Below are 273,703 nucleotides of genomic sequence, written 5' to 3'. Positions count from 1 at the left end.
GCACCTGGTCTGCACTTCGCAGTTTCCACTTAACAGTCTGTCTGTCCACATAACTTCATTCTTTCTTTTGGCTTAGCGCATTCTAGAGTATTCCTAATGTGAAATATTATACCACATATATAATATGTATAACATATACCCTCTATTCTGTATATAATATGTACCATATATAATATATAATAATACATACCACATATGTATTATTATATATTATATATGGTACATATTACATTCTCTCTCTCTCTCTCTCTCTCTCTCTATATATATATATATATATATATATATATATATATATACACACACACACACATATATATATATATAAAACTAATCCCTCACTGATGGACTTTTAAGGTTGTTTTCAACCTTCTGTATTACAAACAATGCTGCAAGGCATATCCTTTTACTCATTCATTTCATGTGGCAGGGATAGGTACAGAATAAATTCCTAGGAAAGAGATGGCTGGATCAAAGACTGTATGCTTTTGAAATTTAGATAGATACTGCCACATCACCCTACACAGAGTTTATACAAATTTATACACACATCAGTAATGTATGAGATTCCTGTGCAGTGTTCAAACATCTGGGTTACAAAGATGTGAAAAACCCTATTAAAGTATCTTTTCAGCAGTGTCTGTCACCTTCACAAAATATAAACGTCTTCTTGAAATTATGAAAATACACATTTCCCCCTTGTTTTCTGTCATTTCTTTCAACTTTATTCAGCAGGGTTAAGATTCCTCTGCTCCTGAATGGAATTCTGCTCATTCTTCGGAAACAGTCTTTTGTTACTGTAAGTCATAAATAACAGCTTCGGTTTAGAAATTAAAAGCTTCTAGTTTATCTTTCTGGGCATGAACAAACCAATTATAAAAAACGGACATCTTGGAGACAGTTAGGGAAACCATTTAAGTATCAGGCACCAAGGGACCCACCAAGGAATCACCATTAGTCACAGTAGATATGACAATGTTGCTGTGGCGTTGAAGGAAACATCCCATTTTCTGAAGAGTCAGTCTGAAATATCCAGAAAAGAGGAATGCCAGATGTCTGCAATTTACACCAAAACACCTTAGGAAAGAAAAGAAAGGAAACAAATATGTCAACATTAACAATCACTGAATCTAGGTGGTAAATACCTTCCTATGTGCTCAAAAGCCCTCAACAACAACAACAACAACAATGATAAACCTTAACCTGTTCCATGGAAAACTCTCAACCTTCCAACAATCCCTGGAAATGCAGGTCCTTGTCCTGTGGCCACAGGGAGCTTTCTCAGGCCTGAGTCAGGCAGGAGTCGAGGATCCTCCCTTCAGCTGCAAAGAACACATACCAAGTTTTTCTACGTGCCCTGGAAGCCCCTCTCAATATTTGTCATTCATATTGGAAAGTGTCTTCCTGTCCTCTCTCTGGAGATGGGGGAGTGAGAAAGTATCAGTGTTCTCCAAAGAAATCTCACAAATGTTCCCAATCTATCTCTTGGATAATACACTTTCCCTCACCATGATATTGAATATATTTTAGTATAATTAAACATTAACTTTCTATTTATTTAGAGTTTTGTCCATATTAATATAGCAGAATTTACTTCATTAAATTCCATTTGTTTATAACTGAGCTAGAAGAGTGGCTTAAAACAACAAACAATAATGATCTTATACAGTCTCTGAACAATAAACACTAATTATCTCACACAGTTTCTGAGGTTCAGAAATCCAGGACTGGCTTCATTGGGGGCTTCTGGCTCAGGGGGTCCTGTGAGGTTGCAGTCAAGATGTTGGCCAGGACTGCAGTCATTTGAAGGCTTGACTGGGGCTGGGGATCCACTCCCGAGAAGGCTTACTTACGTGGCTGAAACTCAGTTTCTCTCAGATTGTTATCAAGGCACCCCAGTTTCTCACCAACTAGGCTTCTCCATGGAGCTGTTCAAGATGTGGCACCTGCTTTTTCCCTGAGCCAGTGATCTGAGGGAGCATGGAAGAAGCCATGATGTCTTCCATGACTGAGTCTCAGAAGTGGCATGCCATGGCTCCTGCCACTTGCTATTGATCACATGGATTAACCATGGTACATGTGGGAGGAGACAAGGGTGTGAATAGCAAGAGACAAGGACCATTGGGACCCTCCTGGAGGCTGGCCACCATGTACTGACATCATCCTGCCTGTCCTCTTAGCTGTCAAGCCGTGTCTCATTGACTGTAAGCTGAGTCTCGTGGGCTTCTTCTCCAGAGAGTTGTATTCCATTGAGGAGAATCTCACCAAGGTTTTGAGTACAGCACCTGGTCACTGTGTACCAGTACTGAGTGTAGTTTGTGTCTCCCAGAGGTCATAGTGATCATAGCACCTTTACTCCCTTTGAGGCGAGTCTGGGCCAGAGAATAAATCTTCCAGACAGACCCTGTTTTGTGCTCCTAATTTCCTCCCTAGTGCTCTTTTGTGTCCTTACTGTCTAACCTCTTATAAAAGGGACTTGGGTGGCTCGGGGTCCGCAGACATGACCGAATCCTCGCAGGGATTAGGCTCAGGCAAGATATGCTTAACTGCTCCCTTTCAACCCTGAAGCACACACATAGGAGCCCTATCTGTAGTGGAGTTATTGGCTTTAGAAATGAGACAGGTCTAAGAAATGGAGGCGGAACTGTGCTCTGGATGGGGCAGAAGGGGTCTGTCTTCCTGTCACAGGGGAAGTAAGCCCTAATAAAAGAAGGTTTCCACAAAGGAGAAGAGATGACACTGTGAAATTTATTCTGTGGGTGAAGAAACAGGCCTGGAGAAGACAAATAACTTGTTAAGGTTATTCCTAAAACTCAGAGGGGAGTTTCATACCCAGAGGAGACAAAGCTCACATCCCAACTGCTGTGCTGAATTGTCTCCCATGGTGCTAGAGGTAGATTTTTATCAGTGCTTGTCATTTTCTTTTCAGACCATTATCAATCGTCCTTCCTCAGCAATGCCTTTCAATTTGTTGCACTCTTTAGTCAGAAAAAAAACATGACCTGTACTGACTTAATGATAGAGCCTGTATAAACAGACTGTTTATACAGGCTCTATTTCATATTTACCTGACTTCCATTAACGGTGGGCTTATTACTATTAACCTGTTGCTGCAGGTCCTGGGGCTGGTGTAATTTCCTAAAGAAAGTCCTTTCTTGGGAGGTCACTGTTGAAGCTGAAAGAAGAAATAAGCTTTCTGTTGCCAATCTTTCCGAGGCACTTCATTTAAGGCATGTCTCAACAAACAGCATTTAGTTGAATTTTTTAAAAAGCTGATCTGAGATACACCACGTTTAAATAGGTGAGTTCAGCTTCTTCATATTTTTTTGCAATTCCTGATGTACTTGGACTTATTTCTTTTTTAGCAAGGTTTTCTCCCTCGTTTCTTTTTTTCTTTTCTCCTTTCTTGCCTTTGTTGGATTAATGAAATTTTCTTGGTTCCTTCACTGGTTTGGAGTAATACATCCTATTTCTTGTCGGGAGCCATTTTGGGAAGCCATTATGAGGCACTGAAGAAGTCACATGGCTAAAAGACATGGTATGGCTGATGAGTTTAAATCAACGGTCACCTTGGTAAGCCTCATAAAGTCACCTTTTAAGGTAATGGAATGTTAGACTACCATGGAGACAAGGATGTGTATGATCATATGTAATTGTCAAGCATTATTTTAGCAAGTATGTTGTGCTTAGCTATGGTAATCATATAGATATATAAACATTATGCTAAATAAACTCGAGGCTGCAGCAGTGACTGTATACCCTCCTAAAAGTTCTTTCCTGTCTTCTTTTCTTTTCTTAGGCTTCACCCCCCTCTTTCAGGTACTGTTTGATCTCAGCCGGCTGGCTCCGGCAATTTCTACATCTGTTTTTGTGTCTAGGTGAAACATTTTTTATAAAAGTATAGCTGACATACAAGATTATATTAGTTTCAGATGTACAACTCAGTGATTCTATACTATAATCACTGCAACATGTCTATTAACCATTTGTCACCGTATGTTACTACGATATTATTGACTTTATTCACTGTGCTGTACATTATATCTGTGTGACTTATTTATTTTATAACTGGAAGTTTGTACCTCTTATTCTCCTGGTGAAATCTTTTTAACATGCATACCTAACTATATTTTTCTATAAAAATAAAAAGTTGATTAAAATGGTGATCCTTCTCCTCCACTAAAGACATAAAATGCCTTAATTTCCCTCTGTAATCTCTTCTCCTAAGATCTACATTATAGTTGTCTAGCATTTTCATTCTCTATGCTTTTAATCTCTCAATAGTTATGATTTATCATCAATCGAAGGTTAGGTCTGCCAACATGTTTTATCATTCTCTTAGCTGACTATTGCTTTCTGCATCCTCATTTTCTGTTCTGGTTCATTTTCTGTTTTGCTGAAGTAATACCTTTGAAATTCTTACAAGTCATTCTTTCTCTTTGATGTTCTGTATTTGCACTGTGATGTCTTCAGCCAAGTGAGGATTTGTCTTTAATTATGTTGCTTAATATCTGGGGTATTCCTTCAATTCTGGAAATTCTCAGTCATTATTTCTCAACAGGGCAATATCATAGAGGTGGAGACAACATTACATACAATGATGAAAGAAGGGTCTGTGAGGAGGTGATGAGGAGGTGATGATGAGAAAGAGCCAGCCCTGGTGAGAAGAGTGCTCTGGGCAGAAGGAAGAGCAAATTCAAAGGCTCGATTGGGATTCAGGAATTGAAGAAGGCCCATGAGACTAGATTAGATCAGGGAAGGAGGCAGGAGCCTGCTGTGTAAGGTTCTTGGGCTCTTCATAGGAGTTTGAGTTGAGAGCTTAAGGAGTCAGAAGATGAAGGAGTTTGTGGCAGAGACACTTAGCTGTTCACCAAAATCCACTGATTCTTTCTTTCCTAAACTCCAAACGATATTATCTGCTTTGCAGTTAGATGTGGCCATGTGACTGACTGAGTTCTAAACAGTGCAATGAGAGTATATGTGGCATATGCTACTTCTAGTCCTGGCCTGTAAGACACATCTACAAATTCTCCTCCATGCTCTTTTTTTCCCCTTTTGGTTGACTGGAATGGAAATAACTGTAACAGTCATGAAAGTCACATGTTGAAGACGGCAGAGTTGCCATCAGTCTGAGTACCCGAACGACTTTATGAAGCAGAAGTCCTACCCTCCTCAGCCCAACTGTCCTGACCCAGAACTGCCCTGGCATGTTAAATGTGAAACCAATATCATATTCTCCAAACCATGGGATGTTTGTTATTACAGCACAGCTTAACTAATGCTGTCAAAAGTACCTTGGCAAGGAAACCTAAAGTCCTGTGGGTCACATGAGGAGAGGATAGAATGTCTAGGGTTAAAGATTAAATTATACAGATGGAATGGCTTCTGAGAAGCTATTACGCTTTAACAGATGAAGCAATCATGGCACAGAGAAATTAGCTGCTTTTCCCAAAGACGCTCAAAGGCAAAAACCAGATTTTATAAAGCGGAACTCCCAATTTCCAGTCCAGTGTTCTTTCCTTGGGACTTCAGAAAAAGAGATGGGGAGACTTGGAAGAGAGGGGTGAATGAATCTCCACTTAGATTCGCTGGCTACCTGAGGGCTATGATATTCACTGATGTCTTTAGGACATCTCAACAAGAACTTTAATTAGTTGCCCCATAATTCTTTAGATAGGTGTGTTCTCCTTTCCTGTGGCTGCTGATATTTAAATCCTGGCTATGATACTTTGGGCCTGTAACGCAGGATCCCCATGCCTGGAACTTGCATCTGGGTTTGGATATTCCAGAAGAACCACCAGGAGGACCGGAGGGGTGAGAAATGCCATTCATTACTCACAAGGCAGGGAAGCATCAGCAGCAACTGGAATAAAGCTGCTGACCAAGAGCAAACAGAGATTTTTATGCACACAAGCAGAGGGAGGGGTTATCTCATTGCGGGAGCAGTCACTTTCTCAGATGGATGGGAGCAAGATGTGCTGCTTGGTTACAAGAGCAGAAAATGTCCTTGGAACTAGGCACTGCTTGAAAGCTCTTTGTTGTCTGTCCTCCTTGGCTGCTGGTTGGGCAACTGTTAGTCTTCTGAGTATGCGGAGGGGCTATGTTCTGAGTTAACCTACAAGGCTCTGTATCAATTTAGAGTCTCAGCAGGAAGTGGGTAACGACTCAAACTGGGTAATTGTAAATTATTTAACTCCTCTCAAATGTACTGAGGGGGAGGGCAGTGGTTAGAAGACCAACTAAGATGGTGCAGTGCACTTGGACCTACAATAGTGGGAACAATTGTCACTGCTAAATCTGAAAGTATAGTAGTTTCTTACTTGTGGTGTGACAAATGACCACAAATCTACTGGCTTAAAACAACACAGATGAGTTATTATCTTAACAGTTCTAGAAGGTTGTAAGTGTGAAATGGGTCTCACTTGGCCAAAATCAAAGTGTCAGCAGTGCCGTGTTCCTTCCTGGAGGCTCTGGAGAATTGTTTCTTTGCCTTTTGTAGCTTCTAGAAGTTGCCTGCATTCTTTGGCTCATGGTCCCTATGCATCTTCAAAGCCACTAATGTCTGGTCAGGTCTTTCTAATGATGCCATTCCTCCACTTCTGACTTTTTTCCTTCCACATTTAAAGGACCTTTGTGATTGCATTGAGCCAAGCTGGATAATCCAGGATACTCTTATTTTAAAGTCAGATGATTAGCAACCATAATCCCATCTACAACCTTGAGTCTCTCCTTGCCATCTAACCAAATTAACATATGTACAGGTTCTGGGAATTAGTACCTAAGAATCCTTGGGAACCATTATTTTGCCTACCATAAAAGGACAAGGACATGGAACAGTGACTGGAACCCAGAGGAGGTAGCTATATGAAGTTACTTAACAGGGGTGTGACCACTGGTAGAGAACTGGGTTCTCCAAAATCGGGAGTGGTAGGTATCATCGGGCCACTTTTCTACGTGGCCACAGTAGACTAGAAAGCAAAGGAAGGACTCATTACACTGGTTGACTACAAGCCTGACTAGCACGAGGAAGTAGGGTTGCTTCTACACAAGGGGTCAGCAAAGAGAATTTCCAGAACTCAGAGTATTTTGGTATGTCTCTTAACATTTCTATGTCCTGTAATAACCACGGGATTACAGCAATCACAACCTACCAAAGGCAGGTTAACAAGGGGCCTGAAGGCCTAGGGTGTTCTATCAGGCAATCAACTTGGACCAGACTAAATGTGCTCAAGAGATAAGGGAAATTTAGAAGGGGTAGTGGAAGGGAGAGATGATGAATATCAGTTCTGACCTGGGACCTGCTGCAACAGCAAGCACTCTCATTTCTGACCTTTGTACCTAAATTCTTCCAGATTACAATTTGCCACCACCTTAAGGGACTCTGTGGTTGATGGGACCCATATTTCCTTCCCTCTAGGGGAAGGAGTAAGGACATTTTGTACTCACCAAAAATAAAATCCCCACAATATAGTACAGGAATCAATATAATGGAAGAGAACGAAGAGGTCGAAGTGGGATGAGGAATGGGTTATATTCAATTCAAATCTGTGTTCATTCTCACATTTTAGCACTCACAGTCTCCTGGACTCTGCTGACACTACCAGGGGCTAACCATCACTTTCTCTGGGAACAATAGGTCCTTCACCTTGATTACCACCATGCAGCTGGGCTGAGTACCCATGAACTCAGAGTTTCTGGCTTCTCCCACTGCTTCTGGACTCAGACGAAATGCCACACTAATTCTTCTTGCAGAAAGGGCCACTTGACAACACGTGGAGGAGTTGGGGAGTTAACTTCCTGTTGACCGAATCTTCGCTAACGGAAAACAGGAGATGGGGGGAAAATTGTCAGATAAATTCCCCTTTTTCCTCCCTCCCTTGGCCTACTCCAAAGTATCTTTCCTCTTTGAAACCTGTTTGGAGAAGAATCACATGCCACGCAGATACACTTGCTGAGTAACGTGCTGTGATCGTTGAGGTTTATCACGAAGCGTCAGCCAGAATGATGGCGTACCACTTCACATTTCCTCATGCCTTCCTTTGCTTCACTTCTCTTTGCTGCCCTCTGTTTGTACTTCCCAAGTGTAATCGTTAATTTTATGTGTCAATTTAGCTGGGTTACAGTGCCTATATATGTGGTAAAACATTACTCTGGATGTTTCTGTGAGGGTATTCTTTAGACTGGGATTAACGTTTAAATCAGTGGACTTTAAATCAGTGGCTTTGATCAGTGGTCTATTCTCCCCAATGTGGGTGGGCCTCGTCCAATCAGTTGAAGGCCTGAATAGAACAAGAGAGTGACCTCGTCCAGCAATGGACAACCTTTGGTCTTGAAACAAAGCATCAGCTCTTCCCTGGGCCTCCAGCCTGCTGGCCCAACCTAAAGATCTTGGATTTGTCAGCCTCACAATTGCATGAGCCAATTCCTAAAAATAAATCACTTTCTTTACAAGCATGCATCCTATAAGCACGCATTGGTTCTGTATCTCTGGAGAACTTTGAGTAGTATATCAAATCAAGCTTCAGCTCATTCATTCTTGCTTTAACCTCTGTTAACCTGCCTTTCATGGACCTGAGGTCTTATCTCTAACCCCGAAAACCCTAGGCCATAGATCCTAAGAGCCTATCTCTAGGTCCACATTCCACGGACTGCCTTAGTTTCATCTCTCTTAACAGGCTGCCTTTGGGTTCCTTATTTCTTTCTGGGACTTGAGAATTTCTTATTATTTGTTATATTCCTATTATTTTATCATAAATTTTCCTTTTATTAATTTTCTTTATTTCCTTCCTCAACTACCTATTTTTAATATTCTTATACATTATTCAGTACTTCTATGTACTTATAGCTCATGGACCGGTATCCCTCATCTAATTTCCACGTTGTCCTTATACATATAATATTGTTTAACAACAACAAAGTCGTCATTTAGGAGTATGTGTGTGAGGGTCATAAATTCCATCGTATGGGAATTCCTTTTTTCTGACCATTATTTAGTGTTGAATATTTAGACCGATTTTCATTTTTACTGTTATCAATTATTTTATAATGAATGTATTTCTAGACAAATCTCTTTAGGTATTTAGTATCTTGCCCCTAGGCTAAATTCCCCAAAGTAGAAACACTGCATCAAAGAATTTAAACATTTTAAAAGCCCAATCGTTCTGATCAATTATGCTTCCTTGCGACTTCAGTGAAGACAGTTTGATTGAAATTTGGCATCGACTTGTCTCTTCTGACTTTCATCTGTCCCCTGAAGTGAATTCTTTAGATAGCTATTCTCATCCATTAAAGATTTCTTTTTACTGGTTTAAGTCTCAGAGGGCAGGTGTCAGGGAGAAAGGAATTTTCCTCTACCCTTATAGCCCCTTTTTGGCTGGTCTAAGAATTAAATTGCCATGTCACAGATTAACAGGAGAAAATCCACTTTCATTTTGTACATACAGTGTTCCACGAGAACATGTGAGGGACCAAGGACATATCAAGCAGTTGAGGCTTATATGCCATCTCAAGCTAAGGAGAAGGGGCTAGTGGTTTGGGACTTCAAAGGGGAGGAAGGCAGTTCTCATGGAGATGTTTTGAAAAGCACATGTTTGATAAACAAAGGTTTGCTGGGCCCTGCAGAGACAATGGGACACAGGGTGGATTCTGATTTCTAGGCCCTGCCAGGTCTACCCCACCACTAGCCCATACTCTGTATATCTCTGTTGATAACTCTCTTCCAGAACAGGCCCTTCATCTAATGTCTTGAGTTGTTAAGGGGCAGATAATAAGAAAAACTTACTGAGTCTTCTGTTTCTTAAAAAGAATCAGCCTAAATTAATCTCCATGTCAGAGAGACACATTTTAGGGTAGCAAATTTTGGTCCCCTACACGAGCATCGGCAAGTTTTATCTTTCTGAGTATAAGGACACTGTCATGTTAATGGACAAATAACCCACATGCTCTTCACATAGCTGTCACTTTGGATTACATCTAATGCCACAATAAGCGTGTGGGCATTTACCTTCAGTTTACTAGAAAACACATATTGCAACAGAGTGGTTAAGAGTCTGAGTTCTGGTTTGGATGTGCCTGGATACAAATCATAGCTCCCCTGATTCCTAGTTTGTCACTTTGGCAAATTATTTACCCTTCCTAAGCTTAAGATTTTTCATCTGTTGAGTGGGAATAATAATAGTACTTAACTCAAAAGGCTACCCTGAGAATTCAAATGAGATAACAAACCTCAAGTCCTGGATACACACGAAATAAGGCACACAAGGAGCTGCTATTAATAAGCAGGGTTCGGGTTCTGACACCCCTTCCCTGCGGCCCCCACATCCTGACAGCAGACAATGGCCTTGGAGGGCCTAGCCTGGCCCACCCCCAGGACACAGTTTGTCATCCTCTTTCCTGCTTTTAAAAGCACTTTATAGATAAGCTAAGTATATCTTAATTACCTGTTTTCTTCTAGTTTTAGTCTTTTAAAAACTTGTCTATTTTTTAAAAACTAAACCATTATAGAGATCTCTAATGTCTTTCTTCAATTTTTAAAAATTGTAACACATACACATAAAATTTCTCAACTTCTTTTTAAGCGTACAGTCCGACAGTATTAAATACACTCATAATGTTGTGCAATCATCACCACCAACCATCTCCATAGCTTTTTTGTCTTGTAAAACTAAAACGCTGTACCCATTTAACAAAAACTCTCCTCATTTCTCTCTCTTCTCAGCCCTTGGCAACTCAGTTCTACTTGCTGTCTCTATGAATCTGACTATTCTAGGTACCTCGTATCAGTGGAATCATGCAGTATTTGTCTTTTTGTGACTGGGATATTTCCCTTAGCACAATGTCCTCCAGATTCCTCCATGCTGTAGCATAGGTCAGATACTCCATTGTCTGTATATACTGCTTTTTGCTTATCCCTGTACACGAAAGCCCCTGTGACCACACTCCTGCTCTTCATCCCCTCTCCCTTGAACCCAAGTTAACCATGCTCATGAACTTAGTATTTTTTTCCCCAGACTTAAAATTTTTTTGTTCAGAACATTGTACCCACAGAAAATATATAGCATATGTGTGGTGTTTTACATACTTAAGATCAGACTGCATACAATATTTTGCATCTTTTACTGTTCACTTAACTGTCGGAGCCAGCCGGCTAAAGTCGAACAGCACCTGAAAGAGGTGGGTGAAGCCTAAGGAAAAAAAAGAAGACAGGAAAGCGCTTCCGGAGGGCATACAGTCTCACTGCTGCAGCCCCAAGTTTATTTAGCACAGCCTTTATATTAGTTTTTGGATACAATAACCAAGTACAACGTATATCAGTCAAAATGCTGACACTTACACAAGATCATAAAACATCCTTGTTATCTGGGTTGTAAAACATCCCATTACCTTAAAAGGGTCTTTTAATGAGGCAAGTTTCTCCACCGGGGTCAGTAAAACCAGGGTCAGTAAAGTTTAACTCAACATTTTGCTTCCTAGAACCATTGATAACACAGTCTCAGCAGCTGCTTTATGGCTCCAAGCTACGTGACACCTTCAGTGCCTTGTAATGGCTCCCGACATCTCCCCCTTTTTTATTTTTTAAAATGCCAAGGCTTTCCCAGCTATGGCGCAGATAGACTGTGCCTGTCTTAGGCGACCCTCCACAGGTCTGGGCCTTACCTGTCGTTGGCACATGAAAGTCTTGCAATCATGCCCTGTCTTACGTTGGTCCCAGCCCTGAAGGATTCTTACCCATTTTTGACTACCAGCCTCTGCAAATGGGAGATACAATATATAACTGGCTCAAGCCTGAGCCTGGAGCCTGAGACCATGCATCTCTGCCCGAATCATTAGCAGGGAATTGAAGAAGTATTTCATCAAAGGAGGAAGCAGACATAGGCCTATAGTTATGCAAAGGCCCAAGGCTAAAACCAAAATAAGCAAATGACCCAAAGGAGACCAAGATGGTAAAAAGCCTTTTAGATGTTATAAAAATTTTGAATCCTCTTCAGCTGAATCAAACTGAAGGGGTCCAGCCTTTCTCAGACCCTGTAATTCAGGAAGCTGTTTTTGAAAAGTGTCAGCAATATGTGTTTGCAAATCTGCAATTAAACGTGAAGCATTACCATACCCCAAAATATGCTGTCTTACTTTATCCCATTCAAACATATTTTCATAATACAATATAGGAGTTATACAAAAAGAAGTAGTATTCGAATTACATTTAAGTTGCACATCTATCTGCAAACTAACAATTTGATCTCTTAACAATATAACTGCTTGCCATAAATCTGCTACTTGACTGTTGCAATACAGAGTCAATTTGTCTTTGAGAAGTCCATAACTGTTCAGCATCCCGATGCCAGGTTCTAACATGATCAGCAGTCTGTACAGATTGATGCAGAGCCACTCCAGCCGCGGCAGCAGCAGCAGTAACAGCGATGATACCCACAGCAGCAGCAATCAGCATGCCAAGGAATCTTTTAGCTCGTCTTTTAACAGGGTCCATCAGCTGCTGCAATATCATAGTGGCAGGAGAGTCCTGCCAGGGTCGAGACAATCTAACCGGCATCCATACTCCAGTTCTAGCTCTAAGGATATATAAGCTTTCATATGACTTGTTAAAAGGAATAGAAATGTAAAAAGAACAGTATTTACATGAAATATAACCTAAAGTTTCATTCCACTTCACCTTGCCCTTCATAATGACATAGGGGAGCTGAACACAGGCTCGAACACAGTGAGTAACATTTTTAAATCCTTCTATACTTAATAAAAACAAGTGACCTACCCTAGCATTTTGTTCGGAAGTCTGCAAAATTGTCAACCACGCTTGAGCGCCTACCTGTAAACAGTGCTCTCCAGCTCCCACACAAATTGGCATCCCTTCCATTCCCACCGTATAGTTCTCAATCACTCTCCCTTCTTCTTCAGGCCTGAGAGGCCCTCGAGTATCATAAGATCTAAGCATCTAATTAGAATCATGAACATAAACTACCACTAAAGCATCTCCCCATTCCACTGCCTTATTTAAAGGAGGATTGGGTACATACACCCAATATAAATAATTTCTTGCCTCAGCTTGTACCCCACTTACCTGTGCTGTAATCAGGGCTGTCATTGCAAGGAATAGAGAAGTTGGAGTTATCTTCTGACCTGACTCACTGACAACCTGTCTCTTCTCTCCGCTCCCAGAGCCTGACATTCTTGGCTCAGACCCAAAGCTTCTCTGTTCCTGTAGAGATATAAGCAAACCGTAGGCCCCATTTCAGTACCTCAGCAGGCACACAATGCCCTTTTAGATCCTTGTAGTATACTGGCTGCTGAAAAGGCTCACTGGCCTGTTTCACCCAATGCTGATGAGCCGCAGTGCTACCTTGTTCATCTTGGTTTAAAAAATTTAAAGTATATAAAGTTCTATTAAGTCTTTGTCTTGGGGTACTCCATATTCTCCCTTTTTGTTTTGTTAGCTTATCCTTCTTAGAAATGTTTCAGGAGACACCCAAAGGGTGTCTTCTGAGAACTCTGGTTTCTCCTCTAACGCTTGCGCAGAAAACACAAAACAGAACACAAAACAGACACTCAGACAAAGACAATTTACAACCCAGACAAGACCAAAGACAATAAACAGACTTTGACAACAGGGCACAGGAGGCAGCGTCCCGCAGCCTGGCCATGGTCCAGGAGATATGACTGCATCCAGTCTCTCCATGGACCCCTGGTGACCGGTCAACAGAAAGAGAAACAAAGGTACCTTAAAAAGCACTGAATATTGTAATTTAGTCATTACTTTTCTTATCTCTAATACAAAATCATGTTATTTTCACTGTTGACTCCACGCTAAAATGTCCTAAGTATTAGACTAATTAACTAATAAAAGAAAAAGGAAATGATTAATAGTTTTTAAATTTCAAGTTAGAGAAAGAACCTTTACCACGCAATAATGAAACCTGAGCAATGCAAGTTTGTGACTACAAGAGTGTCTTTCAATAATACAGTATTTAAAATTCCTTTTCCGCCAAGGGTGATAGTTCCCAAGCACTATCTGATGCAGCGGGCCCTTCTAAAATAGAGAACAAGTTAGTTAAAGCACATGCAAGGATACCAAGGGAAGGACAGAGCCAATTAATATTGCCTACTAAATTTTGAAAACCATTAAAAGTATTGAGAGCATCCCGTCTAATTCCTATTTTCTGAGGAGTAATTTTCTGGTGCAAAATTTTATATCCTAAATATTGGTAAGGAACAGAATCTTGTATTTTCTCAGGAGCTATCTCGAGCCTATACTTTTCCAGAGCAGTTATTCCAAATGAAAACATATTTTCTAATATTTCTCTTTTTCGAGCCTAAAAAGTCCCTGAGGGAACTTTTCCTTTACTTCTTGCAAGGCATATTCACAAATGCTAGGCACATGGTAGGACTATTAAGCATGCCTTGGGATAATATTTTCCATAGATATTGCTAAGTAGGCTGAGCATTGTTTCGAGTAGGAATTGAAAATGCAAAATTTTCTCTATCCTGAGGCTGTAAAGGAATAGTATAAAAACAATCTTATAAATCTATAATCTTTAAAAACCAGTTTCAGGGAATTAAGGCTAGGTTAGAAAGTCCAGATTGCAAAGTCCCCATAGGCTGAATGACAGTATTAATTCTTTGTAAATCTGTTAACATTCTCCATTTTCCTGACTTCTTTTTTTGTTGTAGTTCGATCAAACCTAAGACCCACGGAGCCAATTGAGATGAATTATGAGCTTTTATTAGCCGGTGGGTGACTGACTCTCCCCACTAGAGAGTCAGCCTCCATTGTTATGGTACCCTGCGGCTTCTTCCTCCAACTGTTTTGCATCTCCAGGGCTTAAAGGCTCCTCTCTATCTTTAGTTAGCATTAGATCAAAAGGTTTCCCCGCACCTCACCTCGTCTCCTCGGGTGGGGCAGTAGGTCTAGTCTCATTCTCCTTTTCGTACGGCAGAACAACCCCTGTATTGTCCCCTTTCTCTTCCCCTTTCTGGCTTTCCCAAGCCTTATCCCTCTCATGCCTGGGATCTAAACTATTTCTAATTAAAGTCCACAAGCTAAAAGTATCTACAGGTACCTTGCCAGGTCCATGGACATCATAATAATCTTGTAGTTTTTCTCCTACCTTTTTCCATGCTTCTAAATTCACCGTTCCCTCCTCAGGGAACCAAGGACAAACTTTCTCTATAAACTCTAAAAAATTACACAATTGTTGATGCCCTACCTTAGCTCCTCTAGCCTGGAGCATATTCTTAAGCATATATACAAAAAGCATGCGGCTGTTTCCATTTCCCATTATTCTTTTATTTAAGTCGACTTTCCTCTCTTTCTTCGTATTTACAAACACCGCAACCCTTACTGTTGTGGGTGCTCAATTCACGCGGTGTCTTTCTTACTCCCGGACTGTTCCACCGCACTCACCTCTGCCGTTTACTCGGCTTTATACTCGGGGGCCCCCTTTCCCCTGCGGTGGCGGTCTTCACCTCAACATTCTCTTCAACGTTCGGTCCAGAGCTTTCAGGTCCCTGTTCGGGCGTCACTTGCCGGAGCCAACCGGCTAAAGTCGAACAGCACCTGAAAAAGAAGGCGAAGCCTAAGGAAAAAAAGAAGACAGGAAAGCGTTTTGGGAGAGCATACAGTCACTGCTGCAGCCTCGAGTTTATTTAGCGCAGCCTTTATATAAGTTTTTGGATACAATAACAAAGCACAACGTATATCAGTCAAAATGCTGACACTTACACAAGATCATAAAACATCCTTGTTATCTGGGTTGTAAAACATCCCATTACCTTAAAAGGGTTTTTTAATGAGGCAAGTCTCTCCACCGGGGTCAGTAAAACCAGGGTCAGTAAAGTTTAACTCAACATTTTGCTTCCTAGAATCATTGATAACACAGTCTCAGCAGCTGCTTTATGGCTCCAAGCTACATGACACCTTCAGTGCCTCGTAATGGCTCCCAACACTTAAAGTTTTTGAATTTATCCATATCGATAGATATGGATGTAGTTACTTCATTTTAATACTGTATATTTTTCCACTTTATGTATATATTCCCAGTTTTATTTACTCATTCTCTTATTGATTCCCGGGATTTGAGCCTAGTTAACTTTTGATAGCATTCTGATGCTTTCAAACACATGAAAAATATTTTGTCCAGTTGTCTAGTCCTTAGGGAGAGAGTTGGTCTGCAGCCCTTCATTCTACAAACCGAAACACAAGGACATACCCACAGAATTCTTTACAAGATCAAACCCTAGAAAAATGCCAATAAAATTTTGCACCAGTGAGGAGAGTGAACATGAATGCAAACTACATTCTTTAACTTTAATTCAGCAATATTAGAAATAAAAACAGCTAACTTTACTAAGCACTTAATATATGCCAGGCACAAATCTTGATGCTTTAAACATATTAAGTCATTAAATTTAATTTAATCAGCACAATCATTCCGTGAAGTGGGATTACTATTATTACCACTACAAATGAGGGAACTGAGCTGAAATAACTTGTCCAGTTTCTCGCAGGGTGTCATGGGTAGAACAAGGATTTAAAACAGAGTATCAGTCTGATTCCATGGTGCTTAATCACATCATTGCTCTAATGAAGGTATAATTAGACCAAAGAATGAATACTCTCAGAGTAAAAGTCAAAGAGAGAATAAGTTATGTGGAAGACAGTACAGAAGATATATAGCACAGAGAGAAGAAAAAAGAGGGAAAGCCTCCAAATATGTCTACTGGAAATCTAAGAGTAAATGACTGAACTGGGAGGGAAGATGTAGAAAGCCAGAAGCAATGGCAATAACTGTTTTGTAAAATATTTTGGTAAATGCAATTCTGAACTGGCAGTGAATTTCTCATTAATATACTTAATGTGTTATTTTGAAAGTGAAATATGCAGCTCAGAGGGTTAGCAAATTCTCCCTTGGTGTTCAGAAAGAAAATATTAGAATTTTTATCTGTATATTCTATTTATTTATTTGTATATTTTTGTATTTATTTAATGATTTATGTAATATATTGATAAGTGATGTATGTATGTAATTTATAAATAAATAAATAGACATGCATTGCAGATGAATATTTAAAGTTTATTAATTGGGTATTTGAAAATTTTGGAGACCATCATAGTACACAAAATAACACAGAAGATTGAGTTGGGGGTTACTCATTGTGAAATGAAAGTATGTTAACTTTTTTGTCTTTTTTGTAAAAGAATGAAAATACTGAAAAAAAAGATTTTATAAGAAAATTTTATGGCTATATATGGGTTAAAATTGAAGGGTACTTAATAAATTAATCCATAGCTTCTAAACAAGCAGAGATTAAAAGACAAAACTTTATCAGTCTAACATTAGTCAAGGAAAGAGAACAAAAAAAAGGAAAGGATAAGGAATAAGGATGGTCTGTGGTGGGTTGAGATAGCCACAAAAACGATAAGTCCACATACTAATTCTGGGAATTTGTGAATGTGACCTTATTTAGAGAAAAAGGTCTTTGCGCATGTAATTAAATTATAACTTTCTAGATGGGATCATCTTGGATTATCTGAGTGTGCCCTAAGTCCAACGATAAGTGTCAAGAGATGGAAGAGAGATACACAGGGAGAAGAGCTGTTGGTCATATGAAGACAGAGGCGGAGATTGGAGTGATGCAGCTACAAGCCTAGAAATGCCAGTTGCCATCAGAACGTACATGAAACAAGGAATGGAACCTGCCCTAGAGCTTCCAGAAGAAACTGACCCTACAAGCACTTTGATTTCAGATTTCTGGCCTCCAGAACTGTGAGAAAATGGTTTCTGGGTTTTTAAGTCACCAGTTTATAGTAATTTGTTACAGCAGCCTGGTAAACTAATACAGATGGCAAACAGAAAACACAATAAAATATGACAGAAATAAGTCAAAGTTATCAATAGTCACAATAAATGAGACATAGATAAACTCATTTATTGAAAGACAAGCAGATTAAATTAAACCAAGAAATACAAAATTTAGTTAGTTACTGATTACAAGAGGCTGAGGGAAAAAAGTGATAGTAAAGATTATAAACATAAAGATGGAAAAAGATACACCAAGCAGTTATTAACTAAAAGAAAACTGGAGAAGCAATATTTAATCAGACCATCTAAAATTTAAGACACAAAAAGAATTAATGAGGATAAATACGGAGAGTACTTAGTCATATAGAGTCTACCAAGAGGACTTTGTTTATTTGTAAGTAAAATTAAAATACAAATAACAAACCAGAGGAATGTATTTGCAACTCATGTTATAGACTAAGGCTTAATTTTCCAAATGTATACAGAACCTCTACAAATCAATAAGAAAAAGACAAGAACCCTTAGTAAACAATGGGCTAGGGATTTGAATAGGGAATAGGAAAAAAGGCTCCTAATACATGAAAAATACTCAACCTCACTAGTAAAGAAACAAACGCAGTTTTAAACTATACTGAAATACCATTTTACAATTATCACATAGGTAAAAATCTAATAAATCCATTAAACACTGGTGTTTAGGATGTGATGAATGAGGTCCTCTCATACATTGCTAGCAGTAGTGCTAACTGGTGCAACATCTATGGAGGACAAGTTGGCAATATCGGATAAAATAACCAACACGGATGCCTTTTGGTCTGACAATTTCACTTCTAATTTATTCTACAGATACAAGCAAAATGATATATGAATAATGCTATTAATTGCACTACTATTTATACAAATTAAAAGACTGATTACATTATAATAAACATCCCTAAATTACAAACACTATTTGTAACTGTTAAATGAGGACTCTCGATATGTAGTGATTCATAATAATCTGTAAGATATAATATTAAATGAAAAAAGCAATGGGCAGGACACTGTGCACAATATGCTGCTCTTTTATAAAAAGGAGTTAAAACTATAGTACAATTTATAAATGTATGTAGTTGCTCATACATGAACAAAATCTTTTAGGAAGGAAACATAAAACCTGGTAACACTTGTTGCCACCAGTGAGGGGAATTGAGAGGCTGATGCAAAGGAGTAGGGGTGGGGATCAAAAGCCAACAAACCAAGCAACAGCTACAACACCAAACCAAACCACCGCCATGAACTACATAGATGTCTAACCAATGTACTGTATACATGAAATAATTTAAATTAATTTAAATTAATAATTGTTTTTTTTAAAAAAGATAGGAGATAAACAAATTGTATGCTGATGGGAGTGATCCAGTAGAGGACAATATCTTTGAGGTGAGAAGGAATGCGACCTAAGGCAAAGGAGGAAGTGTTGGCTTTCCAGCCCAGCACTGACAGTTTATCTGCTGTAACAGAAGGGAATGCAGAGAGCTGGCAACATATGTAAGCATTGGCAATATTTTTCAGATTGCTTCTATGGTCTCAGGACAATCAGAAGCAAGGTCATTGGGGAAATGTGAGAAAGTGAGAGATGTTTGAAGTTGGAAGAAAGAAGTTATGAAATGATGGTTTATAAGAATATGAGCAAGTGAATCAGCTAGGGAAGTAAAGCAGGATTGAAGGGCATCACTAAACATCCTCCTAAGGTTAGTGGCCATGAATTTAAGAAAGACCCTTTACCATGGTTCGTCCACAAGAGAATATCACTCCCACTTTGACCATCATTGTGCCGTTATTCCTGACTTCAACTTTTTCCCTAGCAAGTATCATTTGCTAGTGTGCTGTTGGGGAGTGAATAGAGAGTCGTATTATTTAGTGCTGGGGTTTTTCCAGGAAAGTTCAACAGAGGAAGAGGGGAGCAAGGGAATAACTACACATACAGAGAAGAGACTATAAGATGGAATGTGGATTAAAAGCTTAGTTGAGGTAGGAAGTGAGAACAGGAGTGGTAGGGGATATATCAAATTGGTAGGTCAGTGGAAAACAAGTTCCATTAAGATTGAAGAAAGGTTGAAGTCAGACTATTGGAGGGAGCCTGCTGAAAGATAAGTAGTGAAAGAGTAGGATGCTGGTCATCAAGACAATGGAGAGAATGTTATCATTGGTAAGGCAAGGTCTCAGGCATGACTCTGGGAGTGGGTGGGTTGGAGGAGGGGGAAGAAGAATCGCTGAAAGTGAGGGGATCAGGAACTCTGAAGATCTTCCTTGTGGATATTGAAATCCCTAATAATTAAGACAAACCTAGTACTAACAAGAGAGGCAATGAACCAGGTCCTAAAATCTTCAAGGAGTGAGAAGCGATAACCTGGAGGTTAGATAACTGTAAAAAGTAGAGGTATAGCAAGTTGTTTACCAAAAAGGATTACCATTCAGAATATACAAATAATTCTTAGAGATCAATAAGAAACAGGCAAACAATTCAATAATCAATGGACAGAGAACGAACAGACAATTTACAGAAGAGGAACCCCGAATGGCCATCAAACAGGTAAAGAAAATCAACCTCACTGATAATCAGGGAAATGAAAAAACAACCTAAATGTCCCTCGACAGGAAATGGATAATATATTGTGTATATTCAACCAATGAGGGCGCCCTTGTCCATGCAGAGAAAGTAAATAGACTAGAGATGCATGAGACGTGGTTCAATTCTAAAAATGTAAAGTTGACAAAAAACAGTAAGTTGCAGAATGATGGGTACAGTGTGGTAATGCCATTTTTGGTAATCAAGGTTAAAAAAAAGCAAAACAATATATGTAATTTATAAATGCATGTCCAGTAAAAATGTAAAAACATGAACGAGAAGGATGCACGCAACTTTAAGACAGTGGCCACTGCTGAGGAGGGTAAAGAGAAGGGGAACAGGATGTTGGAAAGGCACAGAAAGGGACTTCTATTGATTTGTAATATTTCCAATGGAAAAAAAATGTTGGCAATAGAGAAATTGATAATATTCGCTAAAAGTGGGTATTGGCTTTATTACACTATTTTTTTCTATTCATTTGAAATGTTTCATAATTGAACGAGTCCATGGTTTAGAAAGGATGAAAGCACTTTCAGGGATCAGATAAATACATTTTTAAATTTCATGTAACCCCATTGTTTACTGTCAGTCTGTCACTTAGCAATAATTTCTGGAGCACCCAAACTTTGCATAACAGTGATCTGCGTACCGGGATACCTGCAGAAAATAAGCAGAATTTCCAAACAGATGTCAGAAAACAGAACCATAATTTATCATGACAAATATGCATCGAGAGGAGCCAGAGATGGTACTATTGGTGGCTTGGTCTATAATGGATAGAATTTGACAAAAACCTACTGAAATATTTTCCTATGGCCCATAGCTTTCAGTGCTTCAATTAGTGACTCTACTTTTTTCCAGGCTCCCTCCAGGGAGATACATGCCTCTCCCTTTTCCATGTGATATACAAACATTTATTTACCAAACAGATACAGATGGTTTTCTAAATGTCGGCCAATGCGCGCACACACACAGGCATGCTAATGGCCTATGTACTGCTGTCCATGCCCTCATCTAGGTCCCCTCCCTCTTCTGCAATCAGCACCCCAGGTTCTGTCCGTATTGTCCCTGGGAATGTCAACTCCTGTCTTCCTCCAGGACCCTTTGTAACCAGGACCTAGCTGGGGCAGCTTTGGAGGCAGGATATTGCCTTAGGAGGAATTATGCAGGGACATTACAGGTAAGGATGGTCACATTTACCATCGATGTTATAATGATTCAATCAAAAGGCCTCAGGAGTGTGGTGGGTGGAGAACAGGGTGGATAGGGGAGTGTCCTGAAGGATAAAAGCAAATAGGATGAAGCTCTTATAAAAAGCAAGAGTAGGAAGGTAATCCGCAGAGCTCCAGGCTTCTGTTCAAGGATCTGAGAAAAGCAGGAGTCCATCAGTCTCAGGTAGGTGTCCCCATGGGGACAGAGGGCTGAAGAGACAGGAAAGGCCAGAGTCTTCTAGGAGACACTGGTCACCAGCGGGAGGGCCAGAGCTGGAACAGAGAGAGTCTAAGGGCAGGAGTCAAGTCCTTATCAGAGGAAGTTCTAACCTTCTGGTTTTTCTTGTACCCAGAAATATCAGGTCAAATACCCATTCCGGGCAGTGGTGCCAAATTTCAGCCACTGGCAGAGGCACCGCCGGGCAGCAGGCGACCCTAGGAGACCCAGGCCAAGAGGACGCCTGCAGGGCCAAGCACTGGAGGGGTGAGAGAGCTCCATCTGAGCCCTCCCGTGAATCCGCTGTCCAGAATTGAGGTTGGAAGTTTTCACAATGAACCTGGAACATATTTCCGAAAATTTAAGAACAGCCCAATTTTCATACGACTTACCCAAAACCTCTAAGTGTGCAGCTAATTTAAAGTTGTAAAAGTTATAGTAATGGATTTTACTATTCACAAGTTTAATAATAATTGCCAAATTCTACATTTGAAATTTAAGAAAGAGTTTTCCCAAATTCGCTAAGGTGTGCATAGTTGGTCAATTGAAGAATTAACTTCTTATTTTGGAATGATTTTAGATTTACTGAAAAGTTGCAGTGATAGTTCGCCCAGTTTTCCCTGGTGTTAACATCCTGTATAAAACAATGGCACATTTATTAGTACTAAGAAAGTAACGCTGGATGATATTACAACTACACTACTTACTTTATATATATATCTCACTAATTTTGTCATTATAGTCCTTTCACTGTCCAGGATCCAATCCAGGATACCACGTTGCATTTAATCCTTACGTCTCTTTATTCTTTCTAACCATGAACTCTTCTCAGTCTTATTTTTCATGACCTTCGTTGCGGAGACGGTTAGGAAGAAGAGTCGGAGTCTGGAAATGCTTTTACTAGCATGGATAAGAGAGAGGAGGAGTGGTAAGGAATGGCAATACTAGCATCTCCCACCCCTGTCTCTGTGGCTTTTTATTAAGTTTCACAACAATGCTGGCTTCGTGATTAAATAATAGTTACTCTAAGGTCAGCAGATACAAGTGGATCCAAGCTGCAGCTAACTCCCAGAGTCAGCCTCAAAGCCACCTCTGTGTTCTCAGCTTTCTCCTCTTAAGTATCTCTTTCTAGTACCTACCACCGTGTTATCAGCTATTTCTTCTCTTTTCCCCATCCTCGTCCCTAGAGCAAGAAGTCCCAGAATAGGTCAGGCGTGTGCGCCCTCCCTGCAATATGTCTTTTGTGTGCAAGTCCACATCTGCTTCTGATGACCTGTTGCTCCAAGCACCAGGCATCCTGCCAGACTGTAGGCATTTCTCACAACATATCTCCCTTTTCTTTTTGCTGACTTTTATTCAGCATTACTGAGAACACAGCAGCCTGAGTCTCTCTTAGTCTTTGGCTTCTTGAGAATCTCTTCCAGACTAAACAAAGAAAAACAAGCCACAAATTACAATCCAAGAAGTGATAGAAGAGCCCATTAACCCATGAATTTATGGAATAGGATGTAGTCTTCAATACTATTGACCATGCTTTGTAGCACTGCGACCCCCTGTAATGCAGGAAGCTGTTTTTGAAAAGTGTCAGCAATATGTGTTTGTAAATCTGTATATAAACCTGAAGCATTACCATACCCCAAAATATGCTGTCTTACTTTATCCCAATCAAACAGACTTTCATCATACAATACAGGAGTTATACAAAAAGAAGTAGTATTCTAATCACATTTAAGTTGCACACGTTTCTGCAAACTAACAATTTGATCTCCTAACAGTATAACTGCTTGCTGTAAATCTGCTACTTGACTTTGCAATACAGAGTCAATATGTCTTTGAGAAGTCCCACTGCCTTATTCAAAGGGGGATTGGGCACATATGCCCAATATGAATAAGTTCCTGTCTCAGCTTGTACCCTACTTGCCTGTGCTGTAATCAGGGCTGTCATTGCAAGGAATAGAGAAGTTGGAGTTATCTCCTGGCCTGACTCATTGTTTACCTGCCCCCTGCCGCTTCTCTCCTCTCCTGGAGCCTCACATCCTTGGCTGGGACCCAAAGCTTCTCTGTTCCTGTAGAGATATAAGCAAACCATCGGCCCCATTTCAGTACCTCAGCAGGCACACAATCCCCTTTTAGATCCTTGTAGTATACTGGCTGCTGCCAAGTCTCTCTGGCCTGTTTCACCCAATGCCGATGAGCCGCTGTGCCACCTTGTTCATCTTGATTAAAAAAATTTAAAGTATATGATGCTCTATCAAGCCTTTGTCTCGGGGTTTTCCATATTCCCCCTTTTTGTTTTATAAGCATATCCTTCTTTGAAATGTTGCAGGAGACACCCTGAGGGTGTCTTCTGTGAACTCTGGTTTCCCCCATCGCTCGCGCAGAGAACACAAAACAGAGGACACAAAAGAGACACTCAGACAAGGACAATTACTGGGGTGTAGGCAGGCCCAGAGAACTTCGCCACCTACCACTTAGACAAGACTAAAGACAATAAACAGAACCTGACAACAGGGCACAGGAGGCTGCGTCCCACAGCCTGGCCGTGGTCCAGGAGATATGACTGCGTCCAGTCTATCCACGGACCTCTGATGACCAGTCAACAGAAACAGGAACAGAAAGGTACCTTAAAAGGCACTGAATTTTGTAATTTAATGATTACTTTTCTCATCTCCAATACAAAATCATGTTATCTTCACTGTCGACTCCATGCTACAATGTCCTAAGTTTTAGACGAATTATCTAATAAAAGAAAAAGGAAATCAAGTTAGAGAAAGAACCTTTACCACACAATAATGAAACCTGAGCAATGCAAGTTTGTGACTACAAGAGTGTCTTTCAACAATATTTAAAATTCCTTTTCCACCAGCGATGTTAGTTCCCGAGGACTATCCAATGCAGTGGACCCTTCTGAAATAGAGAACAAATCAGTTAAAGCACATGTGGGGATACCGAGGGAAGGACGAAGCAAAGTAATATCTCCCAATAATTTTTGAAAAACATTAAGAGTATTAAGAGCATCCCATCTAATTTCTATTTTCTGAGGAGTAATTTTTTGTTGCAAAATTTTATACCCTAAATATTGATAAGGAACACATTCTTGTATTTTCTCTGGAGCTATCTCGAGCCCATCCTTTTCCAGAGTAATCTTCCCAAATGAAAACATATTTTCTAATATTTCTTTCTTTTCATGCCCAAAATAATATCTTCTATGTAGTGATACACAAGTCCCTGAGGAAACTTTTACCTCACTTCTTGCAAAGGCATATTCACAAATGCTTGGCACGTGGTAGGACTATTAAGCATGTCTTGGGGTAACATTTTCCACTGGTATCACTGAGCAGGCTGAGCATTGTTTAAAGTAGGAATAGTAAATGCAAACTTTTCTCTATCCTGAGGTTGTAAAGGAATAGTATAAAAACAATCTTTTAAATCTATAATCTTTAAAAACTAATTTTGGGGAATTAATGCAGGACTAGGGAGCCCAGATAGCAAAATTCCCATAGGCTGAATGACAGCATTGATTCTTCTTAAATCTCTTAACATTCTCTATTTTCCTGACTTCTTTTTTATAACAAATATTGGTGAATTCTATGGAGAAGAGGAAGGTTCAATATGATTACTGGCCAATTGTTCGTCTATCAGTTGCTGTAAGACTTCTACCTTTTCTTCTCTCAGAGGCCTGTTCCCTACCAGGGTGTTTTGTATACACTACTTTTCCTTCTCCCTTATTCCCTCTCCTGCAGTTTTTTCAAAAATGCCCCAGTTTACCACATTGATAACATTGTATTCGAGAACTTTGAAACCCTTTCTGTAAAGCTCCTGCTAACAAATTAGCTTGATGTGTCAAAGAGCCAACATCATAACAAGCCTTAATATATTCTTCCGAAGGTGCTCCTAGAGCTTTCAGGGGCCTTAAAGCCCTTTGACACTCTGCATTTGCATTTTCATAAGCTAGAGATTCTAAGAGTAATTCTTGGACTTCTGGAAGAGCCACCGCCCTGACAATGGCCATATGTATATGTAACCCAGACAAAAAGTGAGTGTAACTCTTCCCAGGACTCTGTGTAATTTTAGTGAATGACTGAGGATGCTTCTTAGGTGGCTCAACTCAAGACCAAGCTCTTAACACTATTACTTTTACTTGTAACAAGGTTTCTTTAGTCGAATGACATTGCTGAGTAAAGTTTCCTGTACCTGTCTGCTCTTCAAGAGTAGCGCCTGGAAGGTTTTGTGCAGTGTTTCTACAGCCACCTGTTGGGATTCTTCTACCAGGTTTTCATTTGCAAATAAGGACCCGGTTCTAACATAGTTTTTATAATAACTTCCCAATCTGACACTAACAATTGTCGTTCTCTTGCTATACTGTTTACTGCATACCATATTGATTGATAGATTCTTTAAGTATTCTCAGGAATTTATGTTCCAATGTTGTATATTGCACATTGATAGCCCCCTGAGGAAATTGAGCATGGGGTCGGGGTGCAGGAGGGGGAATGCCTGTCACACTATAGGGAACCCCATCAGCTGAGGAGTAGCCGTCTGTCTAGGAAGATTTCCGGGAATACTCTCTTCATTTATTATTTCCTTAGTCAAATCAGGTGAAAGGGGAAAAGTAAATGAAACAGGACCAGCAACTGAAGGCTCGGCCCCAAATCAAGTATTTAAAGGTAGGGCAGAGGGCTTTTTGGTTCTTGAAAGTATCCTCCAGTTGGCCCCAATTGCAGTTGCTTCAACCTCTGATTTATTGCTTTTACTTGGGCCAAAAGAATCTGATAAGAGTCTTGACTAGGAGGAATGTGGCCCGCATATTCCTCTTCAGATGTGGACGCAGTATATTCCTCTCGCTCATTACCAGACTCTATTTCTATAGGATTTTCATAAATGGGTTCGGGTTCTTCTTGGTGTGCTGCCAAATCAGTTGCAGCACCTTCAGAGTCAGATTGTAGAAGTTGTAAAGCCTGAGACCAGAAATTCCCCATGCTAGAACTATGCCGAAAGTATCGCTTACTTGTGAGCGAACTTATCCCTTTCGGTTTCCAGTGTAATCTGGAAATGAGCTAAAAAAACTATGCCGAAGGTATTGCTTACCACGAGCGACTTACCCCTTTGGTTTCCAGAGTAGTCCTGCACCCTCTTCTTCGTGTCCCACCTTGGGTGCCAATTGTTGCGGAGATGGTTAGGAAGAGGAGTCGGAGTCTGGAAAAGCATTCACAAACATGGCGAAGGGAGAAGGGGTGAATGGCAGTGCTAGCTCTCCCAGCCCTGTCTCCATGGCTTTTTATTCCTTCTCTCACACAAAGCTGGCTTTTGTTATTATTATTATTATTACAATCAGATTAGTAATTACAGATTACAGTCAACTCCCAAATTCAGCCTCAAGGCCACCACCGTGTTATCAGCTACTCCCTCTTATCCTTGTGCCTAGAGCAAGAAGTCCCAGAATAGGTAAGGCGTGTGCGCCCTCCCTGTAGTGTGACCTTGATGCTCCAAGCACCAGGCATCCTGCCAGGACTGCAGGTTTCTCTCACAACCTCTTTGTATTCACTTTAAGAACATTTGCGAAACTGCCCAGGCCAATATGCATATCAGAAAAACCGCCAAGTATCTGAAGGCTGTCACTTCACAGAAGCAATGTGTGCTATTCCATCGTTACAACGCTGGAGTTGGTAGGTGTACCCAGAACAAACAGTGAGGTTGGATGTAGGGTCAGTGGCCCAAAAAGAGAAAGAGTGTTGAATTTTTGCTGCACATGCTTAAAAACGCGTAGCGTAACGCTGAACTTAAGTATTTAGATGTATATTCTCCCGTCATGGAGCACATTTAGGTGAATGAAGCTCCCAAGATGGGCATGGAATTTACAGAGCTCGTGGGCGGGTTAACCCCTCCCTGAGCTCTCCCTGCCACAATGAGATGATCCTTACTGAAAAGGAGCAGATTCCTAAACCAGAAAAGGAGATTGCACAGAATAAGAAAAGATCCCAGAAGAAACTGAAGAAACAAAAACTTATGGCCTGGGAGTAAATTCAGTATCAAATAAATGCTAATAAAAGTTATATTATATATATATAATATTGAGTATGCAAAGTTAATGTTAAGAGGGGTGTGAAAGTTTCATGCCTATGTAAGGTAATTGGAATGACAGAAAGGAGTCCTTTATGCTTTCCTACTGACTTAACTTTCCTGCAAAGTTGTGACCTCTGCTGGGCACTGCCAGAATCTCCACTGACTTTACCTCAATCAGCCTTTCTAGCTCTCAAAATAAGTGAAAGTTTCCCGTTGTAATGCCTCTGCACAGACTTTTTCTCTTGCATCACCATAGAAACAAGACCCTCACTGTGGGGGAATAAAAACACATTATAATGAGGAAGCCTGCTGTAAAATATGGATTAATGAGTTGAACAGCAAACAGAGCGAAACTCTGTAGACAGGAACTGAGTGATAGCAACAGCAGTTGGAGGAAGGAGGTAGGTAGGGTGTTTTGCTGGACTCAGATGGGAGAAACAAAACGTAGAGTCTAACTCTTGTTCTATAAGCCTGGGTTCTTACACCACACTACCTGGCTGGAGGCTCCCACTGTGGCGATGGAGCAGCAATAACAAGCAGAATACTCAGGACCCTGAGTTGCTTCTGCATATTATTTTGGGAACTCCAGGAAAAATGGCACATGAGATTTAATAAGGGTTATGGACCGAATGTTTGTATTCCTTCAAAATTCATATGTTGAAATCTAATCCCAACGTGATGGTATTTGGAGATGGGCCTTTGGAAGGTGATTAGGTCATGAGGGTGGAGCCCCTAAGACAGGATCGGCGCCCTTATAAGAGAGACCAGAAAGCTAGCTCTGCTTTCTTTCCACCCTGTGAAGATACAATGGGAAGTCAGCAGCCTGTAACCCCAAAACGGGTTTTCATTGAAACTTGACCATGTTGGCACCCTGGTATCAGACTTGGAGCCTCTGGAAATGTGAGAAATAAATTTCTATTGTTCATAAGCCACCCAGTCTATGGTACTTTGTTAAAGAAGGCCAAACAAAGAGATGGTATAAATTGATAAGAAAAATACTAATGCCTGAGTAGATAGATGGGCAAAATTTATGAAAAATAGTACATAACAAGGAAATCTACTTGGCCAATAAGCATATGAAAAAGTTCACCTTAATTAGTAACAAAGGAACTATAAATAAAAACATCTTACCATTTTTGCCCATCAAAATGACATAGATTTTAAAGGGGCAGTACTTATAGTGGTGATAAGGGATAAGTACATTCCTACATTTTTGCTAGAAGTAAAAACTCTACAACTTCAGGAAATCAATTTGGCATTATGAATCAAGAACTTGATCCAGGAGTTCCACTTATGAGAGTCTATGCTAAAATAACTTATGAAATACTGAGTGTAAAATTATTTATAAAATCAAAATGTAAAAGATAACCCGAATGCCCCCAAATAAAGAAATTGTTAGTTTCGTGTATCCTGCTGGTCTCCCCTTGCTCACTTTGCTTCAACCATATTATCCTCTGTCTTGTTTCGTGAGTGGGCCAGGTTTGCTCCTGCTTTAGGACAACTGGATTTACTCTTTTCTCTCCTTGTCATACTCCTCCCCTACATACCCAGATGGTCTGCAACCTTATCTCATCCAGGTCTTTATTCAAATGTCACCTTCTTGGTAACACCTTTTCAAAACTGCGGCCCTCTACCAGGTTCCTTTTCCTGACTTCATTTTTCTTTCTAGCCCTAATCACCATCTAACATTCTACTCAGGACCTCGATTATAGATCAATCTATCTACAAAGTTCGTCATTGTCCAGTTGACTTAAAAAAGGTTTTAAATTTTAAAGCCCAATTAAATCCTACGTTTCATTGCACTGCAAGTTATTGCATGTTTCTAAAAATAAGACAGAAGAACCTTTGAGTCAAATCAAGATTTAAAAGGGTAGAGACTCCAAAATATGAAATCCGCTCAGCGAGAAGCCCTCTTTCTTTATTATGTGATGGTGACGTAGCTGGTTAAATTCTTCATACTGCAGCTTAGTTGTCTTAAATCGAATGTCTGTTGAAGTTTTAGGGAATGCAGTAAAAACAAAACACAACGACAACAAAAAACAATACCAGAATGTTAGAAAATATTCAATATTCTTGAAGCTTTTAGTAAGGTCTTATAAAACAGAGACAAGCTTTGATCTGAATTGACCTGGCTGAACGCAGAAAGAGACAAGGGACAAAAGCGGAAAGCAGAAAGAGGACAACACAGCAATTATAGGGGTCTAAATCAGGGCCATTACCATTATGATTCTGTTCATCATGACGTCCAGGGATTTACATTCCTGGAGTCAGGTAATGCATGACAGTGGCAGTGCTGCAGGGGGAGGGGCTCAGTATGGCAGGCATCACACGCCATGTGGAAGTACCTGGAGTGGCTGGTGGCCACGGTGGTGGGGTAGGGGGTGGGGAAGGTGGGGGAGGCAGAGATGAGAACACAGAGACCTAGCCCAGGGGAGGGGGCTCTAAGTCAAAATGCTCCTTTCCTTAACGTATCTTTGTATATCTTCTATGTGCCAGACATATACTAACGCCCTAGCACATTACTACTTGAGATGCTCAATGTTGTTGTAACAGCTTTAATGGTGGGAAACAGACCCAGGGAGGTTAAGCGGCAGGGATGATTTTGAGCAGAGGTCTGCCTGCCTCTAAACTCACATTCTTAACCTTAATTTTGGGCCTAGCAGGATCCTACAGGGAACAGACTTCCTGAAGCTCGATGAACCTGGGATGATGCCACTGGCAGGGGCAGCCCTGGGGACTGGAGCAGGGGAGATGCCAGGTTGGGGAGCCCATCATGGTTGCTATGGGAGTAGGTGCTGTTCAGGGGGCTCTCTGGGAAAAAGTAATTTTTGAAGAGTCTTGAAGCAGAGTGGGAATCTGTCAGATATGTTTTCCAGAGAAGATATGTATACAGAACTCAAAGAATGAAGACTCTCAGAAATGAGGGAATGCTAAAAAAAAAAAAAGAGTTCTACCTGGAAGTATAAGGGAAGAAAGAAGGAGCAAGCCCCGTGGGGCTGGAAGTTCTGCGTTCAGGTGGGTGCAGGCCTGTGACTTAGGTACTGCCCAGTTTTTGTTGTTGTTGTTGTTGTTGTTGTTGTTCCCAGAGCGAGTCTTAGGGTGAGAAAACCAAGCACGAGGCCCCAGTGAAGCTGGCAGGAAATGTCTCTCAGTGTTCCAGGACCCACGTGGTAGGAATCTCTATCAGGCAAGCCCTCCCAGATGACTGTGCAGGAAGGGAGGAGGTTTTTGGTCCACAGCGCCATCTTTTTCTCTCTCTGTGCTCCCTGCATCTCCCTGCCAGGCCCTGGAGCACTGAGGGGGCATTGACTTTCTGGTGTGCAACACTGTGGTCAGCCCCCGCAGGAGCATCCTGGGGACCAGTGAGCAGCTGTGGGACAAGATGAGACCCTGGTAGCCCGGAGCTGTGAGATTCTCTCAGTCTCCCATCTCTATTCACACACCTGTGTGTGTTCCCAGCTGAGAGAAGGGACCCCCCCACCCCTGCCCCGACCTAGGCCCACCATCCTCCTCACCATGGGTGCTGTGATCAGGGTGAGCCATTCCTTCTTCATAGAGTTTCTCTCTGCTGACTCCTCTCCCCGACCTCGTTTCCTTGTAGACCCTGCCCCACTTTCTCTGCACAGTTCTCACATTTCTTGGCCTTTCTCAGCCCAGCTCTGTTCCTTTCCTCTTGGGCTCAACCTCTGGCTTTTACAACACTCTTGGATTTCAGCATCTGCCTCTGAACAGTGCCCCACAGAGAGCTGGTGTTTACAGTGCTGTGCAAATTCTCACCTCTAGTTAAAGCAGACACGAATACACCTGCTTTCCTAATGTCCTTTCCTGATCCTACTTTCGCTGACCTGATCTTCTGGAGAGTGATGTGCCCTGAGGAGAGTCTGTGCAGCGAAGGACAGTAAGGGGGTTCTTAAGCCAAGTATTCCTGGTAGGCAGGACACATCCCTCGGATCCCTTCTCCTCCACCACTCTGGGGCCGCACTCTGGGAGAAGAGCAGTGCAGACCCTGGCTCCACCCCACAGAACTTCTGGCAAACTGAGGACCTCACAGCTCCCCTGCTCCTCCCTGCTCTTATCTCATATCCTAGACGTCAAAGTGAAGGCCCCAGCCCTGCTGCTGAGCCAGCTGCTTCCCCACATGGAAAAGAGGGTGAGGGCTGGAAGGGCATGGAGTTGGGGTGACTCTATTTTGTTCTCCTCTATGCCACAGGGACACTTGCAGAAGGGGCCTTGAAGTGTAGTATCCTGAGGAGGACAGGGCGTGGGAAAGTATGCTCCGGATGCTAGGATCTCTCTCTTGTTGCCTCCCGAACCATGCCTTCAGGCTACCTGGTCCCCAGGGGATGTGACCAACACGATGAAAGGCAACAGTTGGAGGGAATGTGGTCAGCAGATTCCAAAGGCGCAGAGGAGCCTCTATCATCTCTGGTGTGCTCTGTCCTCAAGAATGGCAAGAAAGCTGCAAGGGATGGGGCCTGGTGTTGTAACCCAGAGCCTAACCCCTCCAAAGAGGCCGAAGGAAGCCCCCTCAGCCCCTGCCCTGCAGCCTCTGGAATCTATCATGGCCGAGCTTCTCCCCAGTTTTGCTCTTCTTTTCATCTGAGTCAGCAATCAGTTCCCGCTCTGGCTCCAAAGATAGATTTGGAACTCAGGTGACTAAGTGCATTTCCTTCCCAAGGGAGTGCCTGTCCCCAGGACCGGTGACTGCCGCTCCAGCCTCACACTGATGGCTCTATGCTCCCAGCTTGTTCTCCAGAGATCCAGCTGCTGATCTGCCCTGCCCGCGGGATCAGTTCCAAGGGGTCCTTCCCAACAGGGGAGGCTGCGTCGGTGCCCTCCCAGGTCCAACCACCCCGAAGAACTCACTTCTCCCCAGAGACCCTGGCACCATCCTCCTTCCCCTTTGCTCCTTATGGTTCAGTTCCGTCTCCTTATCACGTGGAGAAGCCCATTTTCTGGAAGCACCTGGCTTCTCAGCTGTGCTCACCTTCCGCTGCATTACACCCGTTGTCTCCTCACAGGGGAGGCTCTGTAGTGCCGATTGTCACTGCCATCTATGCCCCTCCGACAGCAAGGGGGGCTGCGCTTTGGGGCAGTGGAGTGGGTGCCAGAGTGCGAAAAGCGAATAGTGATCCTGTGTGATAATAAAATCCAAGTACACAACATTGTACACCTGTTTCGTCCACATTTAAATCACACTCATTGCTGTTACCTCATTCACTCCCCACAAACCCAGGGCTGCCGTGTATGGTTGCACAGGTCGTTCAGAGAACAAGGGCACCCAGCCCAGGGACAAGTGGGAGCTGAAATTCAATCTGTGCTCCACTCGTCAAGCCATGCACCCTGGTGTGAAGCTATATTCTCCTGAGGAAGGGTGTGGCTTTAACATTTGCATTCACTAAGCCAGGCACCAGTGGGGCTGTTTCAGCTCAGAGGGGAGTTCTTTTTAAAATTCACACCAGGGGGCAGCACAGGCTATCAGCATCTCTGTATTGACATTGCTGTGACTGTCACCAGGCAGAGCTTATAAACTCCGTGTGGCAGATAAAGCAGTTGAAACCTAGAGATCTTAACTAACTTGCCCAAGGTCGACCAGTTCATGGTACATCAGGGATCTGGCCTTGAGTCTCTTCAGTCCAGTCCCCTGACCTTGCACCTGAGCTTGCTCTCATTAGAGCATAGGCAAACGTAGTCTCTGCCTTCCTGGCTTTTCTTTAAACCCTGGCTCCATTCTGCTCCTGCTCATATTTTGTTCCTTGGGGCGGAGTGAGAGAAATGTCTGAAACACTTAAGAACGAGCATGTTCATCCTCTGCAGCCCCGGAGGTCGGGCGAGAGCCCCTCCATTCACCTGCAGTGTATTTTTTCTGTTTCATTTACCTTCTTCAATGCTGAGGGCCTACAATAACCAGTAAAACTGTCTGCTGGGACTTATCAAGTCCTTGGCTGTGAAGCTGGCGCCAAAGGGCATCTGGGTGAACTGCCTGTGCCAGGACTCATCCAAACTCACTTCAGCCACATGGTAAGGATTCGGCATCTCCTAGCTGCTCCCACACAGACCACGCTGAGGTTTCCCCAGCCAGGCCCCTCACTCTGAGGCCCAGGCTGGCAGCCTCTGAGACCAGCAGGGTTCTCACTTCTCTGTCACAGAATCAGGGCCCCATCTTCTGTGGGGATAGTCCCCCAGCCTCAGCACTGAGCAGAGTCAGCTTCCCACAAAGGCACTCTCTTGCCCCTTCACAATTTAATCTAGCACAGACCCACTGAATTTTTTCGGGTTGAAGATAATCTGGCCTTGCAAAATTCTTTGAAATTTCTCTGTGAATGGCAGTGGTAGGTGGTCTCCTCAGAGTAGGCAGGACTGTGATGGCATCTTTGCTTATCAATACTTCCTCTTATAAAGTCTGGGTTGCACAGCCCGGGAGCTGGGATCTGGAGGGCAGGAAGAACCCCATCATACCCCCGGAGGGGCCTGGAAGGTGGGATCCAGGAGTGGAGGTGTGCTGGCCCCAAGGGCTAGGCTAGCAGGGTCAAAGGTCAGAGTTCCTTAATGAATGGACCAACACCTCAGTTCTGTCCTCCTTCCATGCAGGGTAGGGAGGCCAGAAGACTGTGCAGGATTCGTGTCTTACCTGTGCTCTCCAGACCCAGCTACCTCACTGGGAGACCATCGTGGTGGCTGCTTCTCCTCGAGGCTCTGATGCGCCCCGCCATGATTGGGGGCTGCCACTCTGGAGGTGGAGACTGCATTTGTACCCTGGGAACCAGATGGTAATGGGAGAAGAGAACGAAGGCCAGGACCCTAGGAGTTGTCATAGGTACCGGGTGCTGGTTGACAGAATGCTAAGGCAGATCTAGTGTAGGACGTGACATGTGATGGGACAGAGTTGCTGCTCGGCAAGTATGGAGCTGGAATCTGAGTTTGGCCTTTTGTTTTTTGGCAATAAACTTGTTTTGAAACTCCTCGGCTTTCTTGTGAAGAAGGCAAATACGAACAGCCTATAAGCACCATCCCCCTCCCCCACATCAGTGGTCCATTTCCGCACCACCGTCCCCATCCTCAAGAGAGCCTTCCTTCCCACTTGTCATCAGCACTTGAGCATCCTGAGATGCAGGAAAAGAAAAAGTCTTTGCCTGGGGAGTTAGGGCAGTGGTGATTAAATGTAACGTTCAATTTCCCAGGAGCACAGCCAAGAGCTGGTCCCTCAGAAGGCTAGTGGCTCTAAGAGGAGATCCATCCACTTGTCTCCCTCATCACCTGGGAGTCATGAAAATTATCCAGGATTAAGAATGAACTATCTGCTGAGTCCCTCCTCTGCCACTGTCCTCACCTTTCTGGGCCTCAGCTGTTAAATAAGGGATGGGTCTCAGAATCCCCACACCCTCCTCCTCTGGCTTTTTGTGAGATTCACTCAGTGTTTCCAGGTCACAATGATCTCGGTGGTTCCAGCTCCCCTCAGTACATGCCACTGAGTCCTGTCACCATTGCAAGGTGATGGCCTCTCTCCTAACCAGTTTTCTATCATGGAGCAAAGAAAGCGGGGAAACTGGAGCCCTCAAGACCCCCATCTTCACCCCACAGTGTGTGTGCCTTTCAGTCTTATGTCTGTTACTTGCTCCTCTGAGCTTACACCGCCAGCTCCAGAGCTTCATCAGTGCCGTGCTGTGACCCCTTCCTTACACCGCTCCCTTGGCTGACTCAGTCTCCCAGCTCCCTCACTGATTTTCCCCAATAGCTTTTAAAACTGCCACCCTCTTTCCCCAACAGCTGCACTTCTGTTGGCTCTAAGCAATGACCTTGCCACATACTTCACAGAGAGAACAATGGCAATGAGATGGTATTTGTCAACTTGTCCCACTCTGGCCGTAAACTTACTTGCATTTACTTCTATTTCTACCTGAAAGATCACACATCAATGAAAGATGTGTATCTCCCTTCTCCAGGGAATCCTTTCACAACCTCTTGGGATTTCCTCTTCTTCCAGCCTTCTGGGCGCCTCATTCCGTGAACCACCTTTTATCTGCAGCTTCAATCTCTTCAGAGCTCTTTAAAAACCAAACAGAACCATTCAACAGAACAACACACAAACTCTCATATCTCTAATTATTCTAGAGCCATCATATTATTTCTTCTTTCCCATGATAGTCCCTTCTTCCTATGTCTTCCACAGGTTTTTTCATTATCAATGCCCTTGCTAATGTTTTATTTTCCTGCCTTTTTGGGTATTTAGGAATTTAACACGCAGATCTCTGGTGCTCTCCACATATTCTAATACTCAGTAGAGTTTTCAAGGATTCTTCTCCAGTTACAGAAGTAAGCCTCCAAGCCTACTGGCATTTCTGCACTGTTCTACAATGTACCTGCCATTGTGGGCCTCACTGCCTGCCCAGTCGCCTATTCCATCACTGCAGTCCTGCTCCAAGAAAATTTTTTCTAGGCCTCTGGGGAGTGAGGGAGGGAGCATTTGTCATAGAATTTCCTTCAGGTTCTGGAAACAAGTTAGTGTTCATAAGCGTCACCTTCCGGACAAGCTTCCAGGACACATCCATGATCTGCTCAAGAGAGTTTCAAGTGTGCTGTCTCCTTGAACAGCTCACAAAGAAACTGGGCAGTGTCTCATTGCCTGATATTTTGGGGCCCCAGAAGGCCATCCTAAGGCTCTAACTAGACAAAGACGTTTCCCCTCTGCCCTGGTTGTTATCTCAAGGCTCACAAAGGGACAATCTGTGAGAGCAAAGGGCAGAGGTGCAAAACTGATGAAGCGGAAGGAAACAGACTGCATTGCACCACATGAGGAAGGATGGGAACTATTGGAGGAATAAAATCAAATACCTGGGAATTGGGAAAAGTTTGTGGGAGAGGGGAGGGCGTGAGACAAAGAGAAAGAGAGAGTAGCCATAGGTTGTATATATGTGACATAATATGGATAGGCGGAACTTGAAGATTGCTGGGCCCCAGAGAGTGTGCTAATTTGTATAAAGAGGCCAGCATTCCGAGAGGAGAAGTAAGACCTACATCCCTTCATAATGGACTTAAAAAATTAGGTTCCTGGGGACAACTTGATCAAGGTCCAATAAAGCTTCTAGCATATAATACTGGAGAATATGTTCATTATCTCATGGTAGGGAAAGATTTCTTTAAGAGGATGCAAGAACACCAGCCATACAGGAAAAGTCAATACATTTGACTACATTAAAATTAAGAACTTTTTATCAAAAGACACTAGTAAGAGTATAAAAATGTAAGCTATGAAATAGAAGAAAATACAACCACTGAACAGAAGAAAATGGGGAGAAGATTTAGATACTTAATGAAATAGGATTTTTGAATACCCTTAAACATATGAAAAGGTGCTCAGCCATATTAGTAATCAGGGAAATTCAAATAAAAAAGGCAATGAAATGCACCATAAAATTAGGAAAAAAAAACAACTGACCAAATCAAATGCTGGTGAAGATATGGAGCAACAGCAGTGCGAATACACTTTGGGGAAGTTTAAATGGATGCCACCACTGTGCAAAACAGTACGGCATCATCTACTAAAGCGGAACATTTTTCATGGAACAGCAATTCCACTTCTAGATCCATAAACAACAGAGGTGTGCACTTGTATCACTTCATTTGTAATAGACGTAAACTGAAATATCCATCAAAAGTAGAATATATAAATAAATTGTGGTCTAGTCATATGATAGCATACTTTGCAGATGTGAAAAGGAAAAAAAATGAACATGGACTGTTTCTGAACAAGGAATGAACGTACAGTAACATGGACTATATATACGTAAATGTAATATCGAGTGAAATTAGCCAGTCACAAAGTTAAAAGAGAAGTTAAAAGAAAAGATGCAAAACTAAATCATAATGTCTAGGGATACACTGAGTGCTTGGTGGTAGAAACATAAAGAGAAGCAAGGCAGTGATTGCCAAATGGCAATATTGAGGGAGGAGTAGCGGAGAGAAGGGGTGCATGGTGTTTGAGGGGAGATGGAAAAGGTTGTTGGGGTGCTGGAAATATCTGTTTACTGGCCTGGGTGGTGGTTGTAGGGGTATTTATCTTTAGATAATCATTGTGCTTGTTGCACATTTTTGTTTTGGGTTTTCCTTTGCATATGTGCTCTACTTCGCAAATTAAAAGTTAAAAAAAAAAACCACTTTATCTTCATAGCAAAAAAGAAACGGATATTTGGAGCGGATCTGCTTGCAAAACTCTGGAAGCTGAGTGTGTGTGTGTGTGTGTGTGTGTGGGACAAAGTAGTGGCACTTTGTTCTCTGATAATGCAATTGGAACCACTTCTCCCTTCTTCATTTTTTTCTATTGGGGCTTTTTAGCATCCATTTGGCAGCCGATGCTGGAAAATCTGGCTCTGAAAGAGAATTCAAGGACCTGGTTATCCATCTAAGGAAAATCATCAAGTCTGATCAAGTTCAAAGTATACATCAAAGATTCAAGTTCTCTAGATGTGGCATTAAAATAGGCTCCAAAGGGTCTGTAAAGAAACCAGAGCTGTCCTCCTAGGGCCTCTGCAGTGTGTAGATATGGAAGATTGTTGTGCTATAGCAAGGCTGCGGATGTTGATTCAGTTGATAGAGATTAAATCTCAGACCCAGTGCTCTGGGACAATTGACTTTGGAATAATACTGTAATTGATCAGTACATACCTAATTCACCACCTCTATCACTGTTTGTTTTTGTATCCACCTAACTGTACATGCTTATAGTTTTTATTTATCAATCATATCTATATTTATATTTATTTATCTAGATAACTGGCAACTTCTTATGGTCCAACTAAATAGCTATCCCTTCATCCACCTGCTATCTGTTCAGGTAAGGACCTGTTCTCCTTAACACCCACCTGCTCCAAACAGTCATCTCATCATATCCTGAAAGGAGTTGAGGAGGGTGGATGGGGAAGGCCCATCTGAGTTTAAGCTCCAGGGCTGCTCCACCTGCCTGGCTTACACCTCACCATGCCAAACATGTTTCTGACACGGAGGGTGACAAGTGCTCCACCACAAGTGCCCAGAACAAGCAGGAAGGAGTTCACAGGCTGTATGACTTTGGGAAGGGAAAAGAAGGTGTGTGTAAAAGAAAGGATGGATAGGAGTGTCTCCAAACTTCCATTCTGTTTCTAAATAACAGCCTGTGGGCTCCAGATCCTTATCAGAGGCTCTCTCTGCTTTGTGAGTAGGGATACCTCAGTTTTAAGGCCTCCTCCTAGCTTTATGGCTAGAAGTGAGGTCAAGGTTTCCATGATAATTTCAGGTCAGAGGCAAAAAATTAGCCCAATTTGTGCCAAATTGGCCAAAATGCACAGCTGATTCAAAAGCCACAAATTTAAGGAAGGCATTTTATTCATCTTCACTAGTACAATTTTAACAATTGTGGCTGAATCTTACATGTAATTAAATGGAGATATAGACTTTAACATTTTTTAGGTGCTGTCACATTTCTAAATTTTTTCATGAGGGATAAATTTAAAAAATGTTTTTAGGTCAGATGTGTGGTTAAATGTGTCTGCTTATCATGAACTTAACACACCATTCAGGGCTAGAATTGGATATTTAACAACAATCACATTTTCTTAAACAGAATAGAAACATGGTTTGAAATGTATATGCTTATTTGTGGGGAAAATGGAATAAACACTTGAAAGTGGAACTTTTCTGGAAAACCTGTGTCACATACATAGTTATGTATTTCTTAGAGGATCCATGTGCCGTCAGCAGAGCCCAAATTGTTTAAGAATTGAGCTTTTCCACTTTGCTCTGTGCTGGGCAACCCCGAGTGCCTGCGCTGCTCTGGGCTAAGGTACAATCGAGGATGCTTTGGCTATTGGAAATATAAATCTAAGTTATTATGTTATATATTATATATCATTTTTAGTTGGTAATTTTTTTGAATTGAATATCTGTAAGTGCCAAGAGTAATATAACTCTTCAACATACATAGTTGCTGCTGCACTCATTAATCTTGGATTCTTATTAATTCATTGATTCATCTACCAGTTTTTATTGAAAAACAAATAAGTGCCAAATACTGTCACAGGGTTTGGGGATATGGAATATAGACTGGTTCCTGACCTCAGAGTGTATCCAATCTAGTAGGTAAATAGACATATCGACATGTCAGAGTGTGATAAGTTCTGTAATTGTGGTCATATGGAGGATAAGCATATGGCCTTGCCTCCTCATCTAAGTGACCCCTTGACTGCATATGGTATAAGTTTATTTCTTTTTTATATAAAGTCCAATTGGAGACTAAAAGTAGTTCTGCTCCACTGAATCATTCAGAGACTCAGGCTCATGGAGGCTCTGACATCTTCAACAGGTCACTTCCAAGCTAACCCTGACACCAATATCTGGGAAGCCAAGAGGGGAGAGAGGTCATGGAGAATCACTTGAGAAGGTTTTAAGTGTCAGTCAACAATTCTACTTACTTCTATTGGCCAGAACTCAGTCACATTGTTCTATATAGACACAAAGGAGTCTAGAGAATGTTGGTCCTGGCTAGGCAGCACTCTCTAGTGATAACTTTACATTATGAAAGGGGAATCTGAGACTTTGGTAGAAAGCCACAACATGCTCTCTGCTTAGGAAGCTTCTGCTTTCCCTAAGATGACTATGCATGCACAAACAATCAGAGAGTGATTTTTTAAGGGGCTTAAATCATGATGACTTCATCGGTAGCCCAGTAATGACTGAGCTTAACAGGATACATCATAATCAAATGCGTGACTACAGTACAAAGATGAGACATAGTCTCTGTTCTCATTACTGTCTAATAGATGGAAAATATCAAAGAGACAGCTAATGAAAATAAATACAAATGTCTACTGAATATCTATCATATGCTATACTGGACATTTTGAATATAAGATTCCTTTAAATATGTGCCGTGGCCAGAGGAAGCCAACATCAGATTCATCCATGCTGGCTATACGAGTGTTTTCCCTCCTCTGCCTCTACACCCTCTGGAGGAGCAGAGGCAGCCTGGGGAGAAGCCTGAGGGAGTGGAAGAGAGAGAAGAGGACCACTCCGTCTCCTCTAATAAGTGCTTCTGAGTGAAGCCAATTTTAGCTGGAAAGGGAAGAAGCTTTCATTGAGAATAGAGTCTATCATTACGTCGGACTGGACCAATTAATTACTAAAGTGAGACTATTCTTGTGACTGAAGGAGACTGGAAGACTTTTATTGTCTAGGAGGAATTTCATCCCGCATCAGTGCCATGCCTCTCTCAGGAATCCAACCTTAAGGCCACCACAGCCTCTGAAAGTCAGTTGTCTCTGCAGCCACAGTAGCAGCAAAATAAGAAATATGTGCAGTGACTATTTCATTCACTTCTGAATAAAAGTCTTGCGTAGGTTCCTCTGGTTGGCGGAGCCAATGCCTGTGTCCTGTGTAGAGATGGAAGGGGAACTTGTTTTCTGGCTGGAGAGACTGGGGTCGGGGATGGGGGACTCATTAGTCAGAAATTCTCCAAACATTAAAAGAGTCTTCAAAGGTGCCGGGCAGTCATAAGACAGTCAGTTGTTCAAGTTTTAACAAACATTTAAAAAATAAGTGTATACATGTCTGGGATATGTTGGGGAAATTGGTATAGTACAAAGATTGGTGGTTCTAAACTCAACCAATAATGATCTTGGGCTAGTTAGTGAATTTCTTTGTGCCTCACTCCTTTAGTCTTTCAAATGAGAAAGTGGACTAAGTAATTTCTAAAGGAGTACAGCTGTACTTGCACTAGTTAAAACTTTCAAGTCAATCAGAAATTGAGGAAAGCCTGTGCCCTTCCACAAGTTTTGAGCATGAGAAGGTGACTTTGGGACAAATGTGAAAATGGGGACAACTTCATCAAAGGACAGTCTAATCTCAGACAATACCATAGGACACTGAATTATAAGGACTCGCTGAATTCCGATTTGCACTTTGGGATGACATTTGGTTTGCACGTGGGCATACCTTTGCTGCACTCTCTTCCATTCACTGCTGTTGAAGATGGTGGTGGCTGATACATTTAAAACAGAACAAATTGAGGCTTGTTGAGCTTGGTCTGCTCCTGTCTCATCCCCTGTCCCACCTCCTAGTTTCCTTCACCCTCTCCCACTCCCCCGAAGACCTTTGTCCCGTCAGGTAATTTTAGCTGTTGATTGCTAGAAACTCACTTCTATGGCATAGTCACCTTCAAAGATTATCCTAAAGCAGTCCAGCAGAGTTCCTCAGGAATGGGGGGCAAGTGCTCCCATAAATGCCAGTGATATCCCAGGAAATGCTGAAGTATTGCTTTTGTTTTTGTTCTTAAAATTATCCTGTGTCTTTCTGGTTCTAAAATGGTTTCCTTGGGTCAACATAGATGATACCTAATGATCTCTGAGTCTCTAGGCAAGAGGGAGCAAACCTCAGACTGATGTGGTAAATGAGTTTCTAATACGCAATCCACATCTCTTGTGTCCCTTTAATTTCAAACTTTCACTATGGATCTAGAGGAGAAAGTATAATAAAGGCAACACACAAATGACTAAGCCCCAGTTTTTATGATTAGGGGGAAATTTAATGTTCTGATTAAGGATAAGATGTCAAAATAATTTTCCCATCGAATCAGTTATCTAGCTGTTTGGAAAGCAGCAGAAAAATAATGGCATGATATATAAAAGCCTCTCAGGACATTGGAAGTCCATTTAAAGATGAGTGAATTTGAAAAACTTGGTGGCCAATGGGAATCTCAGAATTATAAGTACATGGAGAAAAACTTAGCAAAATGTTTTTCTTGATGAAAATAGCAATATTTACTTACTTTCAAAGTATTTTGAAGGGATAGAAATATAAGAATGCCACCTAAGATCACATCCATAGGAAAGTTGCAAGAACTGGAAATTTTAGGTTCTGTAATTAATTGAGCTCAAATTATTTCCCCCTTTTCTGTGTCTCCAAGGAGAAGATCTTAAATGAGAAAGAGGAGCTCAGTAGACTTCGAGTTTACAAAGAACGGACAGATTTATGTGTTGGGAGCATCAATACATGCAAGATAAATAGGACCATAAGGGGCTGGTCCTTCCTCTGAAGTCATACTTTTCTTTGAAAGAATTTCTTAAATGATTCTAACAAATGAAAAGACACATGTCATTGACAATGTCCTCAAGAAGATCTCTACAACAAATGTATCTGTTTCATAACTACTATTCTGCTGATTGATCACAGAAGGAAGGCCAGATCTGAAGCCTAGACATAGAAAAGACATAAAATAACTAAAGGCATTTGTCAAACAGCTTTGATGAAAAATAAATTAAAGAAAAAATGAGATAGGTCCTTCCACACTCATAAAAATGGCCACTGTGCTCCCAAAGGCTTCTATTCCCAGCTCCTGATGGCAGGGATCACTAATTTCCTATCTACAGTCTTAGTCCCATTTTGTTTCTGTGTCAGTTCCTACTGAGGCAAGTGCTGCACTAACATCTCAGTCCTAATTCATCTTTCTAAGCCCAGCCACTTCCATTTTATTTCCCACATCTCCATCCCGCTAGTCCACAGGGGCACGTGGCTAGCTCTCCTGTCACCCTTCCTCCCCTTCGGGTTGGTGCAGCCCTTTAGCCAGGTCCTCTGTTGGTTCCCATGCCTAGAATCTGAACAGACTGCTGGTCTAGGATCTAGATCTAGGGTTTACCTTAAATCCCAAATAGATAGATGAAATCCTGCTACCCACGGATGGGCATCCTAGGTCACAACCATCTGCTCCAGGGAATCTCTAGTCCTGAAAATAACAGCCAGGATGATCTTCAGTGATGAAACTCTCCCTCTCCGCAGAAATGCTGTTGTAACTCACACCTTCATTTGCCATGTTTTTCACACACTTCACTTGAATTGAACTTCCAGAGTCCTCTCTGGATCGTCTCCTCATGTCAAGAACTTGTTCACTGTTGTCTTTTAACTATGTCTGACATATTTTGCAGGTTACATGAAGGATTCTTTAAAGACTCTAGAGAAGGGAGATCTCAAATAGGTTCCACCTGTTCTATGATTAGCTACAGTTGCTCACCACCTTCACCAAAGGAGGACCTGTACCTCCTGAAAATGGATGAAATGGTCCAGCTGCCCATGTCATTCCTGATTCAGCCACATAGGTCTCAACTGGTATTCTTTAAAGAAGACCTTCCTGTTTGACAATTGTCATTCTGTGCAGTTTCTATATATTTAAAAAATCTGTCTGTCCCCCTCTCCTCTTACTCATAATTACAATAGTCAGAATTGAAAAGGAATGAAAAAAATAATAAAATAATTCAAGAGAAATTATTAAATTTAGAGATCTAATTTCCAAATAAAAGGGATTTTTTAAAGGTGAAAAAATTGGCAAAAGATCAAAATCAATACTCAAAGAAAACAAGAGAAAATATACTATATTTGGAAAAAAAAATTACAGAGAGTACTTCCAAAGTCCCAGGCAAAATCAATAACAAAAGCAACACCATGGCATAGTTTCATAAAAATGTAAAACTATAAGGAGAAAAACAGAATTCTGCAAATTTCCAAGCAGAAAAAGTAGGTCATTTTCAAAGAGCAAAATAGCAGACTAGCTTTGGCTTTTTCCATTGCAATGAGCAATGCCAGATGACAATGCAATGAGATCTTCTATGGAAGAGATAAACTGCAATTCAAGAATAATGGACCACATCAAGCCATTTGTACAGGGAGGCAACAGGACATTCTCAGACATACCCAATTTCAAAAAAATATGGCAGCCAACGGCCTTTTCTGAAAAGATTGCTCAAAGCTACAATATGTAATATGCAAGGCTAAAATTAGAGGAAGAGATTTGAATGTATAATGACTAAAAAATGAACCCCATGAAAATTATTGATACCAACTACTGTTAAAGAAGTAAGGAAGTAATTGTAGAAGGGTTATTTTTGATACCAGTGTAATTATTTGAAGAAAAGTAAGATACAGAAAGCATAAAAGAAACATGAAAGAAAAAAAGTGAGAATTATCAAATTTAATAATGAATGGGAAATTAACAGATAGAAAGAGTAGTATTCTTTGTCTTCCATAAAGAGATGTAGAGCATACTTTGATTAGGGAAAGAGGGGGCTAGAATGATTAGTGTTTTAAGATATTCACATGTGGCTTTAAAATGTTCTTTTTTTGTCTTCCAAAAACATTTAAAAAGATAAAGCAGAAAATGTAGCCCATATAACCAAAGAGACAAAGATGTCTACTGTTCAGTGAAAGAATTAAGACCAAATGTACCAAATACTAGATTTAATATAAATAATCTAAACCATTAAAAGGCCATTTCTGCCTAAATCGATAAGCAAAATTAATATTCCAAAGCTTAAAGTTAGAAAGGTTGATCTGAGATAGGTCATTTAAAAACAGTAAAAATAAATAAGTAAAAACAGAAAAAAGATTAAAATATTTGAAAATTAATACCAGGTAATAGAGTTGGAAACAAAATTAACATTAACATCCTGTATCCCCTGCTGAGATGCCCCAGAAAGGGCACAACATCACTTCTGTGGTATTCTTGCTAAAACGTGTAATCTCAAACGAATCATGAGAAAGCATCAGACAAACCTGAATTGATAGGCATTCTACAAAATCACTGAGCTGTACTTTTCAAAAGTATCAAAGTCATGAAAGACCAAGAAAGACAACTGACTGGAGGACACTAAGGAGAGAGATCAACAAAACGTGATATGGGATCCTGGATAGGATCTTGGGTCAGATAAATTTGGCGAGATTTGAACAAGCTATGTAGTTCAGTTAACACTGTTGCATTGATGTCAATGCCTTGGTCTTGAGCATCATACCATGGCTCTGTGAGATGTTAGGAAAAGCTAGGCATAGGGCACATGTAAACCTTCTGTATTATTTTTGAGATTTTTCTGAAATTTTGAAATAATTTCAAAATTAAAAGTTTTTAAAAATCTAAAAGAATAAACTTTTTTTCTAATTGACTTTTAAAAACATTAATATAAGAAGCACTTATAAATGGGAAGAACAAGAAATTCAGTAATTTCTGAAACTTTCTGCTTCTTGTACTTTAAATATGTAGTTCTTCAAAAAATGTTTCTTGGCAAAGCTATAATAAAAAATGGAATTTAACCATGAGTTTAATTAATGGTCTTGGTTACTATGTTATAAGAAGTAAGTATCTTATAAATAACTTTAAAGTTTTGATATCGGTTATATAATTACACAAGAAAATATTTATAATTAAGATGTGTCTTTGGACAAATTAAACTAACTTAACAATTTTGATTTAAAAGCAGTTCTATTATCTTCTCCCTGACTTCTACTATATAAAAATGTTTATATAACATTCCAGGTTATGAAAGTCTTGAATTTATTTTCTTATGAAAAGCTTAATTAATTTGAATTTCCTGAATTTCCTCTATCAGTTTTTTTGGTCAAATAAATTAATAGCGCTTCATAAAATTGCAAAATTCTGTGTTCAACTACTTTACTTGATAATATGTAATGTGTTTATAAAAGATTAATTTTTATGATTCTATAAATGACTTCACGTGTCAACTTAAATTATAGTTTCTAGATCTTTAGTTAATTTTAAGACCTTAGGCCAATATAAATTAGAGTTAATTAATAAATAATCTTTGGACAAAATAATTTTAATATACCTATGCACTTATTTAGTTCTTTACATGATAGCATCAATTACCACATTTTAAACAAATGTACAAATGCCCTTAAGTTAAAAATAGGTATTTATTTTTGCAATGAATCTTCTTTAACACCTCAAGTTAGTACTTGAGAATAGACTTTTCCTATAAAACAGTCTCTATAACTTGAGACTTTGATGCTAGAAGCTGGGTTTTGGTATAGCACATGGATATTTAAAATAGTACACGATGTCAGGAAGCCTGTAGTAATCAGTTGGAAGTATTCAAGAATGAAATTAATTTTGTATTTTACTGTATTTACTTTATTAGAGTATCAAAGGAGAGATAAGTCTCCCAGTGTGTAAATATCAATAACCTCTCTTCTGAAAGTAGGTACTGTACACCTTGGTGATGAGGGAGGAACTTGATATAGCATTTGTGGGAAGCCATTTAGAGATATTTATTCTAATTGTTTATTGAATATGCTGGTCTTAGTGGGGTGCAAACTGCAGGAGAAAAGCACGATATTTATTCATAACCCTACCTTTCTTCCATGTTAAGTTGAACTTCCAGTTTCTACACTAATGAAATCTTGGGTAGATCCAATAGCTTTTCTGGTCACTTTCAGTCATTAGTGAATTTTCCAGGTATTAACAAGTTTGGTCCAATTTCACATCAAATCTTTAATCACGCTCATTTTAAACCTTCTCCCCAACTCCTGGCTCAGTCCTGACTCAGGCTCAGAAACCCGAAACCCATAAAGGGTGTTCTGGTTTGCTTTTCCCTCTTTCCCCCTCATTCTTTTTCTTTGTCTCTCCCTCACTCATTCTGTGACCTCTGGCTCCCTGAGGGCTGGCTCAGGCGGGAGAAGGACAGACACAGGGTGGAAAAAGTCTTTGGGGAGGGGGTAGTTGTAATCCGGCTATGGTGCCCTCTGGGTATGGCTGAGCTGGGAATTCACAACACACAATGATGGAGATACTTGAGAACACTTAGGGCCGCAATTCACCACCAGTCACACTCAGGCTGCCATGATGTATTTGAATGTGTCTATTTCATAGTGTCCACAGCCTTTCTCTTCTGTAGTCCACACACTCTGGGAGGTGATCAGCTTCCCATAAATGTTAGTGTCACCTGCTACCCTCCTCCCAGACCCAGCCCTCTCCCCTCTGATCCGAGGCACCAATACTGATGATCCTGGTTCTCTTTGCCTAACTTTATCTCATACAGTGAATTCTTATCTGGGTTTCTTGTCTGTCCCTGCAATCTGCCTCCTTTGAGGCTCCCCCAGCCATCAGACATTTCTCTATGTATGAATCCCAGGGCCCTTTAACTCTTATGGAAAGAAATTGCTGTGAATAGATAGAAGTGTCATTCTGTCTCCCTCACCTGCAACATCTGAGCTCCAGTTGTTGACGGAACAGGATCCTGTATGTATTCAATATGACAATGCATTTATTTAAGCTGAAGCACTGCTTAAAACTTAGAAACCTTTAGAAATATCATTCAAGACCCTGCACATTCTAGCAACGGTCTGTCTTTACCATCTTTCCCTCACTTCGCACATACCTGTTGTCCAACACCAAATCGCATCCCCATCCCTGATGTGTCTAATGCTCTATTGGTGTGTCCTGAACAGCCTCGTCTTCTCATGCTTGTTCCTCAAGTCTGAATCACTGCAGTAGACAGCCAGACATAGGATGAAAATCCTCTCATTCCAGAGGCCTATAGCAGATTGAACTTTGGTATAACCCTTGTTTATTCTTGCCACAAATATTTACTGAATGAAATTATTAAAAGTCAGTATAGCATAGTGGCAAAGAATTCACTAGAGTAACATTGCCTGGGTCTACAGCCTGGATTTGCCACTTGCTAGTTGTGTAAGCTCTGGCATGTTACTTCATCTCTCTGTGCCTCAGTTTCCTGATATGTAAAAACTGAGATAATCAAATACTGCCCTTTGAGGGATATTATGAGAATTAAATTCATTCATTCATGCAAAGCATTTAGAATAGTGCCTGCACAAGTAAGGACTCAGTAAGTTTTAGTTATTGTTATATATTTTATGTTTAAAATATAGCACAGCACTCATTCCATTAAGTTGCCTCCCGGTCACTTTCTCTGGGTCAGCATATAGGACAAATACAAAAGCTTAACATCTGACTCTGATCACACTGAGCCTGACAGGCTTTCTTGAAGAATGCTTTGACACCTTCATTTTTAACAATTTTTATCCAGCAGAGAATTGTCCCAGAATACATAAGCTGGACGCTTTTTTTGTCCTGACTGCATCAAGTTTTCTTGGCTTCAATTCTCATTGAATGGTGACTAATTGGGACTTACTACACACCAGGGCTCTGCTTGGACTGGATATGCCATTATGAGCAAAACATATGTAATCCTGTCCTCAATACAACTTAAGGAAGACAAGTATTAAATACATATAAAAAATGCACAACTAAATATATAACAAAACTATGGTAAGTGCTTGCAGAAATCAGGTGGAAAGGAAACAAAACAAGAAGCACCTAATTTACATTGGGAGGTTAGTGAAGATCCATTTAAAGAAGTGATGTGTAATCATAGACCTGAAATATCAGCAGATTTAGCCAGGTGAGGAGTGAAAGGAAGAATCTAGGTGTGTGCAAAGGCCAGAAGGAAAGGAAAAGCTTGTTGACATCAAGGAAATGGGCTTCAGCCTAGGGAGTGAGATGAGACCTGAGAGGGAGGTGGGGCCAGATCACGTGGGGGCTGATAGGCCACATGAGGGATCTGTGATTCTATTCCAAGTATTGGAAAGCCACTGAAGGGTTTTATGCAGTGGAGTGATGTTGGTTGTATGTCTTTAGAAGATTGCTCTTGCTGCGGTGTGAAGTATGGGATTGAAAAGCAGTGAAAATAAGTGAATTTCAGCTCCTTGCAACATCAGAGGTGACTCCCAAAACTTACTGCTAAACAAACAAACAAACAAAAAAGCAAATCACAAGAGAATGCATTCAGATTGATTCCATTTATATAAAGGTCAAAAACCAGGCAAAATGGAGCAAAACATTAAAGATCTGTACATATCTGTTACAAATATAAAGAAACGCAAGAAAACAGTTATCTCAAAATTCAGGATAGTGGTTATTTCTGGGAGATATGGCAGAGTTTCTGTTGTAGAAGGGGCATGTAGGAGCCTTTAAGTGCATTTGGAAATATTCTACTTCTCAAGCTGAATGGTGGGTACATGAATATTTGTTCTTTAAACTGTTCATTTACATTATATATACTCTTCTCTATGCGTGATATATTTCATGGTAAATGTTTAGGTTACCTAACTCCAAAAAATTGTGTGAAATGTTAGAATATGAAAAAGTTGAGTGATGAATGCATAAGTGCACATTATATCACTCTTTATTTTTTCTATTTACCTGAAATACTCCAATAATAATAATAAATAACAAGGAGAAATGATGTAATAACAAATAACAAAAGAAAATAATAATAAATAACAAAGAGAAAATAGATCCCAAGAGGGAGAAAGGAGGGAGAGCAAAGGTTGGGCAGCATTGCACAACTCCAAGGATCCCTTCCCATTGTAACCTGTTGCACAGGTAGAATGTGCTCCAGGGATGTGCTCACATAGGCTACAACATAAATGTTGCCTCCTGGAGCTCCACAATGCAGTGGCCTTGCCACTAGAGGAAGCTACTGCAGAAGTCTACACTGTAGATAACAATGACTTGGGCCAAGATAGTGGCAGTGGGGATTGAGAAAAATAAGACACATTCAAGTTACATTTAGGAGGTAGAAGAGGGGACTTGATGACAAATTGGATGTTTCAGCGTATCCAAGGAAGGAGAGACACAGCTGCTCCGCCTCATTTGGCTTTTCACAAAATGCAGTTAGTTTCAAGAGCTGGGAGTCTGCTGGGTCACAAATGCTTCACAGATGCTAATAATGCCTCACTTGAAGATTTTGAAACTTTGATACAACTCTCTCAGCATGTGGTTTTTCTATAATCACCGCAAAGACCTTTGAATTCTGTTTTCATGCTAGATTCCCCAACAGCAACTGCCGAACAGCTGTGGAAGACGCGTGAAACAGAGAAGAGACTCCTGCAGCACCCCAGAGGCTGACCAACTTAAAATGCTTATAGAACTTCACTTGCATATTCATTCCTGCTAAACACCATGATTTATACTCACAGATATAAGTTCCTAAGTTGTAGGTTTCTCTCAGGAAAATAGCTGCTGGTACGTACCACAATGCCTGCCCCCTGGTGGTTCTCCCTAGTTCCTGCTTCTCAGCCTGTCAGCCTTCCCGACTCCCCTGAATTGGCAGCCACTCCAGGACAAGGCATGGCAGTGGTGCTGGCCTGCCCTGGTTAGAGGAGACAGCCTAGGCGCCCCTTCTCACCAGCATATTCTTCCGTGGAGGCACAGACATTTGTGCAGTGATGGGAAAAAGATTGGATTTGGCACCATACTCTAAGCTCAGCCCATCAGCTGGGACCATGGAGTTGTCCAGTGCACTGTGGTGTGGCTGTGGACACTCAGGATACCTGTGTGGGAGCAGGCAGACCAAAAGAACAATCTTCTCTCTTTAATTCATTCAAAAAATTTACTGAGGGCTTCTCTGGTGGGAGGTACTTGCTATAAAAAATGAACAAGACAGTCAAAATATCGCTTGTATTTCATGAGTGTGTATTGAATGTTCTGAGAGATATTTTGAATGGTCACAATCTTTCTTACCCAAGCACTAAATTTTTCTGCCTTTCATTAAAGTTGTGCTTATGTAATGGTCTTTTATCCATTGAACTGAGAGAATTTATATTCAATTTGTCTTTATTTTTAGCCAGGAAATATCACTAAGTTGATTTTCGAAAGCAATTGGATATTTTCTGTCCAGCAGCTATTTCTACCAAGAGTATGTTAAAGCTTATGGTCTTAAGATGATACCCATAATCCAATGGTGTTTCTCCTGGCTTATTTTACCAAGAGCCAAAGGAATAGTAATGATCTGTGTTCTTGGGGTTCTCTATGCACGTGATGAATGGGGAACTGAGTGAAACACCACAGCAGCTAGATTCAATTCAATTCACCAATGTCTGTTGAGCAGGCCACAGTGGGACTATCATGATTCATATTAAGACTTTAATACCAAAACTTGAAAGCAAATGAAAAGAATATCATAGACCAATTTTGCTTGTGAATATAGATAGAAAACATGAAGTGTTAGAGTAGATTCAACAGTATGTTAAAAGAATGATACATATGGTCAAGGAGTTTTATTGAAAATACAGTTTACTATAAAGAAATTGATTATATTGATAAATTACAAGAGTAAAAACAATGAAATAACTTCCAAAGATGCCAAAAAGGGACTTAATATAATTTAACAGGCATTTCTAATTAAATAAAAGCTATAAGTGTATTACAATTAAAAAGAATATGGGAGAAACCAAAAGAAACATTGAATTAACAGTGAAACACTAATGGCCATTGCATTAGAGTCAGGAAGAAGACAATGATATTTGCTATTACTGCTATTTAATATCTTGCAGGAAACCAATTTAACAGGCCAAGTTTAAAAAAACTCTAAAAATATTAAAAAAGAAGAGACAAACTTTTCATTATTTTCAGATGTTATCATTGTCTTCTTAAAAAATTCAAGAAAATAGCCCCCGAAATTATTAGAGAAGTAAGACTAACATAATGAATTACGAGATAAATATTCTAAAATAAATAGCTTTTTATATCCTGGCAACAGCCAGTTAGAAATATCTGAGAAGAATCCATTCACAATTGCCACCATAAAACCCTAAAACACCTAGGAATAAGTGTAAATCAAAATAAATGTACAAAATCTATATGAAGAAAACTGTTCAATGTTGCTAAAGGACAGAGAGGAAAACCTGAATGTATAGAGGTTCATAGATGAGGAAATTTGATAATATCACAATGGCAATTTTTTTTACCAAATAATTTTTTTTAATTCAAGGCAATTCCACTAAAAATATTCTACATTTGAAGTTGTAAAAGTTTAAATCTACAATAAACATTTGTACATGGCTCCACTCAATTTACCAATAGTTAACATCCTGCCAGATTTTTTTCATTTCATACACTCATATTTTCTGAACTATTTGAATGTAAATTGCAGGCACCAATGGCATTTTGCCTCTACTTCAACATGCAACTTCTAAGAATTAAAGCATTTGACACATCTGTAGTATTGGTTTCACACTTGAGATATTTAACCATAATTCTCTAATACCATCAAAAACAGTGCTTATCAAACTTTACTGTGCATGTGAGCACCTGGGGATCTTGTCAAAATGCAGATTCTGATTCAGCAGTCTGGGATGGGAGCCAAGTTCTACATTTCTAAGAAGTACTCAGATAATGTTGCTGCTGCTGCTGGTCTGCTGACCACACTTTAAGTTGCAAGGATCAACAAAAGAGTTCAGATCCAATGTTCTCTAATGAGTCCCCAAAAGTCTTTTACAGCTGTTTTTTTTTTTTTTTTTCTTTCAATTCAGAATCCAGTCAAGTTTCACGTACTGGCATTGATTGCTACATATCACCCGTCTTCTAATTTCTAGAACAGTGCCCCAGTTTTTCATTGTTTGAAAAGTACGGGACAATTGTTTGGTAGACTGTCCCGTATTTTAGATTTCTTTGATAGTTTACTCATGATTATATTCAGGTAAAACTGTTTGGCAAGAACACAGCGTGGCTGATGGCATGTACTTTCTATCGCATGACAGCAGAAAACATATGTGTCAAGTGCTGCTCTGTTGTTTTGTATTTCTACTTTAAAAAACTTTTATTTTAGAAGAGATTTTGATTTACAGAAAAGTTATACATGTAGTGCAGAGAGTTTTAATGTTCTCTACATTCAGTTTCCCCTATTATTAACATCTTACATTCATGAGTTTCCTTTGTTACAATTAATCAACCAATAATAATTTGTTATTAACTAAAGGCCATACTTTGCTTACTCAGATTTTCTTAGTTTTTATTCAATATCAGGATTCCATTCAGGATACCATATTACATTTAGTCATCATGTCGCCTTAGACTTTTCCTGACTGTGATAGTTTTTCAGACTTTACTTGTCTTTGGTTACCTTGGTATTTTACGGGAGTACTTGTCAGGTATTTTGCAGAATGTCCTCAGTTGGGATTTTTTCTGATGTTTCTCATGGTTAGAGTGAGGTTATGGGCTTTGGGGAGAAAGACCACAAAGAGGTAAAGTGCCATTCTCATTACATCATATCAAGGGTATATACCATCGACTTTCTCCATTATGAAGTCATTAATTTTACCCATTTTGCAAGCTGTGCCCTTTGGAGGAAGACACTATGTACAGTCCACACAGAAGAAGTGAAGAGTTATGTTTCACTTTCTTGTGAGTGGAACATTTACATAACTTACCTGAAATTCTGCAGCGAAGATTTGTCTATTTGCTTTTCTATGTATTTATTCAATTATTTATTTATATCATTACGGATACATGTATATTATTTCATACTTTAGATTATAATCTAATACTCCTTTATTTATTTTGTTGCTCATATTGTTCTAGCTTGACCAGTGGGCTTGTTTTTTGTTGACATACACATTCTAAATTTTGCATAGAATTGCAAGTGTCAATAACAGCAAAGAAAAGTGAAGTTCAATAATTTACAGAAATCAAGACATTTTGCAAAGCTAAAATAATTAAGTCAGTGTGGTATTGGTGCAACTATAAAAATATATACTAATGAAATAGTAGAGTCCCAAAAGAGATCCATGCATATATTGTCACCTGATTTATGACAAAGTATCCACAGGAATATAGTGGAAAAAGAATGGTCCTTTCGATAAGTGGTGCTGGATTAATTGCATGTTCAAATAGGTATAAATGAACATTTGTACCTATTTCAAACCATATACAAAGTTCAATTCCAAATTAACCATATGTTAAATGTAAAAGGTGAAACAAATAAAGTTTATTGAAGATGACATAGGTTCATAGAAAGCACCTCCTCTCTGTGTCCTCACATGGTGGAAGGGGTGAGAAATCTCACTGAGGTCTCTTTTATAAAGGCATTAATCTCATTTGTGAGGGCTCTGCCCAATGACTTATGCATCTCCAAAAAAGGCCTGCCTCCTGGTACCATCACATCAGCTTTAGGGTTTCAACACATGAATTTGGGGGTACACAAGCATTCAGACTACAGTATATATTAATACCTATAAAGTCTTGGGGAACTGAGTATTTCCAAGTGTTATGATTGGGTTTAATGTTCATTCTTTTATTCACAGTATTTATTGAAGACCCACTGTCAGCCATATACTGTATAAGGTACTAGAGGTACGATGATGAGCAAAACAGACCAAATCCCTAACCTCATGGAGCTTACAGGCTGGTTGTTAAGTAGGGGTCAGATGTTAATCAAATGATCACATTCATTTATTAATTACAAACCATGATGATAATAGTTTATCTAAGTTGAGGAGATGAAACTAAGAGTTTGGGAAGACCAAGGCAGCCAGAGTTTGTAGGACAGAGGATTGGAGATGAGAGAGCTGCAGAGAGAGGACTTCACAGGTCTACAGAAAGCGCCTCTTGAGTATTTAGAGTACTGGTTGCACATGCACGTGAGGAAACTAAGCAAGGCCAGGGAAAGAACCACCAGAAAGGTGCCAAGGTGCTCTTACAGGGCCAAGAATAGTGCTTGTTTTCATCAGCCAGATTGCAAATCTTATTATTCACGAAGCATTGGGCAGAGTGCTAGCAGGGATCTTGCGTCAAGAGTGGAGAATAATTTTTCCTAAACTGGGCACTGCTCTGATCTCATTTAACAAACTTTAAAAACAAGCTCCAAGAGGATCAAACTGTTTCCAAGTAACTTAACTACATCCCAGAATAAAATCCAAGAGTTATTAAAGCGAATACAAAAATATCCAGCACCTAACAAGATAAAATTCATAATGTATGGCTTCCAATCAAAAATCACAAAGCATGCAAAGAAGCAGGAAAATTTAATCATAATAAGAAACCAATTAATCCCAATCGACACAGAAGTGGCACAGATGTTAGGATTAACAGATGAGGCCATTAAAACAGGTATTATATAGCTATATTCCATATGTTCACAAAGTTATGTAGAGACATGGAAGATTTTCTTTTTAAAGATCTAAATTGAACTTCTAGAAATGAGCACTATAATGCATGAGATGAAAAGTATACTGGATGGGATTAACAGCAGACTAAATGCTGCAGAAGAAAAAAATAGTGAATTTAAAAACAATAGAAGCTATCTATTTGAAATACACACACAAAAAATTTTTTTAAAATGAACAAATCATCAGTGAGTTGGGACAACTTCAAATGACATATCTACACTTTACTGGAGTCCCCAAGAAGAGGGAGGATGGGTAGGGAGTGAAACAGGAAAAAAATATTCAAAGAAATAATGGCTGAAAGAGTTCTAAATTTGAACGTGGTTCCATAGTGTAGTAGTTAGCACATCTGGTTTACACACAGAAGGTCCTGGTTTTCCACCCCAGTGGAACCATGGTTCATGGTCTACAGTCATGCCATCCTGAACAAGCCTGATGTCTGATCTCAGAAGCTAGGCAGGGTTGGGCCTGGTTAGTACTTGGATGGGAGACCACCTAGGAAGACCAGGTGCTGTAGGCATAAACAATAATAATAAATAATAATTTAAAAAGAGTTCTAAATTTGTTTAAAACTATAAACCCATATATTCAAGAAGCTTACTGAACCCCAAACACACAAAAAATATAGAGAAAACTATAGCAAGGCACATTATAGTCAAAATTTTCAAAACTGGTGAGAAAGAGAACATCCTGAACCTTTGTGAATACAAGAAGCATTTCATTAGTTTTGATACTTTGGCTACAGGCTCTAGAGTAACTCAATGATTCCCAGAATAAATGTGGGGGGGGGGGACCTTCTGCCTCCAACATTCATAACCTCCTCTCCGCAAGCTTCTCAGCCTGATGGCAGAGCCCTGAGGAAACATTATTTAAGAGAAGGAAGGAAACTCAGCTCCCTGTATTCTCCTGTTACTCAAAGTTTCATTGCAGGTAGTAGCCCTTCTATCCTCCCCCAGTGATTAAGTCATCATGAATTCCAAATCTACCTGCATGAGAGACCTTGTTTATCAAAGGGATGAGAAAGACAAACACTCCACAATTTTTTTGAGCATGGACAAGATCATAAGCAGTCCAACTTCTAGCCTTCCTGGTATAGCACAGTGAATTAGTACTCTAATGATTTGAGCAGAAGCCCATTTTTACCTAATTTAAATCAATGACATACTTTCCAGCATCTTCACCATCATGCTTTTACAAGGAGAACCTGATATCTCTATGCACTTCACTGTTTTGATGCAGTGGTGAAGAATTTGTGATTCAGACTAAGAGAGACAGTCATATAACCTCAGAACTGTGAACCTTCACCCTATTCCTGATCCCACAGTGAGGCTCTGGGAGCTGAGCTGTGGTTTGGTGACATCTACTCCATATGTTACTTGGAAATTTAAAAGAAAGCCCTTCGAAGAGGGGATTGGATGGGAGATTTGGAAAGCTAGGGTTTTCAAGGAAAGTAGCATTTGTTAAATTAAAGAAGATTGAGATGAAGCACCTCCTGCCTCTCCCCCAAGTTCAGGGTGAGGTGGGTGGGCATTGGCAATAAGTGGCTAGGTCTTCCCAGAGAGATATCTTCACCAACCTGTTTCGAAATGGAGTAATGTCCCTCCCCATACTCTGATTCTTTTTTTACGTCCTTAAACTGAGAGGGTTTTAAAAGTCATGGAACAGGTTTTTAAACATTTTCTTTGAATATTTGTACATAGTGACTTGGTATTGAAATTTCTCATCTATAGTATCTGGTTGTTGTTAAAATTAAATACGAACAGAGACCAGCCTTAAAAATTCCCTGGGCAGACAAACCTCATTTAGTCATAATAAATAAAGGATAATTTAGCTCATTTTGCAAGACTAACTTGACCTTGGTCATTTCTTCCTTATGCCTATGAAAATTATAAGCAAAACTTGTACTGGTTTGGGAGGCTGAGATGAGGTAACCACTGATCAATTCCCTATCATTTAAGAAAATTCTAGTATTATAACTGATCACTATGATGTAGAACAGTTACTGCTTTCTCACTATGTAAATTGCTTTATAACAACATACTCCTGAGCCTCCTTTCATGTCTTAGTTTGAATGCTCCCAATTTGCAAACTGCCTTTTTGGTGTATGCATAATAAGTTTTTACTAATTACTATTTCAATGATTCATTGGTTTTACTTCTGCTATTTATGAACCTTTGACAATTCTTTGATCCTAATTCCAATTTTAACATCCTGTTATATATAAATATAAATTGAAAATTGACAGAATTACAAGGAAATAAAGACAAATTCATAACATAAGAGATCTTAATACATTATTTTTTTTGGAAACTGACATCAAGTGGACAACATCAATAAATAAATATAAAATATTTAGAAATAAATCTAACAAAATATGCACAAGACTTTCCAGGAAAAAAAATTTCATCGAATGTAAATAGATGTTTGTGTTTCTGGATGAGAAAACTTAACATTGTAAAGATGTCAATTATCCTCAAAATTAGTCTATAAATTCAAAGCAATCCCAATTGAAACCCCAGCAGGATTTTTAGGGAACATGTTCTAAAATGGCAGTGGAAAAATAAAGGTGCACTAATAATTTAGACAATTTCAAAAGAGAAGAACATAGGTCTGTTCGTGTGCCCTTTAGTCTGCATGACTCCACAGCCTGCTGGTTCTGTTCTATTGGATTGCATCTTTTTCTGATCTTGTCTGGTCTAAGACCTGGACCATAACTCTTGAACTTAGAAGCTCAAAATATGATGCTCTATTCATTGAACTTTCCCATCCATCTAATTCTTCACTAAGTGTGATAGTTTTAAGATATATTCACAATTGGATTGACACACTTCCCTTCAAGGGGTGGAGCCAAATTCCTATGCCTTTGTGTGTTCGTTTGGCTTAATAACTGGATCCTAATGGTTAGAATGAAGTAGAAGTGACAGTGTGCAACTTGGGAGAGTAGGTTAAAAGTGGTACTTCAACTTCCTGCTTATTCTTCATTGGATCATTCACTGTGGAACAAGCCAGTTGCCATACTGTGAGGTCCTTCAAGCAGCCCATGGCGAAGCCCATGTGGTGAAGAACTGAGGCCTCCTGCCAGTAACCATGTGAGCGGGCCATCTTAAAAGCAGATACTTCAGCCCTTTTCTGCCCCGGCTAACATCTCAATTGCAACAGCTCAAGAGACTGTGAGCCAGACCCACCCAAATAAATTGGCCCACAAAAACTATGAACTAATAAATATTTGTTCTTTTAAGCCACTAAGTTTTGGGATAATTTATTACACAGCAAAGGCAACTAATACATTGAGGGATTGGCAATATTTTTTCTCATGGCCAAAATGGAGGTAATCAGAGAAAAAAGAACACCCAGATTAATATTTTTAAGGGCTGAATTATGCCCACCCTCCTCCTCCCCTCACCACATTGATATGTTGAAGTCCTAACTCCTAGTACCTCAGAATATGTTAAATACTAGCATTAGGATTTTTAAAGAGGTAATTAAGATTAAACAAGGTTATTGGGGTGGGTCCTAATCCAGTATGATATGTGTCCTTATAAGAAAAGGCGATTAGGACACAGACATACATGGAGGAAAGACTACGTGAAGACAAAGGGAGAAATTGTCCATCTCTAAGTCAAGGAGAGAGACCTGAGAATGAAACCAAACCTGCTAACACCTTGATCTTGAACTTCTAGCTTCCAGAACTGTGAGGAAATAAAATTCTTTAAGCCACGCAGTCTGTGGTATTTTGTTGTGGTAGCCCTAGAAAACTAACACAGTATTTCAAATAATTATTTCATCACATTCTTCAATTGGTAAAGATTTACCATCCAAAGTAAAGAACACTTACTTTCAACAGAAGTTTCAAACTCTCTTCCAAACACATAGAAATTAAGTCTCTGTCTAAAATTGCACTATTCAATGCATTAACCACTAACCATATGCAACTACTGAGAATTGGAAATGTGACCATTGTGACTGAGAAGCTAAATTTTTAGTTTTAATTAATTTTAATTTTAACTTAAAACTTCTGCTTGATTCAGTTATTAGAAAAGTTTTAGGTGTTTTTGGAACAACTTGGGAATGTAAATCTACTTTTTCAATCATAAAGTTTATTAAATTTAAATACATACCAAGTACTTTAAGTTTTGTATTCAAATTGACATGTGTTGTAAGTATAAGATATACACTGGATTTCAAAAAATAAGATGAAAAAATGAATGTAAAAGATCTCACTAAGAACTTTAATATTGATTACATGTCAAAAGAATATTTTGGATAAATTAGTTGAAATAAAATGTGTCATTTAAATTAACTTATCTATTCTTTTTTAAACTTTTTAATATGAATACTAGAAAATTTAAAATTACACATGTGGCTCACATTATATTTCTCATTATAAAACATTCACTGAATGGACTCAATAGAAGAATGATGATGACAGAGGAAAGAATCAGAGTACTTAAAGATGGTCCCAGGAGATGAGAAACAATGAGTAAATATAATAGACTATTCTTTTAAATTCTTCAAAATATGTTTGATGGTCAAAAGCATTAATTATGACATTGTCTGATGGGATTTTCAATGTGTATATGTAATATATAAGACAAATACAGCACAAAGTAGGGAGGTTAAAGGATCCTATAAGGTGGTGAGTTTTCTACATTCCAATTAACATGGTAAAATGATTCTAAATAGACAGTTAAGAGTTATGTATTTTGTTATCCTAGACCAACAAATAAAAAAGAAAAACTATGCTAAGAGATTTGATCAAAATCACAACATAGAAACCCAACTAGAGGATTCTGAGAAACATGGCGGAGTGAGAGAAGTCCTCCCCTTAAAACAACAATAAGCTAAACATCTAAAACTGAACAAAAACATCCCAGCTGCACACCCGCACGTCTGAGCATGAGATCTGCACATAAGAGGTACCACAGGTAAGAACCCCGGGTGTCGGGTGGTGGACTGGGAGAAAGAAAGAAGCTGCCTATCGCAGCTGCCTGCGGAGCTCCCTGCAGAAGGAGGGGAGAAGGTACGGCGACTTCTCTGAATATTCCTGCCTGAGAGTGCTGTGAGTTCCAAGCAGCCAGCAGCAGGGTCTAGTCATCAGGGCAGAAAGCAGAGAAGCTGGACGGGACCACAAATAAGCAAGTTAATTTTTACTGACCACAGTTGCAAAACTAAGGCTAAGCTACAGCCCCCAACTCCCAACCCAGAAGGCCGCTCCCCACATGCCCTCCATGACCGATCACCGTGGAGCCCCAGGGGAATCTGAGCAAACACTACTGAGACTGTCACTGACACTGACAGGGACTGAAAGTGAGGGTAGCGAGCGTGATTAAATATAAGAAAATTAAAAAGGCATTATTAAAACTTTATATAAAGCAGGGATCCAAGAGTCTTAAACGCCACCTACTGGAAACCAGAAGAAATATAACTATGGGTGGTGAACATGCAATGCAATATATTGCATTGCATGTTCACCACCCATAGTTATATATTGCAATATATATATATATATATGCCTTGCCGTTGAATTGTACTCCTGAAACTTACTGGATTTCATTAACCAATGTCACCATAATAAAAATACAAATATATATATAAAAATAAAAAATAAAATGATTAAATGATTTTAAAAATCACAATAGATAAATTAAAATGGGACATTTAAAAGATAGCTAAATGACTTAAAAGAAAGCAGATGAAAGAAAACTAGTTTCCTCTATGCAGAGAACATTCTAACATCAAATTTGTGGGTTTTCTACACCAAGAAATTCTCTAGTTCTCTGCAGACATTGAACTAGGTGTCTGACAATTTAATTCAATTCTGACACTAACTACCTGGAGTTAGTGCAGACTCAACAGGTTAAAGTCTCAGTCTCACAAACTGCACCCCACTTCAGATGCCAATCTGGGCCTCCCATGCATCTGACTCGCTGGCTGTAAAACAGGTGTTCCCACAAATCCCTCTTCAATTTCAATAATTTGTTATAATGGCTCATGTCAGTCAGGGAAATACTTCACTTACTATTATCAGTTTATTATAAGGGATACAACTCAGGAACAGCCAAATGGAAGAGATGCGCAGGGCAGAGTATGTGGGAAGGGGTGTGATGCTTCCATGCCCCTCAGGGTGCTCTACCCTTCCAGCACCTCCAGGTGCTCACCAACCCAGGAGCAACTTGAACCTCTTCCTTTAGGGTTTTTATGGAAGTTTCCTTAAGTATGCATGGTTGATTAAATCATTGGCCTTTGATAAGTCAATCTCCAGTCCCATCACCTCTCCTGGGGGGAGTTGAGGTAGGTCAGTTGAGGTGTGGGGATGAAAAGCCAAAACCTTTAATCACATGGTTATACCTATGGCAACCAGCCCCCAGCCTCCAAGCATCACCTAATTAGCACACAAAAAGCATTTATCACTGTAAAGATTCTAAGAGTTTTAGCAGCTCTGTGCCAAGAACTGGGAAAGATGGCCAGCTATTATATTTCTTATATCACCACATCACAACAAGAAAGGGGAAACAGAAACAAAACAGAGAGAACAAGGAAAAACAGATTTATAAAATGGTATACCTTAATCCAAACATATCCATTGCATTGGAAAAGGTCTGGAAATATATTCAAATTGAAAGTAGTTCTCAAAAAATCATTGGGACTGAAGAAGAGAAATAGTACCAAGAAAAACTTTTTTTCTGCATAATTTTAATTTTGACAAAAATGTATTTATGTATCACTTTGTCATTAAAAATAAATGAAATTGAATTAATTTTAAAAGAACATATTGTTTCACAGTGTGTTGATGATACCATCTGGGAATTAAACATTTTTAGGTCTCCTGACTCAGGAGTGTACTCAACTGTTTTCAGCAGAATTTGTCAAATGAAGTTATTAGTATTTCAATCTATTTCCTATTAGTGCCACTTATCTTCTACTCCCATTTTTCTTCTTCTTCCCAAATTTCAACCCTCAGGTCTGGAGCCCTATAACACTAAAGATTGTATATCTATCTGATCTCTCTGTCCTTCAGCCATCCGACATCATACCACTTTTCTAGAATTTTATATTTTCAGAATTTAAAATATTCCCAGGTATTAAATATGTTAAGCAGTTTTTTCGTTGGCATTTTTAATGTAGCTTTGGAGCAGTGTTTTTCAAATTGTGGGTTTCAAGCAGTAGCGGATTGTAAAAGGAACGCAATGGGTCTCAGTTTAATGCAGGACGGCAAATTCTGCTGAGTGGTAGGGAACTCGAGCCCTGCACCGAGAGAGAGAGTTCTTGGTTGAGAAGCAAGAAAGAATTCAAACGCACCCCAGAGTTAGAGTCAAAAGGAAAGTTTATTAGGAAGGGGTAATGCTCCATGGATGGAGTGTAGTCTCCTCTCAGAGACAAATAGTGAGAGAGCCTGAGAGAGACTCAGAGGGACAGAAGAGAGAGGGACAGAAACAGTGAGAGAGACAGAATAAAGACACTGAGAGAACTGAGAAGACACTGGGAGGGACCTCCAGTGTTCAGGGAATTCAGTTTATTTATCAACTTTAGTTTCTGTGAATTACAGTTTAAAGACTTTGTCTACCCATTTTCCTTTGACGGTATGGACATACAGTGCGAAAGGATAAAAGTAAGTAGTGAGGAAAGGTAAGAAAATGTCTTGTGCGAGGACTGCTGGCAATTCCCAGCCTCTGATTCAGAGGTTCCCCATGGTTTTAGCTGTAGGGAATGAATGATTTTATTTTGTGTAGGGTACCATTTAAAGACTCTGTTTTCCTTTCATGGTAGGGGTACATGGTTGGTTGACAATTCCAGGGGAAAGTTTCCTTTGTTCTGCAGGTTTTCTCATGGTCTGCTGTAGGGCTGATTAGCATATTGCAGTCTCTGAATATACCTTGATTTACATTTTAGTTCTCTTGTCTCCTCCCTACTTTAAATTCACATTTATTTTTAAAGAAATGAATAGAAAACACCAGAGTACCATGAAACTGTAGTGAGGGTGAAAACTGTTTTGTGAAATTTTTGTTTCATTCATGTGTGTATAGCGAGTTGCAATAAAAATGTACTTCTGTGGGTTAAAGAGGCAGTGGAGGGGAAAGGTTAAAACGCACTGCTTTAAAGAAAAATTTGAAAGAAATTTGATACAATTTACCTTCTTTTCTTCAAATACTCAACACAATGCTTATTTAATGACTAGCCAACAGATTCTTAGTTATGTAGGCCTAAAACTGTTAAGTAACTGGAATTTTTACAAACAGTGACTGACATTCAGTCATTCATTCAATCAATACTTATTTAGCATCTATAATGTGCTAGATCTCAATGAAAGACTCTGGAAATTTCAGGAGACTGCCTCCCACCCTCACCCCAGTCTCTTGAATGGAATAATGAACAAAAATTAAAAAGATGTTTGTACAGGGATTTAAACTGGTTTTGTAATACACTGAGCAGAGGGAGGTCCCCATGAGAGAACAGAGAACAACCAAGCATGTATACCAAGACTCAGTGTCTCTGCTTGGGTGTGAGCTGCAAAGGACTACAGGAGCAGAATTGGTCACCATGGTGACACCACAATTCAACTCAGCATAGCATCGCCTGGGTGGGGATGCAAACCTTTTGGGGTCAGAAACCATTCTCTTCACTTAAATTAGCTTGGTGCGATCCGCTTTTGCAATAGACTTGAACAAAAGTTTTCTTTGCATGTTTACCTTTGTCCAGGGAAATTTTTGCTTTGATACAGCCATGCTCTAGCCAGGAAAAAAAAAAAAAGAAATACTTGGACTGGGAGTCAGAGAGCTGGATTAAGCGATTCCTCTGCTTCTAAGTTACAGGGACTTTGGGCAAAGGACTTCATTTCGCTGAGCTCCAGAATCTTCAAAATTTAGAGGATGAAAAAAAATAATCTTCAAGATCTCTTCTGGCACCAAGGTTTTTTTTTTGATGACCAGATGTGCTTGATTTACACTAGGGTGGAACATATAAACACCCAGAGAAACATAGAGCAATTTGAATCCGTGGATGGGTTGTCATGAGAGTTCAACAATTTAAAACATTGAGGACTAACTGGACCATACATTGTAACTCTGTCCTTTTTTTTTTTTTTTTTTCTTTTTTTTGGTCCTTAGAAGACTGAGAAGTTCTTTGGGAAGCATGAATGTGGCCCAAGGTGAGAAACTCTTGAGGTCACAAGACCCCAAGTTACTACCCTCCTCAGACTCCCCAGAGACACTTATTTCCAAGAGGCACATTTGAGGCCATTTTAAAATATTTTTTTCTCTACAGATTCTTTTTAGTTGTCATAGACACTACTCTGTTTCTATCATGGGTCAGACACCAAGACAGCTGGTAGGGATTTGGAACAAGAAGAATCAGAGCAGAGATAGGAACCCAAATAAGCAGTTGAGGGAATGTAATGACCATTTCATGCTATTTAACTCACTGTACACTCTTACTGTGTGAACCCAGCATTTACTCATTCTCCCCAAACAGAAATGTCATTCACTCATCCAGAAGAGACATTGAGTACTTATGATATGCCAGGCACTGAGCTGGTTACTAGGACAAACCTACTGTAATAAAGATACCATGGTCTCTGCCCACACAAATTTTACAGTTCAGTGGAGAGCCATACGTTAAATAATTACACAAATAAATATTTAAATTTCATTATGGTAAGTTCGGTGATGACATGGGGGTTGGGGGACTAATTTAGTCAAAAGGGTCAGAAGAGGCTTCCTTAAGGAAATAAAGAATTAGCTGTGGTGGTGAAGATGAGGAGAAATTAAAACCCCTGTGCACCTCTGATTAGAATGAAAAATTGTGCAGCCGCTGTGGAAAACGGTATAGATATTCCTCAAATATTAAACACAAAATTATGATGTGGTCTAGCAACTCGACTTCTGAGTGTATTCCCCAAAGAATTAAAAGCAGAATCTCAAGGAGACATTTGTAAACTCATAGTAATAGCAGCATTATTCGCAGTAGCCACAGTGTGAAAGTAACCCAAGTGTACACTGACAGATGAATGAACAAAACATGGTATATGCATACAATGGAATATTATTCAGCCTTTAAAAGAAAGGAAATTCTGAGAGAGAACCAGGCAAATGGAGTAGATGGTAGAAGCTTCGCTCGTCCCCTCTTGCAGCCACATCAGAATTGAGAGGGAAATATGGTACGAACAGTAAGCCTGGTCACCTGGGGGTCTAGATGAACAGAATCCCTACAACTAGAGAGAGAAATAAGAATTCACCCTGCAATATTTGGAGGTAAAAGGGGACGAGTGGGACAGAGGCCATGGCAGCGGCAGCCAGCAGCTGCAGACGCCTTTTAAAACGGCTGTGTCGCAACTGGACTTTCGCAATGACAGACCTGCTCACTCTGAGCACCAGCTCCCGGTTGGCTGTTTGGGGGTCACCAGGGACTTACAGGGGACAGTGAATTGTCAGAGCAAGGGCCAGAGGCGAGGTTTTCTCCTGGGCAAAAGTGCTGGCAGTATCCATTGCTCCTCTGTTGAACCCTCCCCCACTCCCAGCGGGTGCAGCGCTGCCATAGCTGAGACATCAACAAGCTTGATAACAGGGGTTGCTCCTCCCAGAGATCTGTGAAACTCTGCCTCCCTCAACTGGCGGCCCCGCCCAAGCCACATCCAGGTGTATCCTTGGTGAGTCCGGTGCTCTTTGCTGAGGAGTGCCAAGATTCACACTGTGGCAGCTGATCTTGGTTTCTGGTGTGACTTCTTGAAACAATTATAAGCACAGCATCTGTGGATTGCTTGCTGAATCTTAACAGGTGGCCCCGGAGGGACACAGACTGAGGCTAAACTTGGCCTGCAGCTGAACCCCTCTCAAGGCTGTGCTGCTGGACACCTGCTACACAAAACCATGCTAGTAAGACTGGGAGACTTAGGAGCTTTGCTTAGTACATAGAAACAAACACAGGAAGGCAACCCAAATGGGAAACAAAGAAGCTGAAACCATATGAAAGAAGAGAATAGGGATCAAGAAGAAATGGAATTAAGCAATCTCACAGACGCAGAGTTCAAAACACTGGTTATAAAGATGTTCCAAAATGGAAATGGAAATTATAAAAGGGAATCAGTCAGAAATGAAGAATACTTTATCTGAGATGAAGAGTATATTGGAGAGAATCAGCAAAGAGGAGGAAGAAGAGGATCAAAACACTGATATAGAGGACAGGGAAGCCAAGAACACCCAATCAGAACATCAAGAAATAAGTAATCAAGAATATAATAATAATTTAAGAAGTCTACAGGACACAATTAAGGATAACAACATCTGTGTCGTAGGGGTACCCAAAAATGGAGAACAAGAAGTTAAATATATATTTGAAGAAATAAAGATGGAAAACTTACCTAATCTGGTGAAAGAAATAGATATATACCCCAGGAAGCTCAGAGAATCCCAAAAAAGAAGAACTCAAAGAGGCCTACGCCAAGACACATTATAATTAAAATGCCAAAGTTTAGATACAAAGAGAGAATCTTAAACGCAACAAGAGAAAAAGCAGTGGATTACTTACAAGAGAGCACCCGTGAGACTGGCAGCCGATTTTTCAAAAGAAACTACGCAAGACAGAAGGGCTTGGCACAAAATCTTCAATGTGATGAAAACCCAGGATCTACAACCACAAATACTTTATCCAGCAAAGCTCTCATTTAGAGTCGAAGGACAGGTAAAGAGCTTCCCAAACAAAAATAAGCTAACGGAATTTATCAACATCAAGCCAGTATTACAGGAAATGTTGGAGGGACTCCTTTAAGAGAAAAAACATGTATCAAAAACATGAATAAAGAATGGTAATAACTACATATTTATCAACAAGTACCTCAAATGGAAAAGAATTAAGTGCTCCAACCAAAAGATAGAGTGGTTGAATGGATAAGAAAACAAGACCCCTACATATGCTACCCACAAGAGACTCATTTCAGATTAAAAGACACACACACACTAAAGGGAAGGGATGGAAAAAGATATTGCCTTGATGGACCTAGAGGGTATTGCGCTGAATGAAATGTCAGATAGAAAAAGACAAATATCACATGGTTTCATGTACACGAAAAAAATGGAAACAAACTCACAGATACAGAGAATATTTTGAGGGCTACTACATGGGGTGTGGCATGGGGGATGGCGAAAAAGGGCAAAGGGATGAAGAAGTACAAATGGATAGATACAAAATGGTTATGGAGATATAAAGTGTAGCATAAGGAAAATAGTCAACAGTGTTGTAAAAAATATGTAAGGGAAAGAGGGATACCTGATTTAGTGGAGTGGCCACTTCATGAGTTATACAGATCTCTAATCACTATGCTGCACAACCGAAATTAATATATTGTTGTATGTCAACTGTAATTGGAAAAAAAAAACTCATTGAATTGTAAGATGTAAATATGAGCAACTAATTGTTTATTATATTTCAATAAAGCTGGGGCGGGGAAGAAAGGAAATTCTGACACATGCTACGACATAAACCAACCTTGAAGACATTATGCTAAATGAAATAATCTGGTCGCAATAGGACAAATTCATAGGGACAGAAAGTAAAATGAAGGTTTCCAGAGGCAGGGAAGAAGAAAGAAAAGGAAGTTATTGTTTGACGGGTGCGAAATTTCAGTTTGGGAAGATGATAAAAGTTCTGGAGATGGATGACAGTAATGGTTGCACAGCAAGGTGAATGTACTTAATGCTACGGACTTATTCACTTAAAAATGGTTATAATGGTAAATTTAAAGCTCAAGCTTAAAAGATGATTATGAGACAGACAAGGAAGAGGGACATGAAGAGACTTCTAGGCAAGAGACAACATATACCATCTTGGATATAGATATATTTCAATTATGAGTCTAGAAAGAAGGCCAGCACTGCTGGAGGGTGGGGTGTTGGCAGAAGGCAAGGGATATGGTGAAAAATGAGGCTGGGGAGGTAGTTAATCTCACAGCCAATCGGTCACCAAACCCCACAGACCAAACCAGAGAAACCACCCCTGGATATATATGCTGCCCCTGTTTTAGTCGAGACCATAGACTTCTCTTGATAGAAGTAAAACCACCTCTTAACTGGGTTCCCTCTTGACTTCCAGTCTTTCCATACTTGCCTACCAATGTACCATATGGATGAGACCCCAGGTTCTGGAGGTGGATGGCCTACATATGAATCCTGGTTTTGCCACCTGCTAATTATAACCTTGGCAAGATCACGTGGCATCCTTAAATGTCCAAGGTTAATTGTGGCAAATAATAGTTTCTGCACCATAGGATCTTTGTGAAGATTCAAAGAGCAGCATGTACAAAGCTCAGGCAACAAATTCAAGTCTATAAGAAATGTAATTTTATTCTACTGTAATTAAACAATTTTTATTTTGTGCCACCATTCTGATAGCTGCCAGAAAGTTAATCTCCACCATCACAAGGTATCCTTGAGGCTTTCATTTCAAAGACTTTCCAGAGCCACAGTGTGGGTTGGGGAGGAGCCATCCAATCAGAACCTTGAGAGCAGGATTGAGGGCCAGCAGTTTATTTCAGAGGTGATCCCGGGAAGCACCAGCAGGTAAGAGTGGCACAGGTCACAGAGAAAAGGAAGCCTGAGTGAGCAAGTAACTGCTCTGGGCTACTGGTAGGTCTGCCAGATAAAAGACAGAACTCCTGGTTAAATTTGAATTTCAGCTAAACAATAAATAATTTCTTATTATGTATATGCCCCACTATTGCAAGGGACATAATTAAACAACAACAAAAAATACTTATAATTTATCTGATATTCAAATTTAACTGAGTGTTCTGTATTTTTTTTTTGCCTGCTAAATCTAGCAACCCTAGCCATGGGGCTCAGTCCCCACTGAGAACTTCTCACAGAATGTGCCTCAAAGATGGAACATGCCCCAGAGTTGTCTCCAGTGATGGATGTAGAAAATGGGGTTATTTATCTACTCACTCCCATTCAGCATCGGTTGAGGCATTTCTGGCTTCCCCTACTCCCAAGCTGAATGTCCTCTGGTTGGCCGAAGCCCTTGGGCATAGTCCCAGGTGCTTGCCGTGAGAATGGTGGGTGCTGAGGGAAAAGGGACAGGGCACCAGCAGTGTCTGCTACAATGGTTCTCATCACACAATAAGATTGGTATGTACTGAGACATCGCACCCTCTTGTTGTCCTGTTTTTTTTTTTGACGCTGATGGCCCACTTCCCCAAGGTCATACAAGCTCAGATGTGCGAAAGAAAGAAAGAAAGAAAGAAAGAAAGAAAGAAAGAAAGAAAGAAAGAAAGAAAGAAAGAAAGAAAGAAAGAAAGAAAAAAAACAAAGGAAATGAGGATCCACAATACTGAACAAGAGTTCCTGTGTGACCCACACACTAATATCTGTTTTCTTGAGGAAGCAGTCCCCATATGGCCTGAGACTAGGAGTAGATGTCTATCCCTATCGTTCAATATCATTCACTCTAGTAATCTTAGACTATAGCCGGACTGTGCATTAGCCAACCAGCTCATCTTAAGTGAAGTTCCTGGGTCACACTGCACTCCAGCAAACAGAAGAAGGCTGCAAGAGGAGAGGCAATAAAAACTGACCTTATTTGTCCTGCTCCATCAAGAGTGACTATTATGATACTGCAAGGACCTCTGGTCACAGGCGTGGAGGAACTATCCAGAAGCTGCCTTGCCTATTATTCTGATAAACCTATGAGGAGTGAGAGTTGTCCCCAGCCACCATCATGTGACGACCACCACGAGAGGAGAGGGGCTGCCGCAGCAGTGTTCTGCCAGTGAGGGCTCTCCTGGTAAAGGAGAAACACTCCCATATTCCAAGGAGAGAGGACTTAGAAGCTTACACAATGATTGGAAGGGTTGGGGAAGCAATGTGGAAACTGCTTCTGGTTCACGAAATCGGACCTTTATTGGCACACTCTAACCCAGGGTCATACAGGAAAATGACACTGGGAAGCGGAGCGCCAGTCTTCCCTGCAATGCGGAGAGTGGAGAAAAGGGTAGACGATGCCAAATTGACAAAGACAATCTGGTACGAGCAAATTAAGCCAAATAGCCACATCCAGAGTGAAAAGCACAAAGATGTCATTACAGCTCATGACTCCTCATGTATTAGAAAAGAACCTCATGGACGCTGTGAGCAGAATCCAGAGGACAAATCAAGTCCGTGCAGATGTGGAGGCTTAATAATTCAGCCAGCTTCTATTTCTCTCTCAAATGTCAAACCACCTGGAGTCTCGGCTATGCATCTGACACACACATAATTCCCATGTGGCACAGACTATATATCCCTCAGCCTGGTCATACTCTAAAACATAATTTGGCTCTTCAAAGCCCAGGCCCAAGAGAGCAAGGTCTAGAAGGAGAAAGGACTGTTCTTTTCCCTTGCCTAAGTCCCTGGGGCACCGCTTTGCAAGACCCAGAGCGTGCCTGATAATTGACACAAATATCCATGGCCATCTGCTTTCAGTGACACCAGAGGAGTATGGCCTGAACCTATGCCCCCATAGGACAGTCATGTCACTGTGCAAAAAAATAACAATTCACCATATAAGACAGAAGTATACGCAGAAGCAGGGGGTTCATTCTGTTACACTCTCAGACATCTAAGGAGGCAGATGGTAGTATAATAAGTGCAGAAGAGAAAGGAGATTTAGAGGAGGAAAATGAATTCAGTTTGACGCGGTGGGTTTAAGCTGTCTTTGGGAGAGTCAGGTAGAGGCAGCCAACAGCACCCTGGAGCCAGGATTCTGTGTGTTCTTGTTGAGAATACACAACAAAATCACCATACTGCAAGCTCCCTAGCCCTTACCAGATTTACTCTTGTTCCTCCAGGCATTTCACACCCTAAGATCCTACTGGTACAATTGTCTCCCCAGGAGCCCCAAGATCTGTCTCCCTCTCCACCCCTCTCTTCTCTCATTCTCCTGCCACATCAACCGTCACTGTTTACCAGTGGACCATGCATGTTTGAGGCCAAGGTACTGGTGTGATGACTTGGTGATAGCAGAGCAGTCATTTGAAAAATATGTGTTAAATTGGATGGAACCGAGCTGATGGGAAAGGCTAAAGTTGTTTAAATTTTTACACCGTAAGCTTTTCCAAATCAGATTTGAGGAAAAGCTAGTCAGGGCCAGGCTGAGCCAAAAGCAAGAAGAGACCATTTAAGACCCTTATGACCCTTGGTGCTGACACATCCAAATCCACCAGCGAATTAATCCTAATTCACCTGCTAACTGCTGTGCTGCAGAAAAAAGAATCCGGGTGACAGGAGGACACCGTGATCAACTCTGGAGACATGGAGTTCCGCCTTAGAAGGAAGCAATTCACTCTTTCCCCTCCTCAGCCTTACACACTAGCCTGATCATGCTTTCCCTGTGTCTGAGACAAAATGTGGTTAGTTATCGTTGCCCCCTGGCTTCCCTTTTAATTTGGTTAGAAGGCTAGATCCATACTGCTGGCCTGGGTGCAGAAGCCTTGACCTCTAGTACCTGCCTCTTCTGGGGGTCTGAAAATCACAGGACAACACTCAATTGAGGGCTATAACTGTACTATGTCATTATGTCAAGAATCCAAGCCCAATCCCACACCAGTCGTAATGCTGTGTCTTAGTGGTCTTAGTGGTCTCCTTAGAAATCAGAACTCTAGGCAAAGTTTACATGCTAACACTTTATCGAGGGGCAAGGAGGCAAAAGTGAAGAATGGAGGGCGGAGAGTGGGGGAGGGAGGCAAGCAAACTCAAAGGGGCATGTTTCAGAGCTGTCCACAGCCTCACAAGAAACACTGCCAGTTGCTCACTCATGTATGATTTCTGGGAGAGGCTGAGAGAATCGCAATGCCTCAGGACACTCTGTCTGAGACAGAAAGTACAAGGACTTTATCTGTTAGCTCCTTCCCATCTCCTGTCTCTCACTGGTCCAGGTTCGCTCCATGGGGTCTGAACTCTCCTACACTTCCTGGTTTGTTGCCAGCTGCTGGCTGGGGCAGGCCAGAGCCTCCATAGGTCCGATAAAGTCAGGTATCTTTTCTAAAATCCTTGTGGACGTAAAAAATGTGGGAGAAAGAGCACCATGTTCTTACCTCCCTTTGCCCTCCTCTTATGTTTTTTTAACTGAGCACCGTCCGAATGAGACGGTTTGTCCTCACTTGGGCTGTAGTTGTGATGACTTAGGGTCTCCACCAGTGCTTCCCATGTTTAAAGTCTCTGATGAATTTCTCAAGTATTCGAAGCCACTTTTAAGAAACAGGAGGAAAATCGTAAAGAGTCTAGTGCTCTTTAATATCTTTAGGTGTTTTTAAATAATATGCGTTCAAATTTTTAATGTAAAAAAAGTATAAAGAAGATAATCAAAAAGTCCAGTGAATTGGACACAAGCTCTCTGCAACCCTTTTATTCTTCCCATTGCTGCAGCAATAAGCTTCACGCAGGTGTAAAACAACATCACCTTCCTCAGCCTCACCACGTCTCTCTCGCTCTTTCCAGGGTGTCTCTAATGCTGTGATATAGGACTCATGGGCAGTCTGAAATAGCAAGGGAGTTAATGAGCCCTGGGACTTGCCTGGATCAATGGCAGAGGGAGCTTGTGGATAAATGTGCATGCCTCCCAACCTTTCAGGGCAATTCCGAAGTACGTTCTCTATGGTTTCTCAGAGGATCCAGAGGGCTCGAGCCCCACCCCCCGCAGTGGTGACCACCTGGAGAATGTACCTTTGCATCGGCTTTCCTTTCCTTCGGACATTTTAATCAACACCTCAAGATATGCCTTTAAGCCACAAAAGATTGGTTAATTCTACTGTGAACTATTTTTAAACTTCTGGTTGGTAAATAACAAAGAATCGAGAAAGGACATTCACAACACATCTAATAAAAGGACTTATTCCTTCAGTGCGTGAAAGTGAGGCACAGGAAAAGTGTTAACAACCTCGTAGAAAAATGTATAGGCCAAATGACCTGAAAAGCCTTACTGTTAAGGGGCCATTTTATGGGCCACAAAAAAGTGGCAAATTTAAGTGCAACCCAATTTTTTATACACACACTTGAAAATTTGTAAGAAGTTTTGAGGTTTTTGTTGACAGACATGGTTAATGGTGAAAAATGCAAAAGATTCTCAAGCAACTTGCAAGGAGAAAGACAATGAAAACTCTGGTTTCTTGGAAAATCTCTTCACTGAAATGGACAGACTATCAATTTGAGCAAATGTCTCCTAAAATAATCCAGTTCCGTTTACTGAGTCCATATTTTTCATGCAAGTCTCTGGTAAGAATTAGGGTCTCAGTCAGATTAATCTCCTGAAGGAAAAAGCTCTGATTGTGTGGCATGACTTCGCCCACTGTCTACTTGGTAAATTTATGGAAGTAAAATATCCTGCCACAAGTCCATCTTAGTAAATTCGCAGCCTGAGGTATTTTCCAATGGTCTGGTCACTCATGAATAAGATGACAGTGAAGACTTGGGCCCACAGAGCTGAGAGAAGACTTCAAACTGGTGATTACCCTATGAGGGTGAGATGCTCCAGGAATCCCAGCTCTGAGAAGCCGGTGCCAGGTGTTTATGACTTCTCCCTTGGGAGCACCTCAGTTCATTCTGTTGCTGGTATGAAAATAGAAATGGCCTGGCACACCTGCCAGTGAAACCCAGAGCCCTGCTGTCCACACCATCTTTGCTAAGGCTGCTGAAGCTTCAGATCGCATCCTCAGTGATTTAGACTCCTGTCCCAAGGTTAGGCTTACGAAGGGAGGCAGAATTCACAAGGAGGTAGGTTTTCAGCCAGGAGCCTGAACCACCAATTTGGGTACTGGGAGGAAGAAAGAGGAAACACAGAGGTCTTTACCTCAGTAAAAGCTAGGACAGGATACACCTCCTGAAAGGGCTGGCAGATGAGCGAGTGGAATCTTACCTGAACATAACTCCAACCCACAGTCAGCACTGCCACCCATCCCCACAGCCAAGGTGCCCTCCACTCCTAGAAGGTGACTGCTGCCTATTGGTACCTGGCAGGGGGAGGAGTGGAAGAAGGAGAGTGTAGGTTGTGAGGGTGGGCGAAGGCAGCAGATAGCAAGGCACTTTGATGCCAACGTCCTTGCCCTGAGACTAACTTCAGGACATTTGGCAATAATAGAGAATTATTATCTAAAGTCAGATGTTTCAAATATTTGAAAGTACAAGATGTTAAGAACATGGTTCATGCCATCAACTCCAAACACCCTCCCCGTAGGAGAATGAGCAGTGGAACACTGACAAAGACTCCTTAGTTCTATCTGTTTATAAGCTGTGACAAGGGAACAGAGACTCTCTAATTTCCTCTAAAACTAAGTCTCTGCGTCCTCCTCCAACATGCTCTGCTAGTGCACCGGCACCTTCCCCCTTCTCCCCTTCTCTTTTCCTTCCTCGCACAGACTTCTAAACTAGCAGTATGTCAGCCAGGTGTGCTTTGTTTTAACCTTTGAATTAGTTGTCAACGTTTTATAAATCACGTAAGTCCGTGTAAACATCTAAATTTCCAGCTCATTTTATTATTTGGATCAACTATCTGAACTCTCTAAAAAATTAGAATGTGGAATCTCTGTCCTGGAATCCCTCTGGGGACACGCTTGCCTCGCCGAGACACAAAAACTGTCTTATCTGTGTCTATGTACAGTCAGCATCATAGACTGTTGGGATGGGACAAGACTTAAAAAGATACTTATCATCACTCTTCACTTCATTCTACAGATGAGCAAACCAACGGATAGGAGGTCATAGAATGTAGTCAAGGTTATAGATTAGTTAGCAAAACCAGAAGAGAGGTAAGTAAACCTTTCTCATTTCTCCCTTAGTTATATTGTCTTGACATCTGCTGTGCCCGCTCCTATTAAATTCGGGTATCTATAGTCTACTGGTGTATGTTCCACTGTTGGGTAATCAAGCAATTATTTTTCATTATAACCCAGATATTCCTACCTTCTCCAGCTACCAGGGATCACTCTTCCCGTAGTATGAGTCTCCCTGAATCCTCACCCTGCTGACTTGTAGAAAATCCCATCTTTTACCAAGATTCCTTTCCTCGATATTGCCGATTATCCCTGAGGAATGTCGAAAAGTCTCACAAATCCATCCATCCAGATTTTCCCTTCCCCTTGCCTGGTGCCCTTGCCTGCTTCTCATCTCTACCACAGGTGAGTCATTTCATTTCATCACTGGCTTGTCCACTCAGATAATTCTCCCCTCAAACAGCTTTATTTCAAGTCTCGACATAGAGATACACTTCCAGGTTTCTGCTGTGGCACATTTCACAAAACGTTGCTTTGGCCTTATAAAATAACAGGATCAAGTTTCACTGCAGGAAAGAAATTGTGTAATGGTAACTAATTGCATCTGCTCTGCACCTAGGTTCCACAGGTTATGACCATCCACAGGAAATTGCCCATTAACTAGTGCCCTGTTTGCCACCCTTCCGCCCCAGCACTTGAAGCAAAGCTGCAGGGCCCAAACATGGGCCTTTGACTATTTCTTTATTTAGGAAGTCGGGCTCTTCTGAGCCAAAAGAGGAAAATCTAAGACTAAGACCAGCTTGCCATCAAACATGATCATTTACAGAGATGATGAATCTCCCCACAATAAAGAAAAGCTGTTTCTTTTTTTTCTTTTCTTTTTTTTTTTGCATAGCAGTCTTTTTTTTCTGTCTTGTATCTCTCTACTCCAGAATAATAGTATTCTGGCTTGGTTTTGCATAACCACAAGGCCCAGTGAAATATTTTCACAATGTCAAGAAGTCAAGACCTCTGCTCCCTAAGGATAAATTCTAACCTTCACCTATAACAAAACAGAAAAATTGCTGGCGTTTTAAAATGTTTTTCTTCCTACTTTTAGCCACCCAGGTTTTTAAAAATTATATGTATATAATATATACTTAACCTCAATTAGAAGAACCAAGAAAAACATTTTATAGAGTTTCCTGAGACGTAAAAGCTTATGTTTTTAATATGTCCAGGTTGACATGGTTCATGGGGAGTGAGTGAAGAGTGAGGTTAAGTGTGGTGATAGAATAAAGAAAAGTCTCTGAGATTGAAAGGAAAGAGGCCCACACAGGGAAGAGCAGACCACCAAATTTTAAAGCTCATCAAATACATTGCCCTACTCTTTACTAAATAATTTAGGAAACTACAGCCCTGAGAAGTAAGTGATTTAGCCAAAAGGAGACATCTAATTAGTGGCGGGGACAAGTGAATAAATCAGACCTCTTGACTCACTTTTCATTTTTCTTTCCACCACATCAGGCTGCCTTCGGCAGACGACAGGTAGATAAAGGAATGACAGAGAGGCTTCTGAAACAGAAGTTCAAGCGCCTCCCTAAAAAGACAGTGAAGTCTGTTTCACCTTATAACTATGAACCTTCTGGGGGAACACCTTAGGGTGTTAATGGTCAGGGTGAGGGATATCTGGAGCTGGGAGACAGGACACCTGCATGTCTGCACATTGACCGAATGTCAGCAAGTTGTGGGTCATCGACTCCCTAATGAGAAATTTATTTCTATTCAACACGTGGGCAATGTTTCATTGTATGATAAGATTCTGACACTCTACAAAAATGCTTTTTTAAAAGATATGAGATGTGAGAGGAAGAGAGGAGAGTGGGGTTTGCTATTTAATGGGCACAGAGTTTCAGTGGGGAGACGAAAAAGTGCCAGGGATGGATGGTGGTGACAGTTGCACAACAATGTGAGTGTACTTAATGAGACAGAACGCTGCACTTAAAAGTGTTGACAATTGTAAACTTCATGTTCTGTGTATTTTACCACAATTATATATATATATAATATATATACACACACACACACACACACACACACATATATATACATATATATGTGTATATATATATATATATATATATATATTTTTTTTTTAGGAAAGAAGTTACCAGCATTTGGGAGGATGTGATCCCCAGACGCCACGGTGGAAGTGACTTGCCAAGGCAGTTCCTACTTCAGCCACAATCAGGCAGCCGAGGGGTCAGGAGTGCCATCACAGCCACTGGCTCCAAAAGAAGACGCCAGGGCCACAGTCCATGCCTAGCTGCTACCCTTGTGACGCTGGGGACTGGATATTCACGTCTTTTTAAGAACCGATACTGATAAGTATCACATTACCATGGTATGTAGGTTCCATTGGATACATTTAAAAGAGCGATATAGTCTTATTTCAAAATATGAATATTTTAAGTATGCCAGAAATTACTTCCTTTATAATGATTTAAATTTAAACATTAATATAAGAATTGTGAGGGCTGAACTAGCTTTTCAGAATCTTTCCAGAGGTTCATGAGCAAAATGTGTGAGACCAGAGTTGGTTCCACAGAGTACTGGTTAGCATGTCTGCTTTACACACAGGAGGTCCTGGCACACACCCCGGGTGTGCCAGGCCCTGGATGTGCTAGGCCCCCTGGTGGTGCCAGGCCCCAGGTGTGCAATGCGAGCACGTGGGAGGAGACGCCCCACTTTCCGAGATCCAGTTCTTAAGGGGAGATGGCAACATCCGTAGGTTAGGGGTGGAAGTGGGGGGAGGGGTGGGAATTTTTTAAAAAGGTGTGAGACCACTGCTTACTCTGGCACTGTGATTATTTTTGCACTTGTGACAGTTGCGTAGGCAAGAGAACACTATACTTCATACCAACCGGCTGTGAGCCGCATCACTCACAAGGCTGGCTCTCCCACCCACATCATTCAGGTCTCCACTCCGAAGTCACGTCCTCCAAAGCCTTCTCTGATCCTCTTATAAAGCAGCATGCCATTGTCCTTCCACCCTAAATTTGCCTGACTTTTCAGCCCAGCACCTATCTGACTACAAAATGACGTGTATTTCTTTGTTCACTGTTTGCCTCCCCTCTTAGAAGTGAGCTCCCTAAGAGCAGAACCTGGGTCTCCCTTGTTCACTGTGGCACCTCCTGAGTCTAGGACTGTGTCTGGCACAGTGAGGTAGATTAGTGCATCTGCAACATTCTGGCCCCAGGTGTTGCCTAAGCCTTATAGCTTGGTTCTGCAGGAGATGACACGGCAGCCGAGCAGACACCAGGAGAGATGTGGGGAGAAGCAAGGAGCGTCAGGGCTGCAAATAACATGCAAACGTTCATCCAGGCTTCAAGTGCAGAAACAGAAGTGGCGAGGCTGCAGCCCCCAGCAACTTCTGCTTTCCTAGCTCTTAAAAAGTCTTTGTAGACCAAACGCAGTTTGGAAAGTATGAGATCGAGAATGTTTTAAGAACTTTAAGCATGAACAGTATGGCTAGGCATTTTAAAGAAAGCAAGCAATTTTTAGTCTTTTAGAAACCATTGCTGCAAGCCGATCATGTTACAATCTCAGAGCCAGGAGATGGGTGTCAGGGTGAAACCTTGAAGGGCAAGGTAGAGTGTTCTGACAGACGTCAGGTGTGAGGAAACAGCAGCAGGTGCAGAAAGAGGTCCCTGAGCTCATGTAGCAGAGAGGACTCATCGGAGGGTAAGCGGGGAGCTCCATGTTGGATCTGTTATAATCTCTGAAAGAGGCCTCCTCTAGCTAAGTCCATCAAGAGGGAGACCAGACAGAGGTCGGCATATTTAAGCCAGTGGCCCAGGTGTGGAGGGGCCTCCTGCCCCTTGAAGTCTCACTCTCTCAGAGGGGCACCAGCAGCAGAGCCACCACGGGGTGGGGACACTCATCAATCAGATCACTGTGATCACGGGGTCCACAAATGGGTAAGCGCTCCAAGTTAGGGGTCCACAGGGTGACAAGTGATCTCAGGGCTGTTTGCCCCATGGCCTGACTCACCCCATTACTCTTTATCCTCTGACCATAAAAGAAAGACGGAGGGCTTATCGGATTTAGACTGTGGAGACAATCCAAACACAGGGGGTGGGAACAGGGACTCCGAGACAGGGAAACAGTCCGAAGAAAGGGGCTTAGGCCAAAGCCCAATTGTCAAATCCTCTCTCCATCTCAGATCCAAGGATTAGCCTTATGATGTCCAGGTATCTGGCCCAGGACGGGGTCCATGTGGCAGTCATCAGCGGAAGCAGCAGACTGTGGACCAGGCTGTGGCAATGCTGTAGGGGGAGGGGCTGAGCGTGATGGGTACCATGTGCCTCATGGGGAAGGCCGAGGACCTGGAGCAGCTGGTGGCCAAGATAAGGGACGGAGGAGGGGATTGTGTATGGAGAAGAAGGAACAGGAGTTATTTTAAAGACATAACCTGGTCAAATGCACAAGTGCAGTAATTAAAAGCTGCATCTTAACTTCATCTGCAATGATCCCATTTCTAATTAAGGTCACATTCTGAGGTACTAAGGGTGAGGGCTTTAACATAGAAATTTTGGGCATAGACAATTCAGCTAATAACACCAGCCATCTCCAGACTCAGCTAGCCAATGCCTCTTCAGACCCAGGTGAATCATTCTTTTCCAACTGGTGCCCGTGGAGACACAGGGAGACTTCTTGCAGACTCTGGAGTCTTCCGCCTGCACAGTCAGACTGATCCCTGTATTCCTGCAGCTTCAGGATGACTCCCCACCATACGTATGTCAAAGAAAGCCAGAACTCTCCCCACTTCCCATTGTCAGAAGCCATCACACCCATGTTCTAATGTGGTTTATTTGTAATACAGTGAGAACATGCATTGGACTGAATGTCTCCCTTCCCTCACCCTCATTTGCTCTGATATCAGATCCTGAATGTCAATATGAAGTCTCCAGCCCTGCCGCTGAGCCAGCTGCTGCCCCACATGGAGAACAGGAGGTGAGGACAGGGGAAGGGGATAAGGAAGAACACATCCGGTGTCAAATATGGAGCAGAAGAGCTAGAGTGAGAGGGGCCAGATGTTGAGTTAGGCCTTCCCACCGGGCAGCAGGCTCAGCTGAGCCAGTAATACAGGAGAAGGAAGAGTCTGACTTTCAGACTCTGGGTCAGCTAAATGAACAAAAGAATTCTACCCACTAGCGTCATTCTCTCATATCTAGAGGGCCCAGGGAACTTGGGAAGAACTCTACTGGAAGCAGAACAGGAATCTACAGACAGAAAGCCCCAGCATCCCCAAAGCTGTCCTGGAATCAGAGAGATGCAAGTGGTCTCCCTAGAATAGTAAAAGTTTGACTTCATATTTCTAGGTCACTGAAGAGAAAAAAATTCTGTCTTCTCACATTATTCTTCAATTTCTAGAGTACCCGGGAATCAGGCAGGGGCTCTAACGGAAGAGAGAATTAGGATCCTCATGACACAAAGGCCCGGAGTTTCCACAACTGTCCTGGAGTTGGGGGAACTAGAATTGGCCCCCTTGGACTACAGCAAATCAGGGCACAAAATTTTAGGCCAATGACCCTGAAGCACTCCGAGGCCTGCAGTGGAGTTTCCCAGTCAGTCCCACTCAACTCTTATCTCTTAAACTTCTTAACTCTTGGACCAGCCATGTCCTCCATCATCTCCCCCATAGTTCCTGCTTTGTGTGTGCTGCACAGAGCAAGCCGTAGAACCATGGGCGAGCGAAGGGAGGAGGTCAGAGAGAAGGCCAGATGTTGCTAAATTATGGACAGCCTTGAATATTGTGATAAGGAATGTTGTTCTTATTCAAGAAGCAAGGGTGAAAATTTGAAAATCGTGTGATGGTTTTGTTATAACTATTTTAGGTATATTTACCTTCTTTCTAAATTAAAAGAGAGCATGAAGAGCAGACACCTGCGGGACAAAAGACGTATCTCGATTCATAGGCCTAGGCAGAAGAGACATCAAGGGAAAGGTAATGACTACATAAAGCAAGAAAAGAGAGTGTGGCTTTCTCAAGAGGACCAAACAGGTTTCAGATAGGAAATTTTAGTTTACAGTATTGGATGTGACGGGAAACTGGAGGGTAGTCAAGGTAAAGGTCCAAATAAGAGTCATTAGACTTGATAAATGATGAAGCAATGAAGATCCTTGAGGAAAATTTTTCCAGAGGATTTTAGGGCAGGGTTGTGGGAGAACATGGAACTTCTGGGATCCAGACTCCAGTGGATCCTCTGGGAAATAATTTTAATATTACTCCTAAGTATGCCTCATGTTGAACACCCTCAAAGCCAGAAAAGAGAACAATAGTCTAGATTTTAAAAAAAAAATTGGCTGTATCTCATAAAAGTTGTCCAGACTAGTACTCCCTAGTGGATATTGAGCATCCAAGTGTGGCATGAAAACATAAAGTTGGTCCTGGCCCTCAGGATGCTCCAGGACCAAGGAGACGGACTGGAGGGAGGTAGAAGAGGACTCTAATCTGGACCTAAACTCCTTTCGTTCACTTTCGTGGTCTGCAGTCTCCACTTCTGTCCATGTTCCACCTCTGTGTATTTGCCCCTTTCATATGTGGTTCTATCTGTACTTACTCCAGAAATAAACTGCTTAGTCCACCATACTTTCAAATATGCCAGAAAGAATCCCCTGTCCTAGACTACAGCCATCAGCAGCAGAGGGGAGGGCATGGGCAAAACAGCACATAGAACCAAACCCCACACCAAGGAGAGGTAAACGGGACACTGTCAAGTCCCAAGACTTTACATTTATTGGTAAAGCTCTTTATTGCTAGTAATAGTAATATCCAGCACAGACGAGGAGCAGGCAGATCAGATTTGTTGATGATTCAGACAGCCACTGAAAGGTTTATGACTCAGCACATGTTAGAGCTCAGCCTGGCCAGGTTCAGGCTAGCTCGGGCCTCAGAGACCTGCCCTCCCTCCACAGTGACAAGGACCAGTAAGGACCTTCTGTATAGGTTAGTCCAGGGGAGCAAGCCCAGGCCAACGCAGACAGGGACAAACTAAATGAAAATGGATACTGAGGACTGTGATATAATTGATTGACTCTAGGTTTGCTCAAACACAGGGAGTCATAACCAGACCTGTGCACGAGGCTGGGGAAGGGGAAGTCACTATCTTTAAGCCAGAACTCCATATTTCTGTGGTTGACCACACTTATGTTCTCTGAACTACTTGTGCCACAGCAGAATTCCAGAATTTCAGGAAATATTTCTGGATGCAGGCAGAACTGCTGGTCTCTACCTTGCCTTTTGCTTAGCCTGACTCCTAAATCTGGCTTTTCTTCAATCTGATTTGGAGACAGCTAAGCCAAACATCCTTAGCTTTCTATATTAATTCAAATATTATAAAACGAGTATGGGGTGGCCATGTTATCACACAGTGACTTAGGTCTCAAATATTTATGTGCCATTGGTAAACAGGTGCCATTATGGTTTAAAAAGTCAAGAAAGCTGGTACACTGTGATGGGGAGAAAGATAGATCTTCAAGGACACCCGAAAACACTAAAAGGTTGCAATAACCATGAGGATTGAAGACTGTGTGAATATAACAGACTGATTCGGTGCTCACCAATTCCATTTCCTTGCCTGCAGACATAGGAAGCCTCCCTGACAATTAAGTTGAAGCTATGTAATAATTTCTGCCTGTGCCTGGCCCCTAAAATTTCCTACAAGAACTTTGACTCACTCTCTCTCCCCCGTTTGCATGAAGGATTCTGAAATGACAGAGTTGCAATATACAAACAGCCAGAGTCTCTGACTTAAATATATGAAGAAGAAAAGCTCCCCACAAGTGCCACAGAACCTGCATGGAATTTGTGACACCAGCAATAAATTCTTATTGGTTTAAGTCACTGATATTTGGGGATTGTGTATTAGCCAGTATAGCTTAGCCTGCCCTATTACCATGAGCAAGTGTGGAGCTGGGAGGGTCAGGCAGCCACTTTCCCCACCACTGGTAGTGACCTCAAGCATAAGTAGACTCCTTGAAACCCAGGAAAAAAGGAAGGAATTGGACTCCTTAGGCAGGTGTTAGTCAGGGGACAGGAGTCTCTTCATAGCCCATAGCCTCCCTGGAAATTGTCACTAGGATGGCTATGGCTTCTTTTTCGGGCAGAATCCCTCCTACTCACAGGGCTATGGCCTTCCCAGCTGACCTCACAGGTGGATAGTGGTACCACCTGCCACCAGCGTCAGAGGAATAACAGCTTTAGGGGGGAAGCAAATCCAGAGACTCGGATGTCAGAATATTACAATGCACAGCTACCCACAAGGGCATGCTAGCTAGGAGCCTATTTCTAGAAGTCGTCCAGGATATGAATTAGGTAGATTTCTTTATTCCTCCTATTTAGAACTTTTCCTTCCCCACCCCTGGATACCTGCCAGGTTGTTTCACTGTGGTGGTATTGTTTACCAATTGCGTGTATACTTTCTGAGACTAAGGCAGTGTGGCCACTTGATTAACTTCTGTTGAATTAATAGAGATGACAAGGATGGCTTGGATTAGAGTCACACCCTTAGCATCTCCAAATCAGATTTGAAGAGAAGCCAGTGGCCATACTGATCCTAAGGCAGAAAGAGAACAGCCCAGTTGCACAGTAGGACTAGGGGTACCACAGTCAGCTGCAGAGTCATGAAGTTCTGACTTAGAAGGAAGAACTCTTCCCTTCCCCCAGCCCCTTACACTGTCCAGCTCTGTTTCCTGTGTGTGAGCCAAAATGCTGGTGATGTGGAATCATTACATTTCCCCCAGTGACTCTGAGGAATTGGCACTTCTGGGAAGACAGGACATTCCCAGAGAAACAAAGAGATACAAAATCTGAGGGCACTGACCAAATCTCGAAATTTTGTAGAGAACCCAACCTTGGTTACCAGAAATGTTACAGGATTTAACAATAGAGCAACTCATTTCTTTGTGAATTACTCGTATAAGAGTAAACAGATATTAAACTGAATGAGGGTCTCAGTTTAGATTCTGCAGGTAGATGGAGTCATATCAGTCCTCCCCTGACACACCCACTGGAATATGATATATGGTTCTTGGATGCTACCAGGATTCCAAACCAACCCAAACATAGCTCTCCTTGCTCTCTTACATTTACACAGAAGCAGAACTCCAGTGAGGAATGAACCTGAGTCCTTTTGACAGCAAGAGTTACTACAGCATGCCTGAGAACCACTGATGCAGCCTGAGAGGGAGAGAATCAGGAAGTGATGGTGGAATTCGATTTCAGCCGAACCAGAACCCGCCCCTGACCCCAGCCCAAAATCGGGTTTATGTCTCCGGAGAAGGGATCGAGGAGCCTCTGAGTGGTAATATTGACAGACTGCGTCAATTATGTGCTCTCCCTTTGGCCAGGTGTAACCCGAGAAAAAGGGCATTATCCCTACAGACTCACACACACTCACACACGCCTTTTATAAGAATAACCCAGTGAGAATGGTTCCCCTAACTGTGAAGCAGAGATGCTGGGGTGGGGGACTGAGGAGTTGCCAAATGATAATATACAAAAGGATTCTTAACCAGGCTGCTTCGTCTTAAGTCCTAGAATTTGATTCACAAATTATTTGAAGCCCAAAATAGGAGTGCAAGATATTAACCTGCTCCCCACTTATTTTCTGGATTTCTGGATATTCTTACATAGCACACGATCATTTTTAAAACAAAAATTGTAAGAATAAAATTTAAATGGCTTATAATACCACTCCCCAGACATTTGCTATCAACTATTTATAAGTGAAAGCAATATGATACATGGATATAGTTAGATAAGTCACAAATATTATAGAAAGGTATAAAAAGTTTTTTTCTTGATATACCAATTTCACTCCCTAAAGGCAACCACTACTTATATATCACTCAGAAAAATATTGTGTGTGCATATTTATATCTCTTTATTTATATCACATGATTTATGTAGGCTAGTCTGCACATTACTTTTTGTACCTACTAATACATTTTGGAAATAAACATATATAGATCTACTTCATCCTGTTAATAGATGCATAGTGTTCTGTAATGGGGATAGATATACCATAATCTACTTAATCAACTCCCTATTAATAAATATTAGATAGTTTCCAAGTAAGTTATTTTGTTGTGTTATGAGTTTTTCAATATAAATAATTCCAATATAAACATTCTCGTACACATATGTTGGCACATTTTTGAAAGTACATCCATAAAATAAATTTCTATATCAAATAGGAAGAGATTTGTATTTGAAGAGATTTCCCACATTGCCTTTTCAGTGTGATCCTCCCACCCCCAGTGTGTGACAGCAGTTTATCTTGCTTGATTATCAGGGTCAGTTCGTTCTGTCGAGATGGTGAATCCTCTGTTTCCTTGTTGTCCCTTGTCACAAGGAGCCAAAGCATCCAGATGGCAGCCAAGCTTATTGTTCAATAGAATTCTTGCTTTTTTCCCAAGTGAAAGGGTTTCCTCTTTGAGAATGCTTTAAATTCACAGAGCCCAGAGATGTAGGGGAAAGGAAAACTCTTTCCCCAAGTTGGTGACTGAGAGCGACGTAAACAAAACCACTTCTGCTCCACCCCTTGGTTCTCAGAGGAAAGTGAGGGTTCAAGATTCTGGGGTATCAACTCTGATGGCCCATCTCATGGGTAGGGTCTCATTCTCTCTGACCCAGTGTCCTGTCCTTGGCATAACAAACCTGCCTTATTAGTTGGCAGTTGAATCTCAAGGAGCTCTTCTGCTTTTATAGTTAAGTCCTAAACCTGATTCTTAGCTTTCTCTGCTCCCTGGCTGTAGGAAATAAGAGCCTCTTTGCATACCTCCAAGGAAGTCCTACAGCTTTGAATTTAGCTTTTAATAATTGATTAATTACTCTCGGTATTTCATTATATTTTCCAGACTATGAATATGGTTACTATTTCTCAAATACCTTGTAAGTAACAGTGAATGCATCACCTTCTTCCAGTACACCATCATGGTTCATAATTAATGAATAATTGCACCTCCTCCTTCTATCGATGCTCTGACTACCACCAGTGATGCCAGCTGAGTGGCCAGTAATCCAGCTCTAAAACCCTATCTCATCACCCGCTTTCTTAGAATATTCTTGGAACCCACTGTCTTTGCTTGGGCTTCCCAGGAAGCAGACTTCAAGATGGAGACCAATATACAGGGGTTTTATTGAAAAATGCTTTTGGTATCAACACCGGGGAAAGGGAAGAGAGGGAAACAGGGTTGGGCAGAGGATATAGTCTAGTGGCAATGTGGTCTCCAAGGAACACCTCAATCATCTGTGCAGAGAGGTCTGAAGATGGGGTGACCCTTTGGGGTTCTCCTGAGTTGGGGTGAGTGGCCTGGGCTCCGATCCACTCATTAATCAGTTATTGGATGTGGGCTGCTGGGAAGGGGGCATGACCTTGGGTGTGGCAGCTCTCTTCAGCCAAAGAACCCTGAGAGATCAGATTGTTGTGTACTTTCTGCCAGAAGCACTCCCAGAGATGGGGTAATAAATCCTCTGTACCAACAATGACCACATAACTCATGCTCTGGGACTAGCCACACCTGTTATGTAAATTTGTGGGCACTCTTTGTCAATAGAAAAATGTACCTGTTTTTTGTTCATTCCCAGGAACAGGACCTCTAAGGAACAGAGTGCCCCTGACATCAGACAGCCTGTGCTCACACAGGTTTACCAAATGCATTACAATAATTTCTTTAAGGCTCAATTGCATGGTTGTTGGCAGGAGGCCTCAGCTCCCCCACCACCTGGGACTCTACGTAGGTCTGCTTGAGTGTCCTCACAACACAGCAGCTGGCTTCTCCTAGAGAGTAAGAAAGAACGACTCAACACCATTCAAGTCCTAATCTCAGACATCATAAACCATCCCTTCTGTCACATTCTACACTTTAAAAGTTAGTCACTAAGTGCATCCTATACTTAAGGTGAGAAGAAGTAGGCTCTGACTTTTGAAGGAAGTGGTATCAAATAATCATAGATATATTTTCAAATCATGACATATAGAGAAAAGGATATTTCCCAAATCAACAATGATAGATACTTCTGAAGGCGTAGGCTGGTGGAATCAAGTAAAAAGAGGTTTCTGGTTTTTCTTTGCTTTTTAGTAAGAGGATAAACTTGTCATCCTTTTGTAATTAAAAAAATAGAAATATTGTAATAACTATGCATGGTGCTAGGTGGGTACAAGACTTACTGGGGTGATCGCTTCCTAAGTTACATAAATGTCTGACTACTATGCTGTACACCTGAAACTAATATAATATTAAACCTCAACTGTAATTTAAATTTTTAAATATTTTTTTAATTTAAAAAAATTTTTAAATAGAAGCATTACTGGCTATTAAAAATGTGGCAACCGGTGAAACTGGGTAGGAAAAAAGATGCACATCTACGGGGAAGATAGGGATGGACTGGCTATCTCTGTTGTAGTTTCTCCTGCATGTCCCCACCCAACTAGACACAAGAGAATGAGGAACAAAATGATCATTGCTAAGAGCTTCCAGGAGGAGTCATCATTTTCCCAGCACATAAACAAGGAATCAGATGACTGCACTTTATTGAGAAGTGAAAACCTGGGGGAAAGCATTAGAACCATTAGTCTGGTTCCCACATTCCCATTCTTCATCCAAAATGTCATTAATACAGAAATCATCTTATTAGCTCTGGCTGGGGCATAGACATCCCAGGAAAAGTGTCAAAAAGGGCAGAACTCGGAGATTCTACACACTCCTGGCCCCCCTCAATCTAGGTTCTTGGGTTCATTCCCTTTCCTGTATCCCATAGACGCCCATTCTCCAACATTCAGGGCCTGCCCCAGAATCTCCAGGAAGGTAGGGAACCCTGTGGAAGGATCTGTCAATGTCCAAGCAGAGAAATTTCACAGCACCTAGGTCGGGGCTATCCTCTGGGGCCTGATAGCCTATTAAGAACTTTTTCTCTCCTCGGAGGCACAATGTCTCCCGCCTTCCTGGGCCTTTGCTGACCCCTTCCAATGAGGGGAGGAACTTCAGCTGTGTCCACACCTGCATAACGCTCCCATCTCCTCAGGCCCTACCATCTCCCTTACTTGGCCCTTTGTGAGGAAAAACTGCCAGAGTCCCTAGGCTCCATGCTACACAGGAAGAAACCTACCTGTCAGGGTAGAAAGCAGAAACAAACAGGATCTCTTCCCTGCCAATAGAAGAGACTTTGTAACTGTGGCCTATCCCCTCCTAGTACAGACTAAGAACCATCCTGTGGGCCCTAAAGGTGTTGCTAGAGGCGCCCAAGTGTCAACTACTATCTCTTGTCACTTGTTTGTGACTTTCTCCCTTTTGAAGGAATTCGTACACTGGAGAAGTCTCAGTTTGGAGAAAATTTGGAGTTGGGCAGGGCTGCTTCCCCAAATTGGGCTCCTGCTGGTGTGGGCCAAAGTTTGGTCAAGAGGCAGCCAGCCACCCCAGAGGCTGTGGGCAGCAAGAGCAATGTTCTGAACTGATCTGCTGCTCCTGGAGGCTACTTAAGAGGCAAAGTCTCTCTCTGACCCTATTAAGGGTAGAAAATTTTCAAAGCGAGCCAACTAGCTAAATCAGCGACAGGGAAGAAATATCTTTAGATACCAGAAGTTATCCTACTTGCTTGGGTGTGGTTTTAGGAAATGTATTGTATATGATATGAAGATGACTAGTGTCTGCTTCTGTAATCTGCTCACTTATTAACCAGAGTGTGGTACGAGGTGATGTATTTGTATTGTGTTAATGGTCGACTTCTGCTTCTGTAATCTGCTTACTTGTTTGATGTAGTTTTAGGCTTTATGAGCTGCCTCTTTTGAGAATGTAAGGGTAAAGACTTCCCAGTAAATCAGAAACAAGGTGATTCCTCTAGGCACCAAAGCCCCAGGAAGAGGCGCAACATTCCAGGATATAGATAATAAGACTGTCTACCAGGCTATGTTTGATCTAACAATTCCCCAGATACATTTATCTTTGTAAAAGACATTAATGGTTAACTTCTGCTTTCTGTAATTTCCTTACTCTCTTTGTTCTAGGATGTAGTCAGAGGCTTCATAAACTGCCTCAAACAAAGACCCTGGGCTGACTTCCTCTAACCCTGCGTGGTAGAGAGTCAGTTCCCAGCTGGCTAATAATGGCTCACAATTAACCTCAATTGGCTCCGTGGGTCTTAGATTTGAACGCACCACAACAACTCCATTTCCAGCCACAACACACCCTATCCTCAGCCCCCCTGCTCCTCTCAGAAGGCTCACCAAGGCCAGGGTTGATGGTCAACAAAGCTCAAGAGTCATCTTTTCTAGGAATGAGATTCCATCTCATCAGCTTCCCTAGAAGTATCTCTAAATATGGTCCCTGGTGTTTGCTTCCCAGCGTAATCAGGTGTTGAGGAATTTCCTAGCACCTCACTGGTCATACTGTCAAAGCCAGTGTTTTAACAGAGGAAGTAATTAGATGTAAGTTAACAAAGAGCAGATTGAAGCCTATAAAATATGGATTAGCTTTCAGCAAAATGGCAACACTTGTCTAAAGGGTTATCCTTTCCCTAGCCACCCAAGCCCAGGTGAGAAGGAGTGTGCAATGTTTAAGCTGTTACACTGGGGATACCTTATAAATCTGCACAGGGAAGTAACATAGTCAATGATTTCTGCACAGTGAGCTTTTCCAGGTAGTATTCAACCTGGAAGTTGTTCTCTCTTCAAGTGCCAGGATTAGTTATGAACAGCTCAGTGCAAAGCAGAAAGAGGTAAGCCATTCCCAGACACCAAGCAATAACCATTTTTACAGAGTGAACAATATACCATTTGAGGCAGGCTCAGTAACTGCCCCTTGAAGATATCTACATCTTAATCCCCAGAACTTGTGAATGTTTCTTTCTATGGCAAGAAACAAAAACAAAAACAAAAGAACCATTGCAGATGTAATTACCTTAAGCATCTTGAGATGCATAGATTATCCTGGGTTATCTGGGCGGGCCCTAAATGTTATCAGAAATGTCCTTATAAGAAGGAGGCAGAAGTAGATCTTACTACAGAGAAGTGATGTGATGTTGGAAGTGGAGGTGGGAGTGATGTCCTTTGAAGGTGGAGAAAGTGGCCACAAGCCAAGGAATACAGGTGGCCATTAGAAGCTGAAAAATATAAGGAAATAGATTCTCCTCAGAGAGCCTCCAAAAAAAAACCATCCCTACCAATACCTTGACTTTAGCCCAGTGAGACTGATTTGGACTTCTGATCTCCAGAACTGTAAGATAATAAATTTATATTGTTTTAACCCACTAAATTTATGGCATTTTGTTATAGCAGCAGGAAACTAATATACTATCTTTGAGCCTATTGTTGTGTGTTATTTTGAACAGCTGTATAGAGCTAACTGACACACAATAACTATATATATTTAAAGTGATCAATTTGATAAGTTTTGACATATATATATACACCCATGAAATCATCATTGCTATCAAGATAGTGAACATATTCATTACCTTCAAAAGTGAACTCATGCACCTCTGTAATTCCTCACTCTGAGCTTCCCTTCCTCTATTTTAGTAACCATGGTCTGTTCTCTGTCACTAGAGATGAGTTGTTTGTATATGAATGGGATCATACAGTATGCACTCTTTTTCTGTCTAGCTTCTTTCACTCAACTTACTTTGGGATTCATCTCTGTTGTATTCATATCAATACAGGAATCCTCCCCCACACCCACCATCCACAGTTTCACTTTCTGTGATTTCAGTTACTCTCGGTCTACCACAGTCCACAAATATTAAGTGAGAAATTTATTTAATAAACAATTCATAAATGTTCAACTTTGTGCCATTCTGAGTTGCATGAGGCAATCTCACTCCTTCCCACCTGGAATGTGAATCATCCTTTTGTCCAGCATCTCCACGCCATACAGACTCTGCGCCCAGTAGTCACTTAGTGGCTGTCTGGGTTATTAGAAAATAGTGGCAGTCTCACAGTGCTTGTGTTCAAGTAACCATTGTTTTACCTAATAATGGCCCCAATGTGCAGGAGTGGTGATGCTGGCAGTTTTAATACACCAAAGAGAAGCCATCAAGTACTTCCTTTAAGTGAAAAGGTGAAAGTTCTCAACTTAATAAGAAAAGGGAAAAAATTGTATTCTGAGGTTACTAAGATCTATGGTAAGAACGAATCTTCTCTACGTGAAATAGTGAAGAAAGAAAAAGAAATTTATGCTAGTTTTGCTGTTGCGCCCCAAACTGCAAACGCATCTCATCATGTAGACATTTCTCACCTCACATCATCACAAGAAGGGTATGTACAATAAGATATTTTAGAAGAGAGAGAGACCACATTCACATAACTTTTATTACAATGTATTATTATAATTATTCTATTGTATTATTAGTTATTGGTGTTAATCTCTTACTCTGCCTAATTTATTTATAAGTTAAACTTTAAAACAGATATTTATGTATAGATAAAAACAGTATATGTAGGGTTTAGTACTATCCACAGTTTCAAGCATCACTAGGGGTCTTGGAATGTATCCCCTGTGGATAAGGAGGGACTATTGTAGTTAATTCTCTTTCACTACTAGGTAGTATTCCATTGCGTAGATAGACTACAATTTGTGTATACACTCACCTGTTAGTAAATATTCGCATTGTTTCCATTTTAGCTATTATAAATAAAGCTGCTGTGAACATTCATGTAAAAGTCTTCATACGCTTTCAGTTTTCTGGGGTAAATACCTACGAGTGGAATAGCTAGATCACATAATAGGTGTGTGTGTTTTACTTTTCGAAAAACTGCCAAACTGCTTTCCAAATGTGTTTGTATTATTTTACACTCCCAGCAGCCATACTAGCTTCTTTTTACATTTTTCAATCTACTTAAGTGTTTCATTAAGTGAAGCTCACCTCCACCCCCTAAATAAGGTAAATAATTGTCATGTCACTGTAATAATAAGCGTGAATATAAACTACAGAGAGAAAAAGAGAAAATGAAAATCAGACAGAAGAGACAGAGATAGAAAAAATGGTAGGCAGGGGAGGAAACTGGAGAAGAGGAAAGGGACAGAGGAAAATAAGAAAGAATAAAAAGAGAGGGAGAAACACAATACGGTGGCATCAGACCCAGCTAGAAACAGGTGGCTCATACAAAACCAGGCAAGTTGAGATTTTAATAATGGGACTATTTCCAAAGGACTTGTAAAAACAATAATGGATACTATGTTGCTTTGGTTACCACCTCTAGGCCTGAAGGGTCTCAGGAAAGGGAGATTCTGGGCACCCACAGAGAGTAGCAACAAGGGGAGGGCCACCACTGGAGATGGGATGCAGACATCCCTCTGGAACTGGAAGGGAGTGAGCTGCTGTAATAAACACCTCCACCTCCCTTTGCACACTGCCCTCTCCACCCCTCCATCTCCTGTGGTTTCCATTAGCTGAACTCAACCCGAAGGCATAGAGTACAGTGATGACGTCCATATGGGCCGGCCTTCCTGGTTGGGAGTGGATGGGTGGAAAGTGGGTCTAAAGGGTGTGTGTGGTGAGGGGGGGGGACAAAAAAAGACACTCTGTACAGGGACCAAAAGAGAAACTGGACAAAGAACTAAGCTGCTTTTCCATCTGCCTCTATTAATGACATAAAAAGATAGATGTTGCGGAGATGGTTAGGAAGAAGTCGGGTCTGGAAATGCATTCACTAACATGGAGAAGGGAGAGGGGGTGAATGGCAGTGCTAGCTTCCCCAGCCCAGTCTTCATGGCCTTTTATTCTCTATCACAAAGCTGGCTTTTGTTATTATTATTATTACAATCAGATTAGTAATTACAGATTACAGTCAACTCCCAAATTCAGCCTCAAGGCCACCACCGTGTTATCAGCTACTCCCTCTTCTTATCCTTGTGCCTAGAGCAAGAAGTCCCAGAATATAGGTAAGGCATGTGCGCCCTCCTTGTAGTGTGACCTTGATGCTCCAAACACCAGGCATCCTGCCAGGACTGCAGGCGTCTCTCACAACAGATAGAGAAAACAATGTCCAATGATTTAGGAACAGGCCAACGGAAGGCAGTGCCTTGATATATGCAGGACTATGCACCAGACTTTGGATTACAATTAGTCCACTCAGTTTTGAGATCTATTTTGAAGGAGTTATTAAAAACAAACAAAATGATTAATTCTGAAACCGCTGCTATTGCATATCTTATCCTAATTATACCCTGATTTAAAAAGGAAAAACTCTTCTAAACCATGAGACACGGCGCCTACAGATTTGTGTGAACGTGAGCTAACATAAGAGACACCCACATCAGGAAAACTGAGTCAGGACCAGAGATGCTTCTTGGAAAGACAAAAAATGTCTTTAAACCTTAGAGGAGATGCAGAAATTTTACTAGGACAGTTCCTGTTGGTAGATGATTATTCTTTCTTCTATCAGATGACCTGCATGATTTGTAGTTAATTATCTCCATTTTATTTATTTCAACATGAGGACTCCTGGTGAAAGAACAAGATGATCAAGGGAAGAACTCAAGCATTCATCAGATCTACTGAAGAGCTAGAACTTTTCTCTGCATTCTTTTTCATTTTTTATTCTCATAAAACACTAAACTTCATCTTCCTTAAATTATGTCTATATTTCATCTGTTATGAAATCGTCAGGGTGTCCATAAAAAGCCATTCACAATAAAATATATTTAGAACACTTTCTTATCTCAGGTGGGAAAACTGAGGTCTTATTTCTCATTGATTTAATAAAAACTGAAGGTATGAACATAATGCCTGAAATGAATGAATTCACCAGCTACTTTTTACAAAGTGGACACCGAAGGGAAATCGTTGGATGATTTCATAGCAGTTTTAACATCTGGATAAGCAGTCAAGTTCTCTTTATTGATGCTTTCTGGTGATCTCAGGTTTTGTTCTCTTGGCTCAGAACCTCTGAAGGGGAAAGTTAAGAAAAGTCGGGGTTGTTGCTATTAATTGCTTCTTTCAGTGCCGCAGACCAGGAATCCAATGAAGTGATACTAACAGGACAAGTAGACTGCTATGGTTGCACATGTTTTGATAGGAGGAAAGATAGTCAACAAAATTTCTATTCATCTGCTCATAGATGTGAGCCCATTCAGGGGTAGAATGGAAAGAATAGTGAAGTATGAGGTCAGGAGCTCAGTATTCTAATTTCACTCATTTTACTAACTAGCTGTATGTGTTCTGGCAAGTTCGCTCAATTCGTCTGTGTATGTTTCCTGTAGCTTTCCAACAGAATGATTACATATAACAAGATTAACCCACCTAACAGTGGGCATAAGTTCATGCAACAGCCCTGGGGTGGTACAGTCCAGGATAGATTTAATGGTGTAAACAGGAAGTATCACAAAATGCAGGTAAGGACAGCACAGCAGTGAACAGAAGAGACAGGATGTAGCACCCAGAACCAGAGCATAGAAGGCTCGCTGCAGAACAGTGGCACAGGCCAAATCGCCACACCATACAGAGCCAGAAGCCATCCCCACATTAGAAAATTAGCAGCAGGCATTTTGTAGGACATCATAGAGTCTCTTCAGGAATACAGTTGATGGAGACTCTAGAATGGCAGACTTGGAACAAGTGCATAAGCAAAGGCCCTGTATTAGTCAGCGAGGCTGCCAGAACAACATGCCACAGACTGGAGGGCTTAAACAACAAAACACGTTTCCCACAGTTCTAGACCCTAGAAGTCTGAGATGAGGGTGTTGGCAGGTCTGGATTCTCCTGAGACCTCTCTCTTTGGCTTGTAGAGGGCTGTCTTCTCGCTGTGTATATACAACACTGGTGTCTCCTCCTCTTATAAAAACATCAGCCATATTGGATTAGGGTTCCACCCTTATGACCTTGTTTAACCTTAATTACTTCTTTAAAGGCCCTATCTCCAAATATGGTAGCATTGGGGGTTAGGAATTTGGCAGGGACACAATTCAATCCATAACAGGCTGTGATATCAGAAAGAGCTCTGTGCAGACTGAATATAGCACCCAGACAAGAATGATAAGAGACACAAAGAACATGGAAAACACAACAGAGAAATTCAGGCAGAGCAAAACACTATTCTCTCAGCCATCCTTGGGTAAGAGTTTTTGCCAATTCCCTGAAGATGAATTAAGAAACAATCTATAATTCATTCAATGAAGATACACTGGGTATCCTTCGTGTACCGGGGACTGTGATAGGTGTTTGGGGCAGTAACTTAACTAAGCAAAGAGGCCCTTAGACTAAGGAGGCTCTAATGCTGTGCCAGCCTAAATAAGCAAACCCAAATCTAAGCCTGTAAATGTCTTGAGATTACAAAATTGAAACTGTGCTGGCTGGAAAATTACTGCTTGGCTATCGCCATGGGAACATAGGCTATCATCCATGGGAACATAACATTCTAACAAGCTTTCTGCTTCTGTATCCCCCCATTTGCACAACCGACCTATGGGATGACAGTTAATAAAAAAAAAAAAGAAGGAAGGAAAGAAAGAAAGAAAGAAAGAAAGAAAGAAAGAAAGAAAGAAAGAAAGAAAGAAAGAAAGAAAAATAGACTTGTGTGTTCAAATAGAATGAAGAATGGGGTTTAGGACTTAAAAACCCCGTACCTCTGCATTTCGGGGCTGCTTAATTTGGGGTCTGTGTACCCCTGGCAGACCCAGATGGCTGAATAAAGTGTTTCCTATAACTCACTGGTTTCTGGTGGTCCGTGCGTCTATCCGGGGCTGGCGGCTACAACAAAACCTAAGGATAGCTCATCACAAACAACCAATTAGGCTTTAAGCTATGGCCAGTCTTTGCCTTTTTTCACCTTTTCTCTATAAAAACCTCTCCAGGAGCTCCTATAGGTGAAGCATTCCTAACCACTTCCAATTTGGAGCTGCCCGATTCAAATTGACTTTTGCTCAGATAAACTCTTAAAATTTTTAATGTTCCTCAGTTTATCTTTTAATAGGGGACAGGGATGTAACGTTGAGCACAAACAGCTCACCTTAGAGCTTACACCTGATGGGGGAGACAGAGCGGGGTGAATGATAGGAGCCTCAGTGCTGCAGGAGCACATACACAGGGAGGTTGAAGAAGGGACCGATTCAAGTAGAGACCCGCAGGGCAGAGGCCAAAACATCCAGAGCGTTGGAAAACCGAAAGGCTGGCTCCTGAGAGCAAGGGAGGGGTGTGGCAGATGAGTCTGGCCACGACCTAGGAGATCTGGCAGGCTTGGTTAAAAGTTTTACTCTTTTTTCTGAGATGAGTAGAAGGTCCCCTGAAAGGTTTCAAGCAGGACCTGACAGGACTAGATATCAATTTTGAAAAGATCATTCTGGTTCCAGTTTGGAACCAGAAACACCCCACCCCCCATAATATTTAAAGGTCATTATATAAAAACATGCCCACATTACCTATATTTGTCTGATATTTGTCCTGGGTTCCAGAATAGAGCTTCTAAAACTCTTCGAATTTCCCAAGGAATAGGAGTATATTTGTTATTCATGAGCTCTTGAATCACACCTGAGTTTATGTTAATAAGATGACTCAGTGGGACTCCTAGATAGCTTTGGTATGGAGGCAGGTCACCAGAAAGACCAACAAGCTGATTAGAAGGTTGAGACCTTCAGTAACACACTATCAGCCCTGCCCCATCTCCGGAGTAGGGAGGAGGGCTGGAAATTGCAGTAAATCACTTGGCTTGTGATTTAACCAATCGTAGCCACGTAATAAAAATTGGACACTGAAGCTCAGGGGAGCTTCCTCGTTAGTGAAAACATTTGATGTGCTGTGAGGGTGACAGGTCCTGATTTCCCAGGAGAAGGCAGGGGAGCTCTCTGCCTTCGGGACTCTCCCAGACCTTCTACCACGTGTCTCTTCATTGGACTGGTCTTGTTCTGTATCCGTATAATAAAATTATAATTATAAAAACAGTGCTTTCCTGAGTTCTGTGAGTCATTCTAGCAAATTACCAAACCTGAGGGGGCTGTGGGGACCTTTCAAATTTGTAGCCAGTTGGTTGAAAGTGTGGATGACCTGGAGATTCCTGAAGTGTGCCTGGCATCTGAAGTGGGGGATGTCCTGTGGAGGACTGAGTGCCCATATTGTGAAGTCTGCACTAATTGGGGGTGGGAGGTAGGGGTTAATGACAGGATTAAACTGCAGAGCACCAAGTGATATCAGACCAGTGGGATTTGAAACAGAATCCAAGCCAAATTTTGTGTTGGTCATTCTTAATCCATTTCAAATCAAAGAACCTTTGTCAAGATAGTAAAAAAAAGACTTATTCCAAAACTAAAAAACAGGCAGATTTATCTGCATTGGAGAAAATCCACCAGCTTTAAGCAACTCAGAACTCAGATCTTGTTACCTGGTGGAGAAGCCCAGGATCGATGCCATTCATGTGCTTTCTTATTACTGTCCCTAACATGACTTGGGGGTTAAATCTTATTCCCACTCCTGGTCACACTGCAGCTGCTTGTCATTTGCTTCTGAGAAGTACTGCTTTCGCTGGGCCTGAGAGTCTGTCTGCAAGCTGTCGTCTCAGACCATGCTGCCACAGACTTCCTTCCCAAGAACCTATGTACACTTTATGTCTTGGCGACTTAGGAAATGAAACTATGACCTTTTGTGCTTTTTAAAAACTAGCTGATACATAAGCATCATTTGCAGACTCTTTAGTCTCCCTGCTAACAAATGAACAAACATTGAATTGTGCTTGAGATCAAATCTATTATTTTTTAATCTCTTCTAGGAATAACTATAGTAAACCTCAGATCAGTACTGGGCAGTGGGAAAGAACAACATCTCTTCAGAATGCTGTCTTAATGAGACCCATTTCAGTCCAGATAGATCATGAATTACATATTTGATATGCCCAAGTAAGGCACATGAATTAGAAAGATACTAGTACTTATGATTAATACGTTGTTTAACAAATTCTGTCATTAAAGGTCTTTAGGCCTTTTTAATCATTTATATTATAAATTTGCTTATCAAATTTTTCATAACTAGAAGTAAAAGCCCGTTACAAATGATTCTCGGTAATAGTTCTCTTCCAAGTTGTCCACAGCGGCAAAGCTTCTGATCCTGATAGTAGTCTGTGTAATAATAACTGCCCAGGAGGAAAATCCCCAATTGTCGATTCTCTTCGTCATGGATAGAGCTGGAAGAACTCAACCAGCCATGAAGCAATTCTATTTTTTTCCTGATCTCTTTGCAGCAAATGCCTTTCTACGACTTTTCTCTCTCCGTCACCACCTCAGAAAGTCTAATCATTCCTCCCAGAAAAACACATAAAAAATAAAATTTTTAATATTTAGAAGTTGGAGTAAGAAAAGACATGGGTTGTCTAGCATTTTCTCCTTGTTCTACTGGGCGCAGAGCTCTTGATGACTTCGCTTCAGAGTTCTAGGCTTTGTTCTAATGCATCTCTAGGTTCTACAGCCCTCGTCACTGCTGTCATCTTCCCAAAGCTGGTTTTGCAAAAGTCACACAGAACCACAGGGTAGAGAAAGAGAGGGGACTGTGCCCCAGCTTCCTGAGCTGCCTCCTCTATTTTGTGCCACCAGGACGACGGTTAACTACAAGTTCCTATTCTTGGTCAACCTTATCAAGATTTCTAGGAGATCGCCAGCAATATATCACTGTTAAATTAAGTTCTTGGGTATACCAGAAAATAATATTCTCTATTGCAGAGCAGAAGAAAGTATATGGAACATGTAATTTATTTATTTATACATTCACACACACACACACACACACACACACACACACACACACACAGACAGCCACACACATTCTGTTTCTATATTCTGGCTCTGTTTTATTTCTCTGTGATCTGGGATTATACACTTTCTCACATAACTTGCTTCTTTTTTCAAAATATTTTCCCTTACACACTATATTCAGAGATATTTTTAGCTAACGGTTACCAGGAAAAAAAAGTCAAAATGCTTTGGTAAGCATTTATAGTTTTCATAAAAATAAATGTATTTTTAATACAACTGGTCTTTATTAATTATATAAATGTAGTCACATTAAACCTGTTAATGTCATTGATGAGATTTTTTTCAATCCCCAATAATCAGACGAACTTCAAAGGCAACTAAGACTTTTACATGTTATTTTCATTCCCAAAGAAAAGAAAGAGGAATACAAAAAAAAAAAAAAAAAAAAAAGATAAAATCTTCTTGGTCACAGCAAGAACCCAGAGGACTACCCCACCTTCCTTTTTGCGTGAACTTTACCTCAAACACACACATACAAAAATCTACTTCAAACAAACCACTACCATTAACTCAAACCTGATCAATAACGTCAGCAGGAGAGGACCTCTCTCCATGCCATTAGAGAGAAAATACACCACCATTATTTGGGACACCTGGGGACAAAGAGCTCTAAAATTTCCTCCCTTTGAATATAGTAGGAAAAGTAAATAGCAGTCTTTCAGATTCTGTGAATGGGGGCAATACGGCTGAAATTGATTATAGAGGGTATTCAAAAAATCCTTGTGCTACTTTAAATTTAACATTAGAGCTTTGTTAAATATGATGGTAGAAATAATTGAAACATATGCATTACGAGATAAAACAGTGCATTATCCTCTGTTGGCTGAAATGGACTTCAGGGCTGCTGGACGTAGGAGAGAGTGCTCCTTCTCAGCTGCAGAAATCATTCGTAATTTCTTCAGGATCTGGAATAAGCAGCACAGCTGCCCTGCGAAGGGTTCAAGGTGGGCACTAACCAGTGTTACTTGGTGCAGTTGGAACTCATGGGAGCAGGGACAGCACGTGGGAAGCCAAGCAGTGCCACAAGAGGGTTTCTTAGTGAGCAATATTACCATGACTCAAATGTTTGATGGGGTCAGAGTAGCCAAATGCATCCTTTTCTACAAAAGCACTCCACCTGTCCCCGGCACCCTCACCGGAAAAGCACGTAGACTGGCATGGACACCTGCCACCCTTCCTTTGGGGGTCTGTAATTCCTCAGCTCTTCTGATGAACAAGTTAATATCTTCATTCAGTCTTCAGTCAGTCTGAAGCAGCCTCAGAGTCATTCTGCCTCCTTAAAGTGACATGGCACTTCTCAGCTTTGATCTGTTTTACGTTGAGTTTATAATTTACAGCTCAGAGAGCACTTTGGCCGCCATTTCTAAGTTCTTGCAGGTGATCTCACTGTTGCCTCCTCATTCTGCTTCCAGGCAATATTACCCATATTTGCAGAGAACAGAACAGAGAATAAGGTCACAGAGCTGGTCCCTAAAGCAGGACACACACACACACACACACACACACACACACACACACACACACACACTCCTGCTTGATTTTTCCCATTTGTAAATTTTTCAAGTCAACTGTTATTAAACGTAAAATGAACCAGTGAAATAAAAAATGAGGGAACCAAATAGGCAATTCCTCCCTTGAATCAGGGCAGCCTCTGTTCTCCAAGATCTGTTTCAACACATGAGGTACCTAAGAGGAGGCCCTATAAGCAGCCAAGGCATAGGTGAGGCACCAAGTCTCAACCCAGTCTGAACTCTCCGGGACTGGGGGATGGTGGGGAGTGAGGGGCTGATACGGCCCTCTGGTTGACACATTGTAGAATTGCAGCCTTCTCTGCATCAGAAGAGGCCTGAGCCCATCTGGAATGGATCCACAAACGGCTCCATCAGTGACCTGAAATCCTAATCAAAGAGCTGCTTGTGAGGGACAGGCTAAGTCTTTGCCTCAGAAATGGCACCTTGTGTCATTTTGAGCCACGCAATCTCAGCAGCTCTTAGATTTGAACCTCAAGAAAACGAGGCTGGATGTCAAACTGGGCAATGTTAAACAGCCTAGCCTATATCTTTACCAATATTTTGGGTACTCCCAGCAGAAGAAAAAAAAATTTTAATTCAAATACTTTAGAACAAAGTTAATCAGAATGAAGCTCCCAGCCCCAGGGATCTCATCTCTCCTTTGAACTTCAATTATAGTTAGTTACACTGTCCAAACTCATGTCTCATTAAGACCTCTGTAGCACCTAGCAGCAGAGAGGGGATGGAATTGTTTGACAGGCTGTGAATGGGAAGATTGTAGCTACTTCAAATTATTGATCAGCTAATATTTAATGCACGTCTATGCACCTATTCACTCACGTAAGCAACAAATATTTATTAGTTCATATTGTACCAGTCATTGCCTATTTGCTCTCAGATCTCTATCTCACCCTTCTTGTTCCATGTTTATCCTGGCCTTGGTTATCTTCTTTGTTTATCTTCCAGCTAGAACGGCCAAGGAGAGGCACTAGCAAGAGATTAGAGGTTAAGAAGTAAGAAGCCAGATTATGTTTTCTATGCCTCTTTCTCCATTGTGAGCATCATTTTTCTGCAGTGGTTCCAGCTCCGCATCAGATAACCAATCCATCCAGGGTCCTTGGCAGTCCCAGCCATAGTATACCCTCAGCATCTAATTCTGATGACACCATCCCTTTCCCGTATCCTTTATACCCTTATGACGGTAGCAGCTTCCTGTTCTCACTAATATCTAGTTGTTTCATCAGACCATTCAGCTTCTCATCTCTATTTCCTGTCTAATCAATTCCCTGTTGTAAATTCCCTCTTTGAAATGCCCAGGATGATTTCATTGTGCATAGGGATATGGCAGTGGGCAAGACAGGATCAGTCCCTGATCCCACAGAGCTCAAAATCTACCTGAGATTCAAATATTAAATAATCAATCTTTAGTATGATAAATATTTCAAAAGGGAGGTACATAGGAACATAAGGCAGAGAGAGCTAATCTAGAATAAGAATGAATTTCGTAGTTCCACAGCTGACACTAGACTTTAAGAAAATGGGTCTTTACACAGAGACACAGCAGTGTGAACTAGGGATAAAGGATGGCAAGTTTTCATGCTACCTCTCATCTTCTCTGGGTGCAACAGAAAAGGAAGGAAGGGCCCCTAGAGAAAGGGCTAAGTTAAGGGTTTTGAGAAGGATTCAGTGCAAGGTGGTGGCAGAGAAAGAGGGATAGAGTTATTCCAGCAGCCTGCCGGGACCCAAGAAAACTAGGCTCTGCTGGTTCAGCCAGGGGAGAAACCAGAGGAATATATTATCCCCCTGACAACCTCTGAAACGTGGGAATCAGGCAATATCCAGGCCAAGCTTGACTCAGAGAAAGTGCTGTGCTAAACATTTAAGCTCCAACTCACAGTGTTTCCCAGGCCTCCACCCAATTGGGCACTGTGTGGGAAATGAGGACAGGAGAGTCTTTAGGCTACTGTGCACCTTTGTCTCAATAGGTTTCTGTTCTTGTCTTCAGAAGCTCAAGACATCCTTATCTTCTCTATCTACCCCGATACTAACAAGTTACAAATTTACTCAACACCTTGACTCCTCTTGCCAAATCATAAGATCTCTAAATTTATATATCGGATGGGGCAGGCATACCTCAGCACCTTTGCCATTTAAATCACTGTGTACAAGACCTAACGTGTGTTTTTGGAACAGAGATTTTCCAATTCCATACTACAGAGGAAGGTCATTACTCAAACACATGGTCATTCCAAGCTACCCTTTTGCAGAGTTCCCCAATATGGGAAAAAAATTAACCTGGTCTCTATCTCACTTTCCATAAAAAACAAGTATCAGATAGCTTAAAGATTTAAATACATAGACACATGGGTGCACGCACGCACACACACACATACACACGCACACATTGAATAACTACAAGAAAACATAAATTTTTTATACTTTTGGAGTAAAAAAGGCCTTTCTATGCATGACTTAAAAGTCAGAGGCTATAAAAGATAAGTAAATTTGATTCCATAAAAATTTAAAACATCCACATGACATTTAAAAAGACAAATTCAAAAGTCACACTGAGAAAAATATTCGCCACATGTCAAATGGTTCATTTCCTCTCATAAAAAATGTATAAGAATAAGTAAGAAGAATGTAAACAATCCAACGGGAGTGAACAAAGAACATGAACAAGCAGTTTATGAAACAAGAAATACAAATACCTGTAAACATTTTTTAAAATAATCATCTTAATAAAGAAATGTACATAAAAATTTTTATCACCTATATTGGCAAAAAGTAAAACGGTGAAACCGAGTGCTATGAGGGTGTGGTGAAATGGACACCATCACATGACTTGTCCTTCAGGAAGGTTCCCTGAGACTGGAAAAGAGCACAGCTTTTCTGGAGGGCAACTGGCAACTCTTACCAAAATGTCAAAGACACAGACCCCTTTACTCCATTATTTCAACTATTTCCTCAGGCTTGTTACAACTTCTCCTAATTATGTGCCATTGCAACATCATATGTAGTAGAGAAAACCCATAAACAATAAAGTAGACTTCAATAGGGAACTTGTAATTGATAGTCCATCAAGATAATTAAAAAAGGAATAAGAAAGAAGTAGATTTGTATGGACTGCTAGTCAAAGATCTTTAACACATACCAACAAGCTAAGTAACCCTTATGTGTGCACATGTACACGCACACACACACAAGTACATGTACAAAATTATGAACACTGAGTAGTTCTTTAGTTTAATAGTACTGCACCAATGTCAATATCCTGGCTTGATATCGTACTACAGATGTCACACCGTAAGGTGTCATCATTGAGGGAAGTGAGGGCAAGGGGTCTTGGGATCACTATGTACTCCTTTTGAGTCTATAATTACTTCAAAAAAGTTTTTTTAAATACAAGGTGCAGAAAGGGTGTAACGTATGATTCCTTGGTTATTAGCAAAGTATCAAAAGGTAAGAACAAGCCCCATGTTATTAAATTCAAAATGGGTGAGCAGAGCTGTTTATAACCAGGACCAACCCACCCATCCCCTTTATTCCTAAGGGTTTGCTTGAGCAGAGAATAACAAATTCTTAAACTACTCCCACTTCCTTCGCAGAGATTAAAAGAGGGCCATTCTGCTCAAGAATTGTATCTAGCCCAAAAAAGAGAGAACCCTCAGAAGTAGACTCCTCTGTCCTTTGACATGGTTTTTGATGGGCCTGATTCATTTCAGGCCAACGAGACCTGGCCTCTTACACGGTAGGACCAGAGAACAGAAACTGCATTGCATAACAATGTTAAATGTTATCTCCAGAGTGGGCAAGTCAGCACCTGCAGGACAACCAGTCTCTTTCTTAATGTGGATTTAGACTACATTTTCCCTAAGCATTGCTGTTGGTTCTTGGAAAAAGGTACGTGTGTGCATGCGTGTGGACTCAGTTGCCCTGAAAATTCAGGAAATGGAATACCTCAGGAATGGGGAGAGGACATTTCGTCACCTCACACTAGCAGAGAAATCTCAACAGAAAACTTGTAGAACTCCAAAACTGGACTTGCACTGTTGTGCTTGTCTGAAACTGCCAAAGGCCACCCTATAGTTTTCTACAAAAGCCCCCCAACTAATAACCAGAACTGGCAGGACCTGCAGTGACTGGACTCTTGCTTCAGAGTGCCTGATGCTCTGATTTAGGGGAAAGGACCAGTCCTTGGGGTGAATATGCCCTGTGTGCTGGAACAGGGCTAGGAATTTGACTGTGCACATAGAGAAATGTGCACAATGGGAAATCTTATTAGGCATCCTATTTGGGGGATTTGTCCCCCTATATTGTAATTCCCTCTACCCACAAATCGTCAGTGAATTTCTTGGTACAATGGCACTGTGAGGAACGAAGAATAGACACAGCTGGGGACATGTGGCCTTCCCTACCTTGTCCCTGCATCTCAGCATCCACCTGGAACCCACACCAGGGTTGCAATCCTAAAGTTCCCAGAAATAAACAGCAGCAGAGAGTGCCGAGACCCACGATTGGGCCAACTGCTGCTTGAAAATAGAGTGGGGTCACCCCACCATTGCCATCACCACCCTTTCCCAAACACAGCAGAAGCAGGCAATCCCAGGCCTGAGGGAAAGGAGAAGCCTATTGTCTTTAAGAACATTTCGCCTGTTGCTGTACAGAGTTCCTGAAAAAGGCCCGTACAGACATTGGATGGATGATATCTAAAAGGTGTTCACAAACAACTGCCTAAATAAAGGGTAGTTGGGAAAATAATTGAAAAACCAGAAATCGAATAAGCTATGCAATAGAATTATGAGATTCCAGATAAAGCAATATCTCACAGAATTAATAATCTATTACATTTAAATAGGCAGAGACTATGTCACTCTGGCACCTACAGATCCATTCATTGTTCTGATTTTTTTAAAAAGTAAATTAGTTGTCAACAGTTAAGAATCAAATATTTCATATTAAAATCTTGATTTCTAACTTCCGTTTAAAAACCCTAAGATCTGGCAATGCTGGGCTCGCATTCTCAATAACAAACATGCGTGGAACTGGGTATGCCTCACTTCTGTAAGCTGCAGGTCAGCGGGACCTACCATTCTTTCATCGGCCACTGAGGCCAGGGGATGCCAACACTTATCACTGAACTTACACCATCAACCAAAGTTTAAACCATTCTACATCCTATGTATAAGAGGGTAGAGCAGCAGGTAAATTCACTGTAGAAAAACAAATCCATCAAAACTGCTGAAATCTTTTTTGAGGTCATTTGACCATAGCCACCAATTTAAAACATTTGACCCAGGGTACAATCAGATATGCACCAAACACAAAATATATATACATCCAAAGTTGTTCGTTGTAACATTGTTGAAATAGCAAAACACTGGAGGCTACTTAAATGTTCATCAGTAAGAGACTGGCTCAATAAATTATGGAGTCCCACACAATGGAATACTGCACCACTATTTTTAAAGGGAGAGAAAGAATATAGTAGGTCTATTGTGTACCACTCAGAACTGTCTCCAAGAATGTATTTTAAGAAACGAAAGAAAGAAAGGGGGGGGGGAGGAAGAAAGAAAAGCCAGTAATTTGAAGGACAGTATGTATAATGTCATTCCATTCATGGGAAACACTTTTCAGTGAAAAATGCACATAACTGAATAGAAATTTTCTGGAAGGATACGCAAGACCAAGAGCTATATGGAAAGTATGTAAAAGAGGCATAGGGAAGAGCTTCTTTTTAACCTTTCACTCTATAACCTTCTATCTCTTTTTAAAATCATGAACATGTGTTATTTTTAAAATTTTCAAAAGATAGTTTAAAAATTAGAACAAAAACACATCGGTACTGAAAGTAAAATTCCAATTAGGAGTAAATAAATTTCTAAGAAAACTGTCATTCTCCAACAATGTCAGAACAATTAAGTGTAGCTATTTGACATTGACAGGGGGTCAGGTTGTCATGACTCATTGTGATTTCACATATAGAAATAAAATTGCCTCCTTCATCGAATTGGAAATATTCAATAACGTTTATAGAAAGGACCCAACACTTGCCCACACTTAGCAAGTGTTTAATAAAAGGTACTATCCCCAGCCCTCCCATGCTGTCCAATCCTGGCTTGTGTCAAATGCTGATGCAAGAACCAATGACCAATCTGGAATGGCCATTGCAAAACCCAAGATTTAAATTCCATCCTAGGTGAACTGCCTTCTGGCCCACAGTTGGTCCTTGAAGATCACAGAAGCATTTCTTCAAGCTCTGCGGATAGTACCACCTCCATACAAAAGCAATCCCATTACATATTAAAGTTCCCGTTTCAAAGAGACTCCTACACATCCATTTATTTTCCCCCAAAGATTTCCTACCCCTATCTCCAACAAACCAGCCTGATGAAGATTAGGAGCTAGAGACTCCCACACTTCTTGCCTTCCCCAAACCCTTTTCTGTTCAAGATATCCTCCCTAATGTCCCCTGTGCTCTCCCAGAAGAAATGGTGCTAGAGGCCAAACACTGACCCTGCCCAGATGAGGAGGGGCCAATGTACACAGCGCTCCCAAGCCAGAATTCTTTTTTAGCATAACCCTTTGCTCTTTGGAGTGTGGCTTCCCTCACCCTTCCCAGAACCTCAGTTTCTGGATCTTTTTTTAGCCTATCTCTGAGCAAGAAGTGAAGAGAGATCAAATTCACTCTGCAGACCTGTCCCTTTGAACCAAAAGCCCCAAGAAGCCTCCAGTCCTCCTGCCAGCCCCACACACCGTGGAGAGTGCTGGGAAGAGTTCCCACAGTGCTTTAGCTCTGAACAGGGGAGGAGGAAGAGCAGTGTCATGCCATCCAGAGCAGTGTCATGCCTCTGTTGTCAATAATTCATGAGGTTCAGACTGAGGGGCACCAGTCAGAGAGTCAGTTTTCCCCAGACTTGAGCTCTCTTATCTCTTTGGGATGTGCTGAGTACGCAGCTATAACTTCTCTATTGAGAAACAAACTATAAATCCAGTGTATACTGTTATATCACTCATTATCCATACATCCCCTTTTGAATGCTGAAATCCTTTTTTTTAGCTGATCAGCTGACCTACGTGCATACTAAATGAATTTTTAGCAAGTATAAATTCTGTTGAACAGCGATCCCCCAAACTGAATTTCACAGACCAGCATTCTCTCTCCTCTAATTGTAGAGACTGACATAAGGTTGCCAAACTGGTGAACTGGCGAAAAACTTCGCCATGGGTCGGCACTACTTCTTGGTCTGGCATTTGGAGGCCACTGGGTTAAACCAATTCAGACACTGGCACTTGGGCCTGTTGGGGGCCTTTCTGCAATACACCATAAGCAATCTAGATTTATTAATTTTCCCAGAAACCCAGGAGGAAGATCATTTCAGCTCACTTGGCAGAAGTAGAGGTTGTGTAACAATGTAAAAGTGCATTTCAATAACATCTTCCTTGTTCACACCTCCCCTCTTTATTCCGGCCATGACTACTTTGGAAAATATGTTGTTATGGTTATTGGTATCAATTCCTCATTAAGTCAGCCCCAAGGACTGGGCAGAGAGTGATATCTCCAGGCACCAGCTGCCTAGGAGAAAATAGCTCCCAGGGCTCCCAAGAAGAACAATAAAACAATATTGACGGAGTGTAGATAACAAAACTAACCGCCAACATCTGCTTCTGTATACCTGCTTGCTTGCTAGAGGGAGTTTGGGGGTTTAAGCTATTGCCTCTGGAAGCTCAGGGCTGATTCTCTAGTGGGGAGAGTCAGTCAAAGGCCGGCTAATAAAGGCTCATAATTAATCTCAGTTGGCTCCATGGGTCTCAGATTTAAACGCACCACAACATTTGCAGCCTTGGACATGGAATTTATAGCTAGAGAGGACTTTATTCATCATCTACTCCAGCATCCTCAGTTTATAGATAAAAAGTGTGGCTGGTGGCAACAATAATAATTACTTCATGGTGGCAATAATTATGATATGCTTAGTAGTTTACAGTTTATAAAGTACTTTTACAGTCAACAAGTATTTATTGAACTAGGATGGAGGCTAAGACCCGGCTATGTGATGACTGTGGAGAAATGAGTGCTCCTGAGTTCTCTGTACTTCCACCACTGGTTGAGGAATCGTCTAGCATCCTTGCTACCACTTAGGCCCTGTACAGTGGGAAAGTCCTAGATGGGGGCGGGGAGGGAGGGGGAGTGCGTATAAGAGGTCCTGTCCAGCCAGGATCTTTATAGACTGGTTAAAACAGTGATCTGTCTGTCCTCCAGGCCTGTCAGAATGGAGGAGACTTTGAGCCAGCACCTAGCCTAGCCCAGCTGCTCCCCATCCCGTCTCTCTTCCAGGCTCCTCCGCCCTCATCTGGGACCCTCATACTGTGACTCCATGGGGATCACAGTCCTCACCTCCATGGGCAATCTCAAAACATTTGCCCTCCTTTGTTGGGTTGTCATATATGTAAACCCAGACTCTCTCGGCTAAGGGGGTCCATCTTGAGGCTCTGAGAAGCAAAAGCAACCAACTCAAAGCTCCCCTCTCCCCTCAGAAAAATGACACGGACAAACAGATATGGAAGGAGGAGGGGAAGTCCCCTCCAGCAAGGGAGTGGACCCAACAGGAAACTTGACCAGACAGCCCTGTCCCACACAGGCCTGGGCGGGGCGAAGGACTGTGGGACGCGCGCAGCCACAGCCCTGTTCCGCGGGCGGAGGGCGGAAGCCGAGCGGGAGGAGCCGAGCGGGAGGAGCCGAGCGGGAGGAGCCAATCCCGGCCAAGGACACATCTGGAGCGGCGCGCGGAGCTTGAGGCGCCCGGCTGTCGCGCTACTGTCTTCTCCCTTGGGCGACACGGAACCCTACATAACCAGCCCGCTCCATGCAGAAGGCGAGCCTGCTGCTGGGTGGCTGTGTCCGGTCAAGGAAAACGGTGAAGATGGCCAGCTCCAGGGTGGCGCGCCAGGTCCCGCTTGCGAATAAAGTAGCCCTAGTAACAGCCTCTACCGACGGGTGAGTGCCTGGGTCTGAGTCCTTGAGGTCCCCCACTGGCTGGAAACTGGTCCTAACTCCTAGTTCTTTACTTCCTGGGCAGGGCCGTGTGTCTTCAGGCACACGCGCAGCCAAAATCTGGTCCCAGAAGAAAGGAACCACGTTGGTGGGCCTGCAAACCCCTCCCAGTCCCCTGGCCAGTTTCCTATCACTGCGGACTCTGGCCCAACTGCGGCCACCTCAGTGCTGCCCCCATCAGTCCAGTCTCCCAGCGCTCTGGACTGTCCCAAACAACCTGCCCCACTTAGAGTCTAGGAAGACCGTACAGACACCAGAAATCCAAGGCAGTCGGATTTCAAAAATCCTAGCCCCGTGCCTCAATGGACTATGGGAATGATCCAGACACCCCATTGAGGCACCTGGACAATTCTCCAGAACCACAACCCACACCCCTTACCTAGACAGAACACAAGGCCCATGTATCCTGATTTTTGTTCAGTTCCGTACATTTTCACCTCCCTTGCCCACCACTCTTGTCTACACTGCTTCTCATTCCCACAGGACTTTGCGCCATACCAGCTGTAAACAAATCTAAAATACAAATGTACTCAAATTATTAATGGCTAACGATTGCAAAATGTGTAACTCTTACTCCCAGAGCAGTGATACAAAAATTTACATTTTTAACTAGAGACCCACCCTTTCATATGCACCCCCAAAACATAACTGAAAATAGAATTTAAAAAAAAAGGTTTTTTGAGGTGAGGCAACAACCCTTGATCTCACAGATTGCAAGGACCTCGTCAGTTTACAATCCCTTATTTTTTTATTTTTTTATTTTTACTCCTACAGCACCTGGTCTTCCTGGGTAGTCTTCCATCCAAGTACTAACCAGGCCCAACCCTGCTTAGCTTCCAAGATCGGACTGGATCGGGCTTGTTCAGGGTGGCAAGGCTGTAATTAAAAATAGAATTTTAAGATGATGTAAACTAGTAAGGAAGATATTTGGAAGCAGGGGCTCTTTTGAGTGAAAACTTCCAATCATGGAAGTGGTTGCTGCTACACTCCATCTCATTTCTCTCCCCTCAGTCCCCATAGGGTATGGGGCCTCTCACCCGTGGTGGGACCTGTGGAAGGTGATGTCACTTCCTGGGAACCTAGTCTGAGGACCAAAACCATAAGAAAAATAAGTAAATGGGTGCCTAGAAAGTGCTAAGCATGTCCATCTGTATGATAACAGCTGTGCCATTGTAAAAGTGGAAAATTCTCCAGTAAGCTAGTCACAAAGACAAGACAGAGAGTGATATCTTCAAGCACCAGCTCTCAAAGAAAAAAATAATATCACCTCCAGGATGCAGATAACAGAACTGTCTACCAGGCCCTGTTTGCTATAAGATTTAAGAGTCCCCCAGAAACAACATTTTTGCACCAAACGATAACAGCCAACTTCTGCTTCTATAATCTGCTTAATGTATAACTAGGGCCTAGTTCTAGGAGATGACTCGTGCAAAGATGTACTAATGGCTAACTTCTGCTTCTGTAAACCTGTATGCTTGTTTGATGTGGTTTTAGGCTTTATAAGCTGCCTCCTCTGAAAGCTCAGGGCTGATTCTCTAGTGGGGAGAGTCAGTCGCCGGCCGGCTAATAAAGGCTCATCATTAATCTCAGTTGGCTCCGTAGGTCTTGGATTCGAACGCGCCACAATACCATTAGCCCTATTTTACACATAATACAGACACTTGGAGGTGATATGGAAGAAGAGCTAGAATTCAAACCCAGGCAGTCTGACTCTGGAGACAGACTGACTCCGCCACTTTCTTGTACTGGCCTTGACAGTCCTTTACTCTCTCTGCTCACAGGATCGGCTTTGCCATCGCCAGGCGTCTGGCCCAGGATGGGGCTCACGTGGTGGTCAGCAGCCGGAAGCAGCAGAACGTGGACCGGGCTGTGGCAACACTGCAGGGGGAGGGGCTGAGTGTGACGGGCACTGTGTGCCATGTGGGGAAGGCCCAGGACCGGGAGCGACTGGTGGCCACGGTGAGTGGCAAGCATATGGGCAAAAAGCCAGGAGATGGCAGAAGGGAGTCAGCCTGAGCATCCTTCTCTGCTTTCCTGGACAACATTGGTGTGATCCGAGCCGGCACTATAAACTAAAACATAATGGTGCGTTCTGCATACCCACACCAGTCTGCCAGCACATTTTCATTGTGTACCCTTCTGTTATGTCTCCAAGAATCATCCCATACCAATCGGAGTATCAAAAACCACTCTTGCTTCAACCCTGTATCAGCCCTTGGGGGCACCAAGAATAACAGCTGGTCCCAGTTCTCTAGTAGTTTCTAACCTAATTGGGCAGATGAGAAGGCTAAGTACAATCACAAAATAACGTTCTCACCCATGAGCTAGTAAGCGATCACGTCCCTGCTCTTTAGCATATAGAGTCAAGTCCCTGGAAACCTGCAGGAGGCAGCCCACCATGTTTCAGCCACCTACTGGGTGCCATTTACTTTGTTCAGAGCCTTACACAGGTTATCTCTAAACCTGACAACAACCCAAGCAAGGCAAGAACTATTCTCCCTGTCCACACTCTGCTCAGAAAGCTGAAGCAACATCCCAAGGTCCCACAGCCAGTAAGAAAAGAACTGCCAAGCTGCCTACTAGGTATTCTCCCATTAGTATCTGGTCAGGTTTGGGGTACTCACTTGGACTTTAGTCTCAAAGACAGTGTCTAACTAAGCAGTCTCAGAGTTGGTGCTTGGCACCAGCCTTCCAGCTGCACAAGAAAATCTGAACATCTGGCAAAAGAGGCTCCCCTTCCCTCAGGCTCAGGGCGCACACTTTTTTCCCTGGAGTGGAAGGGGGAAGCTACCCAAGAATGGAAAGTACGGGGTTGTGCTAACCAATTGGAAGGTTGGTAGAAATAATTTGGGTAATCTTAGAAGAGGGGCGAAGTTAAGCGATGATAGGTGGTGGTATGGTAGATGGTATAAGGTAATTCTATTTTTAAGGAACTGTTTGAGAATGTACAAATGTGCATTGGAAAGAGCCAAATCTAGGTCTAAGGAAGTCACCTGGCCTGGCACAGGCTGCTGGGCAGAGCCTGAGATTGGTTGCTGGTTCCTGAGGCTCCCTGGGCCAGTTAGTGACTAGCTGTATGAAATGTATATAGCAACTTAATATCAAAATCCTGCCAGGAAAACCACCTCTGGCCCCCACCAGGTCCACTTAACCTGTCCTGCAGTGCTGGCCTGGCAGTGGAGCTTGAGCTAGACCTTGAAAAGTAGGCGGGATGGACAGATGGAGTAGAATGGGGTTTCAGATGACTGCAAAATGAGCAAACAGCCAAGGAGGGACTGAAGGGGAGAGGAAGCACTGTCGGCCCACAGAGGAGAGCACAGGCTCAGGAGTGCTAGTGTAACGGGACGCTGGAAAGGAGAGAGCAAAGGCCTCTCCCACCCCACCGTGGTCTCCCAAAGGAGTTTAGAGGTCCCTGGAGGAAATAAGAGGCCATGTGAGGTTTTGAGGAAGATGAAAGTGATTATTAAAGAAAGAGAATCTGGAGCTGGGAGGAAAACTCTATTGGAGTAGAGAAGACTGAGCCAAGACCTCAGTGAGGAAGCTCTTGCTGTTACTCAGGTCTAGAGCAGTGGTGGTGGGACCAAAATGGACACGCCCAGTGGATAGTGAGAACCAACCAAAATATTTTTCTAACCCAGTGTCAAGAAATGAGAAATAGGAGGGATGAGTCAAAAATGACTCTCAAAGCAATGTGAGGGTGGAGAACGATAGGATACTCATTAGCAATTCGAAATGTGTTCTGCCTGCCTCAGGGGTCACCGTGCAATGAGGAAAGCTGCTGCCCTGAAGACGATCACTACCCAGTGGCCTCTTAATCTGCATCTCGAAGCTTTTCAAAGGGATAGTGAGTGGAAACTAAATTGGCCGCTTATCTACTTGAATATACTTTTTCTAAAAAATACACCAATCAGACCAGAACAACTCTTAACCACTTTCACATAGTGATCATACAATTTAGAGCAAGACTTAGACTCCAGCTGAGTAGTTAGAATACCTTTCTCATTAATCTACAGTTCTCTGTCTCTGTTCAGTCAAAACGCAGGCTTCTCCCTTCTCTGTGCCGGTAGGCCTGGAAGGAGAGGTGGACAGGATGTACAGCAGAAATAAAAAAGCACTCCAGGTGATTCTGGTGCAATCCACCATCTTCTCCCAAGCCCCCAAAACACGCACAGAGCACAGCACACATCACTTTCTAACATATTCTGACACTTTCCTAGTGACAAGTCCATAGGCCAGATTTACACAGAGCCAAGGCAGGGGCCTGGGGCTTTGTGCCAGGACGTCGAAATTTACAGAGCTCAAGAAAGTATTGATACTGGTTTTAAAAGATCATGTGATTTTAAATTTTGTTAAATTTACAAGTTGACAGCTCAGTCATTCCTTCAGCAGTGTAGAAACAATTGAGCTTAGCACCTAGTTAGCAAGAATAATTAGTTAAAACAGGAGCTAGCAGATGGCACACATTGTTAGTAACACCCCTCCGTGCGCCAAATCCTGAAGCACAAAGTTGACTGAGGGCCCATTTACTGCCGCTTGCCCCAGGCATCAAATCACCAGTTCTGGGCTAATGCAGATTCTGATGTCAGGGTGGCATATTGTTGGCAGATTCTGTTTGGCCATTTATTATCCCAGCACATGCTGGTCACCACCTACTTACAACAAGGTGAGATGTTACTTTTCTTGGTTTTCCCAGTTTCAATCTATTTTTGCCTTGAATATTCCATGCCTCTGGGCCAAAAAAAGAAAAAGGTGGCGCAGGTCAAAAATGACATTATAAACAAATGCATAACTGCATTAAGCCCAGGGTGAAGTCTTCTCCACCAGACTGATTTCAGTTTTGCTACCACCAACTAGCTTTGTGTCCTGAGCAAATCACTTCACCTCTCCCCAAAACCAAAATGAACAGTTTTCCCATTCTTAGCTGGCCCTAATATGTCATTACTGAGAAATGAACTTCCATGGACCTCAGTGACATCACCTTTACCATGAGGTCATGGGGTTAGAGATCTAAAGGCCCCTCCCATGGTAACTTTCTATGAGTCTTTTTAAAGTCGTTTTTCCATTCAGGTAGGTGTGGACAGGTTGAATTTGAGATAATGTTAACTCATTCAAGGAGAACTGGACAGTAAGCACTTAGGGAAATGGGGCTGGGACTCAGTATGTAAAGAGGAAGGGTCTAGAAATAGATCTTGATATAAGAGCAGAAGTCAAGAGAATAGAGGAGCTCCACAAAGAGAAAGTATAAAAAGCGAAGGGTCAGTGACAGCCTTAGAAGAAGTTGGAGCAAGAAGAAAAGATGCCAAAGAAATTAGACAACCTTAAATATTTAGCAGCAGAGCTTAAGGTAGCTTTGGAGAAAAATGTTTCAAGAAATAGAAATGTCATTTTGACATCATTTTGTTCCTAAGAATGATTCTTTATCACCACTGATAAGTGCACCTCCCCGACTGACCTGCAGCCCAGACTCAGACTTTACTCCTCTTTCTAGGCTGTGAAGCTTCATAGAGGCATTGACATACTGGTCTCCAATGCTGGCATCAACCCTTTATTTGGAAACACAATGGATGCCACCGAGGAGATATGGGACAAGGTAAGAGGGGATTAAAGCAGCAGAACTATGGGCCTCAGAAAACAGTACAAACTCAGTCTGCTTTTAGAATACACTTTGTCAAGTGCCTTGTCAATGTGAGGAATCCTTGCCATTTGCCACGGTGCCTGGAATGCACCTGGTAAAGGGTGAGTAGGGGGTGGTTTCCCCCCTCCCTATCCATCTCTCATTGCTTCTGCTCCCTAGTTTTGTCTTTCTCCATTTGCTCCTTGCTAGCCTCCTTCTTTCCTAGTCCCCAACCCCCTCCCCGCTTAACCAGGTTTTCTTCCTGGTTTATTTCCAGCAGACATGGCAGCTAATCTGCCAATAACTAATATACTTACATTCACACACCATTCATCCCCTTTTCGGCTGCCAAAAAAAGAGTATTTCTCAGTAGTTGGAAAATTTTAATAGCTGCTAGTTAAGTGAAATACCAATTCTGGTGAAATGGCCTAAGTTGCCACTTTATAAAATACAGTCTTTGAAAAAAAAAAAAAAACTGTGCTCTTTTCTTCTTAAATGCAATGTCAAGAAAATCAGAGATCCAGATGTCTAAATTCAAGTGCAGAATATTGGGTTTTATGTGAGTGTGTATAATTATCTTATATGCATAATATATTTCACACACCTACATTTTTTAATTATAAAGCCTTAATTAAAATATTTGTCTTTGTTTACTAAGGCTAATATTCTCATATGATTTAGAAATGCTAAATTTTTTATGAAAACCATGGTTTTGCTTTTCTGATGTCATCAATAATGTCTCAACACTTAGGTTTAAGAATATTAAAATATTATGCTTTGTTTATCAGTGTTTCACAGTCATAGAGACCAAAGTGCCAAATGCTCTTGAGTGAGTCAGTTCCTGATTGATATTCTTTAAAGTAGAGAAACATTTTCATAAGAAGTCTGAATAGAAACCATAGGAAAGTAATTTCAAACCAAATAATTTTCCTTTTTAGTTTACGTTTCTAAAAAATATCACATCTAAATGCCAAGGTTGATCCTTAATTGAACTGTGAATTTTTAAAATAAGGACATTTGGGAGACAGTTGGGAAAGTTTTATTATGGACAACATGTTAGATAAAATCATTAGTATTAATGTTGAATTTCTGGATGTGATCATGGATTGTGGTGTATCAGAGAATGTCCATAAGTATTTAAGGTTAGCCCATTATGACATCTGCAGCTTACCTTCAGTGGTTCAGGAAAAACCTGTATAAATACACAGATAGCAAAAATGGACCGAAATGTTAACAGTTGGTGAATCTAGGTAAGGAATATCATTGTATTTCTATGTCAAGTTTTCTGTAAGATTGAAATTTTTCAAAATAATAAGTTTGGAGGCAGTTTGGGGGGCAGGGGAGAAGGCTACCCTAGCAGTGTCCTAGAACAATGTAAACGAAGGGCATGAATTTGTTTTAAATTATGGACGTGGGGTTTCGATTGCAGCCTATGCCCCCACTCCCCCCAGAAAGTGCCTCCTCATGATGCCACTTTCTAACAAATGTCCAGGCTGACAATCCATCTTGGAGGGCAAGGGCATCTCGCTCCCCAAGCTCAGGAGCCAGAGGAGTGCTGGAGGTCAGGCCACATTTTCCTGAGAAGCACAGCCCACTCTGGGGCAGGTCCAGGAGGCCGACCCTATTCCAGGTTCTCCCTAGTTGGAAGAAACACAGAAAATCCAGCTCGAGTCCAAAATAGTCCTGAGAGTGTAGGTCCATTCTGGGCCAAATCATACTTAGCTGGTTAGAAAATGAGATAAATCAGGCTTCATTCTTTCTCACCCAAATCTAATATTTGTTCTCTAACTGAAGAAGCCAGTAAAAAACACTTCTCCTTGGGGCTTGGTTTCTTCACTTATAAGGTTCCAAGAAATCATCTCTAAAATCTCTGCCAGCCCCAACTAGCAGAACCTAGGAACCCTATTATGACTCTGCATTACCCTGCCTTCTCTAGCTATCTCCCCTTATGCTGTTTCTTTTCTTTTGGTTTCAGCTTCTGAGCATTAACGTGAAGTCCACAGCCCTGATGACAAAAGCAGTGGTGCCAGAGATGGAGAAACGAGGGTACAGAGAATGAGAGGGAGCCTGGGTGCAATGGGCCCCATGCGGGTTGAGAGCAGAGGTCTTTTCTGGGAAGAGGGTCATTCTCTTCTTTTTCCAGAGGTGGCTCAGTGGTGATCGTGGCCTCCATAGGAGCCTACTTTCCATACCGTGTAAGAACCCCTTTCTCTGCTGCTTCTATCCCTTCTACCATCCTGAAGCTTTCCACTCCTCCAGTCACCCTCAGAAGTTTGTGTACCCTTTTGGAGTCTCACCACCAAGTTCATTCCCACAAAATAGTTGCCTTGCCTTCACAAATCCTAACCTAGGGGGTGTTTAGTCACCAGACAATTTTCTAACTGGGACCCTCCCTTACAGGAGATGCCGTATTATCTGCTGCCCTTTATGTGTTCTAATAAGAACCAAGAATAGAAATGAAGAGACTAACCTATTCTCTCCTTTCCTCAGGGCCTGGGCCCTTACAACGTTACTAAAACAGCCTTGCTAGGCCTTACCAAGACCCTGGCCTTTGACCTAGCCGAAAGGAACATTAGGGTGAACTGCCTGGCGCCAGGAATCATCAAGACTACCTTTAGCAGAATGGTGAGGAGGGGGAGTCCTGCATCCCACTAGCACCCCTAAAGGGCATCTTTCTGGATGGAGAAGCCCAGGGTCTGGGTCCTGAGCTCCCAATCACTTCTGTCCCCACTCCCTGGGCGTTTCTACAGTCCCTCTCCATATCAGCCACCTGTCCAGACTAGACCCACTACTTTCTTGAGGTTTTTGGCCGAGACATAGGAATTTAGACTCTACTCACTCCATTTACTATCTCCTTAAATGGGTGGTAATTGGAGAGATGGAGCAAAATACCTCACTAGAACCTGAAAGAAGGAAACAGAAAAAGATGGTGGAGAGAGACCGGGGGCTAAGAAGTGGAAGAGGCGTCTCTCCACCCTTCCTCTCAAGTGATGTTAGGGCAGACAGCTTCTCCCCTCTCTGCCCTTCCCTTTCCTCTTCTTTCACATAAAGAGATTCCCTTTTCTCTGCAGCTTTGGGAAGACAAGGCAAAAGAGGAGAGAATAATAAAAAACTTGCTGATAAAAAGGTAAGGCTGTCACAGGGAGAGTTAGGAAGGATAAAGACAGAAAGGACTGGCCCCTGACATGGCCCACAGCTCGTGTCTCTCGGTCCAACAGACAACACAGCCATGCTCTCCTCTGCCTCAAACACGCACACTTGACAAGTTCATGAAGGTGAACTTGATATTCTTTAAAGCAGAGAAACATTTTTCATAAGCAGTCTGAATAGAAACCACAGGAAAATAATTCGCTGTGGTTTGCACTGCATCCCTACAGTGTTGTGCAAGGAGTCTGCTTCCATTGCAGAAACCAAACAGAGGTGCACAGCTCTGGGAAAGGCCCTGACTCCTCTCTCCAGCTAGCTATTTGCCTCCACCTCTGGACATCCGTAGCAACCAGGGACCAAAACCAAAACATGTTTTTTCAGTTTCCCTTGAATAAAGGGTCATTTCCAAAGCTCAAGGTGATGATCCCACAGTTCAAATAAAAGGAATGAAAAGCTTTACTAAGTCTCAGAACTACTCTTGCCTAAGAAAACTAGCCCCTTCCCCAAGGAGTTGGCCAAACTGTTCAGGCACTTTCGTCTGGCTTCCTTTCCTCTAAGTTCCCTGCCTCTCTCTAGCTTCAGCCTTCTAAGAACTTCTTGTCATTAGCATCCCCATCTTGTCCCCCCAAAACATGTGCAAGCAAGGCCTACTTAAGGAGGGACACCCCCTCAAGTGTTTCCAAAGCCATTCTGATGTCAGGCATGAACTGCATGCCTAGTTCAGCTCACTAATAAGTCAGAGTATTGTCATCCTAGAGCCCCCATGATTGATTTAGCCCTTGCTTTTTCAATCTTAGATGCCCATTAGAATCTGCTGAGGTACTTGTTAAACTACAGATGCTCAGACCCCACTCCCAGAGATTCTTTTTTAATTTGTCCCAGGTAGGATCTGGCCATCTTTTAGGGTGTGCGTGTGTGAGGTAAGCCTTCTCAATGATTACAATGTGCAGCTAGGGTGGAAAACTACTAATCCAGCCCTTCTAGGTCTGAGATACCTACTCTGCCCCACTTCTAAAGCATTCTATGGTAGTTATTTAACATGTTCCCTAACTATGCAATCACTGATACACTGAGAATTGGCACATTCTCACAAAATGAACTTGACTCTAAGAGACAAAAATAGATTCCTGAAAAAGTTGTCTATGAATCGAAGCTGTGCAAATGGAGCCATTTTAAACAAACCATTTACATTAATAGAATCCCTGATGCTTGACTAGTATACACAAATGTTAAACAAATTCTTTGAAGTATGAAATAGCTGCTCAGCAGTTTATCTACATAACTTTGGATTTTGGTGTCCTGAGTTCTCTAAAAAACAGTGTCTCTATACTGTTTGAATGTAATGTGAGTGGTTTTTGCTGAGTACAGTATTTATGCTTATACCAAATTATAACAGCTTATCATCATGATAACCCTCTCTGATAGAGAGGAAACTTATACACTGATCCTGAAAAATCACCTGATACTTTTTGATTAAGTGAATTTCATTCCCTGTGGGCCAGGTCAGGAGGCCCGGCCTGTTTGATTTTTACTCCCTTGTTTTTCTTATTCCCCAGGTTAGGCGAACCAGAGGATTGTGCGGGCATCGTATCTTTCCTGTGCTCTGAAGATGCCAGCTACATCACTGCAGAGACAGTGACAGTGGCTGGAGGGCTTCCATCTCGCCTCTAAGTACCTGGAAAGGGCCTGCCGAGACAGAGATTGGGCTCCAACTCTTGGTCTGTTTCAAGCATTCATTAACTGTCCTTTCCCACCTCTACCTAGCATACTGCTCACCTTATACACCACCCCCAAAATCAATTCTGCCCTGTAAAAAAGATCCAGCCTTCCCTAACAAGGTGTTTTCTTATGAGGATTCCCATTGTTCCTGTAGTCTCGGGTAAAGAATTTCCCTGAGGACATGGGACAGGTCCACTGAGAACGCCGAGTCTACCCTGGCAAGGCCAAACAAAAAAAAAAAAAAAAAATTTTTTTCCTGGGTATCTGGGGAATTTGAGAGAGATGGGAGAGAAGACACCTGGAGCTAAAAGAGAGGGAGGGGTGGGGGGGGGGTGTTGGAAATTAACAATTTGCAAATGAGGTGCAAATAAAATGCAAATGATCGTATTGCTTTGAAACGACGTGTTCATTTTCCAGTGTGGGGTGCATAGGTGTGGTAGCCAAGCAGAGCGCATAACTCTGTGCGGACTGGATCTCTGGATCCTCCTAACCCTCCTCCCTGTCTTCAGGACCTAAGCGTGATGCTCTGGGTTGGAGGTGTCTGCAGAGCTGCCAGCTGGGAAGAGATGTCAGGGAACTCCCAGGTGCTACATCCGCAGGGATGATGCCAAGGACGCCCCAGGGAGCAAGTCTAGGAGAGCAAGAAAGTTAGGACAGACTCTCCCAGATTTGGCTAAGTCCTCTCCTGGCATCGCTTTAGGCCCCAAGTGCCCTCGCGGATCAGCGAGGACAAGCTGGACCGGCCTGAACAGATGGGGAAAAAGGGAGGGGCCTTGCAAGGATGGCCCAAGGTACCCAAGCCCACAAACAAAAGAAATGCGTTCTGCTCATGGTGCCCGAGGAGTGTGTGGCACGCAAAGTGGGGACGCTGCCCCCTGCCCAGAGACGACCCGGGCTCCAAGCAACACGCACACGGCGTCGGAAGGAGGGGTGGAAGCGAGCGCGCGCGGGGTCTCACGCGGCCCGGAGGCGCGGCGCGCATGCTCAGTCCGGCACCTCTCCGGGTGGGGAGGGAGACCCGGCACTCGGGGGCGGGGGGAGGAGCGCTCGCGCAGCCGCCCCTGACGAGAGCGGGCTACGCGGCTGCTGCAGCGCTCAGCACCGGGGCCCAGCCGAAGCCAGGTCTAGCATGTGCCGCGGCTCCCCGGCGGCGGCGGCGGCTCCTCTGCAGCAGCGGCGGCAGCAGCAGCCGCCATGGCCAAGCCCAGCGCGGAGCTCACCCGCGAGCTGCAAGGTACGAAGCTGCGGTGGTCTCCGGGACGCCCCGTCTTGGAGCATCCCAGACCCAGTGCATTCCTCCCCGCGGCATACCCCAGCCCTAGTACCTCCCGCCCCCGCCCCCACGCATCCAGGCTGCAAGGCAGCCCCCTGCCCTTGCATCCCAGCTAGGAGCATCTCTGTCCCCGGAGCATCCTCCGCTGCCCACCTTGCCTCACCCTGTCAGGTCCTTCTTGCCCCGGAGCCGCCCGTCCCTATCTTCGGTGAAGGTGCAGTCCCCTCGCGCTCCCTGGCTGACTCTCAGCGACCCTGGCCCACCCCTCAGCTAGGCGTCCAGTTTCCCCTACGGAGAATCCCGGTTTCCCCGCCGGGCGGAGCCAGGCCCGCCCCGCCGCACGATGGGAGCTGCCCCTGGTCCTGACCGCCTCTTGGCTCCACACCCTCCCTCCTTTCGGCCCCGCCCCGGAACTAGCCCTGGAGAGGCCCCTAGCAGCCCAGCAGCGCCCAGACCAAAAGGAGCAAAGAAGAGAATCAGGGAAGAAGGCCTGGATTGGAGCTAAAAGCAAGAGCAGGGTCTCTGCAGCTACCTTCCCACAGCTCCTGACCCTGCCTACCCCCTTTTTGCTACCCCACACCCATATCTCAAGGCCTCTTCTATTTGCACGGCCCTCAGACTGGGCCCTACCAAGCCTAAGCCCCAGTACTGCCACAACCCTGACCCCCGGAATCCGGAGCACAGGCTAGCTCACAGAGAGACCAGGACACTCAAGGATACTCAGAGGCATGCTGCACGTTGGCGATTTTCCACACCTACACCTACACACACACACACACACACACACACACACACACACACACACAAGCGTAATCATGAGATGTGTGTACACACATCCTTACAGCAATCGCACCCCCACACCTCTCTCTCTTTCCCTCTTTCTCTGGGATATCTGGATGGTTCTTCCAGCAGATGGGTATGGGCTCATTTAAACACTAACTCTTTCCCACCCCATACCCACACCAGCACTTTCTGGCTCTGTGCCCCTTTCACAACTGCAAGCACAGCATACTCATTCACACTTACCCATCCCCACCACTGCCACACATGGGCTCCCTGGCATCTTCAGAAGGCACACACAGATGTAGTAAAAGGCAGACACACACACCCAGACCACTAGAATGTAGTCAAAGGGACACCCCCATGTCCCCACACTCTGACTCACTGTGTATGGGTTGATGGCTGCTGGAGTAAACGGGTTGGAAAAATCCTTCACACCCTCAGAAATGTAAGACACACCCTCCCACAGACAGTGTCACTCAGCAACTGTTCCTTCATTCAGGAACATCAAGAGCCAAAGTTTTCTCTACACCCCTTTCCTCTCTACTAGGAAGAGGACAGGTCTGTGTCCCTGTCCTTTGTCTCTGTTTCTCTCTCCTCCCATCTGCCCCTGCCCCTGGAGAGTCCTGGAGAGGTGGGGGTAGCCAGGATAAGGGGAACTCTAAGCAGGCCCGTACCCACCTGTAGACAGCATCCGGAGGTGCCTGAGCCAAGGGGCTGTGCTCCAGCAACATCGCGTGAAGCTGGAGACGAAACCCAAGAAGTTTGAAGACCGAGTGCTGGTGAGGGCACTGGGCTTGGGGGCAGGGGCAGGTATCAAAGGCAGCTGGGCTGCTGAAGGCAGAGAGACTAGAGGGCAGGGTAGACAGAAGTGGGGGAGAGCTGAGAAGACATAGCCTGGGAGAGAGGCATACTGGACTGCATAGATATCCAGGAAACTCGGGGGGGGGCGGCGCATGGGAGAGCGAGACGACCCCAGGGTAGAGGGCCCCTGCTGGCAGGGGTTGCACACAGGCTGAGGAGACTAAAGGAAGGCAGGGGGATGAAGGTCTGGGAAGCCACCATTTGCTGCTAACTTTCTTTTCCTCTCTCTGAAGGCCCTGACTTCCTGGCGCCTCCACCTCTTTCCTTTTAAAGTCCCAGCCAAGGTGAGTTGGGCTGAGGAGGGGGAGAGCACCTGGCATGCTCCCTCCCAAACCTGGCAGCCAGACCCTTACCATGAGCTGAGCATCCCCATGCCTCTAGGTGGAGAGCTCCTTCAATGTCCTGGAGATCCGGGCCTTCAACACCCTCAGTCAGAACCAGGTGAGTACCAGGGCCTGGGGCCCCACTATTGGGCCAGCAGGAGGAAAAAGTAGATATCTAAGGCCCTGCTGCTCCTTCTCCCACAGATCCTAGTGGAGACAGAGCGTGGCATGGTGAGCATGCGGCTGCCATCGGCTGAGAGTGTGGACCAGGTGACGCGACACGTGAGCTCTGCCCTCTCCAAGGTCTGCCCTGGCCCTGGGTGAGTGGCAAAGGAGAAATCTCTCAAGGGGGCTGGATAACAAAGGAGACTACTCCTTCCCTCCCTCCTTCCCTTGGACCTGAGTTCTTGAGACACTGAGGAGAAGAACGTTCATGTCCCCACTCCTGTTTTTTCCTGGGAATCCAGAAGCTGTCACATGGGAATTGAGAGCCTCTTTTCACCCTCTTTGGGATGGATTTGTTCATCTTTCAGGTGTCTGATCCGGCGTGGAAATGCGGACACCCCAGAAGGACCCCGAGACACGTCCCCCAACTCTGAGACTTCTACATCTACCACTCACAGTGTCTGCGGTGAGCAGGGGCAGACTTGAGGAAAGTGGGACCTAAACCACCCTGCTCTTTGTTCAGAGTCTTCTACGTATGGGGCCTCACTTGCCTTGAGGACTCTACAGCTCCCAGACTTCAGAGGTCCATGGTGCAGCAGCAACCCAGGACACTGGCATATAAATGACCTTGACCTTTCCTTGTCTCCAAATCCAGCCCCAAGTCCATTCCTCTCCCTCTTGCTCCTCTTGGAGTCAGCCCAACTCCTACCCCACAGGTGGCTTCTCCGAGACCTACGCTGCCCTGTGTGACTACAATGGGCTGCACTGCCGTGAGGAGGTGCAATGGGTGCGTTGGGCAGGGAACCAGTAGGTGGGCAGGTGGGATCCAGAGGGAGGGGGCAGAGGAGGAGGCAGAGAGTAGTTGTGAGCCAGATCCACCTCCCCAAGGATGTGGACACCATCTATCATGCTGAGGATAACCGGGAGTTCAATCTTTTGGATTTCAGCCACTTGGAGAGCCGGTAAGCTGATGTGGTAGAGACTCAACACCACCATTCCTGAAATCCAGCCTCACCCCAATCCTGGCCCCTCCAGGCTCTCCTTTCTAGTCCCACCCACAGCCCCAGCTCTATCTCCTCAACCCACATCACCCCACCAATGCCTTCTACCTATCCAGGCTTTCCTCTGCCCAACTACTCCATCCCTAGTCCCTTCTTTTCTGCCCCAGCAACCTGCTCACCCCTTCAATCTCCCCACAGAGACTTGGCCCTAATGGTGGCAGCCCTGGCCTACAACCAGTGGTTCACCAAACTCTACTGCAAGGACCTGCGGCTGGTAGGGACTTGGGGTGGGGGGGGGAGGCGATGGGAGGGGGAAAGAGCAGTGCTCTCTCTGGCTCCTGATCGTAGTTACCCCCTCTGTCCTCAGGGCTCTGAAGTGCTAGAACAGGTGCTACACACCCTGAGCAAGTCAGGGAGTCTTGAAGAGCTGGTGCTGGACAATGCTGGACTTAAGACGTGAGTCCAGCCTCCTCCTTAGGCAGTGGTGCCCCCTCGATATAGTCTCAGGGCCCCAGAACCTCAGAGCATGATACAGGCCTCTGAATTATCTCATCTAGCTCCTCATTTACAGAAGAGGAGACAGAGGCTCAAAGAGGACAGAAAGCAAGTCAGTGGTCAAGCTGGGACTCAGTGCTAAGCTCCTGACCCCCAGCTCCATGACCTTCCCCAGCATGCCCCACCCTTCTTCTATCAACTACTGAGAAGGGCAGGCTGCTCTAGTCTCAAGCACCTGAAGCTAGACTTTGTCTTAATGTGACTTCTCAGGTACTCCAGAGTGGTGACAAGTTCCATGGTAGACCCTAAGCCACTCCCCACCAGTGGGGGCCTCTTACCTTTGCAGCCACAGCCAGGCAGGCAGGTAGAGGAGGCGGGGAAGCCCAGGGGCTGGGACAAACAAATCCTTCCTCTCCTTACCTGAAGGGATTTTGTCCAGAAGCTGGCTGGGGTATTTGGGGAGAATGGGAGCTGTGTGCTGCATGCCCTCACACTGTCTCACAACTCCATCGAGGACAAGGGTGAGCCACAGCCCAGAATCCCACCCCTATCACATTGCAGACTGCTGTCCTAGCCCAGAGCCCAACCTGGGTTTGAACCAGAGCTCTCACACGCGATACCAGCCCCTGCCCCAATACCACCATCCTTGACCGCAGGCCCGGACCCCACTGGAGCCCCTACTCTGACTTTGCAATACCTGTTGCCACTGCCCATCCTCTCACTGGGCCCATTTCTCTCCCCACTCCCCAGGTTTTCTCAGTCTGAGCCAGCAACTCCTCTGCTTCCCCACTGGCCTCACCAAACTGTGCCTGGCCAAGACTGCCATTTCCCCTCGAGGTATTTGCACTGATACCCCTGACCTTTGACCTCTGAGCCTCCCAGCACTGCCTGGGGTGTTGAGCCCCAGAGGTGTACCCACCCACTTGCACAGCATCCCCGGGATCAAGGAAAGGAAAGGAGCCACATTTCGGGAGCGGAGAAGTGTTGTATGCCGGGGGAGGAGGTGGGGATGGAGGCCAACCTAGCCCAGTACCCACTGTGCTCAGGGCTCCAGGCGCTGGGCCAGACCTTCGGGGCCAACCCCGCCTTTGCCAGCTCCCTTCGATACCTGGACCTGAGCAAGAACCCTGGGCTGCTTGCCACAGACGAGTCCAACGTGAGTCCATAAAATGTAGCCTCAAGCCCCTGCAGAAGTATGCTCAGGCTTCAGAGCCTGGGATCTCTGCTCTGTAGCCCAGGGTTGGTGGGGCTCTATCACCCCTTCCCCTACAGCTCCTCCGTTCTTCCTTCCCAGGCCCTCTACAGTTTCCTGGCCCAGCCCAATGCTCTCGTGCACCTGGACCTGGCGGGGACTGACTGTGCCATTGACTCGGTGAGGGGTTGGTGATGAGGCGCCAGCAGTGTGGGTCTTTGCCTCACTCCCCTCCTTGAGTATGCGGGTGGGCAGGCTTGTCAGGATGACTTCAGCCAGGTTCAGCTGAATTATAAAGCAGCACCCACAGCCGACACCTGTGTGGCACTTTTTCTCGGTCGTAGCCCAAGGTCATACTGTCTGTGCCTAAGAGCCACCCCTCGCTCCATTCTCCAGCTGGGCGTCCTCGTTCAGAGCTAAGTCCACCAGGAGGAAAAGGTGCTTTCCTTAAGTTGAACAAGGCACCTCATGAGTGTGGTGACTGACCGTGGTCTGACACCTCCACTGTCTTTGAACCTCTCCACCATCCCTGGGAACAGTAGACTCACTTTCCACAGAGGGGAAACTGAGGCATTAAGAGGCAAAGTGGGCATCCGCAGCGGGGCTCACACTGCCTGACTGCAGAGAGTAAAGATCCAGGACCTTGATGGGGAGAGAAGAGGAGTCCTCACCCACCCCTCCCAGCACCCTTTCCAGACATCATGAGACCCACATGTCTCTCCCCACAGCTCCTGGGTGCCCTGCTCCATGGCTGCTGCTCCCACCTAACCTACCTCAACCTGGCACGCAACAGCTGCTCCCACAGGTGGGAGCACAAGGGGTACGGGAAGGGATGGGGAGGGTGGTGGCTGTCCCGCTCCCTTGCTGACCCAGGGATCTCCGCAGGAAGGGCCGGGAGGCCCCACCGGCCTTCAAGCAGTTCTTCAGCAGCACCTACACACTGAACCACATCAGCCTGTCGGCCACAAAGCTGCCCCTGGAGGCCCTCAGGTCGGGTGGGTGCAGGGTTGGGGGAGCGTCTAAGGGGAAACCATAAGAGAGGGGGCTGAGGGGTAAAAGTGGGCCTGCTGACCTTCCTCCCACAGGGCACTGCTCCAGGGCCTCTCCCTCAATAGTCACCTCAGTGATCTGCACCTTGACCTCAGCAGCTGTGAGGTAAGCCCCCAGTCCTCCTCCCCTTCTACCTGTCCCCCACTGTTCATTCCTCTGACCTAAGTCCAACCCTAGCAACCTCTTGCCTCTGCACTACTCCTCTGTGACCCCTGCAACCTGACCACACCTCCAATTTCTCCTCTGAGTCTGTGATCTGCATTCCTTTTTCCAGAGGTCATTTTCAGTCTCCAGTATCTCTTCCATAAAGCTCCGGGGTGGGAAATACCAGGCTTTCCCACCAGAGGGCAGGAGAAAGCTATCTCCAGAGCAACAGTCTAGAGACTTTTCTGACTCAAAGAGGGAAGAGAGCCCTAGGGGGGGATCTGGTGTGGAGAAGGCCTCCTGCTTTACACCCCAGACCTGATATGACCTTGAGTCCTGGCATGACTACTGTGGTCTCTAAGCATCAAAGGTGCCCTACCTCCCACCCCTACCCTGCTTCCCTGCCCTATCCCCACCTTGTACCTATAGCTCCGCTCAGCAGGAGCCCAGGTTTTGCAGGAGCAGCTGGGGGCTGTCACCTGTGTAGGCAGCCTGGATCTGTCAGATAATGGTGAGTAGGGGTGCTTTTCTTCCTGGGAGCAGGTGGGAACGGGGCCTGGAGCGTGGGGGATAAACTATAAGGAGACTCCTGTAAGCCTCAGGACTCAAGCCAGGCCTCTCCTATCTACTGGCCAGGGTTCGACTCAGACCTCCTGACACTGGTTCCAGCACTTGGCAAGAACAAGTCCCTCAAGCACCTGTTCCTGGGCAAGAACTTCAATGTCAAGGCCAAGTGAGGCCCCTCCCCATACCACAGACCCTCACTCTGTCATCCACCTATCCTTCGCCTTACTGTATTACCTCTGGCCCCCTCCCTGCTCCCTCAATAGTGTGACCTCAACCCCCTCCCCTCCTACACTGAACCCTGACTCCCCGCAGGACCCTGGAGGAGATCCTGCACAAGCTGGTGCAGCTGATCCAGGAAGAGGACTGTGTAAGTGACTGGGCCCGGGAGGGGACCTGCAATGGTGGGGGTCACGGGGACTGGGCCCAACCGCCACTTGCCCACAGTCCTTGCAGTCACTGTCAGTGGCAGACTCCCGGCTGAAGCTGCGTACCAGCATCCTCATCAATGCCCTGGGCAGCAACACCTGCCTGGCTAAGGTGGATCTGAGCGGTAACGGCATGGAGGACATCGGGGCCAAGATGCTGTCTAAAGCCCTGCAAATCAACTCCTCCCTCAGGTGAGCTCCCACTTGTACCCTCCGAACTGGAGCCCTAGCCCTGCCCCTGCCACACACATACACACATGTCCTTCCTCCCTGCTTGCCTCACTCTGTACCCCAGCTTCCAGAAGACCCTCAGTCCCAGAACCATCTCTGAGTCACCCAGGAAAGGAGGGAGGGCTCCAGAATGGGGGCTGTATCCTACCCGCTAACAGGGAATCAGGAGAGTTAACAAGCTATGCTCACCCTCTGCACAGAACTATCCTATGGGATCGAAACAATACATCTGCCCTGGGCTTTCTGGACATTGCAAGGGCCCTGGAGAGGTGAGTGGACCAGGGCCTGCCCTGACCCAAGCCCCAAGCTTCCCTGTGCCTGGACCAGGCCTGAACTACTCCAGCCCACTTGACCTATTTGCACAGAAATGTTGGAAGAGCCATGGACTAGGAAGCAGTCAGCAAGGGGTGGATTTTGGGGAGCAGAGGCCTCTCTTCCTTACCTCTTTCCCCACCCAGCTGTGCTACTATGTCCCACAGCAACCACACGCTGCGCTTCATGTCTTTCCCCGTGAGTGACATCTCCCAAGCCTACCGCAGCGCCCCCGAGCGTACTGAAGACGTCTGGCAGAAGGTGGCAGTCTAAGGGGTGGAATAGCAAAGGGCAGGGGCCAGCTCACATCCCCAGATCCTGACCCCACCCACCCCATTATCTCTAGATCCAGTGGTGCTTGGTGAGGAACAACCACTCCCAGACGTGCCCCCAGGAGCAGGCCTTCAGGCTGCAGCAGGGCCTGGTGACCAGCAGCGCCGAGCAAGTAAACATTTCCCTTTGGGACATACGGGGCATGCATGGGGCATGCAAGGCACAGGTGTGATGTGACAGCGTGCACGCACAGGGGCAGGGCATGAAAGAGGCAAGATATGGTGCCCGTAACTGGTCTCTCCGTGTGGAAGAGCAGGAAGACAGGACATTCAGAATAGGATCCCCAAACATGATGGAACCCGTGGGCAAACAGCAGGGACCCCTGGACAAGGGGTGCACAGCACTGGGAGAGCTCCACTGGGCATTCAAGAAGGACTTTCCCAGAAGAAGTGAGAATAGGCCATCCAGAAACATCACTGCCGCCCCTGTCAGTGCCGGCACCAATCACGCTGCCCAAGGAGACCCAGAAATGGGGCACCTGGGGTCCCACCTGGGAAGATGGGGTATAGGGCCCCCCTGACACTCCTGCTGTCTGTGCTCTAGATGCTGCAGCGGCTGTGCGGACGAGTGCAGGAAGAGGTTCGGGCCCTGAGGCTGTGCCCCCTAGAGCCCGTGCAGGATGAGCTGCTCTATGCTCGGGACCTCATCAAGGATGCCAAGAACTCCAGGGCGGTGAGCCCTCCATAGCCCTACCCTTCCCTGACAGTCCATCACCAGGAGGGCCAGCCATGCTAACCCAGGAGTGTCCTTACCCTGTCCCGTTCATCTGCCCTCCTAGGGCAGGGCACCCAGAAACCTAATAAGGCCTGATTCTAGCCTTCTGATCATAACTACTTCATTCCACAGCTGTTTCCCAGCCTCTATGAGCTGGGCCACGTACTCGCCAATGATGGGCCTGTGCGGCAGAGGCTGGAGTCAGTAGCCAGCGAGGTGTCCAAGGCTGTGGATAAGGAGCTGCAGGCAAGTCCTGGGGAGGGAGCCCAGTGTTGACCCAGGCCTGAAGCTGAGGGCTGAGCTCAACACGAGAGATTACTGGGGGCAAGAAGGAACTGCAGAGTTGAGACCACCCACATTCCCACTATGCCAAGACATTGCCAGAACACCTCACTTGGATTTTCTCTACAAGTTTCAACCTTGGCGCCTGAACACTGACCTCCCCCCACTGGGCTCTGACCCTCGGTCTGACTCTCCCTGTCTATATGGTAGAATGGAAGTCTGAGTGTCTGAGGCTCTGCTGCTAACCTGCTCTGTGACCTTGGCAGCTCCCTCAGTCTCACCATGGTGGGGTGGAGGGGATAGACAGGCTAGACTCTCTTGGCTGGTGCCAGCCCTGACCCTGCCCTCCTTGGGACTCTGGCCTCCCTTTTTTCATACTAGGTGATCCTGGAGTCCATGGTCAGCCTAACGCAGGAGTTATGCCCCGTGGCCATGCGGGTGGCCGAGGGGCACAACAAGATGCTGAGCAATGTGGCTGAGCGTGTCACTGTGCCCCGGAACTTCATCCGCGGGGCGCTGCTGGAACAGGCGGGGCAGGACATTCAGAACAAGCTGGAGTGAGAGGCTGGATGGGGCTTGGGCAGGGCTGGATTTGGCCCAGAACACTTAGGGACTTGGGGCCCAGCTCTCGCAATGAATAATGAATGGCACAATCTCCATTATAAGAGATAAATCTTTAACCAACTGTAATCAGGTTTGGACTGGTCTTTGCCCTAGATATCTAAGTGCTGAGCTAGGGTTTAGGAGCCAGGCAGTGCACGCACAGTGTGCACACACACATAGCCACACAGATGCGCCTAGAAACAAAGCACGGCCCCTCGGAGGCATAGTCAAAGAATATTGATGCTATTAGAGTGCATGGACTATCCTTGCTCTCCCCCCAGTTTTCACCCCTAGAGCTCTTTCATTCTGGGTCCGAGTGCCACCACTCACCAAAGCGAAGAAAAATTATTCAAAAGAGCTGGTTTCTGATCTTACAGCAGAAACCGGCGGAGCTCACTCAGCACCCCAATTGATCTAGCTCTGTTCCAACAGAGCTCCAGGGGCCTGACACCAAGCCCCCTTGCTCTTCTTCATTCAATCATCTTCGCCCACCCTCTCAATCCACACACACCTAGGCTCAGAGTCTGTGGGTGGGACTGGATATGCCTTTATGGAGACACAGCACCTTAGGGCCTCCTTGTACAGCCAGGCTAGCTGGCCCTCTCCCTCAGGCACCCAGGGAAGGGCAAGGCTGAGGCTCAGGGCCGGGGACGGATGGCTAAGGAGCCCCACCTGTGCCCACAGTGAAGTGAAGCTCTCAGTTGTCACCTACTTGACCAACTCCATAGTGGACGAGATCCTGCAGGAGCTATACCACTCCCACAAGAGCCTGGTAAGTCTTTTGGACGCTGGCCAGGCTCAGGCATGCCCTGTACTTTACCCCATCTCCTCCGGCCCTCTCCCCTCCCTCAAGGCCTTGGGAGGTGGGCAGCTTCCTTGGGATCCTGTTCACAGCCGTCCTTCCCCAGGCGCGGCACCTGGCCCAGCTAAGAACACTATCAGATCCACCAGGGGGGCTGGGCCAAGGGCAGGATCTGACCTCCCGGGGCCGAGGCCGTAACCATGACCATGAGGAGACCACAGATGATGAACTTGGGACCAACATCGTGAGCATCCCCACTACCAATCCCCTCCCTAACCTAAGTCCTGCCCCTGAACTTGGAAAACACTGTCCCTTTCATTTCTCTGGACTCTACTCTCCCCTTGCTGGGCCTGGCCTCATTCCCCAGCCCCAGCCAGCCCAACCTCTTCCCTTTGCCCAATGCCCCAACCATCTGAGGAGAAGGAGACTCTAAAGAGAAGGCTTTATGAGGAACAGAGGCTCCAGGTGAGGCTCCTGGGACTTGCAGCCTGGCCCCACCATTCATCTGTTTCTGCAGGACACCATGGCCATCAAAAAGCAGAAACGCTGCCGGAAGATCCGGCCAGTGTCTGCCTTCATTAGTGAGTCCCCAGCTCCCATTCTAACGGCTCTGTTTCCCTTTCTTTTTTTTTTCTCATCTCACCAGCCTGCTTTTTCCCTGCCCCTCCTGCTAATCCCTCTAACACTGCTGTTCCCACAGGTGGGAGCCCTCAGGACATGGAAAGCCAGCTGGGGAGCTTGGGGGTCCCCCCTGGCTGGTTCTCAGGACTCGGGAACAGTCAGCCCACAGCTAGTGGCTCCTGGGAAGGTCTAGCTGAGCTTCCCACTCATGGCTATAAACTAAGGCATCAAACACAAGGCAGGCCCCGGCCCCCCCGGACCACCCCTCCAGGCCCTGGTCGGCCCAGTGTGAGTCTCCAAAGCCTTGTGGAAGTACCAACTTCACTTAGCAATGCCAGAGCCAGGGGTTGTAACTTTAGGACCCAAATGTCAGAGGCACCGGCCTTGGGAGATGTGGCAGAGGCCCATGCCAGCCACCGAAAGTGGAGGGACTATCCACTTGGGGCGGGAGCTAGACCTTGCCAAGGAAAGATCTGTCTGCCAGACAGTGGCAGTCCTTGTTGTGGTAAAGGATAGAGCCAAGAACCAAGCTTAGGAAATGCCCAGGTGGACTGAAGTCTAAATTCCCGTGGGGCCGAGGAAGGCCAGTCCAAGGCCAAAGGGGAAAGTCCTGAGAGGATGGGAGGGTGGCTTCCTGGCCCAGATGAAATACCCTATAGGACTTTCCTCCCAACAGGTGCCAGTACCTGGCACACGTCAGGAGAATGGGATGGCCACCCGCCTGGATGAGGGACTGGAGGACTTTTTCAGCCGAAGGGTCATGGACGAAAGTTCCAGGTGTGGCACCTGGACACACTCCCATTTTCAGCCGGTCCAGAGGGCTCCTGTGTTCGCCTAGCTTCCGTGGAGGCTGCTCCAGTGACAGCGCCCAGAGCCAATCTCCCTGGGACATTTACTCCACGTTCTTGTCCTTCCCCACCCAGTCCTTATCTCCCATGCTTTCTTAATTTCCTCAGGACAGCTAGCTGAAAAGGATGAGGCTATCACAGTGGGGTGTTGGGGACGGGCAGTGGGGGTGAGGGGGCAGGGAGTGGCGGCAGTCCCTGGGTCGGGCTGATAGTTAAGGTAAGAGCCCTGGAGGGCATGTTCTTGGCCACAGTCCTGTACTCAAGGAACTGGGTCACTTGGAGAAGCTGAGAGAAGCAGAGGGTGGAAGGGGTGCCTGGGCGGAGGAAAGAGCTGATCTGCTGGAGGTTTATGACGTGGAAGGTGAGGACACCATCTTCTCTGAGAACTAAGTGGAAACAGTTACAGAGCAGCGGGAGAGACTGGATGAGAGACAAAAGTGGGAGGTTTATGAGACCCAAGGCTAGACTAACACCAGCACCATCCTGGGCCCTGAGAGACCTCTGCATCTGGCATTTGCATCTCCCCACGGCTTGTCACTAACTCACCCTGCCCCTGCCCAGCTACCCACGGACTCTTCGGACCCTGCGGCCAGGCCTCTCAGAGCCGCCGCTGCCTCCACTCCAGAAGAAGAGGCGCCGAGGCCTATTTCACTTTCGCCGGCCCCGGAGCTTCAAGGGGGACAGGGGGCCAGGGTCCCCCACCACGGGGCTCCTCCTCCCTCCACCCCCGCCCCCACCCCCAACTCAGGAGAGTCCCCCCAGCCCAGACCCCCCCAGCCACGGCAACAACTCTTCCCCCTGCTGGAGCCCAGAGGAGGAGAGTGGCCTCCTCCCTGGATTTGGGGGGGCCCGAGGGCCTTCCTTCCGCAGGAAGATGGTAAGTGAGTCAGAGGTGCTGTGTCCTTCCTGTTTGCTGTCCCACGCATAGCCCACCTGCCCATCTTACCCCGGGCAGTTAATGGAAGAATGCTAGGACGCAGGACTCGAGTCAACCCAACTCCCTGCTCCTTGATACTGAACTGGGTCTGACCCCCCAGAGCATGCTGGGAGTGCTGCATGCATAGGAGGCAGTAGAAGGACTGCTCAGAGTGTCAGGGCAGGGCTTCCCTCTGCCTGGGGACTCAGAGGGGCAGGCGCCCTCCCCCACTCCTTGTTGCCTCTGGAGCCCCTTCTCCCTCAGGAACCTCTTGTAAACCTGAGACCTTGTTTCAGGGCCCTGAGGAGTCAGAGCCAGGGGATGGGGGCCAGACCCCTGGAATGGCACAACAGCCAAGGGTCCATGGCGTTGCCCTTCCTGGGTTGGGAAGAGCCAAGGGTTGGAGCTTCGATGGGAAACAAGAGGTGAGGGGACCCCAAGGCTGTGAACTGAGAGTCCTGCGGGTCCCTGTCTACCACCCTCCCCCTCCCCCACCCTGTCTGCGGTGAGTCAGTGGAGAGAGTGATGCTTTGACTTTAGAAGCATTAGCTGCAGCTCTGCCTGTACTAGACAGTTACCGTGGAATCCTAGAAGGGTCAGTTAATATCCTGGAGCCTCTACTTGTAAAATGAGCGGTCATAAAAATATTTACCTCCAGCACTCTGTTTACCAAATTTTGGTGACTTAATTACCACCCTTAAGATTAATTCTTACCTTTTCCACATACTACCTATGTTATTATTTACATAAAGTTTTAATTTAAATTGGCTCACTTTGTTAACTTAGTCTGGACATGTGCATTATCATCTTTAAAACCACAGTCATGTTTTCTTCTATTACACATAAAACAAATATGTAAATATTAAAAATAACAGCATTTTCATTCAAGTAAGCCATTTCGTATGCCCCTAGGGTGGTATGGGTGCCACTCTGGGAAAAACAGTTCAAGTTTCTAGGGACTAATGCCATGAAATGCTAGAACCAAAGTTTCTTGCTCACTGCAGCCCCCACTTGGAGGGGACCTTTCTGATGACCTGACTCAGCTGTCCTTTCAGGGCACAGGCCCAGACCTGGAGGGCAGCGTCCAGGCTTGGCAGAAACGGCGCTCTTCAGATGATGCAGGTGAGAATAGCTGCCCTCTTTTCCTTCCTTTGACCCCTCTCTCAGGCCCCTCTTAATTTGCTTTTCCCCTGTCCCCCTTTCCTACCTGCCCCCTCCACACCAGGGCCTGGAGCCTGGAAGCCCCCACCGCTGCCCCAAAGCACCAAGCCAAGCTTCAGCGCCATGCGCCGTGCAGAGGCCAAATGGCACTTAGGTACGGAATGCCTCTTCAGGGGCAGCAGCACTGAAGGTGCAGGGTGTGTCCACAGAAACAGAAGCCATAGCCCCATATCGGGGGAATTTATGACCAAGATGGGGCAGTGAGGAGTCAATAGAGTGAAAATGTTTAAGGATATTTACAAAGCTCCATTCGAAAGAGGCAAACAACCCAGTCCAAAGAAAGGCCCTACAAAACAGAAGTGGCTTTACCAGGACTGACAGACAAGAACAACACTTTGTGGGTGATTCTGGGGAATTCTCTAGGGCAGGGGCCGCTTCTGGTCACTGTCAGAGGAGTGACATCCTCTATAGAGAAGGCTTATCTCTGCACCTCAGCTGGGAAGAGAGTGTCAAGTACCAACGATGCCAGGTCCCCCTCAAACCTTCCAGTCCCCTTCAAAAATAGTTCACCAAGGCAACCACAGTTCACGCAGAAAGGTGTCACAAGGAAGGGGCAAGATTCCTTGGAGGTCAGAAACCGTGGGTGTTATTCTTGGCTCAGCCACCACCAACAGTGTTGACGTTATACAAGTCATTTACTTTTTGGCTTTGTAACTCTGAAGGAATAAAGGGGAGGGGGTCATAGTATGACCCTTATCTTCTGCTGGGTTCAGAGCACCTTTCATTTAGGGAGCTTCTAAAGGAAAACTGGTCAGCTCCACATCAGCTAAGTTCCCACAGGCCTGGAATATGACCCTCTAACAAAAACAACATGGCCAAATCTCTGCGTAGATGTAGATACTCCATCCCCTTCCTCCTCTAACACACCAAGGCTAAGGCACAAGGGTGTGGTGCAGAGCCAGGCTGGCCCTTGGCTTGGCAAGGCCTGTGCTCCTACCCATCCTCCAATGCCAAGCCAGCAGTGGGGGCATCTTTGCTGCTTATCCCATCCCCACATAAACTAGTTAAACACCCAAAGCAGGGCTCCAGCTTTCATTTAGGAGACCACAAGAGTCGATGCTCCACTAAGCACACACCCATTACCAGCATGCTTCAGGTCTCTCTCACTCACCGCTCATACCCCACAGATACACAGACAATACCTTCCAGGTGATATAACCTCAGGCTCAGGTTGCATAAAGCCACAGGGGGTGGGGTGAAGATGCTTCTCCTTGAGACTCACACGTGAATCAGACTGGCAGACAAAGTTCTGGGAATGCCAGGCTGCAGCCTTGGCAGGGCCCCGGAGCACTGCAGCCCAAAATTGGCAGCCCTGCCTGTGGACCCAGACAGCCCAAAGGCTCTGGCTCCACCCCAGCAAGAAAGGGCTCTGCTCTTCTAGTGGGACAGTCAGACCAGAGCTCCCTCCAGCGGTGACAAGCTCAGGATGATCCTGGGGACCAAGGGCTAAGGAAATACGAGAGCAGATGGGGACATCTGAAGCAGAGGCATAGGCGGTGCAAATGGACTTGGAGGGGAAAGTCCTGGCATCCGGGACTTCTTAGAGATAGGGGACAGGGAGGGCTATGCAAGAATGCCTTTTCCTGCAGTTTCTCCTCTCTTCCCATCCCCCAGCTGAGGAGAGTGCCCCCAACCACAGCTGCCAGAGCCCCAGCCCAGCCTCCCAAGATGGAGAAGAGGAGAAAGAGGGGGACCTATTCCCAGAGAGGACGGTTCCCACTAGGAATGCCAAGGTGAGGGCTGGCAAAGCAGATGGGGAAGGCACTTTGATGAGGTAAAAGGATTAATTGACCCAGTAACCTCCTTCTGCCAGCTGCAGGATCCTCCTTTAGCTCCACGGCCCCCCAAGCCGGTGGCTGTGCCCAGGGGCCGCCGCCCCACCCAAGAGCCAGGGGGCAGGGAGGATACCGAAGCTGGGGGTGCAGCCCCAGGAATGAACAAACCCCGGCTGAGACTGGGCTCACAGCAGGACCAAGAAGAGCCTGAGATCCAAGGTCTGCCACCTGGCTGGGGAGGGGGCGGGGTTGGGATGCCTCTGGTAGCCTGCTGCCTACCCTATGTCCCCATCCTAGGCATGAAATGAGTCACAGCCCCGATGAGCACCTAGCCTGTGAGCCCCGCTCATGTGCCAGGCCTGCTTTGACTGTCATTTCAGGGCCCCCGGATTCAGGCCGTCGAACTGCCCCCCTGAAGCCCAAGAGGACACGGCGGGCGCAGTCTTGTGACAAGCTGGAACCTGATAGAAGATGGCCGCCTGATCCCACAGGTGCTAGTGGGGTGGGTGAGAGAGCAGTCCCCCTTCCCATCCAACTGTCCGTCATGGTACACCCCACACTGGGCGGCTGGCTCTCCCTGCTCTGGAAACAGTGCTCCCTGGATTTGTACCCAGCAGGAACCAGTGAGCCAGGAACAGACTGACGGCAGCTGCAGCGCCCTTCCCAGCACTCCTCTCGACATGTGCCTCAGAAGGACCGGCCCCTACCCAACCCCACACCTCCAGGCCCCTCTGCCAGCCCATCCCACAGGGGCAGGATGGCAGGATGAGGCATAGGGATGGGAAGGGAGGGAGCAACCTGGAGAGCGGGAGGTGCTCAATGCCTCCCTCCCTCAGCAGGGAGCTTCGGGGTGGAGGTTGTTTCCCTCCCAGGAGGGCGGATCTATTCCTCAATCCCCAGGGGGCTCTCTCCCCACTTGTATAGAATAAAAAAACAAAATCACTGCCTGCCTGGAGCCTTTGCTGTCTTCCCCATTCACTAACCCCACCCTCCACCATCTGTTCCCCTTCAGTGCTTGTCCCCAGTAGGGAAAACTGAGGAACACCTCGCAGGGTTGAGGCTGGGGCTCTGAGCAGAGAGGGAAGGACCAAAGAACTGGTGGTCGGCAAGGAAGGACTGAGAAGTCCTCAAGCTAGGGTGGGTGTCATGTGCAGGATCTAGGCTGAGCTGATGGGCAAAGGAACCAAATGGCAGAAACCAACACCAGTGTGTGTCCAGCTTTGGTGTGGTGTACCAGGAGGAGACTGGGGAGCAGCATGCGCTGTGTGTGTGTGTGTGTGTGTGTGTGTGTGTGTGTGTGTGTGTGTGTGTGTGAGAGAGAGAGAGAGTGTGTGTGTGTATCTACAGGCAGACTCACTAATGGTGGAATTAAATGGTGTGGCATCCTGGGGGCACCATCAATAGTTAGAAATCTCAACATTAGAGTGGCCTGAAGGTAAATAGAAGTGTCTATGGTATGAGAAGATAAACAATTAAATTAATTATTTCCCATTGGTGTACTACCAGATACTAGCTTGGCATTCAAGACTCCCTCTCAAGAGCGTCTTCCTCTGGAAGCCCTTCCTGATGCTCTCCCCCAACTCATCCAAATCGAACACTCACTCTTTGTGGCCTACTGCACCCTGAACAGGTGTATACCTTTGTACCTGTCCCACTTAATTGCACTTATATATTGACTTAACATCTTTCTGTCTGTGGGCCTGTCTGCTCTATGTACATGACACTCCCCTGAGGGCAGGAGCTGTGTCTTAACCACAGCTTCTATGTAGTCCCAGCCCCTGGCATAGTGCCTGGCACCCAGAAGATGCTCGATAAATGGCTGCTACCTTACATACGAGCAGCTTAGAGGATGGAGAGTGAATATATTCTGGTGAACCCTGTTTTGTACTCATCTCGGATAACCATTTGCCCAAATGTCTTCACGTGTGAAGTACAGCTCCCAGGCAATTGCTCACTTCCTCTGGTCTCACTAGGGAATGACTAAATCTTGTTTTCTCAAGATCTGTGTATAACATGGCCCCTCCCACAAAGATGTGGCTATATGGATTTAATAGGGGGGCGGGGAGGTAAATGCGGGCACTAGGAAGATGCCTGGGGAATCAGTCCTTCAGCACATTTCCCCACTGGGCGGCCTTGTCCTCAGGGGGCTGTGTGACCAGGATGTGAGACTGTGACTTTAAGCAATTGTGTTCATTTCCTTGAGCGTCTCTGTTACAAGGTGGCTAAGACACTGGACCTCATTCCAGAGCTTTGAGGTTCAGCATGGTATGTGATGGTTTTTAAGGAGCACGTGAAGATCCCTATTCTGTCGTATTTGGGTTGGTATGTATGTGTGTGTGCGTGTGTGCGTGCGTGTGTGTGTGTGTGTGACAAGTAGAGCCCAGTGTTCTTCTATACATGACTAAATATTCTTACAAGTGTGATGTGGAGAGTGTTGTGAGATTGGGTGTGTTTCCCTATGTGTATCTGTAGGGCTATAACTGTCGTGGTGTCACAGTGAGTTTATGTGCTGGCGCCTGTGTGTGTCAAGATACGTGTGAGCCTGTGAGTCGTGGGTGCGCGTCTCCATCATTTTCCGGTGTGAATGTGTGTGTGGCACATACTGCCGCAATGTGTGCATCTCTGTGATGGTGGGTGTGGGTGTGGCATGAAGGGGAAGATGTGTGTCACTGTGTCTGTGGGGGTCCTGCCTCTGAGCCACCCCCAGCCCACCCTCCTCCCCTGGTTCTGTGGCTCCCTCCCAAGCAGTAGCCCTGCCCCTCCCCTCTTCTCCCTACCAACCGGTCTGTGCCGGGGGAGCTGGAGCTGCCGCCCCCCCTCCCCATCCAGGCCCCATAAATAGCAGCAGAGCCAGAGCCGGAGCTGGCACCAGCGGCTGGAGCAGCAAGGGAGTCAGGGCCAAGGCCAGAGCTGGAGAGAGGAGCCCCCCGACTAGAATCCAGGTGAGCTTCCCCTTCCTCCCTAGCCCAGCCCCACCCTGCCCAGCCTGGCCCAGTCTCCATAACAACATCTCCCCCCATCCCCAGATGGGTCTCCGCTCTTTCATTTTTGCCTGATCCCCTCACCACCATATGCTTCTGCCCATCTCAGGGGACCTACAAGAACTGGGAGACTTGTGGCTAGAAGGCAGAGACCCCCTAACCCAGACCCTCCCTCACCGATCCAGAAAGGCACACACTGTGGGGAGGGGGTACCGAGCCAGAGAAGGGTCTCAGTTCTGACAGAGGTACATATAAGAACTGTCACACCCTCCTGGAGACAGACACACAACTAGGAGACAGACACACAGAGTGGGGGCATCAGACACACCAATGCACACTCGTGGGGAGGACAACATGAGATCAGACAGCCTCACCCTGAGACATGGACAGATACAGATAGATGGACTGACCGGCCATGAACTTGGGCCAGCGTACCCCTGCCTGCTGCTCCCCGAAGCTTGGTGCCACTGCTGGGGGAGGGTGGTATGCGTGCATCCCACAGGCAGCATGGAGGGGGCCGCAGTTCCCCAAAAATCTCGTCGCTAAGAGACAGTGCCAGTGCTGCCAAGAAGTGAGAACAGGAGAGGTGGGGAGGGAAGCGGGAGTTGTCATAGTGGGAGCCCCTGCCAGGAACCTGGAAGCGCTTTCAGCAGGGACAGGGCTCTGCCTCTAACTCTCCAAACCCACCACCCCTCCCTTCCCATCTGCCAACCACAAGGTGAGTCAGGGCAGGTAGATAGGAACGGCCCTGCAGCGCACCTTCCACCCTGCCTCCTCCTGCCCACTGCAGACTCCATTCCTGAGGCCTCTCCTCTTCAGACTTCCAGAAGCCCTTCCACCCCTTTCCCACTCCCTTGTCCCAGTTCAGCTCCCTTGGGCCAAGACTGAGTGCAGCGCTGGCTCACACATCAGTTGGGAAATAGCAGAAGGTGCTGAGGCAGCAGAAAGCGTGGATCAATCGATGGCCTAGGAGCCAAGACTGCCAGGAACCCCCCAACCCTCCAGCCACGTCTGGCCCCATCCAGGCATACCAGGCCACAGTGGCAACAGAAGCACAGGTCTGTGCTGGAGTGGGAGGCTCAGGTTGTCTGCCCTCCCCTGCTCAGATCTCAGGGGAAAGCCAAGCCACGGGAGGGCAGGGGAAACAGGAGATCCATGAGGTCCCAGGGCTTCAGGAAGCAGGGCAAGGACGGGGCAGGACCCAGGCTTCTGGAAGACAGACCCCCTTCCCTGGCAGGTATTCCCTTTCTAGAGTCCAGACCATCTGCTCTGTCCCCACAGTGACATGTCAGACCCTGAGATGGGTTGGGTGCCCGAGCCCCCAGCCATGACTCTGGGGGCTTCACGGGTGGAGCTGCGGGTGTCTTGCCATGGCCTCTTGGACCGAGACACACTCACCAAGCCCCACCCCTGCGTGCTGCTCAAGCTCTACTCTGATGAGCAGTGGATGGAGGTGAGAGCGGGTTCGGGGTCTGTCCTTCACTTACCTCCTGGCCTGAAAAGGAGGGGTGGCTAAGTGGAGGCAACGAAAACCCCACAGGAGAATGTGAAGACCCTGAGGGGCTCTTCTAGGCTGTGTAGGTAACCTTGCTGACAGGAGCGCCGTATCACTACAAACAAACCATTTTACACCTGCTAAAGCCCAGAGTTCCAGAGGGTCCTGAGATGGCCCCAGAGGCAGTAGCACTGCCCCCGAAGGCCCTATGAGAACCCCAGAGGGCTGATGGTCTAGTGGGCTTGCAACACCCTGAGCTTGGGGTTCAACCTAGGGAAGGAAGAGGTAGTCTCTGGGGCTGCGTAAGCCCAAGAAAAGTCGGCATGAGGGGTGGTCCAGGGAAAAGAACCTGGTTTCCCAGAGGACTCCCACCCCTCCTGCCATACAGGTGGAGCGCACGGAGGTGCTACGCTCCTGCTCCAGCCCTGTTTTTTCCCGGGTGCTGGCCCTTGAGTACTTTTTTGAGGAGAAGCAGCCTCTGCAGTTCCATGTGTTTGATGCCGAGGACGGAGCCACCACCCCGAGCAACGACACCTTCCTCGGCTCTACAGAGTGCACCTTGGGCCAGGTCTGTGTTCCCACCCCACTCCACCCCCATTAACTTCTGCCTCTGAAATTCAAAATAACAGAAAACATGATCTCTGGAGCTAGTTCAATCCAGGCTTGGACCCCATCTCTGCCATTCATTGGCTGTGCAGCTTTGGGCAAGATGCTTAACCTCTCTGGTCTTAGTTTCCTTATCTAAACAAAGGATGTCACAGTGCCTGCCTTAAGGTTACTGTGGAAATTAAGTCCAACCCTAGCCTAAGTGGTACTTATTACCTGTCCCCTTGTACTCTGGCCAAGGCAGGTAGGAGCATCACAGCTAGGTCTCCCTCCACCTCTATCCCCAGATTGTGTCACAAACCAAGGTCACTAAGCCATTGCTGCTGAAGAATGGGAAAACCGCGGGCAAGTCCACCATCACGGTAGGCAAGGTCACCTGTACTTACCTTTGGGCAGGGCATTCAATGCCCCTATATGGACATCCATGACGACATCACACCCAGGATGGGCCTCCACCTAAGGGAAGGGTCATATGGTGGACCTTGTGGAGGTGGCGGGGGGAGGTAGGGGGGAGTCCTGCCACTTGTGCTCCCCTTGCAGATCGTGGCTGAGGAGGTGTCTGGCACCAATGACTATGTGCAACTCACCTTCAGAGCCCATAAGCTGGACAACAAGGTTAGAACCCCAGAGCCCAGGTCCCCCACAGCAGACAAATCCCAAAGTCTCAGCTCTGCATTTTGTTCACTGTTAGCCGCCTCCCCCTGTAGACCTCGCCAGGCTCATGGGCCCTTTTTTATATGCCCCTCAAGGATCTGTTCAGCAAGTCTGACCCTTTCATGGAGATCTATAAGACTAACGGGGACCAGAGTGACCAGCTGGTCTGGAGGACCGAGGTTGGTGCCTGGGGCTATGGCGAAGAAGGGAGGAAGAGCAGAGTAGGGAAATCTAGATAGGAGGTGACTGTCTCCGTGGTGCCTCTCCAAGGTGGTGAAGAACAACCTGAACCCCAACTGGGAGCCGTTCCGCCTGTCCTTGCATTCCCTATGTAGCTGTGACATCCACCGGCCTCTCAAGGTGAAGTTCCTGCCAAGCAAGGTCCCTCCTGCTGAGTGTGCCAAGTCCCTCCTCTCTCCCCCTTGAGATAAGATCGTCCTACTGTGGGATAAAAAACTGGTCACAGCTCAGTATTTCCAACATATGTACCTTTTATCAGAAGCCAAAGTCCCTGCCAGACTGAGCCAAAGAATGAAATTCAGCAGGTGGCCTCTCTGGGCAGGTTGAGGTTATCTGTTTGGGACTAGAGATTGTTAGGCCACTACCTCCCTGAGACCCTCCCCTTGTCCCCAGAAACCACTACAAAGCATTCCTGACCTTGATTCTCCCTGCCTTTTCAGTTCTTGGTATATGACTATGACTCGAGTGGGAAGCACGACTTCATCGGCGAGTTTACTAGCACCTTCCAGGAGATGCAAGAAGGAACAGCAAACCCTGGACAGGAGGTGCCACCGAGCTCCCCCACCCCCACCCCTGCTACAGAATCCAGCCTGCCAGATCCCTGGGAGAATCCCGAGGGTGATGCTGAAGAGGCTACCATAAATGATAGGAGGTGGAGAGAGTGGAAATTCCCCAAGCTCAGCCTCAGGACTGAGCCATAGGGGTCTTGCTCTGGGAGGCTCTGCTGGAAGGAGGATGAAGGGTCACCTGATGGAATTGTGACCCTGGATTTTTGGGGTATGTGGGGTCTAGGTGCAATGGGACTGTATCAACCCCAAGTACCGGGACAAGAAGAAGAGCTACAAGAGCTCAGGGACCGTAGTACTGGCCCAGTGCACGGTAAATCCCAGTGCAGCCTCAAGCCCTGTCCCAGCCCCGAGCCCTTCTGCAACCTCTTCCCTTGTTTCGAAAACCAGTTTCTCTGCTTCTGGGAACTGAGGACGCTTGCCCTATCCCACTACCAACTTCAACCTCAAAAGCTCTGTTCACTCCACATTCCCCACAGAAGATCCACCTAGCTCCCTCCTCAAAGGACCATCCCTCTACCTTTCCCCCTCCGCTCCCACCAGGTGGAAAAGGTGCACACATTCTTGGATTACATCATGGGCGGCTGCCAGATCAGCTTCACGGTAAAGGCCCCGGGGAAGGCCTCGGGGGATGGGGACATAGGCAAGAGAGAGGGGCTGAGTTCATAGTGAACAGAAAGAACCCAGAATCCTCTCTGCCCTACTTAGGCCTCTTACGAGCCCAGTGTTGTCACCTTGTACCCCTCACCCCAACCAATGAAGAGGCTACCTTTGGGGTCACTCAAGTTCACCTTAGTCCTCCCTACAGTCTCTAGCTCGGGCCTAGAGTCTCTGTTGGCTCTCATGGATGCAGTATGAACCTTTCCCCACCTCAATCAGGTAGCCATCGACTTCACAGCCTCCAATGGGGACCCGAGGAGCAGTCAGTCCCTACACTGCCTCAGCCCCCGCCAGCCCAATCACTACCTGCAGGCCCTGCGTGCGGTGGGAGGCATCTGCCAAGACTATGACAGGTAGAAAGAGGTGGTGGGCAGGGTGGGGAGACAGACAGGAGGCCTTGCCCAATGGGCCCCACAGCCTTTTCCTCTCCCCAGTGATAAGCGGTTCCCAGCGTTTGGCTTTGGGGCTCGCATCCCTCCCAACTTTGAGGTAGGCTGGGTGTGAGGGGAAGGGAGGAGATGGTCTGTGAGTCAGCCAGGAAGGAAACATCTCTTTGCTGCTCTTGCCTTACGTTCACAGGTATCCCATGACTTTGCTATCAACTTTGACCCAGAAAATCCTGAATGCGAAGGTAAGAGAGGAGCTTCCCACCCCCATACAGCTTGCTGCACACTCCTATAATCCCCATGCCAGAGCACAGACTCCATCCCATGGGCCCAACTCCCTGTCCCTTTACCCATTCAGTGCCTGTCTTCGTTTGGTAAGATTTCCAGCCCCTGGCCCAGCATCTGCCCATCCAACTAACCCTAACCCAGTGACCATCCAGTTCTCCTACTTACTGATGAACTTGGGGGTAGAGAAGCGGCTGGTAACCTTGCTTTAAGGGGTGTCAGGAAGAACTCTTTGCTAATCTCTGCCAGCCTCACCTCTGCCCACAGAGATCTCAGGGGTCATCGCCTCCTATCGCCGTTGCCTGCCCCAGATCCAGCTCTATGGCCCCACCAATGTGGCCCCCATCATCAACCGCGTTGCGGAGCCAGCCCAGCGTGAGCAGAGCACTGGCCAAGCCACGGTGAGAAGCAGGCAACCAGGCTCTGCCTGCGATCTCGAGTGGGGCCCGGGCCCGGGCTTGGAGTGGGTGCCAATGTCCTTGCACACAGAGCCTACCCTTATTCCCCTCCGCCTGCCCTCAGAAGTACTCGGTGCTGCTGGTGCTCACAGACGGCGTGGTGAGCGACATGGCGGAGACCCGCACTGCAATTGTGCGTGCCTCCCGCCTGCCCATGTCCATCATCATAGTGGGCGTGGGCAACGCTGACTTCTCTGACATGCGGCTGCTGGACGGCGATGACGGTCCCTTGCGCTGCCCCCGCGGGGTGCCCGCAGCCCGCGACATCGTTCAGTTCGTGCCCTTCCGGGACTTCAAAGATGTGAGTGCCTAAAGCCCCCTCCCAGCAGAAGGACTCCTCAGTTCCTCATAGCCCCAAATCCGACCTGGCTCACCTATTCAGTCAACGCTGTAGCCCAGCTGGCCACCCCGAAGCCCCGCCCCTCACCTGACCCCTCCCCTCAGCTGACCCCTCCCTCAAGCTGCTGCTTCTAACCACGACCCCATCTACATCCTCAGGCCGCACCCTCTGCGCTCGCTAAGTGCGTCCTGGCAGAGGTGCCACGGCAGGTGGTGGAGTACTACGCCAGCCAGGGCATCAGCCCTGGGTCGCCCAGGCCCTGCACGCCGGCCACGACCCCCAGCTCTAGCCCATGACTGTCTCCCACCGAACCGGACCGACACTCCCTTAGCCTCTCAGTGAGTCCTGACAGCCCAAAGGGAAGAACACTAGAGGGTGCAAGGTGTGGCTTCGTGGAGCCCGCCTTGGTTAGGTGTGGTGTAAAGGAGGGTGCTTATCAGTGTCCCACCCTCTCTCAGGTGCCTGTTTTGACCCTTGTGACTTGAGTGACCAATGCCTCTCCCTCTTGGACCACCTGTGCCCCCTGGGTCCTGGAAGTGAGTGGCGGGCCCTGCCCCATCTCTCCAGGCCTTGTACCCCTCAGCCTTGTGGCCCCAGTGACTGTGATCCTGACTTTCTGACCATAAATAAAGGGAATCACTCCTAGCACCTCAGCCTCTATCCATCATGCCTCAGACGCCCATTGGGCAATCCGTAGCACCCGCCCCCCCACACACACACCATTAAGAAATGAGGACCAACACCTATTGAAATCTGGGCCAGAGCTCACCAGGCAGCCAAATGCCTCTGAAGTTTCATCCCAACTATGTGCCAATAAGATCTGAGGGATCCCAGCCCTCACCTTCCAACCTCAGGGGGCCCAGACACCATGGGAGTTAACTATAGGAAATGGAGGAGGTAATAAGGGGCTGTCAAGGGGGTAGTCTGATATCTTTTTACAACTGTCTCCAGAGAAGCCCAGCTGAGTTGCCAGGGGCTGAACCCCAGCCCCCATACAGCTGTGGGGTGGAGCCCAGAAGGGGTGTGTGAGGGCTGAAGGAGCAGCAGGTCTGCTAGTGAATTATGAATACAGAGAGGGCTTCTAAGGTCTCATTTTCCTGCAGCCTGGTTTTCCTGAGAGTGTGTGTGTGTGTGTGTGTGTGTGTGTGTGTGTGTGTATTCATGCACTGCACATCCCTGATTCTCCATGAGTGTGGCCTTAATGGTTCAGGAAGCCTAGCTGTGTACGCTTAACAACATTAACAATAGTGGCATACATTATTGCTTAGCCAAAGAAAAACCAATAGGCCTGGAACTTGAGCTTGGCCCATCTGACTAAAGTGCCCACACTTTAATCACTAGTGTACAACTTCTGTGGGGGATGTATGATGTATCTGTGTGACCCTTATCTTGTGATCCAGAGGTATATATACGTGGTCTGATTGTATATATGGGTGTAGGTGCCTGTGGGTGGGCATCTCTGCCCATGTGTATGTGCCATGTAGGGCCTCAGCCAGTTAAGGAAGGTATACAAGAGCAGTAGTGGGTCTGGATTGCAGTTCCAGAGAGCGGGTAAGGGCACAGGTAATATCCGGAATGAGGGAAGAAGAGCTGGACTCCTGGAAGGACCCTCCCTACCCCAGCCTCTCCCTTCAAAAATGCATGTGGAAGTGGATGAAGGAGGAGAGGTTAAAGGTGCTATGAGCCAGCATGAGCCAGAGATGGTGGCCAATAGCTAATAGCCAATGGTGAGAAAGGGAGAGGAGAAAAGAAGAAATCTTGGGAGAGATGGAAAAGAGGCCTCCCATTGCAGGCTCCTGAGTGGAGGAGGGACATGTTGGAGGGAACAAGAACTGGGATGGGAAGAGACAGCTGGGAAGGGGGCAGGTAGAGGGGGCAGAAAGGAAAAGAGACATATGGGAATCTTTTCTCCCATGCCTGACTGCTTTTCCTCATTTATTATGTCCATTAGAGAACCTATAACAATGTCTAGTGAGGCTGCTGCTCCCAGTTCAATGCCTCTTCTCTGCCCAGATCCCCCACTGACTCTCACCATAGACTGCTGAACCATAAGGCTGGGTTACCATGGCAACTGTGAGACCTCAGGATAGCTATAGACAGGCCTGACCTGGTCACCGCTGCTCCTGGGCTTCTGTGTAGTGGTGGTGGGAGGGGGGGGGCCTCCATCTAGCCCAATTCACACCCCTCCACTCCACTTTCATTGGGCCTCCAGAACTGAGATGCAACACTCAGCCTAGTTCCACATACACACACACACACACACACACACACACACACACACACACACACACGCCTAGAACAAGAATAAAGAATGAACACTTTTTAAATTACAAGAACATTTAGCCAATAGCATAAAGTTCTGCCTGGACTTGAAGTTTAATTCACAAAAGCTGCATTCTGTCAGCTATTTGTCATTCTGGGGAAAGTCTCACCTCAGCCCTCAGAGAGGCTAGAGGTAGCAGGGGCACCCTATAAAGGTCTGGAGGTCAAGGCAGTCTGGAGGGAGCAGCAGAGGACCAGTGCATAGACTCATCCACTACTTAGGCTGCATGCAGCCAGGAAGCTGGAGTAGGACAGGAAATCCCTTTGGTGAGACTGTCTTGGGGAGATGACTGGACTCTCACATTAAGGAAATGCCATAACTGGAAAGGTGTCAGAAGTCATCCAGTCCAAATGAGGATTAAATGAGTTAACCAAGACCTAAGGAGCAAGTGATTTGCTCAAGGTGACAGAGGTATCCTGTGGCAGAGTGGGACTAGCACCCAGGTCTCAAGACTCCAGCCCAGGGCTTTCCACATCAACCACCCCAAGAGCTCCACTGGCCTTTGCTGCTCTGGGCTCTGGAGGCCACTGGGTTGGGTAGGAAGAAAGCCTCTTGGATAGAGTTCCTAGTCTGTCTTTCTAGCGAGAATTGAAATCTCGAAAATGCAGAAGTCCTAAATGGGGAGGTTAGAATCCTTAGAATGAAAATTCAGCCTTATTGCTAATTACCACCTAATGCACTACAGGTTGAAAACCTTGAATTAAAATCTAAACTGAAGGGGGAGGTGCACCAGTCCCTCACCTCCCATTCACTGTGTCATGGATAGCCATCATCCAAGCCCTGCCATCCCCCTCTCGACACACCCCGACACACCCCGACACACACACACACACGCGCACACACACACACACTGCCTGGCAATGGCTCCTGCAGATCTCAGTATCCTGATTTTGTGGGGTGGGGCAGAAAGTGGAGAGTTTCTGTTCACAGCCTGCGTGAGGGGAGGAGAACCCTCTACCAGAAAATGACCAGCATCTAAGCTCGAAGCCTGCCTTGAGGGTCCAGGAAGTTTGGGGATATTGGTGTGGTTATGCAAAGGAGTTTCTGGTACCAGAAGGCGCTAGAAACTACCTAATGAATGGTACAGCCTCCTCCTGGGTTGCGGCCCCCACCCACATACTCGACCACTCTGCGGCCACAAATGGCTCAAAGGAAGAAGTGGGCGTGGTCCCCAGACCCCGGGCCGCTGGAGGCCAGCCGGTCACAACGAGCTTTGTAGAGGTCACGCTCCCTGGCCAGGCGGGCCACCTCGGCCCGCAGCGCGTCCAGCTGGGCTGCCAGGCGGGTGCGCTCGGCCTCCAGCCCGCGCCGCTGCTGCAGCCGCTTGGAGCGACAGGCCTGCGCGTATCCGCGGTTCTTCAGCGTGCGGCGCCTCTGCTTCAGCCGCAGTGCCTCGTCGCGCCCGCAGCCCCGCAGCTGCCGGTTTAGCTCCCGGACAGACATCGACACCAGCGCCGCGTCGGAAAATCGCTCCGCCAGCTGCAGAAGAAGCGGGCAGAGATCCATCAGTGCCTGGATCCTGCCTGTCCCGCTCCGCACTCGCGTCGGGACGCGAGGCTGGCCCCGCCCCCAGTAAGGCTCCGCCCCCTGCTCGCGCCCTTCCGCGGAATCTATCTAGCAGCTCAGACCCCGTGGGATACGAATGCTCCTGGGCCCCCACGGGTCTTTGCGGAGAAACTCGTGCGCTCTTGAGCCCTCCTGGCTCTGCAGGCCCAGCCTCCCACTGTCAGGAGAGCCAGTCGCGCACCTGAACCCCGCACCGCCTCTGCGTCGTCCTTAGAATCTGGCTTCAGGCTCACGCGTGTCCAGTGGACCGGTGCCCAGATGGACCCCGCCCCTCCAACGCACCTAGCTCTCCTGTGCTGAAGGCTGCAACCCTGTGACCCTCAAAGGATTTGGATTACATCCTAATGCCCTCAACACCCCCACCTGTGTTTATAATTAATAGGATGAGTCTCAATCCTTTCTGAGAAGGTTGGAGGGTGGGGAAGAACAAAGTCTTGAAAAGGCCAACCTCTTTCCTGTTGCCACAGTCTTAACTCTGGTCCATTCCACGCACAACCCTTTCCCTGATTTCTATGCACAGTGAATCTATTTACCTCCCTGTAATCGCTTGCTCTCCGACGCCCTTTAATTCTCAACTCTCCCCTTTCTATCCTCTTCTAACCTTATATTCTCCCCTCTTCCTCCTGGTTCAGCCTATTCATTTCTCTGTATTTGGAAAAAAGGGAGCAGGCAGAACTAGTTTTCTTCATCTGATTTCTTTCAAGGGCTCTTCTTTACTCCTGCCCTCTGTCTCTTTCTCAGTCCAGAATTCTCCCTCCTCTTACTGCCTCCCCTTAGACCAACTCACTGATCACTCACCTGGGCATGTTGGGCTCCTGCCTCCTCTGGGCTCCCTGGGTAGTAGCCATGGGGCACATCAACAGGGACTGGGCTCTGACCTTGCAGCAGCTCCGCGGCCTCCTCAGGACTCAGCCCCAGTGCCTCCCCAGACCCCAGCTGCTGCTGTAGGGTGGCCAGCCAGTACAGCTCCTCCAGGCCAGGCCGGGGACTCTCGGTGGACCCCATCATGCCTGACTCACTGAAGGTAGGTGAAGGAGGCACTGAGCTGTAGGGCGTGGAACCCAGTGAGGCTGTGGGGGGGCCAGATCGCCCCTCAGAAGGTTCCCGCTTTACCTCAAACTTCATCAAGTCAAAGTCATTGACATATTCCATGGCCAGAGGGCTGGGAGGCAGTGCCATTATGGGGCTGGATTGGGAAGAGCACACCTACAAAAAAAGAAGAGAGGTTTGGAGCACCTGGATGCTGCCCACCAGTCTCCTTCACCAAAACCTGCTCTCCCAAAGCCCAAGTGCCCTGGAGCCTGAATTCTGGAAAGCCAAGGTGATGGTACAACCCCATTCCCTGCATAGTCACCTCGATTAGGGGCCAACTTTTCAGGTGGCAGGGTCTCCTGACCAGGGGATATGGAAGCTTAAAGGCCTGAACAAGGAAGAGGATAACACAGCCTTTTGGCCCCACTGGTGCCTCTGAGATCTATGAAAAACAAGAGGAATATGGCAGTGCTCCAGCTCTAGTGCTGGGACATGCTGAGACGCTCTGTCATCTCAAGAGGCATTATTCCATTTCCAAGCAATTAAAAAATTTTGCTTAATTAACTGTGACAGAGTATGTGTATGTTTTAGGACAATAGGAAGGCATGTATGCTGTGAATTTTAATGTATAGGATAATGTGCTGTTATACCTCTCTATCTCTCAGAGCCAATGCCTTACACATAGAAGAACTTCAGTGTGCATCTGTTCTATGGATTAATGAGTCAATGATTCTCTTTTATAGGAATGAAAGACTTTCCAAGGGGGGAAAAAAATGTCCTAGAATCAATTCTAGAAAGGTCAGGACTGAGTGGCGACCACCTTTCCCAAAGTCAATCTCTCAAAGGGGAACCGACAGATTGGTTTTCCTCCTTTTATTCAGAACCCCCTATGTTTTGTGAATTTGAGCAGATCACCTTCCCCTCCTGACCTCAGTTTCCCCTTCTGTTAAATGAAGGCAGTTAGACTTCAACATTTCCCAAAGACTGTTCTGTGAAATGCTAAGTCTGAGAAATACCCAAAAAGAGGTCTGTGCTCAGATAACTTTGAAAAATGCTGCCTCCTGCGCCCACCTCCTGCACATTCACAAAGTACAGCAGCATATTAATCTGAGTCCTTCAATAAACCATCTTCAATACAGTGTCCCAAACTTACGTCACTAAGGGACTCTCCTTCCTTTTATCAGCCATGGAACATGTACTTACCTGGGGAACCTCTGGCTAGATGACCTCAGAGCATCTTCCCAACCTAGAAGTCCCAAGCCCTAGCTCAGCTCCAAGTTCCAGCAACCATACTCCCAGCCCCAGAATGGGCAAAGCAGGGAGTGCTCATCCCCAGGACTGAGAGTTTAGCGACATCGTGATGCCCCAAGCCTAAGTAGCCCTCTTTGCAACCACATCTCATGCCCCTAGACTCTGTCCAGATGGCAGGAGGAAGGACAAGTCCTCTCTCTCTTCCTGTTCCAGGGAAGGGTTGTTTCCCTAACTATTGAGCACCTCGCCTTTGAGAGGATGGTGGGGATGGGAACAAAGACTCAAATTGAAGGAACTGGTCCTTGGCAGGAAAGAGATCAGGTGAGACACTGAGAGAGGTGTCCAGAGGATATTGGATGAAGAGGTAAGTGACAAGCCTTGTTTATCTTTCTGATGTGATAGCAGTGAGGGACATAAAGCCAGTCAGGGTGGGAGTGAGGCAGGGGACAGAAGTGTGAGGGTTACTGAAAATAGACAATAGAAAGCAGACAGAAGGTTTTAGAGGAGGGAGCTCTAGGTTAGAGGCCCAGCACCCAGGTAGGCCCAGGACATACTCACTTAAGGGGCGGCAGAGATGACGTGGTCAGTATCAGAGCCAGGCAGGCACAGCTTCCCCAGAGACTAGAGGCCCCATTGAGCAGGACTTGGTACCTCCGTGTTCAGAACAAGGGGCTGTGGGCAGAGCCCACAGGGCACTCTTAAAGGGCTAGCTCTCTGAGGTCATCTGTGGTCCTTAGGCCTCCAGCCAATGAGATAAGGGGATCATTTGCCTCTCATTGGCTGAGGGGGTTGGGAGAAACGAGAGGAGAGGACAAGTTTGCCTTTTCTCAAGTAAGGAAAAGGGGACATCTTCCCTTTCAGTGAATCACTGATGGTCTGACTCACCTGTGCTCAGCTTCCTGGCACAGACCACCCTCATGTGAACACAACCCTCAGCCCTCAGCAACTGAACGTATAGGACTGGAAAAGAGAGCTGGACAAGCTCCCAACATTCTCACCCTCCAAGATTCTGTAGTCCCAGTGTTTTGGAGGAGTACAAGCTCTCCTGAACCCTCTATCACCTGGGTTATTGAGTGTCTCTTATTTTCAGGAATCTTCACATTTCTGGCCCCTGCCTCACTTCCACTGTATCTAGCCACATGACCCTCATAGCTATCATATCAGAAAGAGAAGCCACCCTCCCTAGAGTGGATCTCCAAGACTTGACCATCCAATCCTTAGTCTCTCCAACACTTGCTGACCCAGCCTCAGGATAGGCAGCTCCACTTAGGAGAAGGAGCAGGAGAAGGGAGAATGGGAAGTTCTGCTCCTTCATCCTGGGCCACTGTGGGACACTGTAATCTCATTACCATAAATCTGGGACTATTGCAACTGCCCGCATATTTCCTCTGCTTCCTCCCTTCTTTTCTCTGTATGTGCCTCTGTACCTCTCTCTTCCTCTGTCACTCATTGTGGTTCCCAGATGGCTGGTGGGTGACCTACATTTTCAGCCTAATCCCCTAACACCTCTTAGAGCTATCATCCCCAAGTAGAAGTAGGAACAGGGATACTAGGAATTAGCCGAGGAGATGTTTAAACCTGTCTGAAGCTGTTTAAATAGGGTCTGTACTAGAATAGAAGTCCAAGAGTTAAAGGCTATCCCTACTTTCTGAGGACACTCAAATCCTCCCATGGGGTTCACAGGTCCTCTTTCCCAGTCCAGAGAGAGACCTGGGTGAACATTTGTCCCAAGGGTGGTCAGTTATAAAAATTAACCTGGCGAAAAGGTTGGAGATTCATTTGATTTAAGACAATTGTTTTCAAAGTGTAGTCCCCAGACTGGTAGCATCACCTGGGAACTTGTTAGAAATGCAAATTCTCAGGCCTCACTTCAAATCTACTAATCAGAAACTCTGGGAATAGGGCCCAAAACATCTGTGTTTTAATAAGCCCTCCAGGCAGTTTTGGTGAATACTACAGTTTGAGAACCACTGGTCTACGGAATGCTTACAGTCAACTCAGCTTCCCTTGATATGTGAGTCTTTGTGTATGGTATCTCCTGCCATGTTCTCTACACACATATAGGAAGACCTAGACCAGATTGCATCTCTCTCTTCCTATACCTGGACTCCACTTTGTGTAGCAGAGACCATTATCATCATTCAAGGAGAATGGCTTTTCAGTGTGATTGCCTGGGTCTAGTGCTGTTTTTGTTGAAGAACCATAATGCCCAGGACCTGGAAACAAGCCACAAAGTGGGATTGGGGGTCATGGAAAGAGGGAACCTCACATACATGCTCATGGAATGTAGCTTTAAGACAGATAGCCAGGAAAGAGACACCAGAATTTCCCTGGTTGAAGAAGAAATTGGAAGTATTGAATGCAGCCCCTCGTTCATGCCTGGTCTGGCCTAGCCAGACATTTGCCCCCATACCACCCCCAGCAGCTGTGAGGTCTGTGATGATCCTCTTGTTTACTGGAGGACTCAGGAGAGGTGGGAGGGCTAAGCTGCTAACAGGCTAAAGGAGTCAGACTAAACAAGCTCAGGCAAGTTGAGCCACTAGAGGCTCAGACCAGGGGACACTGACTAGGGAAAGGAGTCTGGGGAGTGAGATCTGAGCCAGGAGAAAGGACCAAGGGCACAGAGAGGAGAGGCCGTGGTTGCCACTAGGGACCCAAGAGTTGGTTAATGGGTCCTCTGTGGGGAGAGGGAGAGAGTGCTTGCTGAGACTGACTGGCTCAAGGACATCTGGAGACAGAGAAAAAGGGATAAAAATTAGGAAGCCAGGTGGACTCTAGGAATGACAGAACAGAGGAAGGGAAGCAGGAAGACTTAACTAAGGAGGCAGTGGATGCAGACCTGGAATAGAGGGCAGAACAAGTCAGCACATCCCCAGGGATTGGGGCTGAAGGAGACACAGGGATGTAGGCACATGAAGAAGTTGCAAAAAGAGCTATGAGGAACTAAAAGAGAGAGGAATGCTTCTGGGAGGGGACCGAGAAGGGAGTAAGAATAACAAGAGAGCTGATGGGAGCAAAGGATTGGAAGAGCAAATGTGGTAGAAAGAAAAAAAAAAAAGTAAGACTGGGACCAAGAACTAAAAACAAGTACAGAGAAACAGACAGATAATGGTCAGGTCACAGAGAAAGAGCAGTGGCCAAAAAAAAAAAAAAAAAAAGAAGTAGAAATATATGGACAGAGGGATGCTGGACTATGGGGAAAGAGGGCCAAGTAGGCAAAGGGCCTAGAGCAGTGGAGTAGAAAACAATGAGGAAAGAGAGTAGAGGAGACAGTCAGTAGCCCAGGATGCTGTCTCCTTTGTGCTGCATCCGTTTTTAGAGCCCTAGAAGATTCATTCTCATTCCTAGTTCTGGCTTTTGTTATCTAGATCATCAATAATAGATCTTCAAACCTCTTCCTGTTCTACTTTGTACATTTTTTCAATGAATATTTATGAAACATCTACTCTGTCTCAGGCATTGGGCTAGGCATCAGGGACACCTCAGTAAATCTGACTGAAACCATCCCTGCCTTCGTGGAGCTTATAGGCTGATGAAACAGAAATATCAATGTATTGGTGACCCATACTCTGGGCCCTATGCTTTGGAAGGCCCTCTTCTGGCTGTGTCCCATGGAGTGAGGGGTCAAGACCTCCTCTGCCACAACCCCGATTCCTTTCTGGACAACACTCCAGATATCTACGAATTCCCTGCCCAAAGGACCTCAAGTCCTTTTCAAGGGCCCACATGGACCTCCTCCCTGGGTTTGCCCTCGTAAGGGTAGACTGCCCTACCCATACACACATCCCCCATCCCAACAGGTGGCCAAAAAGTGGCTGTTTTCAGGAGGCTGTGGACAGAATTTGGATGCATAGACAGAGAGATCCACATGCATTCACAAGGCACCTTGCAGTACTAGATGGTGTCAGAGGTGGGAAAAGAAGTGGGCCCAAAGGCCAATGGCTGAAAGCTGCCTTTTCCCACATCACCACATTATGCTGTAGAATCCTGAAGATTCCAAACAAAATCCAAATTTGAACCCAAATTTGAACCAAATTCTGTACCATTATGTGTATATTAGTCAAGGTACAAGAATAGAACACACTTAACAGTTTGTTAGCTTGACTTATACATTTTAAATATTTAAACACAAGGTTTGTGAGCCTATATCTGTGCTCTTGCCCCGGGCCCTACATATATTAGAGATGGGCCTACCTGAAAACAAACCACTATAACTGAGATGAGTGCTATGAAGAAGGGCAGGATGCCATGAGATTTTGTTTCGTAAAGAACTAATCTAATATGGGGGTATGGGAGATGGTGGCATGGCAGGGACAGCTTGCCTAAGGATATCACACTAAACTGAGACTGATCGGGTAAATAAGAAGTGACCATGCCTGGAGATGTGGAGAAGGCAAGGACTGCAAACTGCAGGAACAATATATGCAAAGGCTCTGGGCAGGGAAGAGGTAGACCTGTTCATAAAACAAAAAAGACCAATAGAGACAGAGAGTAGAAACCAGGAGAAGTGGGTAGAACGGTGGTAGGTGAGGGTGGAGAAGTCCGCGGGGGTCAGATCATGCAGAGCCAAGTTTAGGATGCGGGCTTTATTCTAAGAGTAGTGAGAAGCTACTGAAGGATTTCAGCAGAGAAATGACGTGATCGGATTGTGTTTGAAAAGATCACTTTGGATGTAGAGTGGAGGATAGTAAAAATGGAATCGGAGTCAGATAAGGAGTATCCAAGTAGAGCGTCGGAGTTGAGTTTCGGGGATACCTTAAACTGGAAACAAACTCTGAAGTGGGAGCTTGTGTACAGGTGGTGTGTTGGAGAAGAATTTCAAAGGGAGTGAGAGAAGCAGGATTGGGCAGAGGGAAAAGTTGAAATGCATTGCAGTTGAAACCAAAGAGGCTTCAGCTGATCCCATAGAAGCTCAGAGTTGTTTCGAATTGAGGCAAGGGGGCCAGGCCTCAATTGTACCCCTGTGCACCCCTACATCAACCAGTCATTAGATATACACTATCCCAGGAAAGGGGCATTGCGTTTGGCAAAACAATTCTCTTCAGCCATTGGTAGTTCTCAGGGAAGCATTCAGCTGCGAGTCATCAGCAGCCAGCACTCAGAGGCTGGGACAATGAGCGCCACATCCTGAAGGGGGAGCAGCACATCACAGCATCCACTACAAGACTGGGTATCTGTGAACCATCTAACACCCCTACCCCCACCCTACCCCTTACCCACCCCCAATTCCTGTCCCCAGGGCCCTGGTTAGGAGGAAACACAGACCAGAACAAGGCTGGTCACACTCTGCCCCCTACAGGTGCGCCTGGGGACACTGGGCCAACTAGCAGGCCAAGCTGAGGGAGGGCCAGGGAACTGAACAAAAGTATGCAGCAGATAAAGCGGATCAGCAGTGCAAGGAAATCCGCACAGGATCCCCTTGCTCAATCTGCCTAAAGTAAAGGAAAGAAGGGGAGTTGAATTCAGAAATATGGCATTTGTTCATTCTTTAATTCAACCAACATTTATTAAGTGTCTATTATAGGCCAGATTCCGCTAGAAGCTAGGATAAAAACAAGACTAAAATTTGGATCTTTCTCTCAAGGAACTAATAGTCTAAGAACATTATAGAGATACAAAAACAACTAAATAAAGTGTGCTAAGTACAAAACTATAGGTATGTACACTGTATAGAACCAAAAAAGATAAGATAGATGTTACTTCTAAGGGGTAAACTGACTTCATGTAGGAGGTAATATGTAATTTAAGTCTGAAGGACAGAAAGTATTCACAGAAGTGCTCTGGATACTGCAGAGCTCTGTATGTAGGCAGAAAGTGACAAGAAAGGAGATGGGGTGATAACATTGGATAAATAGGAAACAGATTATAAAGGACATCAGTTGTCATGTGACATGATAGGAAGCTTCGAAGGGATTTTAAGCCTGAGAATGATACATTTTCACTTTTTAAAATAATAAATCAAGGGGAAAATATAGGACAGCGGGGGGCGGGGGGCGGGGAAACACCTTGGTAATTGAAGTCAAATTCAGATTCCATTTCTCAAGCTGACCAGTTGTGTGGCTTTGAACAAATGACTTAACCTTTCTAAGCCTCAGTGTCCGCATTTGTAAAATAGTGTTGTTGTGAAACTTAATGAGATTATGCATGTCAAGCTGCTGGTAGAGAGCCTGGCAACTAGTTCTAAACAGTAAACATTATCCCTCTCTCCTAACTCTCCAACGTGAACTTAGTGCAGAGTTTGGAGGGTAGCATGTGAGATGCAGAGGGGGTGACATTTGGAGAGGCAGGAGGCTGAGAGGTGGCTTGGAAGCTACCGCCTGAAGTCAGGTGAAAGATAATCCTTGAACTAAGGTAGTGGCCATGGGGATAGACACAGATTGGAGAGCTAAATGTGAAGTACAAATCCAAAGGTCCCAGTGTCTGATTGGCTATGGAGGTTAAAAAACGGAGTGGTCTAGACTGATTCAGGTTCCTCTGGGGCAACTGTCTAGATGGTGGGGCCGGCCATTCACTGAAATAGGGAACCATGAGAGCAGGTGCAAGATTATGGAAGAGATAATGACCTTCAGCTGGTTGACCAGGCTGCCACTAGTGTGCACATTTTTAGGACCAAAGGGTGGTCATTTGGTAGCTGTTTGCAGTGAGGTAGGTGTGAACTGAGTTTGGATGTGGGGACTGGAGGGTAGAATCCCAAATACATACACGCACATGAGGTTGAGTGCAGGCTAGAACCTAGGTAGAAGAGAGGAGGGCCAGCAGCAAGCCCAAGGCTGGAGGCCAGCTCTCCTCGTCTCACTGTTCCAGCACAGACCCTGAGAAATCTGAGAATCAAGATTGTTTCCATTGCAAATGGCAGAAATCATTTAAAATTAGCTTGAGCAAGAGAAGAAATTTATTGACTCCTATAACTGCAAACATGGATCTGTTGCTCTCCATTCCTCGCTTCCTCTAGATTGGCTTCCATTTTAGGCAAATTCCTGCTTTGCAATGCCAAACTGACACCCAGCAGCTCTAGGCTGATATTCTACCAGCTCAGCAAATCCGGCAGATAAGAGCTCATTTTAAGTTTACAGAAAAAGTCCCAGAGAGGGACCTCATATCCATCCCTGAACATTCTCAACTGCTGTGGCCAAAGCCAGAAAAACACAAATTGGTCAAGCTGAGAACCTAACTCCCAGGAGACGCACATGACCACACAGACTAAGGAGGTGGTTCCTCAAAAGAACATCAGGGTGCTATATTATCAGAGGGGGGAGTGGATGCTGGGCAGATGCCTCCCAGAGACATGTTGAGTCTGCGGTGCTATGGTATTGGGGTGAAAACCTCGTGGTGTCAAGTTAAAGAAAGCTGTCTGGATGGAGACATAACTTGGGATATTACCTGTGGACTTCATGGCGATGGTTGGGGTAAGGTAGGTGAGGTCTCCAGGGAAATGTGAAGAGAATGACCAGGGCAGAGGCCCAAAGAAGAGACTGTGGGGTGGAGAGATACTACTGTTTCTTGGTAAGGCAGAAGGGAGAAGAAACAAAAATTTGAGAGCTGGCGATGGAGCGTACCTTAGCTTGGGGTCCTGGAAAACAGAAGAGCCTGGGGCTCAGAGAGCCCAGACCCCAGGGGGAAAGGTAATGCCCAACCCGCGCTTCTAGACTACCAGCCCCCGCGGGCTCCAGCCCCTGGCCTCGCCCTTCGTTGCTAGCTTGTTTGACACCCAATGTCTCCAGTCACTATCTCCCAGGAGCAAGAGTCCTCAAAGTTACATCATGTGCAGCGGGAGAGGCGGGTCGGGGGCGGGGCCACGAGGAGAGGACCCAGTCCCCCAATGGAAGAGATGGTTTTGGGGGCTAGTATGCAGGAGGCGGGGCGGTAGCTGGAAGGGCCTGGGACCTGCTGTCCCAGGACCCTGAGAGCTGGCGGGTTGGCGGGGAGGAGGGGGTGTCGCACCAGCCCCGCTAGGTCCCGCCCCTGCGCCCGCTCGCCCTCCTCCTTTTTAAGCGCCTCCCGCCTACTCTTTCCCTCTCGTTTCGCCGCGTTCCCACCTTCCCTTCCTTCCATATCTCCCCGGCTCGGCTCCGTTGTCAGGGCCATCCTGCAGCTCCCGCCCAGGTGCCATGGCCGCTGTGTACCGCCCCGGCCTGCGGTGAGTGACCCCCCAGCCCGGGGCCCACCCGCACCTTCCACCGCGCTCGCCCCCTCGGGGCTGCCAGTTGCGCTCTCCTGCTCGCCTGCCTCCGCCTGCCTTCGCATCCGAGGAGGCAGCGGGCAGGGGGCGAGTGTTTCTCCATCCGGAGCCTCCTGGGCCATGGGTCTCGCCAGAGATCAGAGTGGCCCCAGGCGCTCGGAGTCTCCCCGTTTCCGTCCGCTCCTCCCCCTCCTTGCTCTGCTTGTTTCTGACCGCGCCATCTCTATCTGCCATTCTCAGAACTTCCTTCCCCCTCCTTGCTCGCCCTCCCCCGAGCCTCGTCTCCGAGTTTCCCCCCTTTTTTTTCCAGATACAACTCTTGTGCTCCAGGGTGCTATAATGAACAAGCAGTAGGGCCCTGGGGTCAAGGGTGCATGAGCCCCAGGGATTGAACTCGAAGCTCCCTAAAAAAGGTAGAATGTAAAAATCCATTCCCTACCCTCCCTCGAACCGGAACCTGGTGGGAAGCCTGGCACAGCCAGAGGGACCTCGGGCCAAAAAAAACATGAAGCAAATGAGGGGTGGGTGGGGGGAGGGGCAAATTGCTTTCAATTCTTACAGGGCTGGCTTGTCCCTTGTCTAGGACTGGAACACTTAGGCACTGCTTATCTGCCCTCTTCCCCTTTTCACAGGTTCCTGTCTTACCTCTGTAGCCTCCCTTCTCCCCAGCTATTGTTCCAGAGTCAGAGCTGACCCTATATCTCTCCCACAGCTGGTTCCACTTAGCCAGCCCTTGTAGGTCGTCTCTGGAGCAGAGGAAAAGGAGAAGGTCCCACTTAGGTGACTGGAGCTGAGTGGTGGAGCTTCATCAGAGACAACCTGACCCAGGCTCCCCATGGAGAGAGGCTCTCCCCAGAACTGTGTACCTTTAAAATTACTGCTCAGGGAAAAGTTCCCTGAGGTAGGAACAGACCCAGGTCCCAGTAGCCTTCCTACTCTGCCCTGAAGCTACCCTGGGTTCCCATCCTCTGCCCAGTGAAAGCTACCTGCCTTACCCTTCTAAGCTTTCTCCCTTCCCCGGGCTTATACCCTCTGAGCTTGAGCTTCCTATGATCTGATGTTGCACCACACCACCAGCACCCAAAGCTCTCTAGGCTTGTGTCTTCGAGGAAAGAGAGCCAGGGAGGGACAGAGTTATGCGGTCTTAGGTGTGTGGAGCAGTTTCCTATTCTGCCTTGGCATAGGAGGAGGGCAACTTCCCTCTCCTGGCTTTTGCTTTTCTCTAGCTGACTCTACCCTGGGTCCAGGCCAATCAGAACAGACCCTTCTCCTTCTCCCAGGAGTGTAAAGGGACAGACAACAGGGACCCTGGGAATTTGGACAAGACCCCCAACCAGTGACATTCCCCAATAGCCAGCCTTCCACACAGTTTAAAAGTACCTACCAGATGGCAATATTTTTGCAATCCTTTTGGCCCATGTGGGCAGCAGCAGATCTGATGCCTAGAACCCTGACATCTAATCACCTACTTACTCTTCTTGGAAGACCTCTAATCTAGAAATCTAATCTAGAACTATATCATCTCAAAGATCAGGTTCTTTACTTGAGGTTTTCACAGCCTTACAGCATACACATCAGAAGAAAAAAAAAAAAAAACAGCTGCCTTTTTAACTTACAAAACTAAACTTGAGAATGAAAAGGACAGTGATGAGAGCTTCAAACACCAGACACATGAAGCTGTCACCCAGGCAGTTTATTGACATTTGGGCCATAGGGCACGTATTCATTTTTAAACATTGACCAGACCTGGTTAAATATGGACATGGACTAAGCCTACAAAAACATCAGCATACACTTCCACACAGCCATTAGGCTCATTTGGTGATACCTGTCCCTTCCTGACCAGGAGACATCCTCACTAAAGGCCATAAAATATATATGGCCTGAACCCATCCCACATACCTACTCCCCTTCAAGGGGCCTGCACCTGGAACTGCTTTAGCACATCCCCCAGCATCCCAAGTGTCCTGTCCCCTTGACTTGCCTATCTTCCATGAGAACACCTGGCTCATTACCTTCTGTTTCTTCTTTTGCAGGCTTAGCTGTCATGGGCTGAGCATGTGTGGCTGGTCTTCACGGCATAGCATCCAGACCCTGCACGTACTCAGTGGAGATCTGGGCCAGCTGCCTGCCGGGGTTCGAGACTTTGTGGAGCGCAGTGCCCGCCTATGCCAACCAGAGAGCATCCACATCTGTGATGGGACCGAGGCCGAGAACACCGCCACACTGACCCTGCTGGAGCAGCAGGGACTCATCCGAAAGCTCCCCAAGTACAATAACTGGTAAGCCCTGAGCCCAGTGGCGCACAAGATGGGGACAGCTGCTTAAATAAGGCCACTTTGTCTTTACCAAGACAAAATCATATTTAACTAGACCATGCCAATACAATAGAATGAGCAAAAATGGGAGCTTTGGAGGAAACAGATTCAGGAATTACTGGGAGTAGTCTATTTTATGTTAAGTGAAGAAGCTGATACAAATAAAAACCTTTGCTTATTCTTTTTCTCGCAAGTTCAGGGAGTTTTTGCCAGGGCAAGAGGAGGCCTTTAGAGGACTAAAGGCCAAGGGAACTACATAGTTAAACATGGGTCTGGGCTAAGTCTACAATAACATCAGCATACTTACACCTACATGTGTCCCCTTAGATGGGACAAAACCTGGAGGAAGCCACTGAGATGTGAATAGATGGGAAAAAATAACAGGAGAACTAGAGTCAAAGTTGGACTTGAAAGAGTGAGTCTGGGGATGAGAGGGACCTGCTGGCCCTCATCTGCCTGATAATCCCATTTCCCCCAGCTGGCTGGCCCGCACAGACCCCAAGGATGTGGCACGAGTAGAGAGCAAGACGGTGATTGTAACTCCTTCTCAACGAGACACAGTGCCCCTCCCGGCTGGTGGGGCCCGTGGACAGCTAGGCAACTGGATGTCCCCAGCTGAGTTCCAGCAAGCTGTGGATGAGAGGTTTCCAGGCTGCATGCAGGGTAACCAGGGCAGGGACACAGAGGCAGGGGCACTAAAGGTACAGACGGATTGGAACCCTTCATCCAGGTGACATTTTCTTTCACAGGCCGAACCATGTATGTGCTTCCATTCAGCATGGGTCCTGTGGGCTCCCCACTGTCTCGCATTGGAGTGCAGCTCACTGACTCGCCCTATGTGGTGGCAAGCATGCGTATTATGACTCGGCTGGGGACAGCAGTACTTCAGGCCCTGGGAGATGGTGACTTTGTCAAGTGTCTGCACTCTGTGGGCCAGCCCATGACTGGACATGGTGAGTACCTGCTCTGCCCAGGGGAAGACACAGAGGCCTGCTTACACTCAGAGAGAATCCCAAATCCTACCCATCCTCATTAGTGAGACACCTAATTCCCCAGATCCAGGGCAGCAGTCTGGGCTGGGGATAAGGCTGTGTATGCAGAGCAGTTTGCACAAGATTGAAAAAGTCAATTATCCATGTCTAAGAATGGGGAGCTGATGAATATTATGAAGTGAGGGGCTTTAATCACCCATTGACACTGCCTCCGCGCCCAACCCCTGGTTCCTCCAGCCCCTGACACCCCAGTTTCTGATACCCTGCCAGCAGTCCCATGACCCCATTATCCCCAGGGGAGCCGGTGAGCCAGTGGCCATGCAACCCAGAGAAAACCCTGATTGCCCATGTGCCCGACCAGCGGGAGATCGTCTCCTTCGGCAGCGGCTATGGTGGTAACTCCCTGCTGGGCAAGAAGTGCTTTGCCCTACGCATCGCCTCTCGGCTGGCCCGGGATGAGGGCTGGCTGGCGGAGCACATGCTGGTGAGGGCCTGGTGAGGATTGGGCAGCTGTGGGGGGCAGGGCAAGGCCTGGCCAGTCTGCCTCAGCCTCGCTTCCCCACTGCCAAGTGCCAGGCTGATGGGCAGGAACTCCTCCCAAAGACCAAAGATTTGACCCCAGGCTACTGAATGTATGGAATCATCCCCTCGCTGCCACCTCAGGCCCAGCGGCAAGGCTGTGCACCTGTTAATATACCTCAGTCTTCCCGGTTAACCCGTAGCTATTCCTCCCGTGCAGACCAAGCCTTGACCTTTGGTGACCTCCTTGTTCTCTCGCTCTCCAACGTGCAGATCCTGGGTATCACCAACCCTGCGGGGAAGAAGCATTATGTGGCAGCCGCCTTTCCCAGTGCCTGTGGCAAGACAAACCTGGCCATGATGCGTCCAGCACTGCCAGGCTGGAGAGTGGAGTGTGTGGGAGATGACATCGCCTGGATGAGGTTTGACAGTGATGGTGAGTGGCCCTTGGATCATACTCCTGGATCTGACTCTTAACAGAGCACCGAGATCTCCCTTCCACTGCTTACACTGAGCATTGTCAGTAAGGACCTTTTCCTGAACAGTTGACCTGGCCCCAGAGACACAAAGCCTTTCCCCATCACGGCACAGACTAGCAGAGCAGGACTTTCTCCAGCTACACACCTCAACTTTTCCTCATTGCTCCTTCCTTTCTTTCACTTCTAACAGGTCGGCTCCGGGCCATCAACCCTGAGAATGGTTTCTTTGGGGTGGCTCCTGGCACCTCTGCCACCACCAATCCCAATGCCATGGCTACAATCCAGAGTAACACTCTTTTCACGAATGTGGCTGAGACCAGCGATGGTGGCGTGTACTGGGAGGGCATTGACCAGCCTCTTCCACCTGGTATCACTGTCACCTCCTGGCTGGGCAAGGCCTGGAAACCTGGTATGTTGAGTGGGGTAGTCATGACATAGCCCCTAGGGCTCACTCAGCGCTTTGATGATGTAAAAGCCTTCTCCATAAAAACTTGCTCCGTAACCCGCAGCCATCTCCCAGGACCTCCAGGAGGCACACGAAGTTATGTTCAGTCTCCAACCCCAGGCAGGGTCTCAGTTCACATCCCAACTGTACTGGCTTGTGAATTGGCTAAATTGCTTAACCTCCTGAGCTTCAGTTTCCCCATTAGTTGAATGGGGGTGGTTATTACAGTACCTCTCTCATAAGGTTGTTGGAGGATCAAATGCATGTAAAGGGTTTAGCACAGTACTGAATATATAATAAATCCTAAATAAATATAAGCTAGGCATTTGGAAAAAAAAAAAAGGAAAGGAAAGAACTGTTTTGGAAATGATTACAGAAGGAATAGGGCTCAAAGAATAATCCATAAAGTTTGACTTATCAGGAAAGAATGAAGCTGCCCCTCCCCCTGCCACTTGGTTCCCGCCATCTCCCTATATAACGACTACTGTCTGAAGGTCAGTATTGTTACCCTCACCCTTCCCCTGTCCCTGCAACACATATACTCCAGTCCTTCCTCCAAACGGAGTCACACCATCTCTTTAGCCTCTCCTAGAAGCTAGTTTCTCACCCCTGTCATTATTCCCCATGTCTCGCGGTCAGTCCTGTCCCCTCCCCCAACCCCGCACTCTGGATCTTCAGCTTTCAGTGGCTTTTGGCAGCTAGAAAACCCAGAGATCTAGGGATGGGGAGCAAAGGAGCATGGTGGGGGAGGGTGGCCCTGTGGTCACTGAAGCCTACATTTAAGTTTTCCAGGCTGATCTAGCAGTCACCCTCCTCACCCTGTATTTTCTCTAACACCATCATTAAGTCCTCTTCAGCCTTCCTCCCCAACTGAGAAATCCAAAAAACTTTCATATGTCCCCATAGGCTAATTCTCCAACCTTTCATCATCTGTGGATTCAGGGATATAACTAGGGCATGTTGTGTCCAGCTTCAGTTTCCAGAATAATACTCTGTGCTAGGGGTGTTAAATTGGGAGCTGATAAAAGTGCAAGGGGAAAGTGTAAAGGGATGGCTCTTATCTGAGAGTGGAGGCAGGAGCTGGGAGGTGGGAAGGGGGTAGGGGGTGCTGGCTCTGACTCCTTTGCACCCCAGATCTGACCAGTAACTTCCAGCAGAGAAGGCACCATGTGCATTGGGGTAACCGTGATGGTGCCTACACATCTGCCCTGACTTGGTTCCCAACCTCTCTCCAGAGCACTTGAAGGAGGAGCCAAGTGACCTGGGTTCCTCAGGTTACGCCTAGCCAGATTATGTCCTTGTCTGAGTTCTTCAAGCTCTATCACTGCATCAGGGACTGGGCAGACCCAGGGATATCACCAAAACTCTTTCAGCTTTAAAATCAATTTCTATTTGCATTTTGATAGCTCAGGAGATTCTCTCTTCCCTCATTTGGAAAGTCAATTGTCTGAAACAATGACCAGGCGGACTCACTTTTTGCTTTAGGTTTGAGTTTTTATTTAAATAATAATCCCATAAATAAAGAAATCATTTCTGGGGGTGGGCATCATGTCAACATCTAACCTTATGCCTTTGAGCACTGGTCAAGGCCACATGGCTACAGTTTGACATAACAGTAGTGTCCTGCCGAACCCCAACTCCTCTCCCACTCTTCTCACATAGCTTATCTGGCAGTACCATTATCGATAAATAACTTGATCTTTTAAAGGAGATGTCCCAGCTCCCTTCTCCCTGTTCTCTACCACACAAGGTTGCAGGGAGCTGATGAGGTAAAAAAAAATTGTGTAAGAATATGTGCACATGTGTGTTGGGGGTGGATGTGCCCTTAGAAATGATAGTATTTGTTTTTCCTCTGCCAGGTGACAAGGAGCCCTGTGCACATCCCAACTCTCGCTTTTGTACACCAGCTCGCCAGTGCCCCATTATGGACCCAGCCTGGGAGGCCCCTGAGGGTGTCCCCATTGATGCCATCATCTTTGGAGGCCGCAGACCCAAAGGTAAACATCATGTGGACTCCTTGCCTCCTCATGGCCCACCTCCCTCTTGTGCTTAAAGCTCAGGGAGGCTCAGCTTGGATCACCAACTGTAGCTATTAGCTTCAAAAGACACAGAGAGACCAAGTAATTGCCCAAGGTCACCCAGTAAACAGTAGAGCCAAGGGTAAACGATAACTGCAGACATGTCTCTCATAACAGCACAGACCTGTAGAACTGTAAGGACCTTAGAAGTTACCTACTCCGTGCTTCTCAAACTTAAGTTCAGGGAGCCTCAGCCTGGATCGCCAACTGTAGCTGTCTGTCTCCAGAGCTCTCCCCTGGAGAATGCGAAATTGGAGAGTGGCACGGGATTTGAAAATGGGACAGCCGAGGTCCTAGGAGAAAGAGATTGGAATTAGGGTCACCAGAAAGGATGGAGTGAGTCCGATGAAAAGGGCTGCCTCTGACCCTGTTCACTGGTGTTCTAGGAGTACCCCTGGTATATGAGGCCTTCAACTGGCGCCATGGAGTGTTTGTGGGCAGTGCCATGCGCTCTGAGTCCACTGCTGCGGCTGAACACAAAGGTAAGCAGCCTCCCGTAGTCCATCTCTCATGGGCCCATGGTGCCTCTTCTCTCCATTCCTGAGCCAGACCTTCCTCCTGCCCAGCCCTCCTCCAATAACTTTTCACCTTGCCCTGAGGATATTCTAGAACTATGAACATTTCACAGCTTCCTCCAGCTAGATGCCAGGTGCCCTTTTCTCCAGTAAAGGAGGAAGATTCCTTACCTATTCTCTCCCCTCCCCAGGGAAGGTCATCATGCATGACCCATTTGCCATGCGGCCCTTCTTTGGCTACAACTTTGGGCACTACCTAGAACACTGGCTGAGCATGGAGGGGCACAAGGGTGCTCTGCTGCCCCGCATCTTCCATGTCAACTGGTTCCGGCGTGATGAGGCGGGGCATTTCCTATGGCCAGGCTTTGGAGAGAATGCTCGGGTGCTAGACTGGATCTGCCGGCGGCTAGAAGGGGAAGATAGTGCCCAAGAGACACCCATTGGGCTAGTGCCAAAGGAAGGCGCCCTGGATCTCAGAGGCCTGGGAACCATAGACATTCCCCAGCTGTTCTCACTCCCTAAGGACTTCTGGGAACAGGAGGTTCGTGACATTCGGAGCTATCTGACAGAGCAGGTCAACGAGGATCTGCCCAAGGAGGTGTTGGCTGAGCTGGAGGCCCTGGAAGGACGTGTTCGCAGAATGTGACCCTGAGGCTCCAGGCTAGCTAGAGAGTATAGCACCACCCTACCCACCATCCCCATCTAAGAATAGGAGACTCATTAGGCTTGCAGAAAATATGAGCAATTTGATGTAACGAACACCTTCTGAGTGCCGACCTTTCCCCACATGCTGTCCAATAATAAGACATGCTCATTTATTTTACATAACATTTGTGTTTTCATTTCCCACTTATCTTCATAGGCTTCCCTCTAACACCCATTTCACAATCTTCCAGTTCCTCCAAGCAGCTGATGTCCCACAGGCAGCTCTGCCATTGGGCCATCTAAGTAGGCATTACTGGGAGGAGGCACTATAAACTCAGTCCTGAAGTCTTTAAAAGGTGTGTGTGTGGTGGGGGGGAGAGCGGGGAGGGGGCGCTGCAAGCCGCTCAGTGCAGCCTCTAGGCCTAAAATTCCTGATCACCCACTCAGATGAGCAGAAGGCTCTATAACCCCATTTTCCAGTGAAGTGGTTCCATTTGTTGATTTCTCAGACCTGTTCTCCCTCTTGTCTGACCTGAAATTGGGGCTCACAAAAATACTCATGAAAGCTTATTCAGTATTAAGACAGCTAACACTTCTATAGATAGCACCTTCTATGTGTCAGGCACTGCTCTAAGCACATTACAAAACACTTTATGGCAGGTACCATTTTACAGATGAAGAAACAAAGGCACAGAGAGGTCAAGTAATTGCCCATGGACACCCAGTAAACAGTTGAGCTAAGGGTAAATAACTGCAGAGACATGTCTCTCATAGCAGCATAGACCTGTAGAACTGTAAGGACCTTAGAAATCACCTAATCCTTGCTTCTCAAACTTAAAAGTACATATAAATCACCTGGGGACCTTACTAAAACCAAGATCCTTATTAGCAAGTCTGAAGTGCCCGGAGATTGTTATTCTTATAAGCTCCTGGGTGATGCTGATGCTGCTGGCCCAGGGGCCATAGTTTGAGAAGCAAGTCCTTGGCCTAAACTACAGAAAACCATGCAAAACTCTGAAATCAACTTTAGAGGGAAATCATAAAAAGAGCAATGGTCCTACGTAAATCAGGGGCATCTGCTGAGGATAATTTCACCTGTGACCTGAATCAGGCTAAGTGAATGTATAAACTGAGCTTGGGAAGATGGAAGTCTGTACCCCAAATATGAGAGCAAATTTCAACAAATAACATGGAATTACTATTACTAGGAATTCCCTCAAAAGGAAGAAACACCAAGTGTTCTAGAAAATAGCCAACAACCTATAATGTGTAAGTGCAGAAAAGACTAAAGGTCAGTGTGGATCACATGCTAAAATACAGTGGGCAATGGAGTCCACTGTAGTTAAAGATATATAACCAAATCCTCAGCTTCATAAATAGCTGCAATGGCTGAAACAGTATGATCAGAGGTAGCATAACAGATGTTAGGTATATAGTAGACTCAGGCCCGGGGTGCCTCTCAATTTCTTTATCTGTAAAATGCAGATGTACCTATATATTTCAGTGTTCTTAGAATTAAAACAGAGGAGCTAAGCACTCAGAACTATGCCTGGCATGGAGTAACCATTTGAATATATGTTAGCTGTCCTCACCTTTCCACTCCATGTTGATTACAGTAGGCCCCGTAAGCCTACATTATATATTGCTCACTCTACAGTTTAAAAGGAAAATTAGCAACAAAAATAACATTTAAGGGAGAAATAAAACGTGTTTGGAAGTCCCTCCAGGAAAGAAGCAGGGAACTGGGGTTCCAGGCACCCTTAGGGTATCTAAATGTATAGTGATCTTAAAGTGTTGGCCTTACAAATAATTTTGTTGATTATAGTAAAATTGGGCCGCATGCCCTATAGCTCCAGATGATACAATATAGATAACACATTTTAATCAAGCTTTTAACAACACATACAGAAAACCATGCAAAACAAAGGTATAGCTTAATAAATACTCTTGAAACTATCCCCTAAAGAAACAGAACTTTGCCAGACACCAAAAGTCCCCCACACCCTCTCACCACATTCTTCATCTCCATCACAGCCCCTCTTTCCTGACCTAAATGGATACTATGGTGCGTGATAATCGCTTTCTTGGTTTTTTTTTTTTTTTTTTTTTTGGTAGTTTCATCACCCACACGTGAATCTCCGGACATTACAGTTTAGCCTTACTAATATGCTTTTTAAGTTTCTTTCAATCTACAGGTTCCCCCTCCATTCCTTTCTTTTCCTTCAGTTTAAACATTGAAGAATCCAGCCCTAGATGCTCAATGCCTAGATTCATTAATTTATTAGGGATTTCAAAGCAGCCATTACTAAAATCTTTCATAGTAGCTGGAATATGTTTACAAAGGGATACTCTCTTTATCTTCTATTTCATTACCCGGAGGTACAGTTTATATAAGAACAGCAAGATGACTGCTTCTTTTCCTTTATTTACCATCTTTGAAATGATTTGTTTTCAGAGGAGGAGGAGGAGGCGGCAGAGGAGGAAACCAGGGGAAGGGGAGGTGGGGTGGGAAAAAGAACAAAAGATTTGTTTTCTTATCCTTCAAAAAAGTGAGCACTTAGTTATATATAAACACATAAACACACTATTATGAACTCATGGGTTTAAACACAATGTTTATTAAATTATCCTTATTAACGCCCAAATCGTCCCATCTTTGACCATGAGAGCTTGGCTCCTGACTTATTTTGATGTTACCCTGATAGTGTTTGCTGGCTCCTTTGCTACTTGATGTGATAAGCTTCCACGCTCATCCTGTACATTTCCTGCCCCAGACCTGGAATCAGCCATTTACGCAAGCTCTGATTTCTTTCTGTGGAAAATGGTATTTTAAGATCTGAGTGGCAGTGTCCATTGCTGCTAGAAAGCTTTCTAGACCTTTTAAGTGGATAGGGATCAGTAGATAAAACCCCTGAAGAGTTCATACTGACAGTTCCTATTCAAACTCAGGGCTAAAGGGTTTTTAACTTCTATATCACATCTGTACCTCCTGTCTGCCAACACAAAATTCTGATTCTCAAGGACACAGGACATAAGAGTATTAGAAATCCCATAAAGACACAATTACTTTATAGTCAACACATTTTAAATCCTGGGTAAATTAGCATACTTCCCCCTTTCCTCTACACAGAGAATGCTTTATGAAGATAATGTATAAACACGTCATCAGTCACTTCAGAAGACAGAATTCTCCCTTGTGTTGCCAGAGCTGTACACGTGTCCCAGGAGCTCTGTGCAGTCACCAGGCTGAGAGCTGGAGTGGGGGAGAGGGAGGATAGTGTTAGCCAGAGAAAAAAATGTGCTTTCCTCTCTCCTCTCTAGCCCAGCCCGCCCTCTGGTGGAGATGCTAATGAGCAGGAAGCAACCCAAGGCAGGTCAAACAGGAAGTCAATGAGCTGACATTTACTTAGCAATTACAAGAACTGGTCCTAAAATGGGTGCTAAAGGTCGAAAACTTCTCTGTGGCTTTAAGTAGCTGGGGAGAATAGAGACTGCCCAAATGAAAATCACTTTATAAATTGTCACCAAGCAACATTCCAAATTTCAAAAATCTTGAGAGGGAAAGCCAAAAAAGTTTATTAAAATGACTTAACTACAATTATTTTTAAAGAAATGCCATTTTCTTTCAATGCAACTCATAGTATACCATAAGATATAACTGCCCATATACATTTTTAAAATAAGTCACAAGTGACATAAGCAAATTCATAGGCTTAAAAATCTTTTACATACAATAATCAGCAGATTCAGAAATGAAATCCTATATTCTTTAGTATATGATTTGATGCGAAAACTCATTTTCGCATCAAATCATATGCTAAAAAAGTCATAAAACCTGACTTTTTTCCACATTTACCATGACTTTTATGTTTTACTCAATAACGTACAATTTCCACAATTCGAAGGTTTTAATTTATATTTTATTCAGTTTTAAACTGGATTTGTAAGTGTTAAGAAGCCCAGGAGAGGACAGAGAGAGGTGATCAAAAAACGCATTATTAAGATTAGTTTAAGTCTACGGCTATTCCACCCTGAACAAGGCCGATCCCATCTGATTTCAGAAGCTAAGCAGGGTCAGGCCTGGTAAGTGCTTGGATTGGATGGGAGACCACCTAGGAAGACCAGGTGCTGTGGGCATAACAAATAAAAAATAAGGGATTGTAGGCTGACAAGGTCCTTGCAATCTGTGGGGTCAACCAAGGATTACCACATGAAAAAGAAAAAAAAATTAGTTTAACAGGAGTTTTTGTTTTTTGTGGACTTCGGGTGCTCCAATTGTTCATGCTATACCTTTGTCATTAATTCATGCAAGGCCTTCTCCATTGTTATTTAATGGTATAATGAGCCTGTGTGTTTTCATATTTTTTAATGCAAAACTGAAACTCTCAACGGAGAGTGGGGATCCTCTCCCAGCACGTTGTTCAGATTCTTGATGTCTCATACAAAGAATTAAGCAAGACAATGAAATACAGTAGAAAAGTTTTATTAGAAGGGAAAGTACACTTAGAAGGAAAAGTATACTTCCAGAAGTGGAAGCAGGCCTGAGCAAGAGGAGCATGGCTCAAAAGGCCTTGTATCAAAGCCTTGGGGATTTTATCCCTATTTGCTGTGGGTGGTTTTCTTAGAGGAGTGGGCTTCCTTGGTTGACAACTAAGATTGACAGGACTCAGTGATTCATCATTTTGTGTTCTGCGCATGTTTGTTCCCAGAATTCAGTCTGTTATAATGATATTAATGAACTTCCGGGCATATGCGTCATATTATAACGATGGCATAATAAGGTTCAAGTGAATTGAAGATTGTGGGGGTCTTCATTGCGCAGGTGTGAGTGACTGGCTTAAACTGGGACCTAATTCTCTGCTAACTTGTTTCTTTCTGTGAGTTAAAAAATGCCTTCTGCCTCGCTTAATTGTAGACAGATTAGGGTGGACCCCTTCTAGGATAGGATGACCTCAGTGTCTTTGCAGGCAGACCCGAAACCCCCTATCTAACTTTCCTGCCTAACTCTTTTCTAAGAGTCATAAACCCCCTTATTATTAGTATGAATGTTGAGGGACGAGAGGTCTCTTCTTCCGTATCTGCTTCCTGCTGAGAATGCCCATAGTTCCTGGCTACAGGAGTTTCATGGAGCCTCAGTCAGGGTGGGGTCTTGAGTTTCCTGCTGAAGTGCAGCCTCAGTCCCTAGACAACTTATTATTCATGTCATATATCTATTAATTTCTATTATTTATTTGCCTATTAAGTAAGTAAAGGGAAACAGGCTTGGTTAATATATATACTACACATATACACTTTTTTAGGCAAGGCTGACCTCACAGATTGCAAGGACTTTGTCAGCCTACAATCCCTTATTTTTTATTTATGCCTACAGCACCTGGTCTTCCTAGGTGGTCTCCCATCCAAGTACTAACCAGACCCAACCCTGCTTAGCTTCTGAGATCAGACAGGATCGGGCTTGTTCAGGGTGGCATGGCCATACACTAATATTTCTTAAAGAGTAAATAAAAGACCTTTGGCGTAAAGTCCCCTCCCCTCTCAGACTCTAAGGGCCTCTGGCTTAACACTATTTCTGCTAACAATGGGCTGATGACCCTTATCAATAGTCAGAGGATCTAAGTCATCAGTTTGGGCAATTATCAAGATTTGAGGGAAAGGGCTTTTTTTCCAAAGAAAGGAGGGAAGAAAACTTAACTAGGTTTACTAAAAAGATTAACTCTGCAAGAGATATTTCCAGTAAAAAAGATTACAAATTTTACAAGTGATGTCCCGTCTCAAAACCATATTGTTTTTGCATCCACTACGTCACCAGAACTGATTTCACCTTTTTAAAAACCTAACAATGTGACCTGCATTTCCATAGTATAAAAATAGATTACAACATAATTTTAGTATCTACCTAATATTTTTGTCCTACTATACAGACCACAATTTATTTAACCAGTCTCGCCCTATACTATAGCATATTCGGATCGATTTTTCCTCCCAGTGTTTCATTATTATCAGTAGCAAAACAAAATGAGTGTTCGATTGTATAGGCAGCACGGTGACCAGAAAAGCAAAGCTCCGGTCTAGCAGTCTAGAGACCATGAGACATCACCCAAAGGACTGATCACACTCTCAGCCCCCTGAGAGAGACAGGCCTAGAAGGAGGATCCAGAAAGACGAAGGGCCCTCGCTCGCTCCCCACCCTCAGGGTCTCTGGACTCGGAACAGCACGAAGCACTTCTAAGAGAGTGCTGGGCGGGGGCGCTGTGGAGCAGCTTGGACCTCGGGCTTTTGCGCCCGGCAGGCCCAGGTTACGCGACCTTCCCCCCACCCCACACACACACCCAGGGCTGGTCAAGGATTCCAAGATGTGGCAAGTCCCGGCCTTGGACTTAGCCAGGTTATTCATAAACTCAGAGGAGGGGGTAGGAGGCGGAGTACGTGCGCGCCGTAGCCGGGTAGCTGGGGGCATAGAGCCACCGCAAGGACAGAGGGTCTAGGGAATGTCTGCAAATCTCGGCGGGCCAAAGGGGCGTTAAAAGGAACTGACGGAACCGGAAAGGCCCGTAGAGACCCATGGGTGTATTAGGGAGAGTCTGCAAAGACCGCAGAGGGAAGCCAGGGGTCATCTAAAAAGTTGTCAAAGTGGCTAAGGGGAGGTCTGGAAAGGGCAGTCCCTGCGAAAACAAGGCTTCCGGCAGCTAAACCTGGAAGGGACGGCGTGGAGGCCTGGGCCGTTATCTGTGACGCAACTATATCCTAAAGACGCTGGCACCTCTTTGGGCAGGGCTGAGTGAAGCTGCAGCCGGCGAAAAGAGACTGGACCCGGGTGAGAGAGAGAGAGGGGAGGGATAAGAAGGTCCTTAGAGATCGTCTGAAAAGTGCAAAGCCAAATGAACTTTTATGGGCTGACAGCAAATTGTATTCCTTGCTAAGACACCTCCCAGTAGCGAACTGCCTTCTTTTGTGAGCCCCGCCCCGCACCCATTAAGTGTAGTTCTGTGGTCTCCGATACGCGAAGCAGCGGGTTCCCGCCTACTCCTCCCACCCAGGAACGAACACCCTTCCTCGGTCGCGCGCTTTCTCCTCCCCTCTCACCTCGCACGCACTTTATTCCACCTACCTGTCAATCATCATGCTCAGCTGTCCAGTTAGCGGGACAAGGGGGCGGGGCCGTCAGGGGCGTCGCGTGACGTCGGCAGCCCGCCGGCCGGGAAGCCGGGAGATGAGTGACGGAGGCGCGTGACGGAAGAGCGGTTGGCCGACGCTGCGGCGGCAGTCGGTGTAAACAAGGCTTCGCGCCGCTGCAGGCCCTGCGACCGCTCTTGGCTGGTGGGTGGTCTTGCGCAGGGCGGTAACCGCCGGCTTCAGTGGGAGGGGCTTCGCGGTCTCTTCCCTGCCTCCCCACCTTGGCGTACACACCTCCGGCACACCACGTGGGCGTGAGGCAAGGAAGGCGGGGGTGTTAGGCCGAATTCTAATGCCATTGGTTGTCGCTACTGCCGGCTTTTGCAAGGGAGCACTCTGATTGGTCAGTAAGGGGGGCGTCGGGGGTGTCTCTGAGTCTTAAGGCTTCTGATTGGTTATACGAGAGAAGCTAGTCATGCGCTTTCTTCCGCGAGGGGTTTTGATTGGTCGGCCAGAAAGGTTACCTGGGAACACCCCCCCCCTTCAGGACTTTGATAGGTGAGTTTAAGGTATAAAAGTGAGAAATTCTTCTTCAAAGGATTCTCCTTAGTGAGCTGGAATAGTGGCCTAGGCTTCACTCTATTTTTTGCTTCACAGGATTGAGGAAGGTTTGTGTTCCGAAGCTTTACAGTTGTCACAGGCTAAAGAGAAGGGATCTCAGTCCCTAGGAAGGGTCGCCCTCCTAGAGATATCTACCCCCATCTCAGGAAACCCCGGTATTTCTAGAACAGGCTTTGCTTTCACCAAACCCAAGGAGTCCCTGCACAGGACTTAAGAATGCTGTGACCAGAAAATGGGATCACGGAACAGCAGCAGTGCAGGAACTGGGTCCGGAGACCCCTCCGAGGGCTTGCCCCGAAGAGGGGCTGGCCTGCGTCGGAGTGAGGAAGAGGAAGAGGAGGATGAAGATGTGGATCTGGCCCAGGTACTGGCCTATCTCCTCCGCAGGTAACTTACCCTCTAGTGTGTCCCCACCAGCCACCACCACAGTACCTTGATCCCAATTCTAGGCAGAGAAGTTACAGAGGATAGGGAATGGGATTAGCCCAGGAAAACTGTTCTGTTTGAGCAGAACAGCCTTTTCTGCTGGACACTCATAGCATTCAGCTCCATATCCAGTAAGAGTTGTTCTTGCCTAGGGAAGGATCACCAAGATGACTCACTCTTGTGTTAGAAGGGACTGTTGAAGAGATAATCTTTAGCTATGACTACACAAATGTAACCTATTTTGCAAGTAAGTAAAAAAAAAGGGGGGGCTGATGGGAAAGGAGTAATGTGAGGGATGAAGAGAAGAGTTGGGGAGGTGGGTGTTGAACTTTAGTGAAGTTAATTACATGTAATATGAGTCCATGTGGATGTACTTGAAAAACAAGTTTAAGTTAACTGAACTTACCCTGTTTTTGAAAGAATTCTTTGAGGCTAATGACTACCAGAAATTGCCTAGAAAGGGGTGAAACTGGCTGTGTTTCTTAGCTGCGGCTTCTCGGGGAAGAGAACAAGCTTGGGAATCCATTCAGAACACTGTGTTCTATACCGGACTCCCTGCGTAGAGGCTCAGAAGGGAATGCTCTGAGAATTTTTAGCTTTCTGGAGAGTCAACTTAGTAGGTCCGTCAACCTCCATGCAATGTTGGGGTTCTCTGCTCTGCTGTGAGGTGAGAATTAGTTCCCTACCATGTCTTCTGGGAAACTGAAATGACAGCAAGGTCTAGTCAGCCTATGTCTGATGTTCATTTCTATAGCAACCCAAAATGGGAATAGTATGAGGGTTTGAGTACGAGGTGATCTAAGAACTGGTTAGTCATTGACTCTGAATTTGGTTGGTTTGGAAAGGGATCCTCCCCCTTTATCATAGGTGTTCTCTCCATAGAGGCCAAGTGAGGTTGGTGCAAGGAGGAGGTGCAGCAAATTTACAGCTCATCCAGGCCCTCTCAGACTCGGAGGAAGAGCATGACAGTGCCTGGGATGGTCGTCTCGGGGACCGATACAACCCACCTGGTAAGAGGAAAGGGAGACCAAGACCCTAACATCAGAAGACTTTCATTAGCAAACCTTTTTTTTTTTTTTTTTAATTTTGTCAAAGGAAAATGGGTTAAGTTGAAAGGAGATGAGATAATTCAAGGAATGAGGGAGTCTTTTCAGACTCAGTATACTCAGCCACATTGAGTGGGCTTGAGCATAATTCTGCTAACTGTCCTCTGGGGCCGGAAGACCTAGAATGAAATTTTTTCTTGATCCTCACAGTGGATGCAACCCCTGATACCCGGGAGCTGGAGTGCAATGAGATCAAGACACAAGTGGAATTGGCCACAGGGCGGCTGGGGCTTAGGCAGGCAGCCCGGGAGCACAGCTTTCCTCAAATGCTATACCAGGTAGGCCTCTCCGCCTCCCATCAGCCTGGCAGCAGGCCTATCAAGGTAGCCAGAAGTGCTACCAGCACCAGAGAAGAGAGAAGTAAACTTTCCAAAGAAGCCTCAAGTGCTAGAGCTGGAGAGTTCTTAGCCAGCCTGCATTGGCATTTGTAGGAACATACTATGTGTGGTGTTCATTTCCATAGCAAGAGCAATAACTTTGGAGGAGGGGGCTGGTGTGGCTGAAGTGACCCTGTGTTTCTGCTAGCAATATTCCTTCATGCCTTCCTTTAGAGAGAACGGGGCCTCTGCCACCAGGGAAGCTTCTCCCTTGGAGAACGATCTCGAGTGATGTCTCAGTGAGTATGGGGTTTGGTGGAAAGACTCTAAGGGCCAGATGGGTTTTATCCCCTAACACTTGAAGGGATAGATGTTAAAGGATCCTCAAAGATATTAAGGTTAGATTAAGTGGGATTGAAGCTTTGGGAGTAAACAAAGTAGAAAAGTATAGAAATCGAGAGGATGATAGAATGAATGAAAGGGGATTGTATCCAAAGCCAAAATAGAAGAATGCCCTTATACTCACATCCACTCTATTAGGATTTTGTTAACCAGAACATTCCTCATCTTGAGCTCCCCTTACCCTCATTTTTCCTCTGCTTCCCCAGCTTCCTGCCCAATGATCTGGGCTTCATCGATACCTACTCTCAGAAGGCTTTTTGTGGAATCTACAGCAAAAATGGTCAAATCTTCATGTCTGCTTGCCAAGGTACCAGAACCTAGTCCTACGAACTGCTTTGGAACAAGGAACAGTCCCATTGACTGAGTCTAGAAAGGCCCAGACCCAAGAACTCAGACCCTGACTTAGGGATGCTGAATCAGAACATGTTCCGCATGATTTAGGGAAGATCCCACAGATATACGGAAGGAGAGATGTCTGTTCTGGGGAGGATGCAGGGAGGATATTTCCTAATTCTGCATGGTCCCCACTTACACAGACCAGACAATCCGACTGTATGACTGCCAATATGGCCGCTTTCATAAATTCAAGAGCATCAAGGCCCGGGATGTAGGCTGGAGCGTCCTGGATGTGGCCTTCACCCCTGATGGGAACCACTTCCTGTACTCCAGCTGGTCTGATTACAGTGAGTATGCCCTAGAATTCCATTGTCTCTCCAGCCGGGGACCTAAGGTCTCCTGTGTGCCAGGACTCCATACCTTCTCCCAGAAGGATCACTCCCAGAGTCCGCCATCCTGACCCTTTTGTTCTATCTCTTTCCTAGCTCTACTTCCACCCACCTTCACCCAGCCCTGAAAGATTCTTGTTTCTCTTGCTTCTCTTAGTTCATATCTGCAACATCTACGGGGAGGGAGACACACACACTGCCCTGGATCTAAGGTATTGGCTTCCCTTCCTGGTCAGACTCATCAGAAACCTCTCAAGGAAGGCTCTCCAGGAGCAAACCTCTTGAACTGGAACTCCTGCTTAGAGGGAAAAGTACACTGATTGCAAGTTTCTCTCTGTGTATTCCTGGGAGGGACCCACCTATCCTGTCAGCTGAGGACCGGGGTAAAATAGATAGTTGCAGGATTATTTATGGGTTCTCCCCGAGGCGGTCCATATTGTGGCACATGTTTGCAGGACTTCTTTTCCCCTGAGAAGTGTGCCTTACAACCCTTATCAGATTCTATGTGGATTAACAAAGACTGAAGGGAAGTCCATTTAACCTAGCTCCTTCTTTGCACTTTTCAGGCCAGATGAACGTCGCTTTGCTGTCTTCTCCATTGCTGTTTCCTCAGATGGACGAGAAGTGTTAGGCGGGTGAGTGTTTGTGGGGTATGTCGCCCTCAGCTAATGAGACTAGAGTCCTCTCAGATACTAGCTCTGCTGTTACATGGAGCGTACTGAGTATCTATACTAAGACAGCTGTGGAGAACAACCAGCCTTTCTCCAGGGTCAAAGTTTATGACTTACTTCACCTCTTGCTCACCATTTCCCCAGCATAAGATGGGAGGTCTGAAACCTCCTTGGCAAACACAGCTAACTCTTCTCTCACTTCCTGTATAAGAAGAGACGGGGACTTGCCACATGACGGGACTTCACAACAGGGACTCTCCAATGCACCATAGCATTAGTCCTTTCGGGCTTGGCTCTAGGACCTTCTTTATCCCTTCCTTTTCAGGGCCAATGACGGCTGCCTATATGTCTTTGATCGAGAACAAAACCGGCGTACCCTTCAGGTACTGCTTCTGAGACTTAGAGCCTCTGCCTCCTGGTCCTTGGCCTCCTGGAAGACCCAGAAAGAGGTTCTACATATCCTGGCCTCTTTCTCCCCTAGATTGAGTCCCATGAGGATGATGTGAATGCAGTGGCCTTTGCTGACATAAGTTCCCAGATCCTGTTTTCCGGGGGTGATGATGCCATCTGCAAAGTATGGGATCGACGCACCATGCGGGAAGATGACCCCAAGCCCGTGGGTGCACTGGCTGGACACCAGGATGGCATCACCTTCATTGACAGCAAGGTGAAAAGGGACGCAGCACTATACAGCCAGTCTACTAAGGTTCCTCTTGTTCAGGAGAGGGTGTCAAAGTAGACTGGTATAGGAACTCACCAGGGTCCTTATTAGCCAAGATTTGCAAGAGCTAGTGTTTAGGGAAGATGCTTAAGCCAGGAAACATAAGATCCTGGTGGTAGGTACCAATGCAGTTGGGCAGGGCTTTCTGTACAAGAAAAGTAGAAGATAGTTAATCCAGGATAGAATAGGAGGCCTAGCCAGCACCCTGGACAAAGAAGGGGAAGCCTAGCCAAGGAGTGTGATCTGAGGTAGAAAACTAATGTGAGCCCACCTGGATGAGGAAAGAGGCAAGCAAAGTTAGAGAGCTAGTGTTCTTACCCCTCAACTGGAGAGGGGAGCTGGTATGACAGCACTGACATTTGCAAACTCTGATGCTTTGTTATCCATCTTTGGATTCATAGGGTGATGCCCGGTATCTCATCTCCAACTCCAAAGACCAGACAATAAAGCTCTGGGATATCCGACGCTTTTCCAGCCAGGAAGGCATGGAAGCCTCACGCCATGCTGCCACACAGCAAAGCTGGGACTACCGCTGGCAGCAGGTGCCCAAAAAAGGTGAGAGTGGAAAGTAAGAGTCTGAGATGTGGAGAGCGAAGAGTCATTGAAGAGTCAGAGGTGGTAGTTAAAATATTTAACCTGTCTTGGATCCAGTGAATGTTGTTCTAGCCTCGAGCTGAGTCCTAGCACCCTCCCCCAACTCCGCTTGCCAGGCATGAACTCTTTGTTTGCTGAACCATGGGGAGAGACTAGGGGTCCTCTGGTGGCCTCTTTCCACTATGGCCTTTCCTGGACAGGGTACAGCCTCCTCAGCCTGCAGTTCCCAGTGTTGGGGGCTGAGGATCACTCATAGCTAACAACCAGCAGAGTCATATTGGTCACTCACATAAGCTGACTGTTAAGTGAGAAAAGAGTCACCAGTTGGGGATTATAAAGATGATCGTGAGCATCAGTCTTTGCTAAGGACTAAAGATTCCGGAGAATACAGACTTCCTAACCTAGGGCTTTCCCTGCACCTCTCCCCAGCCTGGCGGAAGTTGAAGCTCCCAGGGGACAGTTCCTTGATGACCTACCGGGGCCATGGGGTGCTGCACACCCTCATCCGCTGCCGATTCTCCCCCACACATAGCACTGGCCAGCAGTTCATCTACAGCGGCTGCTCTACTGGCAAAGTGGTCGGTAAGGATTGTGTCAGAACAGGGATCCTTGGGGAGAGCAGGAATGTTTCTCTGGCACTATCTGTAACTACCAATGACCACCTTAAAAAAAAAAAAATAGTGACATCTACAAGTGGAATTTAATTTAGCTTGGAGCAAGGGAGTCTTAACAGAGAAACAGAAAACATTGTATTCACCAGTGTTTTACATTAAGACTAGGAACATAGAATTCTAGTCAGTAAATATAATAGATGACCAGAAATAGACTCGGTTTTGTTTTATAGTCAGTCAAGGAAAGAGATTGCAGGTGAAAGGTAGGAGGGAATAGAGGTAAAAAAGAATGACACGAAAAGGCAGCAGCAACTGAAGCAGGAAGAATGCACAAACACAGCTCCAGCTATAAGGAACCTAAGACAGTGCATTCAGATGGAGACCCATCCAGAAAGAGAGAAAGGTACACCCTGTCCAGATAAGGAACAGCAGGTCCATATGTCTGTGGAGACATCCGTTGTTCACTTTCATGGTGCCTTCCAGATCTTGTGGGCTTTTCAGAAAATTGCTGCTAAAAGCGTCAAAGCCACATTGCATTTTCTTAACTGTAGACCTTGTGGAATTTAGCTGAGGGCCAGAGATATGCAAGCTCTACTAGACCATACCCTCAACCTGAAGTAGGGAAAGGGAAAAGAAACAAATAATCCTGACCTCTGCTGTGGGCTTTGCTCCTCTGGGAAAGTGGGAAGTTGGCTGAGAGGCAGGTAAGTGGTCCTGCTCAGGGAGAGAAGAGGGGTGGCTAGAAGGTCTGGTGGCCCCTCTCCATTCTGGCCTTTCCTGGACAGTGTACGACCTCCTCAGCGGCCACATTGTGAAGAAGCTGACCAACCACAAGGCCTGTGTGCGTGATGTTAGTTGGCACCCTTTTGAGGCGAAGATTGTCAGCAGTTCGGTAAGGTTCCAAGGGTTGGGAGGCAGTGCATGTCTGGGACTTGGACCTGGGACAGAGCAGCAACCCCTGACTACTTGCCACCTTCTGCCCTGCAGTGGGACGGGAACCTGCGTCTGTGGCAGTACCGCCAGGCTGAGTACTTCCATGATGACATGCCAGAGTCTGAGGAACACCCCAGTGCCCCTGCTCCAGTGCCCCAGTCATGTACAGCCTTTTCCTCACCTCAGTAGATCTGACCTCCAGCCCGTATGTGGCTGAGCCTCTTGACAAGCTCTCTGCCTTCTCCCTTTCTCCTTTCTGGGGGATCTTTGGGGAATCACTGGCACTGAATGGGGAAAAGCAGAAGCCCAGGCCTCCGGGCCCTAATTGAGCCCTGGAAGATCCTCCCTGTGGGTCTGCTCACATGCTCACACCCATTTGGCTTGGGTCTCTATCTCTGTGCAGGGTCTGGCAGGACTGCCATTATCTGAGGTGTGGCCTTTGTCAGCAGGAGAACTGTCAGGAGTGTTTTTAATCATGTTTGGATGTTAAGTGTTAGCTCCTAGAGTAGATGCCAGGTCTGAACCAAGCTGTCAGCCAGGCCCATTGCCCTGGCCTTCACATAAAGGATTAGACTGGCCAATCAGAGGGCCAGGCATCCGGCCTTCCTTCTAGAGATCCTGATGGCTAGAGCTCTAGCCCTTTAGGGGAGGATGGGTTGGGTAAGGTGTATCCTCAGCACCCTCCTGGAGTGGGAATTATGTCGTCTTTCTTCTGCATCTGGATCTTTGGGATAGGACAGGCTGTGATTTGAGAGGCTCCGTGTGGCCCCACACAGGGCAGGCCGTCTTCTCCCAGAGTATCTTGCTGAGGGCCAGCAGCTTCAAGGAGGGGTGTTGACGTTAGGACTCCTTCGTCCTTTTACCGGCTTTGGCTCCCTCAATAAACTCCGTGGGAACCTGGCTTAGTGTCTTGTGTCTGTCTCTTTCTCTCACCTGTCTAAAGTCTTTTATCCTCTCACTTCCAGAAGATAGTTTCAACAAAGCCTTCAGATACGTTCGTTTATGGGAAAAAACAAGATGAAGTGAAATACTAAAATCATTTGTTAACTGAGCTTTTCAATAGGTAGCTCCTCACCGATCTCAGAATCTTCCCAGCAAGTAGAAATTGAGACAACAGGAAATAAGCGCATTTTAGATTAGGCCAGCTGCATCAGCTCTGCTCTGGGGCTGCCACTGGAGCTGGTCTGGTCTACAAGAAGTAGCCTCGAGCCAGAGAAAACCTGGTGCACACTGATGCCAGGCCCCATCTGGGCGCTTCGCCCACACAGCCACCCCTTGTACAGGTGAGGAAGTGGAGGCGTGCAGAGATCTGGCACCTGAGGTTCACATCCAGCTGTGATCCATCTTTCCCCACAACATTTCATTATCTCCCAGGCAGTTTTCAAACTGGGATACACACCTCCAGGGGTTCTCAAAGATACAGCAAGGGATAAAAAATCAGGTTCTTTTTAAAAACAATGAATTGTTCAGATGCTCAGCCTCCATGTGTGTTTTCTTCCAAGTGATCTATCTAGTGTGAGACTCACACAAGATCTGCTTTCCTTCCAGCCCTTTTGATTTCCTCTCTGCCACATCACCTCAGAGATGCCTCCCATCTCACTCAGAACCTGTATTACCTCCAGGGCACCCGAGTTAGAAGTAGACTAAAATTATTAGAGTCATCAAAGCCTCATTTAATCAAAGCCCAAGGACCATTCATTCTTCTCATTAAGAGATGTGTTTCCAATACAATTTTAGCTTATTATCAAAATGTGTGTAATGTTTATTGTACTAACAATACATTTGCTACTACTAAGAAATATGAAAATTCAATCTAGAAGAAAAAAAATTTAACTTTTAGGGCCTTATGAAAATAGGAAATGTTTAAAAATTAAATTTCAAATTATGTACTTTTTTTGCAGAGATATGTGATCAATAAAAGACTTCCAAGCATAAAACATGTTAGGATAAGTTATTTGGGGGAAGGAGAATGGAAATATAATTTCGGACTATTAAGATCTCGTCACATGTTTTTTAAATGGATAATGGTGAGGTATGTAGTCACTAGTGTTTAGATTCCATTGGATATATTTAGAAGGGTGATATAAATAGCTTTATTTTGGAAATGTTAGTATATACAATACACCTGAAACTATGTTCTTTGCAACTATTTAAACTATTTAAAATTACAATGAAAAAATTTTTGTCAAGAAGAAAAATTTTTTGGTCAACCTAAAAATGTATGAGGGTTTCTGTAGCTCTTCATGTGTAGGGTCCACGAGCAGGAACTATGCTGAGGTACAGGCTTCAGAGTCTGGAAGGAACCTGATTGATGAGTCTATCTTGATGAGTTTGCAGATGAGAGCACTGAAGACCAAGGAGCGTTAGTTGATTTTCCCAAAGTCACACAGTTGGGCTCAGAACCCAAGTGTCCTTGCTTGCTCATTCCTTTCACCATTTCATGGGCCTCTACTGTGCTCTGAAATCTCACCACCAATTTTGAAGAATAAGGGAGGAAGACAAAAAGGGATTGCAAAACAGTGAATAACAAGGACTTTGCTTGGGTAGGTTGCTCTCTGTACTATGGCTCCAGCCCCAGAGGTCAGGTTGAGAGGCCAAGTCAGGTGTGGTTGAGACCCAAGGTAACTGGTTGGAGGACCTAATCTAAGATTTCAATGGCTGGAGATTTTCTTTCTGGATCTCTGCCCCTGCTTTCCTCATCACCTGAGAGTAAACCTAATCTTTGGGGCTCTGAATGTCCAACCTGGGCCATCACCATCTCATACGGCACGCCTTTTTCAAGACACCTGAATTTCATCTGTTGGCTATCATAATAAACTAATCAAAGAAGGGTCCCCTTTAGATCTGATGTCTTGTGCATTGTTCAACCACCATGGTTTACACAGCAGCCCTGTGGCAAATTTAGCCCCTCAGACCAGGTGAGCTGGAGCTAAAACAAGCTCCTGGGGTCACGGTATGCAAATGTGGATAACCCTGCTGATATGCCTCCCAAGTCTGAGCTGGATACAGTGCAGTGCACGGCCATCTTGCTGCAAGCCCAGTGGTGGGTTCGTGTGCTCAGACCTGAGGGGAGGGGCTGGATCACACTGATGATGAGGCAGACACAGATTTTTTAACGACTTCCTAAGGTTAAGTTAGTTTTATCTTTCTGACCCCTGCTCTCCCTGTGGAGCAAACATACAGTAAAGTTGGGGTGGGTGGGGGTGACTGTCTGACCAGAGACTGTCAAACCAAAGCAGGTTGTGGACAAAAACAAGCCTGCACAGCAGGCCTGGCCCTGAGACATGAACTAGAACATGCTTAGAGCTTGGGACACAGACCTAAAGGGTCAAGGGGACACAAAGCTAACAGGAAAGGTCACAGGCCTCAATCAAGACATGCATCCAAGGCTGGGACCTTGCTAATGTAGCAGCCCTTTGCCCTGGCCCCTTACTGCCCCCCGCCCCTCTCCCCCGCCTGCCAGCTGCCAACGGGCCTCTGCCCTGTGTCTCTCACACCTGTCACTGCCTGTCCTTGTCTGGGGGGGGTGCCCCATCAGCCCCTCCTCAGCTGCCCAGCAGAGCAAGCAGTTAGTGGGGAGGGGAGGGAACATGGAGCGGGGGCCGGTGGTGGGGGCAGGGCTGGGAGCTGGGGCCCGAATGCGGGTGCTGCTGGGCTGCCTGGTCAAAGTGCTGCTCTGGGTGGCCTCTGCCTTGCTGTACTTTGGAAGTGAACAGGCCGCCCGCCTGCTGGGCAGTCCCTGCTTACGGCGCCTCTACCATGCGTGGTTGGCAGCAGTGGTCATCTTTGGGCCCCTTCTGCAGTTCCACGTCAACCCTCGGACTATCTTCGCCAGCCACGGCAACTTCTTCAACATGTGAGTCTACGTGAGGCCATGGGCGCCGGCTCCTTGCACTCTGGGATCCTAGCTCCCTCCAGGCTTCTGTCCTCCTGCCAGTCCAGACACTAAAAATAGGCTAGGAGGTTGAGGAGAAGGTTGGAGGAGGGGGAAGGGGACAGCACTGCGGGGGTATTGGGGAAGTCGGGAACAGAGCTAAAGAGACAACATGGACCCTAGAAAGCTGAATGGGCCTATAAAGAGATGGCAAAGTTTAAGTGAATGGGGGCGGGGGTTAGACGGCACAGGAAACAGAGAGCCAGTGATGAAATATAGGACTGGGGACAGAGAAGTGGTGGGAACACCAGGGTGGGGAGATGGGGCTGAAAGATCTCCTCTTCTCTGCCCACAGAAAGTTTGTGAATTCGGCTTGGGGCTGGACGTGTACCTTTCTGGGGGGCTTCGTGTTGCTGGTGGTGTTCCTGGCTACACGGCGCGTGGCAGTGACTGCCCGGCATCTTAGCCGACTGGTGGTGGGGGCAGCCGTGTGGCGGGGGGCTGGCCGGGCCTTCCTGCTCATCGAGGACCTGACAGGCTCCTGCTTTGAGCCTCTGCCCCAGGGCCTGCTGCTCCACGAGCTGCCCGACCGCCGCAGCTGCCTGGCAGCTGGCCACCAGTGGCGGGGCTACACCGTCTCCTCCCACACCTTCCTGCTCACCTTCTGCTGCTTGCTCATGGCTGAAGAAGCAGCAGTGTTTGCCAAGTACCTGGCCCATGGGCTGCCCGCTGGCGCACCCCTGCGCCTCGTCTTCCTGCTCAATGTGCTGCTGCTGGGCCTCTGGAACTTCTTGCTGCTCTGTACCGTCATCTATTTCCACCAGTATACTCACAAAGTGGTGGGCGCTGCAGTGGGCACCTTTGCCTGGTACCTCACCTATGGCAGCTGGTATCATCAGCCCTGGTCTCCAGGGAGCCCTGGCCATGGGCTCTTCCCTCGTCCACACTCCAGCCGCAAGCATAACTGAAAGAAATAAAGGCATATCAGGCCTGGCTCTGGCCTCTCTCATCATTTGGTTGAGGGGACCTGGAAAGGGTGGGAAGGGTAAAAAGGGCTGGTAGTTGCTGGGGTTCCTCAGGCATTCCTTGAATGTCCTCCCTTATGTTTGATGGCCATTTCTTCTGCTGTTCTTTCAATCTCCTAGTTCTTGCCGACTTTGAGCTATCCGAGGCTCTGATGTCAAGGGATGGCATTGCTAGGGAAGGTAACAGTGCCCTTAGGTATGGGCAGCATTCCTGCTGAACAGGTGCTCCATTCATCTCTCACCTGGTTGATTCATTTTTCCTGCCTCCCCCTCTGCCTTTCTCAGGGGCCTGCCTATCTAAGCACCCTACTCAGGGACCCTTCCTATCCTTGTTTTTGCTGTAGGGATCTGTGTGTGCTCCTTTATTTAACAGATGTTAGTTGAGCCAAGCACAGTTCCATGCCATATGAATATGAAAGACCAGATTTTGCTGCTTGGGGGTGCATGTGTTACAGGGGGAGGCAGATGATAAACTCACAAATAATAATAGCAAACATTTTTGTATTGTGCTTACTCTGTGTCAGGCATCATTCTAAGTGTCTATCAGTTCTTCAAACAAATTAACACATTTAGCCCTCATGACAACATTATGAAGGTTTGGTAGTGTTCCCATTGTATGGTTGTAAAAACTGAGGCACAGAGGTTAAGTAATTTGTTCATAGATAGTAAATATAAGTCAGGAGTATAAACCCAGGGTACTATGGGTTCATTGTGCTCTAAACAAGGGATCAGCAAGCTACAGCCCTCGTGTGTCCAGTTTTTGTATAGCCTGATTGCTAAGAATGGTTCTTGTATTTTTTAATGGTTGTAAGAAATTAAAGAGTATTTCATGATATGTGAAAATTATATGAAATTCAAATTCATGTCCATAAATAAAGATTTATTGGAACCTAGCCACACTAATTCATTTAGGTACAGCTATTTACCTGCTACAATGGCAGAGTTGAGTACTGTAGTTGCTAAAGGCACTGTATGGCCCACAAAGCCTAAAATATTTACTGTCTGGCCTTTTACAGAAAAGGTTTACTAACCCTTGATCTAAACCACACTGTACTGAAAAAATAAGCTAATATCAGAGATAAGTGCTATGAAAGTACTAAAACAGGCTGCTTTGTGATAGACTTGGCAGGAAGTACTTTATAAAAGATGATGGAGATTTCTCTGAAGAAGTGACATTTGAAGAAGTGACATTTGCACTGAAAATGGAATGACGTGGGCCGAAGAAAGGTGTGTCAGGCAAGGGGATTAGCCAGGGCAAAAGCTCTGAAACAGGTAAGACTGTGAAACTGACAACAAATGAAAAGCCGGGTATTTGCAAGTGTAATGAAAAAGGGGGTGGGTGGGGGCGGGGGAAGCAGTAGAGAGTAGAGTTGAATGGCAACAGGTGCCAGGTAATCCAGGCAGACGTTATGGACCAGGAGAGCCCTTTGGATTTCATTCTGAGGTCTTCAGGAAACTGAGAAAGTTTTAAGAAGGAGCGGGATCCCGGTGCCATGTGGAAAGCGGGTTACGGAGCAATAGAGTCCACAGCAAGAATCAGAACAAAGCCGAATGGGGCCTGTGTTGGGTGATGCCAGCATCTGAACGTCACGGCATGGGCGAGAGGATGGCCTGTGGAGCCAGGGGCCCAGGCTGGTTGGGCTAGGTAACAGAAGGCCAGCTGAGGAAAAATGGAAGAGCATCGTCAGATAAGGTTTATAACTGTTCCAGCCCGAGCTGGAGAAGAGAGACAGTAGGGAGTCAGGGGGCAGAGAGAGACGGGAGGCGGGGCGGGGCGTCCAGAGGCGGGCATTGGCCTAGGTGGTGACAGAACGCGCCTCGCGTAGAGGAGAGGCGTGGAGAGAAGGCAAAGGAGTGAAAAGGAGCAGGGAGGAAGAGGCGGGGCGTTGAGTGCAGAGCCGGGATGGGGGAGCTGGAGTGGGCGGAGGCAGTAGGCGGGGAGTCAAGAGACTGACAAAGGCGGGAAGGCAAGAAGGGAGAGGCAGGCGGGGGGGGGGGGCGGAAGGCGGAGCAGGGAGAAGGAGGCGGGGCGTCGGGAGCTGGACAGAGAGGGAGAGGTGCGGAGTCCGGAGCAGCCACGGGGGAGGTGGGCGGGGCGGGCGAAGGAGGTCTATGGAAAGGCTCTTCTCCGGCTCTAGGGGGAGCCCCGCATAAGCCTTCTTCCTCCGCCCCCCGGTCCTTTTCTCTCTGGCCTGTCCCCGCCTCCTCCAGTGCCTCCACTCCCCGCTACCCAGGAAGGCCGTGCGGGTTAGGCGCGCTGCTTTCGCTTTCCCTTGGTGGTGCCCAGTCCTCGCTCCTCGTGAGGCGCTAGGCCCCCTGCCCCTGCAATGGCCATGCTCAGGGTCCAGCCCGAAGCCCAAGCCAAGGTGAGCGCTGCGGGTTCGAGGAAGGGCCCATTAGTGAGGCGTGGCGCCAAAGGGGCGTCCGTGATCGGATCCCCCTCCCCCAGCCCCCAGACACGAGTTAGGGTCAGTCATCGAGCCCAAGTGAGTCTGTGTGCCTGGAGCACCTCTGAGACCGCCGGGAACCAGTGGGGTTGCCTACCGGGAGAAGGAAGGCGGCCGAGGTTCAGCGGGGTGAGGCGAAGCGAAGAGCTAGCGTGGAGGGGAAGTCTGCTGGCCCAGGGCCGGGCCCACACACAGAAGGGCTGCGGGACCTTCCTTGCTGCCTCATTACCTTTCGCACGGGGATGTAGGGCCGCGGGACCTGCTCCACAGGGCACTCCGTCCCTGTCCCTGTCGCACAACGCTCTTACACCTCTCCTTATACAGCCCAGGAGACCTGAGAGATTTGTTCTCACTTGAACCACTCTCCCTTCACCGCCAGGAATGTTCTCATCCCCCAAATCCAGTGGGGATCTATTCCACCCTTCCCCAAGCCAGGCCCTGCACAACCCTAAGAGAACAGTTCTCATAATGAATTGGCCATAAAGCCAGGTGTCTGAAGGGCTGCATGTGTCCCACAGGTAGATGTGTTCCGTGAAGACCTGTGTACCAAGGTAAGACCTACCCCATCAGCATCACATCCTTACCCAACTCCCACGGCTCAGCCCTTCCGTGTTGGGCAGCTTCAGCCCTGCTTCACTGCCTAGGAAGGGCATTTGATTCTGATCCCCATCTTTCCCACCCCCACCTCACTCAGACAGAGAACCTGCTCGGAAGCTATTTCCCCAAGAAGATTTCTGAGTTGGATGCATTTTTAAAGGTATTGGGGCTGGGCAGGCAGCTAGAGAGTAGGGACCAAGGCAGGAACCTCAAGGGGGGCCATGAGAGTGAGGAGGTGAGAGGGATGCCTTTACCTCCAGTCATCCTCCTATCTACACCAGGAGCCAGCACTCAATGAAGCCAACCTGAGCAATCTGAAAGCCCCATTGGACATCCCAGTGCCCGATCCAGTCAAGGAGAAAGAGAAAGAAGAGCGGAAGAAACAGCAGGAGGCAAGCCAGGAAGAGCTGGGAGGAGGGACCCAACCGTGGGGGAAAAACCAGCCTTAGGCCTGACTCCCAAGAACCCTTCTTTCCCTGCAGAAGGAAGACAAGGATGAAAAGAAAAAAGGGGAAGATGAAGACAAAGGTATTACTTTGGTGGGAAGGGACTTGAGTCTCACCTCCCAGGAGCTCCTCTTCCCCATACCTCATGCAGTCCCAACCATGTGACTGAGCCACTGCCCACCCTAGGTCCTCCCTGTGGCCCAGTGAACTGCAATGAGAAGATTGTGATCCTTCTACAGCGCCTAAAGCCTGAAATCAAGGATGTCATTGAGCAGCTTAACCTCGTGAGCCTTCCCACTTCCACCCCCAGGCTTTAGGTCAAACCCTTTGTCTTCCTTTATCCTTGCCACATAGGACATGGCCCTTGCCAGGTCTCAGCAGGAGAGGGCACAGCAAATGAAGCCAGAAGTCCAGGCCCTGGAGCTCAGAATGGACCTAGCATTCTTATACCCACCTTAGGCAGGGAAGCAAGGAAGGACAGGAACCTGGGAATTGAGTTGGGGCTGATGTGGCTTTGATGCCCTTCCCTTCTCCCAGGTCACCACCTGGTTGCAGCTGCAGATACCTCGGATTGAGGATGGAAACAATTTTGGAGTGGCTGTCCAGGTAAGAGTGCTGCACTACTCTTTTGCCCTCATGTCTCCAGTCCATGCTGTTTTCCACTTCCTCCTTGCATTCTTTCCCCAGGAGAAGGTGTTTGAGCTGATGACTGCCCTTCACACCAAGCTGGAAGGCTTTCACACTCAAATCTCCAAGTGAGTGTCTGCCCAGCTGCACCTGCATGTAAACTCTCCTTTTGGCTTGGACAGAGGCCTGGGCACTCTCCTCCTTCTCCCACTCCACACCATTCTATTTCCCACAGGTATTTCTCTGAGCGGGGTGATGCTGTGACCAAAGCAGCCAAGCAGCCCCATGTGGTAGGTGAGGCCCAGGTCAGGGTCATGGGGGGAAGGACATGTTTGAAGTCAGGCCTGACCCAGGTCTCCCATAGGGTGATTATCGGCAGCTGGTGCATGAGCTGGATGAAGCAGAGTACCGGGACATACGGCTGATGGTCATGGAGATCCGAAATGCTTATGTAAGGAGAGGGCAGGGGAGTTGTAGGCAGAGGCAGCTTTCCCAGGCCACCCTCTCCCTGACCCTATGGGCTAGGGGTGAAGGGTGACAAAGCTTGGTCTGTCCACAAGGCTACAGAAATGGGGCACAGAGCCATTGGGGCCTGCAGCTGATCCCCACTTCTTACTGGCCCCATAGGCTGTGTTATATGACATCATTCTGAAGAACTTTGAGAAGCTTAAGAAGCCTAGGGGAGAAACAAAAGGAATGATCTATTGAGAGCCTTTTCTCATACTGTAATGGGTCTAGCAGAGACCTTTCTATCTTCGACATGGCACTCCAAACTTTGTCCTACCTTCCGCCTATTGAGTTCTCTTCCCGTCCCCACCCCCTTGCCTCCTAGGCACAATAAATACAATCCTTGTGGTACCCATCAGCTCAAGTCTCTTTATTGGATCCCGACACACACCACCTCCTCTGGCCCTGGTTTAGGCATTTCCATTGGTGGGACCAACCCACTGGGTGATTCGGGTGTTGAGCTGCTGGTTGGTCCAGTCCTGTCGGATGTCATCAAGATGGCAGTCAAAGTCCACAAGGTGCTGGTAAGCCCGGCCCTCCATTAGTGCTCCCACCATCTGCCGTGACTCTTCCCAGTCCCTCCACATGACTCTGAAATAATAACCCTCATGGAGGTCAAACTCAGCAGGCAGTGGGACCAAACACATGACAGAAGTTAGGTCTAGAGCAGCGGTCTCCAACATTTTTGGCACCAGGGATCAATGTTCCTATGAGAATCTAATCATGCCTGATGATCTGAGGTGGGGCTGAGTTGGTGATGCTAGTGCTGGGGAGGGGCTGCAAATACAAATGAAGCTTGACTCACTTACCTGCCACTCACCTCCTGCTGTGCAGCCTGGTTCCTAACAGGCCACAGACTGGTACAGGTCCACAGCCCAGGGGTTAGGGATCCCTGGTCTAGAGAACAACCCTTGGGGCAGGACCAAGGACAGAGGAGGCCCAGCCTCCATGGGTTTCTAAGACGAGGTAGAGGGATCGAGACACTCACAAGTTCTTGTCCTTGGGGACCCAGTGGAGGCCATGGTTCTCCAGGACGATGACTGGGGGAACATGAGGCTGAAGCACTAGTTTCTGATTATCCAACTGTGTAGACAAGGAAGGGCAAGTAAGGGCTTCAAGGATCCCCCTTCCTACTTTCTTTCCAACTCCCTCCTTCAAACCCAAGTCTCACCATAATAAGTACTGCATCAGGGAAGAACTCCACAATCCGCCCAGCGATTTTCAAGGCCAAGGGCCCAGGGCTGTGTAGAGGGAAGATCAGAGGAGTGAGGAGCCAACTGTGGGCAGACCCCATCCATCTGAGCTGTGCCTCCTGGGTCTCATTGACGTGGAGCAGTGATTGTCTTTCCCTATAGCTGACCTGGCGGGGTCAGGCTTTCTTGATGCTTCATACATGACTGCTTTGATGCTTGACTGCTGTGGGAAAAAGGAGCTCAGACATTGCTAGTGAGAGTGGAAATCAAAGGTCTTGGAGGGTAATTCGCATAAGCATCCAAATTTAAACTATCTACTATACATATGCTGAACCAGAAATTACATGTATAAAAAAGTTATTGTAGCAATAGGACAGTATAATAAAAAACTGAAAACAACCTCAATGTTTAATATAAGGCATTAAATAAATTATAGTAGATCCTTATTCATGCCAAATAGCTTTAGAGTAAGGCAGATCTTGGTGTAGAGATGGAAAGGTGTCAAATATTTATTAAATGAAGAAAAACAAATTACAAAACAGTATGTATAATTTGACCCAGATAAATGATTAATATATAAGTAGATAATTTTTTTCTATATACATAAAAAATTTCCTTTTTCAAAGTTGCTAGTTGGGCTTCCTGTGTTCTTTCAACAGTTGGGGGGGCACCTCATTTAAAGCAGGTGTGCCTTTTCTTATTGATATATAGCTGTCCTTCCTACCCCTACCATAGCTTCTGAGCATCTTTATATTTCTTTATATTTCCTCACTCCAGTACTCAGCCTCGTGCCTGTTGTACAAGTCCCTGATTCTAAGCATTTGATTAAGGAAAGATGAAAGGAATAAGGGAAGAGGGATTCTCCTGATCTCCCACCCCCTTCCCATAACTCTTTCTGCCTCTGGCTACCCCACTCACCTCTGGTCGTCTAGAGCTGCATTGGCATGGTAGTACCCAGCCACTACCAGACCGGTCTGCGCGCCCCACACGTCCACCTGCCGTGGGAAAGGGTCCATCAGAAACTAAATTCTGCCACCCGCCCTGTGGGTGTACATCGCTGCCAAGAGGCCGAGGATGGGTTTGGGCTAGGGGGATTAAGGGGTTTCTTGGTGGCTGGTCGGCATTCAGGTGCGGCACCTGGTTGAGTGCGACCTCCAACATGACGGACAGGGCTAGGTGACTGTGGAACAGGGGCACGCAGTCCGTGAGGCACAGGCATTCTCCCGACTGCGCCGCCGGCGCCAGTAAGAGCCCGTTGACCGCGGCGTGCGGGTACCGGGCGGCGTGCAGGCACATCTTCACGTAGGCCCGGGCCGAGATCTCCACCTCGCCCATGGAGAGCGGAGCCCCAGCTGGCGTCGGCGAAGCTTCCTCCAGCGCCCCGGCGCTCTCCCTAGCCCTTTCTGTACCCCCTCACTTATGTTAGGTGGTGACTGACTCGGCTCGAAGGCAGCCTGCTGGCTCCAGGTGACCGCGGCTCTGGAGGTTTGCCTCGAACCAGGTCTGTAACACAGGCGTTCCCGATTGCATGCTGCGGCACCGAACTCCGCCTCCGCCCGCCCCCAGAGGGAGGAAGCAGATTTGCACGAGTCTCAGGGACACAGAGTCGGCCGCTCCAAGCAGAATCCGACTCTGGAGTCCTGCCCACATGCTGCTCTTTGATAGGCTTAGAGGTTCTCATTTTATCCACTCACTGGCAGCGTTCAAACCTTGCCTCGCCTTTGTTTCCAGCGAACTGGAAAGAATTCACAACTACAAAGGAGAGAACTGTCTGCACGCTGATTGGTTAGGCTATCTGACTCTGGCTCTTGATTGCAGGAAAGCTTTCTCTGTTACCTGTGCCGCCCACTTCCAAAGGCCCGGAAGAGCCAGCAAGACGGACCTCGCACCCTACATTGGTTGTCCCGCAGCTGTGTATCTTTGAACTTGGACATCTAGCGGGCCGCCCTGCCCCTGCTGTGTGGATTTGTATTCTAGACCAGCTCTGCCATTTAGTAATGTGCCATGGCCCTTGGTTTCCTAGTGAACAGATCTACCCTTCTCATAAAGAAAAAACTTGCTTTGGAAGTTTTTCTCCCCTCCCTGCCCTTGAGAAGGAGTCCAATCACCTGTAATGCTTCCAGTGAAACCTCATTATCCCTCCAGGCTTGCTCTGAGCTGATAGGTGATGAGATGTTTTTCCTTTCTTCATTCCCTGACCTAAGGTACCAGAGCTTTCAGCTTGTCTGTCCAAAGCCTGCTTATACTTAAAGGGCTCTGCCCAAATGCCACCTCTTCCAAAAAGCACTTATGAGATCCCTGGATGGAAATAACGTTGTGAAATTCCTAAATACAGGTTATCTTCATGGTTGTCATGGCATGTAACAGTTTCCATCCTGCTTTTTAGGATGACTTCTTAAGAACGGGATGGGCATCTAATTCATCTTTGTCTTCCTGGTATCCCCTCCCTTTTCTACCACTATATCTACATTCAGTGGGGGGCACTCAGTAAATGCTTTTTGAATGAATGACACACACCAGAGGTACTCCACACATAGTATAGGTCGTTTATTTCCCTTCTAGCCCTGGGCTCAGTACATAGATGGCTTCTCTTCGCCCTTTGGGTTGACAATTTTCTCCAGATTGCTGCTAATGATATGATAAAGCTCAGCCTAGAAGAAAACCAGAAGGGCAATAATCAGGTTCTTGGCCCTTCCTCTGTCCCCTCATTCTCCTCCCTTAGGGGCTTACTCCACACTCACATAGAAGGCCCTCAGGTCCAGCACCATGGCCCTGAGCTCCCCATAGGCCGCCTCATCTCGCTCATGCACCAGGGCCCGGTAATCCATCTGGGATATGAAAAACAAAGCTGAGTCAGCTTCATGAAAGGTTGGGACATAGTTTGGTTTCCTCATATAGGGAATAGGTAACTTAAAGATGAGCCCTTCTCAGCATCAAGAAATGGGATTCTCACACGACCAGACATAGAAAAGGATCAAGGTTTTTGAAGCCCAAATCAGTTTTCCTAGGCAATGCTCTTTGCTTAATATTGTTCACATGAGGAAGGTCATAAACAAGGTAAAAAGGACCTCTCTCTCACTTTCTTCACCCCACCCCAAGCCAGCCTCAACCGAAAGGCTGTTGGACAATCCACTCACTACATGGGTCTCCTTGGAGGCCTTGGCCACAGCATCCCCGCGTTCTGAGAAGTACCTGCCGGAAGCAAGGGGAGTAACCACAGGAATGAGTGCTCAAAAAGACATACTCCCTTATACCCTTCCCAAAGCCCCCATTCCCCTGATGGAAATGCCCAGCTTGAAAAGTCCCAAAGAAATGTCTCCACAGCCCCCGATGTTGGCCCTCCAACTGCCCTTACTTGGAAATGGTCGTCTGAAAGGCTTCTACTTTGGTCTTGACTGCATTTACCCTCTCCAGCACCTTCTCCTGTGGTGACAACAGAGATGGGAGGCAAAAAAACACTTCATCTCCTTCCTTCACTCACTATCTCCTTCTTCCTCTCAGTGTATCTAGCTCCTACCCTCTACTCCCCAAGTCTCTCACGGCTCTTAACATCTTCATCATACCCTTTTCTTACCTGGATTGCCACCCCAAAGTCATTTCCATCCTCAATCTTGGGAATCAGGTGCTGGATCCATGTGATCACCTATGTTAAGAGGTAACATGTAGGAATCATTCAACAAACTTACTGGGTTCTTATTTTTGCTACTTCCTAATAATGCTATATTTAATTGAGCATTAAATTGAGCACTGTGTTATGTATTACATACATCATTTAATCTTCACAGTAATCTTTCAAGGTATATATTCTTATTAAACCTACTTAACAGATGAAAAAACTGAGTCACAGAATATCTAAGTGATTTACTTAAAGTAATCTAAGTGAATTACTTAAGTGACAGTCATGATTTGAACCCAGGTAGTATCCCTCTAGGGCCCAAACTCTAAAACTAACTCACTGTATCATAGCACCTGTACTGTGTACCTTGTATAGCAGGGGGTTCTGAGGTTATGGAGGTAGATATAGCACAGTTTCCGATTTCAGGGATACTACTGTGATATCAGAGGTCTAACAAAACAAAAGGTATCTAAATCCAAGGCACCAAAGGATGTTTCCTATTTTACGAATAGGTTCCTGAACAAAGGACTTGCATCTCTGAAGAATACCAGGGCCTTGCTTGGGTTCTCTATTTCTACCAGTTCCCAGGCTTACCAGAATGCATTTTTCTTTGAGAGTCCAGACTTCTGGCTTAACCAGCGCAAGCAGGGCCAGGACCTTCTCATTCCCAGGGAGAAAGCCACACTTAGGGACTGTGAAAAAGGGGAGATTTAAGTCCTTTCTCATCCAGCAGTCACTGTGCCATTTCCCGTTCCACAGCCACTCCTTCTTCTCTTACCTTCTTTCTTCTCTGGCTTATCTGTTTCCATCTAAGAGAAAAAGGGGGAAAGTAGATTCAGAAGAGTTATGGAGGTTGGAGAGCCATCATCTCCACTGGGTTTATAGTCTGAACCCTACACCCTGAGTACCTTACCTCATCATCCTTGGGTGGAGGGTCTGGAATAGGAATGTCCAATGGAGCCCGGAGAGAGGTCAGGTCAGCCACATTGAGGGAGTCCTCCTGCACAGAGCTTACTGTCAGGGGCTGCCCAGCTTTCCCACATCCCACCTGCTCTCTGCCTCCCAACCTGGGCTCAGGCCTCACACCATCGTAATGTTCCCAGTCCAGAACTCGCAACCACTCACAACTATTCTCTGCATGCTAAGCCCAGTTGTTAACTAGAGAGGGTAGGTAGAGAGGACAGAGGCCATGGGAGGGGTCACTACTCACTTGCAAGAGCTGATTTAAGTGTATGATTTTCTGTGGTAGAAATCTGTAGAGGAATTCCTCAGCCTGTGGGTTACATTGCAAGAGTGAGAAAATCACAGAAGACACTCAGTGAGATGTCTGAGAAGTGGGACTGAGAAGGCCCTTGGAAATCATTGAAACCCAGACCTACAAATGATGAAACTGAAGCCCAGAAAAGTGAAGGGACCTGCCCAAGCTAGGAAGTGGCAGAACCAAGATTAGAACTGTGGTATTTCTGCTTTGAAGCCACAGTGTTTCCCTCCACACCAAAAAAGGGGAGAAAAGTGGCAGAAGTGGGGAGAGAGTATTAAAGAGGGGTCAAATTAAAGGTAGAGATCAATAATTAGGAGCTTATCTTGAGTGAACGCTTGATAAGGGAAGTAGGGCCCAAGTGTATGGTGGGTTTGGGGAACACTCTGAGAGGGTGTGACCCTCAAGTATTGGTCTAAGATTCTAGGTTAAATCGCTGCATCTGGAAGACTTACCTCTTGGAAAAGATTCTGCCGGAAGACATCCACCTGCACAGAGCAGTACCCGGATATTGGTTAAGGGTCTCAGTTGCCAAGAGTAAAATCCCACTCGCAAATGGATACCCTCCAATTTGGCTCAGGCCTTTCCCACCACAAGCCAGATTTCCCTGAAAGTCCATGCTTAGTGCAGAGACTGGCCAGAGAGCAGGAATCTGGGAATCCCCCCAGGCAGAAGCGAAAGCACTAAAGAAAGAGATTAAGGGAGTTCTCTGGCACGGCCTTGGTCCCCTAGAGCACACAGCTTGGCCTCCATCCAGGAGGGTTCCCCAGCCCCCTCCTGGCCTCCCGATCTTTCGATACCTGTTTGCGAGCTTCCCCACTCAAGCGCACCCCACAAGGCTTAGCCATGCTGCTCCGGTTGCTAGATCTCGGGTCTCCCGGCTAGCCGCCTGGGCTTTCGCTTTCACTCCCCACGTCCAGACCCGCCCCCCTTAACCCCGCCCCCTTCCTTCTTTTCCCCCTCCCCCTGGCAGACAGCAAACCATAGGGAGCCCCTCAGACATTCTCGGCCAGTTGAGACTAGGAGAGGCGGTGCAGGCTCGGTCACAAGCCCAGGGGTTGTCCGAAGGAGGGGCTAGGACAAGTGGGACCGCGGAAACTGGGGCGGGGCTAACCGGGAGAGGCAAGGGCGGTTCAGGGAAAGTCCAGAGTTGGGGCGAGAGGGCTTGGAGAGTGGGAGAGGGGATGTTCAGTCCTGGGGCTCCCCTTAGAAGGCTCGACTGTGGGGAGGGCCCCGGAGAGAGATCAGAGCGGTGGAAGAAGTAGTAGGAAGAGGGCCTGGGGCTGAGAAGGGCTAGGAGGATATGAAGGAAGCTGGCGCGGGGGCTTTCTCCGGGAGGACGCCTTGCCTTCAAGACCGACCGAAGAAGAGGGGAGACTCGCTTGAGCCAGGCTCAGGCCGGCCAGAATCAAGTCCCGGCAGAGTGGGACTTCCCCAGTTAGGACTGAAGCATAGCCTACTGGTCTAGATAGAGAGGAAGGCTTTGAGGAAAATAAGGTAATCCCCCCTCCAGTAATCCGGAAAGAGGCGGAACCAGCCTGGAAGAAGGCGGGGAAGAGCTCTAGGACAGGGTTAAAGGCAGAAAGACTCTGGGGGAGGAGCCAGGGACCATTTACCCTTCTGATTGGTTGGAGCCAGGCGGTTGGAACCAGGCCTTCCTTTTTGCCACGCCCCATGACTCCCAGTCCCCGCCCTCTCTTAACCTTAGAGCCCTCCTTTTCCCCCGAAACTGGGTCGCAGTCCCGCCCTCTTCCCTAGTACTTCCTGTTTCCAGCTAACCCTGGCTGGGGGCGGGGGTCCAGAGAGTGACCGTGGCCAGAGTGACTCAAGAAGGCTGCGCAGACTGGGTCGGGCCGTGAAGCCAGATACCAGGCGGGAGGGGGGGCAGGAGAGCCGCGCTCAGCCTGTGCAGGGTTCCGGCGGGCCGCGGGCCTGGGGCTGACTCCTGTCTCAGGATGCCGGGGAAGAAGGAGGAGCGGGCCTTCCTGGCGGCCCGCGAGGAGTTAGCGAGCGCCCTAAGGAGGGATTCTGGGCAAGCGTTTTCCGTGGAGCAGCTCCGGCCGCTATTGATAACCTCTCTGCCGCCAGCCGCCCGCTATCTGCACCTGGACGCCGCACGCCTAGTACGCTGCAACGCTCACGGAGAGGTGAGGTTTGGCCCGGTGGGTGAGGGGAACAAAGGACCTGAGCCCGAAGCGGGGCTCAGAGCTCTCTACTCTTTGACTGCTTCCAGCCCCGAAACTACCTCAACACGCTGTCCACTGCTTTGAACATCCTCGAGAAATATGGCCGCAACCTCCTCAATCCTCAGAGGCCCCGGTACTGGCGCGGGGTCAAGTTTAATAACCCCGTCTTTCGAAGTACGGTGGATGCTGTGCAGGTGAAGCCCCTGGGACCCCTTATGGGGGAAGGGAACTTGGTCTGGGCTAGGCGTTGACTAGAAAGGGCCTTAGGCAGTGCTGAAGAGGAAGGGGTTCAGCCCCATTGGGAAGGGGCCCTGCTAGGTGATGACTGGGTGTGAATGTGTGGCAGGGGGGCCGGGATGTTCTGCGATTGTATGGCTACACAGAGGAGCTGCCGGATGGGTTGAGCTTCCCTGAGAAACAAGAGGATCCAGATGAGCACCAAGTTGCAGCAGTCACACTGGAAGTACTGTTACTTCGGACAGAGCTCAATTTACTGTTACAGGTAAAGTATCTCTAATCCTGAGGATTTAAGCATCAGGGTTGGGGAGCTCAGCCTAACTCCAAAACCAGTCTGGGGACTCCCATGCTACTGAGTCATGGGCACAGACCCCATAGCAACCTGGGAGCTCCCCTTGCTTTTCTCCCAGTGCGTACTGGGGGACCTGACCTTAGAGGGAGGAGGGCCTCCTAGGGCTATAGGTTGGAACTTTTATCTTGTTTGCAGAATACTCACCCAAGACAAGAAGTACTGGAGCAACTGCTGAAAGACAAGATTGAAGATGATGCAAGGAAGGCAGGAATGGGGTTTTGGGGCCTGGTGAACAAAGGGGACAGGGGTTCGGAGATTCCCCAAACCCTTGCCCATTCCCTGCCCTTTTTCCTCAGATGCTACAGCTTTCAGAGTTTGCCCCAGTACTGAGAGAGATTGCTCCTGGTCCCCTCACCTCTCCCTCTGCCTCAGGTATTATTGGTCTTACGTTGGAGGGAGGGGGTGTTAACAGACCATATGATGGAAATTTGGGGCCCTCATCTGTTTGTTTTCTTGGTTTTCTGCTTTTCTTTTTTTAAAAGAGATTAAAATGGTTTCTTTGAGTCCAGATATATTGAAAAGTTGTCTGTCATTTGTCCAGCTCTACAGCACATTCAGATATTGCCTGACCTTTTTCAGAAAGGTCTTCTGTTCTTTCTCTCCTGTTCTCCAGGCTCCACTCCTGGTCCCTGCTTTTTCTGTGGTTCTGCCCCAGGTACACTGCACTGCTCAGCCTGTAAACAGGCCTTGTGCCCAGCTTGTGATCGTGTGTTCCATGGGCACCCATCCCGTGCCCATCACCTCCGCCAGACCTTGCCCTGGGCCCCCCAGGCCACCCAGTTGACCCCCAGGTGAGAGGCCTTCTCTTCTGTGAAAGTGTGAAATTGAGAGAACTTAGTTACTTGAGTACTACTGAGTTCTACATTCTGTATTAAAGACTGTCTCATGAGGGCAAGCAGCCAGTGACTCCCTCCAAGAGATCATAGACATACATATCAAGCAAGTAGCAGTTACAAGATAGATTATTATGGTATACACTAGGTAGTAGGAGAATGCAACCAAGTCTGAAGGCTCAGCTCCATCAGCTGGCAGTATTGTAAGCACCTAGTATGGTCAGTCCCTATGTTAAGGATATCTACCAGCAAGATTTGAACTTTAAGCTGTCATTTAAATGTTAAATGGGCTATAGGTATGGGAGTGCTCCAAACATAACAAAACATGCAAAGACCAGAGCCATGAGTCATCATGCAGAGAATGAGGGATGTGAGGGACCCAGGCACCAGGGCCCCCCTCAGCAGGCCATGTCTGCTTTTCTGTTACAGCTTACCTGCCTCAGCTCCTTTGCGGCCTCAGTCAACCTCCGTGCTAGCCCTGGGAAACAGCTCTCTTTCTTCCCCTGATACTGCAAGTGCCCGCCTGCCATGGCAATGTGCTGCCTGTGCCATGATAAATGAATCTTGGGCGGTGCTCTGTGTGGCCTGTGATCGGCCCAGAGGTTATAAGGGGTTGGGGCTGGGGATTGAGGGTCCCCAAGGAGCTGGAGGCCTAGAACCTGAGCTTGCACGGGGTCGCTGGGCCTGCCAGAGCTGCACCTTTGAGAATGAGGCGGCAGCTGTGCTGTGTGCTATATGTGAACGACCTCGGCTGGCTCAGCCTCCTAGCTTGGTGATGGATTCTCGGGATGGTGACATTTGCCTGCAGCCCTTTCAGGTAACCTATTCCTGGCCTTCCCAGCTCTTTTTTTGCACCTGTTATTATAAGTCATTCTTTACTTTCCGATCCCCTGTTTTCTTCAGTTTCCCCATGTCTTACCCCCAGCTCCCTAGATTTCCATCTTGATTGTTAGCCAGCTTTCAATAGGATAATTCTTTCTGCCTTCCCAGCAGGAGGATACTTTGCTCTCCTCTGCCCAGATTCCAGTCTGGTACTGTATTCACTGTACCTTCTGCAACTCGGGCCCTGGCTGCGTATGTGCTATGTGCAACCGAACCAGCAGCCCCATCCCAGTAAAGCACGCTTTCCAGCCCCATGCCAGCTCTTTAGAAGAGCGACTTCCTAAGCCAGGTCCTTCACGACGCCTCAGCGCCCCCCTGCCTAGTGGGGACCCTGAGAAACAGCGCCAAGACAAGATGCGAGAGGAAGGTCTTCAGCTAGTGATCAAGATACGGGTGAGGATTTGGGCCTGGGAAGAAGTGGGACAGGGAGAGGCTGCAGTTGATTATGAGTTCCTATAAAACTGGTCATTGTTAGCCATGGCTGCCTTTTATTGAATACTTCCCACATGACAGGTATCATGCTGTGCTCTGCTCACATGATCATAGTCTGTGTTCAACCACTGTCAGCATTTTGGTTTGGGCTGTGGGTGGATGGAGGATGTCCTTCCTGATAGGCCCTTTGGGTGGGACTGTGCCTTAGGAAGGGGAGGCTGCAGGTGCCTGTCCAGAGGAGATCTTCTCAGCTCTACAGTACTCCGGCACCGAAGTGCCCTTGCAGTGGTTGCGGTCAGAGCTGCCCTACGTGCTGGAGATGGTGGCTGAGCTGGCTGCACAGCAGGACCCGGGGCTGGGTGCCTTTTCCTGTCAGGAGGCCCGGAAAGCCTGGCTGGATCGTTACGGCAATCTTGATGAAGCTGTGGAAGAGTGTGTAAGAGCCAGGCGGAGGAAGGTACTAGCTGTGCTAGAGGTGGAACAGGGTTGAGGGTTGTGGGTCTCCGAGCCTCTCTTGGTCTTCCATTTTCCTGCTTTTCCCCTCTTTATTCCTTCTCTCTATTCCCAACTCATAGGTGCAGGAACTCCGGTCCCTGGGCTTTGGGCCTGAGGAGGGATCTCTTCAAGCATTGTTCCAACATGGAGGTGACGTGGCCCGGGCCCTGACTGAGCTTCAGCGCCAACGCCTAGAGCCCTTCCATCAGCGCCTCTGGGACAGTGGCCCTGAGCCCACCCCTTCCTGGGATGGGCCAGATAAGCAGGTGCTGGGAGGAGGTGAAGGGCTATATAGAGGGCAGAGGAAAGGCTGAGGGGTAGGAGCCCTGGATCTGACAGCTACTTCTTCCCTCTCCTGAATCACATTGCAGAGCCTGGTCAGACGACTTTTGGCAGTCTACTCACTCCCTAGCTGGGGCCGGGCAGAGCTGGCACTGTCATTGCTGCAGGAGACACCCAGGAACTATGAGTTGGGGGACGTGGTGGAAGCTGTGAGGCAGAGCCAAGACCGGGCCTTCTTGCGCCGCTTGCTTGCTCAGGAGTGTGCTGTGTGCGGGTGGACCCTGCCCCGCAACCAGGTAAGCCCCTCACCACTGAACCTGGCCTTAGAATGGCTCTCTTGCCTTTGGGCCCCCACTCCATTCCAGCCCGTGTCTCTACTCCTGTCTTTTGCTCTGCAGTTGCCCATGTGCCCTTGAACACTTCTGGGAAGGAGAGGACAGGAATAGGCCACCTCTCCCCAACCCCATTTTTTAATGTTCTTTTATGGAAAATTTCAAACATACAATGGTAGAGAAAACTTTAACCAATTCCGTCCTCCACTCCTCACCATATATTCATCACAAGCTTCAGCAATTATAAATGTATGGCCAATATTTATTTCACCTCCACACACATAGGATTATTTTGAAGCAAATCTCAGGCGTCGTTTGGTTTATTTGCTAATATTTCAGTATATATCTATAAAAGATAAAACTCTTCAAAAATAGTAATTCTTTAACATCACCATCACATCTCCAGTTGGTAACAATAGGGCCCTCTTATCTCCTGAGCCCCCATCTACTTTAGGTCTGAAGTGGCAGTTCTTTGGCCAAATACAGTCCAATTTAAAAAGAAAAAAAAAATTAAAAAATGAAGAACAACAACAAAAATACAGTCCAGTTTGGTTAGGCTGGCTCTGTACCTTTTTTGTTTTGTTTTCACTCGTTATTTTAAGATAATTGTAGATTCACAGGAAGTTGTAAAAATAGTACAGAGTCGCATGTGCTCTTCACCCACCTTCCCCCATGGTGACTTTTTATATAATTATTGTACAGTGTCAAGACCAAGAAATAGACATGGTACAACATTAGCTAGACTTCAGACCTTGTTCATTTTTTGCATGGATGTGTGTGTGTGTGTGTGTGTGTGAGAGAGAGAGAGAGAGATACTACGCAGTTTTATCCCATGTTGAGATTCCTGTAACCACCACCACAATCGAGATACAGATTGTTCGTCACCACAAAGGAGCCCCTCGTGCTACCCCTTTATAGTTGTATATATACAACTTGTTCCATTCCTCCTGTCACCTGGCAATCTGTTCTCTACCTCTATTGTTTTGTCGTTTCAAGGATGTTATTTGTGTGTTCGCTTTTAATTGAGTGTGAATGCTTTTATAGGGCATTCTTCCATTTATCTTCAGGTCTCACCATTGTCTGCTTTTCTCCACCTGACAGTTCAGACATGTGGATTGCCTACATGGCACTTATTGGCATTTGCGGTTGCTACCCCTGCCCAGTTGTTAATTAGACCCTGGTTTCTCAGTGAACACCTGGTTACTGCCCCTTTCCTGGGCTGGCAGCTGTGGCTTCTGACTCCCTCCTCTCCCCGCTTATCCTCTAGATGCAGGCCCTGACTTCCTGTGAGTGCACCATCTGTCCTGACTGCTTCCGCCAGCACTTCACCATTGCTTTGAAGGAGAAGCACATCACAGACATGGTGTGCCCCGCCTGTGGCCGCCCCGACCTCACTGATGACACGCAGTTGCTCAGCTACTTCTCCACTCTTGATATTCAGGTACTACAGTCTCTGAGACTCAGGGTGCCCTGGACTTTGAATAGGAACCCTGCCTACACACCACTTCTGTATTTTGTCCCCAGCTTCGAGAGAGCCTAGAGCCAGATGCCTATGCCCTATTCCACAAGAAGCTGACTGAGGGTGTACTCATGCGGGACCCCAAGTTCTTGTGGTGTGCCCAAGTAAGTGCCCTGTCCAGAGGAGCTTGCTGGAGGGCCAGGGAGTGGTGCCAGGTCAGGCCTCAGATAGCTTTATGTTCTTGTACTCACAGTGCTCCTTTGGCTTCATATATGAACGTGAGCAGTTGGAGGCAACATGTCCCCAGTGTCGCCAGACCTTCTGTGTGCGCTGTAAGCGCCAGGTGAGGCACATCCATCCTTCCAGAAATACTTGCTGAGCTGCTGGCAGGTACTGTGTTAGACTCGGGGTGTGCTGGAGAACAGAACAGACATGAGCTCTGGACTCTTGAGTGCTTACAGACTAGTCAGGGAGGGAGGGAGGGAGAATGAGAGAGGAAGGAAGGATGAGGGGAAAAGGGAGGGAGGAAGGGAGGCTGATGGGGGAGAAAGGATGAAGAAGGGAGGAGGAATGAAAATAAGGTAAAGGAGGGTGGGGTGAAAGAGGAAGAGAAGGAAGGAACGGAAGCGAGAGAGGGAGAGAGAGAGTATAATTATACACGGGCATAAGCTCTATGAGAAAAACAAATAGGAATCTGAGATTAGGAATAATGGAATGAACCTGCTTAAGACAGAGAGGTCAGACAAGTGTTTTCTCAAATGGTTTTAGCCCAGGCTTAAAAGTTAAGTCAACTATGCAAAAAGTATTCGGGACAGAAAGAATAACACATGGAAAGGCCAAAGTCAGAAGAAAGTGTTGTACGGCTAGAGCCTCAGGAGCAAAGGTGAGAATGGTAGGTGGTTGGAGAGGAGCTGGCTGCCAGATCAGGAGAGGCTTTGAGGCCAAGTGAAGAAGATACTTGCCTTTTATTCTAAGACAAAGCAAGGGGTAATATGATCTCATTTACCATTTAAAAAGTTTAATATATGATACCAAATTTCAAAACTAGAACACTCCCAATCCTGTTGAAGCTGCCTGACTTACACTTTCAAAGGCACTTTGGCTACAAGGTAAAGGATAGACCATTAGAGAACCTGAATGGAGGCAGAGACTAGTAACTGAGGCAAATAACTGAGGCAAGACCTGACCTGGCCCAGAGTAAGATGGTCACAGTAGAGATGAAGAGAAAGGGGACAGGACTGAGAAATAGACATTGGTACTATGTTAGCTAGGCTTGGGTGTTGGAAACAAGGTCTGCTGGTGAGTAGGTGGTGGTATGAGGAAATGAAAGAACCAAGGCTGGCCTCTTAGTTTGGGATTTGAGCCAATGGTGGATGGCAATGCCATAAACTAAGCCAGGGACTACTGGGTATGAGTGGAGGAACCAGCAAGAAGGACCTGGGACGGAGCTTCCATGTGATGATTGCTTTCCTTCTGGCAGTGGGAGGAGCAGCACCGAGGCCGGAGCTGCGAGGATTTCCAGAACTGGAAACGCACCAATGACCCAGAATACCAGGCCCAGGGCCTGGCAATGTATCTTCAGGAAAATGGCATTGGTAAGGCTGCCCAACTAGGCCTGTTTGCCCAGTAATCAATCTTTCGTTGCCAGCAGCTCCCTTCTTGAGGGCCTTGAGCAGTGGCAGACCCAGCCTGACGTGCTGTCCCTTGCAGACTGCCCCAAGTGCAAGTTCTCGTACGCACTGGCCCGAGGAGGTTGCATGCACTTTCACTGTACCCAGTGCCGCCACCAGTTCTGCAGTGGATGCTACAATGCCTTTTACGCCAAGAATGTGAGCCCAGAGAATGGGGATGGAAGGGATAAAAGGGTGAGGGGCTGCCAATGGGTGTGGGGGACAGAGGCCGCTGAGGGGTGGCCCAGTGGAAGAGAGGAGTCTGGTGGGGTGTAAATTACCTCTTTCTGTCCCCTCTCCCCCTCTGCTTGCTCCAGACCCTCCAGTGTCTCCATCTCCCCCCACCCCTACACCCCTCACATAGGGGTTCCTGAGAGGCCAGGACCCCAACAGTCTCCAACTTCCTCTCTCCCATCTGGGTTTCTGCCAGAAATGTCCAGACCCTAACTGCAGAGTGAAAAAGTCCCTACATGGTCACCACCCCCGAGACTGCCTCTTCTACCTGCGAGATTGGACTGCACTCCGGCTCCAGAAGCTGCTACAGGTCAGGGGCGGCCAGTCTGGCTGAGTTTGCAGGTTGCTAAGGAGAGGAGGCAGAACCCAGGGTGGCAAGAAGGGAAAGGCTGTATGCTGGGACTGACATCAAGAAGAACCTAACGCCCATTTGCCCCTCCTCAGGACAATAACGTCATGTTCAACACTGAGCCTCCAGCAGGGGCCCGGGCAGTCCCTGGAGGTGAGTGTCGGGCAAGCCTTGGCGAAGGGGAGAGGGTGGTTTGGGGGCCCACTGTGCAGTGGATAAAGGGTAGGCTTGGCTCTGGGGTCGGACCTGAGCTCAAGGCCCGTCCTGCATTGACATGTTGTATTCCCATTGGTGAGTTAACCTCCCCAGGCCTTGTTTTTACCTGTGTAAAATGGGGGTAACATCTACCTTGCAGCTCAGCTATTTTACATGAAGCCACATTAAAGCACCTGGCACCTGGAGACTAATTTTCTTCTCCCATTCCCAAAGGATAATAACTCATTAGTTAACTCAATGAGTTTTTAATGAAGCTTGCTAGTTGTACTGTTTTAGGTTTCATGAAGGTGACAGAAAGATGTTATATATGGTTCTAATGTACCCCACTTCTTACCATCTAGATAGAGTAAGACCTTCACAGGATAAGTTAACTAACTGTGTGAGAGCTAAATCACAAAAGAGCTGTCTCAAGGAATATGTGATTATGGGCCAAAAGCCAGCTTGGATAAAAGCAGGGACAGCAAAGTTCCTGGTCTGCCACGATGGCATCTCTTAAGTACCTCCCACCACTACCACAGTTAGAGCAGGGGCTCCTGTCCTCCTGGTCTCTATGGAGGCCTCCTGTGCCTCCATCCCAGTTCTTCTGGGGCTTGGTGGTCAGTGTCCTCTTCCCAACAAAGGGTCCCTTCCTGCCCTTTCCCATAGGTGGCTGCCGAGTGATGGAGCAGAAAGAGGTTCCCAATGGGTTCCGGGATGAAGCTTGTGGCAAGGAGACTCCAGCTGGTTATGCGGGCCTCTGCCAGTGAGTGCCAGGCAGGAGCGTGGTGTTGGGGAGAGGGGACAGGAGCACTGAGGGTGTGCCCAGGCCATAAAGTAGGCCTCTGCAAGGAGTGGGAGGAAGAGATTCTCTGGACAAGGGCCTGGGTAGGTAATAGCAAGCAGTGTGCACAGGCTGGCAGGTGTGTACACATGCACAGGTGCGTGCACATGCAACAGGGGAGGATGGTCAGTCTTGTTCATCCAAATATGCCTGTGCCCAGCAAGGTGCTAAACAGAATATCCCACCCTCTTATCTCCCCAGGGCACACTACAAAGAGTATCTTGTAAGCCTCATCAATGCCCACTCACTGGACCCAGCCACCCTGTATGAGGTGGAAGAGCTGGAGACGGCTGCTGAGCGCTACCTGCATGTGCGCCCCCAGCCACTGGCTGGGGAGGACGTCCCCACCTACCACATCCGCTTGTTACAGGTAAAGCCTACCCCCAGCCTCTCCTCTGACTCTATGCTCTGGAAGTCTGTCCAGCTTGTGTCTGAGCTCCAAGCTTCCAGGATCATCATCTTCTCTCTCCTTCTGCAGAAACTGATGGAAGAGGTGCCCTTGGGACAGAGTATCCCCCGCAGGAGGAAGTAACAGAGAGTGAAGGTCCCAATGAGGTTCCCATGGCCTGACTCCTTCAAGAACAGCTCCAGCACCAATAAAGAGGCATCTCCTTGCCCAAGCTTCTTGGTGGTCCTTCTTCCTGGCCCCACCATCTGGGGGCACCAGGGAAAGAGGGGGGTGAACAGAACTTTGCTGAAAGGGCCCCCTACTGCCCGCCGCCTGACCCTCCCTGAACTGAGGACCAGGAAGGAATTGACACTGTGGATGGCAAAGGGAGGCCCTCTCTGCCCACTTGGCCTTGGCTGACTTCTGCCTTCCCTGTATCCCTCTTCTTTTCATCAAATTCAGCTGATATTTGAGGTCACCTAATAGATACCATACAGGTATCATGGGTGAACATAGATGCACAGGTGACACAGAGCTATCCAGAGGCTCTGGCGTCAGACTCCAGCACACTGTAGCCTCCCTAGGGAAGCAGCAGTATCACAGAGATGGTCAAATACAAGCAAGGAGTATCGGGGAGGAAGGAGAGGAAGCCTGAGCTGGGAGGGTTCCTCCTGCCTCTGACAGATTCCAACAGTGAGATTTTCGAACACTGCTGCCCCCTGGTGGCCACCCATGGTCCTGCAACTCAGAGACCACGTGATTTCAGGGAAACGGACCTCCCTGAAGGAGAACTGAAACAGGGTGGGGACTGTAAAAACAGGGCGGAGTTATCAGGAAGCTGCCTAGCCAAGAGCTGAGCTGAGGTCAGCCGAGCCCTGGGACAGCCTGCCTGCACAGCAGCTCAGGTAAGATCAGCCGAGAATTGGTGGCAGCCTGGGTCTAGGGCAGGAATGCTCTGCTTGATCAGAGGGGCAGGCAAGGGGGCTGGTGCCTAGGAGGCCCCTATGCTAGACAGGAATAGACAGAAGGCCTGTGAGCCAGGAAGCAGGTTTGGCCCGAGTAAGAGACTAACCAGGGGCTGTGTCCCAAGCTTTATAGGCAAAGGCTTGGAGGACCTGCTGCCCGGTTTTTCCCGGAAGAAGGCCGTTTGCCCCACTCCACTCGACCCTGTTTGTTTTCGCACTTTCTGGCCCTGCCCACTTATGCTGCAGCTCCGCCCCTGCCCCCAGCTCCCTGCCCCACCTACCCCTGGGGCAAGCAGTGGGGATGATGGGGGTCACAGAGGTGTGGGAGTGGTGGGTGAAGAGGGTTGGTGAGGCATCTCAGAAGCAGATGCCGCCTCTGCAAATGCTTGGGATCTAGACAGCCTCTCACCAGGAATAGAACACCAAGGAAATTCTTACAAACAATAAATTCCTGAAAAGTGTTAAAATTAAGACCATGCCTAAGGTTCCTTCCAATGCCACAGATTAGGGTATTAAAAAGAATGTTTTTGTTTGTTTCTTGGGGGTGGGGGGTAATTGCCAGTGATGGCAGAAACAAAATTATTTGGTTTCAAGAATTTCGAAATAAATGTCTAGAGACAAAAGATGAACGGGTTCTCTGGGAGCCCTTGCCAGAATACAACCCAAATGGCCAGAACCTCAGTAAATGTTCCCTCCCAAAGGATTGGTTCTATTGATGTTGCTCTTATTCTCAGGATGGCATCAGGCAAGGCACGCTGTACCCGAAAGCTCCGGAACTGGGTGGTAGAGCAAGTGGAGAGCGGGCAGTTCCCAGGGGTATGCTGGGAAGATGAAGCTAAGACCATGTTCCGGATTCCCTGGAAGCATGCAGGCAAGCAGGACTTCCGGGAGGACCAGGATGCTGCCTTCTTCAAGGTGAAAAGGCCTGGGAACCCTCCTTTGAAGTGCTCAGGGGTTATGTCTGCCCGAATTTCAGGTAAAGGGGAGGCTAGAGGGTACAACCAATACAACCAACTGCGTAATTGTCAGAGCCCCAAAAATGAAAATGCAAAAATTTTTGAGGATTTCAAGATGGCAACAGCTGAGCATAAACCCAACACAGGCCTTTCTGTGCAGCTCATGCTGCACATCCATGCAATTGGCCCTTGTGGAGGGTCAGCTGGGATCTATAACATGCTACCTCTTTTCACTTTCTCTGTTTCCTAGGCCTGGGCAATATTTAAGGGAAAGTACAAAGAGGGGGACACAGAAGGCCCCGCTATCTGGAAGACTCGTCTGCGCTGTGCTCTCAACAAGAGTCTCGAATTTGAGGAGGTTCCTGAGAATGGCCATAGGGATGGCGCTGAGCCATACAAGGTGTATCGGCTGCTTTCTCCAGGAACCCTCCCTGGTGAGTGTTCCCTTGCCCATCACTCCTAGAATCAGCAGGCTGGGGAGGAAGGGTGGAGATGAGCCTCCTGGGAGGTGGTGGGACTCCCTCTAGGCCCCTCGGTCAGAGTTCTACCTTGTCTCTGACCCTGGGGAGCTGCTACCCAGGTTCCCCTGCCTAGTCCTGCCAACCTTTCACTGCCTCTTCTCTCTTCCCTACCCTCTGTCTCAACTTAGGCTCTGACCTCTCTCTCCCCCTCAACATTATTCCACAGCCCCACCAAGCACCCAGAAACTACCACCAAAGAGACATCGTAGCTCCATGTCCCCTGAGAGGGAGGAGAATGCGGGTAATACAAAGAACTGTATTCTTAGTCCCTCCTTGCTCCAGGACCCCCTCAAAAACGTAAGAGCTTGGGATGGAATGGAATGAGCCTGAGGGCAGGACAGTAGGGGGAGAGGGGGCCAACAATAGATACTATGTCTGCAGGAGGAGGTGGGGGCCAGTGGGGGAGCAAGCCATTCAGACTTTGGGAGCAGCAGCAGCAGCAGCAGCAGCAGCAGCAACAGCCCTGAGCCTCAGGAAGGTATCACCTCCCCCACCTCTTGTCATCCTTCATGCCACAACCTCTAGCCCTTAGACTCTCCCATCCCACTCTGGATGACGTCCCTTTCCTCCCTTCCAGGCACAGACACAAGTGAGGCCCCTTTCCAAGGAGATCAGGTGTCTCCGGAGCTTCTGCCTCCTCCAGACTCAGGTACTTGGCATGTCTGACTTATCTTGGTTCCTGATCTTCCTGTGGCTATGCGCATATTATCTAATCTGTCAGAGCTTGCAGCAACCTGGGCTCCGCATACCCAGACAGAGTCATTGGCTTCTAGGCAGTGCATCTGACCAGATTCCAGACTTCAAACAGCTTGCTTCTCAGAACTAAACCCTATGCACTCTGTTCCCTGGAAATCTGCTTTAAGATATTGATTTCTGTGGGTTAAGCAAAGGCCAGATCTCTGGGACCTTCTTGTAAACCCAAAGACCTTGGGCATTAAGCCTTGAAGCCTCTGTAAATCTGTGTATGAGCTATTCTCTTGAGTATAGGAAAGTCTGACAGGAGCCCCTTGGTTGGTAAAGGTCGGGGGAGTGAGAGTGGGGGTGGGCACCGTCTATAACCTCAGAAGGTACAGCTGCCGCCCCTACCCCACAGCTTGCCTTGTCCTCCCCAGCCCTCCCTTGGTTTCCCTCTCGGCCTCAGCAGCAACATGCAGATGTATTTACAAGGAGCTCCTCTTTGTTTCCCCAGAGCCTCATGCTGACCAGGTGAACCCCTGGAGAGAGGCCCTGGTACAGATGGTCGTTCTCTGTCCGCAGACTACTCGCTGCTGCTTACCTTCATCTACAACGGGCATGTGGTGGGTGAGGCCCAGGTGCAGAGCCTGGACTGCCGCCTTGTGGCTGAGCCCTCAAGCTCTCAGTGCGGCATGGAGCAGGTGGTGTTTCCCAAGCCTGGCCCGCAAGAGCCCACCCAGCGCCTGCTGAGCCAGCTCGAGAGAGGTGTCCTGGTGGCCAGCAACTCCCGAGGCCTCTTCGTGCAGCGCCTTTGCCCCATTCCCATCTCCTGGAGTGCACCCCAGGCCCCGCCTGGCCCAGGCCCGCACCTGCTGCCCAGCAATGAGTGTGTGGAGCTCTTCAGAACCACTTACTTCTGCAGAGGTGAGGCTGCTGCAGCCCAGCACCCGAGCCCCTGCCCCCACCTCTTGGTTTCCCCTGGGCCCTGTTCCCACCCTGTGTTCCCTCCAACGGATCCACCATCACAGCCTGTGCATGGCACCCTGCACTTGCTGGGTACACATCCTGTGGGGCCCTATGCTCAGCCCTGGCAGCCCTCCCTCTACAGTTCAGGGTGTGGAAGGTGAGGCTCAGTTGGAGCCCAGCACAAGGCTGTCACAGTTCAGAGGGCGCCATCACACTGAAACATACAGTAATCATGGCAGGGTACACCTTGCACACACACCCATCCACGCATTCGGGAGAGCTGACGCATGTCATACATCCTGTCCCTACCATGCTAGGCATCCCCTCAGGTTGCCCCTCTCCAATGCATGCTTGGAATTCCACTTCCTGCCTCCATTCACCTCTAAATCTGACGTGGGGGTGGGCCGGAGTATAAGAGACGCAGACCGTGAGTCTTCCCAGGGTCATGGGTGTCCTAGCATACGGAGGGTGTGAGCAGGCAGCCAAGGCGTGGGCTCATCTGTGTTAGCAGCCAGGGCTGCTGCTACAAGGACTGAACACTCCCAGCAGACAGCATGTCAGGTTGTATAACACTCAACTACCTCTATATGCTTGTTACTTGAGGAAGGATCACCTTTTCCTATCTGCACATGGGTGAGTAGCCACGTGATTCCTAGCATTTCTGGCACAAAGCTGCCTCGTAACCCTGCAGTTCCTGCTGTGGCCTTGATGTCCAAGTGGCCTCACTGCCACCTCTTTCTCCATTATGGGTTTCTCCCTATTCCCTGCCTGCCTGTAGTTCTCACCCTTCTCTTTCTTCTAACCATTGATCCTTTCTCTTTCAGACTTGGCCAGGTACTTCCAGGGCCTGGGCCCCCCACCCAAGTCCCAGGTGACACTGAATTTCTGGGAGGAGAGCCCTGGCCCCAGCCACACCCTACAGAGTCTTATCACAGTGCAGGTGAGTTTCGGGCAAGGGAAGAATAGCTGCCTATGTGGGTGAGGGGGCTCCATGAGGAGAGGGGCCTTCCCAGGGCAAGAGTGGCGACTGCCCCTGCTGTGCTTATGATACCCTCTCCCCACTTCTTCTGGCACAGATGGAGCAGGCCTTTGCCCGACATTTACTGAAGGAGACTCCAGAGGACCAGGCAGCCACTCTGTCCCTGGTGCAGAGCCTGGGGGACCCATCTTCCTCCCCTCCACTTTGTTCTTCCTATTTTCTTTGAGACTCATTCTCCACACTGATGACCTGCCTCCCTCAGTGATAATTCTTAGTGGTTGTCTGTGATGGTTATGTTTTTGAACTCCTCATGATGTCTGGCTGGTGGAGAACTCAAGCATGATTTTTATCTGTTTTCTTTGTTTTGTTTTGTTTTTTTTTTTTTGGTTTTTATTTGTTTGTTTCTTAAGTTTCTGAGATAGACCCTCTTTTATCTCTGAGGAGCTGAAAGGAGAAAGTCCAGGTGATGTGAACTCAGAGGGACCATTTCCTCTTCCCCCAACCCTAAAGCCAAGCACTTTATATTTTCTTCTTAGACCTTCACTAATGGTTCAAAATAAAATTTTATTGAAAAAGGAATCAGTATCTGATTTGTTGGGAAAAGAAGGTAGGGGGGATCACAGGGAAATGACATCTCTGGGCCCCTTTCTTCCCCTCCATCCACAGGTTCTGGTTAGGATGCAGTCTGGGCTCTGTGGTTGCTGGGCCTAGCTCTCTGTACCTTCTAGGCAACCAAGACTGAGGGTCAGGGTCATCCACTGAGAGGGGCGCTGAGCCTACAGCCAATAAGCCACCAACTTCACATGAGAAGATCTGGGCTCCACAGTTCTTGACTAGAGGCCTCTGATTTGTGCCTTTGCAACAGATCTAGGGGTGGACTCTGGACTAAAGATATGGATGAACGGGAAAGCTTAAAGTTGACCTGAAACTGTGGGCTAGAGGCCTTGGAGCCTGACGGGAAAGGAAATCGGGGAAGAATTGCTGAACCTTCTGTGTCTGGGGCAGACCAGACCCTGGTACCTCTTCTCCCAGCACTTGGTGCACTGTCACCCTGTCTGAAGAGTACTCTTAAACTCACTCTATCTGAGCCCCACAAAAGATAATCTGGCCTAAACTGCCATGTCACCAACACTTTGCTGAGATTTGAGGGGTCCAAATCAGCTGACTCCTTCAACCCTGTTTATTTTGCCACTGAACTGGAAGGTCTTCCTTTACGAGACCACTTGTCATCCTCTCTGTACACTCACTTCCAGCAGATTAGTTCAGACCTAAGTCACCACTTCCCTGACTGCCACAGTCTCCAGTTCCCCCCTTCCTACACATGACACCAGATTGGAGAAGGAGCCTCCCAGATCAGATCCCTTCCTGTCATTTGACTCTTATAAGCCTTCAGCTACATGATCACCTACATGATCAAAGCTAGATGCCTAGATCCTTAAGAAATTTCTTGCTGTCTCACCTGACAAACTTCAGTAATGTTTTTGAGCCTTTCTGCTTCCTTGGACCTTCCTTCTCTTCAGTTTTGCCCACTGTCCTCCTGAGAAGCCAAGAGCCTAATCAGGCATCTGCACTAGCATTAAAGAAATCAGGTGCTGAGTACACAGATTCACAAGACTTGTTGTGCCCTCAATATGCTGAAATCCTTCCTGGACCTTCCTTGTACCTGCTTCCTCCTTGATTACCATTTTCTCTCATACCCCACATTCAATCCATCAGTAAATCCTGTCATTATTCCTTTAAAAGCTATCCAGAATCTGACCCCTTCTCTTTGTTTCCACCACTAACACTTGGAACAAGTCACCATCGTCTCTCACACTTCTTATTTCTGCTTCCTTCCACATCTTTTCTGCTTCCACTCTTGTCAACCTTTAGCCTATTCTCAACACAGTGTAAGTCTTCTTAACAGATAAATCTTGTCATATCACTCCTCTGCTCAACAACCCTCCACTGGCTCTCAACTAAGGGAAAAGGGCCAAATCCTTACAATAGACTCCAGGATCCTTGTGATGTGGCTCCCATCCTCCTCTCTAGCGTTATACCTTGCTATTCTTCTCCATTCTTCACTTTTCTCCAGGTTCTTTGAATCCTCCAAACACATTTCTGGCTCAGGACCTTTGCACTTGCTGATTCTTTTGTTTCAAATACTCTTCTTTCAGGTAGATACATGACTTGCCCTCTCTCTGAGCACCCCACCTACATGTCAGCCCTCATTGCTCTCTATTCTATGCTGCCTCATTTTCATAGCACTAACTACTTCACATATTTCTATTAGTCTAATTCTTTATGCTCTCTCCTTTCTTACTTCACGAGAACAAGGACTTGTTCTGTTTATTGCTATATCCCTGGTGCTTAGAGGAGTGTCTGGCACATAGTGTTCTCAAGTTACATTTCTATCATTTCCCTGTCATTTCTGTCATTTCTCTGCTACTTCTCCCAACAAATCAGATATTGATTCCTTTTTCAATAAAGTTTTGTTTAAAACCCTAGTGAAGGTCTACTAAATACTTGCTGAATGAATGGATGGATGGATGAACAATTCTATGTCCCTTGCTTATCTCCTAAAGTAGGTTCTAAGCACCTTAAGGGCAGGTGCCCCCATTTTATCATCTTCGTGCCTCAATGTGAACGCTTATGAACATTGACAACATATGTACAGTGATTGTAGCCATTGTATCATGCAGAAGCCAATCTAGCCAAGCATGGTAGAATGGGGATTGGGAACACTGGAATTCAAGAGAGTAGAGTTTCTAACCAGGATGTCACTGAGTTGCTGTGTGGTCTGGGAGAAACACTCTGTGTAGACCTCTGTTTTCCCATCTGTAAAGGCAAGACTTGGACTAGATTTTGAAATCCCTTTCAGCCTTGACATTCTATGGTCATAAGATTAGGGTAACTGTACATTCATTTGACAAATATTAACTGAACTAGGTTCCAGGCACTAATTGAAAACACAAGACCCCAATCTCAAGAGCTCCCAGATTGAAGGAGCAAAATAAAATAGGGTCAGATTGGCTGCAATAAGAGCTGTCTTAAAGAGGCAGAAGAGTGCCCTGGAGTCAAGGTTTGGGAGGGCATCTAGGCCAAAGAAATGGATGTGCAAAGGCAGGCGGAATGGAGACAAGGGATATTTGTAACTAGAATATGACTTAATTTTACACAAAGAATTGTTTGAGACAAATGGCTTCTGTGTGCTGAGAGTGTGTCCTGCAACGAACAAAGCTAAAGTCTGTTTCAGCCAGGACAACATTCACAACTGAAAAACAGCAAGATCAGGCATGCTCACGACCTAAACTGTTCATTTAGAAAATTACCCTGCAAGTCCTCTCACTGCTTCCTGTGAGATCTGCAGTCTTCGCCGTCTTCCACATCTACCCATAGTGGCTCCCAGGCCACCTCACACCATTTCTACCTGCCCAGCTCATGATAGGCCCGAGACTGGCTGGCACAAAGACAGACCAATCTTTTGCTACCTGGTGGGATTTGGGGGAAAGAGCAAGGTCTAACCGCAGATCAGACCGCTAACCGCAGATCAGACCGCAAACAGGGTCAGCCAAGGCTATTGCCCGGGGCATGACCCAACGTCCCCTGCTGGTTGAAGCTGTTACCAGGCTGGATAGGAAAGGCTGAAATTTGCTCCTCGCTCATTGGTCGGCAGAGAAGAGCCTTCAAGGAACCTTGTTACCAGAGGAGAGAACGAGAGCCCATTGGTCAGGACACCTCATAAAAGCTTCACAGCGCGCAAGGTTCTGCAGACTAGTTCGTTCCCGCTTGGGGAGCACTCCTGCCGCTTCGACCGACCCTCGGCCTGCTTCGACCCTCGGCCTGCTTCTGGTCGCCCTGGAACCAGCGCTGGATCGCGGACCCCTCTTCCCATAGGCTATTTTGGGGCCTGCTGTCATCTAACCAGGAGTAAGGCGCAGAGCACCAAAAGGAGTGCTCCCTGCGGTGAGATCTAGTCCTCTCTGGAGGGCAACCCGGAGAGACCGCCGCTGCCCAAGCTGAGTGCAAAAGCCCCAGAGCTCAGCATCTCTCTGCAGAGGACCACCGTTTTCCCTCAGGACTTGGTCTGAACCACTGCCCTAGTCTCTCCTCAGAGCTCTGCAGCTCCAACCTGCACCCCAACCTGAATCCAGTAAGTTCGAAGCACCCAAGTGGCGTGCGAACCTTCAGGGCTGACAGAGAGGGGCGTCCCTGTGTATCCAGTCTGCATTTCCTTTTACTTGTCCCTTTAATCGTTTATCCACCATTTGTTTAGCATTCTGGGTCCACCCGGTCCACCCGCAGCGCCACCTGCCCAAATCCTTCTCCTGAGGTGCCGGGAAATCGCGTGCCCTAAACAATTCAGGCTGAGATTCAAACAGAGGAGTGGTGGAGACCAGAGGGTGAAACCTTGGAGGAACGATGTTCTACTATCCCAACGTGCTTCAGCGCCACACCGGCTGCTTCGCCACCATCTGGTAAGGGCCGGCTCGGCCAGAGTGGGCGTGCTCGGGAATGGGAGCCCTAGAATCGCCGTCTGACAGCTCCCCTTCCATTACCACCTCCACCCGGTCCAGGCTGGCAGCGACCCGCGGCAGCCGGTTGGTGAAGCGAGAATACCTGAAAGTTAATGTGGTCAAGACCTGGTAAGGCCCAGAAAAGGGAAGAATGACCTGGTGCTGGTGTGGGTTAGGGGGTGAATTGGGGTGGGCAAAGCTGTGGGGTTGGTTCTCTGTGCAGCGGTGATCAGGGTGCGTTGTTCCCCAGTGAGGAAATCCTCAATTACCTGCTGGTACGAGTGCAACCTCCCCAGCCCGGCCTGCCGAGGCCCCGCTTCTCCCTCTATCTCTCAGCCCAGCTCCAGATTGGCGTGATTCGGGTCTACTCACAACAATGCCAGTACCTCGTAGGTAAGGCTGGGAAGGCTCTGAGGCCGGGCAGAGCTGAGTAACCCTCAGCTAGGCTAGCTCTCTACCTTGTCCTGCCTTCCCACAGAGGACATCCAGCACATCCTGGAGCGTCTGCACCGTGTTCAGCTGCAGATCCGAATAGATATGGTGGAGACTGACCTGTGAGTGTCCCTCTGGGACTGGGACCACCCAGCCTTTGGTGGGGAATCTCCCTCCTTGGCCTGAGCCCATCTTAGCCTCAGTCCTTGACAGCCACATTCTCTCTTAGACCGAGCCTGCTGCTTCCTAACCACCTGGCTTTGATGGAGACCCTGGAAGATGCTCCAGACCCCTTTTTTGGGATAATGTCTGTGGGACCTAGACTTCCTAGCCCCTTCAATATCCCTCAGGTAGGGCCTGTTCTTCTGGGACACCTAGGCTGATGAGTTGACAGTGCAGAAGGGGAGTTCTGTTTCTGCACCATTCTGACACGGGTTAGGGGAAAGGAGCCTGCCACAGCTTTGCCCCACAGGAGTCAGTGCTAGGGGGGACTGTCATGGTGGACCCGACTCCACTGGTAGGTAGCCTACTCCACTTAGCTACCTACTCAAGACCAACCTAGAGGCAGCTCTTGTCTCCACTCATCTCCACACTGTTCCTACTGCCAAGGCCCTAATCCAGGCCTTCATTGTCCCTCAGCACTGTGTTTCCCTACCCATGTCCTTCTCCATCCATTCCTAATACTCCCGCAACTTCAATAATGTGACTCTCTTCCTTCAAAAACAACCTCCAGTGGTTCTCCACTGCAAATGGAATACTAGCATTTAGGGCTCTCTGTGCCCTGATCCAGAGCTAGCCTTCCACAGACATCTAAGCACATCCTCTTGGCATCTTTGGCTCCCAAACACCAGTCTGCCCCCTGTGTTTCAAAGATGCCACGTGTACGTCTTTTTATGCTTTTTTCCTACCCCATAATGGTCATCCTTTGTTCTCTACCAGTCAGATCTTATGTATTCCTAAAGACCTTGCTCAAATGCCACTCTTCCATGAAGTCTCTATCCAACTCCCAGCCAGAAACAATTGTCATTCTGGAATTAGCACATTAATAAGGACTTATTTTATCCTTTGTGTTGACCTTTGCTGGGGTCATATCCAAACTCGTCTCCTCGCTAGATCATATGCTTCTTAAGATCAAGAAACTTTTTTGTTCCTTCTGTTCCCCACACTTGATATAAGGATGCAGTGCTTCTTGTACAGACAAATTGACAAAGGCTGCATTACTGGTTGGGGGTGGGATGGGAGCCAAGAGGGCAGGAATGGGAGGAAGACCAGATGGTAAGTGGGTTCACTACCTGCTGATGCCAGTGCCACAAGAATTAGATATAAAGAATGAGATATTACTGTCCATTGTCTGAATAAGGTTGTAAAAGAGGGAAAGGAGGGGGCCGAAGTTGAGCTCTATCTTTTGTCCCCAATCCCTCCCCAAAGATTCGACACCTTTTGGAGGCTGTGACTCCAGAGAGAGTTCCTGAGGAGGCCCCTCCTGAAGTCCCCACAGAGCCTGGGAAACCAGGTGAGCCTTCTTTCTGGTGAGGGGCTTAGGAAGCTCTAAAAGCTGGAGATATAATCATCTTTGAGCTTCTCCTAAGAGCCAGGCCCTTGAGGGGCACTTTATGTGTATAACTTCATCATTGCCTCAAAAGAGTCCCATGAGATAAGAATTTTTATCCCCACCTTACTGGTCAGAAAATTGAAGCCCATAGTGTTAAGCAATGTATTCAAGGTCAAATGGCTGGTGACTGGCCTGACTGGAACACAAGTTGACTTGACTGCAGAGTCCATGCTTTTGCTCCACCACATGGGTGTGGGAACTTGGAAAGAAGCGGAGGGGCTGATGTGACTTTACTGCCCCTCCAGTCAGGCCCCTGGTCACTGTAATATCTCCTGAGGCCATCACCCTCCAGGAAGCGGAGCCCATACGCATGCTAGAGATTGAGGTGAGTTGTCTCCTTGCACACAGAGCCTGAGGCCTATCTGATAGCCCAGCTCCCTTGCATCTACTTCCCTCTGCCCAAGTCCTGGCTTCTCCATTTTTATTTCCCCTCTCTCTGCCCCTGGCACTTGAGCCCCTGGGCTTCCTTGGCCCAGCCTTGTGACATGCCTCTCAGACTCAGTCTCCTGGATCCACTTCCTTTTTTCAGAAATGGAATTAAGTCCCTTCTTGTTCTTTCTCTCATGACAGGGTGAACGGGATCTCCCAGAGGTTAGCCGCCGAGACTTGGACCTGCTCATTGCAGAGGAAGATGAAGCAATCTTGTTGGAGGAACGAGGCAGGCTTAACTGGGAGTGTAGGGCCTGGCTGGTGCTGGACAGCCAGGCCCCGGGCACAGGCAATCTGGACCTGGGCAGTGCTCCCATCTTTTTTCTTCTGTGCTCTGAGCCCTGATCGTCTCTCTGCAGTGTCCAAGGAGGAGCCCCGAGCCCCGGAAATGGAAATTACAGTTCCCCCGCTCTCACCTATAGCTCTTGCACAGTAAGGGCAGGAATAAACCCCTGGGCCAGGTAGAGGGTCAGTGCTGGGAGGAGTGCCCTCATCTCTCTTGCTCATTTTCCCTAAGGGTGGAAGTGGCAGCAGAACCACTTCCAGGCCCAGTCCTGGCCCCTGAGGAGCTGAAGCCAGCAGTCTGGGAGCCTGAGGCCCTGCTTGCTGGTGAGTATCTGCCATGCCTGGGTCCTTCCTGGGGGCACCTGCACAACCACTGCAGACAAAGACTGTATTCCCACTTGCTAAAGGGAGGACCTTTTAGTTTCTTGCCTGGGTGGCTGCAAGCACAGAGGGTGTGGGGTGGAGCCAGGACATAGCATGTTGTTGCAGAGGTGACGCCCCCAGAGGAGCTCCGTCTCCCGGCCCCACTCAGCCCAGAGGTGAGTAGTAGACCTTCCAAGCTTCCTCCTTTTCTTCACTCTCCTCTCCCCGAGCTGCTCACCCATATTGTTTCCCTAAACCCTAGGCCACTGCTAGCCTACACAGGCACTTGTACAAATTAGTAAAAGTTGGCCCCGCCTGTACTGCAGGTTATCCAGCTGCACTTCCAAATGGGCATGCTCTGGCAGAGTAGGAGCTGCACAGGCTCCTGGAGGCCCACCCAGCCCATTCTCTAGGCACCTCTGGGGTGGCTGTGTGGGGACTATCTGCAGTCCACCCAGGATGTCAGGAAAAAGGAGTAATGGGTAGTCTTACTTCCATCCCCCTCCCTCCCCTCCACTCAGCAGAGGAGGCCCCCAATTTCACCACCTGCTCGTCGCCGCCGCCGCCGCCGCCAGTTATTGTTCTGGGACAAGGAGACTCAGATCTCCCGGGAGCAATTCCAGAAACAGCTGTACACCAGAGCTCACTGCTGGGAGTGTGTGAGTGCACTCCAGGCTTTGCAGGGGATTGAAAGAGGCAGGGAGGGCCTGGGGCAGGTGCATGTTGGGGCCTTCTGACCTCGTCGAGAGGCACTGGGAACATTTCCCCAAGTGCATGCATTGGGGGTCTGCACATACACAACTCTCCATGCTCCTTTAGTGACCCTGCCCAGCACATCTACAGGCACCAGTTAAGTCCTTTTAGCAATGGGCATAGCAGGCGGGGGCATGAGCCTGAAAGGGTTGGAAGGACAGAAGCCCCGGAACAAGGCATTGCAGCGGTGAAGGGGCAGTGAGGAAGGGACTCTGAGCTCTGGCCTTTCCTACCATGCAGCCAATGGTGCAGCCTCCTGAGAGGACCATCAGAAGCCCCACAGAGCTGTTCCAAACCCCAACTTACTGTAAGTGTGGTGGGAGTTGGCATATGGGATCCTGATCCCATATTCCTCACGCTTGGTGTTCCTTATGCCTCAAACCCTGTCTATGCTGCCACCATGTCCCCATCCAGCTGGCTGGCTATCCCCAGAACTGCTGGCTCTCTGGACCCACTGTGCCCAGCCACCCCCAAGAGCACTCAGGCGAATGCCACCCCTGGAGCCTGAGGAGGAGGAGGCTGCTGAGAGAGAAGCAGCAGCTGAAGAGGAAAGGAGAAAGGCTGAAACTCCGAGTGATATTGAGGTAACTGCACCTTTCACTCCTTCCTGCAGGAGCTATCTTCTGCCTATATAAGTCAATGGCACCAGGTCCTGGGCTTGGGGTGCATCCTGTTCCAGAGCCAAGGCAGGTTCAGTGCAGGGACTGTTTCTGTGATGATTAGGATCTTAGTTCTTTCTCTCATCACCAGGTCCTGAGGGAGGCCCAAGAGCCCAGTGGGCCCCTCATGCTGTCTTCAGGTAAGCACTGGAGCAGAGGCTGTGGAGATTCCCCGAACCACTGTCCCAGGAAACTGGTACCCCAACTGCTGACAATTTTTGTCAGAGGATGCATTTAATACAGGAAGCATAGATTGGTTCTCTTCAGTTCTCCCTCCTGAGTGCTTATAACGTCATTGCACAGCTTTTGGCATCCAGTTCGATCAGGTGGCCCCAAAGTCCTGACTGCTCAGATCCAAGCAGACCCATTCAGGACCTTCCCCTCCCCCAACAGAGCTCTCCATAGAAACAGCTGAGGAGGAGAAATCCCGCATCAGCCTCATTCCCCCAGAAGAGCGGTGGTAAGTGCTAGCCTGGGTGAGCTAAGGCTATAATCCTAGCCAGGTGGAGCAGTGACTATGATTGGGCATGCCCCTTAACACTATCACAGCTACCACTTCCTCGCTCCATCTGACTCCCACGTTCTTTCAGGGTCTGGGCTGAGGCAGAGCAGCCAGAACCCCCTGCATTGCCTGTGGTGCCTGAACTCCCCGAGGTGCCCATGGAAATACCTTTGGAGCTGCCCCCAGAGCCCGAGCTACTCTCACTTGAAGCTGTGCACAGGTACCATGGGGGAGGGGTGCCTCTATGGGGTGGGCCTAGGCTGGGGCTAACAGTTCTTGATCCCTCCAGGGCAGTGGCACTGGAGCTGCAGGCCAACAGGGAGCCAGATTTCAACAGCCTGGTGTCACCTCTCAGTCCCCGCAGGGTGGCTGCCCGGGTCTTCTACCTGCTCCTAGGTGAGTACGGACACGTGTGCAGGGCACACAACACAGAGGCCACTATAAAGACTCTCTCTGGCCTATTCTTCCCCTCTTGACCAGTGCTCGCGATGCAGCAGATCCTTCGCATAGAACAAGAGAAGCCATACGGGCGTCTCCTGATTCAGCCAGGGCCACGATTCCACAGCAGTTAGAACCAAGTTAGAAAGCTTCCAAGAACCAGCTACATTAAACCACGTTCTGCCTCACTAGGCCTTGCCTGTCTCCTTTCTGAACATGTATCTCTATCCTTCCTGATCTCAGAGTTACTGGTCAAGCAGAAAATGAACTGCCTTTTATTACAGTATGTTATCATGACTCCCGTGTGTATTGTCCCACAGCAAAGCAGATCCAGCCCCATAAGGTAGCAAGCAAGGCTGGGACCCCAAATGGGTATGAGGCCCAGAATCTTTGGTAAGGCATGAGGTGGAACTGGGCTGAGAGGGGGTCTTGGAGCTTGGGTAGGCTGTTCCCTCTGGCCTGGCTGCAGCCTGCAGTCTAGTTGAGGCCTAGGATGTCCTGGAGCTCCTGAGCCTTGTCGCCAGGCAGTGAGCCCAGTGCCGAATGGAAGCTGTCGGCGTGCTGTTTGGCCAAGAATGTCAAAAGCAGCAGCAGTGCAGCCTTGGTGTCTGGGTGGACAGTGAAGAGAGACAGATACAGGGAGGACTGGCTCCCATCCCCTAGCTGCCCCAGGCTCACTGAGCCCTGTTGCTCCTCACCTCCCCACACCCTACCCACAACTGCTACGCTTACCTGGTGGGATTTTACTGTCAGCCTGAACGAGGCTGCAGATACGCAGGAGCTCAGGAGCCACATCGACAACCTGTGGGAAAAGAAGGGCCAATTTGGGTAGCAACACCCCTGAGCCCCAGGACTGGGGTGGGTGGCAGGGGCCAAGGACAGGCAGTCTCCTGCCAGGGCTGTTGGAGCCTATATTGATTCACAGGCATCCAAGATAATTGTGAAACTTTTTTTTTTTTTTTTTTGAGAAGACAGGGGATTATGACCAAAGATGACTGAAGTCATGGACTAAAGATCAAAAGCCCAGATAACCAGGAGCTCCACTGACACAAAAGTCGCTAAAAGTAGACAGACACAGGGCACTGAGCCATTGGTCCAAGCCTAGCCACTTGGCACAAGCACATCTCATTCATAAAGCAGAGCTGCTCTGATTGGAATGAACAGTGGTGAGGCCCAGACTGGTACCCAGGCTCCATGGAGCACAGCCTGAAAGAGCTTGGTCTAAGAAATCAGCCTAAGAAAGTTGTGACTTCTAGCTCAGACCAAGAGGGTGAAAACAGCCAGGCAGGATGAAGGCTCCCTAAGGAAAAATGCTCTGTGGTGAGAAGCACTTCCTCTCACATAAGTCTGGCTGCCAATCCTTGTAGATCAATTAGAAAATGGTATGGATAGTCAAAGAACAGCTTAAACCATTACTTCCTCAGCTACAACTGATGCCAACACTGCTTATCACTAAGAAGGGAGCATCAAGCTCCAGCATCGGGGTTACCTGGTCAGGGCTGCTCTGGTACAGGAAGCTGAAGAGATGCCCTATGGTGACCCACTCCTCCAAGTCCTCCTTCAGTGGCAGGGCGTGCAGCAGGGCAGCCAGTACCTGGACACACAGATGGTTCTGGCCTCTTGCCCCGCACTCTCCCTGGCTTCCGGGCTCTGCCCAATGCCTCCATAACTCACCTGGGGCTCTGGTTTTTTTGTGGGACTGGCCATCAGTAGGCGGGCGAGTGCCCCACAGATGTTGTCACGAACACGATCATGGCGCTCCCGTGCCAGGAGAGGCAACAGGAGCCCCAGCAGCTTGGGGAAGTGTCTGGTTCACAGTCAAGAAATAGGCACATACAGCAGTCCTCTCCCATCCCCCAGGGACACACTTGACCCACTCCGGCCCCTCCTGCGAACAGAGGATACTCCTGGGCAGGGCGGCCCCCATGCTCGGCCAGCACGCCTAGACCAAAGATGGCATTGCTCCGCACCTCAGGGTCTGCCTCCCGGGCGGCACTCAGCAGCACAGGCAGTAGGCGGGACACAAACTGGGCTGAGGCGGCACCCAGGCCCTGAATGGACTCTGCCAGTGTCCCCACTGCAAAGGACTTCTCTGCCACTGTGCAGCCCTGTTTCTGGTGGGAGGAGTGCAAGTCAGCCTGGGACTAGGACCGAGCAGGGGACTGGGCGGAATGGGGTTCAAAGCCGGAGGATGGTGCACTCACCGTCTTGCAGAGCAATAATGGCAAGAAGCCGGCAAAGAAGGGGGCAAAGGCATCTCCTCCAGCCACAGCTGCCAGGGCAGGGATGACCTCACCAGCATGCTCTAGCAACATGGCGTCGTATTCAGCCTGTGGGGCCAAGGCAGAGGCTGAAGCACAGGGCCAAATCTGTGACTGTGGTACTTCCTACTATGCTCTTCTATTGTTGGTGGTCCCCATGGGGACTTCCCTTGGTGACAGAACTAGACCTTCCTAGGCTGGGCTTCTTTGCAGCCCAGCTGCTGCTTCTGGCCTTCCTCTGCTCACCTATTAATCCAAGCCCGCCCCAAACCCCAACTGCCTGAATGGGAGCAGGGTTGTGTCAATTGGAGCCATTACCAATCTCTTAGCAGACCTGACTTCCCAGGCCAAGCCCAAGTGCACTATCCACTTTGCCCTGTGTAAGCTACCAAACAGACTGTGTGGTTCCACAGTTTGCATTCCTAGCTCTTACCTGATCTTCATCTTCTTCCTCGTCATCGTCAGTGTCCTGACAGGCTGTCTGCAAAAGAGGTAGCGCAGCTCAGTCTGGGCTCTCCTGCCCCTTTTCCTTTCCACAGGGTGGGGGCATGGGAGAGCTGGATTTGTAGCTTCTGATGATCCCCATCTGGGCCAGGCCACCTCCCCATCTTGAAGCCCACTTGCCCCACTCACCTTCCTCTGCAGCACAGCCTTTAGCACATTGCAGAGCTCAGCAAGGCGGCCAGGGGGCTGCAGTGTGAGAGTCCCACAGCTGCGCAGCACTCCTGTCAGGGCCTCTAGCACAGCCATCACCACCTGGCGCTCCCGCTCCCCATACACTGCCTGCATGTAGGACGGCACCACCTGGGCCAGGGCAGCCTGCAGAGCTGGGGACATAATTGGCTGAAGCCCTGGTCAGGCCCTGCAGGTCCCCCTGCTCCCACCTCCACCTCGCTTACGAAAGCCCCAGCCTAGCCCAAGTGCCCTTCTCACCAGCAGTGTTGGGTTCTGAGGGGCTGCTTTGACAGGCCTTATGCAGAGCACAGCAGAATTGACCCAGGGCTTCATGTGCTGCCTTGCGTACATTCAAGTGAGGGCACTGTGGGATGGGGAGGGGCGGGATGTACTTGCTATGTGCAGGCAGAACATAGAGCCTCTAGCCCTCAAATCCCACTCACTGCCCACTCACCTCCAGAAGTCTGAATACTTCTTCAAAGACACTCTCCATGTAAGGAAGGAAGGCCACACTGTAGACAGAAACATGGCCATGCAGAAGGGATTCTGGGGGGTGGAAGGGTGGGGGGAAGGGGGGTTCCCAGTGCCAGGGAAGGGCCGGTGCTCACCTGGTGTTCACAGAGACCTCCCCCAGGGCAGCACAGGCATCTTCCTTCTCATCGAAGAAGGCGTTCTCCACGCTGTACCTACAGTAAGGTGGGAAGCAGCAGTGATTAGGCTCTATCAGGTGCATACTCATCAGTGGGCCCTTGCTCAAAGCTAAGATTCCTAGGACCACTCTTAGAATGGCACCCTTCCATACCCTGAGATCTCTGAGTCATCCTCCTCTTCCTCGCCCTCATCCATGAGTTCCTCTTCTTCCTCCCCATCGCTCTCGTCATCAAACAGAAGGAAGGAGCTGCTGCCATCATACTGAGGCTGGACAAAAGAGGCACAGCAAGGACTTTAGCTCAGCAGGGCCCAGTATATAAGTCCCACCCCAGCGCTCACCTTCCCCAACCGGCCCGGCCCACCCACTATGCTCACCACAATGCCCTCTGTGGAACGCAGTGACAACAGCATAAGTGTAGTAATTTGTGGCAGGTAGGGTGCCAGGTCCTCACCCATTAGCCCCGATAAGGCTGCAAACAGGCTGTACCTGGTGAAGGCAGGTGGAAGCTGTACATTCCTATTTGCTGTAGTTGGACAGGATGAGGGAGCTGGGGGAAACCTATGGTCCAGAACCAGATAACTGGGGCTTGGGGTGGGGGCAGGTGAAGGCTCACTCACGTGCAGCGCCGCAAATCAGGATCATCTACCTGGTCACACAGGCCCAGCCCCAGCTGGCAGCATTCCTCAGCCAGGGGCCTCATGGGCTCCCCCACTGCTCGTGCCAGCACCCCTAGTGTCTCTGTGGGGGCAAGGATTTGGTTAGCACTGGGATGGGAAGCTGTGCCAGAAGAATGGCAGACCAAAGGTGGCAGTTGGGAGAATTCAGAAATCCTACTTGCTCCTAGGTGCAGGAGGAGTGCCTCCTTCGATAAGAAAGATGCCTAAGCTGCCCCGGGAGAGGTCTCTATGAACAGCAGGTGAGCACTGGCCCTTTCCTGGCACTGGAAGCCCTGCCTCGGAGCCCCTTCCTCACCTAGGCTCTGGATCCGCACAGGCTGAAGGTCGTCATGGCCTGTCACCAGGAATTTCTGCAGGTGCTCCATGATGGTGGAGAAGTAGGGCAGAAGGGAAGCCTGGGCAGCCGTGGCTATAAGAAAGACAGAACCAGCTGGAGGGGATGCCTGGACCACCTGCCAGAGGCTCTCTGGGTGAACCCTGTGCCCCACCTCCAGTCTCCTTCTCCTCACCAATGGCCCCCAGGGCGCTCACAGCCAGCTCCTTAGCCCGGGGGGTGCTGGTGTTTCTCAGAGGCTGTAGCATACACTCCATAAGCTCCGGAAGATAAGGCTGTACTTTAGGCCCTAGGAGAAAGGGAAGCCTTCTACCAACCAACCCAGGTCTCATACTTACTGGAGACCCACCTGCCTCCAAGCTGACCATCCTTATGGTCCTACCACATCCCTCCCCCCACCACAGGCAGTAGTTCAGGGAGTTGCACACCTTGCCCCCTTCAGCCAAAGCTACAGCTTTGTCGCCTCCCTCGCACCCCCAAATGCCATCACTACCTAGGTTCTCCACGAAATTCTCCAGGGCATAGCAGGCCTTGGCTAGGTGGTGTGTGTGCCCAGGAGGCACTGACTTCAGGTAGGCAAGAAGCAGTGGCATCACCTCCCCTGAATAGCTGCTGATATGAGGCTGAGAGAAAGAAGAGTGGGCCCTGAGTTGGCTCAACCACAGGGCACAAAACCTAAGTGCCAATAGCAGAAGGGGTGCCTGGAGAGATGAAGCTGAAGGGAAGCTGGTCCCCGGGACAGGTGGGAACTGAAATGGTGGCTACCCACATTCACCCCTGCTGACCTGTAGGTTCTCTGAGAACTGGCCCAGGGCAAACAGTGCAGCATTGCGCACAACTTGTGATGGGTCCTCCAGGCCCTTGCACACGATCTGCAGTAGTGGGGGTAACAGCCTGGATGGGAAAGGACAAGAGAGCACAGTCTGAGAGCTAGCGGCCGAGAGCCTTAGGCTGAGCTGTTCTCCTGATTCTCTTGGAAAAACCAAAGCATTCTCTGTCATCAGATTGTGAGTTCCAATCCCTGGTCCCTACAGTCATTTATCTTTCAAACCAGAATACTTTAGAGAGTAGAAGGAAAACACTATTGATAATTAGGCATGAATAACAAGCACAGACGAGGACTACCATGAGCCATGTGGTCCTCCTCCCCATGGTCCACCCTCACTACAGGACAGAAATCAACACCTTTGCCTGATGTGATCGCCAGCTCCATCAGACAGCACGGCCAGCACCAGGAGCCCAGCCTTGCGCTGGTATGGGCTCTCACTCCGCAAGGCCTCTTCCAGCATAGGCATCTAGGGAAGCACAGGGCAGTCTCTTGAAATCTCAGCACAAGCCTGCCCATTCCTGTTGACAGTGGACCCTCTACACCTACCAAAGCCCAAATATCCTTGGCTTTGGGGTGATTGGGCACATCTGGGGATATGGAAACAGGAAGGATGGAACCATACTTACCAGCAGGGGACAGAGCTTCTCAGGTGGCAAATGTAGTGCCAGCATGTCCACGACCTGAGAAATGACAGGGAGACTTTGCTGGACTCCATCTCTGCCTCCCATCCTCCCAAAGCCACCTAACACCCTGCCCTGCCCTTGTCCCACATCTCACCTGTACAGCAAAATGCTTGGGTGTCTCTCCCAACAGTCCAATCTCCAGCTCTTCCTCCTCTGAATCCTGATCCTCAGGATCCAGCTGGCCCAAAGGGGGCTCGGCAGCCATAATAGGGAAAAGGGTACGTAGCAAGGAGGGCAGGAGACGATTCTTCAGTAAGGCCTTGAGAGGGAGGGTGGAACAGTGTTCTTGATAATCTGCTCTCAAGATGGACTCATTAAAAATTCCAGCTTTTAGACCATAGAAGGGTCCAGCAGGAGATTCCCAATTTCCAAGCCAGAAGCTGGGGTGAGGCCAGACCAACTCTTGAATATCTTAGCTGAGGTACATTAGATACCCTGAGATGGTCAAAAAGCCCCAGGAATGAGATGAGGGAAGGAGGTAGGGGCGGGGTAGTGTACTTGGGAGGGCACTCACCTTGCTCTTGACTTTGACCAAGAAAGTGAGGCAGCAGAGAATACGTACACGTATTGCATCGCCCAGAGCCGTGTTTCTAGCCACCTGCCCAGAGAATAATGTGAATTAGAGGCAGGCAAGAAAAATCCAGAAGCAGCAGCAGCAGGGGCCCTGCCCACCCCAGGCTCACCTCTAGGCAGAATGTAAGGACCTCAGAGAGATGGGAGGTGATAACAGGCACCTCTGACTCCAGCAATTCATCCAGGGCCTCCAGGGCCTCACAGGCCTTTGCCTGCCAGACAGACAGACAAATCACAGGGTTACCATGCTCTTCCTCAGTGGACCAGGCTGGATGCTCCTGCACTCTCCTTCCAACGGAGCTCCTGCCCATATGCCCTCACCTCATCTACAAGAATCAGAGTCTGCATGGCCATGATGAGCTTGGGCACCAACATCCGTGTGAGAGGCTAGAGGACATAGGATGAGTTGAATCACAGAAAGCATGATGCAGTCTAGTCTCAGGCCCCAGAAGCTGGCAGCTTCCTTAAAGCCTGGACATAAGAAGAGCCCAGGCACAGCCACCCACAGTAGCCCCTCTCAATTGCTAGGAAGGACAAAAGGCAAAGAAAGAATCTGAAGTAGTTCTGTATCCTGCAAGGGTGAGGAAATAAAGGCCTGAGGACAGGGAGCCAGGGAAGGTGAAGGCCCACATCTCACCAAGTCATCAGTGCCAAGGTAAGGGGCCATGGTGGTCAGCGTGCGCAGGGAGTAGAAGAGGAGCCCAGGAGAGCCCACCTCACCAAGAGTCTCATTCAGAAGGTGAAGAAGCTCCCGGTGGTGGGGTCGGAAGGCCTCAGGCCGGGAGGTCACCACTACACTTAGCAGCAAAAGCCCCATCTATCCAGAAGTGGAAATGAAAGGGAAAAGCTTACATGGTCTATTGAGCCTCTTGGTCCTTTCCTCCCACCAACCATGTGATAGTACCTCTCTCTCAGGCATGTGGGGGCTGTGGGTACTGTGCTGAAGAAGCTGCATGAGCTGAGGCCAGGCCTCCAGGCCTTCCTTCCGAAAAATGGTAGCTGAGAGCTGGGCCAGGCTAAGGCTCACATTGTGCCTACAAAAAGGAAAGATTCCCCCGACCCCCAATCACCCTCCAGTATCCTCCCTGTACATGCTGGCCCTGCCTCCATGGGGTAGCCGGGAGAGAAATCTCCCGGGTGGGGGTGCAGGGTCTTTGCCAGTTGGGACACATAAGACAGTGGCTCAGAGGGAAATCGGCAGCAATGGTGAGTATGCAATCTGGTGAGCTTAACCTCACTCAGATGGAATTTCAGTTCCATTCTTTGACAGGGTGAGGACACAGCCCATTCTCAAGAACTTTAGTCTTCAACACAGCCTTAGAATCCTTGCTCCACCCTTACTCTAAAACTGAAGTTCTTGTCCCCCAAGTCCCAGCCTGTAGCTGAAAGAGAAAACAGAAACCCAGAAAGGGTCTCAGCCTGGAGTCATTTAGGATCTCTAAAAAAGGCGGGTAGGCACTTACTCTGTCTCTCTCTGGAGGGCCGTTAGGACCAGGGACTTGAGGCTGGAACACAGGTGGCAGGTGTTTGGTACTCGGTCTGCCCATCTCAGCCTGGCCCCGCCCCGCCCCTGGCCCTGCCCACCTCTCCCGGTGCTCCACTGCCAGCTGTCGCCAGCGGGCGTTCAGTCGTCTGCGGGTCAGCAAGGCTGCGAACTGGCGGATCTGGGACAAGGAGACAGGCATATGAGGGTCCTGGCAGGAACTGGGGCTTGACCGGTGGCGTACTGTGGGAAGCTCAGCGGGAAGGGGCAGGGGTCTCACCTGAGGGTCGGCCGCCGAGGCCAGCAGGTCGCAGAGCGCGGGCAGAGCGGCGGGGTCCCGAAGAACAACCTGGAGCTGCTCGGTGGCCTGGGGAGAGGGTTGGGATCAGAATCAGGACTTCCCCGCAACCTCCCGCTCGCCCCGGATGCGCCTGCCCCGTACCCGGCGGATACGCTCGGTGTCCGGCAACAGCAGCTCCCGCAGGATCCGCTCCAGGCCCGCGGGCTCCATGGTAGCAGCCGAGCCACCGCTACACGGCGGGGCGCGGGGGGAGGGACCGCACGTGGAGGCTCTGAAACCCACTTCCGGCGGAAAAGGCGTTGCGCCGCGCCCTTCCCGTCGCCAGGGTGATACAATTCGCTTCCCACAAAGAGCTGTGGCTCCGCCGCTTCCGTTGGGCTGAGCCGGGCTGAGAGCTGCTGAGTCGCGGAAACGGCGCCCTGGAGATGTAGGTTCCTCCAGCCGAGAGTTCCCAAGCTCTGTGGAAAACTTGAATTCCGTGCATAACGCGGCCAACCCAGCTTTTTAAGGATCACTGCCCTTAACGGCAGTTCTACATCCAGACCAAACCCTCCAACTACAGGATCCTTTTTCTTAATAAATTTTATTTTGATAATTGTAAAAAGAAAAATCAGGGCCAAACCTAAAGGCAACTTAAAAAGTTCAAATATATACTTCTTATATAATAGAGATTTATAATTTCCAGGCCCTCTCTGGAAAAGGGAGGCCCAAAGGGGAGGGCAACAACGCCATCACACAATCAGAAGAGATGTTGATAAGAGAGAGCAATGGAGCATGAAGGGAGACAGGAGCAATAGTTTTGCCCAAAACTCAGTCCATCTTGAGGTTAACATAGATATAACGGATGAACTTAAGGGAAGAAAAAAAGGAGATGGTGCCCAACATGAGGAAGAAGACATAACCAGTGAGTAAGGAGTAGCCAAAGAACTCCACTGTCTGTACCGGCCCTGACATGTTGGAGCGCCTGGCATAGTAGAAAACTGAGTAGAGAAAGATGAAGAGCCCAGTGGAGCCAACACTCAGCACAGAGCGCCACCACCACCGGTAATCCTCTCCAGACAACTGGAAGTAGGTGAGAGCAATAGAGATGCAAGCCCCCACACTCAGCAGGATGGCGAAGACAAAGAAGAGGATGCCATACAAAGTGTACTGCTCCCGACCCCATACTGTGGCAAAGATGTAGTACAGCTCCACAGAGATGGCACTGTGAAGAGAAGAGACGAGACACAGCATTAAAGGGCTATGCACTGCCAGCACAGCATCTGGGCCAAAATCCAGCCACCAACCATGTCATTGGTTTACTGTAGCAAGTAGGTCCACTCCACTCCCTGCCCTGGAATTCCTGACTTGATGGGGATTCTTTTACCTATGATTATATGCTTTCATTTTCAGAACATCTTCTTTAATAGGTTGAGAGTGGGAATCTTGTCTTTTATTTTCCACTGTATTATCTGCCTGCCACCAAGAGGTACTCAACAAGTTGAATGAGTGATCAAATGGGCTTTAAGCCTCACATGGTTCCTGTAGACACTAAAGTCAGAAACCAGGACAGTGGTGAAAGGAACAATATCTCTGGAGAGCTTTATAAGTGAGGCACCCTCATGTTTGAACTGATTCAAGCTCAGTCCTGCTTGAAGAAAGGAAGAACCATTTAGTGATCTTAACAGTACAGCTGAACCAGAGATTATCACAGACATTGGGTTTGGGTACAGGGTGAGTAGGGAAAGGAAAAGTTAGGGTCAGGAACCTGTGAGCAATGGCCATGGAATAAAGGGAGAATACCTGAAAGGCAGGAAACCTCCAACGGTCATGTGGATGAGAGTAGACTTGTACCAGGGCTGGGGTGGGATTTCTCGGGCGATGTTCTTGGTGCGACAAGGTGCATCAAAAGGGCTAGCGTTGTTCTTCCCAAAGATACCTCCAATGACAGTGAGGGGAAAGCCCACCAGAAGCCAAACTGTCAGAAGCAGCAGGATGGTGGTGGCTGGCAGAGCCTGTGTCGAACCATTGGCCCAATGTACTGAGTTCACCACACTCCATGTCAGGAAGAAAGGCACTGCAGGGATGGGCCCCCAAAGGGAGAGTCAACACTAGGAGCTACATCCCTGGGAGCACCCACTCAGACTGGACCTAAGGGGAAGAGGAGTGAAACATCCTGTTCCCAGGCAGACACCACCCTTTCATTTCCTACTCTGGTTCCTTATCAACACCCACCCCTCTCTTATCTATTATTATTAAAGAGCAAGGCAGCTTTACATAAGGATCTAAGAGTGACACAAATCCATGAGCTTCCAAGGGCCTGTCCTGCTGTGGCTTCAATGATTCCTAGCATGAGATATTCCTTTGGATTAAGGCCCTGTTTACAGAAAGCCCTGGTTCAAACAAATGTGATAGAATATAAATCAGACCCTTAGCATTGGGACCATAAAAGGTTTAGAATACAACTACCGCTTTTGACAGGACAAGCTGGCTTAAAGGCTAGATGGGGTAGCCCACCTCGAAAATAAACTAAAAAAAAAGGAGGAATATCAAAAACTAAATTTGAGAGTATTATTTCAATATAATAGTTGAGAATGTAGGCTCTACATTCAGACTACCTGAGTCTGAAACCTGGTTCACTACTTTTTAGAAGTGTAATCTCAGGCAAGTTACTTAACTAGCCCAAAATTCAATTTCCTCATCTGTAAAATGGGGACAATATTTATTTCATAGTTATTATTAAGATTAAATGAGATGAAGGCATGTTGAGTGTTTACCATGCTGCCTAGGACATTTTAAGGGCTTAATAATTTTAACTATGCAAAAGAAATGTATTCTTGTCTTTTGAATGGTTTTCTTTGGCCTATTTTCATTCTTTTAAAGCCTCACTTTGACTCTATCCCAGGTTCCATGATGCACTCTAAATGCCTAAGTTGGTCCACCAGGGAAAGGGCAGTTCTCACCAGAGAAGAGACTGGTGGTGAGAATGATGTTCCACACCCAACGTTCGCCTCCGATCTGCCGGTAGAAGTGGCTGGACACGTAGCCAGAGATGCAGCAGGTCAAGGCATACAACAAGATGGCTGCTGAGTTAATGGCCCCATGACGGTGCACATTGAACATCCCCAGCAGCGCCATGACAATAATGCCTGTAGGGTGGTAGTGGAAAGTCTATGTTAAGTCTCACCTATCCCTCTTCTGGCAACTTCAGAGTTAGCCCCCTTTCTTCCACACCCAAGGCCTCCAGCAAAACACTATCTCACAACTCCATTGTCCAGAAAACCCACCCCCCAGGTCTGCCCCTCGCCTTGGACAGAAGAACTCTGCAGATCTTTTCTGAACAAATCACCTACTTAAATTTAACCCTCAAGAGAAATCCCTGATTAATCTTTATCACCTCACCAGTGCCAAGGGCCAGGAACTGGGCACCCACACCAAGCACAGCACAGAGCAGACCACGGTATGGAGGGAAACGGAAGACATCTGTATGGATAATTTTCCAGCCATTGTCACCTTGGTCAAAGTCATCAACAGAACCTGCAGAGGTCGTCTCCTCATCCAAGTTGTACCGAGCCAAGTCGTTCCGAAGCACACGCATGAGAATGACAGCCACAAAACCCACCAGTAGAAACACAAGCACCATGGAATTGATGATGGACAACCAATGAATTTCCAGTGTTCGGGGAAAGAAACCCCCATCATCACCACGGCGCCTATCACTCCGACGCTCCACTGAAGTCTCAGACCAGCGCACACTGTAAGTGTGCGTGAGGCCTAGGAACTCATCAGGTCGTAACCCATCTAAACTGTGGGGCTTCACATCCCGCACTGAGACGTTGGCAAATATAATTCGATCTCCATGAAATTCTAGGTGGAAGTCCAAATGGGTCCAGAGTCCTATCTTGTGGCTGTGAGGCAGGAAGCCACTCTCCTCCATGTAGCCCACAAAGCCACGGAGTGGCAAGTCGTCCACCACAAATTCAAAGTAGTACAATTCCTCAATGGCCTGGCGGAGCTGTTCCACCTACAAAGAGCGAGTCAGGAATCAGACAAGGCCTCCTCAAGCATAGGGGTAGGGCAGAGTTTCTTAACCTCAGCACTACTGATATTTGGGGCTGGATAATTCTTTGTTGTTAGGGGCTGTCCTGTGCATTGTAAGATACATCATCCCTGGTTTCTCACTAGATATCAGTAGCATCCCTCAATAGTGATATCTCAGTATCTCCAGACAGTGCCAAATGTCTCCTGGGAGACAAAATTGCCCCTGTTGAGAACCAATGGGTTAGACCCTAGTATGTTAGGATTCTCTAAAAAGAGCAAGTATGACTAGAAAAAGGAGAGAGGCAAGGTATAAGGAGGTCTGGAATAGAATAAAGAAAAGTGCCCTAAGATAAGATTTGCTAAAGAAAAAAAGCCTGACAGGGATGATTAGGTAGAGTGTAAAGGAGCCAGTTAAGAAAGGGCAAAATGGTAGGTATGGAAGGAAATAACAATGTAGCAGTGACAGATTGGAACTTATTACCAGCAGAGAAGTTTGGAGTCAGGAGCCCTGACTATCTATCCATGTAGTCTTGAAAAAGTCACCTCTGAGCAAATATGTTTCTTCAGCTGACTGCAAATACTACCACCTGCGTTGCCTACCACATGGGTTTGTAGTTAGAATCAAGTCAGATCATTTCCATAAAGATGCTTCAAAAATTATAAATGTGAGGCACTCTTATTAGTCCCTAGGAGGGAGAGCTAAGTTCTAGCCAACACAGAGAGGCTGACCTGGGCAGAACTAAGCTGCATGTGGCACAGAATTCTCCTTTCCGCATTCTCCCGAAAGCGGATTTCATACAAAGACTCAGCCATTCGGTCACCATCCAATACTTCACCCAGGCTAAGGCTTTTGTGGCGTATCTTCTCAGGGCAGCAGACTGGAAGCTGATAGTAGTGGTAAGTCTCCTGAGGGTTATGGTAGGGTCCCACTTTGTTCACATATAGAATGACGGGGTCGCCGGCCTTGTAGTGTGTCACACCTTCCACCTCTGGCTCATGGCCTGTGCCCAGCAGCAGCATGAGTGGCAACCACTGACAGTTCCAACTTCGAGGGTGCCCTAGGACTGTCATCCTTATGGCCGGGGAACCTGTTGGGGGGTGGGGGTGGGGCGGAGTCCTGAGATTATGAAAACCAGGGATCGATTCATAAGGCCCCAGGTCAAACCCTTCTTAGTGATTGACACTCAGTGGCTGCAATTCCTCCCCTTGACCTCTCCGAACCTCCCTCAGAAGGACACCTATTGACCCCCACATCACATCATGTTTCTATTCCGAAAATTGGGCTCCATCTCTGCTCTTTTGTTCTCAACCCGTGGTCCCCCTCTCCCGCAGCCCGCCTCCGCTGTTTCCATGGCAACGCCACGCAGCCTCGCACCTCAAGCACCTTCTGGCCTCAGCCCTGGGGTCCTCACCACGTGGGAAGGGCCAACCCAGGCGGCGCCAGTGGCCTCTGCGGCCCCGTAGCTGCCTTTGGATTCCTGCTGGGGTCTCCCCCAGAGCGGCGCGCTAGCGGCGGCCTGGAGAGGACCTGACAACTGACCTCCACGAAGTCGGCTGCGGCTGTGCCTGCTCGCAGCGACTACAGTCAAACCACGAGGGACACCGCATTCGTCTCAGTGAAGTGCTCGCCGATGAGTTTGCTATAGCGGGAGGCCCGACCCAGCTCTGCAGACCCCGCAAGGCTCAGCTAGCCTCTTCCCCGGCAAGGGCCCCTCCCGGCGATTGGGAGAGCAGCCCAGGACACGTCAGTCTTACCACTTCCGCCCTCACCAGCCGGGGCCTTAGACCGGCGGGAAGCTCCTTCCTGGAACCTGGAGGGGACAGCGGCCACCCCGCCGGTGGTTTATCGCGGAGGGCTACAAGGTTTATCGTGGCTTGGCTAGGAGGATGCAGACGCCCCTTTTGGAAAGGACTCGTCGCCAGGCCTCCGGCCTGCCCCGGGGAAGGTTCGAGAGCAGTGCCCGCTGCGCGCTCCCAGTGACTGTCCAGGACACGGAATCCGGGCGGCGACTGTGCCCACATCTAGTGGACGCCCCGAAGCGTTTGCCGGCTGCACCAATGAGACTCGCCACTGACCACCTGGGGCCAAGCCCTGAGCGGTTCATGGCCCCAACCCAGGCGGGGATGAGGACTTTGGCGTCGCTGTGCTAGGACAGCCAGGGTATGGCACATAGAAAGGTCCTGAAGTCTATCTCACCTCACTGTTTCTCACCCACCTGTCATGAATGGCCCGCCGCCAAAAAATAAATACGTAAATAAAAATATCTTACCGAGGTTGAACCTGGAGACTTCCCTGGCAATGCCCGTTCCATGTCCGACGATAGGCAGGCCTAAGCCAGGTCTGGTACAGAGGCACGCAGAGAGATAGGACTGATGTCTGCAGTTTCACCCCCGTGAGTTGGACAGTTTGACAGGTTATTGTTAATTGCAGGTAAAGAATCTTGCCATACATTCGACTCATGTTTTTGTTCTTATTTATCTGTGTGTATATATTTTGGCTTCTCTTAATTTAGTATTGCAAATTATTCTGGAAAAGTTTACCCTTTTCTGTCTCAGCTCTGTTTTAAGGGGATCTTGCCTTTAGGGGAGTTTCCCGAGTTTCCCTGGAGGTCAGTCCCAGGGGCAGTGACTTCCCTTTGACCACATGTGAGGAAACTGACTTAAGGTTCCCTTTTCCTGGAGAAAGTAGTACAGCAGAAAGTTATCAGTGGTTTCTGGATGGAAAAGTCCTTTATTTACCTACATCTGTCCTCTCCGACCTAGCCCTCCTCCCTGCAGGAGGTGATGAGGTTCCAAGAAGTAGACAATCAATAAATTTTGTAATTAGAAAAGTAACAGGATGTCTTTGGAATAGTTTTTAAGTGACAAGCACCTGGTCTCTAAAGCCAGAAACCTGGGGCTCTTTCTTAATTACCCCTTGCCCCCAAGATCAGTGCCACCAAGCCTCTTCTGCGTATTTCCTGAATGTCTTCCAAATACCTGCCCTCCACAGCTGTCTTGGTTCAGGCCCATCCTTTCACCTATATTACCATGACAGTCACCTTGCTAGTTTTCTGGTCATAGCCTCCTTTGGATCCATTTTCCACATTGCTGCTGCAATGATTTTTTAAAAATCCTAAACGTGTTCTGGATTAAAGGTGTTCTATATTTTGCAACAGTGGTTCTCAAATCCCGATGTGCCTTAGATTCAGCCAGAAGCTTGTTAAAAACATATACCTAAGCCCCACCAAATTTGAATCTTGGAAGAGTTGGCATAATTAATTTTTTTAACAAGCTCTGATTTTGATATTAAAATTTGACCACGAGTACATAGTCAAAAAAGCTTGGCATATGAGGCCTCTCAGACCTGGATCTTAATTCTTAATTCTTCAGGTATATTCTCCTTCAGGAATCCTATCCTGTATTCAAATTGAAATTTTAAATGTCATGTTCTCTCAAGCCTGCAAGCCTCATGTAGTTCCTTTTGCCCTGACTGCCCAATCTCCCATTCCCTGCTTACCTCCCTGGAGATTCCTTTTGAACAGTGCAAATGCCACCTTTCCTATAAAGCCTTCCCTTACATCTCCTCGTCTTTGTTTATAGTACTTTATCTCAGTGTACTGTTAGTTTACTTCTTATGAGTCTTTCTCCCTTGTTGATTGCTAACTCCTTATAGGAGACTGTAACTTATCCATCTTGGTATCTTCAGGACCTAGCAGTGCTTTTATATATAGTAGGCAGCTTAATACACATTCTTTGAATGAACTGGTTTACCCCTGTACAGAGAACAGAGCTGCTACAAAGCTCTAGGGACCAACTGCCTATCCATGGGAGCAGATGATGGGCAGGGCTAGGTGGGCCTCCTTACCATGGTATGCCCTGGACAACTACTCAGCTTGATAGATAGAGCATGTGGTTCCAGCTTCCAACAAGACTTTGGAGCCATCCTTCCAACTGGGTCAGGCTGTCAATAAATGGGAATTTACCAGTAGCCTATGGCATAATCTATTATTGGAGTTTTTGTTTTATTTTGGAGAATGGAAGATATAAGCAATATGATTCTTCCTGTGTTCTTCCTCCACATGCCCCTCGTTCTTTCTTCTTCATGCCCTCTACCCTCCCACAGACCTTAATCAGACAACCCCTCTATGACCACAACCTCTTGTCTTGTCTTCCCACCAAATTTGTTCTTCCATTTCACCGAGGCCTGCAACCCCTCCCCCTGCCCTTTTGTCTTTTTCTCGCTTGTCTTCCTAACACATGTACCTTAGATTCTGCATTCTACCATTTCAGCCACATTCTTGCCTGTGTTGTTGATGCCTCTCCCATTATTCTTTGATTACAGGTGCCAAGTGAAACCTTAATCTTGGGTTAATTCATCTATCAATATGCAAGTACCTATACCCAGGATACTAAAAGAATCTTAACACTATGATGTGTTAAGATCATGTATCTCTAAAATGTGTTCTCCAACTTCAGTTAGGCCGTCAAATCTCCCCAGTGATCCTACTCATTTTCCAAACCAATTCTCTTCCATTCTTCATAACCCATTCTTCGCAAGCCTCTGACTTTACCTTTCTATCAGTTGACCTCCCTTATAGCCTAGTGGGAGATGCAAGAAAAGAAATTACAGATACTATTGTAGGTTCTGTGACAGAAAAAGTATTGGGGCATGGGAGCATCCAGGAGGGAGGAACTTCTAATTTGGGGTTAAACAGTCAGTAAAGGCTTCCTTAACACAGCTCATCAGTTAAGTCCTGAAAAGAGAGCAGGAGTTTGCCAGAACAGAGGGACAAATGAAGGAAAAGAAATTCCGTTTGGCTGGAGCATTGTGTGTATGTAAGAATAGCGGTCTCCAACCTTTTTGGCACCAAGGACTGGTGCTCCAATGAGAATCTAATGCTTATGATCTGAGGTGGAGCTGAGGTGGTGATGCTAGCGCTGGGGAGTGGCTGCAAATACAGATGAAGCTTTGCTCACTTGCTAGCTGCTCATCTCCTGCTGTGCGGCCCAATTCCTAACAGGCCATGGACCAGTACTTGTCTGCGGCCTGGGGGATAGGGACCCCTGTAGAAGATAAAATTGAGGAGGTAAGCATGGTCAGATCTTGAAGCCACATAAAAGAATTTGGAGTTGATCCTGAGGAGAACGGGGAGACATTCATTTGATAAGGGAATAAAATCAGATTTGTGCCTTGGACTTAAGGGTGAAGTACAGAATTTAGGGTCACAGAAGACAAGATAATGCATTTCAAAGATAAAGGGTAGAGTCCACTTCCCCACTTCAGTCTAAGTGATCCTTATAACCCTGTAACTGTCTTTATTCATGTAAAGGTATGGAAGTGATGCTTTGCAATTTGGAGCCTACCCTCAATTGGTCATGCAACTTGGGATTTTTCTCTCTTAAAATTCAGTGCCACTATGTGAAGGAACTCAGGCAGAATAACGTAACCATATGCAGCAGCAATCGTCCCAGCTGAGATGAGATTACTGAATGAACTATCTGACTGAGCCTAGCTAAATTTGCAAAAAAAGGAAAAAAAAACAAATGATTTTAAAAGTTAGATTCCTTAGAATGTGCTTTCATAATACCTTGTAATTCTCTGTAATATTCTCACATTCATGTGTTTCTCATGCTGGATTATAAACTAGGAGCACAGGGTCTATTGGCCTTATTGCTTATTTTATCCCAGTATTCAGCACACTGCCTGGCACATAGTAAGTGCTCAAATAATCATGAATGGTTGAAGGGACCCAGATTTATGAAGTCTTACCAGATTGTGAAGGTACCTCCAGGAATGAATATGTTCCAAATTGTACTTCATTCTCAAGCCTTGTGGCCAATAAAGGATAGAAGATGAATTGTGATGTGTGCGGAACATGGGACCCTGGGGAGTTCCATATCCAAGAGGAGAAAGAAGTAACAACAGCCAGTGGAGACAAAAAGAACTACTCCCTTTTTCCTCCTTCAAGTTCCTAGTGGAGAGCTGAACCCAGCATCCCAGACTTGTGCAACTAAACAGGCAAGCATTCAGAAACTAACTTTGCTTTGTTTACCCTAGCCCTCCGTGGCTCAAGGTGTTGGCTTTCAGAGCATACAGGAGGCTTTTAAGTAGCAAAGCTCCGTGCTCTCAGCAAGCCCAACACCATGGGGAAGGGAGATACCCAGGAGGTAGCACCACCCACCTCGGCCTACCGCTCTGTCATGGAGGAGTACGGTTATGAGGTGGGCAAGGTGATCGGCAATGGTTCCTATGGGACGGTGTATGAGGCTTACTACACAAAGCAGAAGGTCATGGTGGCTGTCAAGATCATCTCAAAGAAGAAGGCCTCTGAAGACTATCTCAACAAGTTCTTGCCCCGTGAGATACAGGTTAGAAAGGGGACTGGAAGAGGGAACTGGTATCAAGCTTCTTAAGGCTTTTCAGAAGGGGTATGATTAGGAGAGGTTAGAGCCACAACCCCCCAAACCAGAACTGAATGTCTCACTGAGCAGCTAGGAAAATTACTTGGTGTAAATTTAACCTCTTTTTAAAAAACTTATTATTATTATTAATGTCTATAGCACCTGGTCTTCATAGGTGGTCTCCCATCTAAGTAATAACCAGGCCTGACCCTGCTTAGCTTTCAAGATCAGACATCAGACTTTTTCAAGGTGGCATGGCTGTAGACCATGGACTGTGGTTCCACTGGGGTGTGAATTCAGGAACTTCTGCGTGTAAAGCAGACATGCTAACCACTACACTATGGAAATACATCCAAATTTAACCTCTTTCCACTCACTGATTCACCTCAAGCCCCTCAAGCGAAAGCTCAACGTACAGGGTTTGGCCATAGGCTATCAGCCCTCTGGGGTTTGATCTTGTTACCAAGTTCTAAGAAAGCAGCAGTGGGAGAGTAGGAGGGCTGGGAGTGCAGCCAGGGTTCTGCCTTCCCAGGTTTGATGGGTCCTTCCTCTGGGCCAGGTAATGAAGGTCCTACGGCACAAGTACCTCATCAACTTCTATCAGGCCATCGAGACCACATCCCGAGTGTACATCATTCTGGAGCTGGCTCAGGGTGGTGATGTCCTTGAATGGATCCAGCGCTACGGGGCCTGCTCTGAGCCCCTTGCTGGCAAGTGGTTCTCCCAGATGACCCTGGGCATCGCCTACCTGCACAGCAAGGGCATCGTGCACCGGTGAGGGCGCTGCCACCCGGACTGGGGCCTTTGGGCTCTCAAGGGGGTTTTATGCACATCTCCCATTTTCTGTCCTGTTTTTTTCCTCCCTTGACCTCCCTCCTCAGTATCTAGGCCCATTCATCCACTCTATTATAGTCATCTGATCAATGACAGTAAGTACTCATTCTGAGCAGAGCACTTTATGAAATATAATGGTAAGCTCCCAGAGGTCCTCAGGTACCATCCTCTCTCTTTGGGTTCTGCTCACAACTCCATGGCTTTCCTTCCTCTCTACCTATGTCTTCATAATAGCATCTCCCACCGTGCCTTTACTTATCGCTAGCCTTTGACCCCTGGCCCTTCAGTTCTGGGTCTAATACTAAGCCCTCTCCCTGACCCCCAGCCTTTCTGCTGCTGGTAGGGACTTAAAGTTGGAGAACCTTCTGCTGGACAAGCGGGAGAATGTGAAGATATCGGACTTTGGCTTCGCCAAGATGGTGCCTTCTAGCCAGGCTGTGCAGAGTAGCCCTTCTTACCGCCAAGTGAACTGCTTTACCCACCTCAGCCAGACCTACTGTGGCAGCTTTGCTTATGCCTGCCCGGAGATCTTGTTAGGCTTGCCCTACAACCCTTTCCTGTCTGACACCTGGAGCATGGGCGTCATCCTCTACACTCTAGTGGTCGCCCGTCTACCCTTTGATGACACCAATCTTAAGAAGCTGCTGAGAGAGACTCAGAAGGAGGTCACTTTTCCATCTAACTCCTCCATCTCCCAAGAATGCAAGGTGCTGGCTCCTCCAGGAGGGCTGAGACCTCGGGGATGACCACAGGGAGGGAACCCAACATAGGCCTCCCAACCCTGGGGAAAGCTTTTCCCTAGAGCCATCTCGCACTCTAGCCCCTGCCCTAGAATAGTGGGGAGTGCTTAAAGAACCAACCATTGGGCTCCACACCTTAGATGTGAATGGTAAGTAGCTTGCAACTTCTATCTCTTTAGGCCAGAAGGGGATTATGCAAGCAAGGGATTTCCCCAAAGAACCCATCTTTCCTCCCCCCTCCAGGGAGTTAAAATACCTGGCTTTTTATGATAAGATCAGGGACATTCCCCCTTCCACCAGAGTGGTGTGATGGGCTATCCTGCTTCTTTCTTAGGTCCCCTGTTTATTGCCTATGTGACACAATGGGAGGCTCAGCCAAGACCTCTCTCCCCTGTCTTAGAACCTGGTCCTCCATATGCTATGCCAAGCCACCAAGCGTGCCACCATCCTGGACATCATCAAGGATCCTTGGGTGCTCAAGTTCCAGCCTGAGCAACCCACTCATGAGATCAGGCTGCTCGAGGCCATGTGTCAGCTGCCCAGCACCATGAATCGTCGCCAGTCCTTGGAAATCAATATCTGAAAGTGGCCGAGAGAAGGGGGTTGAGAGAGAAGCAAAGCAGGAGGGTCTGGGGCTAAATATTTTATACCAAAAATAAATCTAATTATGATTTAGTTTAATCAGCTGGAGTTAAAGACATCCTTTCCTCGAGGGAACCTTAGCAGGGAACACTGCGAGGGTGAGGTGGATTTTTGTCCAGCGTCTGGAACCTGTCATCTTGACACTTGTTAAGTCCATGTTGTAATTCACAGTGAGCTCATATGTAGCTCTTGTGAGAGAGGGTGATCAAATGAACACCTACTTTAGGGAAGCTTCATTATTCTACCTAGGTACATGCTCCTTATTTTACATATCGTTGCATTCTAAATGTTCAAGCCATAGGGTAGAGGCCCCAATTGCTCTGGTTATGGCTCTGACTGTCTATACCTAAAGGGATGACAGGGACGACATTTATTTTTTTAGAAACCAGTATCAGGAAGTGTCGAGTATTTTGGTTCCTTCTACTTCTCCAAATGCCACCTTAACCACTACTGAAACAATCCCAGTGAATCATGGCCCTTCATACTATTGCTCCTAGACATAGAAATCAGTTTAAACCAAGCCTATTAAGTATGAGTTCTGGATAAAAGAAAGCGACTTGCCTCTTTATCCCTGTATTTTCCCTCCCTGTCCTTGAAAATGTGCTTTGCAAAAGGAAAATTGGTAGTAAACTTGGTGCTGTCTTGACAAAGGCTGGTTCAGGGAAAGTGATGAAGGAAGACGCAGAGACAGCTCCACATGGTTCTAAGATAAGTAATAGATGGCAGTTTCCTCAACCTTAGCACCAGGCAGCTCTAGGATAAACCAACTTGAAAGATGAAACAGTATCTGCCTAGAACCTAGAAGGTGAAATATTGGAAACTCCCATTTATTTTATGTTCCAACACCCCTACATTACTCCCTTTATTATTCAGTGCTTGAAACAAAGTTCAAAAGACCAGGAAAAGAGTTTCAAGTATAGACAAAGCAGTATAATTTTATTGGGAACGAGGGCACTAAAACTGCTATCAAAGAGAAGGGAGGCCAGGCGCTCCTCCCGCAAAAAGATCCTTCAGCAGAGTTGAACCAGGAATGGGAGGGCAATAGACCCTTTCTCAGGCAGGGTCACACCACTACCCTCAGCAGGGCCTCCCAAAAAGGCTATGTCCCTTTAGCTCAGCATGTGGCACTTAAAGAGACCATCACTGGCAGCATCCGGAAGATATGCCCAGACTCATCAGGATACCCACTCAGCCAGCTGCTTTAGTGCTTCATCTTCACCCTCTTCAGGAGCTTTGGAGACAAGGGTACCCAGAAAAAGACATATTATGGCCTCGGCATCTTCCAACCACCCCCTGCTACAACTCAGAGCCTGCTGAGTTATTTCTCCTTGGCAAAGAACATAAAGGTGTGGTCCTTCCACTTGCTGGGCGGCTGCTAATCCTATAGTACCTTCGTGCAAATTAGAAAAAGTTGTCTCTTTCTCCCAGCATTCGCAGCCCTAAACTAGGGTACACAGCTTGCTGAGTGGAGCACAGGCTGGATTTCAGTCCCCATTCCCCTTTAGCCAGGTGCCCTTAGCAGTCAAAAGCCTATGCAACTGTAGCAGAAGCCCCATCTGCCTGGTTCCTTTGAAGCAGGATGGATGAGGAATAATCTTTCCTCATATCTACCCCACCTTCTCAAGTCCTTGAGATAGCAGAAAAGCCTTAGGTACCTGGCCCTGCAGGCAGATGTGTAGAGAATACACTGGGCAGTTTAAATGGGGGTTCTTCTTCCTTTTCGCCTACATGTAACAACTCCTGGGCCAATTCCTCCTGTTCCAGCTCCTCTAACTCCTCCGACAGTTCATCCTAGATAGGGGATAAGACTGGTTAAGATGAAGAAAGGGAACTTCTGCCTCCAAAAACATACCACTTTTGGAGTTCCCCCCCAAACTTGCCCCATGATTCTCTTGGTCATTGCTTTTGGCTGTTCTCATGCTTCCTCTAAGACTCCCTGACCCCTCACTCCCAATCACCTCATTCACATCATCTCCAAAGCCCGCAGGCCAAGAAATGGCATCAGAGATCTGCTTGGCCACCTCCTGTTGTTCTGTGATGACAGCCATCAGTTCATCTACCTTGTCAATGTCCTCGAGAAGATATATAACCAAAAAAAAAAAAAAAAAAAAAAAGAAAATCAGGCAACAAGCCCCCTGACTTTCTCATCTCACATGAATGAAGCCCCTCCAGTCTGTAGCCCTAGACTGATAAATTCATGGCTATCAGGTAGAAGAGATCCCTGGAAAATTACAACAAGCCAAATCTGGGTTGAGAAATGGCAAGAAGCCATACTAGGGGTAGGATGGAGGGACAGGTTACACTCTCTTCCCTGAAGGATCTTTCAAAATTGGGAAAATCATCTTTCCTTGCTAGAATGCCCCAGCCAGCAAAGAGATAGTCTTGCAGGAAGTAAGGAGGCTAACAGAGGTCTAGTCACCATAAATTTACATTTATACTGTAAATTCACATTCAGAGAGGTTTTAAGATTCAAAGTATAATACCAAGCTACTCTCCTCAGTGCTGGGGCCTCCTCTGCCCCTCCCCACATACTCACATGTCCTGGTAGGCTTTCTTCATGTCGCAGGCAGCAAGCTCCATGGTATGAAGAAGTACTTCTGCCTTGGTGGCGTCATTCTCAGTGGCCTCACGCTGAAACTCCAGGGTGGATAAAGTCCCATCGGTTTGTGCCAGCTGCTGTTATAATCTTTTCTTTCTCCGTAAAGCCTATAGGGCAGCTGACCCAGCCCACACTCTGAACATCAGAGGCAGAAGCCCCTGCTTCCCACCTGGGCCCTCCCTATCGGCACTTTTCACATAATCTCTCTTATTCTTGGTCCCATGCTGCCTGGCCATTTGTACCTCCTATTGAATCTTCTGCTCCAAAAACTCCTATTTTTTGATCAATATCTTCTCCGACTCCTTCAGTTTCTGAATTGCCTCTTCAGGGGTTGGTCCCTTCTCTTTCTTCCCTGGAATCCAACAGACCAGGCGCATATTGCATGAAGGAAAAAGATTATCCACCAATCACGAAGTGTGCACAGTATGTGCTAGGCGCTTGACTGCGTTATTTGGGGAAATCACTCTCTACAATCAACATACTATCCTCACTTTACAAATGTAAAAACAGGCATGAGGATGTTAAATTCTGTCAAAAATCACAACTCGTAAGAGATTGAGTAGTAATTGAAATGTGGAAGAATGACTTCCAAAGCCAGTATTCTTTTGCTATTCCAAGGTGCCTTTCAAGTTATTGCCAGTCTTTTTTTTTTTTTTTTAATTTATACACTTAATTTCTTAGAGCGGTTTTAGGTTCACAACAAAATTGAGTGGAAGGTAGAGATTTCGCATATTCCCCGTGCATCCACACATGCAGAGCGTCCCCGCTATCACATCCTCCACCAAAGCTTAGTCATTTTTTATAATTACTGTTCCACTTGCTATCCTAGGAGATGCTGAAGATTCTGACTCCACAGGTTCAAACTGAAGGAAGTACAGGGAGCTAAAGGAAAAAAAACCTGATCTCAATTTTCTTTTCATCTTCTGTACTTTTGACAGAGTTATTCCCCTCCTCCCCTCCAATCTGATGGCCCTTGCCTCCTTAAAGTCCTTCCATTCTCTCCATTGCCTACAGGATAAAATCCAAAATTTTTAAAGAAAACATACAACATCCTTCATGATCTAGCCCTTGATTACCTCTCCTCCCACACTTCCTTCTACCTTACTTTTCTCCTTCAGTGCCCTCCACACCCTTCCCCACACCCCGGCTTCCAGGTGTGCACATGCATGCACGAACGCACATGGCAACCAGAACTGCTCGCTCTTCTAAATATACCACCCCCTTTCCTGCCTGTTTTGTACAGTTATCTTTCCGTGGGTTAACTCGTTCTCCACCTGGCATACTTCTAGCCTTCTGGACCCCCAATGCCTGCTTCATCTGTGCTCCCCTGGTTTTCAGAAACATCTCAATCATGGAGTGCTATGCTATACCTTAAATGCCAGATTTCACTCATCTTCTCCCACCAGATAGGAGCTTTGAGAAGGCCCCTTTCTTAGTCATCTCAGATTCTCAGTTGCCTAGCATCAGATAAGGACTGGAAAATCATCCCCCAAGCCTAAACACTGGAAGCCAGCACAGCTGACACAGTCTCCACTTACATCCCCTCCTGGGCCTGAGCTCCTCCTCCTGGCTTGGAGGAAAGTAGGCAGAAGGAGCTAAGCTCTCGGACAAGGCAGGGCCTCTAGACACTGAAGCCCTTGCTGGACCACTGCCAAAGTTTTTGGGACAGCCCGTCTCCTGGGTCTCTTCCCTGCCTAGAGCTTTAGTCTTCCCCCATCCATGACCAACGCCTCTTGGCTCACCGGTCCTGCCTAGGCTCACCCTTTCGGAAGAGTCAGCGGAGACCACTCGTCATGACCCTGGCCTCTGAAGCGTCCTGCACACTTCCGCCTTGCTCCTAGGAGGATGCTGTCTCATCATTCAGAGACCAGCCTTGGCCAATCTCTCCTTGGGGCACCCTAGTGATATCATCAATAGGCACCAAGGAGACCACTTCTATCACGTGATAGGAGCCGCCAGCACCAAATCCTGTGTTCATCTTAAATTGGCTGCTTCACTTTCGACTATGTAAAAAGGCCACACCCACCCCAGTGGAAGTTAGTTCTTCATGTCCCTGAAAGAATTCAGCTCAGGAGAGGGATTGGGGATAGGGTGAGCACAAGGGGTTCAGTCTTGGGTTTGCCACAAGTTTGTAAACAGAACGTGAGGCAGTCTAATAATGCCTCACCCTCTGGTCTTGGCACCTCTGGACAACCAACCCCAGTTCACACGCGAGAAAAATAGAAACAACCCGCACCGTGTAAGATTTCTTTTGTCACACATGAATACATTTTAATAATTTACAAATGCATCTGAAAATGCCTTCCTGATTTCTTTCAGTTGCATGCTTCAGATGAGGCTCATCCACAGGATTGGACCTCAGGGTCCAGCTTGGGCCTTTGCAAATGTCTCTAATCCCTGAGTTAGGGTTTGAAGACTCATTCCATTCTGGACATGAATGCAGGTAACACCTAAAAAGTAAAATCATATTTTATCAGGCCTTCAGAGCTCCCTACTACTCTCATTTTGGGGCTGTCGCCTGTCATGCAAACTGTCTGTCCTGTATATATCTACCTATCTTCCCTTCTAGAAACCCTTCCTCCTCATTCCCAAATGGTTATTCTCACCACTCAGTACCCAGTTTGCTGACGTCTACAATATTCCGCTTCTCATCATCAAAGAAGATCATCTGGGAGAAGGGAACTCCAGTCTTCTGCTGCAATCTGTGCAAGGAGGGGCAGGGGGTAACCATGCTGGCTTCTTAGCTCCTCTAGCCTCTCTGCTCTTCTCTCTCCAGATTTCTGCCCTTATCTCCCCATACCTCTCAAAGTGTGCAACCTTGCTGCCTGGATAGATTTCCCGATGAACAAAGTATCTGACAAAGTCAAAGAGTTCCAGTAACTGGTTGGCCCCTTTAGTCTCACCTGTCCTGCAAAAAGATGTAGTAGATGGAATCAGGAGAGCGGAGGGTCAGGGCTGCAGGTGAAGTTATGTATAACCAGGGGGAAATCAACTTGTTTTTCCAGAATAGACAGGCCTCCTCTGCCCTTATTTAACTCCGTCTTTCCTGTCAGACATGGGTGGCGCTGAGCCAGTGTTCAATATATAAAAGGCACAGGAGAGGGTATACTTAGAAAAATATACAAATCTGCAACACTTAACTTTTTGCAGCCAAGGGGTTACCCAAGAAGTCTCATGCATGCATCTGTCAACATTAGACCAACAGTTTTTTTTTTTTTTTTCAGTAGCTCTTCTTACCGTGAAGCGGCAGCAATGGGCACCCCAAGGCTGTGAAATCGTTCCAGGACCTCTGGAACCTCCGGGTACAGTCGGATGGTCTGGCCCCGGCTATCTCGTACAGTTCCATCACTGGAGAAGGCGAGTGAGCTCAGCTCCAGCCAGGCCCGCTTGGCCCCAGTCCTCCCCAGCCCTGCCTCACCTGCTCTTATGGAATGGGGGGTCTACGTTCGTGTCCACCCAGAATGGCCAGAGCGTGTAATCTGAGAGAGGAAAAAAGGGGAGGGTTCAGCCTAGAGGACACAGGCCCTGGAGAACTGAAACTGGGGTTTGGAAAAAGAAAGTGTCCTATGAAACTCTCCACAGTTGAGTCCCTCACCCAGGTCGAAGACTGCGAGCTTCGGGAGCTGCGCCATGACTGGTACCTACAAGCTGCGCGTACGCAGGTTCGGCCTTCTCTGTAGACAGAGTACTAGACACCCTCTGGTGGCTGCAAGGCCGCCCTCCTGCCTTAGAGAGAGTGCGGCTAGAGCGTCGCTAGTTTGTGTTGGGCCCGTCGGCCGGGAGGCCGCACAAGAGCGCCTTCTGACGGTGAAAAGGGGAAAGGACTGCAGCATGCACCAAGGCGACCACACATAGGGATGCAGGGGTCCTCGCCCCTCCCTCCCCTTACTTCTCTGCTCCAACAAGCCTCCCCAGGTTCTACAAAACTAGAGAAGCCAGGGAAAGGAAGCCCTTTCTTCTGCCGTCCATCTCTCATTTCATCTTAACTGAGATCTAAGTGACCCATGATAGCTTGTCACTCCTTACTCAAACTTTGTCCATATCAGCATCTCTTCATGGTGTACAGCCCAGAGCTCTCAGGAATATTCCAGTCATAAAGAACATGGTGTCTGCAAAATCCCTTGAGGCCTTTCTCAAATCAGGCCAAATGTCTAGTAGGACCATAATGGGAGAGAATTCACTCTCCTGGTTTCTACCACCGATGTCAGTAGTATGCTGGTGGATACACTGGGGGGAGGGACTGATTTGTATTGCTCACCAATTTCAATATTCCTACCATGGCAAATTTTAAGCTACCAACATGAAATTCTTAACGCAGAGTTGGAAAGAGATGCCAACAATTAGCTCTCACGAACTGCTAAGAGTTGGTTCCAGCACACCTTTGCCACTGAGAGTAGCATTCCTAGAGTCTGGTAATCATTCTAAGGACATATTCCCTTCCATTGTCCCACTCCTTCAGCCTGTTATAACTAGGTGTGTTTTGGGTCCATTTTGATTTCAGTCATATTTGTGCAACAGAAGAAAGATTCCAGGAGGCCAGGAAATATTTTATTGACAACCAGAGACATAGCCATAAGAGAGGGAAACACACGGGGCTGCAAACGAAAACCCAATAGCCAGCAAGGGCCCTTTGGGCCAGGAACACTGCATCCTGGGGTCCTCACAGTCTCCTACCAGTAGACACACAAGACTGGGTATCCAGGAGAGGGGGCAGTGGCTCTGATGTCCCAGAGAGGATATATGATGCCTCATTGCGAGGGACAGGGTAAAGAGGTAAAATCAAGGGAGGGTCCATCACTGCCTAAGACCACCACCTCCTCCTCTCAGAGCCAACACCAGATGAAGGACTGAACCACCTAGGATTTTATAATCGGCTGCTGTCTTCTCATCATTCCTGCAGGAAAAGGAGGCCAAAAAGGAAAAAAAAAAAAAAAAAAAAGGCATTAGAAACACCAGCTAAAACAGGGTTCTTAACTTGGATTTCATGGATCTTCCTTGGGGGGGGGGTCTATAAACTCAGATAAGAAAAAAAATCACATCTTTATTTTTACTAACCCCTAACTGAAATATGAAAAAAATTTAAAAATTTGCACATAGGCAAAAACCCACAGTGGTATCAGCAATATTGGGAAACCTGTTAACAACTGTTTGCAGGTATCTTGAAAATATTTCATAATTAGGGTAGTTATCAGACCTACCATTAGATCTTAATGTATTAATAAAACACATATATTATAAATTTGCCTTGTAGTATTTTGGTAACTGCATTTTAATATAATTAGTTTATTTTGTAATTCTATATATTTTACTTTATGTCTGTAAACATCTTATTCTGAGAAAGGGTTCGTAGGCTTCACCAAATTGCCAAGAGGTCTAAGAAACCAATAAAAAGTAGGCCTGCTCCATCTCTATTTACTGTCTCATTATCACATAAGATTGACACACACTCATTCCCATTCCAAACTCACATCTGTTTACCACTGTAGATGAGCCGCTGCTGCTGTGGAGGGATCCCTTCTTTCTCTTCCACACGTTCCTTGATTCGCTCCACCTTTAGGGGTACAAGGAGTCAGGGGCTACCCGTGGTTGGTAGGGGTAAGACCATGGAAGTGGAAAGAACAAGAGCTATGCAGATAGCATGAAAGCAAAGGACTAAGTTCATCAGCATATTCAAACAAATGTACATGTAGGGAGACAGGCATGAAGAAGTGTTGGGTATACATTACCTTGTCTGTGGGTTCAATGTCAATCTCAATCTCCTTTCCGGTCAGCGTCTGAAACAGGCAAGAGTTTCATAAGTCGCACCATCCAATATACAATTTGTCTTCTAGGTAAAGCATCCTGTCCTGGTCTCTGGAATCTACAACCTTCTGAGAGATGCACATTTTCAGTAAAGCTGCTTTAAAGAATCAGAAGGCTTTGGCCGTACCTGTATTCATCAAACATTTTTAGGTTGTGGACAACTTTGATAGGGCAAGATTCTGTGAACCAGCTGACTTTCTTAACCCCACAGATCATCTCACACCTTCCACCCCACCCCAATAGAATCCAGAGAAATACTGGTATTCCTTTGCATGAGACAGTGGGGTGAGAGGTGTACTAAGGAAAGTATTCCTTTGAGTCTGAGGACCTTGTTTTCATATCAATGACAGAAATTAACATTCAGATAGAATTCAAGGACACCAAAGATCACCTCTGAACAGCTTTTTAAGTAATACTAGAATTAATATTTTATTCTCCCATATCTTCTCCAGACTTCTACTGGAATCCTAAATTGAAGCTCTAGTCTTCTTGACTTCTTCCATAGGATACGAGCTGTTGATATGCAAACACAATATACTGATTGTACACTTAAAAATGTTGTACTCCATCCAATCTAATTTCCCATTCATCCTTGGTCTTAAAGCTCATACCCATGCTAGTATACAATAATCCAGACCATAAACACATCATGCATGGCCTAATTTAGGGGCATTTCTTTACTTCTACTGTGTTCCTTATTGTCATACCCTCCCCTTCTCTTTCTCAAACCCTCAAGGACCTTTTAAAATAAGATTGATGACTTGTCCTCAATGCATTTAAAAAAAATTAAATCACATCGGTTTCAAGTGTACAATAATACACAATCTGTATATTGCCCCAATGCACTTTAATACCCATTACAGCTATTTAAGTGTCAAACTCTCCAACTTCCTAAAGGACAGAGCCTGTGCTAAGCACAAAGTACAGTGTCTGACATATAAGCAATCAAATAACATTTGTGGAAGGGCTAAATACAAAGATGATTGTGTTATGATCACAGCTAAGATTTACTGAACACTTTCTAAGAATCAGACTATGCTAAGTGTCTCACATGCATCAATATATTTAATCATTGCAAGTATTTCTGAGATATAAACTATTACTATCACCAATTTATAGATGAGGAAAATGGGGCTTGGAGAGGTTAAAAAGCATGCCTAAGAAGTCAAAAGGAGAGTGTGGATTCAAATAGACTCTCTGGTCCCATAGCCTGAGCTCTTAGCTCTGTACTCAGTAAAGCCTAACCAAGTCTGGCTAGTCTAGTATTGGGACCCAATGTATGTTATTGTGGTGGGTACACAAAATAACATATGGTTTTTACTTATGGTATTCATACAGACCAGTATAAAGTAAGTACTTAGGGCCTAATTTCTCAACTACGTGAATGGTTCAGTCCTAAGTACATTGTATTTCCAAAAATCCAAGAGTAACTCCTTTGGATTTGTCTGTTCGGATGCAAAATAATAAATTGAAAACTTTCAATAGTCTATGGTAAAATGAGAAAAATACTGACAGGAATGAGATTTTCACAAAATCAAATATGTTCAGGTGTTAAAATGTCCTTTTATGACACAATAGTAACAACAGTCAGTAATTTTTTTAGGCCCTTTCCTAACAAAATTAAAAGTTTGCAATTCTGTGTTGCCCAAATTATTTCATTTTATTGACCTCAATACTTTAAACGCAAAGACCCTTCGACCAGAAAATTCTATTTCTAGGTCAGTAACTTGGAGGAAAAACTTGAGCATGTATCCAAAGAGGAATATGTGAAGTTTACTCCAGCAGTTTTTATAAAAGCAAAACCCTAGAAAGAACTTAATGCCTAATAATAAGAAAACTATTAAACTATGGTACATCCATAGAATGATACACTTATTACATAACAATTTATACATTAACATAGAAAAAAATCTAAAGAATGTATAATTACACATTATTTTCTATATGTAGATATACACATATGTACATACACAGAAGAAAAGATTAAAAGTATAAATTTCTCTTACGATAGTGATATTCTTTGAGAGAGGGGAGTAGGACTAAGGGGAGGGTTTATCAAGGTAACTCTTTTACCAGTACTATTTAAATTTCTAATAAAAATATATCCCTTTATTACATGAACGTTAATAAACAAATATTAATTAATTCTGATTTAATAAAAAATTTAATGTATTAGAGAGCAATCTGGCAATATGGTTTCCCAGCAACAATATGGTTATTTTACTTCCAGAAAAATAACCATAACTATGTTCAAAAAATATACCTATGACAATGGTCACTGCAGCTTTTTGATGCTGAAAAAACTAGAAATACAATCTAAATATCAAACGATTGAAGGTTAAATAAATTATGGTACAAATATAGATGGAAAATCACATGGTCCTCAAATAATGTTCAGAATAATGGTAAAATACCAACTTTGTAAAAAAAAAACACACACAAAAGCAAAACATATACATGTATATACTTTCAAAAAGTTTGGAAGGACATATACATCAGTTATCTTGAGTTGTGAGGCTATGAGTGATTTTAATTATTTGTGCTTTTCTCTTATTTTCCATTTTTTATACCATGATACATTGTTATGAAAAAAATTTATTTTTAAATATCCTTGACGAGAGTTTAATGAAACAGTTCTGTAAAGCAACACTGTCTAATAGAAATAAAAATATAATGCAAACCACATATACAATCTTAAATATACTAGTAGCCATGTTTAAAAATTGAAATTATTTTTAATATTCTTAAATCAAATACAGTCAAGGTATTACCACTTTAATATGTAACTGATAATATTCAAAAATCCTGTATTTCATACTTATGGCACATTCCAATTCAGATGGTAAATTTTCATCTGAAATACATGATCTGTATTTAAATTTCATAATTTACAGATAATAGATTTATATATCCAACTTAAAAGTTTTCTAATGACTAAATAAGGTTTCAGTTTTTATATTTAAATTAAAATTAAATACAAATGAAAAACATAATAGAAATAAAATAGGGAAAAGGGGGCATTACAGATTTAAAGAGGCTTAAAATACATGTCAACCAACTGCAATGTATCATTTTAGTTGGATCCAGAATCACTCAAACTGTAAAAAACAAATGAGACAATAGAGTATATTTGATGATGGTAAGAAATCACTGTTAATTTCTTAGTTGTAATAATTATAGTTATATTAGGAAAAAAGAGTTCCTTTTTACAGATAAACAGTGAAACATGTACGAATAATATATGCTGGGATTCGCTTCAAAAAAATCAGGTAAAGAGAATCGGTGAATATAAAATTGGCTATGAGATGATAGTTTTTGAAGCTGGATAAAGGGTGCATTATGTCTTTCTCTGTGCTGTTTATATGTTTTAAATTGTCCATAATTAATAAGTAATGGAATACTTTTTAAAGATATTCCTGATATATCAGGTCATACTGGGTTCTTCCCTCAAATCTGGACATTGTAATCTTGGAATGCATTCAATGCTATTTAACAAGTCTATGATGACTCTAAGCCCAACATACTTTAGGCACTGGAGGGGACACAAAAACTTAAGTGACTCAGCTTTTGTCAACAATCTTTTTCTAGGGAAGATCTACAACCAAGAACCAACGAGCCATACAATAGAACAAACCTACATACCAGAAAGTGTCATACTGAATATTATTGTCCAAATACAAGATGCAATGACAAAGTGTTACATTGAGTGAAAAATCAACACCGATTAATTTTAAATCTGAATAAGAGAACATTTCACACCCACTATCATAGCTAAAATAGAAATGACAGACATGACTAAAAGTTAGCAAGGGTGCAAAGCAAATGAAATGTTCATTCACTGCAGGTAGGAATGTAAAATGGTACAACCCTTTGCTTGGCAATTTCTTTTAAAGTTACATATATCTACCACATGACCCACTAATTCCCTTCCAAGGTATTATCCAAAGGAAATGAGAGCATACGTATAACAATTGTTCATAGGAGCTTTGTTAATAGCCAGAAACTGGAAACAACCAAAACATACATCAACAAAATAAAGAAGCCAGATGCAGAAATTATATATTGTATAATTCCATTTATATTAAGCTCTAAAATAAAGAAAACTAACCTACGGAAACTTTCAGAGGGTAAGGGTAAAAATGTTCTGGATCTTGTGATTGCATGGGTTTGTACTGTGGTTAAAACTCCATTGAGTGAACCCTTAAGAAATCTGTATGTTATTATATGTTAAAAAAATAAAAACAAAAACAAAAACACGTGAAAGAAAACTGGGACTTCTACAGTAGATAGTTCCCCAAAGTAATCTGTAAAAGGGTACCAATGCAGGATCTGGGGTTAGGGAATAATGTGATGAAAAAGAAGTTTAAAGATCTGAACATTATGATTTTGTACATGTCTTGGTTCAGACTCTACACTTAAGAGGGGTCATGGTGGTAGGAAAACCTCGTTGGAGGTACCACAGAGAAATAAAAATATAAGTTAATGAGACCCCAGACCAGAATAAGGGTAATAGAAATAGAAAGAAAATCAAGCAAAAAGAGGTTATCAAAGGGAAAATTCGATTCTATGAGAGAAAAATGACACTAAAGAACTGAGCTCCAGATACCTGATAGATTGATGAGATCGATAAATAAGGTGAGTATTGGGGAGATGGCTTAAGACAGAAAATGATGTATTTAATTTTAGAAAGATGGAGATGAGATGTCAAAAGAAGACTTAAATCAGAAGGATTTGGATTTCTGTCTGAATCTCTTGGGCAGGAAAGGTGGGGGAAGCTCAGAGGTTCTTTCTGAGTCCTATTTCTTAATAAACATCTTAAAATCAATATCCCAAAAAGCAGCCTCAGGGCAGCAGCAAAATTTTGGTTCCCTTCACAATATCATATTATGTACTTGAAAGTTGCTAGAGTAGATATTTAAAAAATGTAATTATGTGAGATGAATGAGTTAACTAACCTTATTGTGGTAATATATCAACACGTGGTTTACCTTCGGCTACACAATAGTATATGTGAATTATATCTCAATAAAGCTGAAAAAATTGTATATAAAAAAAGGATTTGTAAAACATTGCAGAAAGAGATATGGAAGAAATCAGCTAAATGGAAATGGAAGTTTAAAAATGAGTATTTCACAGTGGAGCCTTGCTAATTAAAACTATCATTTATATAGTAATTAACCTCTAACTGTTTTCATATATATTTAACATATAAAAAAATGCAGCAAACATAAAAGAAGATAGATGTAGGACAGAGGAACTCGTTTAAAGGCAGAAAGGAAAGTTTTTCAGTAAAGGAGACTATTATAGAGAAGTACTAAATAAAAATTCAGATAGACGAAATCTAGAATCTTGCTACTAAAAGTGTGGCCCCCAGACTAGCAGTGTCAGCATCACGTGGGAGCATGTTAGAAATGCAGAATCTGGGGTTCCATCCCAGACCCAATGAATTAGAACTGGGATTTTTACAAGCTCCTCATGTAATTCTTATTCACTTTTAAGTTGAGAAGCCCATCTACAACACAAGTATTTTTCTTAATGCAGGTCTCAACCAACTGTGGGAATGAAATCAACTTAGAATTGAAAATATCAGAGCATATCACAGATTCTAAGTTTTTTTGTGTCCCTCTGGGACATGAGGTAAAACTTTTTAGTGTAGGTTGAGATTTTTAAAAAGGTTTACAAAACACTGAACACCATGCATAGTCATAACCTCTTCTTTGTACTAAAGAGTACTAAAGGGACACAAGAAACCTTATGCGTTGAAAAGAAGATAAAAGCATTCACCTGCTAGTGTTTCTAACATTTTTTGACAGTAACCCACACTAAGAACTACATAAAAACTACTAAAAGATACATATGCATAAATACTAATAAAGTGAAAAATTCACAAAACGATACCCTTATCCAGCAGTATATACCCTGATATTTCTATTACCTTTCTTCTTTTTGTAATGTTGCTTGCAACCCATTGATCAATTGAATTGATTTCACAATTAGTGACTCTTTTATAGGTCATTACTTAGTTTAAAAAACAATGATCTTTGGCCATGCTGTCTGGCCTCAATTCTTAGCTAAGAGGTGATTTGGAAGTACTGAAGAGGTTAAGAATGGCTATTACGTATAGTAAATACACAAGAGGGTTGATGAAATAACGGTAGACTTAGCAGTAAAACAACCAAAACTAACGTTGCACTGCATCGATTGTTAATTTTTGCCTCTCTGCAAATACAAAAGAAGAAATAGCAGGTAGCACTAATGAGGGCTGAGAACTGGTGAACACTGGCGTGGAAAGACAGAGATGAAAGAAACACTGCTAGTACCAAGAACTAGGGCACTGGTAACTAACCTGCCTCAGTCAAGGAAGTGAGGCTGGTCCAGGATGCTCGGCTCAGAAAGGTAGGTGCTGACTGAACACGCTCCCAGCTTTGGTTCCTGAGGGCTGTCTCATACCACACCTTGGCGACAACCAGCAAAAGCTTACAGTCTAAACCCTGGTAGGCCCCCGGTTCTCCAGGCTAACGTTTTTGAGGGTGCCTGATGGCAGCCTATGCTAAGGGTTGGGAGAAGCTGGCAACCTGGGCATGAAGAACGGAGATCAGAGCTTATTTCAAGAATCTAAGAGAGAGGAAGCCAAGCTGTTGCTAGGCCTTCTCTCTGACTTCGGGGGTTCGAATACAGCGAGACCTGAACAAAAAGGCGTCCTTCTGGAAACAGCACCAGCGAGAAAGCAGGAATGGCAGAAAACCCCGCGGTCCTTTGGCTGGGCCAGCCCCCAACAATCAAAACCCTCTTGAGTCCCCCTAGTTCCCATCACCCCTCGCGAGAGCCCTGAGGCTGTCAGCACCCTCCAAGCTCGGGAAAGGCGTGGTTTCCCTTCCCCGCTTTCCCGTAAGGCACAGCGGCCAGCTCAGTACCACTGCGTCTTGGCAGGGCTGGAGGTGTTCCCACCTTCACTTTAATTAGCATCTTCTTCCCAGTTTGAGGCTGCACACAGATAAACTGCTGCTTCTACCGCTGCAGTCGCCGCCACCGCTCCCCAGCACTCCGCCTGTGGGAGTCACTTCTGCTTCCGGGTCACTCTCTGGCTCCACCTCCCCCCGCCCCTTACCCCTTTCTTTCCCGGGGGTTCCCGAAAGGCCTAGGAATGCTCCCGCATATCGTTTAGATGGCGTCGTAAATGAAAAGAAGGCGGACGGCTTAGTTACAGCAGAGAAGTCGTCTATACGATTCTGCGAGTCCCTAGAGAACGGGGTCTCGTGGAAAGAAGGGACAGGCGGAACGAACTACTTCTCCCATCAGGCCAGGGGCAGCTCCGCGCTTTCCACCCTGGGAGTTGTAGTCTCCAGCCCTTCGGATCCAACGGCAACCTCAGCGTGTGACTCTGTTAACCAGAAATCTTTGCACTACCGCCGCCGAAGCTGGAATTCCTTGATTAATCGTTCTCGCCCGCTATTAGCGGAACCTGTTGCAGTAGGCCCACAAGGCTCAGCGGGGCTGCACGAGGTTAGTTGCTAAGCAAGGCGAGCTTCGGTCAACTGCCACCTTGGCCACGGCGACAGGAAGTGAGTACCCCTATTCCGGAAGCTGGTTATGGAACTCACCCACCCACCCCTCAATTCCTTCTCGCCTTAAAATTAGTTTTTGTAGGGGCGAGAGAAGGAAGAGTAGTGGCGTAAAGAATGCACCTTTTTAGAGTCTCTCACTATTCATCCCAGTTCTTCTCCCTGGGATGGAGACACCGAGGGTAATTGCAGCCATGAGACGGGTCGGAGGTGACAGCCTTCAGGGACCACGCATGCCTCGACCAATGCCCCGACTTTCCACAGTTTAAGCGAGGAGGGAGATGAGCCCTGCCGCCAGCCCCAAAAGAGCAATAAGGCTTGATATTGATTCAGCTCTGCCCTCATGACTTTTCCCACCTTCAGCCCTCATATTCGTCGATACTCCAAGGCCCCCGCCATGCCTCACATCGACAACGATGTCAAACTGGACTTCAAGGATGTCCTGTTGAGGCCCAAACGCAGTACTCTTAAGTCTCGAAGTGAGGTGAGCCTGCTTCTCTTGGTGGGCCAGGAATGAGAAAGATTCCTGGCTCCTGTCTTCGTGCAATACTTGTTTTTTGGTTGAACGAAATTCTCAGTTTCCTGTTCATATCTGCAGGTGGATCTCACAAGATCCTTTACCTTTCGAAACTCAAAGCAAATGTATACTGGGATCCCTGTCATTGCTGCCAATATGGATACTGTGGGCACCTTTGAGATGGCCAAGGTTCTCTCTAAGGTAGGACTTCTCTCATGCCACTTCCTCAGTGGTGTCCAGTTATGTCGGCTGACTGCAGAGGTATTTGCATCTCCACCACCATGTCAGATCAACTCTCTGGCAGTTAATGGATGGTCTGGATGCCCCTTTATCTGATAAGTTCAAAGAGCCATATGAGTTACTGAGATTCGAAACTAAGTTTTGGCTCCCCCCCACCCCCCATTTTTCTGTTATATGAACAGAACTTTCCCTGTTCTCCTGTCCAGCAGTTTATATATCTTGTCAACTTTTCCTACCACCCATGTCACCCCCTCCAAATCATATGCATCTCTGTAGTTACACCATCGTTAGGAAACTAGGCATTCACTGTTTTAGTTCAGAAACAAAATATAGTTTGTGCATTCAAAGATTCCTAACTAGAAGATCGTAGAAAAAAGCTTCTTAATTTTCTTTTATGCCTCCTAGCCCTTTTTAAAAATTTTACCTTTATTTTAAGTCCTTGTTACCTGGGAATTTCTGGGATGTGCCCAAAACGGAATGTGTTTTTCTTATATACAGGTTATTTTTCACTTTCAAAATAGAAGATGCTGCTCCTGTCAGTAATATTACCTGCCTCTATACTTGTAGCTGAGAAGGTAGATAGTTACTCTGGCCACTCTGAGAACAAATGCACTCTTCTGATTAATCCATGTATCCCTGGTTGATGGATTCTGCTGCTGCTTGTGGCTCTGTTAACCTTAAGGACTTCATCTCCCTTTCTATATTTTTGATGGCTGTAAGTCTTTGTGGAATGTCTGCTGTCTTTTCTGTGAAGTTGATGTAGTTTTAGTACTGTATTGATGTTGCCACGCCCTGTTTAGGAATCTTGCTATTGCCTAGTGTCCGCCCACCCTGTCCATTAGAATTGAGGAATGGCAAATCTGACTTCACTGTTGGTAGGCATGCTGTAATACATGGACCTTATGGGCACTGTCTTGATGTTTTATGTTGAAAACTGGCTTTTCAGCACTGCTTATGAGTGCTAAGAAGTTAGATTTTAGAGATGGAGTCAAGTCTCACAGCAATAATGAAAATGTTGGATGCAAGCAAGCATCTTTTTCTAGATCTCTGGTTTGCTAAGTAATTGGATATACTCATCATGCCACACTGTGCTGGTATATCTCTAAGGTACACTTACCTCCAGAGTGATTTTCTTGTCTGTCAACATGTTGGTGGAAGAGTGTTGCTGGAAAAGCAGAATTCAATATCAGCTTTCACTAGGTAGTGTTGATGATGATCTCTTAAGTGACTATAACAATAACCCTTACCGCTGACTGATACATGACTTCCTTGGATTTCTTGCCAATTGCAAGATTTGTGCTAGGAAGGCTAGATGCTGCAGGCATAAAAAAATAAATAAAAATCAAAATTATAAAAAAAATTCGTGCTGTCTCAGTCAACTACTGTTTCTTGTGTTTGCAGTTTTAAAGCACAAACACCAGTATTCACAGTGGCCTTGGAATGCCTTTCTCAGAGTATTGGGATATTTTTTGCAATTTGTTGAGCTTGGGGATACAAGTCCAATGAGTCATTATATCCTTGGACTTGGTTGACTAAAATAGACTGAATGAAACAGACTTTTCAGGTTAATCTATGTCTCAAGAAAATTTGTCCTTTACTCTAGTGGAGATGGAGAAAGGATGGGACAGCACTTTATTGGCTCTATTAACCTTAAGGCCTTACCTTTTCTGAGTATTTAGACTTTTGAATCAACCAAAAGGTACCCAAAATAGGTTGGTTCTTCTACTAAGTTAACAGAGAGGCTGAGTCAGTGTAGACAGACACTGGCTCTGTCCAGTCTCTTCATGGTTCTTGTCTACTTCTTTTTCCATTGTACAAACAGCTTGTCTTTGTCATTTTTTAAGTCAGTGAGGTAATGTGGTGTCAGGTGAAATCCAATCCAGGTGACTTAGTACTTTGGTGGGAGTATTTGACAGTACTAGCTAACAGTAAAAAGCCCTACTTGGATTTGTAGGGAGAATAATGGTTGAACTAAAATCCCAGCTGTGCCCGAGTTCTTCAAGTTGTCTTTTCCAAACTTCAGTCCTTTTCTCCCTCAGAATAGTATAATAGACTATTTCTAGAGAAAGAGACATTAATAAAATTCTCTCCTTTTTGATGGCTCTCTTTCTTCTCCCCAGTTCTCCCTCTTCACTGCTGTCCATAAACACTACAGCCTCGAGCAGTGGAAAGTGTTTGCTAGCCAGAATCCTGACTGTCTGGAGGTAATACTTGTCTTCCCTCAATCCCTTCTTTATCCCAGTTTTCCAAGAATCTTTGTTTGGTGCTAAGGGGATCAACCCTTAACCTTCCCACCCACCGGCTGCTTATCAGGTCATTTCTGACATGCCACAGGATAATGCCTCCCATGCCAATGCACCTATTTCTCCCATAGCATCTGGCTGCCAGCTCAGGCACAAGCTCTTCTGATTTTGAGCAGTTGGAACAGATCCTGGAAGCAATTCCCCAGGTGAAATATATATGCCTGGATGTGGCAAATGGCTACTCTGAACACTTTGTTGAATTTGTAAAGGATGTGCGGAAGCGCTTCCCTGAACACACCATCATGGTATGTTTCTATTACCCTGTAGTTGGTACATTCCTCTCCTTCTTCCACTCTTTTGTGCCATTCCATTTTTTTATATCAGTTAATTTCTCCTCTGCTGCATTATAATTTTCCTCGTCTGCTTAATCATGTCACCGGGTGATTATTCATGGTTGAGCTTAAAATGTTTATTTATTAGTCTTGCAATCTCTGACCCTTGATACATAGCCTTTGTAAGTCCAGTGTCTCTAACATCGCTCACCAAACCATGATGTGTTTATGCATTGTACATATCTGTGGTACATATATATCTGTCCACTAAAATGGACATGGTTCTACAGCATAATAAGGAGTCAAAATAAACAGTGTTTTATTTTTTTTCAAGCTTATGGGGGTGATGACAAGGCCTCATTTTCTTCAAGCATTAAGAGGTCTCTCTGTCCTATCAGAAGCAAATACAGCTGTGTATATGAGTATTTAGCCTGCATTACCTACCATCTTTTCCCCTTTCCCTAAGCCAGAGAGATTTTATGACATAACAGCTTAAGGGCGGGATATGTTTGGGTCTCTTGGTAGGGTAAGAGAGATAAATCTACCATAAATCAGATTTGATCTTAATCTAGTTGGACCCCAGCTTTACCCTCATGCAGCAATGACACTGGCCACTAACTCCCTTACCTCAGCTGGGGAAGCAGGGTCCTTTGAAGTGGCTAGTCTAAAAGCCTTCAGAGGGCCCAGTACAGGGAACGCAGGTACCTTTCTTTGTAATAGTGTTGGAAGGTCATGCATGGTCCAGGCATGCTATATCTGAGAACGCACAACCTCCTCTTCATTTCTGACATTAAGAATGCTGTTTTGATTGTTCTCTCTCAGGCAGGGAATGTGGTAACAGGAGAGATGGTGGAAGAGCTGATCCTCTCTGGGGCTGACATCATCAAAGTGGGAATTGGACCAGGTAAGCTTGCTCATTGGGGGCCATTGGCTACCCCTTCAGTGGCAGACATCTGTGGAGCATTTCATTCTCATCTTTGTCACATTCTTCTCAGGTTCTGTGTGTACCACCCGGAAGAAAACTGGAGTGGGTTATCCACAGCTCAGTGCAGTGATGGAGTGTGCAGATGCTGCTCATGGCCTTAAAGGCCACATCATTTCAGTAAGGCCCAAGGGCATGGTACTGTATGAGGCTGCCAAACATCTGGGTTTTCTGCTAGGTATGGAAGCTCTGATAGAGGTGGATCAGGACTCGTGGGTTCCTGTCAGCTTTGAGGTGGGCCATTGGGACATCACTGAGAGCTTGGGAAATGGCTGCTATCTTTTCACAGTGCTCCTTACTTTGCAGGATGGAGGCTGCAGCTGTCCTGGGGATGTGGCCAAGGCTTTCGGTAAGGATGTTGGGAGGGCACAGGAGGAGGATCCTATAGAAGAGGATGAGTTACCTCTGAGGGTCTAGGATCAGGATTGAGAATTTGGTATGAGTTGCTTCGGAGGGTAGCCATGTGGGCACCTGGGCCAGCTTCATTTCTTTCCCTCCTCATTGATAGGGGCAGGGGCTGACTTCGTAATGCTGGGTGGCATGCTGGCAGGGCACAGTGAGTCAGGCGGTGAGCTCATTAAGAGGGATGGCAAGAAGTACAAGCTCTTCTATGGAATGAGTTCTGAAATGGCCATGAAGAAGTATGCTGGGGGCGTGGCTGAGTACAGGTATGTGCAGAGGCCTGGGAACTGGGGGTTCTTGGAAGGTGTGACTAAATAGGGCAGTGGCAGAACTCATGGGAGATAAGCGGTACAGTTCTTGGGAGAAAAGTGGTGAACTGGGGCTAAATGCTAGCAACTGGGGAGGAGTTACTGGGCTTAAGGAATCCAAAAGGAAAAGGTAAGAAAGTTTTTCCTCCTCTAAGGGCCTCAGAGGGAAAGACAGTAGAGGTGCCCTTCAAAGGGGATGTGGAACATACCATCCGAGACGTCCTTGGAGGCATCCGCTCCACATGCACGTATGTGGGAGCAGCTAAGCTGAAGGAGCTGAGCCGGAGAACTACCTTCATTCGTGTCACCCAGCAGGTTAATCCAATCTTTAGTGACATGAGCTAGGCTTGAGCAGTTCTGCCCTCCCAAGGCACTAGCACCATGTCACAGGGCCTTCCCAGCAGGCCCCTCCCCCATCTCAGCTACTATGACTATTATTTGGTCATCTCCTGTCGTCTCACTCCTGCAGTAATTCTGTACTTCTCTTATCTGCACACACAAAATGCCCAGGCATTCACTGGGAAGGAAACAAGGAAGGCAGGCTGATAAAATGAAGTTAAGATAATCAAATGGGAATCTGGGGACCTAGCTCCTGAAGATTATTAAAGGAAAAAGATACTGATTCATACATAAGTATTTCATATGGCCAATGTCTGGAAGATGTAGGCTTTTAGAATCATGTTGTTAATCAGCTTCATTAAATAGGATTTTAGACTATCTAAAAAGCTCAGAAGAATTGTTTATATATTTTAAATACCTCAATAAAGAGATATCCCAATGACTTAAAGAGATTCTGGGGCTTTCTGCACAAGGCTGGCATCTTGGTGCTGGCTCCAGGGCAAGTGGAGTTGGAGGTGGCACTGATCCAGTAGAGTCAAGGACAATGAGTACTTTTCCCATGAAGCATCTTCATTCTAGTGCCACTACCTCCAGGTAACCTAGCAGCATGAGAATTTACAGAATATATATCCTGGCATCAGGACACATAGATATTTTCAGAATGGCAAAAGGAAACTTTCATTTAGGTTTGTTCTGGTAATCCTTCTGGCATATCTGAACAAGATTTTACAAGGGAAGTAAAAGGGCAAAGGGATTCTTCTGACCCTGGAAAGGCAGGCCAGTTCTGTTTCTGAGGAATGACTTAAACTGACCTTACAGAAGCCTTAATTCCCCTCCCTCACACCAACACAGTGTTTTAACAAATCCAAAGTTTAATTATCAAGCATTACAAAGTAATTTTGGCAATGTAGTTAGGCAACCAAGCCTGGGCTTTCACTTTATTCCCACTAAACTGCCTATAGAGGTGAGGAGGAATGAGACAGGCTGGGTACAGAGGGCATTCCAGTCCTATCAGAGGAGTCTAGAACTAAAGAGTCTGTGTGGTCACGGGAAGGGAAAGACATGACACTGGGGCTAGAAGTGGGGAGGTATTCACAGAAGGTGGGGATTAGGGTATCAAACTTTGTCTTCTCATAATTTTCCAGAGACTCCTGCAGAGAAGGGAGCAAAAAGAACTTATCATCATCTGAAACACTCCCCGAGCCCTCCATATTCTGGAGCATGTGGGTTTCTGTTTTGTTCTGCCTCATCCCCTACTTTCCCCAGCTTTCTGTTTCTCCCTACTCACCCTTCCTTCCCTCTGGCCATTTTCTTCCTCATCAGAGTCCAAAACCAAGTCTCCTATGGTAACGACAGGGCTGCACAGAGATGGAGGATACACTGCAGGAAGGAAACCAGAGTAAAAGTACTCTTCTAGGTGAACATAGGCCCTCAAGAGTCCCCAGTAGGGGATGTTGTCTTACCCAGTCCTGACTCAGGATACCTACCTGGCTTACTGGCCCTAGGAGGTGATAATGACAGTCTCAGGGGTTCCATGGGGCAATCCCAGAAGTTCCTGGGGTGGGAGCAAGCAAAGAAGATAGGGTGAAGGGAAAGCAGGTAAGGAATGTTCTGCTAGCAGGGAGAAGCAACTATTCTACTCACTCTTTCTGCTCTGAGACAGATGAGTCAACTGGGTTCTCCTTCAGAGCCCTTCTGCCCAGAGTCTGGAGTGGACTCCTAGACTTTCCAGTGGAGGCTGCTTTTGTACCGACAGCACCTGCTGCATCTGCCGTGTGTCCCCCATGTTCTTCCCTGTTCTCAGGTTTAGATATGACCTGGGTTGATGAACCCAGATTCCTAAAGGGGAACAGCATGACTGTGGGGCGCTCCTTATGGCCTACCCTAGTGGATGCCCACTGGGACTGGATTCTTCGCTGGCCTAGAGGGGCCAGATTGAAGTGGTGGCCGGCCAAAGGTTCTGGGTGCTTCTTTGAGACTGATCCCTGAGGAAGGTATGGGCCAGCCTTGGCTTTTGGCAGAGGATGGTGGAGTGCTGCTGGTCTTGGTTTCTGAGGAGGACTCTGCTCCATGGGCTCTGTCCTGTTTTTTGAATTAGTAACAGAGCACTCTAAAACGGAAAACAATGTTCCTTATAAAGAGAAGAGATAGTAACATATCAACTCAGTCTGGTTTGTTATGCTTAGGGCCCATGTAACCCTTCTAATGGGCTGGTTGTCTCAAAAGGTCTCAGGCTAAACACTCCACCCCCAAATTCCTAGCTCTCCCAGATGGTCTTGGTACCTGGAAGTGGCCACCCTATGTCCACACCATATTGCCTCAAAGCAAAAGAAGAAGTGATAGAAACTCCAGGCTGCATCCAACTCAGCACATCCTGAAGCTGTTGGCAGGGAGAGAGGCATGAAGACCACAGTCCTTGACAGAACCACCCCATCTTCTGCCCTCTGTGTTATCCCCCTGGAAAACCTGCTGTGCCTGTGGTGTAGGCAATGCTTTTTCCAGCTGACACAAGTATTCAAAAAATAGCTTTTCCATAGCAGCCAGAAAGGGTTCCCCGTACTCTTGTTCCAGTTCCTGCAGGGCACAAAGAAGCAGGTCAGAAGAAGAGAAAATGGCTTCATCATAGCTTCCAAACCTGCCAGTCTCACCTGCAGCTTCCAAGTCAAATCCACAGGGGCCTCCGCCAGCCGCTTCACCTGCTGGCAAAAGGCTTCCTGTGCCTCTGAGATTTTCCTCAGATCCTGCTTTGTCTGTTGAAGGTAAAGAAGGCAGACAAGTTAGGAGCACCAGGATCCAGTGGCTAGGAGGAGGAGCACCTAACTCTGCTACACCAAGGGTTAACTGGGGGTGGGGATTGTTCCAGGAACTACTCACAGCTTTGGGGTCCCGCACTACACTTCCAGACTCTGGGAAGTGGTGATGCAGGGCATTCAGAACCTGGGCCCAAGGTCTGCCCTGCAGGATCAGCTCCACCACCACCTGTGAATGGTACTGAGCCTCACTTCGGGGAAAACTCCCCTTATCCAACCGGTCCCATCCCCAAGCGGTCTGCTCCAGTCAGGTCCTCGCATCCCGCCCCTTTCCCCTCTTCCTCTTCCAGGTCCCACTGGGTTCAATACCTTAGCTTTTAGGCCCATACAAAGGCGTTCGTGGTGGCGGTAGCGAACCAAGCCGGGAGCAGCATGCCGCAGGGACCGCAGAAACTCCAATACTCGCGGAAAATGTTCCACGCAGTGTCCGCGCACGACTTGCCAGCTGGCAGCGGCTGTAAAGCGCAGAGCAGCAGGACCGGCCCCCGGGGGCGTGGCCATTGCTCCACCCCGGGGGCAGTCCTTAGGGTTCCTTCCTCCACCGCGAAGATTTCCAACTCCTCCTGGGGGCGGGGCTTCCGGCGGCCCTAAGTGGCTCGGGTGTTTCAGTGGGAACGGATACTTCGCGAACCGACTCAGTGCCGTTCGATCGGCCACCAGAATTCTGGAGGTCTTCTCCAACTCGGGCAGGAACCTGAATGGAGGTGATATCCGGCTCTAACGACACCAGGTCGCTCTGCCTTAAATGGCGTCGTTGTCTCGAACTCGAGAGTTACCGCACTTCCGGTCCTGCTACTAATTTTCTTGCCCCGGAAAAGGGCGGTAATGGCTCGCCAATGGGCCCCTAGAGAGGGGCAACGTGACGTCGCGTCACAAGGCCACGCCCCGGCGGGTCCGGCACCGCTCCGCCCCCGCCGTTAGGTTCCTCTGTTCGATGCTAGGCTGCGGTGACCGCGCAGTTCTGGGCTCTCCCGGCTCCTTCCTTTCTTTGCGGAGCCTGTGGAGAAGTCACGTCCCTCAGACTTGACTTCTTAATCTGTAAAGCCGGGATCCTGCTGCTTGCCCTTGGCATCGTCATCACCCACTGAAGTACGATCTCTTAAATTCCAGCCCCCAAACAAGCGCTGCAAAGCCGCCTCGGGTGGGTGTTGCGCCTCTTTCAGTAAGAATTCAACTAACTGTTCCTTTTTAGAAAACAAGAGCGGGCGCCCGCCTTTAAAAGTTTGAGAAGATACATCAGATTCGTTAACCTGGTTTTCTCTGGGTGGTGAGACTAGGTAATTTTTTGTGCTTTTCTGTGTTTGTGTGTGTGTGCCGTATAATCTTAAAATTAAAAAAAATATATATATATATTTTCAAACAGAAATTTGAAAAAAGAAACTATTTTATATATATAAAATAGTTTATATATATAATAGTTTATATTTTATATATATATATAAAATAGTTTATATATATAATAGTTTATATATATATGTGTATATATATAAAATAGTTTCTTTTTTCAAATTTCTGTTGTGCACTTACTCCAGACAGCTCCTAATGTAATTAACTGTGGTACTTGTCTGTCTCCTTGTCACCCTTCCAGATGTCTTACTTATTTCCATTGCTAAGTACAGGACGTGGCACACAGTGCGTATTTTTTGTTGGTAGAATGAATTACCTGTCCTGACTACCTTACAGGGATTTAGTGAAACTACACTTTCCTTGGGCCACCTTTCCTAGAATAATGGCTCCCATATCCCTCCCTGCCTCCACCCAAATTCAGTCTTTTGAGGTGAATCACACATTCAACATCTAGTTGGAGGTTCCAAAGTACCCAAATTGGACATATATGGATTCTAGTTATCTCCCTTCATATTTTATCTTTATATATTCTTTTCATAAAGTTCTTTTTTAATGCAGATCTGATTTTCCGACCTATATAATTTTCCTTCTTTCTGAAAAATTTAACATGTCTTGCATGTCAGGTCTCCTGGTGACAGATTCCTCAATTTTTGTTTGAGAAAGTCTTTATTTCTCCTTCACTTATAAAAGATAATTTTGCTAGGTGCAGAAGTCAAAGCTGGTGGGCCTTTTCCCCTTAACATGCTAAACATTTCATTCCACTCTCTTACTTGCATGATTTCTGAAAAGAAGACTAATATAATTCTTATCTTTTTTCTTCTGTAGATAAGGTGTCCCTCCGCCTACCTTCCAGGCTTCAAGATTTTCTCTTGGTGTTTTTTTTCAGTTTGAATATGATATGCCTAGGTAGATTTTTTTTTTTTTTTGATCCCGCCTTCTGAACTTCCTCCATCTGTATTTGGTGTTGCAGGATTAACTCAGATCATAGCCCCTCTACATACTCAGAATACTGATAGCTACCCTGCTAGCAGCCAAGCAAGGCAGTACACAAAGAGCTTTCAAGTAGTGCCTACTCCCAAGGACGTTTTCTGGTGCTCCCATGGACATTATCTGCTCCTGTAACCAAGCGGCACATCTTGCTTCCATCCATCTGAGAAAGTGACTGCTCCCCCAATGAGATAACCCCTCCTTTGCTTGTGGGCATAAAAAACTGCTTGGGGTGACAATAATGACATCAGAGAAAATTTCAGCCTCTGACACCTACAGCTACAGTAAACAATAAAGACAGACTAACCCCCAGCCAGGTAAACATAAAACAGCAGCAGTTTTTGTCACTACTCGCTTCTGAAGCTTCCCTGCCTTGTGAGTAATAAATGGCATTTCTCATCCCTCTGGTCTTCCTGGTGGTTATTCTGGATTATCCAAAACCAGGCGCAAGTTCCAGGCCTGGGGCTCCTGAGTTACAGGTGTCTATTGTTAATTTTGGGAATTTCTTAGTCATTATTGCTTCAAATATTTCTTCTACTCTCTTCTCCTTCTGGCATTCTCATTATGTGTATAGTACGCCCTTTGTAATTGTCCCACAGTTCTTGGATATTCTGTTTTGTCTTTTTTATTCTCTTTTTCTTTGCATTTCAGTTTTGGACATTTCTATTGACAGTTCTTCGGGTTCACTGATTCTTTCCCAGCTATGCCATCTATCGATGAGCCTGACAAAGACACTCTTCACTTCTGTTATGGTGTTATTTAGTTCTAGCATTTCCTTTTGGTTCTTGATTTACATCTCTCTGCTTATACTACCCATCTGTTCTTATATGTTGTCCACTTTTTCCATTAAAGCCCTTAGCATATTGATTATAACTTTAAATTCTCAGTCTGATAATTCCAATATCTTTGGCATATCTGAGTCTGGTTCTGATGCGTGGTCTGTCTCTTCAAAGTGTGTTTTTTATCTTTCAGTATGCCTTGTAGTTTTTTTGTTTGAAGTCAGATGTACTGGGTAAAAGGAACTGAGTTAAATAAGCCTTTAGCATGAGGTTTTATGTTTACCTGGCTGGGAGTTAGTCTGTCTTTATTGTTTACTGTAGCCATAGGTGTCAGAGGCTAAAATTTTCTCTGATGTCATTATTGTTACCCCTGTTGCCACTTCTTAAATAAGATGTGCAGTTCTTTCTATTATATTCCCATTATTATATGGGTAGATCACCATAATAGTGACTGTCAAGAGAGAGTGAAAGGTGGCTTGAGGATTAATAAAAATATGAAATCAGGATGGAGAGGTAAAGGAACAAAAGGGATTGTCATGGCAATGTTGTTTTGACTGTTACATGTTGGAGCAGTGGTCAGATTAAGGAAATTTGTGGTATTCGTTTAAAGAAGGGGCGGTGTTGAGACGTGATAAAATGGAGTAGATGATAGAGCCTTTGTTCATCCCTGTTGTGACCAAATCAAAGTTGTGACAGAAACATGCAGCAAACGGCAAGCAAAGTTGCCTGGGATCTTGATGAACAGAAGCACTACAACTAGGGAGAGAAATATTTAATCAACCTGCAACAGTGAAGGTAGGAGGGGGCAAAGACCGAGGCCACTTGGTCCTAAGCAGCTGAGTGGGACAGAGGGTGTGGCAGCAGCAGCCAGCAGCTACAGATGCCTCTTAAAGGGGCTGTGTCTGCTAGTGGACTTTCGCAGTGATGGACCTCCTTGCTCTGCACACCAGACGGGGTTGGCTATGCAGGGGGCACCAGTGACTTACAGGGGAACATTGAGTTGTCCAGCAAGGGCTGGAGGCGAGGCTTTCTCCTGGGGAGAAGTGCTGGCAGTATCCATTGTTCCTCTGTTGAGTCCTCCTCACCACCCAGTGTGCAGACTCGGCATCACCATAGATGAGATGTCATCTAACTGGATAACAGAGGTCCCTTGGCCCACAG

The 273,703-nt window shown here is 46.4% G+C and overlaps 20 protein-coding genes, 2 long non-coding RNA genes and 5 pseudogenes across 64 annotated transcripts; 14 read left to right on the top strand and 13 right to left on the bottom strand.

Annotated features, from left to right (window-relative positions):
* Nucleotides 1-11,212: 11,212 nt before the first annotated feature.
* On the bottom strand, nucleotides 11,213-13,357 carry LOC107497993 (annotated as a pseudogene).
* A 14,019-nt stretch (nucleotides 13,358-27,376) lies between these two features.
* On the top strand, nucleotides 27,377-27,867 carry LOC118615009 (annotated as a pseudogene).
* Nucleotides 27,868-56,084: 28,217 nt separating this feature from the next.
* LOC118601506 lies at nucleotides 56,085-56,200 on the top strand (annotated as a pseudogene).
* A 53,241-nt stretch (nucleotides 56,201-109,441) lies between these two features.
* On the top strand, nucleotides 109,442-120,515 carry LOC107497990 (dehydrogenase/reductase SDR family member 4). Of its 2 annotated transcripts, XM_016120505.2 has the most exons (8): nucleotides 109,445-109,690; nucleotides 111,529-111,706; nucleotides 115,236-115,337; nucleotides 117,337-117,407; nucleotides 117,505-117,556; nucleotides 117,852-117,986; nucleotides 118,433-118,488; nucleotides 120,065-120,515. In XM_016120505.2, the coding sequence occupies exons 1-8, from the start codon at nucleotides 109,560-109,562 to the stop codon at nucleotides 120,177-120,179; spliced, it is 840 nt and encodes a 279-aa protein (XP_015975991.1). In that variant the 5' UTR covers nucleotides 109,445-109,559; the 3' UTR covers nucleotides 120,180-120,515. The 2 variants fall into 2 exon arrangements, with proteins under 2 accessions (XP_015975993.1, XP_015975991.1); XM_016120507.2 differs by lacking the exons at nucleotides 117,337-117,407; nucleotides 117,852-117,986 and having other exon boundaries at nucleotides 109,442-109,690.
* Nucleotides 110,513-110,631, bottom strand: LOC118601522 (annotated as a pseudogene).
* Nucleotides 120,516-121,278: 763 nt separating the features above from the next.
* On the top strand, nucleotides 121,279-138,441 carry CARMIL3 (capping protein regulator and myosin 1 linker 3). Of its 4 annotated transcripts, none has more exons than XM_036238798.1 (40): nucleotides 121,279-121,461; nucleotides 122,968-123,062; nucleotides 123,378-123,428; nucleotides 123,526-123,585; nucleotides 123,672-123,787; nucleotides 124,001-124,098; nucleotides 124,349-124,419; nucleotides 124,521-124,594; nucleotides 124,832-124,907; nucleotides 125,001-125,089; nucleotides 125,555-125,649; nucleotides 125,879-125,965; nucleotides 126,175-126,284; nucleotides 126,423-126,500; nucleotides 127,049-127,125; nucleotides 127,206-127,310; nucleotides 127,406-127,475; nucleotides 127,944-128,025; nucleotides 128,151-128,247; nucleotides 128,394-128,448; nucleotides 128,526-128,698; nucleotides 128,938-129,006; nucleotides 129,217-129,310; nucleotides 129,396-129,494; nucleotides 129,926-130,054; nucleotides 130,229-130,342; nucleotides 130,760-130,935; nucleotides 131,666-131,753; nucleotides 131,890-132,027; nucleotides 132,301-132,364; nucleotides 132,484-132,692; nucleotides 133,081-133,181; nucleotides 133,814-134,129; nucleotides 134,465-134,593; nucleotides 135,224-135,290; nucleotides 135,394-135,483; nucleotides 137,004-137,122; nucleotides 137,203-137,383; nucleotides 137,545-137,666; nucleotides 137,779-138,441. In XM_036238798.1, exons 1-40 carry the CDS (start codon nucleotides 121,422-121,424, stop codon nucleotides 137,938-137,940), a joined length of 4,266 nt encoding a protein of 1,421 aa, XP_036094691.1. In that variant the 5' UTR covers nucleotides 121,279-121,421; the 3' UTR covers nucleotides 137,941-138,441. The 4 variants fall into 4 exon arrangements, with proteins under 4 accessions (XP_036094691.1, XP_015975979.2, XP_036094693.1 ...); XM_016120493.2 differs by having other exon boundaries at nucleotides 137,545-137,655; nucleotides 137,782-137,929; XM_036238800.1 differs by having other exon boundaries at nucleotides 121,337-121,461; nucleotides 135,173-135,290; nucleotides 137,545-137,655; nucleotides 137,782-137,929.
* Nucleotides 138,442-138,718: 277 nt separating this feature from the next.
* On the top strand, nucleotides 138,719-146,485 carry CPNE6 (copine 6). Of its 2 annotated transcripts, XM_016120503.2 has the most exons (18): nucleotides 138,719-139,794; nucleotides 139,994-140,106; nucleotides 141,427-141,598; nucleotides 142,029-142,208; nucleotides 142,534-142,608; nucleotides 142,787-142,861; nucleotides 142,996-143,079; nucleotides 143,171-143,260; nucleotides 143,581-143,685; nucleotides 143,933-144,019; nucleotides 144,250-144,309; nucleotides 144,586-144,719; nucleotides 144,801-144,855; nucleotides 144,946-144,997; nucleotides 145,305-145,438; nucleotides 145,560-145,796; nucleotides 145,994-146,173; nucleotides 146,294-146,480. In XM_016120503.2, the coding sequence occupies exons 3-17, from the start codon at nucleotides 141,431-141,433 to the stop codon at nucleotides 146,129-146,131; spliced, it is 1,674 nt and encodes a 557-aa protein (XP_015975989.1). In that variant the 5' UTR covers nucleotides 138,719-139,794; nucleotides 139,994-140,106; nucleotides 141,427-141,430; the 3' UTR covers nucleotides 146,132-146,173; nucleotides 146,294-146,480. The 2 variants fall into 2 exon arrangements, with proteins under 2 accessions (XP_015975989.1, XP_015975990.1); XM_016120504.2 differs by lacking the exons at nucleotides 138,719-139,794; nucleotides 139,994-140,106 and adding an exon at nucleotides 140,998-141,203 and having other exon boundaries at nucleotides 146,294-146,485.
* Nucleotides 146,486-148,944: 2,459 nt separating this feature from the next.
* Nucleotides 148,945-161,908, bottom strand: NRL (neural retina leucine zipper). Of its 3 annotated transcripts, none has more exons than XM_016120601.2 (3): nucleotides 161,571-161,908; nucleotides 150,523-150,930; nucleotides 148,945-149,637 (listed from the first exon to the last, which is right to left on the bottom strand). In XM_016120601.2, the coding sequence occupies exons 2-3, from the start codon at nucleotides 150,901-150,903 to the stop codon at nucleotides 149,305-149,307; spliced, it is 714 nt and encodes a 237-aa protein (XP_015976087.1). In that variant the 5' UTR covers nucleotides 150,904-150,930; nucleotides 161,571-161,908; the 3' UTR covers nucleotides 148,945-149,304. The 3 variants fall into 3 exon arrangements, with proteins under 3 accessions (XP_015976087.1, XP_036095282.1, XP_015976088.1); XM_036239389.1 differs by lacking the exon at nucleotides 161,571-161,908 and adding an exon at nucleotides 160,832-161,448; XM_016120602.2 differs by lacking the exon at nucleotides 161,571-161,908 and adding an exon at nucleotides 152,566-152,741.
* On the top strand, nucleotides 159,988-183,317 carry LOC107498027 (DDB1- and CUL4-associated factor 11). Of its 13 annotated transcripts, none has more exons than XM_016120589.2 (23): nucleotides 159,988-160,144; nucleotides 162,223-162,468; nucleotides 162,983-163,167; nucleotides 163,254-163,457; nucleotides 163,793-163,980; nucleotides 164,289-164,451; nucleotides 164,685-164,903; nucleotides 166,847-166,936; nucleotides 167,404-167,499; nucleotides 176,077-176,275; nucleotides 177,220-177,347; nucleotides 177,594-177,721; nucleotides 177,995-178,059; nucleotides 178,369-178,469; nucleotides 178,699-178,845; nucleotides 179,045-179,099; nucleotides 179,454-179,522; nucleotides 179,884-179,941; nucleotides 180,040-180,225; nucleotides 180,681-180,834; nucleotides 181,303-181,455; nucleotides 182,270-182,376; nucleotides 182,472-183,317. In XM_016120589.2, the coding sequence occupies exons 1-23, from the start codon at nucleotides 160,116-160,118 to the stop codon at nucleotides 182,604-182,606; spliced, it is 3,105 nt and encodes a 1,034-aa protein (XP_015976075.1). In that variant the 5' UTR covers nucleotides 159,988-160,115; the 3' UTR covers nucleotides 182,607-183,317. The 13 variants fall into 13 exon arrangements, 12 of the variants coding, with proteins under 12 accessions (XP_015976075.1, XP_015976074.1, XP_015976077.1 ...); XM_016120588.2 differs by having other exon boundaries at nucleotides 166,799-166,936; XM_036239384.1 differs by lacking the exons at nucleotides 159,988-160,144; nucleotides 162,223-162,468; nucleotides 162,983-163,167; nucleotides 163,793-163,980 and having other exon boundaries at nucleotides 163,345-163,457; nucleotides 166,799-166,936.
* On the top strand, nucleotides 160,176-161,847 carry LOC118615060. The gene is made up of 2 exons (XR_004956338.1): nucleotides 160,176-160,599; nucleotides 160,819-161,847. It is a non-coding gene; the product is annotated as an uncharacterized LOC118615060 (long non-coding RNA).
* On the bottom strand, nucleotides 171,230-175,418 carry LOC118615059. Its single transcript, XR_004956337.1, has 2 exons — nucleotides 175,286-175,418; nucleotides 171,230-171,430 (listed from the first exon to the last, which is right to left on the bottom strand). It is a non-coding gene; the product is annotated as an uncharacterized LOC118615059 (long non-coding RNA).
* LOC118601000 lies at nucleotides 173,540-173,658 on the bottom strand (annotated as a pseudogene).
* Nucleotides 183,318-183,436: 119 nt separating the features above from the next.
* On the top strand, nucleotides 183,437-187,286 carry FITM1 (fat storage inducing transmembrane protein 1). The gene is made up of 2 exons (XM_016120599.2): nucleotides 183,437-186,273; nucleotides 186,647-187,286. The coding sequence occupies exons 1-2, from the start codon at nucleotides 186,008-186,010 to the stop codon at nucleotides 187,257-187,259; spliced, it is 879 nt and encodes a 292-aa protein (XP_015976085.2). The 5' UTR covers nucleotides 183,437-186,007; the 3' UTR covers nucleotides 187,260-187,286.
* A 2,143-nt stretch (nucleotides 187,287-189,429) lies between these two features.
* PSME1 (proteasome activator subunit 1) lies at nucleotides 189,430-192,298 on the top strand. The gene is made up of 11 exons (XM_016120615.2): nucleotides 189,430-189,682; nucleotides 190,282-190,314; nucleotides 190,458-190,520; nucleotides 190,642-190,752; nucleotides 190,843-190,888; nucleotides 190,993-191,090; nucleotides 191,344-191,412; nucleotides 191,494-191,561; nucleotides 191,669-191,723; nucleotides 191,798-191,884; nucleotides 192,061-192,298. Exons 1-11 carry the CDS (start codon nucleotides 189,644-189,646, stop codon nucleotides 192,139-192,141), a joined length of 750 nt encoding a protein of 249 aa, XP_015976101.1. The 5' UTR covers nucleotides 189,430-189,643; the 3' UTR covers nucleotides 192,142-192,298.
* On the bottom strand, nucleotides 192,290-194,719 carry EMC9 (ER membrane protein complex subunit 9). Of its 3 annotated transcripts, none has more exons than XM_036218020.1 (5): nucleotides 194,271-194,719; nucleotides 194,052-194,128; nucleotides 193,112-193,356; nucleotides 192,929-193,023; nucleotides 192,290-192,531 (listed from the first exon to the last, which is right to left on the bottom strand). In XM_036218020.1, exons 3-5 carry the CDS (start codon nucleotides 193,232-193,234, stop codon nucleotides 192,351-192,353), a joined length of 399 nt encoding a protein of 132 aa, XP_036073913.1. In that variant the 5' UTR covers nucleotides 193,235-193,356; nucleotides 194,052-194,128; nucleotides 194,271-194,719; the 3' UTR covers nucleotides 192,290-192,350. The 3 variants fall into 3 exon arrangements, with proteins under 3 accessions (XP_036073913.1, XP_015976103.1, XP_036073914.1); XM_016120617.2 differs by having other exon boundaries at nucleotides 193,112-193,181; XM_036218021.1 differs by lacking the exon at nucleotides 194,271-194,719 and having other exon boundaries at nucleotides 193,112-193,353; nucleotides 194,052-194,134.
* Nucleotides 194,720-195,656: 937 nt separating this feature from the next.
* On the bottom strand, nucleotides 195,657-198,933 carry PSME2 (proteasome activator subunit 2). The gene is made up of 11 exons (XM_016120616.2): nucleotides 198,808-198,933; nucleotides 198,463-198,495; nucleotides 197,960-198,022; nucleotides 197,663-197,749; nucleotides 197,528-197,558; nucleotides 197,344-197,441; nucleotides 196,708-196,776; nucleotides 196,489-196,556; nucleotides 196,271-196,325; nucleotides 195,875-195,961; nucleotides 195,657-195,784 (listed from the first exon to the last, which is right to left on the bottom strand). Exons 1-11 carry the CDS (start codon nucleotides 198,853-198,855, stop codon nucleotides 195,704-195,706), a joined length of 720 nt encoding a protein of 239 aa, XP_015976102.1. The 5' UTR covers nucleotides 198,856-198,933; the 3' UTR covers nucleotides 195,657-195,703.
* A 580-nt stretch (nucleotides 198,934-199,513) lies between these two features.
* On the top strand, nucleotides 199,514-209,406 carry RNF31 (ring finger protein 31). 5 transcript variants are annotated; one of them, XM_016120539.2, is made up of 21 exons: nucleotides 199,514-200,154; nucleotides 200,241-200,387; nucleotides 200,540-200,695; nucleotides 200,918-200,986; nucleotides 201,079-201,154; nucleotides 201,396-201,573; nucleotides 202,045-202,432; nucleotides 202,609-202,890; nucleotides 203,138-203,386; nucleotides 203,505-203,690; nucleotides 203,796-204,002; nucleotides 205,306-205,479; nucleotides 205,563-205,661; nucleotides 205,751-205,840; nucleotides 206,978-207,092; nucleotides 207,208-207,326; nucleotides 207,598-207,711; nucleotides 207,846-207,903; nucleotides 208,612-208,708; nucleotides 208,988-209,156; nucleotides 209,265-209,406. In XM_016120539.2, exons 1-21 carry the CDS (start codon nucleotides 199,963-199,965, stop codon nucleotides 209,316-209,318), a joined length of 3,219 nt encoding a protein of 1,072 aa, XP_015976025.2. In that variant the 5' UTR covers nucleotides 199,514-199,962; the 3' UTR covers nucleotides 209,319-209,406. The 5 variants fall into 5 exon arrangements, with proteins under 5 accessions (XP_015976025.2, XP_015976024.2, XP_036073905.1 ...); XM_016120538.2 differs by having other exon boundaries at nucleotides 202,606-202,890; XM_036218012.1 differs by having other exon boundaries at nucleotides 201,366-201,573.
* Nucleotides 209,407-209,521: 115 nt separating this feature from the next.
* IRF9 (interferon regulatory factor 9) lies at nucleotides 209,522-214,815 on the top strand. The gene is made up of 9 exons (XM_016120549.2): nucleotides 209,522-210,079; nucleotides 210,874-211,054; nucleotides 211,346-211,529; nucleotides 211,783-211,913; nucleotides 211,998-212,094; nucleotides 212,194-212,265; nucleotides 212,874-213,215; nucleotides 214,082-214,197; nucleotides 214,334-214,815. Exons 2-9 carry the CDS (start codon nucleotides 210,875-210,877, stop codon nucleotides 214,460-214,462), a joined length of 1,251 nt encoding a protein of 416 aa, XP_015976035.2. The 5' UTR covers nucleotides 209,522-210,079; nucleotide 210,874; the 3' UTR covers nucleotides 214,463-214,815.
* A 120-nt stretch (nucleotides 214,816-214,935) lies between these two features.
* REC8 (REC8 meiotic recombination protein) lies at nucleotides 214,936-224,367 on the top strand. Of its 3 annotated transcripts, XM_036218017.1 has the most exons (20): nucleotides 214,936-218,368; nucleotides 218,492-218,693; nucleotides 218,793-218,861; nucleotides 218,983-219,125; nucleotides 219,211-219,286; nucleotides 219,394-219,514; nucleotides 220,593-220,677; nucleotides 221,022-221,101; nucleotides 221,347-221,434; nucleotides 221,565-221,637; nucleotides 221,723-221,814; nucleotides 221,980-222,029; nucleotides 222,378-222,512; nucleotides 222,847-222,913; nucleotides 223,021-223,190; nucleotides 223,357-223,405; nucleotides 223,659-223,725; nucleotides 223,856-223,987; nucleotides 224,057-224,163; nucleotides 224,248-224,367. In XM_036218017.1, exons 2-20 carry the CDS (start codon nucleotides 218,638-218,640, stop codon nucleotides 224,337-224,339), a joined length of 1,752 nt encoding a protein of 583 aa, XP_036073910.1. In that variant the 5' UTR covers nucleotides 214,936-218,368; nucleotides 218,492-218,637; the 3' UTR covers nucleotides 224,340-224,367. The 3 variants fall into 3 exon arrangements, with proteins under 3 accessions (XP_036073910.1, XP_036073909.1, XP_036073911.1); XM_036218016.1 differs by having other exon boundaries at nucleotides 222,375-222,512; nucleotides 223,856-224,163; XM_036218018.1 differs by having other exon boundaries at nucleotides 222,375-222,512; nucleotides 224,057-224,352.
* A 90-nt stretch (nucleotides 224,368-224,457) lies between these two features.
* Nucleotides 224,458-233,377, bottom strand: IPO4 (importin 4). 3 transcript variants are annotated; one of them, XM_016120541.2, is made up of 30 exons: nucleotides 232,815-233,377; nucleotides 232,653-232,739; nucleotides 232,474-232,553; nucleotides 232,353-232,394; nucleotides 231,794-231,923; nucleotides 231,527-231,706; nucleotides 231,211-231,276; nucleotides 231,000-231,101; nucleotides 230,831-230,914; nucleotides 230,411-230,575; nucleotides 230,260-230,313; nucleotides 229,990-230,099; nucleotides 229,590-229,698; nucleotides 229,298-229,427; nucleotides 228,980-229,093; nucleotides 228,766-228,879; nucleotides 228,411-228,531; nucleotides 228,168-228,279; nucleotides 227,944-228,059; nucleotides 227,750-227,827; nucleotides 227,596-227,653; nucleotides 227,400-227,505; nucleotides 227,100-227,293; nucleotides 226,900-226,947; nucleotides 226,410-226,535; nucleotides 226,111-226,319; nucleotides 225,880-226,012; nucleotides 225,695-225,799; nucleotides 224,938-225,007; nucleotides 224,458-224,813 (listed from the first exon to the last, which is right to left on the bottom strand). In XM_016120541.2, exons 1-30 carry the CDS (start codon nucleotides 232,881-232,883, stop codon nucleotides 224,683-224,685), a joined length of 3,243 nt encoding a protein of 1,080 aa, XP_015976027.2. In that variant the 5' UTR covers nucleotides 232,884-233,377; the 3' UTR covers nucleotides 224,458-224,682. The 3 variants fall into 3 exon arrangements, with proteins under 3 accessions (XP_015976027.2, XP_036073907.1, XP_036073908.1); XM_036218014.1 differs by having other exon boundaries at nucleotides 224,465-224,813; nucleotides 226,111-226,313; nucleotides 232,815-233,190; XM_036218015.1 differs by lacking the exon at nucleotides 231,211-231,276 and having other exon boundaries at nucleotides 224,465-224,813; nucleotides 232,815-233,190.
* TM9SF1 (transmembrane 9 superfamily member 1) lies at nucleotides 233,238-238,755 on the bottom strand. Of its 4 annotated transcripts, none has more exons than XM_016120544.2 (6): nucleotides 238,449-238,755; nucleotides 237,423-237,781; nucleotides 236,055-236,676; nucleotides 235,616-235,801; nucleotides 234,456-234,729; nucleotides 233,238-233,877 (listed from the first exon to the last, which is right to left on the bottom strand). In XM_016120544.2, exons 2-6 carry the CDS (start codon nucleotides 237,762-237,764, stop codon nucleotides 233,484-233,486), a joined length of 1,818 nt encoding a protein of 605 aa, XP_015976030.1. In that variant the 5' UTR covers nucleotides 237,765-237,781; nucleotides 238,449-238,755; the 3' UTR covers nucleotides 233,238-233,483. The 4 variants fall into 4 exon arrangements, with proteins under 4 accessions (XP_015976030.1, XP_015976032.1, XP_015976029.1 ...); XM_016120546.2 differs by lacking the exon at nucleotides 238,449-238,755 and adding an exon at nucleotides 238,106-238,416; XM_016120543.2 differs by lacking the exon at nucleotides 238,449-238,755 and adding an exon at nucleotides 238,234-238,416.
* Nucleotides 238,756-241,612: 2,857 nt separating this feature from the next.
* TSSK4 (testis specific serine kinase 4) lies at nucleotides 241,613-245,543 on the top strand. The gene is made up of 4 exons (XM_036218024.1): nucleotides 241,613-243,044; nucleotides 243,637-243,851; nucleotides 244,237-244,618; nucleotides 245,052-245,543. The coding sequence occupies exons 1-4, from the start codon at nucleotides 242,820-242,822 to the stop codon at nucleotides 245,232-245,234; spliced, it is 1,005 nt and encodes a 334-aa protein (XP_036073917.1). The 5' UTR covers nucleotides 241,613-242,819; the 3' UTR covers nucleotides 245,235-245,543.
* A 665-nt stretch (nucleotides 245,544-246,208) lies between these two features.
* Nucleotides 246,209-247,880, bottom strand: CHMP4A (charged multivesicular body protein 4A). The gene is made up of 4 exons (XM_036218023.1): nucleotides 247,830-247,880; nucleotides 247,252-247,383; nucleotides 246,949-247,084; nucleotides 246,209-246,524 (listed from the first exon to the last, which is right to left on the bottom strand). The coding sequence occupies exons 2-4, from the start codon at nucleotides 247,339-247,341 to the stop codon at nucleotides 246,469-246,471; spliced, it is 282 nt and encodes a 93-aa protein (XP_036073916.1). The 5' UTR covers nucleotides 247,342-247,383; nucleotides 247,830-247,880; the 3' UTR covers nucleotides 246,209-246,468.
* A 2,252-nt stretch (nucleotides 247,881-250,132) lies between these two features.
* MDP1 (magnesium dependent phosphatase 1) lies at nucleotides 250,133-252,297 on the bottom strand. 5 transcript variants are annotated; one of them, XM_016120580.2, is made up of 6 exons: nucleotides 251,488-252,297; nucleotides 251,311-251,371; nucleotides 251,130-251,240; nucleotides 250,693-250,800; nucleotides 250,499-250,594; nucleotides 250,133-250,342 (listed from the first exon to the last, which is right to left on the bottom strand). In XM_016120580.2, the coding sequence occupies exons 1-6, from the start codon at nucleotides 251,522-251,524 to the stop codon at nucleotides 250,147-250,149; spliced, it is 609 nt and encodes a 202-aa protein (XP_015976066.1). In that variant the 5' UTR covers nucleotides 251,525-252,297; the 3' UTR covers nucleotides 250,133-250,146. The 5 variants fall into 5 exon arrangements, with proteins under 5 accessions (XP_015976066.1, XP_015976068.1, XP_036073915.1 ...); XM_016120583.2 differs by having other exon boundaries at nucleotides 250,138-250,342; nucleotides 250,509-250,594; XM_016120582.2 differs by lacking the exon at nucleotides 250,693-250,800.
* A 127-nt stretch (nucleotides 252,298-252,424) lies between these two features.
* On the bottom strand, nucleotides 252,425-260,772 carry NEDD8 (NEDD8 ubiquitin like modifier). Its single transcript, XM_016120585.2, has 4 exons — nucleotides 260,643-260,772; nucleotides 253,619-253,666; nucleotides 253,361-253,443; nucleotides 252,425-252,786 (listed from the first exon to the last, which is right to left on the bottom strand). The coding sequence occupies exons 1-4, from the start codon at nucleotides 260,658-260,660 to the stop codon at nucleotides 252,687-252,689; spliced, it is 249 nt and encodes an 82-aa protein (XP_015976071.1). The 5' UTR covers nucleotides 260,661-260,772; the 3' UTR covers nucleotides 252,425-252,686.
* A 79-nt stretch (nucleotides 260,773-260,851) lies between these two features.
* On the top strand, nucleotides 260,852-267,067 carry GMPR2 (guanosine monophosphate reductase 2). 5 transcript variants are annotated; one of them, XM_016120579.2, is made up of 10 exons: nucleotides 260,852-261,197; nucleotides 261,620-261,740; nucleotides 261,855-261,974; nucleotides 264,134-264,217; nucleotides 264,388-264,561; nucleotides 265,411-265,492; nucleotides 265,584-265,690; nucleotides 265,877-265,919; nucleotides 266,079-266,238; nucleotides 266,436-267,067. In XM_016120579.2, the coding sequence occupies exons 2-10, from the start codon at nucleotides 261,654-261,656 to the stop codon at nucleotides 266,623-266,625; spliced, it is 1,047 nt and encodes a 348-aa protein (XP_015976065.1). In that variant the 5' UTR covers nucleotides 260,852-261,197; nucleotides 261,620-261,653; the 3' UTR covers nucleotides 266,626-267,067. The 5 variants fall into 5 exon arrangements, with proteins under 5 accessions (XP_015976065.1, XP_036073912.1, XP_015976062.2 ...); XM_016120578.2 differs by having other exon boundaries at nucleotides 261,030-261,256; XM_036218019.1 differs by having other exon boundaries at nucleotides 260,900-261,197; nucleotides 265,584-265,919.
* Nucleotides 267,068-267,470: 403 nt separating this feature from the next.
* On the bottom strand, nucleotides 267,471-270,228 carry TINF2 (TERF1 interacting nuclear factor 2). Of its 3 annotated transcripts, none has more exons than XM_016120575.2 (9): nucleotides 269,739-270,228; nucleotides 269,494-269,598; nucleotides 269,268-269,369; nucleotides 269,086-269,193; nucleotides 268,903-268,999; nucleotides 268,264-268,729; nucleotides 268,107-268,174; nucleotides 267,908-267,999; nucleotides 267,471-267,770 (listed from the first exon to the last, which is right to left on the bottom strand). In XM_016120575.2, exons 1-9 carry the CDS (start codon nucleotides 269,928-269,930, stop codon nucleotides 267,576-267,578), a joined length of 1,425 nt encoding a protein of 474 aa, XP_015976061.1. In that variant the 5' UTR covers nucleotides 269,931-270,228; the 3' UTR covers nucleotides 267,471-267,575. The 3 variants fall into 3 exon arrangements, with proteins under 3 accessions (XP_015976061.1, XP_015976060.1, XP_015976056.2); XM_016120574.2 differs by having other exon boundaries at nucleotides 267,474-267,770; nucleotides 268,264-268,750; XM_016120570.2 differs by having other exon boundaries at nucleotides 267,474-267,770; nucleotides 268,264-268,750; nucleotides 269,086-269,598.
* Nucleotides 270,229-273,703: the final 3,475 nt, after the last annotated feature.

The sequence above is a fragment of the Rousettus aegyptiacus genome, unplaced genomic scaffold (assembly GCF_014176215.1).
Source record: "Rousettus aegyptiacus isolate mRouAeg1 unplaced genomic scaffold, mRouAeg1.p scaffold_m13_p_3, whole genome shotgun sequence".
Taxonomy (NCBI): domain Eukaryota; kingdom Metazoa; phylum Chordata; class Mammalia; order Chiroptera; family Pteropodidae; genus Rousettus; species Rousettus aegyptiacus.
The sequence above is the reverse complement of the archived record's forward strand: the minus strand, read 5'-3'. Positions and strand labels throughout refer to the sequence as shown.

Excerpts from the sequence above, each read along its gene's own strand:
- CHMP4A (XM_036218023.1), bottom strand. The coding sequence starts at position 247,341 with ATGGCTGTCATCACAGAACAACAGGAGGTGGCCAAGCAGATCTCTGAT. Across the intron at positions 247,085-247,251 it reads TTGGAGATGATGTGAATGAG|GATGAACTGTCGGAGGAGTT; the intron begins GTGATTGGGAGT and ends TCCCCTATCTAG. Across the intron at positions 246,525-246,948 it reads ACATCTGCCTGCAGGGCCAG|CTCCTGAAGAGGGTGAAGAT; the intron begins GTACCTAAGGCT and ends TTGTCTCCAAAG.
- GMPR2 (XM_036218019.1), top strand. The coding sequence starts at position 261,654 with ATGCCTCACATCGACAACGATGTCAAACTGGACTTCAAGGATGTCCTG. Across the intron at positions 261,975-264,133 it reads TGGCCAAGGTTCTCTCTAAG|TTCTCCCTCTTCACTGCTGT; the intron begins GTAGGACTTCTC and ends TCTTCTCCCCAG. Across the intron at positions 265,920-266,078 it reads GGATGTGGCCAAGGCTTTCG|GGGCAGGGGCTGACTTCGTA; the intron begins GTAAGGATGTTG and ends CCTCATTGATAG.
- CARMIL3 (XM_036238798.1), top strand. The coding sequence starts at position 121,422 with ATGGCCAAGCCCAGCGCGGAGCTCACCCGCGAGCTGCAAG. Across the intron at positions 129,495-129,925 it reads TGACCAGCAGCGCCGAGCAA|ATGCTGCAGCGGCTGTGCGG; the intron begins GTAAACATTTCC and ends TCTGTGCTCTAG. Across the intron at positions 137,384-137,544 it reads AGAAGAGCCTGAGATCCAAG|GGCCCCCGGATTCAGGCCGT; the intron begins GTCTGCCACCTG and ends CTGTCATTTCAG.
- TM9SF1 (XM_016120544.2), bottom strand. The coding sequence starts at position 237,764 with ATGACAGTCCTAGGGCACCCTCGAAGTTGGAACTGTCAGTGGTTGCCA. Across the intron at positions 236,677-237,422 it reads TGCAGCTTAGTTCTGCCCAG|GTGGAACAGCTCCGCCAGGC; the intron begins GTCAGCCTCTCT and ends CGCTCTTTGTAG. Across the intron at positions 233,878-234,455 it reads GGAGGTTTCCTGCCTTTCAG|TGCCATCTCTGTGGAGCTGT; the intron begins GTATTCTCCCTT and ends TTCTCTTCACAG.
- NRL (XM_016120601.2), bottom strand. The coding sequence starts at position 150,903 with ATGGCACTGCCTCCCAGCCCTCTGGCCATGGAATATGTCAATGACTTT. Across the intron at positions 149,638-150,522 it reads CAGGAGCCCAACATGCCCAG|CTGGCGGAGCGATTTTCCGA; the intron begins GTGAGTGATCAG and ends CTTCTTCTGCAG.
- TSSK4 (XM_036218024.1), top strand. The coding sequence starts at position 242,820 with ATGGGGAAGGGAGATACCCAGGAGGTAGCACCACCCACCTCGGCCTAC. Across the intron at positions 243,852-244,236 it reads AGCAAGGGCATCGTGCACCG|CCTTTCTGCTGCTGGTAGGG; the intron begins GTGAGGGCGCTG and ends CCTGACCCCCAG. Across the intron at positions 244,619-245,051 it reads CCATCTCCCAAGAATGCAAG|AACCTGGTCCTCCATATGCT; the intron begins GTGCTGGCTCCT and ends CCCCTGTCTTAG.
- TINF2 (XM_016120570.2), bottom strand. The coding sequence starts at position 269,930 with ATGGCCACGCCCCCGGGGGCCGGTCCTGCTGCTCTGCGCTTTACAGCC. Across the intron at positions 269,000-269,085 it reads CTACACCACAGGCACAGCAG|CTTCAGGATGTGCTGAGTTG; the intron begins GTTTTCCAGGGG and ends CCCTGCCAACAG. Across the intron at positions 268,751-268,902 it reads CATAGGGTGGCCACTTCCAG|GAACATTGTTTTCCGTTTTA; the intron begins GTACCAAGACCA and ends TCTCTTTATAAG.
- CPNE6 (XM_016120504.2), top strand. The coding sequence starts at position 141,431 with ATGTCAGACCCTGAGATGGGTTGGGTGCCCGAGCCCCCAGCCATGACT. Across the intron at positions 142,209-142,533 it reads CAGAGTGCACCTTGGGCCAG|ATTGTGTCACAAACCAAGGT; the intron begins GTCTGTGTTCCC and ends CTCTATCCCCAG. Across the intron at positions 144,856-144,945 it reads GCATCCCTCCCAACTTTGAG|GTATCCCATGACTTTGCTAT; the intron begins GTAGGCTGGGTG and ends TTACGTTCACAG.
- PSME1 (XM_016120615.2), top strand. The coding sequence starts at position 189,644 with ATGGCCATGCTCAGGGTCCAGCCCGAAGCCCAAGCCAAG. Across the intron at positions 189,683-190,281 it reads AGCCCGAAGCCCAAGCCAAG|GTAGATGTGTTCCGTGAAGA; the intron begins GTGAGCGCTGCG and ends TGTGTCCCACAG. Across the intron at positions 191,562-191,668 it reads TTTCACACTCAAATCTCCAA|GTATTTCTCTGAGCGGGGTG; the intron begins GTGAGTGTCTGC and ends TATTTCCCACAG.
- REC8 (XM_036218016.1), top strand. The coding sequence starts at position 218,638 with ATGTTCTACTATCCCAACGTGCTTCAGCGCCACACCGGCTGCTTCGCC. Across the intron at positions 219,287-219,393 it reads GATATGGTGGAGACTGACCT|ACCGAGCCTGCTGCTTCCTA; the intron begins GTGAGTGTCCCT and ends ATTCTCTCTTAG. Across the intron at positions 223,726-223,855 it reads ATTCCCCCAGAAGAGCGGTG|GGTCTGGGCTGAGGCAGAGC; the intron begins GTAAGTGCTAGC and ends ACGTTCTTTCAG.
- PSME2 (XM_016120616.2), bottom strand. The coding sequence starts at position 198,855 with ATGGCTAAGCCTTGTGGGGTGCGCTTGAGTGGGGAAGCTCGCAAACAG. Across the intron at positions 197,559-197,662 it reads CTCCACCCAAGGATGATGAG|ATGGAAACAGATAAGCCAGA; the intron begins GTAAGGTACTCA and ends TTTTTCTCTTAG. Across the intron at positions 196,777-197,343 it reads TCAAAGAAAAATGCATTCTG|GTGATCACATGGATCCAGCA; the intron begins GTAAGCCTGGGA and ends CTCTTAACATAG.
- IRF9 (XM_016120549.2), top strand. The coding sequence starts at position 210,875 with ATGGCATCAGGCAAGGCACGCTGTACCCGAAAGCTCCGGAACTGGGTG. Across the intron at positions 212,095-212,193 it reads CAGCCCTGAGCCTCAGGAAG|GCACAGACACAAGTGAGGCC; the intron begins GTATCACCTCCC and ends CCTCCCTTCCAG. Across the intron at positions 212,266-212,873 it reads TCTGCCTCCTCCAGACTCAG|ACTACTCGCTGCTGCTTACC; the intron begins GTACTTGGCATG and ends CTCTGTCCGCAG.
- LOC107498027 (XM_016120588.2), top strand. The coding sequence starts at position 160,116 with ATGGCCGCTGTGTACCGCCCCGGCCTGCG. Across the intron at positions 163,458-163,792 it reads CCAGCCCATGACTGGACATG|GGGAGCCGGTGAGCCAGTGG; the intron begins GTGAGTACCTGC and ends CATTATCCCCAG. Across the intron at positions 178,060-178,368 it reads CGATCTCGAGTGATGTCTCA|CTTCCTGCCCAATGATCTGG; the intron begins GTGAGTATGGGG and ends CTGCTTCCCCAG.
- MDP1 (XM_016120580.2), bottom strand. The coding sequence starts at position 251,524 with ATGGCGCAGCTCCCGAAGCTCGCAGTCTTCGACCTGG. Across the intron at positions 250,801-251,129 it reads CCCATTGCTGCCGCTTCACG|GACAGGTGAGACTAAAGGGG; the intron begins GTAAGAAGAGCT and ends ATCTTTTTGCAG. Across the intron at positions 250,343-250,498 it reads AGCAAACTGGGTACTGAGTG|GTGTTACCTGCATTCATGTC; the intron begins GTGAGAATAACC and ends TTTACTTTTTAG.
- EMC9 (XM_016120617.2), bottom strand. The coding sequence starts at position 194,468 with ATGGGCGAGGTGGAGATCTCGGCCCGGGCCTACGTGAAGATGTGCCTG. Across the intron at positions 194,129-194,270 it reads TGGAGGTCGCACTCAACCAG|GTGGACGTGTGGGGCGCGCA; the intron begins GTGCCGCACCTG and ends TTCCCACGGCAG. Across the intron at positions 192,532-192,928 it reads GTCCCCAAGGACAAGAACTT|AGTCATGTGGAGGGACTGGG; the intron begins GTGAGTGTCTCG and ends TTATTATTTCAG.
- LOC107497990 (XM_016120505.2), top strand. The coding sequence starts at position 109,560 with ATGCAGAAGGCGAGCCTGCTGCTGGGTGGCTGTGTCCGGTCAAGGAAA. Across the intron at positions 115,338-117,336 it reads CCGAGGAGATATGGGACAAG|CTTCTGAGCATTAACGTGAA; the intron begins GTAAGAGGGGAT and ends TTTTGGTTTCAG. Across the intron at positions 118,489-120,064 it reads AAAAACTTGCTGATAAAAAG|GTTAGGCGAACCAGAGGATT; the intron begins GTAAGGCTGTCA and ends CTTATTCCCCAG.
- NEDD8 (XM_016120585.2), bottom strand. Across the intron at positions 253,444-253,618 it reads ACATTGAACCCACAGACAAG|GTGGAGCGAATCAAGGAACG; the intron begins GTAATGTATACC and ends GTACCCCTAAAG. Across the intron at positions 252,787-253,360 it reads ATCTACAGTGGTAAACAGAT|GAATGATGAGAAGACAGCAG; the intron begins GTGAGTTTGGAA and ends CTTTTCCTGCAG.
- RNF31 (XM_036218011.1), top strand. The coding sequence starts at position 199,963 with ATGCCGGGGAAGAAGGAGGAGCGGGCCTTCCTGGCGGCCCGCGAGGAG. Across the intron at positions 202,433-202,605 it reads TTTGCCTGCAGCCCTTTCAG|CAGGAGGATACTTTGCTCTC; the intron begins GTAACCTATTCC and ends CTGCCTTCCCAG. Across the intron at positions 205,841-206,977 it reads GTGTGCGCTGTAAGCGCCAG|TGGGAGGAGCAGCACCGAGG; the intron begins GTGAGGCACATC and ends TCCTTCTGGCAG.
- IPO4 (XM_016120541.2), bottom strand. The coding sequence starts at position 232,883 with ATGGAGCCCGCGGGCCTGGAGCGGATCCTGCGGGAGCTGCTGTTGCCG. Across the intron at positions 229,428-229,589 it reads AGTTCTCAGAGAACCTACAG|CCTCATATCAGCAGCTATTC; the intron begins GTCAGCAGGGGT and ends TCTTTCTCTCAG. Across the intron at positions 226,013-226,110 it reads GGGGGCCGCCCTGCCCAGGA|ACACTTCCCCAAGCTGCTGG; the intron begins GTATCCTCTGTT and ends ACTGTGAACCAG.
- FITM1 (XM_016120599.2), top strand. The coding sequence starts at position 186,008 with ATGGAGCGGGGGCCGGTGGTGGGGGCAGGGCTGGGAGCTGGGGCCCGA. Across the intron at positions 186,274-186,646 it reads CACGGCAACTTCTTCAACAT|AAAGTTTGTGAATTCGGCTT; the intron begins GTGAGTCTACGT and ends CTCTGCCCACAG.